The 288,358-nt window shown below is 45.3% G+C and overlaps 2 protein-coding genes, 2 long non-coding RNA genes and 1 other non-coding gene across 6 annotated transcripts; 2 read left to right on the top strand and 3 right to left on the bottom strand.

The window, feature by feature from the left end:
* The first annotated feature begins 13,511 nt into the window (after positions 1-13,511).
* LOC138663779 (uncharacterized) lies at positions 13,512-48,611 on the top strand. The gene is made up of 3 exons (XR_011318238.1): positions 13,512-13,633; positions 31,022-31,087; positions 46,669-48,611. It is a non-coding gene; the product is annotated as an uncharacterized lncRNA (long non-coding RNA).
* A 43,551-nt stretch (positions 48,612-92,162) lies between these two features.
* On the bottom strand, positions 92,163-237,581 carry LOC138666565 (zinc finger protein 665-like). The gene is made up of 15 exons (XM_069754769.1): positions 237,562-237,581; positions 153,933-154,082; positions 148,457-148,636; positions 148,251-148,374; positions 148,079-148,176; positions 147,791-147,881; positions 145,705-145,802; positions 144,768-144,858; positions 140,299-140,393; positions 140,011-140,101; positions 136,237-136,349; positions 135,983-136,073; positions 130,214-130,311; positions 129,925-130,015; positions 92,163-93,790 (listed from the first exon to the last, which is right to left on the bottom strand). The coding sequence occupies exons 2-15, from the start codon at positions 154,008-154,010 to the stop codon at positions 92,163-92,165; spliced, it is 2,967 nt and encodes a 988-aa protein (XP_069610870.1). The 5' UTR covers positions 154,011-154,082; positions 237,562-237,581.
* On the bottom strand, positions 192,533-202,894 carry LOC138663788 (oocyte zinc finger protein XlCOF22-like). 2 transcript variants are annotated; one of them, XM_069750124.1, is made up of 6 exons: positions 200,061-202,894; positions 199,719-199,931; positions 199,545-199,623; positions 199,368-199,465; positions 199,079-199,169; positions 192,533-195,628 (listed from the first exon to the last, which is right to left on the bottom strand). In XM_069750124.1, exons 1-6 carry the CDS (start codon positions 200,136-200,138, stop codon positions 194,253-194,255), a joined length of 1,935 nt encoding a protein of 644 aa, XP_069606225.1. In that variant the 5' UTR covers positions 200,139-202,894; the 3' UTR covers positions 192,533-194,252. The 2 variants fall into 2 exon arrangements, with proteins under 2 accessions (XP_069606225.1, XP_069606224.1); XM_069750123.1 differs by having other exon boundaries at positions 199,545-199,668; positions 199,752-199,931.
* TRNAP-AGG (transfer RNA proline (anticodon AGG)) lies at positions 231,796-231,867 on the bottom strand. The gene has a single exon. It is a non-coding gene; the product is annotated as a tRNA-Pro (tRNA).
* Positions 237,582-264,026: 26,445 nt separating the features above from the next.
* Positions 264,027-270,674, top strand: LOC138663805 (uncharacterized). Its single transcript, XR_011318239.1, has 2 exons — positions 264,027-264,859; positions 269,518-270,674. It is a non-coding gene; the product is annotated as an uncharacterized lncRNA (long non-coding RNA).
* The last annotated feature ends 17,684 nt before the right edge of the window (positions 270,675-288,358 follow it).

Raw genomic sequence — 288,358 nt, 5'->3', positions numbered from 1 at the left:
TGAGTAGAACCAAAGTCTACTAGGCCCAAAAGGATTTCCTGGGCTAGATGCCATTACAAAATAGTAGTTAGGTAAACAGGCGGTGTAGCTTGCTTCATGGGTGGGGTATGCTGCTGAGTTGCACCAAATTCTACTAGGCCCAAAAGGATTTCCTGGGCTAGATGCCGTTAAAAATAGTACTTAGGTAAGCAGGCGGTGGGTGGCTGGTCTACTCTGCTGACTAGCAGACACTGAAGGTTTGGAGCAGACCTCTGAATCCCAGGCCATAGTATGAGGAAACAATTCTGCAGACGACCCCACCCACCTGGAATTGACGATGGCAACGTCATGTAAAACTCAGCAAGGGGACTAAATAAAAGTCTCCATTTTTTCCAAAAATTCATCCACAGACACCACTGCCAAGTGGCATCAATTTCGCCAGAGTTTTTTAAAACGGTTGGTGAGGTGATTTTCAAAAATCATCAAGCTTTTAGTCTCCCCAAGATGACACAGGGGTAGAAAAGTCCTTGCAGATCCAGGATTTGTTCATCTTGATGAACGTTAGTCTGTCTACATTGTCACTGGACATCCGCGTGCGCTTATCTGTCAGCACACCACCAGCAGCGCTGAACACACGTTCAGAGCGAACGCTGGCTGCGGGGCACGACAAGATCTCCAAGGCGTGAGTGGTGAGCTCAGGCCATTTTACAAGCTTGGAAGCCCAAAATGAGCAAGGGTCCAGTTCCACAGTCATGGCATCGATGTTAACTTGGAGATACTCTTGTACCATTCTCTCTAGGCGTTGGCTGTGCGTCAGACTTCTTGTCTCCTGTGGCCTTGCAAAGGATGGTCTAAAAAAATCTTGAAACGACTGGAAAAAATTGCTGTTACCACCAGATACGATGTTACTGTTATGGTTTGAGTGATGACTCGATAGTCCCACGGTTGCCAAGTTAGAACTCAGAGATTCACTACGTGCACCACTGGTGTTTTGTGGAAAAGCAGATGTTAGATTCTGTAACAGTCTCTGCTAATACTCCTGCATGCGTGAATCCCTTTCTATGGCAGGAATTATTTCGCCAAATTTGCTTTTGTACCGGGGATCTAAGCGTGTGGCAACCCAGTAGTCGGCATTACTTCGGATTCTGACAATCCGAGGGTCATGTTGCAGGTAGTGCAGCAAGAAGGCACTCATGTGTCTTGCGCATCCAGGAGGACCAAGTCCTTGTTGTCTTGGTGATGGTCGTCTGCACTCTCCCCCCAACCTCGCACAACAGAAATTTGATCAAGGTCTCCCTCATCTGATGAGTCTTCCATGCCCAGCGCCAGTTCGTTCTCCACTTCTTCCTCGCCTCCCGCACCTTCCTCAACATTTTGGCTGCTACCATGCGCCCTCGGTAATCCCTCTCCCCCAGCCACCAATGCCAGCCGCCTTGGTGCTGCCAACCTTCTTTACCTTGGAGATATGATCCCTTCCGCATACGACTCCTCCTGTTCCTCCTCCTCTTGTTCCACCACCTGACTCCGAACACTGTGTAAGGTGTGCTCAAGCATGTAAATCACCAGAATGGTCATGCTGATAATGGCATCGTCAGCACTAAACATCTTCGTTGCTATTTCAAAACTGTGCAGAAGGGTGCATAGGTCCCTGATCTGAGATCACTCCTGCAGCGTGATTTGCCCCACCTCTTGATCTCGTTGGCCCAGGCTATACGTCATAACGTATTACACCAAGGCTCGTCGGTGCTGCCACAGTCGCTGCAACATGTGCAGAGTTGAATTCCACCATGTGGGCACATCGCATTTCAGCTAGTGAACTGGCAGGCCCAACGACTTCTGTAGAGATGCAAGTCGCCGAGCTGCGGGATGCGAATGGCGGAAGTGAGCACACAGTGACCGTGCCCTCTGCAGAAGCCCATCTAGTCTGGGATAGTGGGATAAAAATTGCTGGCCAACCAGGTTCAAAATGTGAGCCATACAAGGCACGTGTGTGACATTGCCCCGCGAAGGGCCGCACCCAGGTTTACAGCATTGTCGCACACAGCCTTCCCTGGCTGCAAGTTGAGTGGAGACAACCATTGATGGAACTCAGTCTCCAGAGCTGACCACAACTCCTCAGCTGTGTGACTCACATTTCCCAGACATTTCAATGTAAACACTGCCTGATGCCGTTGAGCCCTGGTGACAGCATAGTGAGGAGGTGTGCAGGATTCCTTCTGCGCAGTTACAACGCGGGTGGCATTACCAGACAGGCTTTGGGTGCAGGTGGAGGACCGAGAGGAGGTTGAGGAGGCAGAAGCAGTGGAGGAACTTCTAGATACAGAGGATCGACGAGCAACTCGTGGTGCCGGCAAGACTTGGACAGCAGCCCCTTCTCCTGATGTCGCCGTAGTTACCCAGTCACCGACATGTAACGCCCCTGTCCATGTTTACTCGTCCAAGTGTCTGTGATGAAATGCACCCTGTCACACACAGAGTTTCTCAAGGAAGCGGTGATATTGTGTGCGACATGCTGGTATAGCGCAGGCACAGCTTTCTTTGAGAAGTAGTGGCGACTGGGCATCTGGTACTGGGGCACTGCGACGGACATAAGGTCTCGAAAATCCTCTGTGTCCACCAGGCGGAAAGGCAGCATTTCTGTAGCCAACAGCTTGCAGATGGAGAAATTCAACCTCTTAGCTTTGTCATGGCTAGGAGGAAATGGTCCTTTACTTGTCCACATCTGAGGGACTGAGGGCTGGCTGCCGTGCTTTGACGGAGTTGAGTAGGGTGTCCCCGGCAAACTGCTGGTCTGTGAGGAAGGTGCAGGCGGAGATGTTATGTTGCCTTGATCAAAATGTGGTATCGATGTCGGAGAGCGCTCAACACCAGCAGGTGTTTCCACTTGCAAATGTCCTGACGACCTGCTAATCACACTGGCTGTTGCAGGTAAAGAGGTGGAAGGTCTGCATCCAAAACCATGTGCGACTGCTGTCCCCACAGTCACAGAGGATGAAGAGGACATGGATGCACTTGATGGGGCAGACGGTGGTTGACCCGGCCCACTAGGCCGCATTGTAGCACAGTGAGCTTCCCACTGCAACTTATGCTTCATATCCATGTTACGGTTCATGCATGAAGTACTCCAGCTAGTGATTTTTTGGCCTCTACTGAGATTTTGTTGACAAATCTTACAGACAACATGAGTTGGGTCATCCTTGGCGATGTCAAAAAATGCCCAGGCTATGCAAGGCTTAGAGCCCGTGCGACCTGAAGAGCCACCACAACTTCTGGTCTGAGCCACAGTTGGGGTTGAGGATGCAGTTGTTGACGTGCTTCCAGTACTCCGTCTCTGTCCAGGAAGGCGCACTGCTACCTCGTTGTCAGACTCGTCACTAGCATCCTCCTCCACCTCCTCTGCTGACCTCATGGACTGGCGGACTGAGGGTTGACAGTAAGTGGGGTCTACAACCTCGTCATCATCATCCTGTGTGTTCTCACACCCGTCGTCCTCAGAGCCAACCTCTTCCTGCCCCGACCGAAAAGTCAAGTTTTCGTTCCAATCAGGTATCTCAGTCTCATCATCATCTTCCTCATTGTCTCCACCAACAGGAGTTACACTTTAGGAACGAGGGTCTACATTATGCTCAGAACCTTCTTCATCTGGGCCTGGATCCGACTCACAAAGATTCTGGGCATCAGTGCAGATCATTTCCTCGTCTGCATTCACAGAAGCTCTGGAGCAGACTTCTGATTCCCAGGCTATAGTATGCGTAAACAGCTCTACAGACTCAACCATGTTTGTTACCCCATGCTCAGACTGGCAGCTGGAGACTTGGGAGCTGTGAGGAAGCAAGTGCGATTGGGGTGACAACTCTGAGGACTGGAGTAGTTGTGATGTTGAAGTTGACATGGAGGAGAGCCCACTTGAACGAGCACTTGATATCCGTTCAAGCACCTGCTGTTTTTGTGCCTCATCTGGAATTTTTGGCGATGCTTGTAGCGATGGTCGTAAGAAAGGGATCATATCCGATTGTCCACGAAAAGAAGTAGACATGTTACTTTGGCTGGAAGATGGTCTTTCTTCTGCAGGTGTTACTGTTGCTTTACCACCTACCCCACGGACACTACCTTTTTTCCCTTTCCAACACGCCTATTCCCCTTTCCACCATCAGCAGGCCTTTTGCGACTCATTTTAGTGCTTAACTAATTGGCATCTCTGTATCTGTAGTTGTTGGCACAACAACCGATGGATGAAAACTGAGCAGAACTGAGTGGCCAAACTGTGGTACTAGGCCCAAAACGATTAACTGGATTAGATGCAGTGAAAATAGAGATACACAGGCAGTATAGTTTGTTTCACAGGCGGGCTACTCTGCTGACGTGCAGACACTGCTCCTAGGCCCCAAACGTTTAACTGGGTTAGATGCAGTAAAAATTGAGATACACAGGCGGTGTAGCTAGCTTCACAGGCGGGCTACTCAGATGACTATCAGACAATGCTACTAGCCCAAAAGCATTGGCTGAGCTAGATTACATCAAATGCTGTGACAAAAACTTGTACAGCACTGGCACAGACCTGCCTGGCAAACAGTGCTATGAACTGCTGTAACCTACCCTGAAAAGGGCTTTTATTACAACTAGTCCCGACTCCTCCCGCCTCCCTAAACTTATCTCTCTGACAATTCGCTCCAAAAAAATCTCTTAGTCTGTATAGCGCCCACAGCAGCAGCGGTACCGTCTAACACTAAGCTGCAGCAGTGAGGAAATGGTGGTGACGGGGCAAATGGCTGGTTCGTATAGGGCAAGGACATGTGACATACACAGCCAATGACACATGCCCTTGCTTGCGTGCATCACATGCACATTGCTGTGTGTGTGCACACTGCTGATAGGCTGAGAGACTGCACCGCCCCACTGTAATGCGGGAAAGAAAAAAAAAATGGAGATCGGCGTTATTCCAGCACAGATCTATCCCCTACCCCCCATACCCTGAAACAGTCTATTAACAATGATAAACAGTTTTAATGTGCAAATCAAGCGAGGCTTTTGGTGAACGAACAGTTATCGAGCAGAAACTCGAACAGCCAAATTTTAAGCAAATTGTTTGGGTTCGTCGAACGACTCGAACACCGCCGAAAACAGCTCGAATTTTAAATTGGCGAACAGTTTGACTCGAACACCGCTCATCTCTAGTCATCGGCTCCAGTGTCATCCGATCTGTGTGTAAAGTCAAGCTGCAGCAATAACTCACAGTGATCCTCAAAGTGACTGCCTGTCTGACCCGTCTCCGGAGCGTCTCGCAATGTATAGTTCCTGCAGCCTCGTCCAGGAGTGCTCAGTCAGCACAAATAACACTGCATATGTGCACATAGTAAAGTGCATAAGTCCACCCAGTACACAAATTAGTATACGGCTCATATATAACTGACCTGGGCAAAGTGTGCAAATTGGACCGGGCTATCTGTGATAGCCAAACCCCAAAAACACTGGTCTGCAGGCTACACCGTATGGCCGACCTGCATCCAGATTTCACCGCCATCTGGGACTTCTTCCACCAGTCACAGCGTGTGCGAGTGAGACAGCGGATGTGATGACGTCTGCTGTGTGGTGAGTCAGTGCACACAGCAAATACCGGAGCAGAGGAATGGGAGCGAGGCTGGGGAGTGTGTGTTTTGTACTTTTATTTTTTTAATGTGTGTATGTGTGTGGGATTTGTTCCTGTATATAGAGGGATATATGATGGTTCATACTGTATATAGGGGCTCTGTGAGTGCTCCTGCTGTATATAGGGGGCTCTGTGAGTGCTACTGCTGTATATAGGGGGCTTTGTGAAAGCTCCTGCTGTGTATAGGGGGCTCTGTGAGTGCTCCTGCTGTATATAGGGGGCTCTGTTAGTGCTCCTGCTGTATATAGGGGGCTCTGTGAGTGCTCCTGCTGTATATAGGGGTTCTGTGAGGGCTCACACTGTATATAGGATGTTATATGAGAACTCATGCTGTATATAGGGACCAGGTACGGACTGGGGCTGAAATTCAGTCCTGGCATTTGAAATCACACAAGCCCATGTTGTCCCCATCCCCATGAACCAGATGGGATATATTACTAATATTACCCTGGATGGAGGAAAGAAAGATTTTCTACAAGACCAATATTTCTAATGATACCTGTAGCCTGGTGGGGTAAGTGACGGAATCAGCAACTTTGTGCTCCATCACAATTCTTAACAGTATTGGTATCTTGAGAACACCGATTCTGTTAACAACCTAGAAGATAAGGCAGCCCACGACTGGACAGGCCCTTTTGGCATTTGCCAGATGGCCAGTCCAGCCCTGATAGGGACACTATGTAGGTGCTCTTCCTGTAGTACATCGTTTACAGGATACTCTTGTACAGAATAGTGCGGTCTACTACACTATTCCATACTTTTATTTGTGGTATACTACCAGATGTCAGACATATAATGCAATATAATATATACATGACTGGGCTCTGCCGGTTCCAGCAGTTATCATGTAACCACGAGGATACACTTTGCACACTTGCCGTCATGTGCCAAGTAGAGTATCGGCCACATCTGCAATGTTCTATTCACCAACATAGCTGACACTCGAGTTGTCACTTGATGGCAAGTATGACTGCGCTGGAACCAACAGAACCAAATCTTAGCCAGGGTCGTGATAATGAGGGCAATCTGGCTTGTTGCTAGGATCCTGAAGCTCTGGGGGGCCCATGGCCAGACTACCCTAATCATAAGCAGCATGCCGGGCAGGGAGGGGGGCCCAGACACATTTCTTGCACAGGGGCCAAAAACTGTCAGTGTCTACCCCTGCCTGTCCACACAATCAATCAAACTCCAACCTCTCCACCATGGAGAGAGGTGTCTAAGGACACCAGGGACAAAATTGCAGACCTACACAAGGCTGGGATGGTCTACAGAACAATAGGCAAGCAGCTTGGTGAGAAGGCAACAACTGTTAGCACAATTATTAGAAAATGGAAGAAACACAACATGACTGTCAATCTTCCTTGGTCTGGGGCTTCATGCAAGATCTCGCCTTGTGGGGTAAGGATGATTCTGAGAAAGGTCAGGAATCAGCCCAGAACTACATGGGAGGACCAGGTCGAAGACCTGAAGAGAGCTCAGACCACAGTTTCAAATATTTCCGTTAGTAACACACCACGCCGTCATGGATTAAAATCCTACAGGGCACACAAGGTCCCAATGCTCTCACCAGCACATGTCCAGGCCCAATTTAAGTTCGCCAATAACAATTTGGATGACCCAGAGGAGGCACGGGAGAAGGTTGTGGTCAGATGAGACCAAAATAGAACTTTTTGGTATTAACTCCACTCATCATGTTTAGAAGAAGAAGGATGAGTACAATTCCAAGAACATGTCTCAACCATGAAGTAAGGTGAGGGAAATATCATACTTTGGGGGTGCTTTTCTGCAAAGGGGTCAGGACAACTGCACCGTATTGAAGGGAAGATGGATGATGCCACGTATAGCTAAATTTTGGTCAACAACCTCCTTCCTTCAGTAAGAGCACTGAAGATGGGTCGTAGCTGGGTCTTCCGGCATGTCAATGACCTGAAACTTAGGAGTGGCTCCGTAAGCAGCATTTCAAGGTCCTGGAGTGGCTAAAGCCAATAGATAATATTTGGAGGGAGTTGAAGCTCAATGTTGCCCAATGACAGCCCTGAAACCTGAAAGATCTGGAGAAGATCTGTATGGAGGAGTGGGACAAAATCCTTGCTGCAGTGTGAGCAAACTTGGTCAAAGAACTACAGGACACGTCTGACCTCTGTAATTATAAACAAATGTTTCTGTACCAAATATTAAGTTCTGTTTTTCAAACACTTATTTCATGCAATAAAATGCAAATTAATTATGGGAAAATCATGCAATGTGATTTTCTGGATTTTCTTTAAGATTTTCTCTCACAGTTGAAATGTACCTACGATAAAAATAACAGACCTCTCCATTCTTTGTAGGTGGGAAAACTTTCAAAATCGGCAGTGTATCAAATACTTATTTTCCCCACTGTACCTTCTTTCTATCTATCTATTCTCTATATCAGCCTTATGGGAATTTTCTACTGTTTACATACTTTGGGGCCCCTGCAAAGGTGACATGGTGCCCGCAATCTATTTCAGACAAATTTGTATTCAAATATTGCTCCTTCCATTACGAGCCCTGCCATTTGTTCAAACAGAACTTTTTGACTAAATGTGGGGTATAGCTGCACATTTTTTCCATTTCACTTTGCATTAATTCCTGTGTAGAAATGAGTGAATATTTCAATGTTTGGTTCAGATTACTTTTGTTGAATTTGCAATATTCGCTGATTAATTTGTAGAATATTCGCCGAATATTATGAAACGCCATTCACATGCAACACCTCTACCTGCTTTCATGCTGAGCCCCACTCAGGTGGCATAAATATCAGTTTTGTAGACTACCATTGTCAGAAAAATGTAAGGATAGTAACATGGGTAGTTGAGTGCAAGGAAATGGAGGCCTGCCGGTCTTGGAGGCCTGCCTACTGCTACAGGCAATACGCATTGAAGGAGACCCAACTAGGAGTGTTCACATTTCCAAAAATTATTGGCAGACACCACAAAAGTGGCATCAATTTCACCACAGTAGAAAGAGGGACCGACAGTTCTTCCACTACACCGAATGCAGCAGATGGACACCCACCAAGGAGTGTTCAGATTTTAAAAAATGAGGGCCTGACCCCACCGAAGTGGAAAAACTGTCAAAAGAATAGAAATAGTATAATTGGGACTGACACGTCTACCACTACAGCCAACCCAGCAGATGTAGACCAAACATGACTGTTCACATTTCCACAAATTTGTGTTAACATCAGCAGCAGCCACAGAAGCGACACTAAATATATCACAGAGTGCAGTTACATGACAATAACCCCTTAAGCCCCAAGGGTGGTTTGCACGTCAATGACCAGGCCAATTTTTACAATTCTGACCACTGTCCCTTTATGAGGTTATAACTCTGGAACGCTTCAACGGATCTTGGCGATTCTGACATTGTTTTCTCGTGACATATTGTACTTCATGATAGTGGTAAAATTTATTAGATATAACGTGCATTTATTTGTGAAAAAAATGGAAATTTGGCGAAAATTTTGAAAATTTTCCAACTTTGAATTTTTATGCCCTTAAATCACAGAGATATGTCACACAAAATAATTAATGAGTAACATTTCCCACATGTCTACTTTACATCAGCACAATTTTGGAACCAAAATTTTTTTTTTGTTAGGGAGTTATAAGGGTTAAAAGTTGACCAGCAATTTCTCATTTTTACAACACCAATATTTTTTAGGGACATCACATTTGAAGTCATTTTGAGGGGTCTATATGATAGAAAATAACCAAGTGTGACACCATTCTAAAAACTGAACCCCTCAAGGTGCTCAAAACCACATTCAAAAAGTTTATTAACCCTTCTGATGTTTTACAGGAATTTTTGGAATGTTTAAAAAAAAATGAACATTTAACTTTTTTTCACAAAAACTTTACTTCAGCTCCAATTTGTTTTATTTTACCAAAGGTAACAGGAGAAAATGGACCTCAAAAGTTGTTGGACAATTTGTTCTGAGTATGCTGATATCCCATATGTGGGGGTAAACCACTGTTTGGGTAACAGGCAGAGCTCGGAGGGGAAGGAGCACCATTTGACTTTTCAATGCAAGATTGACTGGAATTGAGATGGGACGCCATGTTGCGTTTGGAGAGCCCCTGATGTGCCTAAACATTGAAACCCCCCACAAGTGACACCATTTTGGAAAGTAGACACCCTAAGGCAGGGGTGCCCAACTCCAGTCCTCAAGGCCCACCAACAGGTCATGTTTTCAGGATTTCCTTTGCATTGCACAGGTGATGCAATTATTACCTGGGCAAGACTAAGGAAATCCTGAAAACATGACATGTTGGTGGGCCTTGAGGACTGGAGTTGGGGACCCCTGCCCTAAGGAACTTATCTAGATGTGTGGTGAGCACTTTGAACCACCAAGTGTGTTAGGGCTAGCGGAACGCACCGAGTAGAAATAGATATTTATTATAAATGGTGCGTTCGCAGCCCGGGGTCCACCGTGCAGGAAGAACCTGCTGCTAGTGAATGGCGGCACTGTTTGGCGGTATAGACTAGCTTTGTTACCTCACAGAGCAGCCGCGAGAGGAAAGCACTGTGCCCTGTTAGCCTCACAGGAGCACAAGCTTACTGCCTAGCTGATAGCAGTCTGTGGTTATTCAACATGCAATCTCCTCACCGGAGAAGCCGGTATTCTAGGGGCTTATTTCAGCCAGGTCCCTGAACACTCTCATACAATCTCCTCACCGGAGGTGCCGGTATTCTAGTGGCTTATTTCAGCCGGGTCCCTGAACACACTTATGCATAACCACACTGGCGCAAAGCACATATGACTTGATACTAGCGCATGGCCGTGCGGCCATGCGAGCCTTAAATAGTTACAGCACGTTTAGGACCTATCAAAGAAGGACCAATGGAGTGCTGCAGCACCTGAGCATGTGACCCTAGATCTCCAGTGAGAGATCTCGCCCTGGGCATGCTCAGAGTGCAAAGCAGGATTTAGTCCTAGCACCTACAAGGACCTTAGCTGCAGTATCTGATCATGTGACCCTCGATCTCCACTGAGAGATCTTACTCTGGGCATGCTCAGAATGTGAAAAGCAGGACTTAGCCCCAGAAGCGTCCGCTCGCCGCTGCCCAGCACTGACTTCAATGGCAGAAGCAGGAAACACAGCAGTAACTCTTAGCACAGAGTCAGACTGAGCGAGACGCTGGGATCGACGTCTCCGCTGAGCAGGCTCCACTGCGGCAGGAGAAGAATGGGAGACCGCAGCGGAGATGGCCCGAGATTCCCCCTGTGCAGAGGCAGGAACTCGACCCCTAACAAAGTGCTTCACAGAAGTTTATAATGCAGAGCCGTAAAAATAAATAATCATATTTTTTTACAAATATGATTTTTCGCCCCCAATTTTTTATTTTCCCAAGGGTAAGAGAAGAAATTGGAACCCAAAAGTTGTTGTACCATTTGTTCTGAGTATGCTGATACCCCATATGTGGGGGTAAACCACTGTTTGGGCGCATGGCAGAGCTCAGAAGGGAAGGAGTGCCGTTTGACTTTTCAATGTAAAATTGACTGGAATTGAGATGGGACGCCATGTTGCGTTTGGAGAGCCCCTGATGTGCCGAAACATTGAAACCCCCCACAAGTGACACCATTTTGGAAAGTAGACCCCATAAGAAACTTATCTAGATGTGTGGTGAGCACTTTGACCCACCAAGTGCTTCACAGAAGTTTATATTGCAGAGCCGTCAAAATAAAAAATCATATTTTTTCACAAATATGATCTTTTCGCCCCGAGTCGGGGCATTGTCCCAGCCATCCCACATCGCTTTGGCCACCTCATTCTATAACCGCCAGATCGTCACGTTGTCCGAGTGCTGCGGAACCCGGGTGTCCCGCAATGGGACTCGCTCATGAACCAGGGAGATTAGGAGGTCATTTTCAATGAGGTCCTCATCCCATTCTGGAACCTAAAAAATAAAAAAACACATTAATGTTGGAGAGATTAACATAAGGAAAAGAAAGAAAACAGAGACAGAAAACTGGCATGAATATTGAAAGTCAAGAAAAAAAATGGAATCAAGAAGAAAAAGGTAAAGAAAGAGGAAAGTAAAGAAATGAAAATTCAAGAATAGTAAAGTGAGGATACAATAAACAGTCAGCCAGGTATACTTACACGCTGCCGCCTTGCCACCCGACAGTGAACCTGCTGCTCCTGCTCAGCCTCTGCCGCAGTGGAAGAAGTGCTCTAAAAAAATGAAAAAAAAAAAATTGTCACATGTGTAGATGTGACAGTGAATACTTACCAATCTGAGGAGGTGAGTACTCACTTCACTGACATGTTCGGCTTGTGCAGGTCCAGGACGTTGCTCCTCCTCAGAGCAAGAAGACATTCTGATGCATGCAGAAAGAAAAAAATGGCAGAAATTAGAACATATAGAGACAGAAAACAGAAAATAAAGACATTGGCTTTGATACTCACATTGTTCAGAATGTTGATTCTTCCCAGGTTCCTGCGTCTGTCTGCTCTTGTTCCCAGTCTGCTGAGTTGTGGACTGCAAATGCCCACTCCCTCCTTTTATCAACTTTGTATGTGGGGGATGGCTAATCAGTGTCTAGACAAATGCAAGCAAACGCATCTGCTCACGTAGACCGTAATACGTTTTTTTGCCGCATTCCTTACGCTAACATCCTTAAAAATAAATTGTTTAAAAAATGTTGCAGATGTGAAGTAGTCAAATGGGCAATGTTGTTTATTTAAGGGGCTGTCCACTACTAGGACAATGCCTTCTTGAACTAAATGGACCCAATAAAATAATAAAGCCTATACTTCCCTCTCCTGTGCTGGAGCCGTTCCCGCGGTATCAGCACTCGCTCCTCCCAGGGCTCCTGTACGGTTGTTGTGACACGTGATGCCGTCTGGTACCCAATCACTATCTCCGCCTTCGGACAAACTGAACATGAAGAGGAAGCCAGGGATCAGCCGCAGCCTGGACTGCCTCTTCATGATCAGTTTGTCTAAAGGCGGAGACAGTGATAGGGTGCCAGCGTCACGTGTCACAACAACCGCACGGGAGCGGTAAAGTTTGAAAACTGAGACATTTTCAAGTTTTCGATATTTTCATAAACTCAAATCACATAGACCAAAATTTACCAGTAACATGAAGCAGAACTTGTAATGAAAAAACAATCTCAGAAACACTGGGATATGTGGAAGTGTCACAAGTTGTACACACGAGCCTCCGCTCCGTACACACAGCTCTGCTCCGTACACCTTGTACACACAGCTCCGCTCCGTACACACAGCTCCGCTCCGTACACCTTGTACACACAGCTCCGCTCCGTACAACTCGTACACACACGGCTCCACTCTGTACACCTCGTACATACAGCTCCGCTCCGTACACCTCATACACACACGGCTCTGCTCCGTACACCTCATACGCACACTGCTCCGCTCCGTACGCCTCATACACACGGCTCCGCTCTGCACACCTCGTACACATGCGGCTCCACTCCGTACACCTCGTACATACAGCTCCGCTCCGTACACCTCGTACACACACGGCTCTGCTCTGTACACCCCGTACACACACGGCTCTGCTCTGTACACCCCGTACACACACGGCTCTGCTCTGTACACCCCGTACACACGGCTCTGCTCCGTACACCTCGTACACATGCGGCTCCGCTCCATACACCTCGTACACACACTGCTCCCTACACCCCGTACACACACGCGGCTCCGCTTCGTACACCTCATACACACGCGGCTCCGCTTCATACACCTCGTACACACACGGCTCCGCTCCGTACACCTCGTACACACGTGGCTCTGCTTCATCCACCCTGTAAACCCCTCACATAAAGTCCTGCATACACTGAGGCCCCTGATCATGTGACCCCTGACTCCTCCCCTCCTGTGACCTCATCACAGGTCCTGTGCGCAGAGAGCAGCCATATATGTGGTGTGCAGCTCTGCATTGAGGTAGACTAGGAGGTCCGGAAGGGGACACAAACATCAAATTCACACGGTTGCATCTCGCTCCCAGGTAGGGCTGATCTTATAGTGTATTACATTTCCTCATATACTCTAGTTTCCCTCGGGATTGATAAAGTGTATCGTATCTCCTCCGGAAATGATCCTTCTCCATAAAAGATTGTCTCAAGATTTCCATTGATTTTATAGAACTTTGAGGCTTAAAGCCCATTGTAAGGCTGATATAGGTAATGTGGACTCGCACTCTCTGTCTATTCCACGTGAACAATTTGGCTTGAGACATTTGGGCCTCATATTTTCCTCATCAGTTTAACCCTCCTAAGACTTCACATCTTATTGATATATTCATTTCACTAGTACTAAGAGATTTATTTATTGTACTCACTTATATAGCGCCATTATTTTCCCAGTGCTTTACAGACATTATCATCACTGTCCCCGATGGGGCTCACAATCTAAATTCCCTATCAGTATGTCTTTGGAGTGTGGGAGGAAACCGGAGTGCCCGGAGGAAACCCACGCAAACACGGGGAGAACATACAAACTCCTTGCAGATATTGTCCTTGGTGGGATTTGAACCCAGGACCCCAGCGCTACAAGGTTGCAGTGCTAACCTCTGAGCTGCCCATAGAGAAACCACTGAAATAGTGAATCACATTAACAGAGGTGATATTCACTTAAAACACAATCTCACTTCTGAGGGACGCGGGGTTATCTCCAATCTAAAGAGTAACAAAACACAAGTCATAAAAGCGGCTGACAATACAACCCTGGCAAAAATGAAGGAATCACCGGCCTTGGAGGATGTTCATTCAGTTGTTCAATTTTATAGAAAAAAAGCAGATCACAGACATGGCACAAAATAAAAGTCAATTCAAATGGCAACTTTCTAGCTTTAAGAAACACTAAAAGAAATCAAGAACAAAAAATGTGGTAGTCAGTAATGGTTACTTTTTTTAACCAAGCATAGGGGAAAAATTATTGAGTCACTCAATTCTGAGGAAAAAATTATGGAATCACCCTGTAAATTTTCATACACAAAAATAACACCTGCATCAAATTAGATCTGCTCGTTATTCTGCATCTAAAAAGGAGTGATCACACCTTGGAGAGCTGTTGCACCCAGTGGACTGACATGAATCATGGCTCCAACATGAGAGATGTCAATTGAAACAAAGGAGAGGATTAACAAAGCTGTGTCTAAAATCTGGACCAAATACAAACAACATGGGAAGATTGTTAAAGGCAAACATACTGGTAGACCAATGAAGACATCAAAGTGTCAAGACCGGAAACTTAAAGTAATATGTCTCCAAAACAGGAAATGCACAACAAAACAAATGAGGAACGAATGGGTGGAAACTGGAGTCAACGTCTGTGACCGAACTGTAAGAAACGGCCTAATGGAAATGGGATTTACATACAGAAAAGCTAAACGAAAGCCATCATTAACACCTAAACAGAAAAAAACAAGGTTACAATGAGCTAAGGAAAAGCAATCGTGGACTGTGGATGACTGGATGAAAGTCATATTCAGTGATGAATCGCGAATCTGCATTGGGCAAGGTGATGATGCTGGAACTTTTGTTTGGTGCCGTTCCAATGAGATTTATAAAGATGACTGCCTGAAGAGAGCATGCAAATTTCCAGTCATTGATGATATGGGGCTGCACGTCCGGTAAAAGCACTGGGGAGATGGCTGTCATTACATCTTCAATAAATGCACAAGTTTATGTTGATATTTTGGACATTTTTCTTATCCCATCAATTGAAAGGATGTTTGGGGATGATGAAATCATTTTTCAAGATGATAATGCATCCTGCCATAGAGCAAAAACTGTGAAAACATTCCTTGTAAAAAGACACATAAGGTCAATGTCATGGCCTGCAAATAGTCCGGATCTCAATCCAATTGAAAATCTTTGGTGGAAGTTGAAGAAAATGGTCCATGACAAGGCTCCAACCTGCAAAGCTGATCTGGCAACAGCAATCAGAAAAGTTGGAGCCAGATTGATGAAGAGTACTGATTGACACTCATTAAGTCCATGCCTCAGAGACTGCAAGCTGTTATAAAAGCCAGAGGTGGTGCAACAAAATACTATTGATGTTTTGGAGTGTTTTTTTTGGAGTGATTCCATATTTATTTCCTCAGAATTGAGTGATTCCATAATTTTTCCCGTATGCTGGGTTAAAAAAAAGGAACCATTACTGACTACCACATTTTTTTTGTTTTTGATTTCTTTTAATGTTTCTTAAAGCCAGAAAGTTGCCATTTGAAATGACTTTAGTTTTGTGCCATGTCTGTGATCTGCTTTTTTTTCTACAAAATTAAACAACTGAATGAACATCCTCCAAAGCCGGTGATTCCATATTTTTTGCCAGGGGTTGTAGTTGTGATGGACAAAACATACTATAGTAAAGACTTTTTGTCTACTACATTTTCACTGATGACCTATCCTTAGTATAGGTCATCAAAGTCTGATCGGTCAGGGTTCAACACCCAACACCCCTGCTGATCAGCTGCTACCTGGTGGCTGCATACACCGATAACAGCTGGTCGGTGATGGTGCCAGATCCCAACCGATCAGACATTGATGACCTATCCTTAAATGAAAAAGTAGTGGACAACCTCTTTAATGAAACATATGCACCAATTCCTAGGGATCCTTCTACTGATGTTTCTAAAGCTACCTATGTTGATCTCTATAAGAAACAAGCCTGTGTTTCATACACTTCCTAAAATTCATAAACATCTGACACAACCTTCCTTCAGGAAGACCAGTAGTTGTTTCAACGAATTCTCTTCTATGTCCAGTAGCACAAACTTTACAGAAAATATTGACCTCTCTAGTAAAATCTACTAGATCCTACCTCAAAGACACCTCACGTTTCCTATCATGTCTGCGAACCTCAGGTCCATTACCATCCAAATGCCTCCTTGTCACTAAGGATGTAAATTTTTTCTTTTTCCACACTAAAAAATTATTTTTATTTGGATACCCTCAGGTTGAGGACCAATTTTTCATTCAGAATACTGGGACCGCAATGGACTCAAATATAGCCCCTCTCTATGCCAATGTTTTTACAGTCAGGTTCGAGGAACAGTTTGTCTACTCTCATCCCATCTTCTGTCAACATTCAACCTTATGGAAACGTTACATTGATGACAGCTTTTTTTATATGGCTTTTCTGAACTGATTTATTTCTCTTGTTCTTTCACAAACTAAACAGTTCTATTTCAAAATTAACTGTCACTATTCATTACATCAAGAATATTAATTTTCTATACACCACTGTCATACACAACACTGATGGCTGAATTAGTACAGACCTCTTTACTAAACCTAATGATAAAAATAGTCTCTTACAATATACAAGCTGCCACCCAAGACACATCAAAATGGCCTTACCCAGTCACAACTGGGCAGTAAATCGTACTGTCTCCGGCATTCATATCCAAATCATTAGACAGTGTGAGATTACAAAAAAAAATCCTTGAGAAAGGTTATCAGGAGAAGAACATCACAACACCACATACAGTATTTCTGGTCCAAATTCCCAAATGTTTGGCATTTGTTCACACTTAGCACACTTTTGTGTATAAAATTTACCATTGTATTCACCTGTTTGGCCATTACTAAGGAGAGCCTACCCTGATGTAGCTGAGATAGATTTTCATCAACTTGTGTAATAAAAAGCCCATGAACATGAGGGACCATCTCGTACAAGCAGATATAGGCCCCGGCAGGGGACCGTTAATGCAAAGCACTTTTGTTACACTGTTTACAGTGCTCTAACATAATTAAAGGAGATTAATTCACATATCCACGGTCAGGTAAACATTTTCCCATTAAGGTTTTTTTCATGTGTGACTCATTTTTTGTGGTATACCTAATTAAATGTCGTTGCAGTCTCAAATATGTTGGGGAAACCACCCAGGTCTCGATAGAGCAAATTAATTCTTTCATTAATCCATTACTTGCCAAATTAAAATTTTTACAAGTACGGATTTTTCAGAAAAGGGCATCCCAATATTCAATTAAAAATTACAATGACATGATTTCCTATTTTGAAAACATTCATTTTACAAACACAACACAAAAAATTGGACCTAATTATAAAACTTATAATATCTTAGTTGCTAGAAGCTGAAGATTAGGCGTCCCAAAAAAAGGATGTTGGTAGATAATGGGTTAATATTATTTTGGAAATATATTGTCATCATTATTAATATACCATCCAAGGTAGTAACCCATCTTTGATCTCTTCCTCCCTTATTTTGCTTCTTTCCCTTTCTTCTCTTCTCGGTCATGCATAGTGTATGCTGTGGGTATATCCACATAGTTGTGGATAATGTTTTTCAGAAAATCATGTCAGTCATTGGACATATACAGTGGGGCAAAAAAGTATTTAGTCAGTCAGCAATAGTGCAAGGTCCACCACTTAAAAAGATGAGAGGCGTCTGTAATTTACATCATAGGTAGACCTCAACTATGGGAGACAAACTGAGAAAAAAAATCCAGAAAATCACATTGTCTGTTTTTTTAACATTTTATTTGCATATTATGGTGGAAAATAAGTATTTGGTCAGAAACAAAATTTCATCTCAATACTTTGTAATATATCCTTTGTTGGCAATGTGTTATGGCTGGCAATCAGGCAACACAGTGTGCAGTAATCAGCGCACATACAGAGATCTGGCAATAACCAAAAACAATAGGACGAGCTCTGAGACGTGGAATCTCTGTAGACTGCAGTACCTGATCTATCCTCACACAACTATAAGCAGCAGTGGATTGCGCCTATCACTACCTATGCAACTCGGCACTGCCTGAGGAGCTGACTAGCCTGAAGATAGATATACAAGCCTGACTTACCTCAGAGAAATACCCCAAAGGAATAGGCAGCCCCCCACATATAATGACTGTTAGCAAGATGAAAAGACAAACGTAGGAATGAAATAGATTCAGCAAAGTGAGGCCCGATATTCTAGACAGAGCGAGGATAGCAAAGAGAACTATGCAGTCTACAAAAAACCCTAAAACGAAAACCACGCAAAGGGGCAAAAAGACCCACCGTGCCGAACTAACAGCACGGCGGTGCACCCCTTTGCTTCTCAGAGATTCCAGCAAAAGTTAATAGCAAGCTGGACAGAAAAAACAGAAAACAAACTAGAAGCACTTATCTAGCAGAGCAGCAGGCCCAAGGAAAGATGCAGTAGCTCAGATCCAACACTGGAACATTGACAAGGAGCAAGGAAGACAGACTCAGGTGGAGCTAAATAGCAAGGCAGCCAACGAGCTCACCAAAACACCTGAGGGAGGAAGCCCAGAGACTGCAATACCACTTGTGACCACAGAAGTGAACTCAGCCACAGAATTCACAACAGTACCCCCCCCTTGAGGAGGGGTCACCGAACCCTCACCAGAACCCCCAGGCCGACCAGGATGAGCCACATGAAAGGCACGAACAAGATCTGGGGCATGGACATCAGAGGCAAAAACCCAGGAATTATCTTCCTGAGCATAACCCTTCCATTTGACCAGATACTGGAGTTTCCGTCTAGAGACACGAGAATCCAAAATCTTCTCCACAATATACTCCAATTCCCCCTCCACCAAAACAGGGGCAGGAGGCTCCACAGATGGAACCATAGGTGCCACGTATCTCCTCAACAACGACCTATGGAATACATTATGTATGGAAAAGGAGTCTGGAAGGATCAGACGAAAAGACACCGGATTGAGAATCTCAGAAATCCTATACGGACCAATAAAACGAGGTTTAAATTTAGGAGAGGAAACCTTCATAGGAATATGACGAGAAGATAACCAAACCAGATCCCCAACACGAAGTCGGGGTCCCACACGGCGTCTGCGATTAGCGAAAAGCTGAGCCTTCTCCTGGGACAAGGTCAAATTGTCCACTACCTGAGTCCAGATCTGCTGCAACCTGTCCACCACAGAATCCACACCAGGACAGTCCGAAGACTCAACCTGTCCTGAAGAGAAACGAGGATGGAACCCAGAATTGCAGAAAAATGGAGAGACCAAGGTAGCCGAGCTGGCCCGATTATTAAGGGCGAACTCAGCCAACGGCAAAAATGACACCCAATCATCCTGGTCAGCGGAAACAAAACATCTCAGATATGTTTCCAAGGTCTGATTGGTTCGTTCGGTCTGGCCATTAGTCTGAGGATGGAAGGCCGAGGAAAAAGATAGGTCAATGCCCATCCTACCACAAAAGGCTCGCCAGAACCTCGAGACAAACTGGGAACCTCTGTCAGAAACAATATTCTCAGGAATGCCATGTAAACGAACCACATGCTGGAAGAACAAAGGCACCAAATCAGAGGAGGAAGGCAATTTAACCAAGGGCACCAGATGGACCATTTTAGAAAAGCGATCACAGACCACCCAAATGACCGACATCTTTTGAGAAACGGGAAGGTCAGAAATGAAATCCATCGAAATATGTGTCCAAGGCCTCTTCGGGACCGGCAAGGGCAAAAGCAACCCACTGGCACGTGAACAGCAGGGCTTAGCCCTAGCACAAATTCCACAGGACTGCACAAAAGCACGCACATCCCGTGACAGAGATGGCCACCAGAAGGATCTAGCAACCAACTCCCTGGTACCAAAGATTCCTGGATGACCGGCCAGCACCGAACAATGAAGTTCAGAGATAACTTTACTAGTCCACCTATCAGGGACGAACAGTTTCTCGGCCGGACAACGATCAGGTTTATTAGCCTGAAATTTCTGCAACACTCTCCGCAAATCAGGGGAGATGGCAGACACAATGACTCCTTCCTTGAGGATACTCGCCGGCTCAGATAACCCCGGAGAGTCGGGCACAAAACTCCTAGACAGAGCATCCGCCTTCACATTTTTAGAGCCCGGAAGGTATGAAATCACAAAATCAAAACGAGCAAAAAATAACGACCAACGGGCCTGTCTAGGATTCAAGCGCTTGGCAGACTCAAGATAAGTAAGGTTCTTATGATCAGTCAAAACCACCACGCGATGCTTAGCACCCTCAAGCCAATGACGCCACTCCTCGAATGCCCACTTCATGGCCAGCAACTCTCGGTTGCCCACATCATAATTACGCTCAGCAGCAGAAAATTTCCTGGAAAAGAAAGCACATGGTTTGAACACTGAGCAACCAGAACCTCTCTGTGACAAAACCGCCCCTGCACCAATCTCAGAAGCATCAACCTCGACCTGGAACGGAAGAGAAACATCAGGTTGACACAACACAGGGGCACAGCAAAAACGACGCTTCAACTCCTGAAAAGCTTCCACGGCAGCAGAAGACCAATTAACCAAATCAGCACCCTTCTTGGTCAAATCGGTCAATGGTCTGGCAATGCTAGAAAAATTACAGATGAAGCGACGATAAAAATTAGCAAAGCCCAGGAATTTCTGCAGACTTTTTAGAGATGTCGGCTGAGTCCAATCCTGGATGGCCTGAACCTTAACCGGATCCATCTCGATAGTAGAAGGGGAAAAGATGAACCCCAAAAATGAAACTTTCTGCACACCGAAGAGACACTTTGATCCCTTCACGAACAAGGAATTAGCACGCAGTACCTGGAAAACCATTCTGACTTGCTTCACATGAGACTCCCAATCATCTGAGAAGATCAAAATGTCATCCAAGTAAACAATCAAGAATTTATCCAGATACTCACGGAAAATGTCATGCATAAAAGACTGAAAAACAGATGGAGCATTGGCAAGTCCGAACGGCATCACCAGATACTCAAAATGACCCTCGGGCGTATTAAATGCCGTTTTCCATTCATCTCCCTGCCTGATTCTCACCAGATTATACGCACCACGAAGATCAATCTTAGTAAACCAACTAGCCCCCTTAATCCGAGCAAACAAGTCAGAAATCAATGGCAAGGGATACTGAAACTTAACAGTGATCTTATTAAGAAGGCGGTAATCAATACACGGTCTTAGCGAACCATCCTTCTTGGCTACAAAAAAGAACCCTGCTCCCAATGGTGACGACGATGGGCGAATATGTCCCTTCTCCAGGGACTCCTTCACATAACTGCGCATAGCGGTGTGTTCAGGTACGGACAAATTAAATAAACGACCCTTAGGGAATTTACTACCAGGAATCAAATCGATAGCACAATCACAATTCCTATGCGGAGGTAGGGCATCAGACTTGGACTCTTCAAATACATCCTGAAAGTCCGACAAGAACTCTGGGATGTCAGAAGGAATGGATGACGAAATAGACAAAAATGGAACATCACCATGTACTCCCTGACAACCCCAGCTGGTTACCGACATAGAGTTCCAATCCAATACTGGATTATGGGTTTGTAGCCATGGCAACCCCAACACGACCACATCATGCAAATTATGCAGTACCAGAAAGCGAAACACTTCCTGATGTGCAGGAGCGATGCACATGGTCAGCTGGGCCCAGTACTGAGGCTTATTCTTGGCCAAAGGTGTAGCATCAATTCCTCTCAACGGAATAGGACACCGCAAAGGCTCCAAGAAAAATCCACAACGTTTAGCATAATCCAAATCCATCAGATTCAGGGCAGCGCCTGAATCCACAAACGCCATGACAGAATACGATGACAAAGAGCACATTAAGGTAATGGACAAAAGGAATTTGGACTGTACAGTACCAATAACGGCAGAGCTATTGAACCGCCTAGTGCGTTTAGGACAATTAGAAATAGCATGAGTAGAATCACCACAATAGAAACACAGTCTGTTCAGACGTCTGTGTTCTTGCCGTTCTACTTTAGTCATAGTCCTGTCGCACTGCATAGGCTCAGGTTTACTCTCAGACAATACCGCCAGATGGTGCACAGATTTACGCTCGCGCAAGCGACGACCGATCTGAATGGCCAAGGACATAGACTCATTCAAACCAGCAGGCATAGGAAATCCCACCATTACATCCTTAAGAGCTTCAGAGAGACCCTTTCTGAACAAAGCCGCTAGTGCAGATTCATTCCACAGAGTGAGTACTGACCACTTCCTAAATTTCTGACAATATACTTCTACATCATCCTGACCCTGGCATAAAGCCAGCAGATTTTTCTCAGCCTGATCCACTGAATTAGGCTCATCGTAAAGCAATCCCAGCGCCTGGAAAAATGCATCAACATTACTCAATGCAGAATCTCCTGGTGCAAGAGAAAACGCCCAGTCCTGTGGGTCGCCGCGCAAAAAAGAAATAATAATCAAAACCTGTTGAATAGGATTACCAGAAGAATGAGGTTTCAAGGCCAAAAATAGCTTACAATTATTTCTGAAGCTCAGGAACTTAGTTCTGTCACCAAAAAACAAATCAGGAATCGGAATTCTTGGTTCTAGCATCGATTTCTGATCAATAGTATCTTGAATCTTTTGTACATTTACAACGAGATTATCCATTGAGGAGCACAGAGCCTGAATATCCATGTCCACAGCTGTGTCCTGAAGCACTCTAATGTCTAGGGGAAAAAAAAGACTGAAGACAGAGCTAAGAAAAAAAAATGATGTCAGGATTTCTTTTTTCCCTCTATTGGGAATCATTGGTGTGGCTCCTTGTACTGTTATGGCTGGCAATCAGGCAACACAGCGTGCAGTAATCAGCGCACATACAGAGATCTGGCAATAACCAAAAACCAAATTAATTCACATATCCACGGTCAGGTAAACATTTTCCCATTAAGGTTTTTTTCATGTGTGACTCATTTTTTGTGGTATACCTAATTAAATGTCGTTGCAGTCTCAAATATGTTGGGGAAACCACCCAGGTCTCGATAGAGCAAATTAATTCTTTCATTAATCCATTACTTGCCAAATTAAAATTTTTACAAGTACGGATTTTTCAGAAAAGGGCATCCCAATATTCAATTAAAAATTACAATGACATGATTTCCTATTTTGAAAACATTCATTTTACAAACACAACACAAAAAATTGGACCTAATTATAAAACTTATAATATCTTAGTTGCTAGAAGCTGAAGATTAGGCGTCCCAAAAAAAGGATGTTGGTAGATAATGGGTTAATATTATTTTGGAAATATATTGTCATCATTATTAATATACCATCCAAGGTAGTAACCCATCTTTGATCTCTTCCTCCCTTATTTTGCTTCTTTCCCTTTCTTCTCTTCTCGGTCATGCATAGTGTATGCTGTGGGTATATCCACATAGTTGTGGATAATGTTTTTCAGAAAATCATGTCAGTCATTGGACATATACAGTGGGGCAAAAAAGTATTTAGTCAGTCAGCAATAGTGCAAGGTCCACCACTTAAAAAGATGAGAGGCGTCTGTAATTTACATCATAGGTAGACCTCAACTATGGGAGACAAACTGAGAAAAAAAATCCAGAAAATCACAGTCTGTTTTTTTAACATTTTATTTGCATATTATGGTGGAAAATAAGTATTTGGTCAGAAACAAAATTTCATCTCAATACTTTGTAATATATCCTTTGTTGGCAATGTGTTATGGCTGGCAATCAGGCAACACAGCGTGCAGTAATCAGCGCACATACAGAGATCTGGCAATAACCAAAAACAATAGGACGAGCTCTGAGACGTGGAATCTCTGTAGACTGCAGTACCTGATCTATCCTCACACAACTATAAGCAGCAGTGGATTGCGCCTATCACTACCTATGCAACTCGGCACTGCCTGAGGAGCTGACTAGCCTGAAGATAGAAATACAAGCCTGACTTACCTCAGAGAAATACCCTAAAGGAATAGGCAGCCCCCCACATATAATGACTGTTAGCAAGATGAAAAGACAAACGTAGGAATGAAATAGATTCAGCAAAGTGAGGCCCGATATTCTAGACAGAGCGAGGATAGCAAAGAGAACTATGCAGTCTACAAAAAACCCTAAAACGAAAACCACGCAAAGGGGCAAAAAGACCCACCGTGCCGAACTAACAGCACGGCGGTGCACCCCTTTGCTTCTCAGAGCTTCCAGCAAAAGTTAATAGCAAGCTGGACAGAAAAAACAGAAAACAAACTAGAAGCACTTATCTAGCAGAGCAGCAGGCCCAAGGAAAGATGCAGTAGCTCAGATCCAACACTGGAACATTGACAAGGAGCAAGGAAGACAGACTCAGGTGGAGCTAAATAGCAAGGCAGCCAACGAGCTCACCAAAACACCTGAGGGAGGAAGCCCAGAGACTGCAATACCACTTGTGACCACAGAAGTGAACTCAGCCACAGAATTCACAACAGCAATGACAGAGGTCAAACGTTTTCTGTAAGTCTTCACAAGGTTGCCACACACTGTTGTTGGTATGTTGGCCCATTCCTCCATGCAGATCTCCTCTAGAGCAGTGATGTTTTTGGCTTTTCGCTTGGCAACACGGACTTTCAACTCCCTCCAAAGGTTTTCTATAGGGTTGAGATCTGGAGACTGGCTAGGCCACTCCAGGACCTTGAAATGCTTCTTACGAAGCGACTCCTTCGTTGCCCTGGTGGTGTGCTTTGGATCATTGTCATGTTGAAAGACCCAGCCACGTTTCATCTTCAATGCCCTTGCTGATGGAAGGAGGTTTGCACTCAAAATCTCACGATACATGGCCCCATTCATTCTTTCATGTACCCGGATCAGTCATCCTGGCCCCTTTGCAGAGAAACAGCCCCAAAGCATGATGTTTCCACCACCATGCTTTACAGTAGGTATGGTGTTTGATGGATGCAACTCAGTATTCTTTTTCCTCCAAACACGACAAGTTGTGTTTCTACCAAACATTTCCAGTTTGGTTTCATCAGACCATAGGACATTCTCCCAAAACTCCTCTGGATCATCCAAATGCTCTCTAGCAAACTTCAGACGGGCCCGGACATGTACTGGCTTAAGCAGTGGGACACGTCTGGCACTGCAGGATCTGAGTCCATGGTGGCGTAGTGTGTTACTTATGGTAGGCCTTGTTACATTGGTCCCAGCTCTCTGCAGTTCATTCACTAGGTCCCCCCGCGTGGTTCTGGGATTTTTGCTCACCGTCCTTGTGATCATTCGGACCCCACGGGGTGGGATTTTGCGTGGAGCCCCAGATCAAGGGAGATTATCAGTGGTCTTGTATGTTTTCCATTTTCTAATTATTGCTCCCACTGTTGATTTCTTCACTCCAAGCTGGTTGGCTATTGCAGATTCAGTCTTCCCAGCCTGGTGCAGGGCTACAATTTTGTTTCTGGTGTCCTTTGACAGCTCTTTGGTCTTCACCATAGTGGAGTTTGGAGTCAGACTGTTTGAGGGTGTGCACAGGTGTCTTTTTATACTGATAACAAGTTTAAACAGGTGCCATTACTACAGGTAATGAGTGGAGGAAAGAGGAGACTCTTAAAGAAGAAGTTACAGGTCTGTGAGAGCCAGAAATCTTGATTGTTTGTTTCTGACCAAATACTTATTTTCCACCATAATATGCAAAAAAAATGATAAAAAAACAGACAATGTGATTTTCTGGATTTTTTTTTCTCAGTTTGTCTCCCATAGTTGAGGTCTACCTATGATGTAAATTACAGACGCCTCTCATCTTTTTAAGTGGTGGAACTTGCACTATTGCTGACTGACTAAATACTTTTTTGCCCCACTGTATATTTTGCTAAAAAAAATAAAGGGAACACTTAAACAACAGAATATAACTCCAAGTGAATTAATTTCACATGCTGTTGTGCAAATGGAATAGACAACAGATGGAAATTATTGGCAATTATCAAGACACACTCAATAAAGGAGTGGTTCTGCAGGTGGGGCCCACAGACCACTTCTCAGTACCAATGCTTTTGGCTGATGTTTTGGTCACTTTTTAATGTTTAGTTGTGCTTTCACACTCCTGGTAGCATGAGATGGACTCTGCAACCCACACAAGTGGCTCAGGTAGTGCAGCTCATCCAGTATGGCACATCAATGCGAGCTGTGGCAAAAAGGTTAGCTGTGTCTGTCAGCGTAGTGTCCAGAGACTGGAGGCGCTACTAGAAAACAGGCCAGTACACCAGAAGACGTGGAGGGGGCCATAGGAGGGCAACAACTCAGCAGCAGGACTGCGATCTCAGCCTTTATGCAAGGAGGGACAGGAGGAGCACTGCCAGAGCCCTGCAAAATGACCTCCAGCAGGCCACAAACATGCATGTGTCTACACAAATGGTTAGAAACCGACTCCATGAGGATGGTCTGAGTGCCTGACGTCCACAGATGGGGTTGTGCGCACAGTCCAACACCTTGCAGGACGCTTGGCATTTGCCACAGAACACCAGGATTGGCAAATTCGCCACTGGCGCCCAGTCCTCTTCACAGATGAAAGCAGGTTCACACTGAGCACATGTGACAGAGTCTGTAGACGCCATGAAGAGCAATCTGCTGCCTGCAACATCCTTCAGCATGACTGATTTGGCAGTGGGTCAGTTATGGTGTTGGGTGGCATTTCTTTAGAGGGCCACACAGCCCTCCATGTGCTCGCCAGAGGTAGCCTGACTGCCATTAGGTACCGAGATGAGATCCTCAGACCCCTTGTGAGACCATATGGATTTTTGTGAGTTCAATTCAATTGATCAATTCAATTATTGTTGTGGTGTTGCTTTTGCACTTTCAGTAAGGTCCCGGCCTAGGGGACACAATCTTCAATGTGTTTCCAGTATGTCAGTTTTTGTTAATCTTACTCTTTTTGTAGACTGTTTAATTTCTGATGAGGGTTTGATGGGCCCAAATTTTAGCCTATTTGAATGCTTCACCTGTGGACTGTTACGGCATTGTCAGGTAACACTCACTTCTGCTTTAAGGGTGAGCAGTACCAGTTAAAACACAACTGCTGCACACATCAGCTGAGACAAATGTACGATCAGCCACTATCATGCACATGTAATTTTCTAATTAACAGACGTTCGTGAACCCACCTGAGCGCGCACATGTCTTGGCTGTAGTGTGGAGTTGTAACTTCATCAGAACTATGTGAATGAAATCCACTATCTTATGCCTTTTGAACTACAAATAATAAGGTATGTTTTATGACCGCTAGGGAAATCAATACAGCCCAAACCTAGCCCAGACAGTCAGATAAAAGTGTTCCAAAAGAAATTTAGGAGCGTGAACAGAAATGTGAAATTTTTCCTCCCAGGAGTGTTAGCTATTTGATCACCATGAAACAGGAGTAATGAGACAAGATGGATACACAGAGACAGAACGGAGTATGTTCTCTTTCATTCCTCTCTTTTGTGTCCATTTATGGGTATTTCAAAAGGTATGCAGGTGCGCAATAACTGCATCCTATGAACTTTCCTACTTTTTTCATCTCAGTTCCCTACCCGAGTACCTATAATTGTATCACAGCAGTGGATCTCTTCTTGTTTGGGGCCCATAACATACAAACAGGCATACTTTGACAAGGTTTCACTTACACATAAACCTGTTTACATAGGGTATAACAGATTAGCGCTTTTACGGCTTCATGTACCAACAAACAAAACAATGCATACAGGATTGTAAGATCTCTTGAGACCAACCCACTTAGATCCAGTTTGTGGGTTCAGGAAAGAAATTGTTTCTCCCCACAATGATTCTTTGTTTGGGTCATGTTCCTCTAACCATTTTTATCCTAATTTGGCAATGTTGTGTATAACAGTCCAAACCTGATGATGATGTCCCATTAAAGTAAAGGGTACCTGTCCACCCCCCCCCCCCCCGGGAGTTTTTAAGTAAAAGAGCCACCTTCTGCAGCACTAAGGCTGCATTCTGTGAAGGTAGCTCTTAAGTTTATGCTCCCTAATAACGCTGATACGACTCATCTGCACTGCAGCATCAGAGTGATCACAAGCTGCAGATGAGTCGTATAACGCTGGAGGAAAGAAGCGGAGTGAGATGGGGACAGCCGCAGATACTAACCAGATTCCCAGCCCTGCAGTGTGAATAAATCAGAACACACTGTGTGTGTCAGATGATGTGACTTGTAGGGCAGCGCTCATGGCACATGCCAGAAAAATGAGAGCACAGCGCAGACACCGGGTACGTGAATACAAACAGAGGAGGTGGCACCCGGCGCACTGAGGGGATGATTGACGGCTGGGAGATGAATAAACGTGCCCCCCCGGACAAAATACAGGTATGGCGCGCAATTTATAAAACTTAAAATTTCAGCGTTATTGGGGAGCACAAACATAAGGGCTACCTTCACAGAATGCAGCCTTAGTGCTGCAGAAGGTGGCTCTGTTACTTAAAAACGCCTCGTGGGGGTTGTCAGGTTCCCTTTAAGTCAATCTAGTGACAACATGAAGGGTCTATTACCTGAGAAATCCTGTCTTCTTTTGCTGTGTTAGTTTGCACCATAGTGTGCTGGTTAGTGACTACAATTAGTAAGACCATCATTTTGCTAGTGGTGTGACTCTTTAACAGTGACTAGTCTGATTCCAAGTGGATTTTCTCTCAAGATTCACCAAAGTTGCTGCAGTTACGAGAACCTGGAATGGCCCATCAAATCTTTTCTTACGGATCATTTCCACACTTTTTTTTAGGACCACCCAGTCTACTGGCTTGAGATCATGTGCTCCGGTCACTGATTCAGGGTCTGGAATGGAAGAATACACCTGTTTATCACATGGTTTCATTGATTATTCAAGGCCTGTAAATTGCTGGTCAAGCCATCAGGCTGCATCTGAAGTAATTGTTAGAAGTATGATCCTGTTTGAGGGGATGAGCCAAAAAGTATCTCCTATGGATAGAGACCTGTTTTTCTACCTTGAGTTTATCTTATTGCGGAAAGGGCTAAAGGCAAGCATTCAGTCCATGGCATGCCTGTCTCCTCCTTTGCCTTCTGAATGTTTAATTGGAATGTCCCATTCATCTTTCCCACTGCTCTGTGGATAGATTCCTAAAGACTGCAAAATCTCTCATGACCTCTTCTGGAAAATGTGTACCTCTTTTGCTTCTGGAACCCCATATCTTCATTCCTCCTTCATGTATTTTTGAGCAGTAACCTTAGCTCTAGCTTTTGGAACTGGATATGAATCAGGACAGCCTGAAATGAGATCAACTCAAACAAGCACAAAACCATATACACTTACTCGTGGCACATGTATAGAGTCAGTCTACAATCTCTGAAATTCTAAAAAATAAAAACATGTAACAGCCATGGTCTACACATCCCGCTTTTTTGATTGTATATATGCACTGTGGTTGCATCCACCTTTTCACTTGTTGTTTCGTATATATTCTAATAAAGTTTTTTTACTCTTATATCTATTTTGGCCTACGTATAATCTTCTGTTCTCCTGTTGTTTAATCTCTGAAATTCGTAGAACAGATCAATTAGGTATTTCTGCCCACGTTGTGATAGGCACACGTCATACCAGATTGGGTGTACTTGACTACTGGGTACTAAACCTTGGCCCCATCCATATCTTTTCTACCAAACCATACATGGCAGTTTTTGACAAATGCATTAGTTCATGGGTTACCTGAGCCATCATCGAGTAAAGAGCTCATGGCGGAAAAAAGTTAGTGAGCTGGATCCTTTGAGTTTCTCACTCCTTTACCTGTTGAGGCACCAGCTATTGCAAGGATTTAAGAATATCTGGAGTGACAGGTGCTGCTGAGGTCATGTTCCGCATTGGTACCAGACTCTTGGCCTCTTTGCTACTTCATTGGTGGCTACATCTGCACTAGAATTGCTTCTGGGTTCATCAGTGCCAGGTCTGGTGTGAGCTTTGATCTTTACTATGCCAAGCTTAGTCAGTAACAGGAGAGCCTTCATTAGGGCTTGTATGCTCTCTGCATTTTTTATGGGTTTCCCATGTGATGTTAGGAAAGATCTAGTGTCTACAAACACATTGGCCATTTTACCCTTTGCCGCTCTGCTCGCCTCAGTGAATGCCTTCAGCTCCCCCTACTGTGTAGACAGGTGAGGAGAGAGTGATTTGGCTTTTATTACCTCATGTTGAGTAACCACAGCATATGCAGTGTAGAATTGACCAGCATCTTGTTATCTGGTCCACCTACAAAAAAATGAAAATGTGTTGGCTAATCTGTTGAGTCAATATCGAGCTTCTAACAAGCCTCGTCACACTTAGGATAAATGCCAAAACCAAAATCTCAATTTGCAGACACTGTGATTCAGAGTATTGCCCCTCGTCAGTGCAAAGTGTTTTATTATCCTAAGTCATGTAATAAGGCTCGTTAGGTCAATATTGACTTTTAGGATGGCTACGTCCTATAGGTGGCACTAGAGTTGTAGTTCTCTTCTTCTCTGAATCGACAATTGGCATATTTCCCAGAGGAGCACTGCAGATTAAGTCGCCTCCCCTTTGTTAGGTCAGTCATGACATGTTACCCTTTGGATCAATAAATATATTTTTAAAATATATATATATTTTTTTGCAGTTTTATCAATTATTATATTATCTTTTACTATTTGTTTGCTAATAATTTTTTTTGATAATTATTATTTAACAGGTTTTGAATCTACTATATACAGAGTCTCAAGTTAGGTCCCATATACTAAAGATTCTATCCAATCAGGTAAGTTAAACTATTTTGTCCTATCTTACCTAAAGGGGTTGTACATCTTTGGTTACAATTATTTTTCTTACTTAAATGCATTCCTTTAGCCTCTGTATTGGGGTTGAGCGACTTTTAGTTTTTAGGGTCGAGTTGGGTTTCGCGAAACTCGACTATCTCAAAAGTCGAGTTGAGTGGAATCGGCCGATTATCGTGAAAAGTCGGGGATCGACCGAAACACGAAACCCAATGCAAGTCAATGGGGGAGCATAGTCGGCAGTGAGTGGAGGCCAGGAAAACACCTACAGTGCCCATTTTAATGGCAAAAACATCCATTCTTGTTACTGAAGCTTGTCAATCTTAAGTTACCTTATAATAATAGTAAGGCATTGGAAATTGGGGGTCATTTGGCTAAAGTTGTGGGGGGGTAGGGCTGGTTCAAGTATTTAGTGGGCCCAGGAAATCTGGACCACGTCACGGCAGTGGAGCAGGGAGAGGTAAGTATTTAAACTTTGCAAGTGCTGTGATCCTGAGCAAGCAGGGGGGGCCCACTCGTTGGCACTGGCACAGGGCCCCTCAAAGTACGGCGGTGTGTTTGCACGGCGGGGGAACCTCCCACCGGCAGCGACACTTTTGCGTACTATGAGGGGCCCTGTGCCAGTGACGTCGCCAACGAGTATTCCTCCCCCCATCTGATGAAGGAACCTGCACTTTCATCTGCACCTTCCTCTTTGTCCCCGTGTAAGGTGGTATGATATGCGGGAAGGGGAACCTGACTTTCAGCAGGGTCACATTCTGGCTGTGTTGCATGCACGGGGAATGTAGCGTTCTGCGTCAATGTACCAGCAGACTCATCTATCAATGGCTGGGCAATGGGCAGGATGAGGAGGAAGCACAGATATAGGCCCAAATAATAAAGTGGGCTAAATGCAGTTCAAAATTGGTAACAGGACTAACCAGGGGGCATTGCTTTGTTCAGTGGAGTACAACTGTAATGAGAGGCTGACACAGTGAGTAGGCCCAAATCAGTAAGTAGGCTAAATGCAGTTCAAAATTGGTAACAGAAGTAAACAGGCGGCACGGGTTTGTTCAGTGTAGGAGAACATCAAGGAGCGGCAGACACCGTTAGTAGGGCCAACAAAACAAGTAGGCCAAATGCAGTGTTATATTAAAAACAATTTAACAAGAGCCTGAAGATAGAAGCTAGGGAGAGGCAACCTGGAGAACACCTTGGAGCGGCAGACACCGTCTCCACAACCCAGACTGTTGTGAATTCTGTGGCTGAGTTCACTTCTGTGGTCACAAGTGGTATTGCAGTCTCTGGGCTTCCTCCCTCAGGTGTTTTGGTGAGCTCGTTGGCTGCCTTGCTATTTAGCTCCACCTGAGTCTGTCTTCCTTGCTCCTTGTCAATGTTCCAGTGTTGGATCTGAGCTACTGCATCTTTCCTTGGGCCTGCTGCTCTGCTAGATAAGTGCTTCTAGTTTGTTTTCTGTTTTTTCTGTCCAGCTTGCTATTAACTTTTGCTGGAAGCTCTGAGAAGCAAAGGGGTGCACCGCCGTGCTGTTAGTTCGGCACGGTGGGTCTTTTTGCCCCTTTGCGTGGTTTTCGTTTTAGGGTTTTTTGTGGACTGCATAGTTCTCTTTGCTATCCTCGCTCTGTCTAGAATATCGGGCCTCACTTTGCTGAATCTATTTCATTCCTACGTTTGTCTTTTCATCTTGCTAACAGTCATTATATGTGGGGGGCTGCCTATTCCTTTGGGGTATTTCTCTGAGGTAAGTCAGGCTTGTATTTCTATCTTCAGGCTAGTCAGCTCCTCAGGCAGTGCCGAGTTGCATAGGTAGTGATAGGCGCAATCCACTGCTGCTTATAGTTGTGTGAGGATAGATCAGGTACTGCAGTCTACAGAGATTCCACGTCTCAGAGCTCGTCCTATTGTTTTTGGTTATTGCCAGATCTCTGTATGTGCGCTGATTACTGCACGCTGTGTTGCCTGATTGCCAGCCATAACACCAGACCCAACTTGTAGGCCTAATGCAGTGTTGTTTCATCAACTACTTAACGAGAGCCTGAAAATGGAATTTCAGGACAGGAAACCTGGAGAACAGCACGGAGCGGCATACACCGTTAGTAGGCCCCAACCAAACTAGTAGCCCCACTGCAGTTGTTCGATTAAAAAACTATTTATCAAGAGCCTGAAGATTGAAGCTCAGGAAAGGCAACCAGGAGAACACCTTGGAGCGGCAGCCACCGTCTCTACAACCCAGACACAACTTGTAGGCCTAATGCAGTGTTGTTTTAACAACTACTTAACAAGAGCTTCAAGATAGAAGCGAGGGAGAGGCAACAGAGAGAACACCTTGGAGCGGAAGACTCAGTTTGTAGACCACAACGAAACTTGTGGCCCCAATGCAGTTTTATAATTCTGACAAGCTGAAAATCAGCTTTTTTTTTTTTTTTTAGAGGAGGACAGCTGTATTAAGTGGCGCAGACAGACACTGCTAGTAGGTCTTACACCACAAAGTAGGCTCACTGCAGGATGAAAAAAAGTTACATGGGTACACGATCGGCATTGGTGTGGTCAGCGGAGGACGATTGGAAGGAGTGTCTGACACAGTTAGTACTCCCAAAAAATAAATAGATGTTAATGTCTCGCAAAACAACAAAACCAAAAAACAAAAGGGTGGCATACTTAGGTACAGGGGTGGGCTCCTCTGCTGAGTTTCAGACATAGTAATTTGGTGCTAAGTACTGGTGTCAATATAGGACACTGACCCTGACTATTTTAACTAGCATCATACATGTCAACAAATTGGTATTGTCAGTGCCAGGCATTGAAGGATGTCAGCGCATAGACTAAACATTGGTGGAGCTGTGATAGATAATTTTGCAAGTGGTAGAACAGTGTTTAAGCTGGGGGGGGGGGAAACTCTCTCCCTCATGTTACAACGGTGTGTCTGACGTTGGTTGCGCGCCACCACCGCCAGAGACACTTTATTGTACTATGAGGGACCCAGTGGCAGTGCCGTCGACCAAAAACGGGCACACCCACCTCTTCAGACAAACGGCACTCTCACGGGTGCTTGCGCCAAGTGGCGAGACCACGGCCCCTTGGGGGGAGTTAGCCCATTTAGGGAGGTGTAAACATGTCGTATGCTGGACAAACAGCTGCTGCAAATTAAGAGATTGGAACAGTCAGTAAGACCAGTCCACAAGCGAGACCTTTTTATAGGTAAGCTAGGTGTCAGCCGGGAAAGGTGGGGCAAAATAATTCGAAATCCATGAGTGGTTCATTTTAATGAAGGTTAGATCATCAACATTTTGGGTAGCCAGACGAGTCCTTTTTTCGGTCAATATTGAACCAGCAGCACACTTGCTTCTGGGCAAGCAAGCTCCTGCAATGCATATTCTGCCAATTCAGGCCAGGTGTCTATTTTGGATGCCCAGTAATCAAATGGGAATGACGGTTGAGGGAGAACATCGATAAGGGATGAAAAATAGTTAGTAACCATACTGGACAAATGTTGTCTCCTATCACTTTGAATTGATGCTGCAGTACCTGTCCTGTCTGCGGTCATTGCGAAATCACTCCACAACCTGGTCAGAAAACCCCTCTGTCCAACGCCACTTCTGATTTGTGCACCTCTAACACCTCTGCCCTGTTGCCCCCTGCAGCTCGTGTGAGAACCATCACCGGCGCGGTGTGCTGGGAATGCCTGAATCACACGGTCTACAAGAGTTGCTTGTTTGGTTGCTAATATTTGTTTAAGGTTCTCATGTGGCATGATATTTTGCAATTTGCCTTTATAGCGAGGATCAAGGAGGCAGGCCAACCAGTAATCGTCATCGGTCATCATTTTAATAATGCGTGGGTCCCTTTTGAGGATACGTAAGGCATAATCCGCCATGTGGGCCAAAGTTCCAGTTGTCAAATCTGGGCTGTTTCAGGCAAATCTACGTCACTTGTCTCCCTCAAAAAACCTGAACCCGGCCTTGCAACACCACCAGTTTCTATTGGCCCCGGAGAAGCTTCCTCATTCAAAAAATACTCATCCCCATCATCCTCCTCCTCTTCGCCCGCTACCTCGTCCTGTAGACAATGGCTGACTCATCAAGGCTATCCTCTTCCTCGGCTGCAGACGCTTGCTCCTTTATGTGCATCAAACTTTGCATCAGCAGACGCATTAGGGGGATTCTCATGCTTATTATGGCGTTGTCTGCACTAACCAGCCGTGTGCATTCCTCAAAACACTGAAGGACTTGACACATGTCTTGTACCTTCGACCACTGCACACCTGACAACTCCATGTCTGCCATCCAACTGCCTGCCAGTGTATGTGTATCCTCCCACAAATACATAACAGCACACCTCTGTTCGCACAGTCTCTGAAGCATGTGCAGTGTGGAGTTCCATCTTGTTGCAACGTCGATGATTAGGCGATGCTGGGGAAGGTTCAAAGACCGCTGATGGTTCTGCATACGGCTGGAGTGAACGGGCGAACGGCGGATATGCGTGCAAAGTCTGCGCACTTTGAGGAGCAGGTCGGGTAACCCCGGATAACTTTTCAGGAAGCACTGCACCACCAGGTTTAAGGTGTGAGCCAGGAAAGGAATGTATTTCAGTTGGGAAAGGGCTATGGCAGCCATAAAATTCCTTCCGTTATCACTCACTACCTTGCCTGCCTCAAGATGTACAGTGCCTAGCCATGACTGAGTTTCTTTCTGCAAGAGCTCTGACAGAACTTCCACGGTGTGTCTGTTGTCGCCCAAACACTTCATTGCCAATACAGCCTGCTGACGCTTGCCACTAGCTGTCCCATAATGGGACACCTCGTGTGCAACAGTGGCAGCTGCGGATGGAGTGGTTGTGCGACTGCGGTCTGTGGACGAGCTCTCGCTTCTGCAGGAGGACGAGGAGGAGGAGGAGGGGGGAGCGAACGCCTACAGCCAACTGTTTCCTAGACCGTGGGCTAGGCAGAACTGTCCCAATATTGCTGTCCCCTGTGGACCCTGCATCCACCACATTAACCCAGTGTGCCGTGATAGACACGTAACGTCCCTGGCCATGCCTACTGGTCCATGCATCTGTTGTCAGGTGCACCTTTGTACTCACAGATTGCCTGAGTGCATGGACGATGCGGTCTTTTACATGCTGGTGGAGGGCTGGGATGGCTTTTCTCGAAAAGAAGCGTCGACTGGGTAGCTTCGCTTTCAACTAACCGGTAATGCATCATCTCTAATGAGATTAGTCTAGCAATGTGGGCGTTCAAACCCTGTGTACGCGGATGCGAGGATGAGTACTTCCTTTTCCTAATGAGAGTCTCATGTATGGTGAGCTGGACTGGAGAGCTGCAGATCGTGGAACTAGCGGGGGTGCCGGTGGACATGGCAGACTGAGAGAGGGTTGGAGATGGTATTCTTGCTGGTGCCCTACATGCAGTGTTTCCTACTACGAAACTGGTGATTCCCTGATTTGGCCTGGCGACGAAACCTGCACATTTACTGCAGGTGGTGCGGGAAATGGTGGGCTTACAGTGAGGAAAGGGATGTAGCGTTGCTGACTAGAATCATTGGCCGAGGGTGCTACAACCTTAAGGGACGTTTGGTAGTTAGTCCAGGCTTGCAAATGCATGGTGGTTAAATGTCTACGCATGCAACTTGTATTTAGACTTTTCAGATTCTGACCTCTGCTTAAGGTAGTTGAACATTTTTTGACAGATGACTTTGCGCTGATCATTTGGATGTTGTTTAAAAAAATGCCAGACTGCACGCTTTCTACTATCGGATACCTTTTCAGGCATTGCAGACTGAGCTTCTTTAACCGGATGTCCACGCTGTCCTACAACTGGTTTTGGTTTTGCCACGCGTTTTTGGCCAGATACGGGCCTGGCAGATGGAACCTGTTGCGATGTTGATGCCTGCTGCGGCTCCTCCTCCTCCGCTTCAGAGCTACTGCCGCCTGCACTCTGTTTCCCCAATGGCTGTTAATCGGGGTCAACAACTGGGTCATCTATGACCTCCTCGTCTATCTCGTGTGCAACTTCGTCTGTGTCACCGTGTAAGCCGGTGGTATAGCGTTCGTGACGGGGCACCATAGTCTCATCAGGGTCTGATTCTGGATCAGTACACGGCGAGGGCAATGTTCTGGTCTGAGTCAAAGGAGCAGCATAGTAATCTGGCTGTGGCTGTGCATCTGTGCACTCCATGTCCGATTCAACTTGTAATGGGCATGGCCTGTTAACTGTTTCACTTTCTAACCCAGGAACGGTATGTGTAAAGAGCTCCATGGAGTAACCCGTTGTGTCGCCTGACACCATCCTTCTCTGTTGTTCTTGGTGAAGAAGACAAGGAAGCGACTTGTCCCTGACCGTGAACATCCACTAACGACGCGCTGCTTTTACATTTAGCAGTTTCAGAAGAGGAGGCGAAAGAGCTAGAGGCTGAGTCAGCAAGGAAAGCCAAAACTTGTTCTTGCTGCTCCGGCTTTAAAAGCGGTTTTCCTACTCCCAGAAATGGGAGCATTCGAGGCCTTGTGTAGCCAGACGACGAACCTGGCTCAACAACTCAAGACTTAGGTGCTATATTGCTTTTCCCACGACCACCTGATGCTCCATCACCACTACTATCATTGCCAGCTGGCAATGACCGCCCACGGCCACGACCTTTTCCACCAGACTTCCTCATTGTTTGAAAAACGTAACCAAACTAACAGTATTTGTTACTGTAAAACCAGTTACAAGGTGAACTCAAACTTCTGTTGGATTTATATATACCTTTATAGGTGGGTGAGACTGCAGGGAAAATCAGGCCCAATGTATAACAGTACACAGCTTCAGTGGCAGACAGATATGCCACTAACAGGACTGACGCTGATGCAGACACTACCAATAAAAATCTCCCCCTTTTTATTTTTTCTGGGAGAATATTGAAGAAATGTGGCCCACTCTTATACAGTATATGTTCTGTGGCACAAAATTAGAGACAGATGCCACACACAGCACTGGCAATGAGGCAGAATTGCCAATCTTAATCTCCCACAATTTTTTTTTTCAGGGAGAATTGAAAAGAAATCTGGCCCAGTGTTACACACTAGGTTTAATGTGGCACAAAATTAGAGACAGATGCCACACACAGCACTGGCACTGAGGCAAAATTGGCAATCTTAATCTCCCACTATTTTTTTTTTATTTATGGGAGAATTGGCAAGAAATCAGGCTCACTGTTAGACTGTATGTTTTCTGTGCCAGAAAATGAGACACAGATGCCACTGATACAGATTTGCCAATTTTAATTTGCACCCTTTTTTTTTTTTTTCTTCAGGGAGACTAGTGAATAAATCTGGGCCACTGTATTTGAGTATATTTTCTGTGGCAGAAAGTGGCTTGAAGAGATAGAACGAAACAAAAAAAAAAAAAAAAGGGACTGTCCTACAATTACTATCTCCCTGCAGTAATCTCAGCAATGTATGGCAGGCAGCAATAACAAGGAGTGGACTGCTGCACAAAAAAGTCAAAAGTGTGGACAAACTAACAAGATAGCTGTGCAGAAAGGAAGGAGCAACAGGATTTGTGCTTTGAAAAAAGCAGTTGGTTTGCACAGCGGTGTACAAACAGCAATGCAGCTATCAGGGAGCCTTCTAGGGCAGCCCAATGAGCTACAGCGCTGAGGAACAAAAAATGTAGCCTCCACTGTCCCTGCAAACAAAAGGTGGTGTTGGACAGTGGAAATCGCTACAGCACAAGCGGTTTGGGGGTTAATGTACCCTGCCTAACGCTATCCCTGCTTCTGACGAAGCGGCAGCAACCTCTCCCTATGCTCAGATCAGCAGCAGTAAGATGGCGGTCGGCGGGAACGCCCCTTTATAGCCCCTGTAACGCCGCAGAAAGCAAGCCAATCACTGCAATGCCCTTCTCTAATATGGTGGAGACTGAGACCTATGTCATCACGCTGCCCACACTCTGCGTCTACCTTCATTGGCTGAGAAATGGCGCTTTTCGCGTCATTGAAACGCGACTTTGGCGCGAAAGTCGCGTACCGCATAGCCGACCCCACACAGGGATTGAGTCGGGTTTCATGAAACCCGACTTTGTCAAAAGTCGGCCACTTATGAAAATGACCGACCCGTTTCGCTTAACCCTACTCTGTATTGTATGGTCTATTGCTGGCTGCAGAATGAGTTAACTTGGTTGGCCACAGAGGCGTAGCTAGAGTTTTGGTTCGGGGGGGGGGTGGGGGGAGGCGAAGCTTCTGAGTGGGCCCCTAACCAGGTAACCTTGATTACAACTCAGCGATGCACGCTAATAGTGGGGGAGATCCTGAGCAGGTGACCGCGCTGTTACTAAAGATAATCTCTATACAAAGAGCACCATTGATATTGCCGTCATATGGTCAGTGGTAGATACCAGTCCTACAGAACATATAAGAGATCACAGCACAGTTACAGATGACTTACCGCTGACGTCCTTTCTGATGGAGTTGTCCACTTTTCCATCTGGCCCAGACCGACATGACAACTTCTTCCACCCAGTACTCATCTGCAGAGAATACAACAAAGACACATTACGCTTCTCATACAGTTAGGTCCATATATATTTGGACAGAGACAACATTTTTCTAATTTTGGTTAGAGACATTACCACAATGAATTTTAAACAAAACAATTCAGATGCAGTTGAAGTTCAGACTTTCAGCTTTCATTTAAGAGTATCCACATTAAAATTGGATGAAGGGTTTAGGAGTTTCAGCTCCTTAACATGTGCCACCCTGTTTTTAAAGGGGCCAAAAGTTATTGGACAATTGACTCCAAGGCTATTTCATGGACAGGTGTGGACAATCCCTTCGTTATGTCATTCTCAATTAGGCAGATAAAAGGCCTGGAGTTGATTTGAGGTGTGGTGCTGCATTTAGAAGGTATTGCTGTGAAGTAAACATGTGGCCAAAGGAGCTCTCCATGCAGGTGAAACAAGCCATCCTTAAGCTGCGAAAACAGAAAATACCCATCTGAGAAATTGCTGCAATATTAGGAGTGGCAAAATCTACAGTTTGGTACATCCTGAGAAAGAAAGAAAGCACTGGTGAACTCATCAATGTAAAAAGACCTGGGCGCCCACAGAATACAACAGTGGTGGATGATCGCAGAATAATCTTCATGTGAAGAGAAACCCCTTCACAACAGACAACCAAGTGAACAACTTTCTCCAGGAGGTAGGCGTATCAATATCCAAATCTACCATAAAGAGAAGACTGCATGAAAGTAAATACAGAGGGTTCACTGCACGGTGCAAGCAACTCATAAGCATCAAGAATAAGAAGGCTAGACTGGACTTTGCTAAAAAACATCTAAAAAAGCTAGCACAGTTCTGGAAGAACATTCTTTGGACAGATGAAACCAAGATCAACCTCTACCAGAATGATGGAAAGAGAAAAGTATGGCGAAGGCGTGGTACAGCTCATGATCCAAAGCATAGCACATCATCTGTAAAACACGGCGATGGCAGTGTGATGGCTTGGGCATGCATGGCTGCCAGTGGCACTGGGTCACTAGTGTATATTGATGATGTGACACAGGACAGAAGCAGCCGAATGAATTCTGAGGTATTCAGAGACATACTGTGTGTTCAGATCCAGCCAAATGCAGCCAAACTGATTGGTTGTCGTTTCATACTACAGATGGACAATGACCCAAAACATAAAGCCAAAGCAACCCAGGAGTTTATTAAAGCAAAGAAGTGGAATATTCTTGAATGGCCAAGTCAGTCACCTGATCTCAGCCCAATTGAGCATGCATTTCACTTGTTAAAGACTAAACTTCAGACAGAAAGGCCCACAAACAAACAGCAACTGAAAACCACCGCAGTGAAGGCCTGGCACAGCTTCAAAAAGGAGGAAACACAGCATCTGGTGATGTCCATGAGTTCAACACTTCAGGCAGTCATTGTCAACAAAGGGTTTTCAACCCAAGTACTAAAAATGAACATTTTATTTAAAATTATTGAATCTGTCCAATTAATTTTGGTCCCTTTAAAAACAGGGTGGCACATGTTAAGGAGCTGAAACTCCTAAACCCTTCATCCAATTTTAATGTCGATACCCTCAAATGAAAGCTGAAAGTCTGAACTTCAACTGCATCTGAATTGTTTTGTTTAAAATTCATTGTGGTAATGTCTATAACCAAAATTCGAAAAATGTTGTCTCTGTCCAAATATATATGGACCTAACTGTATTCCAGCCCCATCACCATCTATTGCCAACTTGCACACACTTCTCATCCTACTAGTACCCCAATACTGAGCTGCTGCCGTATGTGTCCCTATGTACCTGATGTGTGTTTTTTTGTGCTTTCTAAATTCTAAAGCACCCCTCTAGAATATAGTAATGCCGGGTGCAAGTGCCCTAGAAAACAGTGCCAACATTTTGCTCCCTAGAAAATAATAATGTCCTCTGTGCCCCTTTGATAGTCACAGTAACCTGAGTTCCCCTATAACAATAAGTGCCCACTTAACATTATAATGTCCCGAATTTCCTCCCCTGTACAGCTCCCCTATACACAGCATGATGCTCTCTTATACATAACATTATGCTTCCTCATGGTAATGTACCCCCACACAGTATACTGACCCCTTAGTAGCCCCCAAACTGCTTGATGGCCCCAACATTGTGTGATGGCCCATTCACTATAATCCCCATACTGTATGATGGCCTCCTAGATAGCCTCCATCTACTGTAATATATATAATTGTCTAAGGGGTACTTCCGTCTGTTTGTCTGTAACGGAAATCCCACGTCGCTGACGTCAGTGACGGGCACAGTCCGGCGGCGAATTTGCCCTTCCCTACTCCCCTCCAGTCAGTGCCCCCTCCCTACTCCCCAGTGAGTGCCCCATTGCGGTTTAGCAGTCCGTTAAACGGACTACGTTACACCGCGGCATAACACTGTGTAAAGCAGTCTGTAAACGCTGCTATTAACCCTGTGTGACCAACTTTTTACTATTGATGCTGCCTATGCAGCATCAATAGTAAAAAGATCTACTGTTAAGAATAATAAAAAAAAAAAAAAAAAAAATCATTATATTCTCACCTTCCGACGCCTGTCCCGCTCCTCGCGACGCTCCAGTCCCAAGAATGCATTGCGGCAATGACCAGAGATGACGTAGCGGTCTCGCGACACTGAGCTGGATCCGGGGGCCGCCGGAAGGTGAGTATATAACTATTTTTTATTTTAATTCTTTTTTAACAGGAATATGGTGCCCACATTGCTATATACTACGTGGGCTGTGTTATATACTGCAAGGCAGGGCCGGCGTCAGCACCCGGCGTACCCGGGCAAGTGCCGGGGCCCTGGCGAGACAGGGGAGCCCATTCAGGGCCGGCGTTAGGGGCAGGCAGCTGCCTAGGGCCCCCGCTCCCCCAGGGGCCCTCAGCTAGCGGCACATCATGCAGCCGCTATGGGGCCCCTGTGAGGCAGGGGGGCCTGCCTGTCGCCAGCGCCATCTCCCCCGCTGCCGCATTGAACTATACCGGCGTCTGCCAGTAAATTCAAAGCAAATGATAGAGGAGAGAGCGTCACCTGACGCTCCCTCTCCCATCATTCCCCACTCTGCCTCAGACGCTGCTGCGGGTGCACAATGATGTCATCGCACACTCGCTGTGTGTCAGGCAGTGCAGCAGCAGCCACCAAAACCGGAGCAGGGAGCAGCGCGGGCATGTTGAGAGGTGAGGAGTGTTTTTTTTGTTTTTGTAACTATAACAGTGAGTACTGGACTATGGGGCCATTCTTGGGGGGAGGGGATGTATACTACATGTCTGTGCTATATACTACGTGGCTGTGCTATATACTATATGGGCTGTTATATGCTACATGGGCTGTGCTATATACTACATGGCTGTTCTATATACTACATGGGCCGTGTTATATACTATGTGGTTGTGCTATATACTATATGGGCTGTTATATGCTATGTGGGCTGTGCTATATAGTACATGGCTGTTCTATATACTACGTGGGCTGCATTATATACTACGTGAGCTGTTATATGCTACGTGGGCTGTGCTATATACTACATGGCTGTTCTATATACTACGTGGGCTGTGTTATATAATACTAGATTGTGGCCCGATTCTAACGCATCGGGTATTCTAGAATATGCATGTCCCCGTAGTATATGGACAATGATGATTCCAGAATTCGCGGCAGACTGTGCCCATCGCTGATTGGTCGAGGCAACCTTTATGACATCATCGTCGCCATGGCAACCATTATGACATCTACGTCGATACTGTGCCCGTCGCTGAATCAGAGACGCGGGATATCTACGTCCTTTATGACATCATCGTCGCTGTGCTCGTCGCTGATTGGTCGAGGCCTGGTGGCCTCGACCAATCAGAGAGGCGGGATTTCCAGGACAAACAGAAAGACAGACAGACAGACAGACAGAAAGACAGACAGACGGAAAAACCCTTAGACAATTATATATATAGATGTGGCTGTGCTATATACTATATGGGCTGTTATATGCTATGTGGGCTGTGCTATATACTATGTGGCTGTGTTATATGCAATCATGAATCGTGGTATGTGTTAAAGGGGGGGGCCCACTGAGACTCTTTTGCCCGGGGCCCTTAAAAACCTGGAGCCGGCCCTGCTGCAAGGGCTGTGTTATATACTGCGTGGCCTGTGTTATATACTACGTCTCTGTGCTATATACTATGTGGGCTGTGCTATATACTACGTGGCTGTGCAATATACTACGTGGCTGTGTTATATACTGCATGGGCTGTGTTATATACTACGTGGGCTGTGTTATATACTACGTGAGCTGTGTTATATACTACGTCACTGTGCTATATACTACGTGGCTGTGCTATACAATACGTGGCTATGCAATATACTACGTGGCTCGGCAATATGCTACGTGGGCTGTGTTATATACTACGTGGGCTGTGTTATATACTGCGTGGGCTGTGCTATATACTACTATACATATTCTAGAATACCCGATGCATTAGAATCGGGCCACCATCTAGTATAGTATAATGTGCCAAATAGTCCTCAATATAGTATAATACATTCCCCATAGGCCTGTATAGTATAATGCATTCCCCATAGGCCTGCATAGTATAATGCACTCCCTATAGGCCTGTATAGTATAATGCACTCCCCATAGGCCTGTATAATATAATGCACTCCCCATAGGCCTGTATAATATAATATATTCCCCATAGGCCTGTATAATATAATATATTCCCCATAGGCCTGTATAGTATAATGTACTCCCCATAGGCCGGTATAGTATAATGCACTCCCCATAGTGTTATGGACCTGGTGGTTAGGAGCACCCGGAACGACCTGATGGTTAAACTCACACAGGACAAGCTCTGGGAAGTGGGAGCTCTGCTGACCGCAACCCCTAATCCTATCACACAACTAGAAATAGCCGTGGAGCGTACCTAACGCTGCCTAGACGCCTCTTCACAGCCTAAGAGCTAACTAGCCCTAGAAATAGAAAATAAAGCCTACCTTGCCTCAGAGAAATTCCCAATAGGAAAAGGCAGCCCCCCACATATATTGACTGTGAGTTTAAGATGAAGTCACAAACACAGAAATGAAACAGGTTTCAGCAAAGGGAGGCCAGACTTACTAAACAGACTGAGGATAGGAAAGGTATCTTTGCGGTCAGCACAAAAAACTACAAAAAGACCACGCAGAGTGTGCAAAAAGACCTCCGCACCGACTCACGGTGCGGAGGTGCCACTCTGCATCCCAGAGCTTCCAGCTAGCAAGGCAAAATCATGATAGCAAGCTGGACAAGAAAACAATGAACAAATAATTAACTAGCAGGGACTTAGCTTCTGCTGGAGTAGACAGGTCACCAGAAAGATCCAAGAGCGAACTGAACCAGTACAAGAACATTGACAGCTGGCATGGAGTAACGATCTGAGTGGAGTTAAATAGAGCAGCCAGCCAAAGAATAAACTCCATCACCTGTGGAAGGAACCTCAGAAGCAGCAGCTCCACTCACAGCCACCAGAGGGAGTCCATGGACAGAACTTGCCGAAGTACCATTCATGAGCACAGGAGGAAGTTCGATAACAGAATTCACAACACCATAGGCCGGTATAGGTATAATGCACTCCCCATAGGTCGGTATAGTATAATGCACTCCCCATAGGCCTGTATAGTATAATGCACTCCCCATAGGTCTGTATAGTATAATGCACTCCCCATAGGCCGGTATAGTGTAATTCACTGCCCGTAGGCCGGTATAGTATAATGCACTCCCCATAGGCCGGTATAGCATAATGCAGTCCCCATAGGCCTGTATAGTATAATGCACTCCCCATAGGCCTGTATAGTATAGTACATTCCCCATAGGTCAGTACAGTATTATGCACCCTATAGGCTGCCAGTACAGTATAATTCACCCCCATAGGCAGCCAGTACAGTATAATGCACCCCTATTAGGCAGCCTGTAGAGTATAATGCACCCCCATTAGGCAGCCAGTGCAATATAATGCACCCCCATTAGGCAGCCTGTATAGTATAATGCACCCGATAAAAAAAATAAATACTCACCTCTCTTCCTCCTGGTTCCCACGGTGCTCTGAGTGCTCGCTCATCTCCTGACAGCTGGCACCAAGTACTGACCTCATTGCTACCTTCTGTCGGTGTCAGCGACGTCAGGGGGGATGATGGGAGAAGGAGTGTAACGCTCCCTCTCTCATCAAGCTGACCCTGCGATGACAGGTGGGGGGGCCCACTGCTGGCACAGGGCCCCCACTGCCTCCTCAGGGGCCGCACAGCGGCTGGCGGCAGAGCAGGGAGATCGTGTCTCCCTGCTCTGCCGCAAAATATAACTGTATGGGCGCGCTGTGCACAGCGATACAGTGACAATAGCGTAGCTCCGGGGCCCTGGGCCACCGCCCCCTCTGCCCCCCGGTAGCTACACTACTGGTTGGCCACATTATCTGTATTTTCACAGATTTATTTATTTTTCTCACTTACACACGTGGTCAAAATTGTTGGTACCCCTCGTTTAATGACAGAAAAACCCAAAATGGTCACAGAAATAACTTGAATCTGACAAAAGTAATACTAAATAAAAGATCTATGAAAATTAACAAATGAAAGTCAGACATTGCTTTTCATACATGCTTCCACAGAATTAAAAAAAATAAATAAAATAAAACTCATGAAATAGGCCTCGACAGAATGGTACCCTTAACTGAATATTTTGTTGCACAACATTTTGAGGCTATCACTGCAATCAAACGATTCCTGAAACTGTCAATGAGACGTCTGCACCTCTCTCCAGTTATTTTGACCCACTCCTCAAGAGCAAATTGCTCCAGTTGTCTCATGTTTGAAGGTTGCCTTTTGCAGACGGCTTGTTTCAGCTCTTTCCAAAGATGCTCAATAGTTTTTAGGTCAGGACTCATAGAAGGCCACTTCAGAATAGTCCAATGTTTTCCTCTTAGCCATTCCATGACCTGCAACTGAGACAGCCTAATCGTGTAATCAGTTACCACCATTTTTTCTTACTGTGCATTATAAAAAAAAAATATTGTCTAACTGCTGTGAAATAATTTTCAAATTGTTTTCTTTAGGTGAAAAAAAAGAAAAATGCCTACCTGTTTGGTGAACCAGTGTTCGAACAAATCAGGCAGAAAGGGACAAAGTGCGGAAATAATCATGCACAGATTTCCCAGTGATGCAGCAAAAATTAAACTTTGGCTACAGGCTACCGGTCAAGAGTTTGAAGATATTGACGCATTAGCACAGAGAATTCTTGATGAAAGAAAACTCAACAAGCATGGAATCTGTTCTGTTCATTTCACGGATGATTGCTATTATTTCGAACTAAAAACAAGAATTCTACATAAGGATGCTGTACCGTCTATATTTCCTGTTGTGGCGGAAGGTGAAAAAATAATCTCAGAAAATTTGAAGAAGGATCTAAATAGAACAAGAAAGAGAGCATTCATGGCTACTTTAAGTAGCTCCGCAAGTGTAAGAGAACCCCCTATGGAAAATAAAGTACTTGAACAAGCTTACTTCACCAAACCAGGGTTTCATTCCATTGAGACGCAGACAGAGTACACGTTGTTGAACTCTGAAATCATTATGAAAGTCATTTTTAACCCCACCACATATGTTTTCCATGAACCAGTTTTACATAGTAATGATAATTCTGATTTTCACGACACTTCCGAACCGAAATACAGACCCAACTTCTCTTAAAAAGAAGCCTTTACATAAAGACTGAAGTATACCAAAATATAGATATTGCCTTTTTTGAAGGGGTTACACCACTATCTCCCGTAATTGAAGCTTATCAACATCTTAAAAATTTAAATTAGTCAACCAGATATTTTGTGAATAATCCATATTGTAATGACCCAAACTACATTCCACATGATTCCAGTGTTGAAGAAAGCAAAAATTCCATAATGGCTTCTTTTCCAGGAAGGACAAATAGTTCATTTTTACTGTGACCATCCACCAACAAAAAGGGAAGTAGTACAAGAAAACTTATTTCGTTTTTGAGATTTGGATAAGCCAAGAAAGGTTTAATGTCAGGCCAAGGGTTTGCAATAGTTTAGTTAAAAAATTTCAAAAAACATTTGAGGGATAATTTTGTAAAATAACAGGAAGATGTAGTCATATAAATTCACATTTATGAAAACACAGCCCAAAATTCGACATTACTCCACCAGAAATTTACTAGAAGCAACAGCTATTCTTTTCAGTGGCTAAAATTTCCAAAAGGTTAAAGAATTTATGATCATACTTGGCATGGAGAGTATTTCTAAGAAATCATGCTACTGCTACCAGTCTCAGCTTCTTTAAAAAAAAAAAAACACAACCCAAAGGAGGAATTAAAAAGCAGGCCATTATGCATATCCGGTCATAGTTTGGGACATTCTGCTAAGTACTGTGTATATAAAATTATGGACAATATTACTAAGAACATCATGGACTTTCAAGTTGTTTAAAAAACAGTGTCCTTCTTCAGTAGACATGGAAATGTTTGGGTTTGGTATAGTCTTGAATAGGATTTTGGATTCTGTCTAAGTATTTGCATCAGATCAATGTTGGGGTAAGGAAGAAAAGCGGTCAAGAGTACCCCACTGAAATCACAAAATTGGCTGTACTAACCCACACTAGAAATGTCAGAGAACAAGGAGAAGTAACTGTTGAATGACTCAAAATGAAGCACATTGTGCATTACAAAAATACATGGTCAATGGGTGGTCATGAATATATATGTAAAAAGTTGACTATCTAGAGGAGCTAGCTGTAGATGTTAAATAGTGCTAGGGGAGCTAAGGTACAATTGGACATCTAGAGCACCATCACTACCACCAAGCCTGCTAAATGTAGAAGGTCCCAACAAGGAAGCAGTCAGACAATAAATTAACAGGTTTCGAACTTTTGCAAGTCAAATTATTGATAAAACATATTTTAAGAAGTTTTTAAGATGTTCGGTGTTCATGTTTTTGTATTTCATCACAACTAATTAGTAATCTGTTATTAAACATATTTCATCAATATTTTACGTTGTTCTAGGTTCATATTTTTGTATTTCATCTAATCGAATTGGTTATCTGTTATTTGGATAAACATTATAGTTTTCTAAACCTTAACCATTAGGTCATGTGCACACGGTGAATATTTTGGTGAGTTTTTTACCTCAGTATTTGATTCTAATTTCAAAGGTTAGTATGTAAATTACCCTTCCTTTTTGAATTTGTAGGTCCTTGATAATTGCGGGAAAATGCTGCAGGCTTTATATTTTTTTGGAGTTTGACACTTTAAATGTTAAAAATTGGACAAGAGTGGAGTATTATTAACCCCTTACCTACATATGGTGTATTTGTTGTTATGAACAGGTAATTCAGAACCACAATGGACTTTGAAGTTAACCTCATCACCTGAGGAAGGAAACTCAGAAGCCGCAGTACCACTCTCATCCACCAAAGGAAGCTCAGACAGAACCAGCCGAAGTACCACTCACGACCACAGGAGGGAGCTTGGCCACAGAATTCACAACAGTACCCCCCCTTGAGGAGGGGTCACCGAACCCTCACCAGAGCCCCCAGGCCGACCAGGATGAGCCACATGAAAGGCACGAACCAGATCGGCAGCATGGACATCAGAGGCAAAGACCCAGGAATTATCTTCCTGACCATAACCTTTCCACTTAACCAGATACTGGAGTTTCAGTATCGAAACACGAGAATCCAAAATCTTCTTCACTATATACTCCAATTCCCCTTCAACCAAAACCGGAGCAGGAGGATCAATAGATGGAACCACAGGTGCCACGTATCTCCGCAACAATGACCTATGGAACACGTTATGGATGGAAAAAGAAGCTGGAAGAGTCAAACGAAAAGACACAGGATTTAGAACCTCAGAAATCCTATATGGACCAATGAAACGAGGCTTAAATTTAGGAGAGGAAACCTTCATAGGAATATAACGAGATGACAACCAAACCAAATCCCCAACACGAAGTCGGGGACCCACACAGCGCCTGCGGTTAGCGAAACGTTGAGCCTTCTCCTGGGACAAAGTCAAATTGTCCACTACATGAGTCCAAATCTGCTGCAACCTATACACCACAGTATCCACACCAGGACAGTCCGAAGACTCAACCTGCCCTGAAGAGAAACGAGGGTGGAACCCAGAATTGCAGAAAAACGGCGAAACCAAAGTAGCCGAGCTGTCCCGATTATTAAGGGCGAACTCAGCCAAAGGCAAAAAGGACACCCAATCATCCTGATCAGCAGAAACAAAACATCTCAGATATGTTTCCAAGGTCTGATTGGTTCGTTCAGTCTGACCATTTGTCTGAGGATGGAAAGCCGAGGAAAAAGACAAATCAATGCCCATCCTAGCACAAAAGGCTCGCCAAAACCTCGAAACAAACTGGGAACCTCTGTCAGAAACGATGTTCTCTGGAATGCCATGTAAACGAACCACATGCTGGAAAAACAATGGCACCAAATCAGAGGAGGAAGGCAATTTAGACAAGGGCACCAAATGGTCCATCTTAGAGAAGCGATCACAAACCACCCAAATGACCGACATTTTTTGAGAGACGGGGAGATCCGAAATAAAATCCATAGAGATATGTGTCCAAGGCCTCTTCGGGACCGGCAAGGGCAAAAGCAACCCACTGGCACGAGAACAGCAGGGCTTAGCCCGAGCACAAATCCCACAGGACTGCACAAAAGAACGCACATCCCGCGACAGAGACGGCCACCAAAAGGATCTAGCCACCAAATCTCTGGTACCAAAGATTCCAGGATGACCAGCCAACACCGAACAATGAACCTCAGAGATAACTTTATTCGTCCATCTATCAGGGACAAACAGTTTCTCCGCTGGGCAACGGTCAGGTCTATTAGCCTGAAATTTTTGCAGCACTCACCGCAAATCAGGGGAGATGGCAGACAAAATTACCCCCTCTTTGAGAATACCCGCCGGCTCAGGCAAACCCGGAGAGTCGGGCACAAAACTCCTAGACAGGGCATCCGCCTTCACATTTTTAGAGCCCGGAAGGTACGAAACCACAAAGTCAAAACGGGAGAAAAACAGCGACCAACGAGCCTGTCTAGGATTCAACCATTTGGCAGACTCGAGATAAGTCAAGTTTTTGTGATCAGTCAAGACCACCACGCGATGCTTAGCTCCTTCAAGCCAATGACGCCACTCCTCGAATGCCCACTTCATGGCTAGCAACTCTCGATTGCCAACATCATAATTTCGCTCAGCAGGCGAAAATTTCCTGGAAAAGAAGGCGCATGGTTTCATCACCGAGCAATCAGAACTTCTCTGCGACAAAACAGCCCCTGCTCCAATTTCAGAAGCATCAACCTCGACCTGGAACGGAAGCGAAACATCTGGTTGGCACAACACAGGGGCAGAAGAAAAACGACGCTTCAACTCCTGAAAAGCTTCCACAGCAGCAGAAGACCAATTGACCACATCAGCACCCTTCTTGGTGAAATCAGTCAACGGTTTAGCAATACTAGAAAAAATATTAATGAAGCGACGATAAAAATTAGCAAAATCCAGGAACTTCTGCAGACTCTTCAGAGATGTTGGCTGAGTCCAATCATAAATGGCCTGAACTTTAACAGGGTCCATCTCAATAGTAGAAGGAGAAAAAATGAACCCCAAAAATGAAACCTTCTGAACACCAAAGAGACACTTTGACCCCTTCACAAACAGAGAATTAGCACGCAGGACCTGGAACACCATTCTGACCTGCTTCACATGAGACTCCCAATCATCCGAGAAGACCAAAATATCATCCAAGTATACAATCAGGAATTTATCCAGGTACTCTCGGAAGATATCATGCATAAAGGACTGAAACACTGATGCAGCATTAGAAAGCCCGAATGGCATAACCAGGTACTCAAAATGGCCTTTGGGCGTATTAAATGCTGTTTTCCATTCATCGACCCGTTTAATACGCACAAGATTATACGCACCACGAAGATCTATCTTGGTGAACCAACTAGCCCCATTAATCCGAGCAAACAAATCAGACAGCAGCGGCAAGGGGTACTGAAATTTGACCGTAATTTTATTTAGAAGGCGGTAATCAATACAAGGTCTCAGCGAACCATCTTTCTTGGCCACAAAAAAGAACCCCGCTCCCAATGGCGACGATGACGGGCGAATATGAACCTTCTCCAAAGACTCCTTCACGTAACTCCGCATAGCGGCGTGCTCAGGTACAGATAAATTAAACAGTCGACCCTTAGGAAACTTATTACCAGGAATCAAATCGATAGCACAATCACAATCCCTATGCGGAGGTAGGGCATTGGACTTGGGCTCATCGAATACATCCCGGTAATCAGACAAGAACTCTGGGACCTCAGAAGGGGTGGATGATGAGATAGACAGAAATGGAACATCACCATGTACCCCCTGACAACCCCAGCTGGACACAGACATTGATTTCCAATCTAATACTGGGTTATGGACTTGTAGCCATGGCAACCCCAACACGACCACATCATGCAGATTATGCAACACCAGAAAGCGAATATCCTCCTGGTGCGCAGGAGCCATGCACATGGTCAGCTGGTTCCAATACTGAGGCTTATTCTTGGCCAAAGGCGTAGCATCAATTCCTCTCAATGGAATAAGACACTGCAAGGGCTCCAAGACAGACCCACAGCGCCTAGCAAACTCCAAGTCCATCAAATTCAGGGCAGCGCCTGAATCCACAAATGCCATGACAGAATAGGAAGACAAAGAGCAGATCAAAGTAACGGACAAAAGAAATTTCGACTGTACCGTACCAATGGTGGCGGACCTAGCGAACCGCTTAGTGCGCTTAGGACAATCGGAGATAGCATGAGTGGAATCACCACAGTAGAAACACAGCCCATTCTGACGTCTGTGTTCTTGCCTTTCAGCTCTGGTCAAAGTCCTATCGCACTGCATAGGCTCAGGTTTATGCTCAGATAATACCGCCAAATGGTGCACAGATTTACGCTCACGCAAGAGTCAACCGATCTGAATGGCCAAAGACATAGACTCATTCAGACCAGCAGGCATAGGAAATCCCACCATGACATCCTTAAGGGCTTCAGAGAGACCCTTTCTGAAAATAGCTGCCAGCGCACATTCATTCCATTGAGTGAGCACGGACCACTTTCTAAACTTCTGACAATAAATCTCTATCTCATCCTGACCCTGACACAGAGCCAGCAAATTTTTCTCTGCCTGATCCACTGAATTAGGTTCGTCGTACAGCAATCCGAGCGTCAGAAAAAACGCATCAATATTACATAATGCAGGATCTCCTGGCGCAAGGGAAAATGCCCAGTCTTGAGGGTCGCCACGTAAATAAGAAATAATGATCTTAACTTGTTGAACTGGGTCACCAGAGGAGCGGGGTTTCAAAGCCAGAAATAGTTTACAATTATTTTTAAAATTCAAAAACTTAGCTCTATCTCCAGAAAATAACTCAGGAATAGGAATTTTAGGTTCTAACATAGGATTCTGAACCACTAAATCTTGAATGTTCTGTACATTTATAGTGAGATTATCCATCAAAGAGGACAGACCCTGAATGTCCATGTCCACACCTGTGTTCTGAACCACCCTGATGTAAAGGGGAAAAGAAAGACAGAACACAGTGCAAAGAAAAAAAAATGGTCTCAGAACTTCTCTTTTCCCTCTATTGAGAAGCATTAGTACTTTGGGCCTCCAGTACTGTTATGAACAGGTAATTCAGAACCACAATGGACCTTGAAGTTCAGAGCACACAAAGTGACCTGACAATTACCAAAAACATAGGACGAGCTCTGAGAAGTGGGAACTCTGCTGACCGCAATCCCTAATCATATCACATAACACTAGAGGTAGCCGTGGATTGCGCCTAACGCTCCCTATGCAACTCGGCACAGCCTGAGAAACTAACTAGCCCTGAAGATAGAAAAATAAGCCTACCTTGCCTCAGAGAAATTCCCCAAAGGAAAAGGCAGCCCCCCACATATAATGACTGTGAGTAAAGATGAAAATACAAACACAGAGATGAAATAGATTTAGCAAAGTGAGGCCCGACTTACTGAATAGACCGAGGATAGGAAAGATAGCTTTGCGGTCAACACAAAAACCTACAAACAACCACGCAGAGGGGTAAAAAGACCCTCCGCACCGACTAATGGTACGGAGGTGCTCCCTCTGCGTCTCAGAGCTTCCAGCAAGCAAGAAAAACCAATATAGCAAGCTGGACAGAAAATATAGCAAACAAAAGTATTACAAGCAGAACTTAGCTTATGCAGCATAGATAGGCCACAGGAACGATCCAGGAGGAAGCAAGACCAATACTAGAACATTGACTGGAGGCCAGGATCAAAGCACCAGGTGGAGTTAAATAAAGCAGCACCTAACGACTTAACCTCATCACCTGAGGAAGGAAACTCAGAAGCCGCAGTACCACTCTCATCCACCAAAGGAAGCTCATAGACAGAACCAGCCGAAGTACCACTCACGACCACAGGAGGGAGCTTGGCCACAGAATTCACAACAATTTGTACATCATATGTCGGCTCCCTGACTTTGATGCGGGGCCTATACTGAGCCCGCATCTTTCTCTGCAGATGATGGCTGATTTAATCAGCCTTCATGTGTCTTTAGCAGCTCCATCCGCTGTTCATATCATTCCATGCGCCCATGACGTTATTGCGGGGCTATGACATTGCCCGGAAGAAACTAAGGGCGAAACATGCGTCAGGGCGAGGGGGAACCGCCAGACCACCAACCGTCTTTGTCTCTTATTCCTGATGCTATCACGGCTCCAGAGTCTAGGTAACAGGTTTCCATATTACATGTAAAATTGCATCTGGTGGAACTTACTTTGCAGGGTTAATAATAATAATAATAATAATAACAATGCACGGTTTTATTTTATTCAGAGTATTATTACTTAAAAATGCCAAAGGCACTTAATTACTTTAGTAATTTTTAGTACCCTGTTCCCCTGGTTAGTTTTCCATATAAGTAATACCATGAGGTTACCACAGTTTCTGCATAATAGTCATTTTTTTCACTATTAGTTTTTACTTAGCTTGGTACTAGCTTTATGTACTTGGTATTTTTTGGGTAGGTTTTATTTGGTCCCCCTACTGGGTATTTTCTGTGTATTGATGGTCTATGTCTTTTATCATTTTAGAATATTTACTAATAAATGTTAAATTTTAACTTTAATTTTGGTTCTCTTCGTGTTAGCCTACTGTTTAATTACAGTTCGGCTTTATGTTGTTCTAAAGGAATGAAAAAGTGTACTTTTACCACCTAAAGGTTTCTAACTTCTGAACAGGTCACTATAGCCAGCAGACTCTAAAACCGTTGGTCGTGAATTGCCATGGAAAACAGCAGGATTACAGAATCGTGATCTCAGGGTGTCGATGAGGTTACAGAGGGAGCCCTCCACACTCTGTTAACCATTTAGATGAGGTAGTCAGTAGTGACAGTAGCATCTAAGGGGTTAAACAGGTATGGACGGTGCCAACACTGATTGTGGCTAATACAGCACGTTGTCAGCTATAGTGGACAGCTGACAGCTGCTGGACTGTCACTCGTTGGAGGATGTTAATCTCTAATATCTCAGGTCAGTAAAAAGATGTATTGGCGGTCATTAAGGGGTTAGTGGGGGTATAACTTGAACCAGCGGTCATCTGATTGCTTTGGTTATATGCAGTAATACTCTAGTATTTCTGTGTATAATAACAATCAGTCTCATATCAACACCAGCTTCAGGCTGGCTTCCACAGTAGAACAGTCATGACAGATACAGGGGTCTTCAGCAGACCCCTGTGCGCCATTACAACCCATCGGTGATCACATCACAGGACCACCAATGAGCAGTTAAAATTACGCCCCCCTTCTGCTTTAAATGCCGCTGTTAGGCTGCCGTCACACTAGCAGTATTTGGTCAGTATTTTACATCAGTATCTGTAAGCCAAAACCAGGAGTGGGTGATAAATGCAGAAGTGGTGCATATGTTTCTATTATACTTTTCCTCTAATTGTTCCACTCCTGGTTTTGGCTACAAATACTGATGTAAAATACTGACCAAATACTGCTAGTGTGACGGCAGCCTTACAGATTGACATCAGCATTTTAAAGATTAAAAGCCATGGACAGAGCTCTGCTCCATGCGCAACTGTTGTAGGCAGATGATGGCTGAATATCACAGCCATCATCTGCCAGGAAAGATCCAGTACATCATATGTTAGTAAGGGGTTAAAACAAAACCTATAAATTATATTAAGAATTAATTGATTTAGATATAAATCAAGATGGTACACAATTTGCAACCCTCTTGATCCATTTCTTGGGAAGTGGTGTTTTGAATTTCCATTACTTTATGATTGTTTTCAAAAATGTCACTTAAAGAATTTTTGGCATTTTGATCTGTTTCATTTCCATTGTATTCACAAAGTTGGAGACTATTTGTAACATTGCTCCCCAAAAGTATCAATTTTTGAACTTTGCAATCATTATAGTTATGGAAATAACAATCAAGGGGAGTGTTACTTCTTGAAGTGGCCGGGTAACATTTTGTTTTATAGCTTCAAAGTCTAAGTTAGAGTAACATAGCCAGCTTCAGTCTTATATGATAATAATATGACTACAAAGATTACGGTAATCGGTGAATTGATAGAGCTCAAATGTAGCCTATAATATTGTAAAAAAATACAGTCAGCTATTTCTCCTTTTAGAATTTGTACATTGGAAAATTAACAATTCAATAGTTCAGGAATGAAAATTAAATGTACAGGTTTCAAAATGCACTTGCCTTAAGATTCAGATTTTCATCCTCTACGATAACTGACATAATTGTGCAGTTTGTAGTCAAAACTCTTAGTTAGAACCATATCCTTGTCATCAGAAACTGTAATTACTTCTGTCAAGGAAATCTGTAAGATATCCCACCGCTGTCGCCTAAATCACACAATGGACGGCCGATTAAAGAGGCAAGAGTTACTAGGTAGGTTATTTGGCACTTTCACAGTGAATGTATAGTATATACACATCCGATTACACCTTTGATCAGCGACTGTAGTGGGAGAATCCAACACATGGAGTGTATAAGTACAGCTGTGCTCAAAAGTTTACATACCCCGGTCGAATTTTTGCCTTCTTGGCCTTTTTTTCAGAGAATATCAATAATCACACCAAAACTTTTTCTCCACTCATGGTTAGTGGTTGGGTGAAGCCATTTATTGTCAAACTACTGTGTTTTCTCTTTTTAAATCATAATGACAACCCAAAACATCCAAATGGCTCTGATCAAAAGTTCACATACCCTGGTAATTTTGGCCTGCTAAAATGCACAGAAGTTGACACAAATAGATTTTTTATTGATCTTTTTAGCTGTATTCATTACATTTGGAGAGAGGTCAACAAGTCCTATGATGAGAGGAATACCATTCCTACTGTGAAGCAAGGAGGTGGATTGCTGATGTTTTGGGGATGTGTGAGCTAGAAAGGCACAGGCAACTTGGTCAAAGTTGAAGGAAAGATGAATGCAGCACGTTTTCACCAAATACTGGAGGCAAAATAGAACTCAACAGCCTGGAACCTGTGCATGGGACGTACTTGGACTTTCCACCATGACAACGATCCAAAACACAAGGGCAAGTCGACTTTTCATTGGCTACAGCAGTACAAAGTGAAGGTTCTGAAGTGGCCATCTCAGTCTCCTGACCTCAATTTCATTGAGCCACTCTAAGGAGATCTCAAGCGCGCAGTTCATGCTAGACAGACCAAGAATTTACAGGAACTGGAGGCTTTTTGCCAAGAGTGGGCAGATTTATCATCTGAGAAAATAAAGAACCTCATCCACAACTACCACAAAAGACTTCAGGCTGTCATTGATGTTAGAGGGGGCAATACACGGTATTAAGAAATGGGGTATGTGAACTTTTGATCAGGGTCATTTGGATGTTTTTGGTTGTCATTATGATTTAAAAAGAGAAAACACAGTAGTTTGACAATAAATGGATTCACCCAACCACTAACCATGAGTGGAAAAAAAGCATTTTGGTGTCCTCATTCATATTCTCTGAAAAAAGGCCAAGAAAACAAAAATTGTGCCGATGTATCTAAACTTTTGAGCACAGATGTATATGTAAATATGTACATTTCTCAAAAAAATATAGGAAATACTAAAGTACCACATCCTAGATATCATTGAATGAAATATTCCAGTTGCACATTTTTATTCATTACATAGTGGAATGTGTTGAACAATGAAACATAATCATAAATGTAAATCAAAATTATTACCCATGGGGGTCTGAATTTGGAATGATGCTCAAAATCAAATTACAGGCTGATCCTACTTCAGTGGAAATGCCTCAAGACAAGGAAATGATGCTCAGTAGTATGTGTGGCCTCCACGTGCCTGTATGACCTCCCTACAATGCCTGGGCATGATGCTAATGAGGCGGCGGATGTTCTCCTAAGGGATCTCTTCCCAGACCTGAATTAAAGCATCAGTCAACTCCTTGACAGTCTGTGGTGCAATGTGGCATTAGTGTATGGAATGAGACATGATGTCCTAGATGTGCTCGATTGGTTTCAGGTCTGGGGAACGGGCAGAAAAATCCATAGCAACAATGCCTTCATCATGCAGGAACTGCTGACACACTTCAGCCACATGTGGCCTAGCATTGTCATGCATCAGAAGGAACCCAGGGCCTGCTGAAAATGCATATGGCCTCACTATGGGTCTGAGGATCTCATCCCGCTACCTAATTACAGTTAGAGTACCTCTGACTAGCACAAAGAGGGCTGAGCGACTCTCCAAAGAAATGCCTCCCCAAACCATTACTGACCCACTGCTAAACTGGTCATGCTGGAGGCAGCAGAAGGTTCTCCACGGTGTCTCCAGACTCTGTCACCTCTGTTACATGTGCTCAGTGTGAACATGCTCTCAAGCGTCAAGAGCTGAGGGCGCCAGTGTCTATTCTGACTATCTTGGTGTTCTCTGGCAAGTGGCAATCGCCCTGCATGGTGGTGGGCTGTAAGCTCAACATCCATTTGTGGACATCAGGCCCTCATAGAGTCTGTTTTTGATATTTTGAGCAGGCATATGGATGTTAGTGGCCTGCTGGGGGTTATTTTGCAGGGCTCTGGCACTGCTCCTCGTTGCACAAAGGAGGAGGTAGCGGTCCTGCTGCTGGGTTGTTACTGACCTATAGCCCACTCAACATCTCCTGGTGTATTTGGCCTGTCTCCTGCTATCTGCTCCATGCCCTGGACACTGTGCTGACAGACACAGCTACCCTTCTTGCCACAGCTCACACTGATGTGTCATCCTGGATGAGCTGCACTACCCAAGCAACTTCTGTGGGTTGTATTGTAGACACTGCCTCATGCTACAGTACAGTACCTCTAGGGGAGAAAGCAATGACTAAAGTGACCAAAACAACAGCCAAAAAGGATGAGAACAGAGAATTTGTCTGTGATCTCCCCCTGCAAAACCACTGCTTTATAGGGGTTGTTTTGCTAATTGCCGATCATTTCTAGCTGTTGTCTTTTCCATTAGCACAACAGCAGGAGAAATTGGTTCACAATCAGTGTTGCTTATAATAGGTTGAACATTTTCAAAACAGAAAGACAAGAGATAAAATCAATTTCTGGAAACCCAACAATGAAATTGTTTAATATGATTTGGTTGAATATGAAAAGCGGCGAGTATAAATAATACTAGATTTCATTCCAATACAGGGGAACTGTACTTTTCAGAACATCAGAACATATGCTTCTTGAGCAGATATGAATTTCGGATTACAAAAAGGTACATATAAAATAGCACTGTTGCTAGAGAATGGAAGGCTTAAAGGTAATCTATCAGCAGGTTTTTTTTTATGAAAATCTGAGGACAGCATGAGCTAGGGGCTGATACCTTGTTTCCAAGGAGGGGTCACTGATTAGGCTGTGTGTTGTTGTTTCAGTACAAGATTGTTTTATCAGCAGATTGTCATTGCTCAGACTAGGGTCACATGAGACCTGGCCCAACCAAGCTCCGAGCACTGATTAGCAGCTTACTGTTAATATGGCACACACACAAAAAGCTGCAGTGTGGGCGGGGTTAGCATTCTGAGCTCTGCTACACACTACATCTAAAAAAAACCTGAGTCACAACTGCTGCACCCAGTAAACTACTTAACACATCGCTGGAATCAGGGTTTATTTTCCTACATTATGTTGCTCTCAGATAAGGTAGCAAAAACCTGTTGACAGATTCCCTTTAAATTGTTATGGCAAGTTTTTTGAAATGGAAAAAAAAGGATATATTTTTTAAAAAAGAAACAAAAGAAAGTTTTAGCTTTGTTAGTGAAAATTTGCAGAAATAAGAGAATTGTATCTAATTCTATATAATGTCATGATGGAAAAAGATGGGCCTACTTCTGCTCCAGCAAAAAGTAAATGGGAAAACGAAGTATCGCCAATGAATGGAGAACAATCTTCTAGAATACTAAGAATTTGCTTTCTAAAATAACAGGGTATAACATTTTGTAATTGTTTATATATATATATATATATATATATATATATATATATATATATATATATATATATATATATATATATATATCTAATTTGCCATCAGAGGTATTGTTAAAGACGGATAAATGTCCTAAGGGTCAGAATAGGTTGGTGGTAGCACCTAATTTATGTTATGGCTGTGCTTTATAGAGAACATGTCATCAGGATTTTTATACCCCAAACTAATGTATGTAAATGCTCTTTAATGCTAATAAAGTCCTGATCTTTCTTGTAGAAATCTATTTTTTTCTGTTTTAGAGGAATCCATAGCCGAAAGACTCGAATCTGTATGCAAATTAATTACAGTGGGTTGGCGCTACACTTAATGCTCTCTTGTCCTTCTGTGTCACTCATAAAACCTAAAATATGTCCTGACCTAGGTCAATCAAGTTCAACCTTTCTCCACCAATTGTTTATTTCGTCACTAATCTAGCTATAACCCGCAAAGTTATGTGTATCAAGGAAGTCGTCCTGCCCTTTTTTTAAAAGCGGTTATAGTGTCTGCCATTACTACCTCCTGTGGTAGGGCATTCCACAGCCTGACTGCTCTAACTGTAAAGAATCCTTTCCTGTTTAGCTGTCGGAATCACCTTTCTTCCACTCGTAATCAGTGTCCTTGGAAGGAACAAGTCATGTGCCAGTGTTTTGTACTGGCCACATATATATTTATACATGTAAATGAGATCCCCTCTGAGGCGTCTTTTTTTCTAAGCTTAACAAGCCCAACTTTTCCAACCTCTCCTGATATGAGGGGCCTCCATCCCTTGTAAGAATCTAGTTGCCCATTGATGAACTGATTCTAACTTCTGAATATCTTTTTCAAATGTGGAGCCCAAAACTGGATCCCATATTCTAGATGTGGCATCACCAGTAATTTATAAAGGGTTAACAATACGTTGGGATCGCAGGATTTTCTCCCTCTTTTTATACATCCTAAAATCTTGTCAACATATAACCCTGACCCATTTCCCTGCCCGAGGGATGGGTAACACCCTACTCAATTGTTAACCATACTGATAAGCTAGGCAATTATTAAACTGCATGCTTAAACAAAGAGTGTTTGGATTCTTTTAAATAAAAAGTTACAACTTTATTAACACAAACAAATACAAACAAATACAAAAATTAAAAGCAATGCCTCAGAACCAAACAAATATATATAATATAATGGCAGGTAGGCGTGAAGCAAAATCTAATGATCGCAAGGGAGCAAAAGATGATAAAAAAGATTTTTCAATAAAAGAGCATGCTGAGAAAATACCTCCACTAAAAACATAATCTTATGAAGGATTTCAATGTTGAAGTCAACAATTAGAAATTGAAACAACTTCAGCGAAATGAAGAAATGGAGGCTTACACCGCATGCTCTGTTGAAAATTACCAAAATAAATACTGCACACAAGTGCTATTGGATTTATGCACTAGGCAAAAATATGGATAAAACAACCATACATATGCTAATAAATATGTTTATGCAAAAAACCTAATTTTATGGTACAGACGATGTTCCACAACAAAGCATGCTGAGAAAATACCTCCCCTAATCATCACGCTGTGAAGAATCAAAATGACAGATTCGAATGTTATAGATGTAATATAAATACAATTCTACCAATTCCAGCGAGACGAGAAGATGGAGGTTCCAAACCGCATGCTCTGTAGAATATTTGCTAAAATAAATCCTAGACCGAAGTACCATGAAATCGATATCCCAAATCACTAGAGAATGTAAATCAATAAACACTCATGGACAAAGCAAAGCGGCACAGACTGCTACATGCGATGTATCCACCCCATTATACAGGTCCTTCTCAAAAAATTAGCATATAGTGTTAAATTTCATTATTTACCATAATGTAATGATTACAATTAAACTTTCATATATTATATATTCATTATCCACCAACTGAAATTTGTCAGGTCTTTTATTGTTTTAAAGGGAACCTGTCACCCCGTTTTTTGAGATTGAGATATAAATACTGTTAAATAGGGCCTGTGCTGTGCGTTACTATAGTGTATGTAGTGTACCCTGATTCCCCATGTATGCCGAGAAATACATTACCAAAGTCGGCGTTTTCGCCTGTCAATCAGGCTGGTCTGGTCAGGTGGGCGTGTTCACAGCGTTCTTTTCTTCCCCAGGTTTCCGTTGGTGGCGTAGTGGTGTGCGCATGTCCAAGGTCCGGATTCCCTGTGCCCACGTGAAGACACAGCGCGCGATCTGCGCTGTCATTCCTTTCATCGGTGCGGGCGGCCATCTTCCTGGGGCCGCGCGTGCGCAGATGTAGTGCTCTGCTGCACGGGGCTTCAGGAAAATGGCCGCGGGATGCCGCGCGTGCGCAGAAGAGATCGCGGCGGCCATTTTCCCAAAGCCGAGATGCAAACTCGGCTTTGGGAAAATGGCCGCCGCGATCTCTTCTGCGCACGCGCGGCATCCCGCGGCCATTTTCCTGAAGCCCCGTGCAGCAGAGCACTACATCTGCGCACGCGCGGCCCCAGGAAGATGGCCGCCCGCACCGATGAAAGGAATGACAGCGCAGATCGCGCGCTGTGTCTTCACGTGGGCACAGGGAATCCGGACCTTGGACATGCGCACACCACTACGCCACCAACGGAAACCTGGGGAAGAAAAGAACGCTGTGAACACGCCCACCTGACCAGACCAGCCTGATTGACAGGCGAAAACGCCGACTTTGGTAATGTATTTCTCGGCATACATGGGGAATCAGGGTACACTACATACACCATAGTAACGCACAGCACAGGCCCTATTTAACAGTATTTATATCTCAATCTCAAAAAACGGGGTGACAGGTTCCCTTTAATACTGATGATTTTGGCATACAACTCCTGATAACCCAAAAAACCTGTCTCAATAAATTAGCATATCAAGAAAAGGTTCTCTAAACGACCTATTACCCTAATCTTCTGAATCAACTAATTAACTCTAAACACATGCAAAAGATACCTGAGGCTTTTATAAACTCCCTGCCTGGTTCATTACTCAAAACCCCCATCATGGGTAAGACTAGCTACCTGACAGATGTCAAGAAGGCCATCATTGACACCCTCAAGCAAGAGGGTAAAGGTACCGTCACACTAGACGATATCGCTAGCGATCCGTGACGTTGCAGCGTCCTCGCTAGCGATATCGTCCAGTGTGACAGGCAGCAGCGATCAGGCCCCTGCTGGGAGATCGCTGGTCGGGGAAGAAAGTCCAGAACTTTATTTCGTCGCTGGACTCCCCGTAGACATCGCTGAATCGGCGTGTGTGACACCGATTCAGCGATGTCTTCGCTGGTAACCAGGGTAAACATCGGGTAACTAAGCGCAGGGCCGCGCTTAGTAACCCGATGTTTACCCTGGTTACCATCCTAAAAGTAAAAAAACAAATAGTACATACTTACCTACCGCTGTCTGTCCTCCAGCGCTGTGCTCTGCTCTCCTCCTGCTCTGGCTGTGAGCGTCGGTCAGCCGGAAAGCAGAGCGGTGACGTCACCGCTCTGCTTTCTGGCTGCCCGGCGCTCACAGCCAGACCAGAGAAGCAGAGCGCCGAGGACAGACAGCAGAAGGTAAGTATGTAGCGTTTGTTTTTTTACTTTTTAGGATGGTAACCAGGGTAAACATCGGGTTACTAAGCGCGGCCCTGCGCTTAGTTACCCGATGTTTACCCTGGTTACCGGGGACCTCGGGATCGTTGGTCGCTGGAGAGCTGTCTGTGTGACAGCTCTCCAGCGACCAAACAGCGACGCTGCAGCGATCCGGATCGTTGTCGGTATCGCTGCAGCGTCGCTATGTGTGACGGTACCTTAAGACCCAGAAAGAAATTTCTCAACAAATAGGCTGTTCCCAGAGTGCTGTATCAAGGCACCTCAATGGTAAGTCTGTTGGAAGGAAACAATGTGGCAGAAAACGCTGTACAACGAGAAGAGGAGACCGGACCCTGAGGAAGATTGTGGAGAAGGACCGATTCCAGACCTTGGGGAACCTGAGGAAGCAGTGGACTGAGTCTGGTGTGGAAACATCCAGAGCCACCGTGCACAGGCGTGTGCAGGAAATGGGCTACAGGTGCCGCATTCCCCAGGTAAAGCCACTTTTGAACCATAAACAGCGGCAGAGGCGCCTGACCTGGGCTACAGAGAAGCAGCACTGGACTGTTGCTAAGTGGTCCCAAGTACTTTTTTCTGATGAAAGCAAATTTTGCATGTCATTCGGAAATCAAGGTGCCAGAGTCTGGAGGAAGACTGGGGAGAAGGAAATGCCAAAATGCCTGAATTCCAGTGTCAAGTACCCACAGTCAGTGATGGTGTGGGGTGCCATGTCAGCTGCTGGTGTTGGTCCACTGTGTTTCATCAAGGGCAGGGTCAATGCAGCTAGCTATCAGGAGATTTTGGAGCACTTCATGCCTCCATCGGCTGAAATGCTTTATGGAGATGAAGATTTCATTTTTCAGCACGACCTGGCACCTGCTCACAGTGCCAAAACCACTGGTAAATGGTTTACTGACCATGGTATTACTGTGCTCAATTGGCCTGCCAACTCTCCTGACCTGAACCCCATAGAGAATCTGTGGGATATTGTGAAGAGAAAGTTGAGAGACGCAAGACCCAACACTCTGGATGAGCTTAAGTCCGCTATTGAAGCATCCTGGGCCTCCATATAATAATAATAATAATCTTTATTTTTATATAGCGCTAACATATTCCGCAGCGCTTTACAGTTTGCACACATTATCATCACTGTCCCCGATTGGGCTCACAATCTAGAATTCCTATCAGTATGTCTTTGGAATGTGGGAGGAAACCGGAGTGCCCGGAGGAAACCCACGCAAACACGGAGAGAACATACAAACTCTTTGCAGATGTTGTCCTGGGTGGGATTAGAACCCAGGACCCCAGCGCTGCAAGGCTGTAGTGCTAACCACTGTGCCACCGTGCTGCCCCCATAACATCTCAGCAGTGTCACAGGCTGATTGCCTCCATGCCACGCCGCATTGAAGCAGTCATTTCTGCCAAAGGATTCCCGACCAAGTATTGAGTGCATAACTGAACATTATTATTTGATGGTTTTTTTGTTTGTTATTAAAAAACACTTTTATTTGATTGGATGGGTGAAATATGCTAATTTATTGAGACAGGTTTTTTGGGTTATCAGGAGTTGTATGCCAAAATCATCAGTATTAAAACAATAAAAGACCTGACAAATTTCAGTTGGTGGATAATGAATCTATAATATATGAAAGTTTAATTGTAATCATTACATTATGGTAAATAATGAAATTTAACACTATATGCTAATTTTTTGAGAAGGACCTGTATTGTCCCGAATAGATATAGGTGCTATCAGAACATGGTCTGCACCAAGCTGACCACCACACGTGGCACGCCGATTCCTCCCAAACCCCATTTGGGAGGAATCGGCGTGCCACGTGTGGTGGTCAGCGGGGAGCACCGCTTTCTAAAGGTGATATGTATCGTTAAGGTTTTTCATTTTGTGTACTGACATCTACAGGTGCATGCAGTGTTAGGTGTAATATAACACTGTGCTTTATCTAGATTGCTAAGGGGCTGTATATATTTTTCTGCTGCACCTGACACACTTGTTCATACAGGATTAGCATATAAGCTTGGTGCAGACCATGTTCTGATAGCACCTATATCTATTCAGGACAATATAATGGGGTGGATACATCGCATGTAGCAGTCTGTGCCGCTTTGCTTTGTCCATGAGTGTTTATTGATTTACATTCTCTAGTGATTTGGGATATCGATTTCATGGTACTTCGGTCTAGGATTTATTTTAGCAAATATTCTACAGAGCATGCGGTTTGGAACCTCCATCTTGACATTGAGTACTGCTGCTCAGCTTACTTGTAACCAGAATACTCAAGTCGTTCTCTTGATCTGTAGTCCAGAGTATACTCCCATTTATTTATATGCAGCAATAGAATTACTCCGTCCTAGGTGCATTACTTTACATTTATCTATATTAAATCTCATTTGCCAAGTGTTTGCCCATTCAGTCATCTCATTCAGATCCTTTTGCAATATTGTAATGTCAAGGTCAGATTTTAATATCCTACATAGTTTGGTGTCGTCAGCAAAGACTGACACTTTACTCTCAATCCCATCCACAAGGTCATTAATAAAGAGGTTAAAAAGAATCGGTCCTAGCACAAATCCCTGCGGTCCCCACTGCTGACTGTATCCCATTTAGAGAATGTACCATTTATAACAACTATTTGTTTCCGGTCATTTAGCCAATTTCTTACCCATCTGCATATACTTTTCCCCAGTCTTTGCTGGTCATCTCTTATAATGGCCTCAAAAATTTTGCATACTACTGATGCCAGACTTACTATTCGGTAATTGCCCGGTCCACCTTCTTACCTTTCTTGAATATTGGTACCACGTAAGCCATCCTCCAATCTTGTGGCACCACCCCTGTTACAAGAGAGTCTAAGAATATGAGATACAGTGGTCTGTCAATTATTGAGCTCAATTCCCTCAGTATCCGGGGATGCCATCTGGGCTGGGGGATTTGTCAATGTTTAAATTGCTCAGACAAATACACTTCTTTTTGTGTTAAAATAGTTATATCAGGTTGTGAATTTTGATTTTAGCCTTGCTGAATGATCCCTGTAACAGACAGTTCATTGGTGAACACGGATGAAAAGTGCCTGTTTAATATCTCTGCCTTTTCTTTGTCCTCTGTGATTAACTTGTTATTGTCATCTTTTAAGGGGCCGATACCATCAATTTTTTTCTTTTCGGCATTGATATTAATGTATTTATAAAAAATGTTGGTATTTATTTTAATGTTGTTGGCGATCTGTTTTTCTGTAGATAAATTTGCCAGCTTGATTTCTTTTTTACATTTCTTATTTAGATCTTTATACTCCAGAAATTTTAGCATTCTCGGCTTTCAAGATTTTGAATGCCCTTTGCTTTTGTCTTATGAGGCTAGGTGCACCCATTGTGGAATTGCCGTGGAAATTTGTGCAGCAATTCTGCAACTCCCTGCCGCGGGAAATACACATGCAGAATTGTCATGCGTATTCCCGCTAAACACTAGTGTTTTGCAAGCGTAATTAGCTTGCAGAATGCTTGCATTTTCCAAGCGATCTGTAGCATCCCACAATCTGTAACTCTCCACAATGTCTTCATTAAAGGGAACCTGTCACCCCCCAAATCGAAGATGAGCTAAGCCCACCGGCATCAGGGGCTTATCTACAGCATTTTGTAATGCTGTAGATAAGCCCCCAATGTATCCTGAAAGATGAGAAAAAGAGGTTAGATTATACTCACCCAGGGGCGGTCCCGCTACGGTCTGGTCCAATGGGCGTCGCGGTCCGGAGCCTCCCATCTTCTTACGATGACGTCTTCTTCTTGTATTCATCCTGCGGATCCAGCACAGGCATTCTTTGTCTGCCCTGTTGAGGGCAGAGCAAAGTACTGCAGTGCACAGGCACCGGGAAAGGTCAGAGAGGCCCGGTGCGTGCGCACTGCAGTACTTTGCTCTGCCCTCAACAGGGCAAACAAAGTACGCCTGCACAGGAGCCGCAGCGTGAAGACCAGAAGAGGACGTCATCCTATGAAGATAGGAGGCCCCGGACCGCGACACCCATCGGACTGGACCGCCCCTCCAGGTGAGTATAATCTAACCTCTTTTTCTCATCTTTCAGGGTACATCGGGGGCTTATCTACAGCATTACAGAATGCTGTAGATAAGCCCCTGATGCTGGTGGGCTTAGCTCATCTTCGATTTTGGGGGTGACAGGTTCCCTTTAAGCACAGGTTTTAATGTGGATTTAACGAAGATGCCCTCTCCTCCACCTTTTTTTTTCTTTCCTGTCTGTCATGCCCTCAGCCGCGGGCCCAGTCTCTCATGGACAGGGAAACTGGCGCTCCTCACGCAGAGCTATGCACCTCACTCAGCCTGTCTGTGGCTCCAGATGATTGGTGGCTCCGTTCTCTGTTAGGAACCTGCATCCCCTTGGCAGGAATCCTGGAAATGCTCTTAGGAGGCGTGCCCCGCTTCCTGCGCATACTTAAAACAGCAGGGCACCTGTTCTCTATTAGGGCTGTCTGTGCTGTGATGCTCTGTGCATAAAAGGCATCCTCCCCTTGAGGGAGACTTCTTGCATTTGCCAGCAGACATTTAATATTATTAGAACACTTTTTACTCCTATACAGCTCCCTGCTTTCCTTACATATCCCAGCCCCCCTAAATCCTTATTTACCCCTACTGCCTCCCTCTCTCTGTCTACTCTATATATCCCCTTATTAGAGCAATTACCCTCCCTCCCCCAGATCCTATTTTAAAAGCTCCTCCATCCGTCTTACCATTTTTCCCCAAGCACAGCTGCACCCTCCCCATTGAGTTGCAGCCAGTCCCTACCGTAGAGCCTGTAGCCAACAGAGTAGTCGGCCCAGTTCTCCAGGAACCCAAACCCTTCCTTTCTGCACCAATTTTGAAGCCACTTATTTATCTCCCTAAGCTCCCGCTGCCTATCTAGTGGTCTTGTGGCACTGGCAATATTTCTAAAAACACCACGTTGGAGGTCCTGGTCTTCAGCTTCTCTCTTAGTTCCCTAAAATCATTAAGGACCTTCCATCTCCCTCTAACTTTGTCATTGGTACCGATGTGTATCATGACTGCTGGGTTTTCCCCAAGACCCACCCAGCAATCTGTCCATCCGATCCAATTTGTTGCACCTGAGCATCCGGCTGACACACAGTCTCAGCGGCAGATGACCCTGCCTGTCCATCTAATAATAGGGTCCCCTACCACCAACATCTGTCTGGCCTTTGCTGCACTTCTATTTCCCTCCTTCCTACAGCAGTCATTTTCCTTATTGTTATCAGCAACGTCCTGCTGCAGTGATCCCAGTCCTGGGTTTACATTCCTAATATCAGCCAAACAGACATATTTACTAGGTTGTGCCAGATCAGGACTCGGCTCGCTGGCACTTTTCCCCCTACAAAAAACATCAAGAAAAAGGGAGAGATGCTTACCTGCCCAGGCCTCAAAACAAATGCACTAACAGGGCGCATTGGACCCAATTAAAGATTGCGGCTACACAGGTGCAGTAATACCGATGAGACAGCCAGCCTACAATCAGGGATTGGCCATTTGGTACACCAGTGCACAAAAAGATGCAGAGCATCTGGCTCAATGCCTATTAAAGACGCCCATACGCTTAGATCAGGCTGGCTGCGCAGTGCTGACTAAAATGCATCCTGTGTAAACAGAGGCCACAGTTTACAGAGCTATCTGGGCCCAACTGCACCCTGAAAAGATATAAAGTGCAAAAAACACATAGCAATATATGTGAGGTATTAGTTGATATTCTGGCCAAAATACGGAAACTCACAACCCACGTCACGGGTCCTCATGCTTGTGAGTCCTATTCTAACATCAAAACCACAAAAAGGACTTAAAAATCTATAAAAAAAAACAAGAAAAAGGCATAGACACTTACCTGCCCAGGCCTCTGAGAGGTCGGTGACCCTAGTGAAGGCTGCGCCCAATGTATACATAATACCCAAAAGGAAGATTGGGGGTCATCTGCATCCATCGGGGAACTAAAGACTATCCGGTGTCCAGGGTGATCCTCGAGACGGCCATGGACATTGCAAGCCATGATGTTGTCGTAGTCCCGAGCTTAACCTATTCTGTAATAATAGGCCGGGAGTCTAGACTGTCCTCAGACTTGTGGGAGAAGGGACCTCCTCTACAGCAGGAGGATGGAGTGCTCTCTGCTGATGGGGTTGCAGACATTAAGGCAGCAACACCTCCCAAAATTGACGGTTCAGACGTAGGGGTGACTGGAGGAAAGGATGGGTCTGCCCAACTTACTGACCTGACGTCACCTGAAGTGTACCACAGTATGACTGGGAGTGATGTGGTAGCTAAAAAGAGTAGAGCTGACACCAAGTTAGAGAGCAACTTGAGGGTTCACCATAATGTGGGGTGTGACACAGACTGTGACAAAGAAAGAAAGGGAGTTCAGTAAGGAAGGACCCAATAAGGACGGCAAATCATCCCATCGCCAAAGGAGCAAGGGCCACAAAGAAGTGGTCCAAGTGACTCTTGCTGATGATGGTCGATCAGTTGATGGCACCATGGGTGAAGAAGTAGAGAGGGTTGAAGACTCAAAAGACCCCGAGGGGGAAGAGTTGGAGGGAGCAAAAACCTTTGAGGGTGACACTGCTGAGACCCAAGAGAGGGCTGAAGCTGCCATTGCTGAGACCCATGTGAAGACCGAGGGTGCAGAAGTGGAGGAAGCCACCAAAGAAGTGGGGCCTGAAGCGGATACCTCGAGTGATGGAAGCTCAACCAATGCAGAGGATGGAAGAAGGGAGCTAAGGAGGATGAAGGAGACAGTAGAAGCCCATTTTAGGCAAGAGAACTTCGGAGACAGGCTGTGGAGTGCCGAGTAGGTGCGTTGGAGAGAGAGGTGTCCAAGCTCAGAGGTCGCTTGGCAGAAAGCCAGCCAATGAATACTGCAGCTTTGAGGAAGATGGAATGGTAGGTGTCCGTTCTGAGAAACCGTCTCAAAGAGGTGGAAGTCTGGCCAGAGCCGATGACGGAAACTAAGCAAGGCTAGCATCTCTTTGCACTAGAGAAGGGTGAGACTCCCTTGTTCAAATGCTTTGTAGAGGTTCCTGAAGACCTGAGAGAGGAGTGTGCCAGAGAGTCTATCATTGACAACTTTAAGAAGGCCGTCGAAGCCTGTAAGGTGTACTGGTCCCCAGAGGCTAAACAGCTGGTGGTTCTGTCCACAATCATCCAAAGTCACTGTGGATCGGGTGGCTGTCCTGGGGGATATGCATTTGAGATGTGTTCACATGAAGCGATTGTTCCTGTTAGAGAACTAAGAAGCTGCTAAGCGGCTGGGGCTTATGAGGAAAAGCTCGGAGGCTACGGGAAGATGTTGTTCAGATGCCTAGTGCTCTCCTGAGGAGTCATCGGGAAGAAAGAACGACTCATGCAGGAAATGGTAGATAAGTCTGGAGTGAGGAGAGTAAGAATTCCATATCATAGCGAAGACAAGATACCCAGGGAAGTGGGTATGGTTCTGTTCCTCATGGTGGGCACAGGGAAAAGTCTTGGCAATATGCGGATTCTTCTCATGTATAGGTTGACTTACCTCAAAGAAGTACAGCAGTTAAGACTGGAAAGTGCGAGAAAGCTTCGCTTCCAAAGATGGAACCCATCTTTAAATCTTGGTAGCCAATGAAGTGGGGGTCCTCCCAGTAATAGACGGGCCACAGCAGAAGCTAGAGACAAGTGGTGCAACAGGTCTCTAGGTGATGAAGAAAGACGCCAACTGAGAGCTTTCCAGAGACGTCCTGAGGATAGTTGAGATAATAGGTTGAGGGGTAGTGAATCCCCTGTTATACCAATGCTGAGGGTCCTAGACAAGAGACCTACTAGGGTATGTATTGATACCGAGTTGGTCCTGGTCATAGATAGAGGGAAGTGAATCACACTGCTGTATTGACCGCTGGGGTTGGGAAAGGTATAACCAAGTTGCGACTCGGGATGGTGAGATGACAATATCTGAGGCTGCATTTATCACAAAAAGGAAGTTGGGGACAGTGACGGACTGTAGGTCTCTAAGGAATCAGGTGACAATGAGGGATCATGTTCCAGGAGCCAACGCTCATAGTAGATTGTAAGTTGCGAGCAGGGACCTCACCCCTAATGTCACTGTTTAAATTGTCTTAACTTGTACTGAATTTATTGTCTGTACATGTCCCTGCTTAATTGTAAAGTGCTGCGGAATATGTTGGCGCTATATAAATAAAAATTATTATTATTATTATTATTATTATTATTAGATGGAAGACAGGGAAACCTTGTCTCGGGGTCCTGGATCATGGTTATGTGTTCATCCCAGTGGGATAAAATAGGTATATACCCAAAAATACGTGACCTGCAATAGCTAACCTGTAGATACCCTACACTAGGCCTAGGTTACACCTGCCTAGCTAGGTTACACCTGCCTAGCTGTGGAGGTTGGCACCCTAGAGACAATTTTGGCGTCCCCAGTCAATGTGAGCTGTCCCTCACTGCCCTATTCCAATCCTTTTGATACAGGTGGGAAAACAATTTGATGATAGTGCAGAGATTAAAAAAAATATTTATACTAATCCCTGCAATACACAGGTGGGTATCAATACAGGCAGCAAAAAAATATAAAATCATCCAATTTCATACAGAAAACTCCATAATCTCAGCATTTTGCCACATGATACTTATGACAAAGGCAGGGCTCGGCTGTATCCCCTTAATTGGTGACCATAGTACATAGTTTTGAGGAGAGCCTAATAACATTAATCCAAAAAAACCCTCACAATCACTTTTGTGGATATGCTTATACTTCCCACAAAAGAACCTGCCATACAGACAGAATTGAGCCCAATAATAACTTAGATAGACATGATGCCACAGCCAAGGTAAAACTGCTCTATGCCTTTTTATGATGTGTAATCTTGGGACCTAGCCTCTCAGGGCCGGTTCTTCCTACGTATTTTGCTCACCTTTTCTCCATATCTGCCTTTGTGTTATAATTGGTGCCTGTTATACTCCATGCATTTGGATTATGTTCACCATTGGGGCGTTTTTCCTTTTCATTATGTTATTTTGTGCTATGGTCATGTTTTTGATTGACTCATTATTCCTACTGTATATTTATGTTCATTTTTTGTTTCATTCTAGCGATTATATGATTAAGGCACTGGAAGCTCCGAAACGTCATTTTAAACTTCTGGTCCCTTTCAACGTATGGAATCCTATGTTTAATGACCGTAATAAATTTCTCACTATTTGTCACGCCGTTTATGGCGTTAAAGGGGCAGGACGACGTATTGGAACCCGCACCTGTCCCTGCCACTAAAAGGGACCCTGACTTTCCCTTATCTCGGGGGTACCTATGAAGGTTAGGAGGCCCGAGCCGCCAGCCTAACCCTATCTCCTGTGCAGGCCCTATTAGTGACCCCCTCTCCCCCCCAAGAGAGGTAAACTGCACCAGAGTAAATTATATCACCAAAACAGAAAAGGAAAAGATAAAACAGACTTAGCTTAATGCTGCAAGGCGCAGCAAGAAGAAACACCAGAAGATACGGACACTGCAGTAGAACAACAGCTCTCAGCTAGCTCCTACTCCTGGCTTGGTCAGCTGCAGAATGAACTAACACTGACAATCAGCTGATGAGCCAGGTGACCTTTTAAAGGATGGAGGGAGTGGTCACCATAAACTTCAGCTTAGCCAGAAGCAATGCAATAACACAAGCGGCCACCTGAGGGGGAAAAACTGCATTAACCCCTGATGACCAAAAAGGAAAAAAGGTATTAAACTTAAGCAAACCAGATCTGCCACAAATCCAAAATTGGATCGTGACACTATTATTGCATCATTTATATACAACCTCCACAGCTAGGCAGGTGTAAACTAGGCCTAGCGTAGGGCATCTACAGGTTAGTTATTGTAGGTCATGCATTTTTGGGTATATACCTATTTTTTCCCACTGGGTTGGTGTTTTTTATAATACTATTAAAAGTTAAATTTTAGTGGAAATATATGTACACATATCTAATTTAGATTGCCTTCCTAATTTTGAATCCCCACAGGTTTGAACAGAGTTGGGGGATATGTGATGTACCAACTAGTGTATTGAGAGACCAGTATGTATTGCACAGACAGAGATCTGCTGCGATCTGAATCCAGGACAGGTGGCTGGGTCTTATTGTCCCACAAACCTGTATATTTGAAAAGGGTTGGATTTAAGGGTTAACCAGAAAGTGATGGGTGGGACTGGTTAACCACATACCTCTCAGGAGGGGTTTTCCTGTGAGCTCTGAAAGGTCCTATATGCTTCCTGGTTGCACACATGGAGATAGATGAAAAGGCCATGTGTGAGTCTGGAGGTGGCTGGAGCTCCTGAAAGTCCAGGAAGCTACTGAAGGTCTGGACTAGGGACAGGACCCATGTGAAGCCAGTTTGTGAAGCCAATTTGTGAAGCCTGAAAAACTGTTAAACAGGTAACCCAGAGCATGGGGAATTGTGCGCACTTATTAGTGTCAGTTATTGACCTGTGCGGACACAACCGCAGTTGAAAATGGACTAATATGGCAGATACGTTGCTGTAAATCGTAGAGATGTACCTGCTGAAGAGAATGGACTGACTGTTGGTTATGTGAGGGTTACATGGCATATAGTGGTTTATTCTTGTATAATAAACCAGAAATGGACTCCTTTAAAGGAAGACACTGTTGCTGTATGTTTTATTGTTGCTAAGTGAGTGTACCCCAACCCGCTTAGTGATCGCTACATCACAGAGGTTATAGCTCTAACATGTACTTCATGTTAGTGGAAAAATTTCTTCGATATGACTTGCGTTTATTTATGAAAAAAACGGAAATTTGGCAAAAATATAGAAAATTTAGCAATTTTCAAAATTTAACTTTTTGTGCCCCTAAATCACAGTCATATTGCACAAAATAGTTAATAAATAAAATTTTGGAAACATATTTTTTTTGTTAGGAAGTTATAAGGGTTAAAAGTTGACCATCGATTTCTCATTTTTCCAACAAAATTTACAAAAGCATTTTTTTTAGGGACCACCTCACATTTGAAGTGAGTTTGGGGGGTCAATATGACAGAAAATACCCAAATGTTACAAAATTCTAAAAACTGCACCCCTCAAGGTGCGCAAAACCATTTTCAAAAAGTTTATTAACCCTTCAGGTGCTTCACGAGAACTAAAGCAATGTGGAAAGAAAAAATGAACATTTTGCTTTTTTCACAACAAATTTAATTTAGACCGAAACTTTTTTTATTTTCGCAAAGGTATCAGGAGAAAATGGACCACATAATTTGTTGTGCAATTTCTCTTGATTACGCCGATACATTGTATGTGGGGGAAAGCCACTGTTTGGGCGCATGGCAGAGCTCAGAAGAGAGGGAGCACTATTAGACATTTTGAATGCAAAATAGTCTGGAATCAATGGTGGCGTCATGTCGCGTTTGGAGACCCTCTGATGTATCTAAACAGTAGATTCTAACTCCAACCCTATCCCGACCCTAACCCCAACTCCAACACCACCCCAACACCCCAACCATAACCCCAACACAATCCTAACCCTAGCCCCAACCTAAGCTCTACCCCCAAAACCAATAACTGCAAATAATGGAAGAAAATACATTTTTAAAATTTTATTATTTTTAACTAAGGTGGTGATAAAGGGTTTGATATACTATTTTTTTTTTTATTTTGATCACTGTGATAGACCCTATCACAGTAATAAAAAAAACAATAGGAAAAATCTCCTATTGTTGCCGAGTATTGGCTGGGAGATCTCAGCAGGCGCACTGCGAATGCGCCTGCCATTTTCTTCCAGGAAGAAGACGCCGGGGGACAGAGCTGAAGGGTCCAGTGATACTGGAGGTATCAGGGGGGTTCGGGGGACCCCATTTCTCTATCCACAGGTATGCTAGATCATATAAAAGGAGAGAGAAAGAAATGGGAAATTGGACTTTTTTTTGCGATAACCGTTATTCGGTGAATAACTGCGATCACAAGACTGGGGACAGTAAAAACCGAACCAAATCATGTTCTCCGGGGTCTCGGCTACCGATGCTGGGGGGTGCTAAACCTTATTTCTTAAGGTACCGTCACACTAGACGATATCGCTAGCGATCCGTGACGTTGCAGCGTCCTGGCTAGCGATATCGTCCAGTGTGACACGCAGCAGCGATCAGGCCCCTGCTGTGATATCGCTGGTCGGGGAAGAAAGTCCAGAACTTTGTTTCGTCGCTGGACTCCCCGCAGACATCGCTGAATCGGTGTGTGTGACACCGATTCAGCGATGTCTTCGCTGGTAACCAGGGTAAACATCGGGTTACTAAGCGCAGGGCCGCGCTTAGTAACCCGATGTTTACCCTGGTTACCATCGTTAAAGTAAAAAAAACAACCGCTACATACTTACCTACCGCTGTCTGTCCCCGGCGCTGGGCTTCTCTGCTCTGGCTGTGAGCACAGCGGCCGGAAAGCAGAGCGGTGACGTCACCGCTGTGCTTTCCGGCTGCCCGGCGCTCACAGCCAGAGCAGAGAAGCACAGCGCCGGGGACAGACAGCGGTAGGTAAGTATGTAGCGGTTGTTTTTTTTTACTTTAACAATGGTAACCAGGGTAAACATCGGGTTACTAAGCGCGGCCCTGCGCTTAGTTACCCGATGTTTTCCCTGGTTACCGGGGACCTCGGGATCGTAGGTCGCTGGAGAGCGGTCTGTGTGACAGCTCTCCAGCGACCAAACAGCGACGCTGCAGCGATCCGGATCGTTGTCGGTATCGCTGCAGCGTCGCTTAGTGTGACGGTACCTTAAAGTACCTTTAAAGGTACTGTCACACTAGACGATATCGCTAGCGATCCGTGACGTTGCAGCGTCCTCGCTAGCGATATCGTCCAGTGTGACACGCAGCAGCGATCAGGCCCCTGCTGTGCTGTCGCTGGTCGGGGAAGAAAGTCCAGAACTTTATTTCGTCGCTGGACTCCCCGTAGACATCGCTGAATCGGCGTGTGTGACACCGATTCAGCGATGTCTTTGCTGGTAACCAGGGTAAACATCGGGTAACTAAGCGCAGGGCCGCGCTTAGTAACCCGATGTTTACCCTGGTTACCATCCTAAAAGTAAAAAAACAAACACTACATACTTACCTACAGCCGTCTGTCCTCCAGCGCTGTGCTCTGCTCTCCTCCTGCTCTGGCTGTGAGCGTCGGTCAGCCGGAAAGCAGAGCGGTGACGTCACCGCTCTGCTTTCTGGCTGCCTGGCGCTCACAGCCAGACCAGAGAAGCAGAGCGCCGAGGACAGACAGCAGAAGGTAAGTATGAAGCGTTTGTTTTTTTACTTTTTAGGATGGTAACCAGGGTAAACATCGGGTTACTAAGCGCGGCCCTGCGCTTAGTTACCCGATGTTTACCCTGGTTACCGGCATCGTTGGTCGCTGGAGAGCGGTCTGTGTGACAGCTCTCCAGCGACCAAACAGCGACGCTGCAGCGATCCGGATCGTTGTCGGTATCGCTGCAGCGTCGCTATGTGTGACGGTACCTTAAGTGCCGCAGTTAAAAGGCATAGTGGTGGTCATTAAGGGTTTAATTATAGGGTAAACAAACTCCCTGCACACTGATGGTGAAATCAAGTCCACAAAGACTCCATTATACCGTCGTGTTATTTACCTCTGTGTATTTTAAGTGTGAGATCAGTGGCCCAAAGTCATTTAACCCCTTAAAAAATCAGTTCTTGAAATCTGTGAAAATGGGCAATTTGCCCACGTTGATGTCAGTTCTGGTGCCCATAAACCCATTTGGGCCAGGCTGGATGGACCTGGGTTTGATGCAGGGCATCACTATCTATGTATTCTTAGTGTGAGATCAGTGGCCTAAGGCCATTTAACCCCTTAAAAACATCAGTTACTTATTCTAATCTGTGAAAATGGCCTGTAAGCCAACTTTGATGCCAATTCTGATGCCCAGAACCGATTTGGGCCAGGCTGAAGACACCTGTTTTTGATGTGGGGCTCCTTGTTCTATATGTATTTAACGTGGTATCAGTGGCCCAAAGTCATTTAACCCCTTAAAAACATCAGTTACTTATTGAAATCTGATAAAATGGGCTATTTGCCCACGTTGATGCCAGTTCTGATGCCCAGAACCCATTTGGGCCACTCTGGAAGGACCTGGGTTTGATGCAGGGCATCACTATCTGTGTATTCGAAGTGTGAGATCAGTGGCACAAAGTCATTTAACCCCTTAAAACATCAGTTACTTATTCAAAAGTGAAAATGGGCTGTTTGCCCACTTTGATGCCAGTTCTGTTGCCCATAACCCATTTGGGCCAGGCTGGAGGTACCTTGATTTGATGCAGGGCATCACTATCTGTGTATTCTTACTGTGAGATCAGTGGCCCAAAGACAGTTAACCCCTTAAAAACATCAGTTACTTATTCACATCTGTGAAAATAGGCTGTTTGCCCACTTTGATGCCAGTACTGATGCCCAGAACCCATTTGGGCCAGGCTGGAGAGACTTGGTTTTGATGTGGGGCGCCCTGTTCTATACGTATGCACTGTGGTATCAGTGGCCCAAAGGCATTTAACCCCTTAAAAACATCAGTTACTTATTCAAATATGTGAAAATGGTCTGTATGCCCACTTTGATGCCAGTTCTGGTGCCCAGAACCCATTTGGGCCAGACTGGAGGGACCTGTGTTTGATGCAGGGCATCTCTGTCTGTGTATTTTAAGTGTCAGATCAGTGGCCCAAAGGCATTTAACCCCTTAAAAACATCAGTTACTTATTCAACTCTGGGAAAATCGGCTGTTTGCCCACTTTGATGACAGTTCTGATGCTGACAACCCATTTGGGCAAGGCTGGAGGGACCTGGGTTTGATGTGGGGCGCCCTGTTCTATATGTATACAGTGTGAGATTCGTGGCCCAAAGTAATTTAACCCTTTCTTCAACGCTCTTTGGTGCCCACTTTTGTGCAAGTTTTATTGTTTTTGTAGCTGTTTTTAAAGGGACACTGTCACCTGAATTTGGAGGGAACAATCTTCAGCCATAGAGGCGGGGTTCTGGGGTTTTTGATTCACCCTTTCCTTACCCGCTGGCTGCATGCTGGCTGCAATATTGGATTGAAGTTCATTCTCTGTCCTCCATAGTACACGCCTGCACTGTGCAAGATTGCCTTGTGCAGGCATGTACTACAGAGGACAGAGAATGAACTTCAATCCAATATTGCAGCCAGCATGCAGCCAGCGGGTAAGGAAAGGGTGAATCAAACACCCGAAAACCCCGCCTCCATGGCTGAAGATTGTTCCCTCCAAATTCTGGTGACAGTGTCCCTTTAAGTGTATTCACATCAGGGCTCCTCACTGCATTGTGTGTTATTATTGTGATGATTATTTTTTGTTGTTAAACCTATAAAAAAAAAGAAAAGAAAAAATTGCCGAATAAGAAACCAACTTCAGCTCCGAAAAACAAACTGAACTAATAAAAAACCAATTTCAGCCTCGCACTTACTGTATGCAGGACTGTGCTGTGCTGGTTGTCATGGAGCTGGATGAGGGGAAGTTTCTGTGTGGGGTCAGGAGGGGTTTACAGTGTGGATGTAGCAGAGCCGTGTGTGTATGAGGTGTATGGAGCGGAGCCGCGTGTGTACGAGGTGTACGGAGCGGAGCCGCGTGTGTACGAGGTGTACAGAGAGGAGCCGTGTGTGTACGAGTTGTTCGGAGTGGAGCCGTGTGTGTACGAGGTGTACGGAGCAGAGCCGTGTGTGTACGAGGTGTATGGAGCGGAGCCGTGTGTGTACGAGGTGTATGGAGTGGAGCCGTGTGTGTACGAGGTGTACGGAGCAGAGCCGTGTGTATGAGGTGTACGGAGCAGAGCCGTGTGTGTACGAGGTGTACGGAGCAGAGCCGTGTGTGTACGAGGTGTACGGAGCAGAGCCGTGTGTGTACGAGGTGTACGGAGCGGAGCCGTGTGTGTACGAGGTGTATGGAGTGGAGCCGTGTGTGTACGAGGTGTACGGAGCAGAGCCGTGTGTATGAGGTGTACGGAGCAGAGCCGTGTGTGTACGAGGTGTACGGAGCAGAGCCGTGTGTGTACGAGGTGTACGGAGCAGAGCCGTGTGTGTACGAGGTGTATGGAGCGGAGCCGTGTGTGTACGAGGTGTACGGAGAGGAGCCGTGTGTATGAGGTATACGGAGCGGAGCCGTGTGTGTACGAGTTGTTCGGAGCGGAGCCACGTGTGTACGAGGTGTATGGAGTGGAGCCGTGTGTGTACGAGGTGTACGGAGCGGTGCCGCGGGTGTACGAGGTGTACGGAGCGGAGCCGCATGTGCACGAGATGTATGTGTACTGTGGCTAATGTTATTCTATGAGTTCCTGCTCATCCTTGTAGATTGTAAGCTTGCGAGCAGGGACCTCACTCCTAATGTCACTGTTTAAATTATCTTAAGTTGTATTGAATTTATTGTCTGTACATATGCTGCGGAATATGTTGGCGCTGTATAAAAATTATCTGCAATTGTTTTATCAGCTCGGATCGGACTGAGGTAAAAACAGCAGCATGGCAGCAGTATGGAGCGGAGCCGCGTGTGTGCACGGGAGGTACAGTGCGGAGCCGTGTGTACGAGGTGTATCGACGGTGCCACGTATGTACAAGGTGTACGGAGCGGAACCATGTGTGTACGGTGCAGATCCGCGTGTGTAGTGACCGCGTATATTGGCCAAGACTTGCCAATGTAAGTCAATGGGAGCGAGAAAAAAAACACGATACACACGGACCATGCATGTGCCGTTCGAGTTTTATGCAACCATCTCGTAGGAAACCCGACATTTCGTCAGCCAAGTACGGTAAATTCACAGTGTGATCCGTAAGAATAAAATAAATATATGCATAGAATTAACAGAAAGATGTCAGTGAAATATACAAGTGCATTGTCTTGTTTACTGTACATGTATATAGCTAATAAATAATAAAAAGAAAATAATGGTATGGGGTTCCTGTCATATCTCTTAACCAGCTGAGGGAAAGCAGAGAGCTGGGGGCTGGTGTTATTATTCTGGGAAGGGGCCACTATCGATTTTCACCTATTGAGGACACGGGATCAATGCTCTGTTATTTCCAATACAGATGTTATGACAGAGGTCAGCGTATGGGCAGATACTGACAGCCAATCAGTGTGTAGTGGGCGGTGCCAGCGGTGCCTGTGAGATGCTAAAGCACTGGGCGCTCTCACTTTTGTAATCACAATGGTTGCAGAGAATGAAGTGAAATTCAGGATAAATGATAGAAACAGAAAAAAATTATAGGGGTGTTGTATATTACAATACAGCACAGATTAGCGTAATAATGGTTTTCGGATTTCGGGTTTGGACCGCCTCTTTAAATATGCTACTTGTGTGACTATATGCATCACAGGTTTGTCATTTTTTAGTGGTGTCTGCTTTATATATATTTGCTCTTGTCCCAATACAGGACACAACCTGTTTCTTTACTTTTTGTTGCCGTTTTTTTTTTTTTGCTGATTTCCATCTCCCTTTCTTTATAGGGTCACTTAGGGCCAGATAGAGAGAGCGCTATTTGCACAAATGTAGGCTGCCAATCTCCACAGCAAGGTAGGGAGACACCTTAATTGTGTCAATCTATGCTCCCTCTACCGTTTTTCAGACAAGCAGCTATAAATTAGCCCTATATTTTTGTCTGCATTATATTAAGGATTTTTAACTACCGTATATACTTGAGTATAAGCCGAGATTTTCAGCCCATTTTTTGGGGCTGAAAGTCCCCCCCTCGGCTTATACTCGAGTCATACCCAGTGGTCGGCAGGGGAGGGGGTGCGGGGGCTGTCTAATTATACTTACCTGCTCCTGGTGCGGTCCCTGCATGTCTTTTCCCCGGCACCGGCAGCTCCTTCCTGTACTGAGCGGTCACATGGAACTGCTCATTAAAGTAATGAATATGTGGCTCCACCTCCCATAGGGGTGGAGCCGCATATTCATTACTGTAATGAGCGGTAACGGTGACCGCTCAGTACAGGAAGAAGCTGCCGGCGCCGGGGAACAGACGTGCAGGGACCGCGCCAGGGCCAGGTGAGTGTAACGGGGAGGAGAGCGTTGCGCGATATTCACCTGTTCCTCATTCCAGTGCTGCTCCGTCTTCTGCAGTGACGCTGAGGTCAGAGGGCGCGGTGACGTGGTTAGTGCGCGCCCTCTACATGAATGTCAGTGCAGGAGATGCTGAAGATGGAGCAGCGCCGGAAAGAAGTCAGGTGAATATTGAAAGTGCCGGGGGCCTGAGTGACGGAGAGGTGAGTATGTGATTTTTTAAATTTTTTTATCGCAGCAACAGTAAATGGGGCAAGTGTCTGTATGGAGCATCTATGGGGCCATAACGTTTGTGCAGCACTGTATGGAGCCATAACGTTTGTGCAGCACTATATGGGGTCATAAAGTTTGTGCAGCACTGCATGGGGCCATAACGTTTGTGCAGCACTGTATGGGGCCATAACGTTTGTGCAGCATTGTATGGGGCCATAACGTTTGTGCAGCACTATATGGGGCCAGTGTCTATACGGGGCAAATGTGTCTATATGGGGCCAGTGTCTGTATGGGGCCATGATCAACGTTTGTGCAGCACTATATGGGGCAAATATCTTTATGGAGCATCGTATGGGGCCATTATTAACCTTTATGCAGGATTATATGGGGTATATTTTAATATGGAGCATCTTATGGGGCCCATCATAAACTGTATGGAGCATTATATGGGGCTCCTGATTCAATATGAATATTCAAAAACACTTAACCTACTGATGTCTCAATTAATCTTACTTTTATTGGTATATATTTTTACTTTTGACATTTACCGGTAGCTGCTGCATTTCCCACCCTAGGCTTATACTCGAGTCATTAAGTTTTCCCAGTTTTTTGTGGCAAAATTAGGGGGGTCGGCTTATACTCGAGTATATAAGGTAATCTTGAATAAAAGTTATGTTTTATATGAATTATCTGTGACATAATGTTTAAGTCAGTGATGCTCTTGCTTTTCATACACTTGCAAATTGAAAATCGGTAAATCATGGAAAAAGGAGCATAGTCAGCCCTTGGAGCTGAAACATTTACATACTACTACCCATGACGAACTTCACTACATGAGAATTTTAGCTAAATTTTAATAAAATTTCAGATATTTTCAGAAATAAATTTAAGTTGACATATTTTGTGTTTAACACCAACAGAGTACCGTATTTTTCGTACTATAAGACGCACCGGACCATAAGACGCACCCCAAATTTGGGGTGAAAATTGCAGAAAAAAAGATTTTTTATAACATGGGGGTCCGTCTTATTGTCCGAATTTACAGTATCTTATGGCGGTGGCAGAGCAGGGTCACAGGAGGCAAGGTGGGGTGATGCTGGGATGAGGAGGTGCTGGGATGAGAAGGTGCTGGGATGAGGAGGTGCTGGGATGAGAAGGTGCTGGGATGAGAAGGTGCTGGGATGAGAAGGTGCTGGGATGAGGAGGTGCTGGGATCAGGAGGTGCTGGGATCAGGAGGTGCTGGGATCAGGAGGTGCAGTGAGAGGTATGGCGTGAGAGGGGTCCCTGGCGTACCATGCAGGCTTACCTAGGTGGCAGAGGTCCGGTGGCAGAGGTGCGGTGGCGGGGGTGTGGCAGCAGAGGAGGCGCAGGAAGCGGGGTCCCTTTCCCCGGTATGGTGATGCAGCAGGCCCGGTATGCAGCAGAGCCGGGTGAATCCTCTTGTTATCGGTGGGCGCGGCCATCTTCCTGAGGCCGCGCGTGTGCAGATGAAGCGCTCTGCTCCCGGGGCTTCAGGAAAATGGCCGCGGGAGGCCGCGCGTGCGCAGATGGAGATCGCGGCGGCCATTTTCCTGAAGCCCCGGGAAGCAGAGCGCTCCATCTGCGCACGCGCGGCCTCCGGAAAATGGCCGCCACCACCGATAACAAGAGGATTCACCCGGCTCTGCTGCATACCGGGCCTGCTGCATCACCATACCGGGGAAAGGGACCCCGCTTACTGCGCCTCCACAGCCGCCACACCCCCGCAACCGCACCTCTGCCACCGGACCTCTGCAAGCGCACCTCTGCCACCTAGGTAAGCCTGCATTGCGACTATTAGACGCACCCCCCATTTTCCCCCCTTTTTTTGGAGGGAAAAAGTGCGTCTTTTAGTCCGAAAAATACGGTACAATGTATTTTGAAAAATGAATCTCAGAATAACTGGGATATTTAGAAGCATTCTAAAGTTGTTACCATATGAAAGACACGTCAGATTTGAAAAATGGGACTTGGCTACGAAAGATAAAATTGCCTGACACTAAAAGCTTAATATTTTTTGGCAACAGATCAAGCCCTGTAGGTTCAGGGATATGAGTAGTTTATTCAGGATCCACAGCTGATTAAAAGTAGATATCAGGGACTTAAAAAAAAAAAAGGCATGTAGTTGCTAACAGAGGCAACTACCTGTCTGTTCCAGAGATTCAGCTGCTCCCTGACAGGGCGGGACTACTCGTGTCATATTGATTGAGAGTTGGCTTCCCCCAATTAGGCATCAGCGAGCAGGCTGTCAATCTGCATTACATCAGTAGTTCCCCCCTGTCAACAGGAAGAGAAAGTGCTGCTCTGTTGACAGGGAGTGGCTGAATCTCTGGCAGGATGTCACAGCTGTGTCAGATGCTGCAGACAGTCGCTCAGCATCTGGCTGCAGAAGGTCTCTGCATTTGGCTTTGCAGATGCCTTCATAATCCTTCTGACTCTTGATCCCAGTGGCAACCTCCCTCCGGCTCTAATTGACACACCTGGACCTGGGTGTTTATATACTTCCTTTCTGCTTCTGAGAATCTCCAATTACATTCACATTTCTCCCTTGTGAAGGCTTGGAGCTATAGCAGTCAGCTATCTTCCTCTCTGGTGCTGTTAGAGGATGTTTGGTGTTATCTGAGTATGCTCAGAATAAGTGTTCCCCTTGTTCGTCTACCCGATCTTTAGTTGTAGTAGGGACAGACTAGTGACACCTCATCCTCTCCCTAACAAGGGCCTATCGCTAACGGTCAGGCAGGGATTACTTTCCTGCTCGGCGATAGGTGTAGAACCTATAGAGGGACGCTTAGGGCAGACAGGGTGATTTTAGATCTGCCTAGGGGGTCTCCTGTTGTGAATTCTGTGGCAGAGCTCCCTCCTGTGGTCACAAGTGGTACTTCGGCTGATTCTCTCTGTGAGCTTCTGTTGGTGGAGGGAAGTGGTACTGCGGCTTCTGAGTTTCCTCCCTCAGGTGATCTGGTGAGGTCGTTAGGTGCTTCTCTACTTAACTCCACCTAATGCTTTGATCCTGGCTTCCTGTCAATGTTCCAGTGTTGGACTTGCTTTTCCCTGGATCATTCCTGTGGCCTGCTGCTCTGCATAGCTAAGTTCTTCTTTGCTATTTGTTTACTATTTTTTCTGTCCAGCTTGTCTAATTTGTTGCTGGAAGCTCTGGGACGCAAAGGGTGTACCTCCGTGCCGTTAGTTCGGTACGGAGGGTCTTTTTGCCCCCTTTGCGTGGTTTTCTTTAGGGTTTTGTGTAGACCGCAAAGTTACCTTTTCTATCCTCGATCTGTTAAGAAAGTCGGGCCTCACTTTGCTGAATCTATTTCATCTCTACGTTTGTCTTTTCATCTTAACTCACAGTCATTATATGTGGGGGGCTGCCTTTTCCTTTGGGGTATTTCTCTGAGGCAAGGTAGGCTTATTTTCTATCTTCAGGCTAGTTAGTTTCTCAGGCTGTGCCGAGTTGCATAGGCAGAGTTAGGCGCAATCCACGGCTGCCTCTAGTGTTGTTTGGAGAGGATTAGGGATTGCGGTCTGCAGAGTTCCCACGTCTCAGAGCTCGTTCTATGATTTTGGGTTATTGTCAGATCACTGTATGTGCTCTGACCGCTATGTCCATTGTAGTACTGAATTGCCTTTCATAACAGTACAGGAAGCCAAAAGTACTAATTATTCTCAATAGAGGGAAAAAAGAAGTTCTGAGACCATTTTTTTTTCTTTGCACTGTGTTTTGCCTTTTTTTTCCCCTAGACATTTGGGTGGTTCAGTACACAGGTGTAGCGATGGACATTAGAAGTCTGTCTTCATTTGTGGATCAGCTCTCGGCAAGAGTACAAAAGATTCAAGACACTATTGATCAGAAAGCTATGTTGGAACCAAGAATTCCTATTCCTGATTTGTTTTTTGGAGATAGAACTAAGTTTCTGAGTTTCAAAAATAATTGTAAATTATTTCTGGCCTTGAAACCTCGCTCCTCTGGTGATCCAGTTCAACAGGTTTTGATTGATATTTCTTTTTTGCGCGGCGACCCTCAGGACTGGGCATTTTCTCTTGCGCCAGGAGATCCTGCATTGAATAATATCGATGCGTTTTTCCTGGCGCTCGGATTGCTGTACGATGAACCTAATTCAGTGGATCAGGCAGAGAAAAATTTGCTGGCTCTTTGTCAGGGTCAGGATGAGATAGAGGTATATTGTCAGAAATTTAGAAAGTGGTCCATGCTCACTCAATGGAATGAATCTGCGCTGGCAGCTATGTTCAGAAAGGGTCTCTCTGAAGCCCTTAAGGATGTCATGGTGGGATTTCCTATGCCTGCTGGTTTGAATGAGTCTATGTCTTTGGCCATTCAGATCGGTCGACGCTTGCGTGAGCGTAAATCTGTGCACCATTTGGCGGTATTACCTGAGCTTAAACCTGAGCCTATGCAGTGCGATAGGACTTTGACCAGAGTTAAACGGCAAGAACACAGACGTCTGAATGGGCTGTGTTTCTACTGTGGTGATTCCACTCATGCTATCTCTGATTGTCCTAAGCGCACTAAGCGGTTCGCTAGGTCTGCCACCATTGGTACGGTACAGTCAAAATTTCTTCTGTCCGTTACCTTGATCTGCTCTTTGTCATCGTATTCTGTCATGGCATTTGTGGATTCAGGCGCTGCCCTGAATTTAATGGACTTGGAGTATGCTAAGCGTTGTGGGTTTCTCTTAGAGCCCTTGCAGTGTCCTATTCCATTGAGAGGAATTGATGCCACGCCTTTGGCCAAGAATAAGCCTCAATACTGGACCCAGCTGACCATGTGCATGGCTCCTGCACATCAGGAGGTTATTCGCTTTCTGGTGTTGCATAATCTGCATGATGTGGTCGTGTTGGGGTTGCCATGGCTACAAGCCCATAATCCAGTATTAGATTGGAAATCCATGTCTGTGTCCAGCTGGGGTTGTCAGGGGGTACATGGTGATGTTCCATTTCTGTCAATTTCGTCATCCACCCCTTCTGAGGTTCCAGAGTTCTTGTCTGATTACCGGGATGTATTTGATGAGCCCAAGTCCGATGCCCTACCTCCGCATAGGGATTGTGATTGTGCTATCAATTTGATTCCTGGTAGTAAATTTCCAAAAGGTCGACTGTTTAATTAATCCGTGCCTGAGCACGCCGCTATGCGCAGTTATGTGAAGGAATCCCTGGAGAAGGGGCATATTCGCCCGTCATCGTCACCATTAGGAGCAGGGTTTTTTTTTGTAGCCAAGAAGGATGGTTCGCTGAGACCTTGTATAGATTACCGCCTTCTAAATAAGATCACGGTTAAATTTCAATACCCCTTGCCATTGTTATCTGATTTGTTTGCTCGGATTAAGGGGGCTAGTTGGTTCACCAAGATAGATCTTCGTGGTGCGTATAATCTGGTGCGAATCAGGCGAGGAGATGAATGGAAAACTGCATTTAATACGCCCGAGGGTCATTTTGAGTATCTAGTGATGCCATTCGGACTTGCCAATGCTCCATCAGTGTTTCAGTCCTTTATGCATGACATCTTCCGAGAGTACCTGGATAAATTCCTGATTGTGTACTTGGATGACATTTTGATCTTCTCGGATGATTGGGAGTCTCATGTGAAGCAGGTCAGAACAGTTTTTCAGGTCCTGCGTGCTAATTCTTTGTTTGTGAAGGGATCAAAGTGTCTCTTTGGTGTGCAGAAGGTTTCATTTTTGGGGTTCATCTTTTCCCCTTCTACTATCGAGATGGATCCTGTTAAGGTCCAAGCCATCCATGATTGGACTCAGCCGACATCTCTGAAAAGTCTGCAAAAGTTCCTGGGCTTTGCTAATTTTTATCGTGGCTTCATCTGCAATTTTTCTAGTATTGCCAAACCATTGACCGATTTGACCAAGAAGGGTGCTGATTTGGTTAATTGGTCTTCTGCTGCTGTGGAAGCTTTTCAAGACTTGAAGCGTCGTTTTTCTTCTGCCCCTGTGTTGTGTCAACCAGATATTTCTCTTCCGTTCCAGGTCGAGGTTGATGCTTCTGAGATTGGAGCAGGGGCTGTTTTGTCGCAGAGAAGTTCTGATTGCTCAGTGATGAAACCATGCGCTTTTTTTTCCAGGAAGTTTTCGCCTGCTGAGCGAAATTATGATGTGGGCAACCGAGAGTTGCTTGCCATGAAGTGGGCATTCGAGGAGTGGCATCATTGGCTTGAAGGAGCTAAGCATCGCGTGGTGGTATTGACTGATCATAAGAACTTGACTTATCTTGAGTCTGCTAAGCGGTTGAATCCTAGACAGGTGTTGTGAGTTCTGTTTTTGGGCTCCCTCTGGTGGTTACTGATGGTACTGGGTGACTTGTCTTTCCTGGGTTTCTGGGTTCCACCTGTTCCATCAGCATATGGGAGTTTCCTATTTAACCTGGCTTTGCTGGCATTTCCTCGCCGGTTAGCAATGTATCCAGTGTGTCTTGTTACCTCTGCTCCCTGCTCCTAGAACCTTCTGGACAAGCTAAGTTTGGATTTTCCTGTTTTGTGTTTTGCTTAATTTGGTTTTTAGTCCAGCCTGCAGATTTGTGATTCTCTGCTGCTGGTTGCTCTAGTGGGCTGAAATTGCTTTTCATGTACCATGAGTTGGCACATGAGTTCAAGTAATTTCAGGATGGTTTTTTGAAGGGTTTTTCGCTGACCGCGCAGTTCACTTTTGTATCCTCTGCTATCTAGCTTTAGCGGGCCTCATTTTGCTGAAACTGTTTTCATACTACGTATGTGCTTTCCTCTCATTTCACCGTCATTATATGTGGGGGGCTGCTATTTGCTGTGGGGTATTTCTCTGGAGGCAAGAGAGGTCTGTGTTTCTTCTGATAGGGGAAGTTAGATCTTCGGCTGGAGCGAGACGTCTAGGATCATCGTAGGCACGTTCCCCGGCTACTTTTATTTGTGTGTTAGGTTCAGGGTCGCGGTCAGCTCAGGTTCCATCGCCCTAGAGCTTGTTTGTATCTGTGCTTGTCCTTTTTGTGATCCCCTGCCATTGGGATCATGACAGACAGGCTCGTTGGTCGCTGTTTTTTGCCCGTTTTGACTTTGTGATTTCATACCTTCCGGGCTCTAAAAATGTGAAGGCGGATGCTCTGTCTTGGAGTTTTGTGCCCGACTCTCCGGGTTTGTCTGAGCCGGCGGGTATCCTCAAGGAAGGAGTAATTGTGTCTGCCATCTCCCCTGATTTGCGGCGGGTGCTGCAAAAATTTCAGGCTAATAAACCTGATCGTTGTCCAGCGGAGAGACTGTTTGTCCCTGATAGGTGGACCAATAAAGTTATCTCTGAGGTTCATTGTTCGGTGTTGGCTGGTCATCCTGGAATCTTTGGTACCAGAGAGTTGGTGGCTAGATCCTTTTGGTGGCCGTCTCTGTCGCGGGATGTGCGTGTTTTTGTGCAGTCCTGTGGGATTTGTGCTCGGGCTAAGCCCTGCTGTTCTCGTGCCAGTGGGTTGCTTTTGCCCTTGCCGGTCCCGAAGAGGCCTTGGACACATATCTCTATGGATTTTATTTCTGATCTTCCCGTTTCTCAAAAGATGTCAGTCATTTGGGTGGTCTGTGATCGCTTTTCTAAGATGGTCCATCTGGTACCCTTGTCTAAATTGCCTTCCTCCTCTGATTTGGTGCTATTGTTCTTCCAGCATGTGGTTCGTTTACATGGCATTCCAGAGAATATCGTTTCTGACAGAGGTTCCCAGTTTGTTTCAAGGTTTTGGCGAGCCTTTTGTGGTAGGATGGGCATTGACTTGTCTTTTTCCTCGGCTTTCCATCCTCAGACTAATGGCCAGACCGAACGAACCAATCAGACCTTGGAAACATATCTGAGATGCTTTGTTTCTGCCGATCAGGATGACTGGGTGTCCTTTTTGCCTTTGGCTGAGTTCGCCCTTAATAATCGGGCCAGCTCGGCTACCTTGGTTTCGCCATTTTTCTGCAATTCTGGGTTCCATCCTCGTTTCTCTTCAGGACAGGTTGAGTCTTCGGACTGTCCTGGTGTGGATACTATGGTGGACAGGTTGCAGCAGATTTGGACTCATGTAGTGGACAATTTGACCTTGTCCCAGGAGAAGGCTCAACGTTTCGCTAATCGCAGACGCCGTGTGGGTCCCCGACTTCGTGTTGGGGATCGGGTTTGGTTATCTTCTCGTCATATTCCTATGAAGGTTTCCTCTCCTAAGTTTAAACCTCATTTCATTGGTCCGTATAGGATTTCTGAGGTTCTTAATCCTGTGTCTTTTCATCTGACCCTTCCAGATTCTTTTTCCATACATAACGTATTCCATAGGTCATTGTTGCGGAGATACGTGGCACCTATGGTTCCATCTGTTGATCCTCCTGCCCCGGTTTTGGTGGAGGGGGAATTGGAGTATATTGTGGAGAAGATTTTGGATTCTCGTGTTTCTAGACGGAAACTCCAGTATCTGGTTAAATGGAAGGGTTATGCTCAGGAAGATAATTCCTGGGTTTTTGCCTCTGATGTCCATGCTCCCGATCTTGTTCGTGCCTTTCATGTGGCTCATCCTGGTCGGCCTGGGGGCTCTGGTGAGGGTTCGGTGACCCCTCCTCAAGGGGGGGTACTGTTGTGAATTCTGTGGCAGAGCTCCCTCCTGTGGTCACAAGTGGTACTTCGGCTGATTCTCTCTGTGAGCTTCTGTTGGTGGAGGGAAGTGGTACTGCGGCTTCTGAGTTTCCTCCCTCAGGTGATCTGGTGAGGTCGTTAGGTGCTTCTCTACTTAACTCCACCTAATGCTTTGATCCTGGCTTCCTGTCAATGTTCCAGTGTTGGACTTGCTTTTCCCTGGATCATTCCTGTGGCCTGCCGCTCTGCATAGCTAAGTTCTTCTTTGCTATTTGTTTGCTATGTTTTCTGTCCAGCTTGTCTAATTTGTTGCTGGAAGCTCTGGGACGCAAAGGGTGTACCTCCGTGCCGTTAGTTCGGTACGGAGGGTCTTTTTGCCCCCTTTGCGTGGTTTTCTTTAGGGTTTTGTGTAGACCGCAAAGTTACCTTTTCTATCCTCGATCTGTTAAGAAAGTCGGGCCTCACTTTGCTGAATCTATTTCATCTCTACGTTTGTCTTTTCATCTTAACTCACAGTCATTATATGTGGGGGGCTGCCTTTTCCTTTGGGGTATTTCTCTGAGGCAAGGTAGGCTTATTTTCTATCTTCAGGCTAGTTAGTCTCTCAGGCTGTGCCGAGTTGCATAGGCAGAGTTAGGCGCAATCCATGGCTGCCTCTAGTGTTGTTTGGAGAGGATTAGGGATTGCGGTCTGCAGAGTTCCCACGTCTCAGAGCTCGTTCTATGATTTTGGGTTATTGTCAGATCACTGTATGTGCTCTGACCGCTATGTCCATTGTAGTACTGAATTGCCTTTCATAACAGTCTCCACTCCCCACATCCCTAGTGTTTGGCTCCCCCTCCCTATTCCCCTTGTGTTGCACTTAGTCTTCCCACATTACAACTAAAGACAGAGAGGGTAGATGAACAAGGGGAACACTTATCTTGAGGAGACTCAGAGAGATAACACCAAACGTCCTCCAACAGCACCAGAGAGGAATTTAGCTGACTGCAATAGCTTCAAGCCTTCACAAGGGAGAAATGTGGATATCACTGGCGATTCCCAGAAGCAGACTGGAAGTCTATAAACACATAGGTCCAGGTGTGTCAATTAGAGCCGGAGGGAGGTTGCCACTGGGTCGAAGAATTAGAAGGATTAAGAAGGTGTCTGCAAAGCCAAACGCAGAGACTTTCTGCAGCCAGATGCAGAGCGACTGTCTGCAGCATCTGACATACCGGTGACACAGGAGTGGTCATTGACTGATACTGGGAAGAAGAGACAGGTAGTTGCCTCTATTAGCAACTACATGCTTTGTTTAATGTCCCAGATATCCCCTTTAATATGATTGAGATGTGGCAAATTGGAAGGTCAAGTCAACATGTAACTGAATGGCCACGAAACCCATGGCATGAAGCTCCTGACATCACACACTGTAGTTTTTGTGCTGATAATATTGCCAGATGAGTTTTTGTCAGCTTCTGGCTGAGTTCCTAAATGCTTTCAAAAAAGCATTCTACATGGCTAAAAACAAGAATTCAACAATTTTCAATAAAATATTTCTCATCTTCTAGATATGAGAATGGCCTATGAGTTTTCTGGTGTTGGAGAAGATGTGATTTAATGGTAAAACATTCCCCACATTCTGAACAGGAAAATAGCGTCTCCCCTGTGTGATTTCTTTGATGTTCAAAAAGATGTGACTTGAAGGGAAAACATTTCCCACATTCTGAGCATAAAAATGACTTCTCTCTTGCATGAATTCTCCCATGTCTCACAAGATCTGATTTATTTGTAAAGCATTTCCCACATTCTGCACAGGGAAAAGGCTTCTCCCCTGTGTGAGTTCTTAGATGTATAAGAAAATATGATTTAAAGGTAAAACATTTTCCACATTCTGAACATGAATAGGTCTTCTCCCCTGTATGAGATTTCTGATGTGTAACAAGATTTGATTTACCTGCAAAACATTTCCCACATTCTGAGCATGAAAATGGCTTCTCCCCTGTGTGAATTCTCTGATGTCTTACAAGAACTGATTTATCTGTAAAACATTTCTCACATTCTGAACAAGAGAATAGCTTCTCCCCTGTGTGATTTGTTTGATGCTGAAGAAGACGGGATTTGACAGCAAAACATTTCCCACATTCCGAACATGAAAATGGTTTATCCCCTGTGTGAATTTTTCTATGTCTTAGAAGAACTGATTTATCAGTAAAACATTTCCCACATTCTGAACAAGAAAACGGCTTCTCCCCTGTGTGAGTTCTTTGATGTTGAAGAAAACGTGATTTAAAGGTAAAACATTTTCCACATTCTGAACATGAAAATGACTTCTCTCTTATGTGAATTTTTTGATGTGTAAGAAAATGTGATTTGAAGATAAATTTTTTCCCACACTCTAAACAAAAATATGGCGTCTCCCTTGTGTGAGTTTTCTGATGTGCAGCAAGATTTGATTTACCTGCAAAACATTTCCCACATTCCGAACAGGAAAAAGGCTTCTCTCCAGTATGAGTTCTTTGATGTATAAGAAGATGTGATTTGAGGGTAAAACACTTCCCACATTCTAAACAAGAATATGGCTTCTCCCCTGTGTGAGTTCTCCGGTGTCTGACAAGATCTGCTTTCTGATTAAAACATTTCCCACAATCTAAACATTGAAACATTGTCTCACCTGTGTGACTTCTCTGATGTAATATAAGTTTTGATCTACATAAAAAACTTTTCCCACATTCTGAACATGAATGTGTTTTTTCTGCCGTGTGAGCTTTTTCATGTTTAACAAGCTTTGATTTCAGGTTAAAATATCTCCCACACTCTGAACAAGAAAATTTTTTCTCCTCTATTTGAACTTTTTGATGTGTAACAAAAGACGCTTGGAAGAAAAAAGCTTTTCCATATTCTGAGCATGAAAATGGCTCCTCTGGTGTAAAAGCACTTTGATTTTTAATGACCCTTTTGTGAGTTTTATTTTTCTTAATAGTCTGTGCTGAAACAGAAGATAGGGCTTGTTTCATATGATCAGATGATTGATATTTGCTGTAAAGGGATGATGGTAAATCTGGGATAATGGGATACACTTGATTTGTATCCCGTGTGTTATCATGTTCCTCGGATTTAAAAAATGAAGATGTCAGCTGTCCCTCTGATCTCCTTTCATCTGCTAAGAATAAAATCAATTAATATTTTTTAGATTAAAAAATCCTTAAAAATTACATTATTACAACATTCCTATTTAAAATGTACACAAAAATTAAATTGCAAGTTATGTAGCACAATTACATTTTTCCACTAAGCAGTTCACAACATATTAGTAGACCTCAGTTCAGGAACCAGTTGCAACATATTAGTAGACCTCAGTTCAGGAACCAGTAGATCATGATGTTCAACCCTGTTTGTTCATTTTGCCTACCAGATATTGGAATAATAAGCCATAAAATAATGTTATGCAGGCGAAAATTATACAAAAAAAGTCTACTCTGTCAATGAAAAACAGAGGTTTCCTCATCACTATTAGCTGAAAGACTCTTAAAAAGCAATAAGGCTTCCATAATCCAATCAAGGAAAATCCGTGCGAGTGTAGGGGTGTGGTATGGTACCTCTTCTTCTCTTGTTACTCATCCCACATGTGTGATCTAATGTACTGTAACTGTGTTGTGTATGTGAGTAAATGTTGTGACAGGATGGCCACTAGGTAGCAGCAGCAGAAGGCACTAGAAGGGGACCAGTGGTAGACTACAAGCAGGCATGGGTTAACTTGGAGGAGCAAGTAGATAAGAACAGCAGCAGGAAGTCAGAGCAGTAGAGCTCGGGCAGCCATGCCCCGGGCAAGAAGTGAAAAGAGTGCAATGCTTGGGTGGCCATGCCCAGGGCAAGGAGTAAATGGAAGTTGTGTTGCAGAGACGGGGCAAGAGTAGGAAGATTCCAGACTTCTTAAACCAGATTCAATGGCTGGGAGTATCATCCCGAGGACACCCCGTAGAGGCAAAGCAGCACTGCAGAAACAATGTGGACCAGTGATGGTGTAAGCACGCTCAGACAAGAGGCCAGTACACCTTGAGTCAAGGGTCCACGCGAGTACAAGAGTTCGGCAGCCTGAGGCCAAGACTGGGTCAAGATGGTGCATAGGCTAGGGTACTAGAAGAGAGTCCGGCAGCTTGAGACCAAGACAGTGTCAAGACGGTGCACGTACTAAAGGTACTAGAAGAGAGTCTGGCAGCCTGAGACCAAGACAGGGTCAAGACGGAGTGTGGACTGGTGCACAATAAGAGAGTCAGCAGCTGAGGCTGAGGACTGAATAGAGGCAGTGGAGAAGGGATAGAATTCATATCTGAGTATCACGGCTTCCCAGGACAAGACTAGAGGTTCAGCAACTAGGACAGAGTGTGCGATGAATGTGAAGGACTGCCTGCTGCTTATACCTTGTGTCTGAAGATATTGCTACTGCTAAACTATAGCATGATATAAAACCAGTCAATACAAGAGAAGATAGTATTCTGTTACAGATGAATCTGGATAAGTTGGAAACTTGGTCCGAAAGGTGGCTGATGCGGTTTAACAATGATAAATGTAAGGCTTTACACATGGGAAGAAGGAATCAATATCACTATTACACACTGAACAGGAAACCACTTGGTAAATCTGACATGGAGAAGGACTTGGGGATCCTAGTTAATGATAAACTTACTTGGAGCAGCCAGTGCCAGGTAGCGACTGACAAGGCAAACAGGATCATGGGGTGCATTAAAAGAAGTCTGGATACAAATGATGAGCGCATTATACTGCCTCTGTACAAATCTCTGGTAAGACCATACAATGCTTACTTTGTACAGTTTTGGGCACCGGTGCTCAGGAAGGATATAATGGAACTAGGGTGAGTACAAAGGAGGGCAACAAAATTAATAAAGGGGATGGGGAACTACAATACCCAGAGAGATTAGCAAAATTAGGATTATTTAGTCAAGAAAAAAAAGGCGAATGAGGGGCGATCTAATAACCATGTGTAAGAGGGACAATACAAATATCTCTCTGACACTTCACAAGGGGGCATTCTCTGCGTCTGGAGGAGAGAAAGTTTTTCCACCACCATAGAAGAGGATTCTTTACTGTTAGGGCAGTGAGAGTCTGGAATTCCTTGCCTGAGGAGGTGGTGATGGCGAACTCAGTCGAGGGGTTCATGAGAGGCCTGGATGTCTTCCTGAAGCGTAACAATATTGTATTTATTCTGACGGAATATAGACTGGATGGACAAATGTCTTTTTTCAGCTTTGCTAACTATGTTACTAAACCTTCTTGTAATCTGTTCCTGAAAACATCTATTCTGCAAGTAAATGCTTCAGTCATAAAAGGCACTGGACATGTCATTGTCTCTCCGCCACCCTGGGAAGGAGAAGTGAACGTGGAACGGAGGTAACCAACCATATTGGAGTAGCAGGACTTTATTTATGTTTTCATGTACAAGGTGTAGGGGTGCTCACTGACTGTTGCTTAGTGATTTTGCCCACTACTACAACCCTGTGACACCTTGTTACACTTCCAAAGCCAAATGTCCTCCTCACTTCTGAGTGTTTTTCAAACACTGATAGTATCTATGTTTGGCATTGCTGAAGTAGGAAGAACCCACAAAAAAATTACGGAGTACATGTCTTCAGAAGCACAATCTGGGCACCATTTTTTCTATGATACTTTGTGAAAATGAAAAAATAAACTCAGGACTACATCAACATTTTAGTGAAAAAAAGAATTTGTATTTTCTGCATTTTTTGTTATTATGAGACGTGCAATTTTCTAGAATCTAGATCCCTCCAAGTCACTTTAAAAGTGATTCGGTCCCCGAAAAGTAGATTTTGTAAATTTCCTTGAACATAAAATCTTAACTTTCAAATATTAAGTCTTTTCTAATATCCTAAATAATATATGGATATTTTAAAAATGCTGTTGATGTAAAGAAGAAATATGGTACAATGTATTAACCATTTTTTTGCGGTATCAATATTTGTTTTTAAAGAGTGTACACATTCAATGTCTGAATATTTCTAATTATTTAAAATTATTGGCAAACTTCAGATTTAAAATAAAAATAAAAGCCAAACAAATTAATCTTAAAATTACAACTAACAAAGTACAATGTTTCACAGAAAAATAAAAAAAACCTCAAATTTCAGAAATACTGATATCAGGTGAACCATTACAAAGTTATCACCACATCATCACATTAAAGCCGGCGCCTCTGCATGGTTCCCCTTCCCACTCCATGCAGGGATGCCGAGACACGAACTGACTTCCGGCAGAGCACCTAGTGCGTGCCAACACCTGCTATTAAAGGGGTAACGTGCACATTGTAAATGCCCCCAACCAATAGCTGGGAGGCATCTAGTATAGAAGGCACCCTCACCAGGGAGGTGCCTGAGCAAATAGTATTCTGAGTAATGTGCATGGGCAACTGTATGTTGCAAGGCCCCTCATCCTAGTATCCCATTTAGTGAGACTGAACCTGAACCCCTGGTATCACGGATGTGTCAAGAGGCTGCAGACTATTGCACTGCATCTGTCTGCAGAAGGTTGCAGTTGTTTGCTTTGCAGACTGGTGGCCACCTTTCCTAGTGCTAATGACCACACCTGGACCTGGGTGTTTATAACTCCCTACTTCCTGTTGGGAGGATTGGGATTAATTTTCTATTTGCACTTCTCTGTTGAAGCTTGGAGCTGTAGAATTCTACTATCGTCCTCTTGGAGTCTGGAGAGCATCAAGCTAAGTGTTCCCCTGGTTTCCTTTATCCTGTCTTTAGTGTTAGTGGGATTGACTAGCGTTCATCCTGTCCTTCCCGATACAAGGCTTTTCGCCAAGGTCACACTGGGACTAGGTATCCTGTTCGGCAACAGGTACGGAACCTGTACACAAACAGTAGGACAGAACACAAACAGTAGGACAGACAGGGTGACGTTAGATCAGTCTACAGGTCTCCCCTTCCCTAGTGTTTGGTTCCCCTTCCCTAATCCCTTTGTGTCGCCCTTAGTCTGTCCTACACGGTGCATAACACCTGGTCTTTGTGTTGCCATGGCTTGTACCTGACCCACTGGTCCTTGTGTGGCCAGGGACCAAAACTGTACCCAGCAGTCCCTGAGCCCTGAGAAGTTGCATCGGCGGCCCCTGAATCCTGAAGCTACACCGGCGGTCCCTAAACCCTGAGAAGCCGCATCAGCGATCTCTGAACCCTGAGAAGCCGAACTAGCGGTAACCAAACCCTGTGAAGCAGCACCAGCGGTAACTAAACCCTGAGGACACTCAAACGGTACCTGAACCCTGAAACTGTTCCGTTGGTACTTGAACCTGCAGCTGTGTCAGTTGTTGTGAATTCTGCTTTTGGGCTCCCTCCGGTGGTTGTAGGTGGTAATGCAGTTGTCCCTGGGCTGCAGTCCTGGTCAGGTGTATCTGCTGATTGCAATTCTGAATGGGGTATTTAGGTTTGCAGGATTCATTAGTCCTTGCCAGTTGTCAATGGTTCTTGGGAGGTGTTGGACCTCTGTCTGGTTTCTCCTGCTTAGCTGCCAATTCAGCAAAGATAAGTGTCTGGTTTTTTTTTTATATGGCACACATGCTGTGTGCTGGATTTTTGATTGTATTTCTGCTCTGTGTGTAGGATTCTCTGGAGTTGCAGATATACGTTCCACGTCTTTAGTTAGATGGAGGAATTTTTTGTATAATCTGCTGTGGATATTTTTGGAAGGGTTTTAATACTGACCGCACAGTATTCTGTCCTATCCTTTCCTATTTTAGCTAGTGTGGCCTCTTTTGCTAAATCCTGTTTTCTGCTTGTGTGTGTCTTTCCTCTCCTACTCACAGTCAATATTCGTGGGGGGCTGCCTATCCTTTGGGGTTCTGCTCTGAGGCAAGATAGTATTCCTATTTCCATCTATAGGGGTATTTAGTCCTCCGGCTATGACGAGGTGTCTAGGGTTTGTTAGGCACACCCCCCGGCTACTTCTAGTTGCGGTGTTAGATCAGGATTTGCGGTCAGCACAGTTACCACCTACTCCAGTGAAAGTTATTCATGCGGCTCCAAGGTCACTGGATCATAACAGTCAGTCTGGTTAGAGTTCCTGTGTCTGTTCTGTCCGAGCCTATTCCAGTATTCGAATCCAGTCCTGTCTGTGACTCAGTGTCAGTATTCGTTCTGTCAGAGAACCCAGAACTGGAGTAGTCTGAACAGAGTCCGAATCCTTCCTGTCAATGACTCAGAGTCCTCTGTGAGCGAACCTGACCCTTGGGGTCAGCAGCCACAGTACCTGGGACTGCCGAGTGGTACCTATTGGCTACCTGCAGCTCAAGCCTCACTCCACCTCAAGAGCTCCAGTGAAATCCAGGTAGCCGCTTAGCCATGTCCATCCAAGGTAAGCCCGGCCCTGTGGCACAGTGGGTCCACGAACTACGTGCGCCATCACCTTCAGGCGTTACCCACTTAAATGTGACACAGATTTTAAAGATGGGGCCCGGTTAAGAGCAGAAATCTTGCTGTGGGAAGTGGTTAAAATCAGAGTATTTTGGGCACTAACTACCGTAGACAAAAACTGAATATAAACAATAACACGTCTACTGAAATGATCAAGCTCTACAGTTTTCAAAGTCAATAATTTAGTAACTAGTAGTTAAACATCTCTGGAGTAATTAGAGTATGTGGCTCGGTGGCTCTTTGAAATCTAAACTATTTTAGGCAGGGTCGTATTGGCCACTAGGCACTGGAGAGCACGTGCCTGGGGCGCAAGGCTGCAGGGGGGCAGCACCAAGACAGGGAAGAATTTAATAAAAAAGTTTTTTAACCTCCCCTCCATTAGATATTCCAGGAAATCTGTTGTCTTTTCGGAGGAGGAGGTGGCGCACATCCATATTCACCTCGATGTAGGGAGCTGACTGACCCAGGAAGTAGTGGCGCCGCAACTTCCGGGGTCAGATAGGTTCCTGCATCCAAGGTGCTGCAGCGTCTGTGCATGTGAGGAGGACACAAGAGCAGGTGAGCTGAAGATGGGGGGAGGCTGGTGCTGCTGTACACTGGTGAACAGGGGAGGCCGGTGCTGCTGTATACTGGTGAACAGGGGAGGCCAGTGCTGCTGTATACTGGTGAACAGGGGAGGCCGGTGCTGCTGTATACTGGTGACAGGGGAGGCCAGTGCTACTATATACTGGTGAACAGGGGAGGCCGATGCTGCTACATACTGGTGAATAGGGCAGGCTGTTGCTGCTGTATACTGGTGAACAGGGGAGGCTGGTGCTGTATACTGGTGACAGGGGAGGCCAGTGCTGCTGTATACTGGTGAACAGGGGAGGCCGCTGCTGCTACATAATGGTGACAGGAGAGGCCGGTGCTGCTATATGCTGGTTAACAGGGGAGGCTGGTGCTGCTGTATAGTGGTGAACAGGGGAGGCTGGAGCTGCTATATACTGGTGAACAGGGGAGGCTGGAGCTGCTATATACTGGTGACATGGGAGGCTGGTGCTGCTATATACTGGTGAACAAGGGAGGCTGGAGCTGCTGTATACTGGTGAACAGGGTTGGCTAGAGCTGCTGTATACTGGTGAACAGGGAAGGCTGGAGCTGCTGTATACTGGTGAACAAGGGAGGCTGGTGCTGCTATATACTGGTGAACAGGGGAGGCTGGAGCTGCTGTATACTGGTGACAGGGGAGGCTGGTGCTGCTATATACTGAACAGGGGAGGCCGGTGCTGCTGTATACTGGTGAACAGGGGAGGCTGGAGCTGCTATATACTGGTGAACAGGGGAGGCTGGTGCTGCTGTATACTGGTGAACAAGGGAGGCTGGAGCTGCTGTATACTGGTGACAGGGGAGGCTGGTGCTGCTATATACTGGTGAACAGGGGAGGCCGGTGCTGCTGTATACTGGTGAACAGGGGAGGCTGGAGCTGCTATATACTGGTGAACAGGGGAGGCTGGAGCTGCTATATACTGGTGAACAGGGGAGGCTAGAGCTGCTGTATACTGGTGAACATGGGAGGCTGGAGCTGCTATATACTGGTGACAGGGGAGGCTGGTGCTGCTATATACTGGTGAACAGGGGAGGCTGGTGCTGCTATGTACTGGTGACAGGAGAGGCTGGTGATATACGGGCTGGGGATTTGGAGGAGGCTGACGCTTTAGAATGGGGATAGGGGGCATATTCCTATAGAATAGTTTTTATTGGCGCTATAAATTTAAATCTACTTTATTTAATAGGCAAATGAGGGTGTTTCGCAGCACTCTCGTATTTGTATACTAAAGCTTGTCTTTATTGTCAGCGCTCAGTTAGTAAAAGTGAGTGCTGCAAGTCTGTGCTTACTCATGGAGGCTGGTTTCACACTTGTGTTTTTTCAAGTCAGGCAAAATCAGGTTTTCAGCCAAGTCCTGATCCTTTCAGGATCCAGTTTTTTGTCTATTCACTTTAATGGTGTCAGGAAGCAACCTGAAGTAACCGGATTCTACCTGACACCATTAAAGTGAATGGGCAAAAACTGGATCCTGAAAGGATCATGATTTGGGTGAAAAAACAGATTTTGCCTGATTTGAAAAAAAATGCAAGTGTGAAACCAGCGACACTGGATGAGTGCACCAGCGCGCTCCAAGTGTCAGTGTGGGTGCACACAATGTGGCTGCAGGTTCGCTCTGACACCTGCCTCTTGTCTACTCTTGGCTTCCCTTTGAACACCTTCAGTAAAGAGGAGGGGTGAATGAGCAGACAGCATGTCTCTATATCACTAGGCCTCTCCTCACTGAAGCAATGGTTAGGTCACCTATTTTAATCTTTTGATGACTTTGAAAAGCTGAAGGTGTTAAAAATACGCTCAAAAGACTGAACCTGTGCGCAGCAAGTGCAGACATTCATTCTTTTATTACTTAATTAACAATTTTAAAGAATTTTACAGAGTAGATCTGCCTTATATAGATGTCGTGTGCACAGACTCAGTGTGTGACGTTAGTAAGGGGCGTGACCACGAAAAGTGCCTAGGGCAGCATGAAGGCCAAATATTCATCTGACAATATTTTTGTCAGATGAATTTCTTGAAGAAATATTAAACATTTAGACTATGTGCACAAGTTGCAGATTTTGTTGCGGATCTGCAGCCAGGGCTGGTTTTAGGCAAAGAGGGGCCCTAGGCAAAAGTTTAAAATGGGGCCTCAAATGCTAATATATTGCACATCACACAAACATTTTGGTTGTAGTTACATGCGCTGATTTCAGGCCACTAAACGAGTGTGATCAACAATATTGAAGTCATTAGCCGCTTGTTTCCCGGCCTCTATACACCGGCCGAGGAATAATGATGAGGACAGAATGATCACCAGTAGATCAATCTGTCCACATAGAGTATCATCTTAGCAGCATATCTGCAGCTTTCACTGGGTGATGTGCTGATGAGAACAATTTTGTTCTGGCATAACCAATCCAATCACTTGATGAAAATCCTGCACTTTGCACTCCCCCTAGTCCTCCATACAGTATAATACACCCCCATAGTCCTCCATATAGTATAATAGACCCCCATAGTCCTCCATATAGTATAATAGACTCCCCATAGTCCTCCATATAGTATAATAGACTCCCCATAGCCCTCCATATAGTATAATAGACTCTCCATAGTCCTCCATATAGTATAATAGACTCCCCATAGTCCTCTATATGGTATAAGACTCCCCATAGTCCTCCATAGAGTATAATACACTCATCATAGTCCTCCATAGAGTATAATATACTCCCCATAGTCCTCCATAGAGTATAATACAGTCCCCATATAGAATATAATTCTGACCTCATATAGTATCACGCAACCCCCACATAGAATATAATGCAGTCGCCCATAGAATATAATGCAGTCCTACAGTGGTACGGCCACCACGTATTCTACTCACTCACTGATATATACCGTACTCATGGGCATGGAGAGCAGTGAATATTCATTCCCTTTAGTAACGGGCACGTGATTACCCAGCAGTAGGAAGCCTGCAGCTGCGGCTACTGTGCCCGCTATTAAAGTTAAATGAATATTCACTGCTCTCCACTCCTATAGTCCCTCCCATCTCTCGGCACCGGCTTCAGTGCATAGCGGTGGGAGGGACTATGGGCGTGGGGAGCAGTGAATATGAATTTGTCTTTAAGAGTGGGCACAGGCTTTAGCCACAGTAGTCGGCTCCTGCCACCCGTTGCTCCTGCTTCACTGGCACCGGGCGGGCCCTCGACTCACAGGCCCCATAGCAGCTGCAAGGTGCGCTATTAGCGACACGCCACTGGCTGGGGGCAGGGGCGGACACTAATAGCTTGGGGCCCCTGTTCAAGAAATGTGTCTGGGCCCCCTCCCTGTCCGGTACCCTGCTTATGATGATGGCAATCTGGCAATGGGGCCTTGGAGCCTGGGGCTCCGAGAAACAAGTCAGATTGCCCTCTGTAACAACCCTGCAGGCATCACTGCATGGCCTCCCATCCCCCACCTGCTTGTTACATCACTTTACCCCCTCCGGGCCATGCTGTAAGTTCTGTCTGCTGCTGGCTCCATGCTGTGTGCCTCATGTCTGCCTGCTCTGTGCACGCATCCTGGCTGTTTGCATAGGGGGGGTAGCGCTGGAAAATCCAGATTCTTATTGAGACTGTGTGCACCTCCCTAAGGTGTCCCCGGCCAATTGCCTAGAGGCCTCTGATACTTAACGCATCCTCACCCATTGGAGGATGCCTGAGCAAACTATTTCCCTCAGTTAGTATCTTGCTACTGGGCTGCCAGGACCTGTCCGGTCTCTGGGGGCTGCAATACCCAGGCCTATAGCCGTGTCCAGTTCTTGTGTCCGTGTCTGTCCCTGTCTGTAAAAACACAACATGAAGAGCAGACTCACCAAAACCTTGTCAGATGACAAATGCACTCGCAGGGTGCAACATGCCCCCGATAATAAATGCTAAAGCAGCATAGGTGCAAGCTACTGATGAGAGCAACCACCCACTCGCCCAAACATTAGAGGGGTTAGCTGCCTAGTAGCAAAAATGCACACAGGTAAGGCTTGCATAAGACTATTCACACAGATAAATGTGATGCACAGTGTCTGGACAACCTATTGATCACGCCCATAGTATTAGCAGGCGGGCTGTCCAGCACTATATATATATATACACATGCAACACACAAGAAACAACATAAAGGGGCCCTGCCGCACCCTGAAAAAAGATGATACAGTGCAAAAAAGATGAAAAATTAAATAATGTATATAATACATTAGATGAGGTATTAGTCACAATTTTGGCGAAAATGGATAAGCTCACAGCCCAACGTCAAGGGTCCTCATGTGTTGCATGTGTGTATATATATATATATATATATATATATATATATATACTAGATTTTGGCCCGATTCTAACGCATAAGGTATTCTAGAATATGCATGTCCCCGTAGTATATGGACAATGATGATTCCAGAATTCGCGGCACACTGTGCCCGTCGCTGATTGGTCGAGGCAACCTTTATGACATCGTCGCCATGGCAACCATTATGACATCTACGTCGATACTGTGCCCGTCGCTGAATCAGAAACGTGAGATGTCACCGTCCTTTATGACATCATCGTCGCTGTGCCCATTGCTGATTGGTCGAGGCCTGGCGGCCTCGACCAATCAGACGCGAGATTTCTACGTCCTTTATGACATCATCGTCACTGTGCCCGTTGCTGATTGGTCGAGGCCTGACGGCCTCGACCAATCAGAGACGCGGGATTTCTACGTCGATGCTGTGCCGGTCTCTGATTGGTCTCTGATTGTCTCTGATCAGAGACGCGGGATTTCCAGGACAGACAGACAGACAGACGGAAAAACCCTTAGACAATTATATATATATATATATATATATATATATATATATATAGTGCTGGAAGGAAGGTTCACTTCCGTCTGTTTGTCTGTTTTCCACTTCCGTCTATTCGTCTGTCATGGAAATCCCGCGTTGCTGATTGGTCGCGGTGGGCTGGGCGTGATCAATCAGCGTCAGGCTGCGAATTGGCCCCTCCCTACTCCCCTCCAGTCAGTGCCCCCTCCATACTCCCTTCCAGTCAGCGCCCACATAGCATTTTAGCAGTCCGTTAAACGGACTGCTGCGTTACACCGCGGCATAACGCGGTGTAACGCAGTCCATTAACGTTGCCATTAACCCTGTAAGTGTGACCAACTTTTTACTATTGATGCTGCCTATGCAGCATCAATAGTAAAACATAGAATGTTAAAAATAGTAATAAAAAAATCATATTCTCACCTTCCGGCGTGCGTGGCAGCCTTTCCTGCTCCTCGCGACGCTCCGGTCCCAAGAATGCATTGCAGCAACGACCCGTGATGACGTAGCGGTCTCGCGAGACCACTACATCATCATGGGTTATTGCCGCAAGGCATTACTGGGAACGGAGCATCGCTAAAGGCCTGGGCTGGATCCGAGGCTGTGATATATACTACGGGGGCTGTGCTATATACTACGTGGGCTGTGAGACTTTCGCCCGGGGCCCTCAAAAACCTGCAGCTGGCCCTGGCTTCACTGATTGGTAGCGGTCGGCCCGAATGGCGTGGGATTTGAACCTCGCTAATTGGTCGCGCCCGGCCGGCCGAATCCTCTGTATTCATTGCATTATTCTGAAATCTTCATAAACTACATACATATTCTAGAATACCCGATGCGTTAGAATCGCGCCACCATCTAGTATATAATATATATATATTTGTCTAAGGGGTACTTCCGTCTGTTTGTCTGTCTGTAACTAACTTCCGTAACGGAAATCCTGCGTCGCTGATTGGTTGCGGCCAGCTGGCCGTGACCAATCAGCGAGATTGGGGCGGGATTTGAACACCGCTTCACTTTTTACTATTGATGCCGCCTATGCAGCATCAATAGTAAAAGCATAGAATGTTAAAAATAATTTAAAAAAAACCCCAAAACATTATATTCTCACCTTTCGAAGTCCGCCGCAGCCTTTCCCGCTCCTCGCGCTGCGGTCCCAAGAATGCATTGCGGCAATGACTCGAGATCACGTAGTAGTCTCGCGAGATGATGACGTAGCGGTCTCGCGAGACCGCTACATGATCTTGACTCAGTGCCGCAATGCATTCTTGGGACCGGAGCGCGAGGAGCATCGGTAAACGCCTCTGCTGGATCAGGTAGCCTGACGGAAGATGAGTATATAACTATTTTTTATTTTAATTGTTTTTTTTTTTAACAGGAATATGGTGCCCACATTGCTATATACTACGTGGCCTGTGTGATATACTGCGAGCGCTGTGTGATATACTATGTGGGCTGTTATATACTGCATGGCTGTGCATATACTACGTGGGCAGTGCTATATACTACGTGCCTGTGCAATATACTACGTGGCTGTTATATACGGCGTAGGCTGTGCTATATACTACGTGCCTGTGTTATATACTACGTGGGATGTTATGTACTGCGTGGCTGTGCTATATACTACGTGGGTTAATATCCCCCCTATCTGTGGGTAGTCCTCTTTTCATTCATAGTTTACAATGCGCTCCGCTGAATGACTTCAGCGCATGCGCATTACATACTACTGGCAGAGATGTCTGCCTGTACTGCGCTGTTTGCCCTCTTGGTGTCACTTCCGCTTCCGGTCCCCGGCGTGACTTATTCGTGTACCTGATCTCACTAAAGGTATTTAAACCACTATTGATCGCTTAGTTTCACATCTTCCCCTGACGAAGCCGTCCATGCAACGGCGACACGCGTTGGGCTGTTCCCCACGCTGATCTCTGCCTTGTCTTGTCTCTCTCCCCCGGCTGCAGCATTTTCCATTTTGGCTGCGTTACATGTGGGCTCCGCATATTTCCGCTTTCATCAGGCTGCGGTACTACACTTTGGCACAGCTTCTCATTTAGGGTGGTTTCACACTTGCGTTTTTGTCTGCAGCGTTTTTTGCACAAAAAAACGCATGCGTTTTTTTCCCTATATTTAACATTGAAAACGCATGCGTTTTGTTGTGTACGCGTTTGGTCGCGTTTTCAATCGCATGCGTTTTTTTACTGCATGTGTTCATTTTCAGCAATGCAACTTGTAGTAATTTTGAGAGGCGTTTTTTGGACACAAAAATGCATGCGTTTTCATGCAGTTTTTTTGGGTAAAAAAATACATTAGAGTCAATGGGGACGCATGCGTTTTTGGACGCATGCGTTTTTTTTTTAGCTAAGGTTGACTAGAATGTAGATAAGGTTGTCTAGACACTGATAAGCCTCCCCCCTAGCAGCAGGGTGATAAAAGGAAGGTTGGGGGAAGTTTCTGGTCACTTCTCATCAGACTCCAAAGAAGACAAGACACTGCCCGGACGCATTGGTGGACAAGACCCAGAGCAATGTGAGTATATCCTAGCCAATGCATTGATTTTCAATTTTTTGGATCTACATGTCCTAATTTCTTCCTTTTTTTTCTTTCAACATGCATCAGAATGTCTTCTGCGGAGTCTTCATCTGATGAGGAGTTTGAGCCACGTCAGTCAGAAGTGGATCATGTGAGTGAGGTTAGTTTTTTGTCCTTCAGCTTGGTAAGTATTGACTGTCACATCGACACATGAGACAATTTGATTTTTTTTTTTTATAGAGCACTTCTACTGAGGGACAGAGAGGGACGGAGCAGCGGAGTCAAGGTCCGGTGGGAAGACAGCAGCGGGTATGTATACAAGGCAGACTGTCCTCATTGTAATATTCTTGAATCTTCCTTTCTGTACCCTTGATTTTCTTTTAATTTTTCTTGTATGATCCTTTTCTGAAAGTTGACTTTCATATTCATGCCATTTCTCATCTTCTGGTATTTTTTTTCCCCAATGTGATTGAGCAAACTTATATGACTTTCTTTTAATTTTAGGTTTCACAACGGGACGATGACCGGATCGATAATGACCTCCTGATCACCCTGGTCCAGGAGCGAGTCCCGTTGTGGGACAGCCGGGATCCACAGCACGCAGTCAACAGTACGCTCCGTCGGTTGTGGAGTGAGGTGGCCCAAGCATTGTGGGATGGCTGGGAGCATGCCCCGCCACGGGTCCGTAATGCATTTGGTAAGTATTGCAATGCAGTGTGAAGCAGCAGAGACCTTGGCTGGGCTCTCTTGACTGTGTGTGATGAAAGAAACTTTTCGGAGTTTCTGTCATCACACACAGTCAAGAGAGCACGGCCAAAAGTACATTTTCTGACCATTATATTTTATTGTTATTTCAAAGTGGACAAAATAAGAACACGTTGGCGTTCCATGAAGGACCGCTTCAACAAGGACCTTCACGCAGAGAATCGTGCTGCAAGTGGTTCCAGAGCAAGGCACTGGCTGTACAAATACCACCGTGTACTGGCCTTTTTAAGACCGGTCCTTCTCATGAGAACGTAAGCATTTCTCACATGCTTCCGCTTGTATTGCATTGACATAATATGTAATTTTAAATTCCACAGGATGTACCGTCTTGTTATATTTTGGTATTAATTTTCTGTTTTCTTTTTTCACAGCACACACAGCACGACTGTCGCAACAGGTTCTGGAACGGTCCTTCAGCTGGCAGCCACGGACCCGTCCCAGCCATGCAGTAGCGCAGTAGCAGGTGGGCCTTCCACACTCACTGGAGACCAGGGAGCTGGCCCATCAGGTATTCCCCTTTTGCTGTCCTCTTTCACTGCACCCATTTTTGCGGGCTCATCCCGGCAGCGACAGAGGGCTTCGGATAGGTCACTCATGCCCGAGTTTTTGCACTTGAGCTCGGTTTTACACGAAGCTATCAAGGCTTTAGGTGACAGAATGGATGTGTCCCATAACCTCTTAGATTGCCGGATCCAGGATGTCGCCAAAAGCCTTGATCAAGTTAAAGCCGACCTCCAGAGGCCAGCTCATCATTTTTTTAACCAAATACAGCAGGGCATGTCGGAACACCTTAGCCCTGATCTCCAGCTGAGTGTGATGCAGGCCTGCAATGTTGCTTTTGTGCAGGCTATGCAGCAGAGTCAGAGTCGCAATTTACAGCAGACAGTGGCGGCATATCCAACTGTGCCGTCACGGTCACGATTAACCACCATTCCTACCTCTGCTGCATACCACTGCACGGCCACCTCTATTCCATCCACAGGTGTACCCCACTACAGCGCCAACACGATGACGAGTGCTGTTGAACATCCCACCGCCACCACCGTGACAACCGCTGCTCCGGCTTGGACCTCCTCCGCTGACACCACGATTACGCAGGACCCTGGCGTGGCTTTTCGGCCCAGCCCCCTCCCGATGCAGCAGGACCCAGGCATGGCATATCAGACCGGCCCCCCCCCCCCCGATGCAGCAGGACCGAGGCATTGCTTTCCGGGCAGGACACCCCCCGATGCAGCAGGACCCAGGCATGGCGTATAGGACCGCCCCCCCCCCATGCAGCAGGACCCAGGCATGGCGTATCGCACCGGCCCCCCCACGATGCAGCAGGACCCAGCCATGGCTTTCCGGGCAGGACCCACCCCGATGCAGCAGGACCCTGCCAGGGCTTTATGTTCCCCCCCACCAGCAATGCAGCGGGACCCTGGGACGGCATTATGTTCCCCCCCTCCAGCAATGCAGCGGGACCCTGGGAGGGCATTATGTTCCCCCCCTCCAGCAATGCAGCAGGACCCTGGGAGGGGTTTATGTTCACCCCCCCCAACGATGCACCAGGACCCTGGCAGGGCTTTATGTTTCCCCCTCCACTACGATGCAGTTGGACTCTGGCGTTGCCGAGCGATCCACAATGGAAACGGACTGTGAAATAGTGGAGCCGGACCCTGGCGTGTCTCCCGCCAACACTCAACAACATATTAGCCCAAGAAGACATCCCCCTACCAGGAAAACACAAAGGAAAACTCAAAAAACACATAAAAAACAAAAAACTCTTAGTATTCCTCCCCCATCACCTACCGATGTGTCTGTATTGTCTGTGGTGTCTCACCCTTCCAGTGCGTCTCAAGCCTCTCATGTGTTAAGCCCCATCCCCGAACTTCCAGACCCTTCCAGTTTTATTGCCCCTTCTCCTGCCACCTCTGCCTCCTCCACGGTGAGCCAGGCTTCAGTTCTTAACACCCCCCGGTTACGTCACTCTACCCCAAGCCGTCGCGGTACAACGCGTCGCGGTACAAAAAAATAAATGTTTAAATTTCTTTGTTAACTCAATAAAAAAAAAGTTAATTTGCAACAATTATGTTTGGTTTATTGTGTCTTTCACCGCTGTCAATACACAACAATAAACTTCGCCACACACTTATTCTTTTGACCAAAACATATCTCCAGTAGTATAAAATACAAGACTACATCTATATGTGTTTCTTCAGTATACAGATATGAGTTGGCCAAAAAAAAATTAGTTATTTCCATACTCTTTTTTTTGTACCTAGTGTGACAGTACAAAGAGAAAATGGTGAAAATCAAGTTCAGTACTCAACTGAACAGGTCAGATGTCCAAAAACTCATAAGTTAAGACACCTGACCTATTGAGTTGATTACTGCCTTGTATATTCACCATATTCTCTTATTTATATCTAACAAATGATGTGACAATGGTTGTCACACGCTCCATATCTATGCTCACCTGGCCAGGTGTAAGAAATTGTGAATTCATGAGCATGTATATGTTTATCATGAATTCATTATTTCTTACACTTGACTTGATGGGTATAGAGAGCGTGACAGTCTTGACGCAATGACGTCAACAAGATTACCAATAAATCAACATGGTTACCAATAAATCAACATTGTTTTCATTATTATAAGTATGCGGCCAGTGTTTTATATCATTATTTGTAAACCAAAATAGGGAGTGCAACAATATAAGAGGTCAATTATGATATTAAAATAATAACTATTACCTCATCATCTATCACCCACTCCTGGTTTTGGATTACAAAATATGATATACATACATATCTACAGCCCATCTTTGGTCAACCTTTGTTTAGAGAGGAAAAAGATAGGAGACACAGTCAACACAACCAACACTCAAGTTTATTAATTTGAAATTTTTTTATCAGTATTTAATAATTGGTAAAGATAAACATACAACAGGACATTTACACAACATTGTCCTGCCATGACACCCGTCCAATATCGGAAACAAAATAGGCCGCAAATTGGTCCCGCATAAGACCAACGGCTGCAGTTGACCGCATCGGGTTATGCTGAAAATCAGGCAGTGGGTGTGAAACTGGTTCATCCAGTTCAGTGTGGGGTCGCTCCTTAGCAATGAGGTAATTGTGTAGAACCACACAGGCTTTGACCACCTCGTCCACTGTTTCCACTTTTAGATTTATGGCGGATGCAAGAATGCGCCATTTAGCAACCAGAATGCCAAAGGTGCACTCTACGGTTCTTCTGGCCCTGGTCAGTCTGTAGTTGAAGATTCTTCTAGTGTGGTCCAAGTCCCTACTGGAATATGGCTTCAGGAGATTTTCACACATCTGGAAGGCCTCATCCCCAACCATAACAAATGGCAGCGGTGGGCCTTGAGTGTTGGGGAGAGGCTGTGGAGGGGGAAAATTAAAATTGTTGCCATATACCCGACGGCCCATATCCGAGCTCTTAAAAGTCTGGGAATCATTGCCACGGCCAAAAGCTCCAATGTCCACGGCGATGAAGCGACACTCCGCATCCGCTATTGCCATGAGCACTACCGAAAAATATTTTTTGTAGTTAAAATACTCAGATCCGGTTCTGGCAGGTTTGATAATGCGGATGTGCTTTCCATCCACCGCCCCTAAACAGTTGGGGAAATCACACACGTTCAAAAATTTATCTGAAATTTCATGCCACATGTCCACGGTGGGTACGGGTATAAACTCCTCACGGAGTACATTCCATAACGCACGACAGGTGTCCACAACGATTCCGGACAGGGTTGATATTCCAAGGCGGTATTGGAAGTGGAGGGAAGATCAACTCTCTCCTGTGGCAAGAAATCTAGAAGAAAAAGAAACAAACAAAAAAAAACTTAAAATCTACTCTTTTTATGGTCTGTTTAAAAATAACAAAAAGAAAAAAAACCCATAAAATACATGTCATAACCAAAATTTGGACTGTCATTGGTTTAGTTTTGGAACGTACCGTAATGTCAGACGTTCCTCGGGTGGAATCGCTCTACGGAGCCGTGTGTCCTGTCGCCATATGGATCCTTGGACACGAGACAGTAAATCCCGGAACGATTCTTGTGACATTCTCGTGTAATCCTGGAATTTCTCCGGGTTGGCATTCAGCTCCGCATAGAGCGTGTGATATGCTCCACGGCTCTCACGCACTTCAATGATGGGGTGCCTCCAAAAACGCCTACGCTGTCTCCTTCTCCATCTTTGGCAGTTTTGGTCTTGCTCCCAAGCAAAAGCACAGGCCAGGAAAATCTTGAAGCTGAAATCCAGGTTGAAATAAAAGCTCTCCATGGAAAGATCCATCATGACACCGGAAACAGTAGCAAGCTGTGAAAATTTCTGCACCCCTAGGGTCAATATATAGAGAGACAATCATATACGCCCTCTCTATTCCCATTGGTTGTGTCTGGTTATCTTTTTTTGGCTCCTGTTTTGGGGGGGGAAATGCTAAAAAAAAACGCAAATGCGTGTAAACGCTGCGTTTTTTGGATGCAAGCGTTAAACGCATGCGTCAAAAAAACGCAGCGTTTACACGCGGTTTTTCACCATGCGTTTTTTTAAACGCATGCGTTCAAAAACACAAGTGTGAAACCAGCCTTAGACCTTTTCACCTTCTGTGCTCTCTCTCTCTCTCTCTCTCTCTCTCTCTCTCATTGTTAGGCAACTTAATAAAAACCAAACATATTCCCGTCTCACTTGTTTATTTCCACCAGGTAAACCAATATAACTGAACAAAATTTAGAAATAAACATTTCTGACATGCAAAAACAAAATCCCCAAAAATTAGTGACCAATATAGCCACCTTTCTTAATGATGACACTCAACAGCCTTCCATCAATAGATTCTGTCAGTTGCTTGATCTCTTTACGATCAACATTGCGTGCAGCGGCCACCACAGCCTCCCAGACCCTGTTCCAAGAGGTGTACTGTTTTCCCTCCCTGTAGATTTCACATTTTATGAGGGACCACAGGTCCTCTATGGCAGGGGTCCCCAACTCCAGTCCTCAAGGCCCACCAACATGTCATGTTTTCAGGATTTCCTTAGTCTTGCCCAGGTAATAATTGCATCACCTGTGCAATGCAAAGGAAATCCTGAAAACATGACCTGTTGGTGGGCCTTGAGGACTGGAGTTGGGGACCCCTGCTCTATGGGAGTTCAGATCAGGTGAACAAGAGGGCCATGTCATTTTTTCTTCTTTGAGACCTTTACTGGCCAGCCACGCTGTGGAGTAGTTGGAGGCATGTGATGGAGCATTGTCCTGCATGAAAATCATGTTTTTATTGAACGATACAGACTTCTTCCTGTACCACTGCTTGAAGAAGTTGTCTTCCAGAAACTGGCAGTAGGTCTGGGAGTTGAGCTTCACTCCATCCTCAACCCGAAAAGGTCCCACAAGTTCATCTTTGATTATACCAGCCAATACCAGTACCCCACCTCCACCTTGCTGGCGTCGGAGTGGAGCTCTTTAACCTTTACAGATCCAGCCTCTGGCCCATCAAGAGTCAATCTCATTTCATCAGTCCATAAAACCTTTGAAAAGTCAGTCTTCAGATATTTCTTGGCCCAGTTGTGACGTTTTATCTTATGTTTCTTGTTCAAAGGTGGTCATTTTTTCAGCCTTCCTTACCTTGGCCATATCCCTGAGTATCGCACACCTTGTGATTTTTGTTACTCCAGTAACGTTGCAGCTCTGAAATATGGCAAAACTGGTGGCAAATGGCATATTGGCAGCTTCACGCTTGATTTTCCTCAATTCATGGGCAGTTATTTTGCGCCTTTTTTGCCCAACATGCTTCTTGTGACCCTGTTGGCTATTTGCCAAGAAACTCTTGATTGTTCGGTGATCACGCTTCAAAAGTTTGGCAATTTCAAGACTTCAGAGCCCGTCAAATCTCTCTTCTGACCCATTTTGCCAAAGGAAAGAAAGTTGCCTAATAATTAAGCGCACCTTATATAGGGTTTTGAAGTCATTAGACAACACCCCTCCTCATTACAGAGATGGATATCACCTGATTTACTTAATTGGTAGCTGGCTCTCAAGCCTGAACAGCTTGGAGTAGGACAACATGTATAAAAAGTATTACGTGATCAAAATACAACTTGCCTAATAATTCGGCACACAGTGTATACACACATACATACGCAGTCAGACTTGCACCCAAGTGACAACTAGTGTCCACTATGTCAGTGAATAGAACACTACAGACATGGCTGACACTCTAGTTAGCACATGACAGCAAGTGTGCAAAGCGCCTCCTCTGCTAGAACTGGCAGAGCCTAACCATGTATGTATTATATTACATCATATGTCTGGTATGTGCTCTACATATACTGTACATACAGATACACATACCATACATACTGTATACCGTACACACCCTAAGGTGGCTAGCATATATGTATCGCTTGCTCACCGAGCCCCACTCCATACAGCCAACCAATTCCAGCCCTGTGCTGATGAGGGCCTAAAGCCCGAAACACGTGTCCACAGGTAGGAATTGGTTGGCTGTGTAAATTTAGAAACGAATCCGCAGCATTGCACGCTTGGCGGTTCCAAGCGCTGTGGATTAGACAGGGGTGGAAAGAGATGATTTGCACAGCTCCGCCTACTGCAAAGGATTCTGGGTAAACCTGCTATTCTTTGTATTATGCTGCTTGCAAGTACTTTCCGTTTCAGGAAAGCATCCACTATGTATTACCGTACACACAGAAACACATATACCACACATACCGTACATGCAAACACATATACCGTACATACATATACACACCGTACATACACACATACAGTTATATACACATACAAATTTATCACACATACTGTACATACATGGACACAGACACACAAATATACCATACATACACACACACACACAGCAACATACTGTACATACACAGATGCATACCTACTAATCTCTGATTTTAGGTGATCAGATGAGCCCTGGAGGAGGTCAGCCACTTAGTTCAGCTGGAGAGGGCTGCAGAACTCACTGTGGGGGATGGGGACACAGAGCAGACAGGATTGATATCAGCCCACTGGTACTGCTGTGCTGTTCCATGCAGTGAGACTCCTCCCCCATCTCTTCTCTGTGAGGACATGCTGCAGCCTGCTGGGAACAGCACAATGGAGGGAGCTGAAGACACACTAAGTCCTGCTCTTCCTCCACTGGTGTCCCTGTGTGCTGTGTGGCCCGGGGCCGGACTGCAGGTTAGTACTCACCATTGGGACGCGCCATGCAGGAGGACAGATGACAGCCAGTAAGCGCTCTCCTCAGTCTGGTGAGGAAAGCGTTCATTGGCTAGCGTCTCTCACTGCATGACATGCCCCTTTTTAACTACTGCACTCTGCGTCCTGCTCTCTCCCCGACACTGGGTGTTCCCATGATTACAGGAGGAAGTGAGAGGGGCCCGATCCTGCATTATACCAGGCCTGCCTGCAGGGGCTCCCTCCACCGGAGCAGTGCCCCTAGGGCAGCAGCGGCCCTAGGCAGCTGCCTAGTCTGCCTGCCCCTAAAGCCAACCCTGTCCGCAGCATTTTTGGACACGCGGAACTGCACAAAATTCACAATGTAGTGCACAACCAATGTTAATCTATGTGAATTCAGAATTTGGTATGCACATGCTGCAAAAAATACGCGTGGATTCCCAGAGTTTTATTTTCCGCAGCATCTCAATTCTTCTTGCGGATCTGCAGCATTTCTGCACCCATTGACTACCACTGAGTCAGTCAAATCTGCAGCAAAACCGCAGGTTTGCGATTTTGCTGCGGAGTTGCGTGCGAAAAACAAAGCAGAAAGCAAGGAGGGAGAGTGTGTGGGCGCAGACTGTGTGTACGGAGAAGATGTGTGTCTCTGTGTGTGTGCAGGTCCGTGTAGGCAGGCATTGTCTGATGGGACTACTGCTCCTATCCGGCTATGTCTGCTGTCACATAGCACAGTGAAAGCATGAGCCGATGATGGGACAGTAGTCCCATCAGACGATGCCTGTGTTCCATTGTAAAAAAAAAAAAATACAACATACAGTACATACTCACCAAACACCTAGTCCCTGACGCCCTTGATCTCCTGTAACAAAAATAAAATAATAAGCCAACCTATACTTGCCTTTCCATCGTAGTCCATTTAATAACGAGTGTCCCACGACGATCTCCTGTGTAGCACAGTGACATCGGGAGATGTGACCGTTCTACAGGGCCTTCCGCGATGCACAGACAGGAAGTAATCCTCCGCAGTGTATCCCTCCGCCGTCGGGAGAGAGGGCACCCGAGTTCATACTGTCACCGGCAACGCTGTGTGAAAAAATTCTCACGCAGCGGAGCCGTAAAGTGAGAGCCCAAACGCCGGTGACCTCTTCAGTGATGCACTGCAGGAGCGATTATCCCCTGTCAGTGCATCGTGGGAGGCCCTGTAGAACAGTGACATCTCCCGATGTCACGGTTCTACAGGGGAAATTGTCGTAGGACACTCGTTATTAAATGGATTACATCGAACAGGGAGTATTTGTGTTGGTTTATTATTATTTTATTTTTTTTGCAGGAGATAGAGGGTGTCGCAGGAATTAGGAGTATAATAAATATGGGAAACTGGTTTTTTATTTCATTAAAAGACTTTATTCTGGCTGTGTCTTTATTGACCATATAACAACTATAGGATTAGTAATGGAGAGGTGTCTTATTGACACCTCTACATTACCAAGGCCGGGTTCACATTGCGTTAATAGCAGCCCGTTCAACACATACGTTAAACAGGCTGCTATTAACGCAAGTGCCGGTACGGCAGCGGGCCAGCGCAGATAGAGCATCTGCTAGCTCTATCTGCGATAACGGTGACGGACCCGGAAACGCTGCAGCCCGCGTCTCGGGGTCCGTCACTCAATGACGGCACATTGCTAGCGCACGCCCATTGTGGGCATGCGCTAGCGATGCGTCCGACATTGGATTCAATGGCGCCGTTAGACGGACTGCTTTACACTGCGTTATGCCGTGGTGTAGCGTAGTCCGTCCAACGGACGGGTTCAACGCAATGTGAACCCAGCCTAAGCCATGGGCTTGATGTCACCAGACAATACAAAGGTGACATCAACCCCACAACTATTACCCCACTTGCCACCGCTACAGGGCAAGTGGGAAGAGTGAGGATAAGTGCCGGAATTGGCGCATCTTAGAGATGAGCCTTTTCTGGGGTGGCTAAGAGATGGTGTTTGTAGCCGGGGACAATATCCATGGTCCCTTCCTTGGCTATTAATATCAGACTGCAGCTCTCTGCATAGCCTTTGCTGGTTACTAATTATGGGCGAACCCCACATCATTTTGGGGGGGGGGGGATCCCCTATTTTAATAGCCAGTAAAGGCTAAATATACAGCTGTGAGCTGATATTAATAGCCTGGGAAGCTCCATGGGTACCCTTCCCAGGGTATAAACATAGTTCCCCAGCTGATAGCTTTCCCTCTGCTGGTTTTGAAAATTGTGCGGTAACCCACGCCAGTTTTTTTCCATTTTTGTAAATTAAACAGATATTGCGCTTAAGGTCGAGGTCACATTTGCAAGAAACTCGCACGACTCTCGCACTTAAATACCCGGAACTGCCCCCAGCACTCAGGACCAGAGTGTGTGGCTGCATGTATTTCTATGCAGCTGAACGCTCCGGTCCAAGTGCTGGCGTAAGTGCCAGGAATTGATGCAGGAGACTCGTGCGAGTTTCTTGCAAGTCTGACCCCGGCCTTAGGGTATGTTTCCACGGTCAGGAAACGCTGCGGATTGGATGCTTCGTACAGCCGCAGCATCCAATCCGCAGCGTCCAGATGTTACAGCATAGTAGAGGATTTTATGAAATCCCATCTCCACTTTGTGTTCAAAGATGCAGGTGGCAGGCCTGTGTATATGCACATGTGGCGCGTCTTTATAGACCGCAGCATGTCTATTTATCTGGCGGAGATGCTCAGTCTCCACAAGATAAATTACACAGTCTATGCATAGGATGCGGTGACTCCGCATGTGTTTAATAAACACATGTGGAATCACGGCACGTACAAAAGCTGGCAGAGCTTTTGACGGGTATCTGCTGCGTCCAAAGCGCTGCAAATCCGGACCATAGAAACATACCCAGCACAGAGTGTGTGTGTGTGTGTGTGTGTGTGTGTGTGTGTGTGTGTGTGTGTGTGTGTGTGTGTGTGTGTGTGTGTGTGTGTCTTTATTTAACTCTTTATGTACCATTTTATTATGTTCATTACTAAACATCGGGCTTGGTATTATCAATCTATCATCTATCTATTCTATCATCTATCTACAGTATCTGTGTGTGTAAACATTATTCTTCAATGGAGTATGTAAATGAAGAGGTTGGACAAGAAATGACATCATAATTCTTTTTTTCTTGTTAAATAATATATCTATATTTAGCTTACAAAAATGCATACAAATCCGCATCAAAATTGCATCAAATCCGCGTGGATTTTCAACTGCGTTTTCTGCCAAGAGAGGAAGAATCCGTGCAGAAAATTCCACAGGCAAATCTGCAACGTGTGCACATACCCTTAGGGAACTTTTTATATTGTCCATTGAACTTGAGTTGAATTGATTTATGATAGAACATAGGAGCTCATATGAGTTCTGACCACAAAGTAGAGAAGATATTAGTGCTTCCTATTACAGGAGAGATTGTGTGGTAATCCAAAATCATTATACTCGAAGACAATGTCATTTATGACATGGACTGATGTCATAAACCAGGGCTCGAGCCATGCCGACACATCTCCTGAGATGTGAAGAAATGTATATTACGGTCATCAACCACACACAGCTTAGAGATACATCATGATACAGGTGTAATATTCTTTGTGTAGGAGGTCGCAATCCTCTTTGAAATTATTCCATTCGACAAAATCAGGACATTTCTGCCAGACATCCGCATGCGTTTTTTGCGCAGATTTTTAGCGTTTTTTTCCAGACACTCCAATTTAATGGGAAATCCGCAAAAAATCCGCAAAAATAATGAACATGCTACTTTTTTTGCGGAATGCGTTTTTTTTGCGGAAAAAACGCAAACATGTGCACAAAACATGCAGAATGCATTCTAAATGATAGGATGCATATTGTTTTGCTTTTTTTTTTTTTAGCAATTTTATAGCGTTTTTGTCGGGAAAATCCGCAAAAAAAAACGCAAAAAAATCCTGACGTGTGCACATAGCCTAAAGGGAGACTGTGCTGTTATTGTACATAAATTGACACTTGACCAACGTTAATTAATGTCATTTACTATTCTAATAAATGTTTCTTTCTGGCCTCTCAGACTCAAGACCAACCAAAACAACCAAAGAGTGAACAGCCAAAAGAGTGAACCCACACAGGAGATCAGTATAAATAGCCTTTATTAAGGTGGTAGTGGCACAATAAAAAATATATGAAAACAAGGACACGAATATATGACAGGAAAATTGGATACAAATCTCATACAGAAATATCACAATAGATATTATTAGGTGACCCCAATATATTCAGTGCAGACTATATGCCAAAAGTGTGGAAAAAATATAAATAAAAATTAAATGATAAAAATATATGTAAAACATGTGAAGAATATATATATATATATATATATATATATATATATATATATATATATACATATATACACAGTTCTATGAAAAAGTTTGGCCACCCCTATTAATCTTAAGCTTAATGTTTTATAAAAATTGTTTTTTTTGCAACAGCCATTTCAATTTCATATATCTAATAACTGTTGGACACAGTACAATAAACCTCATTTCAAGGCAGAAACATTACTAACAGAAAATGTGCAATCTGCATGCAAACAAAATTTGACAGGTGCATAAGTATGGGCACCCCACCAGAAAAGTGACATTAATATTTAGTAGATCCTACTTTTGCAAAAATAACAGCCTCTAGTCGCTTCCTGTAGCTTTTAATGATTTCCTGGATCCTGGATGAAGGTATTTTTGACCATTCCTCTTTACAAAACAATTCTAGTTCAGTTAAGTTTGATGGTCGCCGAGCATGGACAGCCCTCTTCAAATGATCCCACAGATGTTCAATGATACTCAGGTCTGGGGACTGGGATGGCCATTCCAGAACAGTGTAATTGTTCCTCTGCATGAATGCCTGAGTAGATTTGGAGCAGTGTTTTGGATCATTGTCTTGCTGAAAGATCCATCCCCTGCGAAACTTCAACTTTGTCACTGATTCATGAACATTATTGTCAAGAATCTGCTGATACTGAGAGGAATCCATGCGTCCCTCAACTTTAACAAGATTCCCGGTGCCGGCATTGGCCACACAGCCCCACAGCATGATGGAACCTCCACCAAATTTTACTGTGGGTAGCAAGTGTTTTTCTTGGAATGCTTTGTTTTTGGCTGCCATGCATAACGCCTTTTTGTATGACCAAACAACTCAATCTTGGTTTCATCAGTCCACAGGACCTTCTTCCAAAAAGAATGTGCTTTTGCATACCTCAGCCGACTCTTTCGCATCACTCTCCCATACAGCTTCTCCTTGTGCAAAGTGCGTTGTATAGTTGACCAATGAACAGTGACACCATCTGCAGCAAGTTGATGCTGCAGCTCTCTGGGGGTGGTCTGAGGATTGTCCTTGACTGATCTCACCATTCTTCTTCTCTGCCTTTCTGATGTTTTTCTTGGCCTGCCACTTCTGGCCTTAACAAGAACTGTACCTGTGCTCTTCCATTTTTCTTTACTATGTTCCTCACAGTAGAAATTGACAGGTTAAATCTCTGAGACAGCTTTTTGTATCCTTCCCCTGAACAACTATGTTGAATAATCTTTGTTTTCAAATCATTAGACAGTTGTTTTGAGGAGCTCATGATGCCACTCTTCAGAGGAGATTCAAACAGGAGAACAACTTGCAAGTGGCCACCTTAAAGGGACTCTGTCACCTGAATTTGGCGGGACTGGTTTTGGGTCATATGGGTGGAGTTTTTGGGTGTTTGATTCACCCTTTCCTTACCCGCTGGCTGCATGCTGGCTGCAATATTGGATTGAAGTTCATTCTCTGTCCTCCATAGTACACGCCTGCGCAAAACAATCTTGCCTTGCGCAGGCATGTACTATGGAGGACAGAGAATGAACTTCAATCCAATATTGCAGCCAGCATGCAGCCAGCGGGTAAGGAAAGGGTGAATCAAACACCCGAAAACTCCGCCCATATGACCCAAAACCAGTCCCGCCAAATTCAGGTGACAGGTTCCCTTTAAGTAGCTTTTCTCATGATTGCATACACCTGGCTATGAAGTTCAAAGCTCAATGAAGTTAGAAAACCAAAAAAAGTGCTTTAGTAAGTCAGTAAAAAGTAGGTAGGAGTATTTAAAAAAAGAAAATGATAAGGGTGCCAATACTTCTGCACCTGTCAAATTTTGTTTGAATGCAGATTGCACATTCTCTGTTAGTACAATAAACCTCATTTCAAGACAAACACATTACTGTGTCCAACAGTTATTAGATATATGGAACTGAAATAGCTGTTGCAAAAAATCCAATTTTTATAAAACATTAAGCTTAAGATTAATAGGGGTGCCCAAACTTTTTCATATAACTGTATATAATAATATTCTACAGTGCAAAAACAGATATACTCATTAAAAAATGGCCACCAATAGATGCAACTATAAAAAAAATATGCAAAGAATAAACAGTGTGTATGTAAAAAACAGGATAAAAAAAATCAAAACTAGCAACCACAGTCATAACACATAAAGTGCAGGGTGCGATATAAACTAGTAAACATCTTATATAGGCACCAATAATGTCCGATATACCTTTTGAGGCCTCTGAACACAGTGAAAGCACTAATAAAGTGCAGTGTGCAAGATAGAAAAAAAAAGCAAAATAGCAGCTCCATATGCAAGGGACACTAGTATCTGCGATATACCTTATAAGGGTCACCAAGTCCCGTCACCGCACACCCCGACGCGCGTTTCGGAATATCTTCCTTCGTCAGGGGGACTCAAGCTCAGACTCAAGCATGGATATTCCCAGTACAAGTTCTTATGTAAAAGAAATTTGTGGAATTCCAAACAAAGAAAATATCTTTCAGGCTCTTGAAGGTAAAAATATCAGACCTTTATGTATTAACTAAATGGTGGTCTGATTCTAACGCATCGGGTATTCTAGAATATGCATGTCCACGTAGTATATTGCACAGCCCACGTAGTATATTGCCCAGCCACGTAGTATATTGCCCAGCCACGTAGTATATTGCCCAGTCACGTAGTATATTGCCCAGCCAAGTAGTATATTGCCCAGCCACGTAGTATATTGCCCAGCCACGTAGTATATTGCCCAGCCACGTAGTATATTGCACAGCCCACGTAGTATATTGCTCAGCCACGTAGTATATTGCACAGCCCACGTAGTATATTGCACAGCCCACGTAGTATATTGCCCAGTCACGTAGTATATTGCCCAGCCATGTAGTATATTGCCCAGTCACGTAGTATATTGCCCAGCCACGTAGTATATTGCACAGCCCACGTAGTATATTGCACAGCCCACGTAGTATATTGCACAGCCCACGTAGTATATTGCACAGCCCACGTAGTATATTGCCCAGTCACGTAGTATATTGCCCAGCCATGTAGTATATTGCCCAGTCACGTAGTATATTGCCCAGCCACGTAGTATATTGCACAGCCCACGTAGTATATTGCACAGCCCACGTAGTATATTGCACAGCCCACGTAGTATATTGCCCAGTCACGTAGTATATTGCCCAGTCACGTAGTATATTGCCTAGCCACGTAGTATATTGCACAGCCCACGTAGTATATTGCACAGCCCACGTAGTATATTGCACAGCCCACGTAGTATATTGCACAGCCACGTAGTATATTGCCCAGTGACGCAGTATACAGCACAGAGCCACGTAGTATATTGCACAGCGACGTAGTATACAGCACAGAGCCACGTAGTATATTGGCCAGTCACGTAGTATATTGCCCAGCCACGTACGTCACAGGTTAAAAAATAAAATATATACTCACCTTCCGAGGGCCCCTTGTAGTTCGGTCACATGACCGTGACATCATCACAGGCCCTGCGTGAGAAGGACCTGCCATGACGTCACAGTCATGTGACTGCGACATCATCACAGGCCCTCCGGGCCTGCGCGAGAAGGACCTGCCATGACGTCACGGTCACATGACCGTGACGTCATGGCAGGTCCTTCTCCCATACACGGCACCGGAACCTGCCTCTTGCATGGACCGGTCCCCGGAGTATCGCGAAAGGTGAGTATGTAATGATTTTTTTAAAATTATTTTTAACATTAGATGTTTTTACTATTGACGCTGCATAGGCAGCATCAATAGTAAAAACTTGGTCATACAGCGGCGGTAACGGAGTGAGTAACCCGCGGCATAACGTGGTCTGTTACCGCTGGCATTAACCTTGTGTGAGCGGTGACTGCGGGGAGTATGGAGCGGGTGCCGGGCGCTGACTGCAAGGGAGGGACTAATCGGACTGTGGCCATCACTGATTGGTCTCGCCAGCTGCCTGTCATGGCTGCCGCGACCAATCAGCGACTTGAATTCCATGAGACAGAGGCTGCGACCAATGAATATCCGTGACAGACAGACAGAAAGACGGAAGTGACCCTTAGACAATTATATAGTAGATTACAGTCCAACTTTTTTTCCCCAAATTCAATTTTGGAAAGTTTTTAAGAAGTTCATGTAGGTGGGCTGCATGGCCTCTATGTACTCACTGAGGGATAATACTAATCTCCCTCATTTCTTACAGTGTTGAACTTTGTGGAATAAGGGAATCATTATTGTTATGGATATTTAAAGAGGGACTCGTTATACAAGTAGGATTAGAAGATTCAGATTTCTTTCCTTATTTGCAGATAAGACGTTCTCTATTCAGTCTATTTCTTTTCATTTTGGTGGAATATATCCTTTTGTGAAATATTTATTGTCAAGTGAAATCTGTAAAGGCAGAATTAGTTCCCTTTAAAAACATTATAATCATCTTTTTTCAGAAAAAAATTACATGATGGGAATCAAATCTTAAATTTATGTAAAACAATGGGAAATACCTGAATATACACTGTGTGCAGAATTATTAGGCAAGTTGTATTTTAGAGGATTTTTATTATTGATCAACAACTATGCTCTCAATCAACCCAAAAGACTCAAATATCAAAGCTTAATATTTTTGGAAGTTGGAGTGGTTTTTTTTTTTAGAGGAGGATATCTGTTTGTGTAGGTAACTATTACTGTGCAGAATTGTTAGGCAACTTAATAAAAACCAAATATATTCCCATCTCGCTTGTTTATTTCCACCAGGTAAACCAATATAACTGAACAAAATTTAGAAATAAACATTTCTGACATGCAAAAACTAAACCCCCAAAAATTAATGACCAATATAGCCACCTTTCTTTATGATGACACTCAACATCCTTCCATCCGTAGATTCTGTCAGCTGCTTGATCTGTTTACGATCAACATTGCGTGCAGCAGCCACCACAGCCTCCCAGACACTGTTCTGAGAGGTGTACTGTTTTCTCTCCCTGTAGATCTCACTTTCTATGAGGGACCACAGGTACTCTATGGGGTTCAGATCAGATGAACAAGGGGGCCATGTCATTTTTTTTTCTTCTTTGAGACCTTTACTGGCCAGCCACGCTGTGGAGTAGTTGGAGGCATGTGATGGAGCATTGTCTTGCATGAAAATCATGTTTTTCTTGAACGATGCCGACTTCTTCCTATATCACTGCTTGAAGAAGTTGTCTTCCAGAAACTGGCAGTAGGTCTGGGAGTTGAGCTTCACTCCATCCTCAAACCAAAAAGGTCCCACAAGTTCATCTTTGATGATACCAGCCCATATCAGTACCCCACCTCCACCTTGCTGGCGTCTGAGTCGGAGTGGAGCTCTCTGCCCTTTACTGATCCAGCCTCTGGCCCATCCATCTGGCCCATCAAGAGTCACTCTCATTTCATCAGTCCATAAAACCTTTGAAAAGTCAGTCTTAAGATAAAATATCAAAACTGGGCCAAGAAATATCTTATGTTTCTTGTTCAAAGATGGTCATTTTTCAGCCTTTCTTACCTTGGCCATGTCCCTGAGTAGCGCACACCTTGTGCTTTTTGTTACTCCAGTAACGTTGCAGCTCTGAAATATGGCAAAATGGAAATGGTAATTGGCATCTTGGCAGCTTCACGCTTGATTTTCCTCAATTCATGGACAGATATTTTGCGTCTTTTTTTGCCCAACACGCTTCTTGCGACCCTGTTGGCTATTTGCCATGAAACGCTTGATTGTTCGGTGATCACGCTTCAAAAGTTTGGCAATTTCAAGACTGCTGCATCCCTCTGCAAGACATCTCACAATTTTGGACTTTTTAAAGCCCGTCAAAGCGCTCTTCTGACCCATTTTGCCAAAGGAAAGGAAGTTGCCTAATAATTAAGCACACCTTATATAGGGTTTTGATGTCATTAGACAACACCCCTCCTCATTACAGAGATGCACATCACCTGATTTGCTTACCGTAATTGGTAGCTGGCTCTCAAGCCTGAACAGCTTGGAGTAGGACAACATGTATAAAAGTATCATGTGATCAAAATACAACTTGCCTAATAATTCGGCACACAGTGTATGCTGAGGCACCTAATTTTACCATAACAAAAATTGGGAAAACTTATTGGCTCGAGTGTAAGTCAAGGGTGGGAAATGCAGCAGCTACTGGTAAATATAAAAATAGATATCAATAAAATTACATTAATTGAGTCATCAGTAGGTTAAATGTTTTTTGAAATTTTATTTCAAAGAAAAACCGTAAACTAGTTCTGTAATTGCAAAAGAGGGTCAACAAAAACTATATGGTATCAAAATCAGCAACCAAGCTTAAACACAGGAGTTAAGATCCTTCAAAACTGGATTCCTCTTCATCATCTGTATATCCAAACAGAGCTTCAGCTGGTATGAGGTTATCAGCATAGACATTGTCATCATCACTGAGTTCGCAATCATCACCATCACTGCTGTCGTTCTCATACAAAGCGCTGTTTTCACTGCCATCCATAGCGTTACTAATGCCACACTTCTTGAAGGCCCGTTGCACCATGTCCTCCGGAATATCTTCCCATGCATCACGAACCCACTTTGCTATCAATTCTATGTCGGGCTTCATCAGATTTCTAACTTTTGTCAGTCGGGCTTGATCAGATGACATCCATTCATGCCACATCTTTCGCACACGGTCTTTGAAAGGTTTATTTAAACACACATCTAGGGGCTGCAATACAGATGTAAGTCCACCTGGAATAACTGCCAAAGTAACTTCAGAAGACTTAGCCAATGTTTTTATTTCATCAGATGTGTGGGCTCTGTACATATCCCAAACTAGCAATGATGGTTTTTTCTTTAAGGCTGCTCCTGGTCGTCCGTTCCAAATGTCTTCCAACCATTTTTTGGTTTCGTCTTCATCCATCCATCCTTTAATATGTGCGCACACTGTAATTCGTGGTGGGAATTTAACCTTTTTAGGCAAGGTCTTTCTTTTAAAAATAACGACGGGTCTCAGCTTAGTTCCATCAGCCAAACATGACAGAACAACTGTGAAATGGTTTTTTTCATTTCCTGTGGTTCTGAGTAACATAGTTCTGTTTCTCAATCTTGACACAGTTCTGTTGCTTGGAAGATCAAAGGTCATAAGTGTTTCATTCATATTTCCAATATCTCCGAGGTCATAGTTATGAATCCTTCTTTGTTTTATGATGAATGAATGGAATGACATCAATTTTTCATCAAGGTCTTTTGGTAACTTCTGTGAAATCTTTGTTCTTTGCCGCAAACATAGGTCAAACCTATTCATGAAGCGGGTACACCATCCTGCTGACGCAGCAAAATTTTCAATGCCTGGTGCTTTTAATTTGTCGTCTTTAGCCATTTGAAGGGCACGTAAGCGAATTTCCATGCGTGTTACGCAGTAACCATTTTGACGACACTCCATAACCCATTTATGCAGTTCAGTCTCTAGAGCCTCATACGAAATCTTTAAACCACGTCGAGCTTTTTTTGCCTTTGGAATCTTTTCCAAGTCAGCTTTCATTTTCCGCCACTCCCTCACTTGTTTTTCGCCAACACAAAATTCCCTACTTGCAACACTGTTATTGCTTTCTTCTGCTCTTGACACAACCTTAAGTTTGAAACCAGCTTCATATGACCTGCGTTTTTGTTTTGGTCCAGGATTAGAAGTATTGGCATCCATTTCTATCAGGATAAAAAAAAACAACTTTAAAAAAGAAAGCCGTACAATAGCGATTGAATTCTCAAAATACATACTGTATATCCAAGACCGGAGATATATCGGTACTTGTATTCAGCAATGCTTGGGCACAGCAATGGGGCGTGACCAAGCACAGGTAAGACTGTAAAGGCTACATCATTGGTCACAGCCCTGGAGAAGAGCGGAAGAGCGGCCGCATCTGATATTCATCTGACAAGGATACGGTGCACCCCAGGTACCAGAACACAGAAGCAGGCAGGTTCTTGCCCAGTATGGAATGGACAACACAGAGGCTGCTGGTTTGCAGGAGAAGAGAAGAGCGGTGATATTAGCAATCAGGGCTGGCTCCAGGTTTTTGTGGGCCCTGGGCGAAAGACTCTCAGTGGGCCTCTTTAACACATACCACGATTCATAATGTACAGATACGGTAGAAATATATAGGTATAGTACAATACCAAAGATTTCACTTACTTCTTACATTACATTAGTGATAACTATTTTAAATTCTACAATAGCTCAGACACCGGACAGTATAGTCCTCCATATAGTATTATGGGAACCACATACTGCTTCATACAGAATTATGAGCCACATATATCTTGCTTCATGCAGTATTATGGGCACCACGCAGTGCTCCATACAGAATAATAAGCCCCATATATTGCTCCATGCAGAATAATTAACCCCATAAATTGCTCCATATATTGTTCCATACAGTATTATGGGCACCACATAGCGCTCCATACAAAATAATGAGCCCCATATATTGTTCCATACAGAATAATGGACCCCATATAATGCTCCATACAGAATAATGAGCCCCATATAATGCTCCATACAGTTTATGGTGGGCCCCATATAATGCTCCAAATATAATGGGCCCCATATGATGCTCCATATATAATGGACCCCATATAACTCTCAATGGGCCCCTTTAACACATACTACGATTCATAATGTACAGATGCGAAAGAGAAATATTGGTGTAGTACAGGGTGGGCCATGTATATGGATACACCTAAATAAAATGGGAATGGTTGGTGATATCAACTTCCTGTTTGTGACATTAGTATATGGGAGGGGGAAAACTTTTCAAAATGGGTGGTGACCATGGCGGTCATTTTGAAGTCGGCCATTTTGGATCCAACTTCATTTTTTCCAATGGGAAGAGGGTCATGTGACAAATCAAACTTATTGAAAATTTCACAAAACGAACAATGGTGTGCTTGTTTTTAACGTAAATAACTCATGAAAGAATAAAGTTACAAGTTTCTCTTTGTTTACAGCCATTGACATGTCGCAGAGGTTAACACGTGAGGAGCGGATAGAAATTGCGTTGATGTCTGGTGAACGCAGTACCCGGGTAATTGCAGCAGATTTCAATGCAAGACACCCTACGCAAGAAAACTGTCACCATTCCCATGTTATTTAAGTGTATCCATATAAATGGGCAACCCAAAAAAGTTTGCCTTATCACTGAACATAATGTTCAGTGTAAACTGAGGGTCCTGTTCAAATTTTTGTTTTGCCCATTCTGCAAATTAAGTGCGCCAACCTGGCATCAGTAGAACATCCCTTTGGCAGATATTAGCTACTCACAAATGGCATCCTTACAAAATCCAGCTGCTGCAGCATCTCAACTAGGATGACCCAGGTTGGCGCGCTGAATTTGCAGAATGGGCAAAACAAAAATAGTGTTCCGATGTCCCTGACGGCGAGAGGGCCTCCTTGCCTGCTCAGGGCCCTGGCGCTTGCCCGAAAGCTGACGCTGGCCCTGTCAGCAGCAACTGGACCACCCACGGAGGCTGCAGGCAGAGAGAGACCGGAGAACAGGTAAGAGGGACTCTCGCTCGAGTAAAAGCCGAAGGGGGCTTTTTCAGCATAAAAAATGTGCCGAAAAACCCGGCTTATACTCGAGTATATAAGGTAATTATAAATTCGGCTAATGTTCTTCTCCATGTCACATGAGCGAATGTTCCAATTTATGGTTATTCACAGGCTGCTCTGTCCCCGGATTTTATGCAGAAGATCGGATATACTATATATTCTAAATGTGCCATGTGAAACTCAGAAGCAGCAGATCTATTTCTTGTATTGAGACTGCCGGGAAATTAGGGAATTTTAGAACAGGTTATGAAATTTGTTGCCGAAAGTCTGAATATTATTTTGTCATTTCATTATACTCTTTATATTTGAGTATAAAAGTAAGAGATTTAGAAAAAAAAAAAAAAAAAAATCATACTTGGCGTCATTGCTCACTGAACGATAAGGCTAGGTTCATACTGCGTTAGCGTATGTGCTGAACGGGCTGCTGCTAACGGGCTGCTGTAACGCAAGTGCCGGCGTTTGCGCAGATAGAGCATCTGCTAGCTCTATCTGTGCTAGCAGTGACGGATCCGGAAACGCTGCAGCCCACGTCTCCGGGTATGTCACTCAATGACGGCACATCCCTAGCGTACGCCCATTGTGGGCGTGCGCTAGCGATGCGTCCGACATTGCAGTCAATGGCGGCCGTAACGGACTACGTTACACTGCGTTTATGCCGCGGTGTAACGTAGTCCGTCTAACGGACACCATTGACGCAGTGTGAACCCAGCCTTAAAGTGAAGTTTGGCCAGAAAGGGTCGTTACAAAGGTCCAGTCTATCAGCACATTCAGCAGCACAGAAGGAAAAGAAAGTAGATTCATCCTATATGTAAGGATTCTGACCGAAACAGGTATCACTCCAAAAGAAGGACTTCCTATGCCCAAAATAATGGGAAACGTTTTGGAGAAATAACATGTAGTTGTCTACCAGCACAACGCCCAAAGCAGACCACAATGCCAATACACCAGCCACAGGTGGTGACTCAGAAAGCTCTGTGACTTCTCTACATTTAGAGGTTACTACTCACCTGGGAAATTATCTGTAGGAATGTCCTCTTTACACCGCTCATCACCCCTCACACATGTCTCTATAGTATTAATATGGGTCAGATCTTCACTCTGAAACAAATATTATAAAAGTCACAGACAGATGGAGAAGTCACATCTGTGATCAGCTCTAATCCTACCATCTCCACCGTCCTCATTACAGAAGTATAAAACATACAATACTGGTGGACAAAACAAGACTGAGCACAAGATCTTCACAGCCGTCTACATATCATAGAGGAGATCTCATGACACCTTCTCTCCATGTACCTGATTATCCTGAGGAACATTGGGATCTTCTTGTTCACAGTCCTGTGGAAGAAGAGGACGGGGACATCTCTCTGGTGTTGTCCTCTTACTGGATAAATCTGGAGGAAACATATACAGGGACTGAACTCATTCTTTACATACAGAATTATGGGCCGTGTGTATTTAGTCCTGTCTATTACCCGGTGATATGAGGGGCTGGGGAACAGCCATCATGACGTCTTTATAATACTCGACAACAAAATAGGCCAAATATAATGCTCCATACAGTATATCAAGGGCCCTATAAGATGCTCCATATAAAATAGGCCCCATAAGATGCTCCATACAGTCATGACCAAAAGTATTAACACCCCTGCAATTCTGTCAGATAATACTCAGTTTCTTCCTGAAAATGATTGCAATCACAAATTCTTTGGTATTATCTTCATTTAATTTGTCTTAAATGAAAAAAACACAAAAAGAATGGTCCTAAAGTCAAATTGGATATAATTCCACACCAAACATAAAAATGGGGGTGGACAAAAGTATTGGCACATTTTGAAAAATCATGTGATGCTTCCCTAATTTGTGTAATTAAAAGCACCTGTAACTTACCTGTGGCACCTAACAGGTGTTGGTAATAACTAAATCACACTTGCAGCCAGTTGACATGGATTAAGGTGACAACCTCTTTCCTGTGTCCTTGTGTGTACCACATTGAGCATGGAGAAAAGAAAGAAGACCAAAGAACTGTCTGAGGACTTGAGAAACCAAATTGTGAGGAAGCATGAGCAATCTCAAGGCTACAAGTCCATCTCCAAAGACCTGAATGTTCCTGTGTCTACCGTGCGCAGTGTCATCAAGAAGTTTAAAGCCCATGACACTGTGGCTATCCTCCCTAGATGTGGATGGAAAAGAAAAATTGACAAGAGATTTCAACGCAAGATTGTGCAGATGTTGGATAAAGAACCTAGACTAACATCCAAACAAGTTCAAGCTGCCCTGCAGTCCGAGGGTACAACAGTGTCAACCCGTACTATCCGTCGGCGTCTGAATGAAAAGGGACTGTATGGTAGGAGACTCAGGAAGACCCAACTTCTTACCCCGAGACATAAAAAAGCCAGGCTGGAGTTTGCCAAAATTAACCTGACAAAGCCCAAAACGTTTTGGAAGAATGTTCTCAGGTCAGATGAGACAAAAGTAGAGCTTTTTGGGCAAAGGCATCAACAGAGTTTACAGGAGAAAAAAAAGGGGCATTTAAAGAAAAGAACACGGTCCCTAGGGTCAAACATGGCGGAGGTTCCCTGATGTTTTGGGGTTGCTTTGCTGCCTCTGGCACTGGACTGCTTGACCGTGTGCATGGCATTATGAAGTCTGAAGACTACCAACAAATTTTGCAGCATAATGTAGGGCCCAGTGTGAGAAAGCTGTGTCTCCCTCAGAGGTCATGGGTCTTCCAGCAGGACAATGACCCAAAACACACTTCAAAAAGCACTAGAAAATGGTTTTAGAGAAAGCATTGGATACTTCTAAGGTGGCCAGCAATGAGTTCAGACCTGAATCCCCTTTAACACCTGTGGAGAGATCTAAAAATGGCGGTTTGGAGAAGGCACCCTTCAAATATCAGGGACCTGGAGCAGTTTGCCAAAGAAGAATGGTCTAGAATTCCAGCAGAACATTGTAAGAAACTCATTGATGGTTACCGGAAGCGGTTGGTCGCAGTTATTTTGGCTAAAGGTTGTGCAACCAAGTATTAGGCTGAGGGTGCCAATACTTTTGTCTGGCCCATTTTTGGAGTTTTGTGTGAAATGATCAATGTTTTGCTTTTTGCTTTATTCTCTTTTGTGTTTTTTCATTTAAGACAAATTAAATGAAGATAATACCAAAGAATTTGTGATTGCAATCATTTTCAGGAAGAAACTGAGTATTATCTGACAGAATTGCAGGGGTGTTAATACTTTTGGCCATGACTGTATATATTGGGCCCCATATAATGCTCCACATACATTGCTCAAAAAAATAAAGGGAACACTAAAATCCCACATCCTAGATATCACCGAATGAAATATTCCAGTTGTAAATCTTTATTCATTATACAGTGGAATGTGTTGAGAACAGTAAAACCTAAAAATGATCAAAGTAAATCACAACTAATATCCCATGGAGGTCTGGAGTTGGAATGATACTCAAAATCAAAGTGGAAAATCAAATTGCAGGCTTATCCAACTTCAGTGGAAATGCCTCAAGATAAGGAAATGATGCTCAGCAGTGTGTGTGGCCTCCACGTGCCTGTATGATCTCCCTACAATGCCTGGGCATGCTCCTGATGAGGAGGCGGATGGTCTCCTGTGGAATCTCCTCCCAGAAAAAAAACATCATAAAAAGCTGACTCACCAAAACCTTGTCAAATGACAATTACACTAGCAGGGTGCAGCCCCCCCACTGATAAAGGCTGGAGCAGCACAGGTGCAAGCTACTAATGAGAACAACCACCCACTCACCTAAATAATGGAGGGGTGGCTGCCTAGTAGCAAAAATGCACACAGATAAGGCTTGGATAAGACCCTGTTCACACAGGTAGGTGTGATGCACAGTGTCTGGATAACCTATTGATCACGCCCATAGTATTAGCAGGCGGGCGGTCCAGCACTATATATAAATGCACCACACAAAAACCATTACAAAGGGGCCCTGCCGCACCCTGCAAAAAATGAAAAAAAAAAGTGCAATAAAAAGATGAAAAAAAATTAATGCATATAATACATTGAATGAGGTATTGGTTACAATTTTGTCCAAAATGGATAAGCTCGCAACCCAACGTCAAGGGTCCTCATTAACTTGCGAGTCCTAAGCGAATATCAAAACAGCTAACATAGAGAAACTCAAAAAAACACATCATAAAAAGCAGACTACCCAAAACCTTGTCAAACGACAAATGCACTAGCAGGGTGTGGAAGGCCCCCACTGATAAAGGCTGGAGCAGCACAGGTGCAAGCTACTGATGGGTGGTTGTTCTCATCAGTAGCTTGCACCTGCGCTGCTCCAACCTTTATCAGTGGGGGGCCTGCTGCACCCTGCTAGTGCATTTGTCATTTGACAAGGTTTTGGTGAGTCTGCTTTTTATGATGTGTTTTTTTGAGTTTCTCTATGTTAGCTGGATCTCCTCCCAAACCTGGACTAAAGCATCCGCCAACTCCTGGACAGTCTGTGGTGCAACATGATGTTGGTGGATGGAGCGAGACATGATGTCCCAGATGTGTTCAATCGGATTCAGGTCTGGGGAACGGGCGGACCAGTCCATAGCTTCAATGCCTTCATCTTGCAAGAACTGCTGACACACTCCAGCCACATCAGGTCTGGCATTGTCCTGCATTCGGATGAACCCAGGGCCAACCGCACCAGAATAATAATAATAATAATTTTTATTTATATAGCGCCAACATATTCCGCAGCGCTTTACAAATTATAGGTCTCACAAGGGGTCTGAGGCTCTCATCTCGGTACCTAATGGCAGTCAGGCTACCTCTGGCGAGCACATGAAGGGCTGTGCGGCCCTCCAAAGAAATGCAACCCCACACCATTACTGACCCACTGCCAAACCGGTTGTTAAAGGATGTTGCAGGCAGCAGATCGCTCTTCATTGAGTCTCCAGACTCTGTCACGTCTGTCACATGTGCTCAGTGTGAACCTGCTTCCATCTGCGAAGAGCACAGGGCGCCAGTGGTGAATTTGCCAATCCTGATGTTCTGTGGCAAATGTAAGCGTCCTGCGCGGTCTTGGGCTATGAGTATCTGTGTACGTTGGGCACTCAGACCATCCTTATGGAGTCGGTTTCTAACCATTTGTGCAGACACATGCACATTTGTGGCGTGCTGGAGGTCATTTTGCAGGGCTCTGGCAGTGCTCCTCCTTGCACAAAGGCGGAGGTGGCGGTCCTGCTGCTGGGTTGTTGCCCTCCTACGGCCCCCTCCACCTCTCCTGGTGTACTGGCCAGTCTACTGGTAGTTTACTCAGCCTCTGGACACTACGCTGACAGCCACAGCAAACCTTCTTGCCACAGCTGGCATTGATGTGCCATCCTGGATGAGCTGCACTACCTGAGCCACTTGCGTGGGTTGTAGAGTACGTCTCATGCTACTACGAGTGTGAAAGCACAACCAACATTCAAAAGTGACATCAGCCAAAAAGCATTGGTACGGAGATGTGGTCTGTGGTCCCCACTTGCAGAACCACTCCTTTATTGAGTGTATCTTGATAATTGCCAATAATTTCCATCTGTTGTCTATTCCATTTGCACAACAGCATGTGAAATTGATTGTCAAACAGTGTTGCTTCTTAAGCAGACCGTTTGATTTCACAGAAGTTTGATTTACTTGGAGTTACAGTATATTCTGTTGAAGTGTTCCCTTTATTTTTTTGAGCAGTGTATAATAGGTCCTATATGATGCTCCGTATATAATGGACCCCATATAATGCTGCAAACATTTAAAAAAAAAAAAAGCACACATGAAATACCTCTCCTCGCGGCCCTTTCACTGCTCTGGACTCCTCAGCGTCTTCCAGCTCTCTGCACTGTGACTGCTCAGGCAGAGGGCGCACACTAGTCACATCGAAATCCTCTGACCTGAAACGTCACAGTCAGAGGACACGGAAGACACCGCAGCAGTAGAATGGGGGAGAGGTAAGCATCGCAAGTACCGGGGTCCTAAACAAGCGCCGACACAGGCACCGGGCCCCCATAGCGCTCCGATGTCACCGATGGCGAGTGGGCCCCTTGCCTGCTCAGGGCTCTGGCGCTTGCCCGGGTGCTGACGCTGGCCCTGTCAGAAGTGAACCACCCACAGAGGCTGGAGACAGGAAGAGACCAGAGAACAGGTAAGAGGGACACTCACTCAAGTATAAGCCGAGGGGTGATTTTTCAGCATAAAAAAAATGTGCTGAAAAACCCGGCTCATACTCGAGTATACACGGTAATTATAAATTCGGCTAATGTTCTTCTCTATGTCACATAAGCGAATGTTCCAGTTTATGGTTATTCACAGGCTGCACTGTCCCTGGATTTTATGCAGAAGATCGGATATACTATATATTCTAAATATGCCAAGTGTAACTCAGAGGCAGCAGATTTATTTCTTGTATTGAGACTGCCGGGAAATTAGGGAATTTTAGAACAGGTTATGAAATTTGTTGCCGAAAGTCTGAATATTATTTTGTCATTTCATTTTACTGTTTATATTTGAGTATGAAAGTAAGAGATTTAGAAAAAAAAAAATCATACTTGGCGTCATTGCTCAATGAACGGTGTCTCGACATAAAAGTGAGGTTTTGCCAGAAAGATTGAACCTTTGTAACGACCCTATCAGCACATTCAGCTGCACAGAAGAAAAAGAAAGCAGATTCATCCCATAAGTCAGGATTCTAGATAGGCAACAGTATAATTACCCTTGGCTTTCTCTTAGAGGCCCATCATACAGATTCTATTATTTTTTTACATGGTTTTCTAAGTTTTCAGCACATTCTATGTATGCAGTAATTTGGATTTAAAGCTTAGAGATCTGGGCAACTAAGTGTTAGCATCTTCTAATTCCATCGAGTAGGGTGGAATCTAACTGTAAGCTCTGACCGAAACAGGTATCACTCCAAAAGAAGGACTTCCTATGCCCAAAATAATGGGAAACGTTTTAGAGAAATAGCACAATGCCCAAAACAGACCACAACGCCAATACAGCAGCCACAGGTGGTGACTCAGAAAACTCTGTGACTTCTCTGCATTTAGAGGTTACTACTCACCTGGGAAATTATCTGTAGGAATCTCCTCTTTACTCCGCTCATCAACCCTCACACATGTCTCTGTATTATTAATATGAGTCAGATCTTCAATCTGAAACAAATATTGTAAAGACAGATGGAGAAGTCACTTCTATGATCAGCTCTAATCCTGCCATCTCCTCCATTCTCATTACACAAGTATAAAACATACAATACTGATGGGTAAAACAAGACTGAGCAGCCGTCTACACATCATAGAGGAGATCTCATGATACCTTCTCTCCATCTACCGGATTATCCTGAGGAACATTGGGATCTTCTTGTTCATAGTCCTGTGGAAGACGAGGGTGAGGACATCTCTCTGGTGTTGTCCTCTTACTGGATGGAACTGGAGGAAAAACATACAGGGACTGAATTCATTCTTTACATACAGATAATTATAGGCCGTGTGTATTTAGTCCTGTCTATTACCTGGTTATGTGAGGAGCTGGGGAACCTCCATTATGGCATCCTTATAATACTAGACAACAAAATAGGCCAAATATAATGCTCCATACAGTATATCAAGAGGCCTATATGATACTTCATATGTAATTGGCCCCATATAATGCTCCATATACACTGCTCAAAAAAACGGAGGGAACACTAAAATCCCACATCCTAGATATAACTGAATGAAATATTCTAGTTGTAAATCTTTATTCATTATATAGTGGAATTCGTTGAGAACAGTAAAACCTAAAAATGATCAATTTAAATCACAACTAATATCCCATGGAGGTCTGGAGTTGGAATGATGCTAAAAATCAAAGTGGAAAATCAAATTGCAGGCTGATCCATCTTCAGTAGAAATGCCTCAATACTAGGAAATGATGCTCAGTAGTGTATGTGGCCTCCACGTGCCTGTATGATCTCCCTACAACGCCTGGGCATGCCACTGATAAGGCGGTGGATGGTCTCCTGAGGGATCTCCTCCTAAACCTGGACTAAAGCATCCACCAACTCCTGGACAGTCTGTGGTGCAACGTGACGTTGGTGGATGGAAAGAGACATGATGTCCCAGAGGTGTTTAATCGGATTCAGGTCTGGGGAATGGGCGGGCCAGTCCATAGCTTCAATGCCTTCATCTTGCAGGAACTGCTGACACACTCCAACCACATGAGGTCTGGCATTGTCCTGCATTAGGAGGAACCCAGGGCCAACCGCACCAGCATATGGTCTCACAAGGTGTCTGAGGATCTCATCTCGGTACCTAATGGCAGTCAGGCTACCTCTGGCGAGCACATGTAAGGCTGTGCGGCCCTCCAAAGAAATACCACCCTACACCATTACTGACTCACTGCCAATCCGGTCATGCTGAAGGATGTTGCAGGCAGCAGATAGTTCTCCACGGCGTCTCCAGACTCTGTCACATGTGCTCAGTGTGAACCTGCTTTCATCTGTGAAGAGCACAGGGCGCCAGTGGTGAATTTGCCAAACCTGGTGTTCTGTGGCAAATGCCAAGTGTCCTGCACAGTGTTGGGCTGGGAGTACAATCCCCATCTGTGGTCGTCAGGCACTCAGACCCTCCTCATAGAGTCTGTTTCTAATAGTTTGTGCAGACACATACACATTTGTGGCATGCTGGAGGTCATTTTGCAGGGCTCTGGCAGTGCTCCTCCTGTTCCTCCTTGCACAAAGGCTGAGGTAGCGGTCCTGCTGCTGGGTTGTTGCCGTCCTACGGCCCCCTCCACGTCTCCTGGTGTACAAGCCTGTCTCCTGGTAGCGCCTCCAGCCTATGGACACCACGATGACAGACACAGCAAACTTTCTTGCCACAGCTCACACTGATGTGCCATCCTGGATGACCTGCACTACCTGAGCCACTTGTGTGGGTTGTAGAGTCCATCTCATGCTACTACGAGTGTGAAAGCACAACCAATATTCAAAAGTGACCAAAACATCAGCCAGAAAGCATTGGCACTGAGATGTGGTCTGTGGTCCCCACCTGCAGAACAACTCCTTTATTGATAATTGCCAATAACTTCCATCTGTTGTCTATTCCATTTGCACAACAGCATGTGAAATCTATTGTCAAACAGTGTTGCTTCCTAAGTGGACAGTTTGATTTCACAGAAGTTTGATTTACTTGGAGTTCTATTCTGTTTAAGTGTTCCCTTTATTTTTTTGAGCAGTGTATAATGGGCCCTATATGATGCTCCGTATATAATGGACCCCATATAATGCTCCATACAGTAAATGATGGGCTCCATACAGTTTATGATGGGCCCCATATATTTCTCCATACAAAATAGGCCCCATTAAATGCACCACACAGTATATTGTGGGTCCCATATGATGCTCCATATATAATGGACCCCATATGATGAATCCCATATATTGCTGCAAACATTAAAAAAAAAAAAAAAAAAAAAAAAAACAGATGAAATACATCTCCTCGCGGCCTCTGCTCTGCCCCGGACTCCTCAGCGTTGGCGTCTTCCAGCTCTCTGCACTGTGACTGATCAGAGCAGAGGGCGCACAATAGTCAAATCATTGAAAGCCTCTGACCTGAAACTTCACAGTCAGAGGACACAGAAGACGGTGCAGCGGTGAAACGGGGGAGAGGTAAGCATCGCAAGTACCGGGACCCTAAACAAGCGCCGGCACAGGCACCGGGCCCCCAAAACACTCCGATGTCTCCTACGGCGAGTGGGCCCCTTGCCTGCTCAGGGCTCTAGCACTTGCCCGGGTGCTGACGCTGGCCCTGTCAGCAGTAACTGGACCACGCACAGAGGCTGCAGGCAGGAAGAGACCAGAGAACTGGTAAGAGGGACCCTCACTTGAGTACAGGCCGAGGGGGGATTTTCAGCATAAAAAATGTGCTGAAAAACTCGGCTTATACTCGAGTATATACGGTAATTAAATTCGGCTAATGTTCTTCTCCATGTCACATGAGCGAATGTTCCAATTCACTTCAATGTTCTGCACTGTCCCCGGATTTTATGCAGAAGATCGGATATACTATATATTCTAAACGTGCCAAGTGAAACTCAGAGGCAGCAGATCTATTTCTTGTATTGAAACTGCCGGGAAATTAGGGAATTTTAGAACAGGTTATGAAATTTGTTGCCGAAAGGCTGAATATTATTTTGTCATTTCATTCTACTGTTTATATTTGAATGTAAAAGTAAGATTTAGAAAAAAAAATAAAAATCATACTTTGCGTCATTGCTTAATGAACGGTGTCTCGTCATAAAAGTGAAGTTTGGCCAGAAAGACTGGAGCCTTGTAACGACCCTATCAGCGCATTCAGCAGCACAGAAGGAAAAGAAAGTAGATTCATCCCATAAGTCAGGATTCTAGGCAGGCAACAGTATAATTACCCTTGGCTTTCTTAGAGGCCCATCATACAGATTCTATTATTTTTACATGGTTTTCTAAGTTTTCAGCACATTCTATGTACGCTGTAATTTGGATTTAAAGCTTACAGATCTGGGCAACTACTGTAAGTGTTAGCATCTTCTAACTCCATCGAGTAGGGTGGAACCCAACTGTAAGCTCTGACCGAAACAGGTATCACTCCAAAAGAAGGACTTCCTATGCCCAAAATAATGGGAAACGTTTTGCAGAAATAGCATGTTGTTGTCTACTAGTGATGAGCGAATATACTCGTTACTCGTGATTTCCCGAGCATGCTCGGGGGTCCTCTGAGTATTTTTTAGTGCTTGGAGATTTAGTTTTTATTGCCGCAGCTGAATAATTTACATCTGTTAGCCAGCATAAATACATGTGGGGGTTGCCTGGTTGCTAGGGAATCCCCACATGTAATCAAGCAGGCTTAGAGATGTAAATCATTCAGCTGCGGCAAGAAAAACTAAATCTCCAAGCACTAAAAAATACTCGGAGGACACTCGAGAGTGCTCGGGAAATCTTGAGTAACGAGTATATTTGCTCATCACTATTGTCTACCAGCACAATGCCCAAAGCAGACCACAACGCCAATACAGCAGCCACAGGTGGGGACTCAGAAAACTCTGACTTCTCTGCATTCAGTAGTTACTACTCACCTGGATGGTCATCTGTAGGAATCTCCTCTTTACTCCGCTCATCACCCCTCACATGTGCCTCTGTAGTATTAGTATGGGTCAGATCTTCATCCTGAAACAAATATTGTAAAAGTCACAGACAGGTGGAGAAGTCACATCTATGATCAGCTCTAATCCTGCCATCTCCACCGTTCTCATTACATAAAGTATAAAACATAATACTGGTGGATAAAACAAAACTGAACGCAAGACCTTCACAGCAGTCTACACATCATAGGGGAGATCTCATGACACCTTCTCTCCATCTACCTGATGATCCTGAGGAACATCGGGATCTTCTTGTTTACAGTCCTGTGGAAGAAGAGGACGGGGACATCTCTCTGTTGTCCTCTTACTGGATAGATCTGGAGGAAACACATACAGGAATTCAATTCATTCTTTACATACAGATAACACAGGTCTGCGACTAAAAAGCTGTTTGATTATTTTCATCTAATTTCCATGTATTTTGGTGTGCTGAAAACAAAAAAAAAATATTGAAAAAAAAAATCCTGGACGTCAGGATTTGCCACAAAATGCAAAATTCTCTTCAAATTTAGTATATTTTCTCAATTTTTGGTATTTTTTTTATCTTAGGGTTTTGAAAGTTAAAATTACTATTAATTAATTCACATCAATGCATTGAAGATATACAATGCCAAAAAATATAACTTTCAAAGGAAAGAACTTTCAGAGTGAGCTAATGAAACCAGCATCAACATGTTGCAAGCTGAACGAGCAGGCTCTGACATGCCTGGGCTTGATTCAATTGTTTTATCTTGGTTCTCGCCTGTTCACACTTATTCATCTCAGTTCGTGTTAGCTCGTCATATTCAACCGTGTTTCCCAAAATTAGCATTATGGCTCAGCGAAAGTGTATTAATTCGCCTGACAGTTTGTTACATTTGTGGTGAATATCCTCAAAAAGAAGGGTGGTTTGCATTTAAAGGGCCACTGTCAGCCCCCCTCCAGCCGTTATAAACTAAAAGAGCCACCTTGTGCAGCAGTAATGCTGCATTCTAACAAGGTGGCTCTTTTAGTTTTTTTGTTCATGTATTCCCAAAATAAAGCGCTTTGAAACTTAGCAAAAATACCTTTGTCCATGGAGGCGGGTCCTCAGCCCCCAGCTTGAACCGGTACTCTGCTGTCACTCCAATCTTCAGGGGCTTACGGCGCCGCCCCCTTCGCGCTGTTTTCCCTTGAAATCCGGCGCTTGCGCTGTGTACTATTGTGTGAGGCAGGCGCAGTGTGCTCTGGCCGTCTGACGTCACAGCCAGGCTTGCAGACTGCGCGTGTGCGGACAGTGCGACCACCCACCTTGGGAATCCCTGCCCCGCAGTGTGTTATGCATTATGCACAGTGCGGGGCTGGGATTCACAGGCAGGGCGGCCGCACAGGCGCAGTCTGCAAGCCTGGCTGTGACGTCAGACGGCCAGAGCACACTGCGCCTGTCCCATACAATAGTACACAGCGCAAGCGCCGGATTTCAAGGGAAAACAGCGCGAAGGGGGTGGCGCCGAAAGCCCCTGAAGATTGGAGTGACGGCAGAGTACCGGTTCAAGCTGGGGGCTGAGGACCCGCCTCCATGGAAAAAGAGGTATTTTTGCTAAGTTTCAAAGCGCTTTATTTTGGGAATACATGAACAAAAAACTAAAAGAGCCACCTTGTTAGAATGCAGCATTACTGCTGCACAAGGTGGCTCTTTTAGTTTATAACGGCTGGAGGGGGGTGACAGTGACCCTTTAAAGATGTCGTAGAGAAATTTTTAGGCAATAACAAAGACCCTGACTACAAAAAAAAAAATCATCGGACGAATGCTGAAAGCACTTCCCTGCTCTGGACTCCTCAGCGTCGGCGTCTTCCAGCTCTCTGCACTGTGACTGATCAGAGCAGAGGGCGCACAATAGTTACATCATCGAAAGCCTCTGACCTGAAACTTCAGTCAGAGGACGCAGAAGACGCCGCAGAGGTGGATTGGGGGAAAGGTAAGCATCGCAAGTACCGGGGCCCTAAACAAGCATGGGGCCACCATAGCGTTCCAAAGTCCCTGACGGCGAGTGGGCCCCCTTGCCTGCTCAGGGCCCCGGCGCTTGTCCGCTTGCTGACGCTGGCCCTGTCAGCAGTAACTGGACCACCCACAGAGGCTGCAGGCAGGGAGAGACCAAAGAACAGGTAAGAGGGACCCTCACTCGAGTATAAGCCGAGGGGGGCTTTTTCAGCATAGAAAAGGTGCTTAAAAACCCAGCTTATACTCAAGTATATACGGTAAATATAAATTCGGCTAATGTTGTTCTTTATGTCACATGAGCGAATGTTCCAATTTATGGTTATTCACAGGCTGCACCGTGCACGGATTTTATGCAGAATATCAGATATCTATAATATAACACTAGGAGCGTCACTCTGTCCGAAGCCTTTATAAACTGCGCAAGCGTGACGCGCCTGCACAGTCTGGACCCCAGAGTGACGCATCCAGCAGTAGCGTAGCTACTGGGGGGGCAGAGGGGCCCACCCGGAGCTACGGTACTGTAACTGTATTGGCGTGCACAGTGCGCCGATACAGTTACATTCTAAGGCAGAGCTGGGAGAATCGATCTCCCTGCTCTGCCGCCCGGCCGCTATGGGCCCCTGAGCAGGCGGGGGTTTGGGGGGGCGGTGCCAGCAGTGAGGCCCCCCGCCTGTCATCACAGGGTCAGCTGTATCGGCATCTAGTTGATGCAGCTGACCTCACTGATGAGGGAAGAGCACTACTCTCCTTCCACCATCATCCCCCTGTCAGCGTCTGACGACGCCGACACTGACAGGGGGCGCTATGACGTCACTGCCTGGCTCACGCGGTCGGGAGGTGAGCGGAAGCAGCGCAGGAACCAGGAAGAAGAGAGGTGAGTATTTATTTATTGTTTTTCTTTATGGGGGCTGCCTTATTTTACAGAGTCTGCCTGTGGGGGTGTGCCTTATACTACAGGGTATGCCTATGGGGGTGCTGCCTTATACTACAGGGTCTGCCAATGGGGGTGCTGCATTATCCTACAGAGTTTGCCTATGGGGTACTGCCTTATACTACAGAGTCTGCCTGTGGGGGCGTGCTGCCTTATACTACAGAGTCTGCAGAGGAGTGGAGCTGCCTTATACTACAGGGTCTTCCTGTAGGGGGGTGCTGCCTTATACTACAGAGTATGCCTGTGGGGGGGTTCTGCCTTATACTGCAGGGTCTGCCTATGGGGTGCTGCCTTACACTACAGAGTCTGCCTGTGGTGGGGGGTGCTGCCTTATACTACAGAGTCTGCCTGTAGGGGGTGCCTTATACTACAGGGTCTGCCTATGGGGGTGCTGCCTTATTCTGCTGGGTCTGCCTATGGGATGCTGTCTTATACAACATGGTATGCCTATGGGGGTGCTGCCTTATACTGCAGGGTCTGCCAATGGGGGTGCTGCCGTATACTTCAGGGTCTGCCTATGGGATGCTGTCTTATACTATATGGTCTGTCAATGGGGGTGCTGCCTTATACTACAGGGTCTGCCTATGGGATGCTGTCTTATACTATATGGTCTGTCAATGGGGGTGCTGCCTTATACTACAGGGTCTGCCTATGGGATGCTGTCTTATAAAACATGGTATGCCGATGGGGGTGCTGCATTATACTACAGAGTTTTCCTATGGGGTCCTGCATTATACTTCAGAGTCTGCCTGTGGGGGGGTGCTGCCTTATACTACAGGGTCTGCCTATGGGGTGCTGTCTTATACTACAGAGTATGCCTATGGGGGTGCTGCATTATACTACAGAGTCTGCCTATGGGGGCTGCCTTATGCTATAGAGTTGACAGAAAGGGGCGCAGAATGGGTGCAGCACATGACAGAATGGGGGCACAGGAGGAGAGCAGCACATTACAGAATGGGGGCGCAGGATGGGAGAAGCATGACAGGATGGGGACGCAGGATGAGAGCACCACATGACAGGATGTGGGTGTAGAAGTGGAGTAGCACATACCAGAATTGGGGCGCAGGATGGGAGCCCATGACAGGATGAGGGCACAGGAAGAGAGTAGCACATGACAGGATGAAGGCACAGGATGGGGGCTACACATGACAGGCAGGGGGCGCAGGATGGGGACTGCACATGACAGAAAGGGGGCGTAAGATGGTAGCAGCCCATGACAAGATTAGGGGGCAGGATGAAAGCAGCACATACCAGGATGGAGACCATATACCAATATAAATGCTCGCCACCTGGGCGTAGAACGGGTTCAATAGCAAGTACTATATATTCTAAATGTGACAAGTGTAACTCAGAGGTAGCCAATCTATTTCTTGTATTGAGACTGCAGGGAAATTAGGGAGTTTTAGAACAGGTTATCAAATTTGTTGCCGAAAGTCTGAATATGGTTTGGTCATTTAATTCTACTGTTTATATTTGGGTGTAAAAATAAAAGATAAAAAAAAAAAAAAAAAAAAAATCACACTTGGCGTCATTGCTCAATGAACGGTGTCTCGTCATAAAAGTGAAGTTTGGCCAGAAAGACTAGAACTTTGTAACGACCTTATCAGCACATTCAGCAGCACAGAAGAAAAAGAAAGAAGGACATCCTATGCCCAAAACAATGGGAAATGTTTTGGAGCAATAGCATGTGGTTGTCTACCAGCACAATGCCCAAAGCAGACCACAATGCCAATACAGCAGCCACAGGTGGTGACTCGGAAAACTCTGTGACTTCTCTGCATTTAGGAGGTTACTACTCACCTGGGAGATTATCTGTACGACTCTCCTCTTTACACCACTCATCACCCCTCACATATGTCTCTGTATTATTAATATGGGTCAGATCTTCACCCTGAAAGAAATATTGAAAAAGTCACAGATGGATGGAGAAGTCACATCTATGATCAGCACCAATCCTGCCATCTCCACTGTTCTCGTTACACAAGTATAACATATATATATATATATACAGTATATACCCAAGTATAAGCCGAGGCACCTACTTTTGCCACAGAAAACTGGGTAAACTTACTGACTCGAGTATCAGCCGGGTATGTATTGTCCCCCTCATTCCTATCCCGGTATGCCTGGTTCCTCCCGTCCTGTCCTGCTCTGTGTGGCTCCACCGATCCCCTGGTTGTATGCACGGCTCCCCCGGTCCCATCCTTGTATGCATGGCTGGGCACCCCCCATCATACTCACCCCCTCTTTGCTCCGTCGCTGAACTTCCCTGCATCTCCATTGTCCCAGCGTGGCAGCTTCTTCCTGTGCTGAGCGGTCACATGGTACCGCTCATTAAGGTCATGAATATGCACTCCACGCCTCCATGCCTATATTCATGACATTAGTGAGCGGTACCACTTGACCGCAGAGCACAGGAACAGTAAGAGCCGGCGCTGGGAGAGAGTTGCAGTGACGGAGGGCGAGTATTGATGTGTTCTGGAAGCTAGCGGCTGCAGCTGTCACTGTGCTACAGTCGCCGGCTCCCCGCTCCCCTTCCGGCTTTCTTGACCATGACTTATGTATAAGCGGAAGGGGAAGGGGCGTTTTCAGCATAAAAAAAAAAATGTGCTGTAAATCTCGCCTTATACACGAGTATATACGGTATTACTGGTGGATAAAACAAGACTAAGCACAAAACCTTCACAGCCGTCTACACATCATAGAGGAGACCTCATGACACCTTCTCTCCATCTACCTGATGATCCTGAGGAACATCGGGATCTTCTTGTTTACAGTCCTGTGGTAGAAGAGGACGGGGACATCTTTCTGGTGTTGTCCTCTTACTGGATAGATCTGGAGGAAACACATACAGGGACTGAATTCATTCTTTACATACAGATAATTATAGGCTGTGTGTATTTAGTCCTGTCTATTACCTGGTGATGTGAGGGGCCGGGGAACCGCCATCATAACTTCCTTATAATACTCAACAACAAAATGGGCCACATATAATGCTTCATACAGCATATCAAGGGCCCCATAAGATGCTCCATATAATGGGCTCCATATATTGTTCTATATATAATAGGCCCCATATAATGCACCATACAGTATATGATGGGCACCATAAGATGCTCCGTAAATAATGGACCCCATATGATGAATCCCACATATTGCTGCAAACATTAAAAAAAAAACAAAACAAAAAAAAACAGATGAAATACATCTCCTCGCGGCCTTTGCTCTGCCCCGGACTTCTCTGCGTTGGCATCTTCCAGCTCTCTGCACTGTGACTGATCAGAGCAGAGGGCGCACAATAGTCACATCATTGAAAGCCTCTGACTTGAAACTTCACAGTCAGAGGACACAGAAGACTGCACAGCGGTGAAACAGGGGAGAGGTAAGCATCGCAAGTACCGGGACCCTAAACAAGCACCGGCACAGGCACCGGGCACTCAAAGCACTCCGCTGTCTCCTACAGCGAGTGGGCCCCTTGCCTGCTCAGGGCCCCAGCACTTGCCCGGGTGCTGACGCTGGCCCTGTCAGCAGTAACTGGACCACCTACAGAGGCTGCAGGCAGGAAGAGACCAGAGAACAGGTAAGAGGGACCCTCACTTGAGTACAGGCCGAGGGGTGATTTTTCAGCATAAAAAATGTGCTGAAAAACCCGGCTCATACTCAAGTACACATGGTAATTATAAATTCGGCTAATGTTCTTCTCCATGTCACATGAGCGAATGTTCCAATTTATGGTTATTCACAGGCTGCACTGTCCCTGGATTTTATGCAGAAGATCGGATATACTATATATTTTAAATGTGCCATGTGAAACTCAGAAGCAGCAGATCTATTTCTTGTATTGAGACTGCCGGGAAATTAGGGAATTTTAGAACAGGTTACGAAATTTGTTGCCAAAAGTCTGAATATTATTTCGTCATTTCATTCTACTGTTTATATTTGAGTGTAAAAGTAAAAGAAAAAAAAAAAAATCATACTTGGCGTCATTGCTCAATGAACGGTGTCTCGTCATAAAAGTGAAGTTTGGCCAGAAAGACTGGACCCTTGTAACGACCCTATCAGCACATTCAGCAGCACATAAGGAAAAGAAAGCAGATTCATCCCATAAGTCAGGATTCTAGGTAGGCAACAGAATAGTTACCCTTAGCTTTCTCTTAGAGGCGCATCATACAGATTCTATTATTTTTTACATGGTTTTCTAAGTTGTCAGCACATTCCATGTACGCTGTAATTTGGATTGAAAGCTTAGAGATCCGGGCAACTAAGTGTCAGGCTATGTGCACACGTTGCGGATTTTGCTGCGGATCCACAGAGGGTTTCCATGCGGTGTACAGTAGCCTATGGAAAACAAAATCCGCAGTGCTCATGATGCGGAAAATACTGCACGGAAACGTTGAGGATTATTTTCCGCAGCATGTCAATTCTTTGTGTGGATTCCGGAGCGTTTTACACCTATTCCTTATTAGGAATCCGCAGGTGTAAAAACGCAGGCAAATCCACAAGTAAAACGCAGGTCATTTTACCTGCGGATTCTGCGGAATCTGTGCGGAAAAATTCACGAAGGAATCCGCAACGTGTGCACATACCCTTAGCATCTTCTAATTCCATCGAGTAGGGTGGAACCTAACTGTGAGCTCTGACCGAAACAGGCATCACTCCAAAAGGACTTCCTATGCCCAAAATAATGGGAAACGTTTTGGAGAAATAGCATGTGGTTGTCTACCAGCCCAATGCCCAAAGCAGACCACAATGCCAATACAGCAGCCACAGGTGGTGACTCAGAAAACTCTGTGACTTCTCTGCATTTAGAGGTTACTACTCACCTGGGTAGTCAAATGTAGGAATCTCCTCTTTACATCGCTCATCACCCCTCACATATGTTTCTGGAGTATTAGTATGGGTCAGATCTTCACCCTGAAACAAATATTGTAAAAGTCACAGACAGGTGGAGAAGTCACATCTATGATCAGCTCTAATTCTACCGTCTCCACTGTTCTCTTTACACAAGTATAAAACATATAATACTGGTGATAAAACAAGACTGAGCACAAGACCTTCACAGCGGTCTACACATCATAGGGGAGATCTCATGACACCTTCACTCCATCTACCTGATAATCCTGAGGAACATCAAGATCTTCTTGTTTACAGTCCTGTGGAAGAAGAGGACAGGGACATCTCTCTGGTGTTGTCCTCTTACTGGATAGAACTGGAGGAAACACAAACAGGAACTGAATTCATTCTTTACAGATAATCAAAGGCCTTGTGTTAGTCCTGTCTTACCTGGTGATGAGAGGGGCTGGGGAACCGCCATCATGACGTCCTTGTACAGATCTTTGTGTCCTTCTAAATACTCCCACTCCTCCATGGAGAAATAGACGGTGACATCCTGATACCTTACAGGAACCTGCCACATACAATGATACCATCATCCCCCGATTCCTTCATAGAGTTACTATATAATGTCCCAGCATTCCCAGCAGTGTCACCTCTCCAGTCAGCAGCTCAATCATCTTGTAGGCGAGTTCTAGGATCTTCTGGTCATTGATGTCCTCAAGTATCAGTGGGTGATATGGAGGCTCTGTGATTGGGCTCAGAGGTGTTCGCCATCCCTCAGACTCCAGGTCCTGACAGTGATCACTACAGGTCTTCTTCACTACTGTGTAATCCTGGTTATGGAGAGACACATTAATAAATCGCACTACAGACATTTCCAGAGTCCTCATCTCTCCAGTTCTGTCCATTATTTCTTATATTTAGGGACTCTATAGCGACAGGGTCTGTTCCACAGGACTGGCGCATAGCAAATATGGTACCAATATTCAAAAAGGGTTCTAAAACTGAACCTGGAAATTATAGGCCAGTAGGTCTAACCTCTGTTGTTGGTAAAACATTTGAAGGGTTTCTGAAGGATGTTATTCTGGATTATCTCAGTGAGAATAACTGTTTAGCTCCATATCAGCATGGGTTTATGAGGAATCGCTCCTATCAAACCAATCTAATCAGTTTTTATGAGTGAGGAAAGCTATGGACTGGACGAAGGTGAGTCATTAGAAGTGGTATATCTTGATTTTACCGAAGCCATGCCACACAAGAGGTTGGTACACAAAATGATATTGCTGGGTCTGGAGGAAAATGTGTGTAAATGGGTTAGTAACTGGCTTAGTGATAGAAAGCAGATGGTGGTTATAAATGGTATATTCTCTAACTGGGTTGCTGTGACCAGTAGGGTACCGCAAGGGTTGGTGTTGGGACCTATTCTCTTCAACATATTTATTAACGATCTGGTAAAAGGTTTACACAGTAAAATACTGATATTTGCAGATGATACAAAACTATGTAAATCAGTCAATACAAGAGAAGATAGTATTCTGCTACAGATGGATCTGGATAAGTTGGAAACTTGGGCTGAGAGGTGGCAGATGCGGTTCAACAATGATAAATGTAAGGTTATACACATGGGAAGAAGGAATCAATATCACCATTACACACTGAACGGGAAACCACTGGGTAAATCTGACATGGAGAAGGACTTGGGGGATCCTAGTTAATGATAAACTTACCCAGAGCAGAGAGTGCCAGGCAGTGGCTGCCAAGGCAAACAGGATCATGGGGTGCATTAACCCCTTCCCGACCTTTGACGCACCGTATGCATCATGAAAACCTGTGCCATTCCGACCTGTGACGCAGCATATGCGTCATGGCCGGATTGGGCTCCTGCAGGCAGGGTGAAAGGGTTAACTGTAATTTCACCCGGCCTGCAGGGACAGGAGGAGATGTACTTTAGCCCAGGGGGGGGTGGCTTCACCCCCCCGTGGCTACGATCGCTCTGATTGGCTGTTGAAAGTGAAACTGCCAATCAGAGCGATTTGTAATATTTCACCTAAAAAACTGGTGAAATATTACAATCCAGCCATGGCCGATGTTGCAATATCATCGGACATGGCTGGAAACACTGATGTGCCCCCACCCCACCCATCGCCCCCCCAGCCCTCCAATCTGTGGTCCGCTCCCCTCCGTCATGTGCTCCACTCCCCCGTCCTCCTGTCCGCTCCCCCGTGCTCCAATCCCACCCCCCGTGCTCCAATCCAACCCCCCGTGCTCCGATCCACCCCCTCAAGCTCCAATCCACCCCCCCATGCTCCGATCCACCACCCCGTGTTCCGATCCACCACCCCCGGGCTCCCCCCCCACGCCATCATACTTACAGAGCCTCCCGGGGTCCATCCGTCTTCTTTCCTGGGCGCCGCCATCTTCCAAAATGGCGGGCGCATGCGCAGTGCGCCCGCCGAATCTGCCGGCCGGCAGATTCGTTCCAATGTGAATTTTGATCACTGTGATAAAACCTCACAGTGATCGAAATAAAAAAAAAAATAGTAAATGACCCCCCCCCTTCCTTTGTCACCCCCATAGGTAGGGACAATAATAAAATAAAGAATTTTTTTTTTCCACTAAGGTTGGAGTTAGAACTAGGGTTAGGGTTAGGGCTTCGGTATGTGCACACGTATTCTGGTCCTCTGCGGATTTTTCCGTAGCGTATTTTGATAAATCCGCAGTGCTAAACTGCTGTGGATTTATCGCGGATTTACCGCGGTTTTTCTGCGCATTTCACTGCGGTTTTACAACTGCGATTTTCTATTGGAGCAGTTGTAAAACCGCTGCGGAATCCGCAGAAAGAAGTGACATGCTGCGGAATGTAAACCGCTGCGTTTCCGTGCAGTTTTTCTGCAGCATGTGTACAGCGATTTTTGTTTCCCATAGGTTTACATTGAACTGTAAACTCTGGGAAACTGCTGCGGATCCGCAGTGTTTTCCGCAGCGTGTGCACATACCTTTAGAATTAGGCTATGTGCACACGGTGCGGATTTGGCTGCGGATTCGCAGCAGTGTTCCATCAGATTTACAGTACCATGTAAACATATGGAAAACCAAATCCGCTGTGCCCATGGTGTGGAAAATACCGTGCGGAAACGCTGCTTTGTATTTTTCGCAGCATGTCAATTCTTTGTGCGGATTCCGCAGCGTTTTACACCTGTTCCTCAATAGGAATCCGCAGGTGAAATCCGCACAAAAAACACAGGCTATCCGCGGTAAATCCGCAGGTAAAACGCAGTGCCTTTTACCCGCGGATTTTTCAAAAATGGTGCTGAAAAATCTCACACGAATCCGCAACGTGGGCACATAGCCTTAGGGTTAGGGTTGGAATTAGGGTTGTGGGTGTGTTGGGGTTAGTGTTGGAGGTAGAATTGAGGGGTTTCCACTGTTTAGGCACATCAGGTGTCTCCAAACGCAACATGGCGCCACCATTGATTCCAGCCAATCTTGTATTCAAAAAGTCAAATGGTGCTCCCTCACTTCCGAGCCCCGACGTGTGCCCAAACAGTGGTTTACCCCCACATATGGGGTACCAGCATACTCAGGACAAACTGCGCAACAATTATTGGGGTCCAATTTCTCCTGTTACCCTTGAGAAAATAAAAAATTGCTTGCTAAAACATCATTTTTGAGGAAAGAAAAATGATTTTTTATTTTCACGGCTCTGCGTTGTAAACGTCTGTGAAGCACTTGGGGGTTCAAAGTGCTCACCACATATCTAGATAAGTTCCTTGGGGGGTCTAGTTTACAAAATAGGGTCACTTGTGGGGGGTTTCTACTGTTTAGCCACATCAGGGGCTCTGCAAACGCAACGTGACGCCCGTAGAACATTCCATCAAAGTCTGCATTTCAAAACGTCACTACTTTACTTCCGAGCCCCGGCATGTGCCCAAACAGTAGTTTACCCCCACACATGGGGTATCAGCGTACTCAGGAGAAACTGGACAACAACTTTTGCGGTCAAATTTCTCCTGTTACTATTGGGAAAATAAAAAAATTGCGGGCTAAAAAAATCATTTTTGGGAAAAGAAATTTTTATTTTTATTTTCATGGCTCTGCGTTATAAACTTCTGTGAAGCACTTGAGGGTTCAAAGTGCTCACCCCACATCTAGATTAGTTCCTTTGGGGGTCTAGTTTCCAAAATGGGGTCATTTGTGGGGGGGATCTCCAATGTTTATGCACACAGGGGCTCTCCAAACGCGACATGGTGTCCGCTAATGATTGGAGCTAATTTTCCATTTAAAAAGCCAAATGGCATGCTTTCCCTTCCGAGCCCTGCCGTGTGCCCAAACAGTGGTTTACCCCCACATGTGAGGTATCTGTGTACTCAGGAGAAATTGCCCAACACATTTTAGGATCCATTTTATCCTGTTGCCCATTTGAAAATGAAAAAATTGAGGCTAAAAGAATTTTTTTGTGAAAAAAAAGTACTTTTTCATTTTTACGGATCAATTTGTGAAGCACCTGGGGGTTTAAAGTGCTCACTATGCATCTAGATAAGTTCCTTGGGGGGTCTAGTTTCCAAAATGGGGTCACTTGTGGGGGAGCTCCAATTTTTAGGAACACGGGGGCTCTCCAAACGCGACATGGTGTCCGCTAAAGAGTGCAGCCAATTTTTCATTCAAAAAGTCAAATGGCGCTCCTTCCCTTCCAAGCCCTGCGCCCAAACAGTGGTTTACCCCCACATATGAGGGATCAGCGTACTCAGGACAAATTGGACAACAACTTTCGTGGTTCAGTTTCTCCTTTTACCATTGGGAAAATAAAAAAATTGTTGCTAAAAGATCATTTTTGTGACTAAAAAGTTAAATGTTCATTTTTTCCTTCCATGTTGCTTCTGCTGCTGTGAAGCACCTGAAGGGTTAATAAACTTCTTGAATGTGGTTTTGTGCACCTTGAGGGGTGCAGTTTTTAGAATGGTGTCACTTTTGGGTATTTTCAGCCATATAGACCCCTCAAACTGACTTCAAATGTGAGGTGGTCCCTAAAAAAAAATGGTTTTGTAAATTTCGTTGTAAAAATGAGAAATCGCTGGTCAAATTTTAACCCTTATAACTTCCTAGCAAAAAAAAAAATTTGTTTGCATCAGCACAATTTTGGAAAGTACACATGTGGGAAATGTTATTTATTAACTATTTTGTGTCACATAACTCTCGTTTAACAGAATAAAAATTCAAAATGTGAAATTTTTCAAAATTTTCGCCAAATTTCCGTTTTTATCACAAATAAACGCAGAATTTATTGACCTAAATTTACCACTAACATGAAGCCCAATATGTCACGAAAAAACAATCTCAGAACCGCTAGGATCCATTGAAGCGTTCCTGAGTTATTACCTCATAAAGGGACTCTGGTCACAATTGCAAAAAGCGGCCAGGTCATTAAAGTCAAAATAGGCTGGGTCACGAAGGGGTTAAAAGAGGTCCGGATACACATGATGAGAGCATTATACTGCCTCTGTACAAATCCCTGGTTAGACCGCAAATGGAGTGCGGTGTACAGTTTTGGGCACCGGTGTTCAGGAAGGATATAATGAAACTAGAGCAAGTACAAAGGAGGGCAACAAAATTAATAAAGGGGATGGGGAACTACAATACCCAGAGAGATTAGCAAAATTAGGATTATTCAGTCTAGAAAAAAAGACGACTGAGGGGTGATCTAATAACCATGTATAAGAATATAAGGGACAGTACAAATATCTCTCCAAGGATCTGTTTATACCAAGGAAGGTTACGGTTGCAAGGGGGCATTTTCTACGTATAGAGGAGGAGAGAAGGTTTTTCCACCAACATAGAAGAGGATTCTTTACTCTTAGGGAAATGAGAACCTGGAATTCCTTGCCTGAGGAGGCGGTGATGGCGAACTCAGTCGAGGGGTTCAGGAGAGGCCTGGATGTCTTCCTGGAGCGTAACAATATTGTATCTTACAGTTATTAGGTTCTTTAAAAGGACGTAGATCTGCGGATTTATTCTGACGGAATATAGGCTGAACTGGATGGACAAATGTCTTTTTTCAGCCTTGCTAACTATGTCCATCTGTTATTCCCATAGATAAGAATGATGTAATGTTAGGTCATCAGAATCTCTCACCTCTCCAGTAAGCCGGAAGAGGATCTCTAGGGTGAGGTGTAATATCCTCTGCATCATCATGTCCCTGTCTTTATCCATCTTTGATTGATCAATGAGGACAGTTCTCTGATATAGAAGATCTCCACTTAAAGAATCCAATATTGTAGGGACCTGAATGGGAAGAAGATGAGGAAATGTAACATAAAAAAGAATCTCATGTAATAATGCAATTACTGGAGATAATAAGGGAAACATATGAGGTGATGGACCATGTAGATGTTGTAGTCTCTTGTTTTGTATGAATATAATTAGAGTTGCTGTCTAAAAAAGGTTCCTCCATGCTCCTTATCACTGGTTATTTTGGTCACTGCTTCAGCCACTGATTGGCTGTAGGAATCACATGTTTGTCAGCACTGACCAGGAAATACAGAGACCAGGATGGGACCCAACTATTGGTGGCACAGGAGCAGTGGGAGAGATGGTTAATGTACTACTATTTTTATTATTTTACACTTTTTTCCCTTTCTATCTAATAATATAGCCTATATATTTTACTCCACACACAACAAGCGGTTTCTTCCTCGGAGTCGGCAGCTGAATATGTTTCTCATAGACTCATCTTCCATAACGGCAATTCTCATCTCATTTACCGACACTGGAATCGGCATTAGCAATACTGCAGGAGATATTCATTACACGTGACATGAGAAATAACTGCTTCATGATGAGGATGACATCTTCATCTTCTGTGATATAAATATTTCTATCATGTAGATCTCACTTGCATGTATACTCCTCTAGAACCATATATACTCATATAAACGCAAATATATCTATATACATTATAATCAATGGCTTAAAATGGCTGACAAACTAATATAAGCCAGACAGACTGTTCGGTGTTTTCCAGGCGAAAAGCAGAAGAACTCCAGATGTATTAAGTGCTGATGAGATGTCTCAACTTTGTCCCAGATGCAGAGAACTTCATTTTAGTTGCTTAATCAGCAGTCATATGTGCATTAATCACAATATTCCATATATATTCAGATAACCAATAACAGAGGAGCTAGACAATATGTTAATTAACTAACCACCCCTAACCACTCCTTTCTATATGCAATTATAAAACTATGTATCAGGAAATAAAGGATCAGTATTGATGGAAAGTTATGGATACAATGTTGTGCAGTCTCATTCCTTGAGCGCTCAAAATACTCAGTCTTATTGGGAACGGCCGCAGCACACACATAGGGATAGATTTATCCAACCCAAATTTCCATATCAAATGGCGCCCAATGTGGGGCGTGGACGAAACACACGGCGACCCCGCTGACCGGAGAGACGAGGTGTTGGCCACGGCCTTGGTTCATGGGATGGAGACTGCGCAGCTCCATAAGTAAGGTAACAAAATGTTATCATCTTACCTGAAAGTCCCCTGTGCCCAGTCCGGGTCTATACCTCTTGCCGGTCAGGTGTGGTCACCACCGCATTCCCAGGTAGTGTAAAAAGTCCAAAGCCTGTACCCAAAACCCTGGGATCAAGGTGTCTGCTGTGTGCGTGTATGTGTTCTGTGTTTGTTTAAGATCGGGGAGAAGCAAAGAACAGTGACTGTTTGTGGTTGCTGGGTAACAGACCGCAGGAGGTCAAATCGCTCGATAAGTTATTGCAGGATTCCCGTGCATAGGAGGAACAGCTCAGTTCCGGGGCAGGTGGCTCCATATCCAGGCACATGGGTAGTGATAACTTAGAGGGCTACTGCAGATTCCCGTTGTGCCGGTAAGCCAGTTAGGTAAACCGGACCGGGGTGGTAGATTTCCCGCTTGTGTTTCTCACTCAGGCGGCCCGGGCACAGGTGTGCCCAGTGCGATTGGCAGTAGTCTGTTCCCAGCGCAACCTGCACGTGTCACAGAATAATTAAATGGGCATCTCCCGGACGTCTGTATCAGTTTGGTTCAAGTCACATGTTGCTGCTTTAAGAGCATATAAAATTGTATAGAGAAGTTTTTTTTCTCTTCCTCTTTTTTTTTTCCCTTCTCCATGCTGCTAGTAGAGATATATCCATTGTAAATCACACTGTCATATCTGTTTTTTTTTTCCTTTTTGCTAAGTTTCCTGTTTTTGCATATATCTGGCTATGGTATAGCATTTATTTGAAGAGGTGAAACTAGATCATTTTTGCTGTGACATACTTGTTCTCAGATACGTGATCTTAGACATTGGATACAGCGGCATAAGAAAAAGGGGAAGTGTGACTCTGCGTTGAGCGCAGAGAAAAAAAAAATAAAAAAATAGCTGTTTTTGTTACTCTTTACTCTTTTGAAGGTCTTTATTCTGGTTTTTCATATTCTTAAAGTTTTTTAAGTTTTTTTAATTAAGTTTTCCAAAGTTTTCCTTCAATCTCTTTACTTTTTAAAAAAGGTTTTTTTCCTTTTGTACCAAAATTTTGAGTTTTTGATCGTGTACCAGGTTTTTGATTGTTTTCTGTTTTTTTTTTTTTTTTTTTTTTAGCTTTTATATATTCATTTTTAGAAGTTTTTGCTGTTTTTTTCCTTTTTTTTTTTTTTGTTTGTTTTTCATTTTGGTTTTTGCCATGGGGAATAAGGTGGCCAAGCAACAGGAGGGTCTTTTACTTCCTGATGAGAAAATGGCCAGATAGTGGTAGAACACGAAGGTGTTAAGTACGTGAAGAATTTTAGAAGGTATAAAGTATGTGAAATTCATAAGAACGGCAGAATTAAAGCTGCAGAATGGCATGACGTAGAAAGGAAAATAAGGGAAGTTAGCTGATGTTACATTGCTGAATGCTGATACATGGTATACAGTAGCAGCAGAGCTTACATCGTTTAGGTGGTACAGAGAGATATGTGAGCAAACCAGGAAGTGATTTTTATGTATATAAAATGGGGAAAGGTATTAAGCCATCAGCGCCTCCCCATGCTCTCAATAGATTTCATGGTATAGGGAGTTTTTGCACAGTATGTGGTGCGCACCGCCCAACCTTTGTACATGGAGATGACGCTGTTGCTCTGAACATGCAATCTCAGGCTGCATCTGCCATCAAAGAAGAAAGGAATTTTCTTCTTGTCTTTCTCCTCCATCTTTCTTCTCTCTATCCTCCTTTTTCTCTGTCACTCTTTCTCTCCTCCTTCTCCTCTCTCACTCTCTCTCTATCTCCTCTACACATCTACTCCTCCTTCCCCTCCTTCTCCACACCTCTTTCCTCCTTCACTCACCCTCCTTCTCTCCTCCTTCTTCACTCCCCCACCACACCTATCTCCTCCTGCTCTTCCTTCTCCACGCCTCTCTTCTCCTCCTCCTCTCCTCCACACCTCCCATCTTCTCCTCCCTCCTTCTACATCACACTCCACACCTCCTCCTTCTCTTTTGCCACACCCTTTGCCTCCTTCTCTCTCTCTCCCCCTTCTCTAAACCACCCGTCTTCTGCTCTATCAGCTCCCCTCCCTCACTCTTCACCTCCGCACGTCCCGCCTTCTGCGCACATTACATCTCTACCTCCTTTTTCTCTGCACCATGTATCTCTTCCTGTTTCACACTCTCCTTCTCCTGCTTTGTTGCCTGTTGGGCAGATGCCAGATTCAAGCAGTGAAGTGTCTCTGTATCCGGTGCTCACAGCACAAGGCACATTCTATGTTCCCTATACAGCCCAGCCTCTGACAGTCATGGTATCGGGGGAGGAAGGTGGAGATCCCCCGGTAGAAGGCACCCCCCAAGCTGCAGTAGGCGGCAGACAGCTCAGCCCTGGGTGCAGAGGGGGGGGGGGGGGGGGGGGGACTGACATCATCTGTTGATAATGTGCAACTTTAGCACCGGTCAGAGCTGCCTACATTCACATCAACATAGAGCTATAAGCCTAGTCCACCACAGCTTCAGCAAGGGGGGAGACATCCTCACACAAAAAGGCAGCTTCTAAGTCCAAAATCAGCCAGTGTATGACCCTAGCACATGCTATCACAAGTATTCCTCTGATGAAGATGTGGAGGGAACATCATACATGCTGTTCAGTACTAGGAAAAGAAACCCACAGGCACCAAGAATGCAGGGGCAGATAGAGGCACCACCATTACACTATGTGCACTGCACTTCAAGTCAGGTGACAATCTTCCAGACCCAGGGATGCATCCCATGCCATTTTACTGAAGAATGTAGCAGAATCAGCGAACATATAGCCACCTGGAATGATCTCTGGGCCATAAATGGAACTGAAAAGCAGGTGATGCACTCTGGCCAATCATGAAGGAACAATTCAAACTTCCAGCAGAATTAGATGTACACGCTTGGGAGTCAGGGCCACAGCTAATTGAACAGCTCAGAGTGAGAGCCAAAGGCAGATTGGCAGGATAAGCCCTCAGCTTACATGACATGAGCCAAGACAAGACAGAGTCTGTAAAGAAGTTTCATGGCAGAGTAATGCAAGTAGTCCAAGACTTGGGCTTCACCATTCATGACCAGATAACACACCCAAATGTTGGCACAGGCCTTTGTGCATGGACTGAGACAGCCAATCAGGAAACCAGATACTGGCTAGGCCCGAGAACATGTCAATAGCAGTGGACTGACCCAGCAAAACGGGTTATGTGCGCCTGGGAGACTGTTTATTGCCAATTGTCACCAAAACTGCTGCCATTATAGCGCCACAAAGAGCGCGAAGAAGGAAACGGGTGCCGTGCTGCTGAGAACGCCGGAAGGGGAGCCAGAGGTGAAGACGCTGCAAAGTGCCGAACGACACACCGGAAGAACCGCTGCAGACTCCGGAGAGGAGACACCAACCTCAATAAGGTTAGCAAAGGGGAGAAGCTATGTCAAACCAGGGGGAAGAAGTGATAGCAGATGCAGCCGCAGCCCCTGTAATGCCCCAAGACCTTGGGTTGGATGCAGCCACCGGTCTCATGGCACCCCCGGGCCTCGCCACGGATGCACCGGCAGGCCCCATCTTACCACCGCAGCTTCAATCAGCAGGCCGGACCCCGCTGCCGCTACAGTGTCCATCATGCAGTTGTCCACAGTAGCCAAAGGGATTGAGTCCCAACCAGGAGTTGACCAGGAGAAGACAGCCCTTCTCATGGTGACCACTGACCTGGAAGCGCAACCACCCTACAAAGACAGAGGAAGTGTCAAGTGTTACATCTATGGCAAGTTTGGCCATTTCTGGAACCAGAGCAGAGCACCCATGCAACCCACGAGTTGGTCCAGAGAAACAGGTCAAGGAAGAAGTACAGAAGGCAGTGAAGTACCCAGTCCATGGGACAGGGGTAAGCAAGCCAGGTCTGCAAGACACTACGCTCCTGACATGTATTGGTCCTGCAGATGGGGTTTTATCTCAAATTGCCCTGAAAGTGGATGGCGTTGTCAGATCTTTTCTTCTGCACACCGGTGCAGCCAGAAGTGTGATGAGACCTGCGGAACTCGCTGATCCCACCTGCCTATCAGAATCCTCTGTGTCTCACATGGGCATTGATGGTCAAGTCAGACATTCTCAGCTTACAAACCCTCTGAGCGTGTGCACTCAGCCAGGACACTCTATCCTGTCCCAGTTTGTGGTGTCAAGAACCTGCAACTCAACCTGCTGGGAGCGGACCTACTGCAGAAGCTGAAGGCAACCACAGTGTTCCAGGAAGATGGGACCATGACACTTTCTTCAACCCTGACCCAAGAGGAATCATGGTCATGCTGGCGGCCCTACAAGAACCTCAAACAACCGACGGAGGCCTACCCAAGGAGGTACTGGACGTAGTACCAGAAAGTTTATGGTCTAAGGGACCTCAGGACGTGGGAAAACCTCAAGTTGCCCCAGTACGGGTGTCACTCAAACCAGGTACCCCGTACCCTCGTAAGGCTAGGGTCACATTGCGTTAGTGCAATCCGTTTAGCGCTAGCGGATTGCGCTAACGCAATGTTTTTTATGGGGCCGCGTTCGGGGTCGCGGTAACGTCCCCGCTCTCGCAGCTTGCAGCGTCCGAGGCGCGCCAGGAATCTCCGGCGCGTCGCTAGCGCGTGCCGAACATGGCACGCGCTAGTGTAGCGCGTTCCCATTAGCGTGAATGGGCGCGTTAACGGACGCGTTGCACGGCGTTAATTTCGCCGTGCAACGCTGTCCGTTTAACGCGGTCCCATAACGCAATGGGAACCCAGCCTTAGGCCCAGGCCAGGCCTAGAGTCAAGCTGCCTCTGACCAACTGAAGATCTACCTGGAAAGAGGAATCATTGTTCCTTGCACATCGCCTTGCAATACCCCTGTCAAGAAGAAGATTGCAAAGGAGAGCCAGCCAAGTTCAAAATGGTACATGACCTGAGAGATGTGAATGACGCCACGGTGTTTAAAACTCTAATTGTGCCGAATCCACACACTCTGCTCTTAAAATGTGCCTTCCACAGCAAAAGTGTTCACAGTGACCGACCTGGCTAATGCTTTTTCCAGTGTTCACTTCATCCAGAAGACCAGTACCTGTTTGCGTTACGCACCAGGGGGGAAAGCACACATGGACAGTTATGCCACAGCGGGCCCAGAACAGCCCTTCACAGTTCAGCAAAGCAATGTCCACAGTCCTTACCAACTGGGTCACATAACATGCAGAAGTAACCCTGCTACAATACGTGGACAATCTACTCCTTTGTGCATGTGTAAAGCCCATTCCTTGTCTCTCCTACTCTACCTGGCGGAGCAGCACTGCAAGGTCTCAAAGAACCAGGGTGGATAAAAAAAAGGTTGTTTTTTTTTTTTTTGTTAACAAAAAAAAAAAAAAAAATCTGATTTTTTTTATTTAAATCGGATTTTTTTCAATAAACTGCTTTTTGAGGAAAATATTTTACCATCCAAAGGTTCTTCCATCATGAGATAAAGCTGAGTTGTTTAACTCAGTAGAATAAAGGCTGTATAGGTGTAACATTCACAATGCCATGCTCTTCCAGAGGTTTCTGTAGGATTAGTAGGCAGTTTCTCTCCTATATTATCACAGACGCTCGCTTTACTTACGCAGTTCTCAAAACTGAATTTGACTCCGCAGAGGTCCCAGCCTCTTCTTCACGGCAAAAATGTTACAACATGAACAGAGTTGAGAAAAAGACCTTAATCCTATTGTTCTAAAAACCTTTTGCCGTGAAGAAGAGGCTGGGACCTCTGCGGAGTCAAATTCAGTTAGGTAGAAACTTTGATTTAAATCACTGATTTAAATCAAGCCTTACTGACTAGTGATTTAAATCGTGATTTAAATCAGTTAGATTTAAATCAGATCCACCCTGCAAAGAACAGAGTACAGTGGTGTCTGAAGCGAGTTACGTTCCAGAGACACTGTATTGCTCACCAGACGAAACATCTTCCAGTTATCTGTCAGACCACAGTGGAGAAGACGGTTCCTCCAACAACTCCAAGGGCACTACAGGCCTTCCTTGGTCTAGTTTTGTATTGCAGAGCCTGGATCCCTGATGCTTCAGTCCTAATGCAGCCTCTGTATGACTGTGTCAACATAACCCCATTCCTCCTGACAGATGCAGCCTTCAGCTCGTTCAATAAGTTAAGAGACTCTAGTCTCAGCGCCAGCACTAGGCTTACCCGACTACGAGAAACCATTCCGTCTCTACCTGATGAAAAAAGAAAGCCTTGCTACTGAAGTCCTGACGCAGCTTCAGGGGGGAAAGCCGAGACCTTTGGGCTAATTTTCAGCTTGCTTGGATCCAGTTGCAAGGGAAGCCCCCTCCTTAATGGGAGCAGCATTTGCAGCACCGGCCCTCCTGGACAAGACTGCTGACATCATTCTTGGATTGCAGATTGGAAATCCTGGCTCCGCATGACATCTCAGAAATCCTCAACCAAACCCTGCCAAAACATCTCTCCACCGCCAGGCATCTTCGTCTCCAGATGCACAGTCCTCAACCCGTCCACTCTACTCCCACTCCCAAGGGGGATACAGATATGGACCCTCAGATCAAAAGTCTGATCAAAAATCTGCATGATACCTTCCGCAGGGATCTGGATTTTCTCCGGATGGATGACCATGATTGCTTCAGCATCATGCAACAGGAAACAGCAGCACTACCCAAGGTGGCAGAAGAGCCACTAACCAACCCAGAGTTCATCCTCTACGTGGATGGTTACAGATTTGCAGATGATGAAGAAAGATTCCAGACAGGATGTGCAGAGACCAGCAATCAAGAGATCCTGTGGTCCAGAAGTCTGCCGCCTACTCTGTCAGCTCAGGAAGCAGAATGGATAGCGCTGACGAAGGCCTGCCAGATTGCAGAAGGAAAAACTGCGAATATATACACCGATTCAAGGTACTCGCATGGCATAGCACACGACTCTGGACCCGTCTGGGCTGCAAGAGACTTCATCACAGCAAGCGGAACAACCGTGAAGCATCATGGAGCCATCAAGGACCTGCTGGATGCACTCCGACTTCCAAAAAATGGTGGCAGTACTAAAAGTTAAAGCATATGGAAAAATTGAACACAGTAGAGGCACGGGGTAACAACATGGCGGATATAGCGGCCAAAGAAGCAGCCAAAGGAAGGTAATATGGAGAAGTGGGAGAAGTCGTAAAGCCGGACGGCTACTACATGATGACTGAACACAAGAAACCTGACCAGATGACGTCACGGGATCTGCTCAAAAAGCTGCAAGAGCAAAGCCCAAAAAAAGGACAAGTAATGCTGGATGCGGAAGGGAGCAACACATGAAGAAGGAAGGGTATAAGCAATGGACTACAAACCCTGTTCATCCCGAAGCATGTATCCTATGGTGGTCCAGTGGGCACAGGGGCCCACACATAGATCAAAGACACAGATGAATGATCTGATTGGTGCTTACTGGTTCGCTTCAGGGATCTCCACCCTAACAGCCAAGTTCACTAGCAGCTGTCTGACCTGCGGCAAATACAACCCTGGAAGAATGGAGAAAGTTCCCACACATCATCTTGCCAGCCCGCTGTACCCCTTCCAGAGGATCCAGATAGACCACATCCAGATGCCGCCAAGTGGAGGTTTTGAATATGCCCTTGTGGTCGTGGACGTGTTCTCAGGATGGCCAGAAGTTTTTCCCAGTGAGTAACCAGTCAGCAAAGACTACCCTCAGAGATGAGATACGCAGATATGGGGTCCCAGAAGTGATAGGCAATGACCCCCTGACCCCCGCATTCACAGCAAATCTCACATGGGAGATCTGGTCAGCAGTAGGGTCAGACTTAGGCCTACGCACTCCCTACAGTCCCCAGAGTAGTGAGAAAGTGGAAAGACTGAATGGGACACAAGAACAGGATGTTGAAAGTTGCGCAAGAAACAAACAAACCATGGCATAAGACACTCCCAATCACACTATTTAGTGTTAGGCACACTCCCAGAGGCTCAGAAAAGCTGTCACCATATTAAATTTTGTTTGGGTCTAGCCCCAGATTAGGGGTATTCTTTCCCTCAGCAGCTGATTATGCAATATGATACTTTGTCTGCTTATGTAATTGAACTCACCAAGAAACTTGCTAACATCCATTATCGAGTTTTTTTCTTCATTGCCAGATCCAGATTCAGTGTCCGGTACGCACTCCTTGAAGCCAGGAGACTGAGTGTTGGTGAAAAAAAAAGGTTTATAAGGAGAACAGCACCTGATCCCAGATTTGATGGTCCTGTTCAAGTGCTGCTGATGACACCAAACTCTGTGAAACTGGAGGGAAGTCCCACTTGGATCCACTCATCGCATTGCAAGAACGCTCCCCTACCAGAAGTTGACACCCAAGCCAGAACAATGTTGTGGATGCCCTGCCTGACCGAATAGATGACCTACCTGATAAAGAATACACTACACATGCTATTGACTAAGAGACTGATTGCAACGAACCCTCGTTAGGGACAGATCTCCTGATCGCCCATTTGCAAAAAGTCTGTACGGTGTAGGGCGTGGGCACTAGGCTTGCGTCATTTCGCCGGCAGCACAAAAGAGTTGCAGCGCTTTGGGACAGGAGGCTAGGATTAGGGCAAGTGACATCTAAGGGGGGCTTGTGATAGAAATATTTCTATCATGTAGATCTCACTTGCATGTATACTCCTCTATAACCATATATACTCATATAAACGCAAATATATCTATATACATTATAATCAATGGCTTAAAATGGCTGACAAACTAATATAAGCCAGACAGACTGTTCGGTGTTTTCCAGGCGAAAAGCAGAAGAACTCCAGATGTATTAAGTGCTGATGAGATGTCTCAACTTTGTCCCAGATGCAGAGAACTTCATTTTAGTTGCTTAATCAGCAGTCATATGTGCATTAATCACAATATTCCATATATATTCAGATAACCAATAACAGAGGAGCTAGACAATATGTTAATTAACTAACCACCCCTTTCTATATGCAATTATAAAACTACTGTATGTATCAGGAAATAAAGGATCAGTATTGATGGAATGTTATGGACACAATGTTGTGCAGTCTCATTCCTTGAGCGCTCAAAATACTCAGTCTTATTGGGGACGGCCGCAGCACACACATAGGGATAGATTTATCCAACCCAAATTTCCATATCACTACGGCTCTAGAAACATCTGGCCAGAGTCCGTCACTGACTAAATCACCACCACTAAATGTAAATTAAAATGTCAAAATTTACAGTGGACGCCTCTCGACAAATTATGTAATTTATGCCGAATTTGACAAGCCAAACCTTTTGCTCTCCAAGGAAGTAATTCTTAACTTGGGAACTCTTCTAATGTTTCTCTCAGAGATCACAGGAAAGTTTGGTCACGAAGAACAGTTGTGTGTGGGGGAGTCGGGAGAAATAGACATCAGCCGATGATTGTCCGGCCGACAGTGATCTCATGTGTATGGGGCCATTAGTAACGCACTGACAGGCAGGGATAATACCCCGCACTACAGTAGTACAGGGCATCACCGGAGCCATCAGAGGCTTATATGTTGTATGATCGCACTAATGAGGGGTGTGGAGAAAAAAGAAAAAAAAAAAAAAAAAAAAATCACAGTTTTAGCAGTAAGAAATAATATCCTTAACCCCTTAGTGACCAAGCCAATTTTGACCATAATGACCACGCCAAATGTTTAAAATCTGAACATTCTGAATTTATGCGGTAATAACTCTGGAAAGCTTCAACGAATCCCAGTTATTCTGAGAAAGTTTTCTCATGACATACATATTGTACTTCATAAAAGTGGCAATATTTGATTGATATGACTTGCGTTTATATGTTCACTATTTCAAACTTTTAATTCTTATGCCATTAAACCAGCGTTATGTCACACAAAATAGTTAATAAATAACATGTCATATGTCTACTTTACATCTGCAAACATTTTTAAAACATTTTTTTTTTTGTTAGGAAGAGGGAATTTTTGATCAGCAATTTCCCATTTTTCCAACAAAATTTAAAAAACCTTTTTTTTTATGGACCACATCACATTTGAATTGACTTTGGGGGACCTATATGACAGAAAATACCCCAAATTCTAAAAACCGCACCCCTCAAAAGCACATGCAAGGTTTATTAACCCTCAGGTACTTCACAGGAGCTAAAGAAATGTGGAAAGAGAAAAGGAACGTTTAACTTTTTTTTTTTTTACAAAAATATTACTTTGGCCTCAAACTTTTTATTTTCACAAGGGTAACAGGAGAAAATGGACCCCAGAATGTATTGTGCAATTTCTCCTGAGTACACAGATAACCCATATGTGGGTAAAAACTACTGTCTGAGTGCACTGCAAGGCTCGGAAGGGAAGGAGCACTGTTTGACTTTTTGAACGCAAAAACGGCTGAAATCGTTGGCGGACACCATGTCGCATTTGGAGAGTCCTTGATGTGCCTCAATAGTGGAAACCCCCCCACAAATGACCCCATTTTGGAAATTAGACCCCTCAAGGAATTCATCCTTCCGGTGGTGCACTGAGCATTTGTAATCTACAGGCGATTCATTAAGCTTTATATATTTTAGATGTGAGAACAAAAAAATAAATTTTTCCCACTAAAATACTATTTTAGCACCAAGTTTATATTTTACACGTCGGTAATGGTAAAAATTGGACCCACCAATTTTTTTATGCAATTTCTGCCAAATGTGGCAGTACCCCATGTGGTTGTACACTACTGTTTGAGCACTATGCAGGGATTGGATGGGAAAGAGCGCTACTTTTAGAATAAATATTTCATTTGAATAGATTGTAGACTCCATCACTGACCAAGGAATTCATCTAGGGGTGTAGTTAGTATTTTAAACCTATAGGTGCCTCACAGAATTTTATAACATTGAGATGTGGAAATATGAAATTTTTATGGTAAAAATGTAATTTTTGCATTTGCTGCAAATCTGTCGTCAGGTACGCAAGAGTTAATAGGTGAAACTGGACACCATCATTTATTGCACAATTTGTCCCAAACGCGGAGACGCCTTGCAGGTCGTCAGAAATTACTGTTAGGCCACATGTCAGAGCAGAGAAGGAAGGAGCGATATTTGGCTTTTGGAGCACAGATTTGCAAGAAAAGTTTGCGGAGCCCCTAAGTTGCCAGAACAGCAGAAAAAGAAAGAAAAAGTGATTGGGTAGTAGAAATTGTACCTCTTAATGAATTCATTTAAAGGGACACTGTCACCTGAATTTGGAGGGAACAATCTTCAGCCATGGAGGCGGGGTTTTTGGGTGTCCTCCATAGTACATGCCTGCACAAGGCAATCTTGGCGTGTACTATGGAGGACAGAGAATGAACTTCAATCCAATATTGCAGCCAGCATGCAGCCAGCGGGTAAGGAAAGGGTGAATCAAACACCCAAAAACCCCGCCTCCATGGCTGAAGATTGTTCCCTCCAAATTCAGGTGACAGTGTCCCTTTAAGGCTGCAGTGACATCCACACCAGACTTTTTTTCTGGAGAATAGCAAATCTGTCTGATTAGTTCCCACACATTGTGGCCTCATAAATTTTAGAGCCCCCATATATTGTAGCTCCCTCATACATTGTGTCCAGCTTGTGCTTCTGGTGTCACGTACCCCGTCAATTATTAAGTGCTCTCTGCCCACTAAAATAACGCCAAACATATGGCCAATTACTGTGACTTAGGTGCATTTAGATTTGGGAGCGTAGAATTCACTGGATTTTATTCTAGGGGGTGGGAGCTGTTGCTTTTCTGGAGTCTTTGTTATTATTATTATTATTATTATTATTATTATTATTATTATTATTATTATTATTATTATTTGTTCTACTAGTAATTTGGGAACCCCCTATAGTTCCAGTAACAGATGACAGACCTGAGTGGGGGCTTGTGTTTGCGTGGGATAAATAAGGGTTTTTATTGGTAACATTTTGGGGTACATAATATTTTTTGACGTTTCCAGAATAAGGCTGGATCACCTTCTTGTGTTCTACGCCGAGCATTTATGTTGGGTTTTCCGTGTAAATCCCACAAAAAATATGATTCAGACAAAACCCCCAACGGAACCATCCTTCATAGTGAGGCAGATGAAGACACCTCAATTTGACGTCTGCTCCGGCGGTCTCCATCTATTTAGATATGCACAGACCTGTGGTCGCCCAAACTTGTGTAGTAAAAAGACATCTAAAATATTGGGACACTGCCGGAACACAGACCAGTCTAAAGTGACTCCATCAGCCTCATAAGTGAGAGCTTCCATTAGGGGTTTTATCTGAATCGCGGATTTGGGGAATTTATACGGAAACCCTGATGTTAGAGCTCAGCGGAGAGCGCAGGATAAGGCTATGTGCACACGATGCGGATTTGCTGCGAATCTGCAGCAGATTTTTCCGCACAGAAACGCGGCAGATCCGCACTGTGATGTACAGTATAATGTCATTCTATGGAAAAAAAAGCTGTGCAGAAAAATCAGTGCGGAATTGCTGCGGATTTCAAAGAAGTGCATGTCACTTTTGTGCGGGTCTGCAGCGTTTCTGCACCCACTCCATGTTAAAAATCAGCAGTGGCAAAATCCGCAGAAAATCCACAGCAATTCCACATAAAAACCGCACAAAATCTGCATAAGAACCGCGGCTGCGGATTCTGCCAGGAGCTGCGGATTTTGTGCAGAACATTCTGCACCTCTTTTCTTAGGTGTGTACATAGCCTAAATGTGAGCCGAGCCTTATTACGATTTTTGGGAGATAGAATAAACAAATAAACAGCAGTACTAGAATATTGACAGCTGACACCCAGGAGAATATCAGGTGCAGAGCAACGCTGAGGGATAAGGCCCCTTAACGACTGCCGTTAAAAGGCGTATTGGCGGTCTGTTTGTGAAATCACGTCCATAAATACTCCATTATACCATCGTCTTATTTATCTCATATGGTGAATGGTGGAAGGAAAGAAAGCCCCTGTCCTGTCCCAGACTGTGGAGCTGCTGGAATATAAGAGGATGAAGACAGCGTTCGCCAGTACGGAACCTGGTATACCGGCAGAATGTGTGAGACTGAGGAAGCCTCCTCCATATTATCAGAGGGGAGAGAGAAGAGCCGCCCTCAGCCACCGAATTAGTCTCAGCACTGAAGAGGTTATTGCTGCCCCCTGCACCCAGTAACGGGGACCCAGCACCTACCTCCACCCGCAGAGCCGCACACCACATATATGGCTGCTCTGTGCACCCAGGACCTGTGATGAGGTCACAGGAGGGGAGGAGTCAGGGGTCACATGATCAGGGGCCTCAGTGTATGCAGGACTCTGCTGTGCTGGTTGTCATAGTGCTGGATGAGGTGTACGGAGCGGAGCCGCGTGTGTACGAGGAGTGCGGAGAGGAGCCGTGTGTGTACGAGGAGTGCGGAGAGGAGCCGCGTGTGTACGAGGAGTGCGGAGCCGCGTGTGTACGAGGAGTGCGGAGAGGAGCCGCGTGTGTACGAGGAGTGCGGAGCCGCGTGTGTACGAGGAGTGCGGAGAGGAGCCGCGTGTGTACGAGGAGTGCGGAGAGGAGCCGCGTGTGTACGAGGAGTGCGGAGAGGAGCCGCGTGTGTACGAGGAGTGCGGAGAGGAGCCGCGTGTGTACGAGGAGTGCGGAGAGGAGCCGCGTGTGTACGAGGAGTGCGGAGAGGAGCCGCGTGTGTACGAGGAGTGCGGAGAGGAGCCGCGTGTGTACGAGGAGTGCGGAGAGGAGCCGCGTGTGTACGAGGAGTGCGGAGAGGAGCCGCGTGTGTACGAGGAGTGCGGAGAGGAGCCGCGTGTGTACGAGGAGTGCGGAGAGGAGCCGCGTGTGTACGAGGAGTGCGGAGCGGAGCCGCGTGTGTACGAGGAGTGCGGAGAGGAGCCGCGTGTGTACGAGGATTGCGGAGCTGCGTGTGTGCGAGGAGTGCGGAGCCACATGTGTGCGAGGTGTATGGAGCGGAGCCGCGTGTGTATATTATTGTGTCCCCACTTGGCACTCCCAGTTTTCCCCTTCTCCCCCGAGTCTCTGCACTGAGCTCAGTCCCGGGAGTCCGGCCCTCCGTCTTCCAGATTGGGGCACCTTGGTAGACCTCTCTCCCAGTCTCTTACTAAGGCCGCAGTCACACTAAACGTATGGAAAATCAGTCCGAGTCTCCCTGCCAAGAGTCGCACGAGTGTCATGCGAGTACAGTCCAGTTTTTCACACCTAGCATCCGACTGCAATGTGATTTTAACACGAGCTTTTACATACAGCAATCCTCAATGTCATTTACACATCGTTTTCAAGATAAATATTCATCAAAACACACATACACATTGTGAGGGGTTGACTCACTTGGCTGCTTCACAAGGTAGACAGGTTCTGGTAGAGAATCTCCTGCTGGTTTATTGTGGATATCATAAACCTTGGCAGGGTTCAACAAAATAAACAGAGCCTTGCTGGTATAACCGTAAAACAAGCAAAACACAGTTCATATGAGTCCAGTCCCTGCAGGGTTCACCTGCCGTTATCCCGCACAGTCCTTCGCTCCTCCTGGAGCTATGGGGAAGTTCCTGCTCTCCCAATACACCACAACCACTGACTCTCATGGCCAGGTATTTAATACCCATGTGATGGTCACATGACCTTGACCTCACACAGATCCTGTCAGGACTCTGCATGTGGAGATACTGTGGACCTCCGCCCACCAGCTCTATGGAGGTCCATTAAAACCAGCCCATAACATAAGTTACTATTAACCATCTCAGCATTTAGCAAGCTGGAGGCAAAAACACTCTGGTTTTACATCACTGACCACAGTATGCGCAGTGACACGTATCTCCCTTAACATACTATGCCAGTGACTCTGGCACATATTCCTCCCCTCTGCCCAAAGCCGGGGTTTTTGGCACCTTCAGATATCAGACAGTTTTCAGGAGAGAGCATTTGCGGTATCATGTAACTTCCCGGGTCTATGTTCTACGTGGAAACTAAAGTCTTGAAGAGCTAACCACCTAGTCACCCTGGCGTTCTTACCCTTCTTCTCTCTCAACCACCTCAGAGTGGCATGGTCTGATACTAAACCTGCGTCCTAGCAGATAGTACTCCAGAGTGTCTATGGCCCATTTTATAGCCAAACACTCCTTTTCCACTATGGTGTACCGTATATACTTGAGTATAAGCCGAGAATTTCAGCCCATTTTTTTTAGGCTGAAATTGCCCCTCTCGGCTTATACTCGAGTCATTCCCAGGGGTCGGCAGGGGAGGGGGAGCGGCAGCTGTCTAATCATACTCGCCTGCTCCTGGCGCGGTCCCTGCACGTCCCTGGTTCTCCGGGCTCTGACAGCTTCTTCCTGTATTGAGTGGTCACATGGTACCACTCATTACAGTAATGAATATGGACGTGACTCCACTCCCATAGGGGTGGAGCCGCATATCCATTACTGTAATGAGCGGTACCATGAGACCACTGAATACAGGAAGAAGCTGCCGGAACCCGGAGAACCAGGGATGTGCAGGGACGGCGCCAGGAGCAGGTGAATATAATGGGGGCATTGCGCGATATTCACCTGTCCCACGTTCCACCGCCGGGCTCCGTCTTCCGCGTCCTCTGCAGTGACGCTCAGGTCAGAGGGCGCGATGATGCGATTAGTGTGCGCGCCGCCCTCTGCCTTAACTTCAGTGCAGAGGACACGGAAGACACAGCGGTGCCCAACGGTGGAACCGGGAAGGTGACTACAGCAAGTGCCGGGGGCCTGAGTGACGAGAGGTGAGTATGTGGGTTTTTTTTTATCGCAGCAACAGCATACGGGGCAAATGTGCCTATGGAGCATCTTATGGGGCCATAATCAGCATTTGTGGAGCATTATACAGGGCAAATATTTCTATGGAGCATCTTATGGGGCCATGTGCAGCATTATATGGGGCAAATATCTCTATGGAGCATCTTATGGGGCCATAATCAGCATCTGTGCAGCATTATATGGGGCAAATGTCTGTATGGAGCATCTTATGGGGCCAAAATCAGCATTTGTGCAGCATTATATGGGGCAAATATCTTTATGGAGCATCTTATGGGGCCAAAATCAGCATTTGTGCAGCATTATATGGGGCAAATGTCTGTATGGAGCATCTTATGGGGCCAATATCAGCATTTGTGCAGCATTATATGGGGCAAATATCTCTATGGAGCATCTTATGGGGCCATAATCAGCATTTGTGCAACATTATATGGGGCAAATGTCTGTATGGAGCATCTTATGGGGCCATAATCAGCGTTTGAGGATCATTATTATGGGGCAAATTTCTGTATGTAGCATGTTATGGGGTCATAATCAACATTTGTGCAGCATTATATGGGGCATATTTTAATATGGAGCATCTTATGGGGCCCATCATGAACTGTATGGAGCATTATATGGGGCTCCTGATTCAATATGGGTATTCAAAAACACTTAACCTATTGATGTCTCAATTAATTTTACTTTTATTGGTATCTATTTTTATTTTTGACATTTACCAGTAGCTGCTGCATTTTCCACCCTAGGCTTATACTCGAGTCATTAAGTTTTCCCAGTTTTTTGTGGCAAAAGTAAGGGGTCTCGGTTTATACTTGAGTCAGCTTATACTCGAGTATACACGGTAATTCTTCTCACAAGAAGAGAGTTTCCGGCTCAGGTATAGGATGGGATGCTCTTCTCCTTTTATCTCTTGAGACAGTACGGCTCCCAACCCAACCTCTGAAGCAGCGTCGGACTGGAGCACATTGGGCCCACCAGAGAAAATCATTCTTGGGGCCCACTATGTTGATACGTAGAAATAAATACAAGACCAACAATTGTGTGATATATCACGCTAATATCAGGGCATAACATAAGGTAGCACGTCTTAATGATATAGCAGGGGTTGGCGTCCACATTTTGGTTCAAACTCAATGATAAATGTCCCCTGGAGTTTATTAACCACTAGGCCAAAGTGTTATAGCACCAGTGTAGTGGAGGGGATTTTATGACATCTCATCTATACTCTGAGAAAATCAACGGCGGTAGTAGTAAACGCAGCAATATCTGCACAATGTCTGTCTGGATATTTCCGCTGTTAGGCTATGTGCACACGTTGCGGATTTACTGCGGATCCACAGCGTTTTTTTCCACGCAGAAACGCTGCAGTCTTGCAAATGATTTATAGTACAATGTAAATCAATGGAAAAAAAACGCTGCAGATTAAAAGAAGGAGCATGTCATTTATTTGTGCGGATCTGCAGCGTTTTTGTACCCATTCCATTATAGACATCCGCAGGGGTAAAACGCAGGAAATCTGCACAAAATCCGCATAAAACGCATCAAATCCGCACCTGCATTTTCTGCCAAGAGATGCAGAATCCGCACAAAAAATTCCAGAGGCAAATCCGCAACGTGTACACATACACTGCCCACATGTAAAGCCCCACCACCACCGCACCACTCTGTCACACTCACACACAAAGCATGGCACCGCATACACACACGCAGACAGACACACAGTACCACTCACCTCTCACAGCACATCCCGGCATCCTGCCCGGCGCTTCCTGTCTGAGGCAGTGCAACTGGATGACATCAACATTCAGCGTGCGCCTGTTTCAGACAGAAAGCTGCCAGTGAGGAAGAGGCTGCAGGGATGTGCTGCGCGAGGTGAGTGGTGCTGTGTCTGTGTGCGTGTATGTGGTGCAATGCAGTGCTTTGCGAGTGTGAGAGAGTGGTGCGGTGGTGTGTTTATGTGGTGCAGTGCTTTGTGTGTGTGTAAGTGAGAGTGGTGCTGTGCTGTGTGTATTGGAGATTGGCAATGATGGGGTGGTGGGGAAGGACGATGGGGGTGGTAAGGAAGGAGGCAATGATGAAGGTGGTGAAATGAGCAATGATGGGGTGGTGGGGAAGAAGGCAGTGATGGCGTGGTGAAAAGGACAATGATGGTGGTGGGGGAGACAATGATGGAGGTGTTGAAATGGGCAATGATGGGGGTGGTGGGGGAGAAAGCAATGGTGGTTGTGGTGTAAAGGACAATGATGGTAGTGGTGGAAAAGACAATGGTGGTGGTGGAATGGGCAATGATGGGGGTTGTGGGGGAGAAGGCAATAATGGAGGTGGTGGAAAGGGCAATGATAGGGGTGGTGGGGAGAAGGCAATGATGGGGTGGAGGGGCAGAACAATGATGGAGGTGGAGAGGGACTGCATTATACCCTATGAGGGCTGCATTATACTTTACGAGGGGGCTACATTATATTCTGTGGTGGTGCTGCATTATTCTCTCAGGGGACTACATTATATTCTGGGGGCTACATCATACTATATGGGGGCAGCATTATGCCCTATGAGGGGGCTACATTATACTATATGAGGGCTGCATTATAGCCTATGAGGGTGCTACATTATATTCTATGGTGGTGACTGCATTATACCTTATGAGGGGGTTGCATTATATTTTGTGGGGTGCTGCATTATATTCTATGAGGTGGGCTGCATTATATTCTATGAGAGGGAGCTGCATTATATTCTTTGAGGGAGGCTACATTATTTTATGAGGGGGGCTGCATTATATTTTATAAGGGAGGATACATTATATTCTATGAGGGAGGCTACATGATATTCTATGAGGGGGCTACATTACATTCTATGAGTGGGCTACATTATATTCTTTGAGGGGGCTACATTATATTCTATGAGGGGGGCTACATAATTAAGATGTGTACTACCTTATATCATACCCTGATATTAGCATGTTTTACTACACAATTGGTGGTCTTGTATTTATTTTTATGTATCTACATAGTGAGCCTCAAGAATGATTTTCTCTGGTGGGCCCAAGGTGCTCCAGTCCGACGCTGGGCTTCGGCACAAGGACGATGGGACTTGACCAGCCACTTCTTGATTCCTCTATCACCCCGAGGTCCAGCATTCTCTTCACCTCCTTGGAGATCATCTCCCGGGGTGATTCAGGGATTCTGTAGGGTTTGAGGTTTACCCTTACATGCGGCTCTGTTAGGACATCGTGTTCAATGACCTGTGTATGCCCTGGAAACTCTCAAACAGGTCCCGGGTCTGCTGCAGCATTTCCCGACATTGTTGCTTCTGGGCCGGCGTTAGCGTCTCAGCAATCACGACCTCCTCGACCTTGGCTTTGGGACGGGCCCCCAGGCAAGGAGCTTCCCACCAAGCTCACAGTCCCACCAAGGTTGAGTAAGTTGACATGGTACACCTGGTGCGGCTTCCTGCGACCAGGCTGGTGTACCTTGGAATTCACGTCCCCGAGTTTTTCCATGATCTCATTCGGGCCTCGCCACTTGGCCAAGAACTTGCTCTCCACCGTAGGGATAAGTACTAGCATGCAGTCCCCAGGCTGGAATTGCCTTAGCCTTGCTGATTGGTTGAACATCCTCACTTGGGCCTCCTGTGACTGGAGGTGTTCCTTTACGGTAGGCATTACATGTTCCATCCTTTATTCCATGTGCCTTCCTTTCCTGCTGCCGGACGACGTGCTCAATGACACTCTGGTGCGGCGTGACTTCGGCTTCCCAGGTATCCTTGGCAATGTCCAGGAGCCACCGTGGTTGTCAGCCGTATAGGAGCTCGAATGGTGAGAAGCAAGTGGAGGCTTGTGGGAATTCTCTGACAGAAAAAAGCAGGAACGGGAGCAGAAAGTCCCAGTCTCGACCATCCTTTTCCACAACTCTCTTGAGCATGGCCTTCAAGGTCTTGTTGAAGCGCTCAATCAGGCCATCGGTCTGTGGATGGTAAACAGAAGTTCGCAGTTGGGTACTCTAGAGGACTCTACAGAGCTCCTGCATTACCTTGCTCATAAATGGGGTACCCTGGTCTATCAATATCTCCTTGGGCAAACCGGTCCGGGCAAAGCTCCCGGGCGATACTTTTAGCTGAAGAGTTCCTCAGTGGGACCACTTCTGGGTACCAGGTCACGTAATCCATGACCACTAAGATGTACTGGTGGCCACGTGCAGATTTAACAAGTGGATCTTCTAGGTCCATAGCAATCCTTTCAAAGGGGATCTCTATTACAGGCAGTGGGACTAAGGGGCTTTGGAAGTGAGAAGCAGGAGCAGTTATCTGACACGTGGGGCAGGATCTACAATAATTTAGGATCTCTCAGTAACACCCTGGCCAATAGAACCTTTGTAGCACTCTCTTCTGGGTTTTCTCTTCCCCGAGATGTCCACCCAACGCATGCGAATGGGCCATGTCTAAAACCCTCCACTGATATAGTCCTGGAAGTAACAACTGCTTGACTATTTTACCTCCCCTCAGTTTGGTCACCCGGTACAATAACTCGCTATTGACTGCAAAGTGAGGGAACCTGGTGTCAGCCCCCAGCTCTTGAACACACCCATTACATATAGTTACATTCTCAAATGCCCCCTCTAATGTGAGGTCTCAAAGTTGTGCGATCCCAAAGTTCTCTTCAGGCACCTCTAAACCACCGTCTTATCCTCCTCTCCAACAAGGACACAGAGGGGAAACTCCTTCACACTTAATTTTGACGGAGACCTCTTCGGAGGGGCCTGGCTTTTTACCGGGACACCAGTACAGCCCCCTTTCGCCACAAGTTCCAAAACAGAGGAAAATCCCACCCCTGTATGACAGAATGGATCATGTCTTTTCCCACCCCAACCTCATGGGACTTATCACCACAGTCTGATTCAATTGTTACTATTAGAACCCGAGAAGTGGACCCTCTGGGTCACGGCTTCAGAGCGGACCAGATAGTGCCAACCCCTGTACAGGGAGTGTTCAGGACAGGCCCAAGGAAGGTGAAACCACAACTGCCGGAGCCAAAGGGACGACTGTGGGCTAGACTAAAGAAGATGAGATGACGGAAGAGAGACGGGACCACAGAGGTGTCCAGAACAGCGGAGACACAAGACAGGCAGGGTCAGCAAAGACAAAGTACTGACCGGTATGGCAAAGACAAGATGGGCTGGAATGGCAGAGACACACTATTGGCAGGGACACAGGATTGGCAGGGACGGCAGGAACACAGGATTGTCAGGGATGGCTGGAACACTGGATTGGCAGGGACACCAGGAACACAGTATTGGCGAGGTCGGCAGTAACACAGGGTTAGCAGGGGACGACAGAGACCAAAGGCTGAAAAGAATTGCAAAGATAATTAGTATAGAGTCACAACAGAGTCAAAGTGTGAGGAGCAAAGACAGGAGCCAAAGAACCTAAAGATACGCCAGCAAGAAGCCAGCGAACGCAATAGACACAAAGGCATTTTACCAGGACAGATGCAGGGAAGAAATACCCGACGGGCACCGCCATATTGGAGACGGAGCCACCGGGTCACAAACTTTCAGAAGCCAAAGCGGCGAAAGGAGCGCGTCTGCGCAGACCGCAGAAGGGACGAGCGCCCGAGAACCCAGACGGAGAGAAGTGAGGAGGAGCGTCAGGAGCGCGCTGGCTGGACAGGTAAGTATCAGGCGGCGTAACAGTACCCTCTCTCTTAACCCCCCTCTTTAAAACTGGAAAGGAATTTCCTCAAAATAAGAGGAGCATTGATATTCTCTATGGGTTCCCAAGATCTTTCTTCAGGACCAAACCCCTTCCAATGAATTAAATAAAAAGTCTGGAGGAGCATCAGGAGCGCGCCGGCCGGACAGGTAAGTATCAGGCGACGTAACAGTTACTCTGGCTAACGGGTAGTCCTTGGCATTTCCGTGTATGCAGCGGACGCCCACAACCTTGTTAGGGATTAACTGGTGGGGCAGTGTGGCGCTGATCAAGGTCACCAGACTTCCATAGTCCCAACAGTCCCAGAGCCATAACCCCATGTGACACCATGCGGTTACGAGTCCCGGATTGCGACACCACCAACAGACCACATCCTTCATAAGCTCCTTAGATGACCCCTCAGCAGGGTTGGGATGCCCCCAAGTTGTGGGCCTAGCCACCATCCGTGGTAAGCCCGCCCCTTTTGGGCATCCCAGTACAGTGAAGTAGCGACGTCTGGTGTCCCAAGGGATTTCTCCACAACCTGGTATCTCTCAACTAGGCTGACCAAATCGTCTGCATTCCGGGGATTGCCCTGGGCAACCCAGGTCTGTATTGGCCTGGGTGGGGAGTGGATGAACCTGTCCATCACCACATGCTTGACCATCTGGGCTGTAGTGGAAGTCTCTGGCTGCAACCACTTTTTGACCAGGTGCAACATATCGAACATTTGGGAGCGTGTGGATTTGTCGCCAGCATACGCCCAGCGGTGGATTCGCTGAGCTCTCACGAACATTGTCACTCCTGGGCATGCCAGAATTCCAGTTTTTAATTTGCCATATTCTTTGGCATCATGGTGGGCTAAATCGTAATATGCCTTTTGGGGTTCACCAGTCATATAGGGGGCCAGCACCTCTGCCTCCTGCTCTGGTGGTAGCCTCTCACGCTCTGCCACCCACTCGAACACAGACAGAGAGGCTTCAACATCATCCCCCGGGGTCAGTTTCTGTAAGGCTTGTCTTACTGTTTTCCAGACGTATGCTTTCATAACTTGGAGACAGAGAGGAGACTGCAGGCCTTACACAAACTGCCTATGCAAGGAGCTCTATTTGTTGTGTTAGCGCCTCCTGCCTCTGTCACTGCTGCAGTTGGAGTTGAAGCTGCTGTGCTAACAGCTTATTCGTCTCCTGCTTCGCAGCTCGCTGATGTTCATTTGCGAACTGATGTTGCTGCTGTACCTGAAGATGCTTCACAAGCTCCTCCATGCCGGACGTCTCGCCCTAAATGGCAGATTTCAACCAGGACATGCAGTTGTCCTCCATCTCCATGCGTGTTCGTGGAACGCTGCCCACATCTGAAACACCATGTGTGAGGGGTTGACACACTTAGGCTACTTTCACACATCAGGCTTTTTGTTTCAGGCACAATTCGGCATTTTTTGGAAAAAAGGATCCGTTTAGTTTTTTTTACGCCGGATCCGTTTTTTTCCCATAGAGTTGTATTAGTGCCGGATTGTGCCTGATGGCCAGACGTTTCATCCTTTTTTTCGAGATCCATCCAAATAGTCGTTTCCGGCGGACGGAGAAAACGTTCACTGCAACTTTTTTTTGTCCGGTGGAAAAAAACGCACAGTGACGGAACCGGCCAAAAACACATGAAACGGAGGTGTGAAACAATGATCTGGCGCCCGGATCTGGTTTTCAAAGCATTTTACATGCAAATCAAGCAGAATTTCTGTTCTAGTCTCTCTCTCTCTCCCCCTCTCCCCGGAACCTAAAAGTTAAAAAAATCCATGTGCATTAAAGAAGACCGGATCCAGCTAAAAAATGGATCCGGTGCATCACTTTTTCACAATTTACGCCAGATCCGTTTTTTTTTTTTTTTAAATTAGCCGGATTTAGCCTGAAAACAAAAAACTGATGTGTGAAACTAGCCTAAAGGTACCTTCACACTCAGCGACGCTGCAGCGATACCGACAACGATGTCGATCGCTGCAGCGTCGCTGTTTGGTCGCTGGAGAGCTGTCACACAGACAGCTCTCCAGCGACCAACGATCCCGAAGTCCCTGGGTAACCAGGGTAAACATCGGGTTACTAAGCGCAGGGCCACGCTTAGTAACCCGATGTTTACCCTGGTTACCAGCGTAAAAGTAAAAAGAACAAACACTACATACTTACCTACCGCTGTCTGTCCCCGGCGCTCTGCTTCTCTGCACTCCTCCTGCACTGGCTGTGAGCACAGCGGCCGGAAAGCAGAGCGGTGACGTCACTGCTCTGCTTTCCGGCTGACCGACGCTAACAGCCAGTGCAGGAGGAGTGCAGAGAAGCAGAGCGCCGGGGACAGACAGCGGTAGGTAAGTATGTAGTGTTTGTTTTTTTTACTTTTACGCTGGTAACCAGGGTAATCATCGGGTTACTAAGCGCGGCCCTGCGCTTAGTAACCCGATGTTTACCCTGGTTAACAGTGAAGACGTCGCTGAATCGGTGTCACACACGCCGATCCAGCGATGTCTGCAGGGAGTCCAGCGACTAAATAAAGTTCTGGACTTTCCTCAGCGACCAACGATCTCCCAGCAGGGGCCTGATCGTTGGTCGCTGTCACATAGAACGATTTCCTTAACGATATCGTTGCTACGTCACAAAAAGCAACGATATCGTTAACGATATCGTTATGTGTGAAGGTACCTTAAGACACAGGAACCTTTCTGGTAGATAATCTCCTGCTGGTTTATTATGGATAGCATAAACCTTGGCAGGGTTCAACAAAATAAACAGAGCCTTGCTGCTATGATGGTAAAACAAACAAAACACAGTTCATATGAGTCCATTCCCTGCAGGGTTCACCTGCAGTTATCCCGCACAGTCCTTCACTCCTCTGGGAGATATGTGGGAGTTCCTGCTCTCCCAATACACAACAACCACTGACTCTCATTGCCAGGTATTTAACACCCATGTGATGGTCACATGACCTTGACCTCACACAGGTCCTGTCAGGACTCTGCAAGTGGGGTGGACCTCCACCCACCCGCTCTATGGAGGTCCAATAAAACCAGCCAATTACATAGGTTATTAACCCCCTCAGCACTTAGCAAACTGGAGGCAAAAACACTCTGGTTTTACATCACTGACCGCAGTATGCGCAGTGACATGTATCTCCCTTCACATGCTATGCCAGAACAATATATATATACTAGATGGTGGCCCGATTCTAACGCATCGGGTATTCTAGAATATGCATGTCCACGTAGCATATTGCACAGCGCACGTAGTATATTGCCCAGCCACGTAGTATATTGCCCTGTCACGTAGTATATTGCCCAGTCAGGTAGTATATTGCCCAGTCACATAGTATATTGGCAAGCTACGTAGTATATTGCCCAGTCACGTAGTATATTGCCCAGCCACGTAGTATATTGCCCAGTCAAGTAGCATATTGCCCAGCTACGTAGTATGTTGCCCAGCTACATAGTATATTGCACAGCCACGTAGTATATTGCCCAGTCACGTAGTATATTGCCTAGTCACTTAGTATATTGGCCAGCTACGTAATATATTGCCCAGTCACGTAGTATATTGCCCAGTCACGTAGTATACTGCCCAGTCACGTAGTATATTGCCCAGTCACGTAGTATATTGCCCAGTCACGTAGTATATTGCCCAGCCACGTAGTATATTGCCCAGTCACATAGTATATTGCCCAGTCGCGCAGTATATTGTCCAGTCACGTAGTATATTGCCCAGCCACGTAGTATATTGCCCAGTCACATAGTACATTGCAAAGCGACGTAGTATACAGCACAAACACGTAGTATATTGCACAGCCCACGTAGTATATTGCCCAGACACGTAGTAGATTGGCCAGCGACGTAGTATATTGCACAGCGACGTAGTATACAGCACAGAGCCACGTAGTATACAGCACAGACATGTAGTATATTGCCCAGTCACGTAGTATATTGCCCAGCCACGTAGTATACAGCACAGAGCCACGTAGTATATTGCCCAGTCACGTATTATATAACAGTGGCCACGTAATATATAGCACAGCCCACGCAGTATATAGCACAGCCCACGGAGTATATCACACAGCCCACATAGTATATTACACTGCCTATGTAGTATACAGCACTGAGCCACGCGGTATTTAACACAGCCCACGTAGTATACAGCAGTGTGGGCACCATATCCCTGTTAAAAAAATAATTAAAATAAAAATAGTGATATACTCACCCTCCGGCGGGATCCACCGAAGCTCCGGCGATACGCGCACGGCTGCTGCCATCTTCCGTTCCCAGGATGCATTGCGAAATTACCCAGATGACTTAGCGGTCTCGCAAGACCGCTAAGTATTCTGGGTAATTTCGCAATGCATCAATGGGAATGGAAGATGGCGGAGGCCCCGCGCGGCTCAGCAGACAACGGAGGGTGAGTATAGCAGGTTTTTTGTTTTTTTTATTACTTTTAACATGACATTTTTTTACTACTGATGCCGCATAGGCAGCATCAATAGTAAAAGGTTGGGGACACACAGGGTTAATAGTGGCGGTAACGGAGTGCATTACCCGCGGCATAACGTAGTCCGTTACCGCCGGCATTAACCCTGTGTTAGCGGTGGCCAGAGGGGAGTATGCAGGCGCCGGCCAGTGATTGCGGGGAGTAAGGAGCGGCCATTTTCTTCCAGACTGTGCCCGTCGCTGAGTATATTGCACAGCCCACGTAGTATATTGGCTAGCCACGTAGTATATTGCCCAGCCACATAGTATATTGCCCAGCCACGTAGTATATTGCCCAGTCACGTAGTATATTGCCCAGTCACGTAGTATATTGCCCAGTCACGTAGTATATTGCCCAGCCACGTAGTATATTGCACAGCGACACAGTATACAGCACAGAGCCACGTAGTATACAGCACAGACACTTAGTACTGCCCAGTCACGTAGTATATTGCCCAGCCACGTAGTATATTGCCCATCCACGTGGTATATTGCCCAGTCACGTAGTATATTGCCCAGCCACGTAGTATATTGCACAGCCACGTAGTATATTGCCCAGTCACGTAGTATATTGCCCAGCCACGTAGTATATTGCCCAGCCACGTAGTATATTGCCCAGTCACGTAGTATATTGCCCAGCCACGTAGTATATTGCCCAGTCACGTAGCATATTGCCCAGTCACGTAGCATATTGCCCAGTCACGTAGTATATTGCCCAGCCACGTAGTATATTGCCCAGCCACGTAGTATATTGTACAGCCACGTAGTATATTGCACAGCGACATAGTATACAGCACAGAGCCACGTAGTATACAGCACAGACACGTAGTACTGCGCAGTCACATAGTATATTGCCCAGCCACGTAGTATATTGCCCAGCCACGTAGTATATTGCACAGCCACGTAGTATATTGCACAGCCACGTAGTATACAGCATAGAGCCACGTAGTATACAGCAGACACGTAGTACTGCCCAGTCACGTAGTATATTGCCCAGCCACATAGTATATTGCCCAGTCACGTAGTATATTGCCCAGTCACATAGTATATTGCACAGCCACGTAGTATATTGCCCAGTCACGTAGTATATTGCCCAGCCACGTAGTATATTGCCCAGCCACGTAGTATATTGCACAGCCACGTAGTATATTGCACAGCGACATAGTATACAGCACAGAGCCACGTAGTATACAGCAGACACGTAGTACTGCCCAGTCACGTAGTATATTGCCCAGCCACGTAGTATATTGCCCAGCCACGTAGTATATTGCCCAGCCACGTAGTATATTGCCCAGCCTCGTAGTATATTGCCCAGTCACGTAGTATATTCCCCAGCCACGTAGTATATTGCACCGCCATGTAGTATATTGCACAGCGACGTAGTATACAGCACAGAGCCACGCGGTATCTAACACAGCCCACGTAGTATACAGCAGTGTGGGCACCATATCCCTGTTAAAAAATAATTAAAATAAAAAATTGTTATATACTCACCCCTGGGATCCAGCGGAGCTCCGGCGATACGCGCGTGGCGGCCGCCATCTTCCGTTCCCAGGATGCATTGCGAAATTACCCAGATGACTTAGCGGTCTCGCGAGACCGCTAAATGTTCTGGGTAATTTCGCAATGCATCGCCGGGAATGGAAGATGGCGGCCGGCGCGAGCGGCTCGGCGGACTACGGAGGGTGAGAATAGCAGGTTTTTTGTTTTTTTATTATTTTTAACATTACATTTATTTTACTATTGATGCCGCACAGGCAGCATCAATAGTAAAAAGTTGGGGACACACAGGGTTAATAGCAGCAGTTACGGAGTGCGTTACCTGCAGCATAACGCGGTCCGTTACCACCGGCATTAACCCTGTGTGAGCGGTGACTAGAGGGGAGTATGTGGGTGCCGGGCACTGACTGCAGGGAGTAAGGAGCGGCCATTTTCTTCCGGACTGTGCCCGTCGCTGATTGGTTGTGGCTGTTTTGCCACGACCAATCAGCGACTTGGATTTACATGACAGACAGAGGCCGCGACCAATGAATATCCGTGACAGACAGACAGACAGACGGAAGTGACCCTTAGACAATTATAAAGTAGACTACATGGTGGCCCGATTCTAACGCATCGGGTATTCTAGAATATGTATGTATGTATACAGCAGCCACATAGTATATTGCATAGGCCATGTAGTATATAGGAGTACTACGTGGCCTGTGGTATATACCATTGGCTGCTATATACATACATACATATTGTAGAATACCCGATGTGTGAATATAGGCCACGCAGTAAATAACACAGCCCATGTAGTATATAGCACAGCCCACACAGTATATAGCAGCCAAGCAGTATATAACATAGCCCACGTAGTATGTAACACTGGCCACGTAATATATAGCACAGCCCACATAGTATCTAACAGTTGGCACGTAGTGTATAGCACGCAGTATAGAACACAGCCCACGTAGTATATAGCATAGCCACGTAGTATATAACACTGCCCACGTAGTATATAGCAGCCATGTAGTATATAATGCAGCCCACACAGTATAGAACACAGTCTACATAGTATCTAACACTGGCCAGGTAGTATATAGCAGCCACGCGGTATATAACACAGCCCACGGAGTATACAGTATAGCAGTGTGGGCACCATATCCCTGTTAAAAAAATAATTAAAATAAAAAATAGTTATATACTCACCCGCCGGGATCCATCGAAGCTCTGGCGATGCGCGTGCGGCTGCAGCCATCTTTCATTCCCAGGATGCATTGCGAACTTACCAGATGACTTAGCGGTCTCACGAGACTGCTAAGTCTTCTGTGTAAATTCGCAATGCATCTCTGGGAACGGACGCTGGCGGCAGGCGCGAGTGCATCATCGGACTACGGAAGGTGAGAATTGTAGGTTTTTTGTTTTTTTTTGTTATTTTTCACATTAGATCTTTTTACTATTGATGCTGCATAGGCAGCATCAATAGTAAAAACTGGGTCACACAGGGTTAATAGCAGCGGTAATGGAGTGCGTTACCCGCGGCATAATGCGGTCCCTTACCACTGCCATTAACCCTGTGTCTGCGGTGACTGGAGGGGAGTATGCGGGCGCCGGGCACTGACTGCAGGGGAGTAGGGAGGGACTAATCGGACTGTGCCCGTCACTGATTGGTCGCGGCAGCCATGACAGGCAGCTGGCCAGACCAATCAGCGACGTGACGGAAGTTGCCAACAGAAAGACAGACGGAAGTATCCCTTAAACAATTATATATATATATATATATATATATATATATATATACAGTACAGAGCAAAAGTTTGGACAGACCTTCTCATTTAAAGATTTTTCTGTATTTTCATGACTATGAAAGTTGTACATTCACACTGAAGATATGAATACTATGAATTAACATGTGGAATTATATACTTAACAAAAAAGTGTGAAACAACTGAAAATATGTCTTATATTCTAGGTTCTTCAAAGTAGTCACCTTTTGCTTTGATGACTGCTTTGGACACTCTTGGCATTCTCTTGATAAGCCTCAAGAGGTAGTCACCGGGAATGGTTTTCCAACAATCTTGAAGGAGTTTCCAGAGATGCTTAGCACTTGTTGGCCCTTTTGCCTTCATTCTGCGGTCCAGCTCACCCCAAACCATCTTGATTGATTTCAGGTCTGGTGACTGTGGAGGCCAGATCATCTGGCGTAGCACCCCATCACTCTCAAAGGTCAAATAGCCCTTACACAGCCTGGAGGTGTGTTTGGGGTCATTGTCCTGTTGAATAAATGATGGTCCAACTAAACGCAAACAGGATGGAATAGCATGCCGCTGCAAGATGCTGTGGTAGCCATGCTGGTTCAGTATGCCTTCAATTTTGAATAAATCCCCAACAGTGTCACCAGCAAAGCACCCCCACACCATCACACCTCCTCCTCCATACTTCACGATGGGAACCAGGCATGTAGAGTCCATCCATTCACTTTTTCTGTGTCGCACAAAGACACGGTGGTTGGAACCAAAGATCTCAAATTTGGACTCATCAGACCAAAGCACAGATTTCCACTGGTCTATTGTCTATTCCTTGGGTTATTTAGCCCAAACAAGTCTCTTCTGCTTGTTGCCTGTCCTTAGCAGTGGTTTCCTAGCAGCTATTGTACATTGAAGGCCTGCTGCACAGTCTCCTCTTAGCAGTTGTTGTAGAGATGTGTCTGCTGCTAGAACTCTGTGTGGCATTGACCTGGTCTCTTATCTGAGCTGCTGTTAACCTGCGATTTCTGAGGCTGGTGACTCGGATAAATGTATCCTCAGAAGCAGAGGTGACTCTTGGTCTTCCTTTCCTGGGGCAGTCTTCATGTGAGCCAGTTTCTTTGGAGCGCTTGATGGTTTTTGCCACTGCACTTGGGGACACTTTCAAAGTTTTTCCAATTTTTCGGACTGACTGACCTTCATCTCTTAAAGTAATGATGGCCACTCGTTTTTCTTTACTTAGAATTTGTATTATGACAGGAAAAAAGTAGCTAACAGTCTATTCAGTAGGACTATCAGCTGTGTATCCACCAGACTTCTGCACAACACAACTTATGGTCTCAACCCCATTTATAAGGCAAGAAATCCCACTTATTAAACCTGACAGGGCACACCTGTGAAGTGAAAACCATTCCCGGTGACTACCTCTTGAAGCTCATCAAGAGAATGCCAAGAGTGTGGAAAGCAGTCATCAAAGCAAAAGGTGGCTACTTTGAAGAACCTAGAATATAAGACATATATTCAGTTGTTTCACACTTTTTTGTTAAGTATATAATTCCACATGTGTTAATTCATAGTTTTGATGCCTTCAGTGTGAATGTTCAATTTTCATAGTCATGAAAATACAGAAAAATCTTTAAATGAGGTGTATCCAAACTTTTGGACTGTACTCTGTATATAATGGACACCGGTGCATAAAAATCAGATAGCATTTGCATGGTCCGGGTGCTGCGCAATTTTTTTCCGCACCCATAGCCTTGTATTGGCGAGTCTCGGACGATATACGCGTGCACTCGCAGCATGCTGCGATTTTACACTCATGTTGAATACGCCTGAGAAAAAAACAATGATGTGAGCTGCCACATAGATTAACACTGAAATGTTTTCTCGCATAGCACTCACCTGGATTCTACAGTAGTGTGACGCCGATCTTACACAGACTCTAGTCCGGTGGTCCATTGCTCTCTTACAAATTTAGGGCCCCTTGATAGAAGTCTCTCCCGGTCTCTTACTTACACGGACTCTCAGTCCCGGGCGTCCGGCACGCTCTCCTACAGATTTAGGGCATCTTGGCAGAAGTTTCTTTTGGTCTCTTAATTACACTGACTCTCAGTCTCGGGAGTTTGGCGCTCTCTCTTACAGATTTGGGGCATGTCAGGACTCTTGGTAGAAGTCTTTCCCGGTTTCTTACTTACACGGACTCTCAGTCCCAGGGTCCAGCGCTCTCTCTTACAGATTTGGGGCATCTTGGTAGAAGTCTAGCAATGACCTTTTGAGGCTTACCCTCCTTGTGGAATGTGTCAATGACTGCCTTCTGGACATCTGTCAAGTCAGCAGTCTTCCCCATGATTGTGGACCCTACTGAAACAGACTAAGGGACTTTTTAAATGCTTATGAAGCCTTTGCAGATGTTTTGTTAATTATTCTAGTTTACTGAGATGACTTTTGGGTTTTCATTGGCTGTAAGCCATAATCATCAACATTGACAGAAAAAAAACTTTAAATAGATCACTCTGTTTGCAATGACTCTATATAATATATGAGTTTAACTTTTTGTATTGAAGGACTGAAATAAATTAACTTTTTGATGATATTCTAATTTTGTGAGAAGCACCTGTAGTTCACACATGAATGTGCACAATAGTAACCTGGCCCACAATATCAGTAAGATAGAAGTGGAGTATTAAATCATAAGAGCACATAATATAAGCTTGACAGTCAGTGATAAACATTACCTGAAGGACACGGTTCACGACAGCATCACCCCTTGACGTATGTTTCAATTTGTCTTCCTCAGAAGGGGTTTGTCATTTCTAGGCTCATTTAATCAAATAAATAAATGAATGAATGAAAAAAAATATGTGGGGTCCCCCCTATTTTATGAGACCAAGAAAGGTAAAGCAGACAGCTACGGGCTTATATTATCAGGCTGGGAAGGGCGCTGCTTGTTGGGCTCTTTCCAGACTAAAAGTGACAAAACTCAGACATGCCTTATTATTTTGGGTATAGACTATCATATATAAACATGTGTTATATGTTCCAAAGAAGAAAAAAAAAGCACAAGTACAAGAAACATGGACATGTAAAATAACCATCAGGCAAAGAGTCGATAGATATCCAAGGAATGAAGGAATGGAGCAGTATAGAAGAATTACACTGATTGCGCTCGCTGAACCAGACAGGAGGTGTTCAGCAGAGCAGAACTCCTGCTCGGTATTGTATTGGGATGTTTCCTGCTAAAGAGAGCTGGCATGGATCAGGAGCTCCTGCGCATGCTCTACAATCCATGCTCCTGCAATCCTAGCCAGCCTATTCATTTCTGATGAATGTTCATAATATGCAAACCATGACTAATGGAAACAAAATTGACTTTTCTCCCTATTGACATCATTGGCCGGTAGCAGATTTTTAAAAATTATTTATAGTACTCTTAAATAGCACCACTCATTCCACAATGCTTTACAGATATCATCGCTGTCACCATTGGGGCTCACAATTTTAATTTCCCGGTCAGTATATTTTTGGGAGGTAACCAGAATACCACAAAGAAATCTACAAAAGCACTGTGTGGGCTTTCAGCTGAGAAGGTACTGGATGGAGTGTATGTGTCATCGAGGCACCAAGCCTCGGTGATGTGAAACCTGGAGAAGAAGGCTCCAACTCAATAAGTGCTTAGTCTATTAATGGGCCCAGATTTATGGGTCCGGGCTTTAGGAACAACTGGTATAGCTGGTCAGGATTTGTTGCTCACATTCTCCATTCCAGGAATTGCAACTGGGTTTTGTTTTGTCATCCTGAAAGGGTTATGGACATTTAATAAACCTCTCCTTTGTTTGAAATGAAGAAACTGGATCCCTATGTGTGTATCAGAATCTACCAGAGAGATGATCTCTTATAACTGGTAGAACATAAAACTTTCTTGCACACGTTGTTGGATTTGAACCCTGAACCTCAATGCTGCAAGGCTACAGTGCTAATCAAGTAGCCACTTTGCTGTCCTGTTTTCTTGATAATTTGACAACATGCCAAGGACTGTGAAGTTCTAAATGTGGCAGTCAAACTCTGCACTGAATAAGTCTAGGTGTTTTGAAAAATGTATTTATAATTTTTCATGATTTGCATTTCATTAATATGTCTATAAATCCTGCAATTTCCATAATTCCATGACTTTTCCTTCTTGGTGTTGAAATTTCAGTGTTGAGGAGTGTAGATGCAGAACTCACAGGAGTTTACAAAGATGATTACTTCTGCAAGAACTGGATGGTTGCAAACTCTAAAGGTACCGTCACACTTAGCGACGCTGCAGCGATACCGACGATCCGGATCGCTGCAGCGTCGCTGTTTGGTCGCTGGAGAGCTGTCACACAGACCGCTCTCCAGCGACCAACGATGCCTGTAACCAGGGTAAACATCGGGTAACTAAGCGCAGGGCCGCGCTTAGTAACCCGATGTTTACCCTGGTTACCATCCTAAAAGTAAAAAAAACAAACAGAACATACTTACCTACAGCCGTCTGTCCTCCAGCGCTGTGCTCTGCACTCCTCCTGTACTGTCTGTGTGAGCACAGCGGCCGGAAAGCAGAGCGGTGACGTCACCGCTCTGCTTTCCGGCTGACCGACGCTCACAGCCAGTACAGGAGGAGTGCAGAGCACAGCGCTGGAGGACAGACGGCTGTAGGTAAGTATGTTCTGTTTGTTTTTTTTACTTTTAGGATGGTAACCAGGGTAAACATCGGGTTACTAAGCGCGGCCCTGCGCTTAGTTACCCGATGTTTACCCTGGTTACCAGTGAAGACATCGCTGAATCGGTGTCACACACGCCGATTCAGCGATGTCTGCGGGGAGTCCAGCGACCAAATAAAGTTCTGGACTTTCTTCCCCGACCAGCGACAGCACAGCAGGGGCCTGATCGCTGCTGCCTGTCACACTGGACGATATCGCTAGCGAGGACGCTGCAACGTCACGGATCGCTAGCGATATCGTCTAGTGTGACGGTACCTTTAAACGCACGATATCTGAGTACATAGATTAGTCAATTTTCATACAGTGAGGCGTGTCAGATTTGGCCTCAAAAAGTTTTGGGTGATGTTGTCACTGGAGCACCCTGGGAAACTTGTGAAACCCATATTCGAGTATAAGAAAGGGCAGTGGTCATAGGAAAAAGGAGCATTGTCAGTCCTTGGAGTGGAGACATTTAGGTAATATTACTCATGACGAACTTCATTACATGAGAATAAATTTTAAGCTATTTTTAATAAAATTACTGATATTTTCAGAAATATATTTAAGATGATATGTTTTGTGTTTAACACTAACAAAGTACAATGTATTTTGAAAAATGAATATCGGAATAAATGGGATATTTAGAAGCATCCTAAAGTTATTACCACACGAAATGGCATTGAAAAAGAAAAAGACCAATGCATAAATTGTGTGCACACCTAAACATGCAAAAAATACCATGTAAAAAACCAAGAGTAAAAAACCATTACAAACAAGAGACACCAATATAGCACCCCTGGTACCAGAGAGGTCCATATATCTATATATCAAGTCAAACCAATAAATGGTGATGAAAAAGTAGACAAAGAGTTACCACACTAAATATAGCGGGACTTTCTGTGATATTAACAATCACAGCAGAAAACAAGAAACTAATGCAAAAACATGTATTGAATGTAACAACATATGAACAGGCAAAGTTGGGCATCCCCAAAATTGGTATATGGAGGCTGTCAGGAAATAGGAAGAAGTTCTGATTGCTTCAATTACACATAAAGGGCTCCCAGCTGCAGTTTCCTGTGCCTGCTAGCAGAAGTCTGAAATTCTAAGCCTGAACGCAACTCCCTCCCTCCTGCTATATACCGTAATTGTAATGTGAGCCCAGTGTGCCAACACTGGGATCGCTGCGGAATTTATATGGCTCTGTGCCGCAAAAGTCAGTCTCTGTGTAAATCCCTCATTCCCCCCCTCCTGCCTAATACCAGCCAAAAGTGGTACAGCCTGCACGGGACTCTATTGTTCTTTTAAAGTTATGTATTATGACACCGATCTGGGCTAGAGATATAAGGATTATATATTCCGGATGTCCACCGAGAGATCTATAGCTCAGTGAAATCGCTAGGAGCTAAACCCAACAAGTTGCAAGGAGCAGATTTCTCCGTAAGCAGGTCATGTAACTACATTGTGTTTATACTTAAAAGAACCCCCCTGATGTGGTGAACATCGTGATCATTGTGTCGTTCTCATATGAGGTTCATACAGCGAGTTATGTATAAAAATGGTTTGTCATAACTCTAAGAAAAGGGAGGATTCAGCCTCTGAGTGAGGTCACCATAGGGGGAGTGCCTTTATTTTAGGCTGGGAGATAAGTGAGTGAGACAGCAGTCTTCAGTGTCTTTTGCTCTGGGTCTAGCTGCGAGACAGATGTGTGATATGCATCTAGATGTGTGCCCCTCCTCCACAGCACACAGTCAGCCATGAGATGAAATGATATGAACAAAATGTAAGCGTTTTTCAACATTAATTCCATTTTATTTGTAATTGTACTGTACATATGATACTTGTCTTCTTTATAATATCTTTTTATACTTCTGTAAACACTGCCTACCTTTTTGGAGTGAAATATATAAAATTACTAGCTTTGTCTTTCCTTGCTCTATAACATACTGTCATGTCCTCTGAAGTGAATTACGCTACTAATTTGGGTGAGCTCTGGACCCATTATTAATTAAGAAATCTGAGCTGATGGCAGTGGATTTGTCCTGTGCATTTGGGAGACTTTATAGCAACTGGCGGCATTCATAATGATTGTTCCCTCCTGAGTGGGAGTAGTTATATCACCCTCGCTGCAGTGTGCCCATTAGCCAGTACAAAGTAAGGCAGCCTTTCTGGTGACTATTTATCCTAGGTGCAGTTCCCTGACTGAAATGAGGGTAAGGGGGGCTCCAGAGAGCTGCAAGTTACAAACCGGAACAGTGAAGTGGGCTATAAATAAATCCCCTTCAGAAAGAACCAGGGGCAATCAAACAACCCTGGTTCATGACAAATTAGTGTGAGTGGTGGGGATGATAAAGGTATCCTCCCTGTGAACTGTAACAGAGGTATGTAGATAGAATCAGGCCTGATATTAGAGGGCCCCTTAGAAAACTTGGGTGTATAAGATAACATAAGAAAAGTAATATATTGTGATGCAGCAACACACGGATATGTAGTGAGCCACAAAAGGGCAACAAAATAGAAAGCCCTAGGGTGTAGTGTCCTATGTTAGAAAAAATAAACCTGTTAGAAGCAATTGTATGGAATGCAGGTCAAAAAACAAGAGAATGCAGTCAGAAGGAACACTGTAAGCCACCATATAGGGTTTCCCACACACCCCTGGTCCCAGGACTGTACTTCCCCACCCCTAACATAGGACACTACACCCTAGGACTTTCTTTTTTGTCACCCTTTTGTGGATCACTACATATCCATGGATTGCTGCATAACAATACATTACTTTTCTTGTGTTATCTTACACACACAAGTTTACTAAGGGGAACTCTAATATCAGGCCTGATTCCATCTACATGCTTCCATATACCAATTTGGGGACTCCCAACTTTGGCTGTTCATATGTTATTATATTCAGTACATGTTTTTGCATTAGTTTCTTGTTTTCTGTGTGATTGTCAATATCAGGGACAGTCCCGCTATATTTAGTGTAACTCTTTGTGTACTTTATCACCACCATTTATTGGTTTGACTTGATATATAGCCACATGGACCTCTCTGGTACCGGGGGTGCTGGATTGTTGTCTCCTGCTTGGAATGGCTTTTACTCTTTGTGTGTTTTTGGTTAATAAAATATGTTGGTATTTTTTGCATATTTAGGTTTGCTCACAATTTATGCATTGCTCCTTTTCTTCTTTTTCAATGCCATTTCCCTTCCCATGCATTGTGCAGCACCCTTCCTTCATACCTTTATAATTTTGTAGTGTACCCTAACTTCCATTTTTTGGATTACCACATGAAGTGACAACTCAGATTAGGAAAATGTGACTTTGGTAAGAAAACAAAATTGGCTGATATTAAAGGTTTAATATTTTCTGGCAGATCAAATCTTGTAGGTTACAGGGATTGGTGTTGATTACCCAGAATTCACAGCTGCTTAATATGATTGAGATGTGGCGAATTGGAAGGCCAAGTCAACATGTAACTGCTTGGCCACAAAACCCATGGCATGAACCTCCTGACATCACATACCGTATATACTCGAGTATAAGTTAACCTGAGTATAAGCCGAAACCCCTAATTTTGCCACAAAAAACTGGGAAAACTTAATGACTCGACTATACGCCTAGGGTGGAAAATGCAGCAGCTACCGGTAAATGTCAAAAGTAAAAATTGATACCAATAAAAGTAAAATTAATTGAGACATCAGTAGGTTGTGTTTTTGAATATCCATATTGAATCAGGAGCCCCATATAATGCTCCATACAGTTCATGATGGGCCCCATAAGATGCTCCATACAAAATACGCCCCATATAATGCTCCATAAAGTTTATGATGGGCTTCATAAGATGCTCCATATTAAAATATTCCCCATATAATGCTGCACAAATGTTGAATATGACCCCATAAGATGCTCCTTACAGACATTTGCCCCATAAAATGCTGCACAAATGTGGATTATGGCCCCATAAGATGCTCCATACAGACATTTGCCCCATATAATGCTGCACAAATGCTGATTATGGCCCCATAAAATGCTCCATAGAGACATTTGCCCCATACAATGCTGCACAAATGTTGATTATGGCCCCATAAGATGCTCCATAGACACATTTGCCCGGTATAATGCTCCACAAATGCTGATTATGGCCCCATAAGATGCTCCATAGACACATTTGCCCCGTATAATGCTCCACAAATGCTGATTATGGCCCCATAAGATGCTCCATAGACACATTTTCCCCATATAATGCTCCACAAATGCTGATTATGGCCCCATAAGATGCTCCATAGACTATTATGCCCTATATGCTGTTGCTGCGATTAAAAAAAAAAAAAAAAGAGATACTCACCTCTCGTCGCTCAGGCCCCCGGCACTTGCTATAGTACCTTTCCCCACCTTTCCACTGCCGGGTGCCGCTGTGTCTTCCCCATTCTCCGCTCTGACGCTCAGGCAGAGGGCACGCACTAACAACGTCATCGCGCCCTCTGACCTGAGCATCATAGGCAGATGATGCGGAAGACGGCGCCCGGCGGTGGAACGAGGACAGGTGAATATCTCCATGCTCCCCCTCCCCATTAAACTCACCTGCTCCTGGCGCGGTCCCTGGCAGCTTCTCTGATGGACTCTCTGGGTGCGGCAGCTCTTCCAGCTTTGAGCGGTCACTGGTACCGCTCATTACAGTAATGAATATGTGGCTCCAGTGGAGTCGCGTCCATATTCATTACTGTAATCAGCAGTACCATGTGACCGTTCAACACTGGAAGAAGCTGTCAGCGCCTGGAGACCATCGGAGATGCAGTGACCTTGCCAGGAGCAGGTGAGTATGTCACAGCCCCGCTCCCCCTCCCCCGCCGACCCCCAGGGACAATGACTCGAGTATAAGCCGAGAGGGGCACTTTCAGCCTAAAAAAATGGGCCGAAAATCTCTGCTTATACTCGAGTATATATGGTAGTTTTTGTGCCGATATTATTGCCAGAGGAGTTTTTGTCAGTTTCTGGTTGAGTTGCTATGGTTTATAAATGCTTTAAAAAATACTTTGTGTTTAGAAACATGAATTCAACAAATTTCAATAAAACATTTCTCGTCTTTTAGATATGAGAATGGCTTCTTCCCTGTGAGTTTTCTGATGTTGGAGAAGATGTGATTTAACAGTAAAACATTTCCCACATTCTGAACATGAAAATGGCTTCTCCCCTGTGTGAATTCTCCTATGTCTCACAAGAACCGATTTATCTGTAAAACATTTCTTACATTCTGAACAAGAAAATGGCTTCTCCCCTGTGTGAGTTCTCTGATGTTGATGAAGATGTGATTTCCGGGTAAAACATTTCCCACATTCTGAACATGAAAATGGCTTCTCCCCTGTATGAATTCTCCTATGTCTCACAAAATCTGATTTGTCTTTAAAACATTTCTCACATTCTGCACAGGAAAATGGCTTCTCCCCTGTGTGATTTCTTTGATGTTGAAGAAGATGTGATTTGAAGGTAAAACATTTCCCACATTCTGAGCATGAAAATGGTTTCTCCCCTGTGTGAATTCTCCTATGTCTCACAAGATCTGATTTATCTGTAAAACATTTCCCACATTCTGCACAGGGAAAAGGCTTCTCCCCTGTGTGAGTTCTTTGATGTATAAGAAGATGTGATTTAAAAGTAAAACATTTCCCACATTCTGAACATAAATATGTCTTTACCCCTGTGTGAGTTCTCTGATGTGTAACAAGATTTGATTTACCTGCAAAACATTTCCCACATTCTGAACATGAAAATGGCTTCTCCCCTGTGTGAATCCTCTGATGTCTTACAAGATTTGATTTATCTGCAAAACTAAACCCACATTCTGAACAAGAAAATGGCTTGTCCCCTGTGTGAGTTCTATGATGTCTCACAAGATTTGTTTTCTGATTAAAACATTTCCCACAATCTAAACAAGGAAAACTCATCTCACCTGTGTGACTTCTCTGATGCAAACTAAGATTTGATCTACTTACAAAACATTTCCCGCATTCTGAACATGAATGTGTTTTTTCTGCTGTGTGTGTTTTCTCGTGTTTAATAAGATCCGATTTCTGGTTAAAATATGTCCCACACTCTGAACAAGAAATTCTTTTATCCTCTGTGTGAACTTTTTGACGTGTAACAGAAGAAGATTCTAGGGAAAAGGCTTTCCCATATTCTGAACATGAGGTTGGCTCCTCTGCTCTAAGAGCATTTGTATTTTTAATGTTCCTCTTGAGACTTTCATTTTTCTTAATAGTCTGTGATGAATCTGAACACAGGACCTGTTCAGTAGGATCAGATGATTGATCTTTGCTCTGAAGGGATGATGGTATACCTAGAGTAAAGGCATTCACTTCAATTGTATCCTGTCTGATTTCAAGGTCATCTGATTTAAAAATTGAAAATGTTAGTTGTCCCTTTGATCTCCTGCCACAGTAATCTGCCAAGAATAAAACCATTTATTATTTTTTTTGCTAAATAACCTTAAAATTATATTTTTACACAATTTTTATATGAAATGTCCACAGAAATATTAAGTTATTTAGCCAAATTTAATTATTCACAATTAACTATTCCCCAAAAAATAATCAGTTTACATTTTAATAGTAGAACTGTAAGCACAAAACATTAGAGTTTGGTGTTTAATTTTCTTTGTTTAGTCTCCTCCCAAATACTGCAATAAAAAGCTAACAAGTAAGGTTATGTAGTGCAAAAAAAAAAAAAACTTCTAATCCGTTTGGAAAAAACAAGCTCCCATTTAGGTTTATCATCCAGACAGAGATTTGGTTGCTTTTTAAATATTAGTGTGAAGAAACTATGGGGGCAAATAGCAGCCGCACAATGGGGGCATTACTTCTAGATGGAGACCGCATAGAGGGGCAATATTTGTGTCTGAGTACCATATAGGGGGGGGGCCATGATACATCAGGTAGGTGGACAATTCTACTGTATGAGTGCCATGATGGAGGCAATTCTACAGTATTTGGACACAACGGGACATAGGCATTACAATTGTTCGGGGTACAAATAGGGGAACATCACTACTGTATTGTATTTTATTTTGGGGGATTCTGTGAGAATTAACGTTACTGTAAAATTGGAAATGGTGCTCTTAAAGTGATTAACCATCGATTTCCTGTGTTTAAATTACCATGCTTAGTCTGGAGACAGGAGAAACGAGTGGTTAACGTTATTGATGTGTCATCCGAGATGCCATTACGGCAGAACTCATTTCAACTGGTCTTTTCTTTCTTGGGCTACTTATAATGTTCAATCACTAAGTGATCCCTATGACTAGAATGTGTCATTTTCCCTGAGCAATTTGAGACAAATAAGAGATGTCACGTTCTTCGTACTTTAGATTGCTTCAAATTAGATTGCTTCACTTTTTTTTAATTTGCATTTAAAATACTTGAGTCCTAAATACAATGCTTCAATAATAAAGGGAACACTAAAATACCACATCCTAGATATCGCTTAATGAAATATTCCAGTTGCAAATCTTTATTCATTATACAGAGGAATGCATTCAGAATAATAAAATATAAATATGATGAATGTAAATAAAAATGAATATCCCATGGACGTCTGGATTTGGAATGATACTCAAAATCAACTACTGACACACTTCAGCCGCGAGGCCTAGTATTGTCATGCATCAAAAGGATCCCAGGGCCCAATGAAAATGCATGATGTCTTACAATGGGTCTGAGGATCTCATCCCGGTACCTATTAGCAGGAATGGTACATCTGGCTAGCACACCGAGAGCTGTTTGACCCTCCAAAGAAATGCCTCCTCACACCATTACTGACTCATTGCCAAACTGGTCATGCTGGAGGCAGCAGAACGTTCTCCATGTCTTCTCCAGACTCTGTCATGTCTGTCAAATGTTCTAAGTGTGAACCTGTTCTTATCTTTGAAGAGCACAGGGCGCCAATTTTGAATCTGCCAATCTTTGTGTTTTCTGGCAAATGCCAATCACCCTGCATGGTGTTACGCTGTAAGTAAAACATCCACTTGTGGATGTCAGGCCCTCAAACCACCCTCATGAAGTCTGTTTCTGACAGTTTGAGCAGACACATGGATGTTCGTGGCCCGCAGGAGGTCATTTTGCAGGGCTCCTCCTGTTCCTCCTTGCACAAAGGAGGAGGTAGCGGTCCTGCTGCCGGGTTGTTGCCCTTCTATAGCCCCCTCCATGTCTCCTCGTTTACTGGCCTGTCTTCTGGTATCTGCTCCATGCTCTGGACACTGTGCTGATACACACAGCTACCCTTCTTGCCACAGCTCACAATGATGTGCATCCTGGATAAGCTACACTACCTGAGCTACTTCTGTGGGTTGTAGACACTGCCTCATGCTTCTGTACAGTACCTATAGGGGTGAGAGCAATGACAAAATGCAAAAGTGACCAAAACAATAGCCAAAAACAGTGAGAACAAAGAAATGGTCTGTGGTCAGCCCCTGCAGAACCACACCTTTATAGGGGTTGACTTGCAAATTGCCAATCATTTCTACCTGTTGCCTGTTCCATTTGCACAACAGCAGGAGAAATTGATCCACAATCAGTGTTGCTTCATAACTGGACAGGTGGATTTCACAGAAGTGTGACTAACTTGGAGTTACATTGTGTTAAGTGTTCCCTTTATTTTTTTGAGCAGTGTATTTATATCAGACTTTCCCTAGATATGAATTCTGAAGTCGCAGTCCGTAATGTCCTCTGGAATTTGTTGGCGCTGTATAAATTAAATCATTATTAGAATTGGGAGCATATTTTATAATTATCTCTTTATGTATGTATCTCCTGTAAATAATAAAATGATTCAACTGTATATCATACATCAGTCCGAGTTATCAATCTATGAAAGCCTGCAATGTCGTACACTTCATGTGGGCCTGTCCTGATATTTTCTTATTTTAGTTAGCCATAAACTGCTATAATAATTAATATACACTGCTATTTCAGCTGACATCATTAGACTAGGATCTTCTTACGTGAAACCTTATTTTTTATTACTTGTAGTAAAAAATAGCAGTATAATGGATGGGAGATTCTTCACCAACAATAACACTAGTTTTTTCATTAGTCCCATATGAAAAGATATACCACAATAGAGGTTGGCTACAGACATTTTAGAAAGTTTTGAACTTCTGGAATTCCTTACCCTTGACAGTCATATCAGATTGAATGTTAACGACCACCCTCATTCGACTACATCATTTTATCCCGGTCAGATTTCTCTCACAAAGTATGATTTCTATCTTATCATCCTTTAGATATTTTCATGCATGAAACACTGTAATTTACAATATTGCTACGGTTGCTTGTTTCATACTGTTTGTTCCTTTCAATTTTAAGCCATGTTGCAAATGTTATGATTTCTTGGTTTATTGCTGACTTATTTAAACATGATTGATCCTACAAGTTATTGTCAATGACAATGCTACCAGTACAGTCAAATAATGAGTAAAACAGATATTAAGCTACTAGAAGGCATCATCACGCTCTGCTTTCTCTTTGGGTTCCACATACAGATCTTTTTCTTCACATGACTTTTTAACTTGTTAGCACATTCTATGTACACTGTCATTTGGCTTTGCCATTTAGAGAGCCGGCCAACTAAGGGTCAACATCTTCTAATTCCAGGTGGTGAGATGGATCATCTGGGTTGTACACTCTGGCTGGAACAGGTCTCACTCCAACACAAGAGCTTCCAATGCCCAAAATAATGAGGACATATTTGGGTGAAGGAACATGTAGTGGTCAGGGGCAGAATGGAGACAATTTGATTTTGATATTATGATGGTACTACACCGCAGATTTAAAAAAAAACCACAGCCAGTGACTGAGAAGAATATGTGACTTTTCTGCATTTAGTGGTTACTACTCACCTGGGCTGCTATCTGTAGAAATCTCCTCTTCACACCACTCACCACCCCTTGCATATGTCTCTGTAGTATTAATATGGATCAGATCTTTACCCTGAAACAAATATTGTAAAAGTCACAGACAGATGGAGAAGTCACATCTATGATCAGCTCTAATCCTGCCATCTCTACCTTTCTCATTACACAAGTATAAAACACATAATACTGGTGAAGAAAACAAGACTGAGCACAAGACCTTCACAGCTGTCTACATATCATAGGGGAGATCTCATGACACCTTCTCTCCGTCTACCTGATGATCCTGAGGAACAATGGGATCTTCTTGTTTACAGTCCTGTGGAAGAAGAGGATGGGGACATCTCTCTGGTGTTGTCCTCTTACTGGATAGATCTGGAGGAAACACAGAGACTGAATTCTTTATTTACATACAGATAATAATAGGCCGTGTGTATCTAGTCCTGTCTATTACCTGTTGATGTGAGGGGCTGGGGAACCTCCATCATGACATTCTGGTACAGATCTTTGTGTCCTTCTAAATACTCCCACTCCTCCATAGAGAAATAGACAGTGACATCCTGACACCTTATAGGAACCTGACGCATACAATGATACTGTCATCACCCCGATCCCTTCATTGCCTTACTTTGTAATGTCCCAGCATTCCCAGCAATGTCACCTCTCCAGTCAGCAGCTCAATCATCTTGTAGGTGAGTTCTAGGATCTCCTGGTCATTGATGTCCTCATATATAAGGTGGTGAGGTGGAAGTGCCGTGATTGTCCTCAAGGTTTTTCCCCATCCCTCAGACACAGGGATCTGACAGCGCTCACTAGAGTTCTCCTTTACTACTGTGTAATCCTGGTTATGGAGAGACACATTAATAAATCTGACTACAGACATTTCCAGAGTCCTCACCTCTCCAGTTCTGTCCATCTGTTATTCCCATAGATAAGAATGATGTAATGTGACATCATCAGAATCTCTCACCTCTCCAGTAAGCCGGAAGAGGATCTCTAGGGTGAGATGTAACATCCTCTCCACAATCTTGTCCCTGTCTTTATCCATCCTTGAAGGTCAAAAGGGAAAAAATAATTATTATTTATTTATATAATAATAAAAATCTCTTACATAGAAGATCTCCACCTAGAGGATTCGATATTGTAGGGACCTGAATGGGGAGAAGATGACGATGTAATGTCATAAAGAATCCCATGTAATAATACACTTACTGGAGATAATAAGCAAAAACATATGAAGTGGCAGAACATGCTCCTGTTGAATTCTTTTTTTTTATTGTTCTAGTCTGGGGAAGTGCTGGAGATAGCTAATAGCTAATTAGCCTTATGCAAATGTGTAGGGAAAGCCCATCACAGTAATTTTACTGCACACTGCGTGATTCAAACAGAAATGTGGAACTTTCTTAATAGCATAGGTGCTTATAAGCCATAATTCTAAAACATTTCAACCCTCCTATCTATCTCTAAAGATGTACCCTTGTCTTCATCCTCTGACCCCTATACATGGATCTGGACTACAGATTTCTTTGCGTTACGTCCAAGGAGTGGCTGCCTGCCAATGGAATGAGACTTGATAAGCTGGGACAAAACCAGATAGGGCAGATACAAGACAAAGTCAGTAATGAAGTCAGGATCAGGAGAAACAAGTAAAAGGCAGACCCAATAGGGAAACATACCAAAAGTATTAAAGGTGGCAGGGTCAATAAATACTCAGAACTGACAAACCCCAGCAAACAGCTGAGAGTGTAAATAAGCCATGACCCACCTAAAGCTCACGACAGAGAGATAATTACATCTGCTTACTAGCAGAAACACACAGAATTCCTACCAATACACTAGGCTGGATTGCACCTGAATTTCGACGCAGTGAAAGTGTGGTCTTGCGTAATGACAAAAGTAGAGATTGTACGAGCAGATCCAGACAGGAATAAAAAAGTACTCCGCTTTCTTTTACGAGTGATCCCCAGACTCTTAGGACCATGTTCTTCAGGGAATCTCCTGAGCAGAGATTAATGGAAAACATTAGGTATCGAAAGGAAGGAGGAAGTTTCAAGCAGAAAGTTAAAGGGGTTAAGCTGTTTCAGAAGGACCAAAACGTTTGGGCACTAACTTGACAAGATGTACCTTAAGTTTGATGTTTTTAATTAATAACCACACTTTATCCTCAATACCAAAGCTTGGCCCACCTTTACATCTCTTATTGACAAAGGGCATCTGTCTACGCTGTGTCTTCCTCAAGTTTGTCTGATTTGAGAAGAGGTAAGCTTTAAAGGGAACCTGTCACCCCGTTTTTTCAGTACGAAATAAAAATACTGTTAAATAGGGTCTGAGCTGTGCGTTACTATAGTGTATTTTGTGTACCCTGATTCCCCACCTATGCTGCCGAAATAACTTACCAAAGTCGCCGTTTTCGCCTGTCAATCAGGCTGGTCAGGTCATATGGGCGTGGCGACATCGCTGTTTCTTCCCCCAGATCTTGCATATCTTTCCGTTGGTGGCGTAGTGGTTTGTGCATGCCCATCTTCTGAATCCACTGGGCAGGAGAAGAAAAAACGCGCGATCTGCGCTATTTCCCTGGTGATGTGTGGGGGCGGCCATCTTCCTGAGGCCGCGCGTGCGCATATTGAGTCCTCTGCTGCCCGGGGCTTCAGGAAAATGGCCGCGGGATGCCGCATGTGCGCAGATGGAGATCGCGGCGGCCATTTTCCTGAAGCCGAGTTCGCATATAATTATGATAGCAAATTCAGCTAAGGAACAATGTTCTGCCAATTGTCAGACTAATTATAAGGGACATAACACGGAAGAAACTGCAAAAGTTTGAAAAGTTGATAATTTGGACAGAGGGACAAAGTGACACTGTTTACTTAATATGTCAACCATCACCCAAATTACGGTTTACCCTTCAGAGGACAACACATCTGTAAAAAATCTATAGTGTGGCAGGTCCTGGTGCTTTTTAGAATAGATAAGGACTGGAGTAAGCTGACAGGTCAAATTTAAGACTTTATGGCTTAGGCAGGCTACATATACATGTATCTATTTTCTATACAGACTCGAACAAATGTCACCAAAAGTACCATGTGCTAAATAATAGGATGTTTGTAGGATGTGAAGACGAAACTTAAGGAAAAACACTTTTTATGTGGGAATATTTACTAGGGCTAAATTTTTATATCTATGGATCTCTTCAGTGAGACATAAAAAAGCAAAACAAAAAAAAAGCCACTACTATACCCTTTGCAAGAATGCAAACCTCTTCAGAGTCCTCAGCCTAAGGGTGCACTCACACTGCCGTATGTTTTCTCATGGAAGAGAGTCGGGCTGATTATGCTAATGACTCCCATTGTGTGGGTGCGTGTGATCCATGAGCGTGATCCAATTATCGGATGCAGTTGAAGCACGCTGCAATTATTTTCTCATGCCAAATTGGCATGAGAAAACAATTGCAGATCTGCAATGCCCCACAGTATAATACTGGTCTGAGTCCTATCCAATAAAACATCGGATAGCCAGAAAGCACTAGGCCATGTGATACGCCAGTGTGAGCGTATCCTAAGATGAACAGAAATTTGGGAGCGTGCATCTACCTTTAAGGTACCTTCACACATAACGATATCGTTGCAACGTCACGCTTTTTGTGACGTAGCAACGATCCCGCTAACGATATCTTTATGTGTGACAGCGACCAACGATCAGGCCCCTGCTGGGAGATCGTTGGTCGCTGGGGAATGATCAGGACCTTTTTTTGGTCGCTGATAACCCGCTGTCATCGCTGGATCGGCGTGTGTGACGCCGATCCAGCGATGTGTTCACCTGTAACCAGGGTAAACATCGGGTTACTAAGTGCAGGGCCGCGCTTAGTAACCCGATATTTACCCTGGTTACCATTGTAAAAGTAAATAAAAAAAAACACTACATACTCACATTCCGATGTCTGTCATGTCCCTAGCTGTTAGCTTCCCTGCACTGTGTCAGCACCGGCCGGCCGTAAAGCAGAGCACAGCAGTGACGTCACTGCTCTGCTTTACGGCCGGCGCTTACATAGTGCAGGGAAGCTGACGGCGGGGGACGTGACAGACATCGGAATGTGAGTATGTAGTGTTTTTTTTTTTAACTTTTACAATGGTAACAAGGGTAAATATCGGGTTACTAAGCGCGGCCCTGCACTTAGTAACCCGATGTTTACCCTGGTTACCTGGGGACTTCGGCATCGTTGAAGACAGTTTCAACGATGCCGAAGTTGTTCCCCTGATCGTTGGTCGCTGGAGAGAGCTGTCTGTGTGACAGCTTCCCAGCGACCACATAACGACTTACCAACGATCACGGCCAGGTCGTATCGCTGGTCGTGATCATTAGTAAATCGTTTAGTGTAACGGTACCTTTACATTTTAAGTACTAGGTCTAAATGTTACCACAAAGTTACCACAATATTAAATCTCTGAAAGAACACACCTATATAAAAAAAGTCTTCATTTCAATCACAAAATACACAAATTCCATAATACATACAAGTCTACTAAAAAACTTGAGAAAAGCACTTTTTTTTACAAAAATTTACAGAATACACATATGCACTAACTCTTAAAAGCTGAAATGTAAATCTAAAACAATGCCAAATAGAGAGAATCACTAAAGTAGTGCAATATTAAATAAGTACAGACAGTTCAATACAATCGAACACCACTGAAATTATGAGTTCCAATCAGACATTGAAATAAGAATTGATATACTGTATATATACTCATAGTAGAATAGCTCTCACAGCTTATCCCACGACATGACAAAAAAAATTTCAATAAGCACTATCCTCAACAAGCATTTCGCTGTGTCAACAGCTTCATCAGGAGGCCCTGAGGTAATATACAGCTCTGGCAAAAATTAAGAGACCAGCACATCAAAACCCTGTCATGGGCAGCCCAATCTCCAGACCTGAACCCCATTGAAAACCTCTGGAATGTAATCAAGAGGATGAGGGATAGTCACGAGCCATCAAACAAAGAACTGCTTACATTTTTGCAGTGTGAAAGACTGGTGGAAAGCATGCCAAGACGCATGAAAGCTGTGAAAAATCATGGTTATTCCACAAAATATTGATTTCTGAACTATTCCTGAAGTAAAACATTAGTATTGTAGTTTTTAAATAATGAACTTATTTATTTTGCATTATTTGAGGTCTGAAAGCACTGGATTTTTTTTATTTTGACCATTTTTCTTTGTCAGAAAAAAAAGGCAAAATGTACTGAACATTTCGCAGTGGTCTCTTAATTTATGCCAAAGCTGTATTTTTGCCTCTTAGGCATTAAAAAAAAATTGTGATTTCATTTTGCTTTTGAGAGCCACTTCTCCAGCCTCTTTACTATAAATCAGGACTTGGCATCATACTGTCGCGGTGTACATTTTTTCATCAAGATGTCTCAACCTTATGATACACAGTGACCTCCGAGGCCTAGAAGCAGCCAGAAGTTGTGGGGCTAACAGTGAGGAGGCACAGAGCAATGGAAACAAAAAGAGTATATAGCGGGTGGGCCAGAGAGGTGATGAGGTATTTTTTTTATGTTATATATGTGTAGTAAGGAGAAACGTCAGGAACAACGAAAGTTATGGGATTCATGCTGTAGTGATCATTTATCATCTAACTTGGTTGGAGAATCCCTTTAATCCTTCTCTGAACCTTATTGTTACTGTACGTCCCAGTGCTGAGCGTGCGCACATCGGGAGGTTTTATCACATCACGCTGATGGCTGATTAACTGCTCAGATGCTACAGTCAATAACGACTGCCTCATCTAGGATGGTTACACAGGGTATTGGCATCTCAGTATGTGATCACAGGATGTTGATTGTTGTCATAATAACCAGAAAAAGACAACTCCACAGCTTGAAAGAGATGATATATAAGCTATTTTTCCAGGAAAAAAGTTAGATAATAAATCCCCCCCAGGGTCGGACTGGAGCATCGTGATAAAGGACGATTCTCTGGTGGGCCCAGGTCCTCTGCAAGCAGAACGTAGAGAGGGCCCGCTGGTTTCAACTGAATGTGTTCCCAGGACGCACATTCAATTGAAATGTATTGTGGTCTGACAATTATATTAGGGTACGTTGCGGAAATAACAACAGACAACATGCACCAAAATAGCAATTGCGAGATTGTTTATTGCCAGAAAATTGATTGCAAAATATTGGATTAGAGAGGAGCCCCCATCCAGACGCAAATTTATTGCTAAAACGAACCATATACCGTATATACTCGAGTATAAGCCGAGAATTTCAGCCCATTTTTTTAAGCTGAAATTGCCCCTCTCGGCTTATACTCGAGTCATACCCAGGGGTCGGCAGGGGAGGGAGAGCGGCAGCTGTGTAATAATACTCACCTCATTCCTGGCGCAGTGTCCCTGGTTCTCCGGCGCAGGCAGCTTCTTCCTGTAGTGAAAGGTCACATGTTACCACTCATTACAGCAATGAATATGGACCCGAATCCACTCCCATAGGGGTGGAGCCGCATATTCATTACAGTAGTGAGCGGTACTATGTGACTGCTCACTACAGGAAGCTGCCGGCGCCGGGGAACAGAGATGAAGGGACAGCGCCAGGAGCAGGTGAGTATGACGGGGGGCAGTGCGTGATATTCACCTGCTCCCCGTTTCACCGTCGGCGCCGCTCCATCTTCTGCGTCCTCTGCAGTGACGCTCAGGTCAGAGGGCACGATGACGCGATTAGTGCGTGCCACCCTCTGCCTGAACAGTCAGTGCAGGGGACGGGGAAGACACAGCGGCAGTCAGCGCTGAAACAGGGAGCAGGTGAATATAGCAAGTGCCGGGGGCCTGAGAGGTGAGTATGTAAGTTTTCAGTTTTTTTATCCGCAGCAACAGCATATGGGGCAAATATCTGTATGGAGTATCTTATGGGGCCATGTGCAGCATTATATGGGGCAAATATCTGTATGGAGCATCTTATGGGGCCATGTGCAGCATTATATGGGGCAAATATCTGTATGGGGCCATGTGCAGCATTATATGGGGCAAATATCTGTATGGGGCCATGTTCAGCATTATATGGGGCAAATATCTGTATGGAGCATCTTATGGGGCCATAATCAGCATTATATGGGGCAAATATCTGTATGGAGCATCTTATGGGGCAATGTGCAGCATTACATGGGGCAAATATCTGTTTGGAGCATCTTATGGGGCCATGTGCAGCATTTTATGGGGCAAATATCTGTATGGGGCCATGTGCAGCATTATATGGGGCAAATATGTGTATGGAGCATCTTATGAGGCCATGTGCAGCATTTTATGGGGCAAATATCTGTATGGGGCCATGTGTAGCATTATATGGGGCAAATATCTGTATAGGCCATGTGCAGCATTATATGGGGCAAATATCTGTATGGAGCATCTTATGGGGCCATGTGCAGCATTATATAGGGCAAATATCTGTATGGAGCATCTTATGGGGCCTGTTATGATCCGGTGACCTTGGAGCAGCATGAGAACTTTCACTGGAGAAGGTGGTCCCTATACTGACCGCAATCCTGAACTTAACACCGCAACTAGAAGTAGCCGTGGAGTGTACCTAACAATCCTAGACACCTCGTCACAGCCGGAGAACTAAATACCCTGTTATGACCTGGTGGTTAGGAGCACCCGGAATGACCTGATAATTAAACCTCATCCAGGACGAGCTCTGGGATGTGGGAGCTCTGCTGACCGCATGCCCTAATCCTATCACACACACTAGAAATAGCCGTGGAGCGCTCCTGACCAGACCTAGGCGCCTCGTCACAGCCTAAGAGCTATCTAGCCCTAGAGATAGAAAATAAAGCCTACCTTGCCTCAGAGAAATTCCCCAAAGGTAAAGGAAGCCCCCCACATATATTGACTGTGAGTAAAGATGAAAGTCACAAACGTAGAAATGAAACAGGTTTCAGCAAAGGGAGGCCAGACTTACTAAATAGACAGAGGATAGGAAAGGTAACTTTGCGATCAGCACAAAAACCTACAAAAGACCACGCAGAGTGTGCAAAAAAGACCTCCGCACCGACTCACGGTGCGGAGGGGCCACTCTGCATCCCAGAGCTTCCAGCTAGCAAGACAAAATCATGAAAACCAGCCGGACAAGAAAACAGTGAACAAATAATGACTATCAGGAACTTAGCTTCTGCAGGAGAAGGCAGGTCACCAGAGAGATCCAGGAGCGAACTGAACTAATGCAAAAACATTGACAGCTGGCATGGAGTAACGATCTGAAAGGAGTTAAATAGAGCAGCCAACCTAAGGATAAACCACGTCACCTGTGTAAGGAACCTCAGAAGCAGCAGCTTCACTCTTAGCCACCAGAGGGAGCCTATAGACAGAACTCACCGAAGTACCATTCACGACCACAGGAGGGAGTTCAACAACAGAATTCACAACAGTACCCCCCCCCCTTGAGGAGGGGTCACCGAACCCTCACCAGAGCCCCCAGGCCGATCAGGATGAGCCAAATGAAAGGCACGAACAAGATCGGCAGCATGAACATCAGAGGCAAAAACCAAGGAATTGTCTTCCTGACCATAACCCTTCCACTTGACCAGGTACTGGAGTTTCCGTCTCGAAACACGAGAATCCAAAATCTTCTCCACCACATACTCCAACTCCCCCTCGACCAACACCGGGGCAGGAGGATCAACGGAGGGAATCACAGGCACCACGTATCTCCGCAACAACGACCTATGGAACACATTATGGATGGCAAAAGAAGCTGGAAGATCCAAACGAAATGACACAGGATTAAGAACTTCAGAAATCTTATATGGCCCAATGAAACGAGGCTTAAACTTAGGAGAGGAAACCTTCATATGAACGTGACGAGATGACAACCAAACCAAATCCCCAACACGAAATCGGGGACCAACACAACGCCGGCGGTTAGCGAAACGTTGAGCCTTCTCCTGGGACAATGTCAAATTGTCCACCACATGAGTCCAAATCTGCTGCAACCTGTCCACCACCGCATCCACACCAGGACAGTCCGAAGGCTCAACCTGCCCTGAAGAGAAACGAGGATGGAAACCAGAATTACAGAAAAAAAGGAGAAACTAAAGTAGCCGAGCTGGCCCGATTATTAAGGGCGAACTCAGCCAAAGGCAAGAAGGACACCCAATCATCCTGATCAGCAGAAACAAAGCATCTCAGATATGTCTCCAAAGTCTGATTAGTTCGTTCGGTTTGGCCATTAGTCTGAGGATGGAAAGCCGAAGAAAAAGACAAATCAATGCCCATCTTAGCGCAAAAGGACCGCCAAAACCTCGAAACAAACTGGGAACCTCTGTCCGAGACAATGTTCTCTGGTATGCCATGCAAACGAACCACATGCTGGAAAAACAACGTCACCAAATCAGAGGAGGAAGGCAATTTAGATAAGGGTACCAAATGGACCATCTTAGAGAAGCGATCACAAACCACCCAAATGACCGACATCTTTTGAGAAACAGGGAGATCAGAAATAAAATCCATGGAAATATGCGTCCAGGGCCTCTTCGGGATCGGCAAGGGCAAAAGCAACACACTGGCACGAGAACAGCAGGGCTTAGCCCGAGCACAAGTCCCACAGAACTGCACAAAAGAACGCACATCCCGTGACAAAGAAGGCCACCAAAAGGATCTAGCCACCAAATCTCTGGTACCAAAGATTCCAGGATGACCAGCCAACACTGAACAATGAATCTCAGAGATAACTCTACTAGTCCATCTATCAGAGATAAACAGTTTATCCGTAGGACAACGGTCAGGTCTATCAGCCTGAAACTTTTGCAGCACACGCCGCAAATCAGGGGAAATGGCAGACAAAATTACCCCTTCTTTAAGAATACCCACCGGCTCCGGAACACCCGGAGAGTCAGGCACAAAACTCCTTGACATGGCGTCAGCCTTCACATTCTTAGATCCCGGAAGGTATGAAACCACAAAATCAAAACGGGAGAAAAAGAGCAACCATCGAGCCTGTCTAGGATTCAACCGTTTGGCAGACTCGAGATAAGTCAAATTCTTGTGATCCGTCAAGACCACCACGCGATGTTTAGCTCCTTCAAGCCAATGTCGCCACTCCTCGAATGCCCACTTCATGGCCAACAACTCCCGATTGCCCACATCATAATTGCGCTCAGCAGGCGAGAATTTTCTAGAAAAGAAGGCACATGGTTTCATCACCGAGCCATCAGAACTTCTTTGCGACAAAACAGCCCCTGCTCCAATTTCAGAAGCATCAACCTCAACCTGAAAAGGGAGCGAAACATCTGGCTGGCACAACACAGGGGCAGAAGCAAAACAACGCTTCAACTCCTGAAAAGCCTCTACAGCCGCAGAGGACCAATTGACCACATCAGCACCTTTCTTGGTCAAATCAGTCAACGGTTTAGCAATACTGGAAAAATTAGCGATGAAGCGACGATTAAAAATAGCAAAGCCCAGGAACTTCTGCAAGCTCTTCACAGATGTCGGCTGAGTCCAATCGTAAATGGCCTGAACTTTAACGGGTTCCATCTCAATAGTAGAAGGGGAAAAAATGAAACCCAAAAATGAAACCTTCTGAACTCCAAAGAGACACTTTGACCCCTTCACAAACAAGGATTTCGCACGAAGGACCTGGAACACCATTCTGACCTGCTTCACATGAGACTCCCAATCATCCGAAAAGACCAAAATGTCATCCAAATATACAATCATGAATCTATCCAGGTACTCTCGGAAGATGTCATGCATAAAGGACTGAAACACAGATGGAGCATTAGAAAGCCCGAATGGCATAACCAGGTACTCAAAATGGCCCTCGGGCGTATTAAATGCTGTTTTCCATTCATCACCCTGTTTAATTCGCACAAGATTATACGCACCACGAAGATCTATCTTGGTGAACCAACTAGCCCCCTTAATCCGAGCAAATAAATCAGACAGCAGCGGCAAAGGATACTGAAATTTGACTGTGATCTTATTAAGAAGGCGGTAATCAATACAAGGTCTCAAAGAACCATCCTTCTTGGCCACAAAAAAGAACCCTGCTCCCAATGGTGACGACGACGGACGAATATGACCCTTCTCCAAGGATTCCTTTATATAACTCCGCATAGCGGCGTGCTCTGGCACAGATAAATTAAACAGACGGCCCTTAGGAAACTTACTACCAGGAATCAAATTAATAGCACAGTCGCAATCCCTATGAGGAGGTAGGGCACCAGATTTGGGCTCTTCAAATACATCCCGGTAATCTGATAAAAACTCAGGGACTTCAGAAGGAATGGAAGGCGAAATTGACAGCAATGGAACATCACCATGTACCCCCTGACAACCCCAGCTGGACACAGACATAGATTTCCAATCCAACACTGGATTATGGACCTGCAGCCATGGCAACCCCAAAACGACCACATCATGCAGATTATGCAACACCAAAAAGCGAATATCCTCCTGATGTGCAGGAGCCATGCACATGGTCAATTGAGTCCAGTACTGAGGCTTATTCTTGGCCAAAGGCGTAGCATCAATTCCTCTCAATGGAATAGGATACTGCAAGGGCTCCAAGAAAAAACCACAGCGCCTGGCAAACTCCAAGTCCATCAAATTCAGGGCAGCGCCTGAATCCACAAATGCCATAACAGAATAGGACGACAGAGAGCAAATCAGAGTAACAGACAAAAGAAATTTTGACTGTACCGTACCAATGGTGGCAGACCTAGCGAACCGCTTAGTGCGCTTAGGACAATCGGAGATAGCATGAGTGGATTCACCACAGTAAAAACACAGCCCATTCCGACATCTGTGTTCTTGCCGTTCAGCTCTGGTCAAAGTCCTATCACACTGCATAGGCTCAGGCCTATGCTCAGAGAATACGGCCAGATGGTGCACAGCTTTGCGCTCACGCATGCGCCGATCGATCTGAATGGCCAAAGACATAGACTCATTCAGACCAGCAGGCGTGGGAAATCCCACCATGACATCCTTAACGGCTTCAGAAAGACCCTTTCTGAAAATTGCCACCAGGGCACATTCATTCCACTGAGTAAGCACAGACCACTTTCTAAACTTCTGACAGTACACCTCTGCTTCATCCTCACCCTGACACAAAGCCAGCAAGATTTTCTCTGCCTGATCCACTGAATTTGGTTCATCATAAAGCAATCAAAGCGCCAGAAAAAACGCATCAACATCATGCAATGCAGGATCTCCTGGCGCAAGGGAAAATGCCCAGTCTTGAGGGTCACCACGCAACAAAGAAATAATGATTTTTACCTGTTGAACGGGGTCACCAGAGGAGCGGGGTTTCAAAGCTAGAAACAGTTTACAATTATTTTTGAAATTCAAGAACCTAGATCTATCCCCAGAAAATAAGTCAGGAATAGGAATTCTAGGCTCTAACATAGGATTCTGAACCACAAAATCTTGAATGTTTTGTACCCCTGCAGTGAGATGATCCACACAAGAGGACAGACCTTGAATGTCCATATCTACACCTGTGTCCTGAACCACCCAAAGGTCTAGGGGAAAAGAAAGACAAAACACAGTGCAAAGAAATAAAAATGGTCTCAGAAGTTCTCTTATCCCTGTATTGAGATGCATTAATACTTTCGGCCAGCTGTACTGTTATGACCTGGTGGTTAGGAGCACCCGGAATGACCTGATAGTTAAACCTCATACAGGACGAGCTCTGGGATGTGGGAGCTCTGCTGACCGCAAGCCCTAATCCTATCACACACACTAGAAATAGCCGTGGAGCGCTCCTGACCAGACCTAGGCGCCTCGTCACAGCCTAAGAGCTATCTAGCCCTAGAGATAGAAAATAAAGCCTACCTTGCCTCAGAGAAATTCCCCAAAGGTAAAGGAAGCCCCCCACATATATTGACTGTGAGTAAAGATGAAAGTCACAAACGTAGAAATGAAACAGGTTTCAGCAAAGGGAGGCCAGACTTACTAAATAGACAGAGGATAGGAAAGGTAACTTTGCGATCAGCACAAAAACCTACAAAAGACCACGCAGAGTGTGCAAAAAAGACCTCCGCACTGACTCACGGTGCGGAGGGACCACTCTGCATCCCAGAGCTTCCAGCTAGCAAGACAAAATCATGAAAACCAGCCGGACAAGAAAACAGTGAACAAATAATGACTATCAGGAACTTAGCTTCTGCAGGAGAAGGCAGGTCACCAGAGAGATCCAGGAGCGAACTGAACTAATGCAAAAACATTGACAGCTGGCATGGAGTAACGATCTGAAAGGAGTTAAATAGAGCAGCCAACCTAAGGATAAACCACGTCACCTGTGTAAGGAACCTCAGAAGCAGCAGCTTCACTCATAGCCACCAGAGGGAGCCCATAGACAGAACTCACCGAAGTACCATTCACGACCACAGGAGGGAGTTCGACAACAGAATTCACAACAATACCCCTAAAGATGGAAATAGGAATAATATCTTGCCTCAGAGCAGATCCCCAAAGGATAGACAGCCCCCCACAAATATTGGCGGTGAGTCGGAGAGGAAAAAACATACACAGGCAGAAAAACAGGATTTAGCACAGGAGGCCACTTCTAGCTAAATAGGACAGGATAGGACAGAGTTCTGTGCGGTCAGTATTAAAACCCTTCCAAAATATCCACAGCAGAATATACAAAAACTTCCTACATCTAACTAAAGATGTAGGAGCGTATATCTGCAACTCCAGCGAATCCTACAATCAGAGCAGGAATACAAACAAAAACAAGCACACAGCAGTGTGCCACAGACACAAAAAACCAAACACTTATCTTTGCTGAATTTGGCAGCTAGCAGGAGAAGCCAGAAAGTGATCCAACACTTCACAAGGAACATTGACAACTGGCAAGGGCTAATGAATCCTGCACACTTAAATATCCCAGTCAGAACAGCAATTAGCAGATACACCTGGCCAAGACTGTGACCCAGAGACAACTGCATTCCCACCTACAACCACTGGAGGGAACCCAAGAGCAGAATTCACAACAGGGGCCAAGTGCAGCATTATATGGGGGCAAATATCTGTATGGAGCATCTTATGGGGCCATAATCCGCATTTCTGGAGAATTATATGGGGCAAATGTGTCTATGGAGCATCTTATGGGGCCATAACCAGCATTTGTGCAGCATTGTATGTGGCAAATGTCTGTATGGAGCATCTTATGGGTCATAATCAACATTTGTGCAGCATTATATGGGGCATGTTTTAATATGGAGCATCTTATGGAGCCCATCATAATCTGTTTGGAGCATTATATGGGGCATATTTTGTATGGAGCATCTTATGGGCCCATCATGAACTATATAGAGCATTATATGGGGCTCCTGATTCAATATGGATATTCAAAAACAACCTACTGATGTCTCAATTCATTTTACTTTTATTGGTATCTATTTTTATTTTTGAAATTTACAAGTAGGTGCTGCATTTTCCACCCTAGGCTTATACTCGAGTCATTAGGTTTTCACAGTTTTTTGTGGCAAAATTAGGGGGGTCGGCTTATACTCGGGTCGGCTTATACTCGAGTATATACGGTAATTCAACTTGAAAGAAGTATTTATACTAAGAGGAAAAACCAGGAATACTTCCATAAACTATGGCAGCCATGGTTAGATACTCTAATTGATCCTAACACCCGTTTGTACTATTGTAGCGCAAAACGCACTGTAAACTGTAAAATTGTTGGATAGTTGTTAATAATGGACGAAGTGTTGTTTGCACTGGGAAAGGTCTCCATGGGGGGAAGGGAAGGGAAGGGGGGGGTAATTTACTACAATATTGCAAAACGAGTATTGTTATGTAACATCTGCTCTAAGTTTTATGTTCAATAAAAATGTATCTGATTTAAAAAAATGCATTGTGGTGCAGAAAGTCTTCACTACAAAAGTTAACATGGCCGCCAACCTATCAGAGGCTGGCGGCTGACGTCAGTGCGCCTGTTGCAGATGGTGCATTAAAGGCACTTCAACTGGCGCACTTACATCAGTCGCCATCCTCTGATAGGTCGGTGGCCATTGTAACACAACCGCAGAACAAAAGGGAGGTCCTAATACTGTGCAGGGCGGCACTATGTCGCCTTTTTTCTTCATCTGGTGTAGTGTAGAAGTTGGGGACTGTGCTCTAGAAGCGATCAGCTATTGATAACTGTGTTATTTTTGGCAGAGTTGGGCACTGGCTGGAAAAAATGATGGCATTCTGTGCCAGATGAAAAAGCAAAGTGAAGATGAAGGACTTGACCTAGAGATGTCACTGGTGTGTTACCTGTATACTTATACTTTATAGTGTATACAGAGCTCCTGTGTGTAACGTCACTGGTGAGTCAGTTTATTACATTTACACTGACTCTATATACAGAGCTCCTGTGTATAATGTCACTGGTGATCACTGTATTACCTATACACGGACACTATATACAGAGTTCCTGAGCATAATGTCAGTGGTGATCCCTGCATTACCTGTACACTATATACAGAGCTCCTGTGCATAAAGTCTGTTGTGAATTCTGCTTTTGGGTTCTCTCCAGTGGTTGTAGGTGGTAATGCAGTTGTCCCTGAGTTGCAGTCCTGGTCAGGTGTTTCTGATGATTGCAGTTCTGACTGGGGTATTTAGGTGTGCAGGATTCATAAGTCCTTGCCAGTTGTCCATGGTTCTGGGAGGTTTTGGATCTTTGTCTGGTTCCTCCTGCCTTGCTGCCAATTCAGCTAAGTTAAGTGTCTGGTTTTTGTTTCTGTGGCACACATGCGGTGTGCTTAATAATTATGTGCTATTCATTTGTTTTCTCTTGTCCAACTTAGACTGTGTCAGTGTTTTCTCAGTCTTGTTGGATTCTCTGGAGTTGCAGATATACGCTCCACATCTTTAGTTAGATGGTGGAGTTTTTTGTATTTTCTGCTGTGGATATTTTTAGAAGGATTTTAATACTGACCGCTTAGTATTCCGTCCTGTCCTTTCCTATTTTAGCTAGAGTGGCCTCTTTTGCTAAATCCTGTTTCCTGCCTGCGTGTGTCTTTTCCTCTACTACTCACAGTCAATATTTGTGGGGGGCTGCATATCCTTTGGGGTTCTGCTCTGAGGCAAGGTAGAATTCCTATTTCCAGCTATAGTCCTCCGGCTGTGTCGAGGTGTCTAGGATTTGTTAGGCACACCCCACGGCTACTTCTAGTTGCGGTGTTAAAGGGAAGGTGCCACCAGTTTTCTCGTATTTTGTTTTTTTGTGAAATTAAGCTTAAAATAGTAATTAAAATGTATTAATGCAATGTTTGCACTGTTTGCAAACATTTCTATATGAAAAATATTATATATTTTTCTACAAATATACATATTTACCACTAGGGGGAGCATTTTCCGTTTTAGACCTCAAGCAGCTACAGTAAGATTTAGCAGCTCTGCCCCAGGGATATTAGACCACCCAAAAGGGGAGGGAAATGGTGATGTCAGCAGTTACTGCCCCAACAGTAAGAATGAAGAGCAGCATCACAGGGCAGCGCCATTTTGTGTGTGACTGCCCTGTGATCTGCTATCACCAGCAGTTACTGCATCAGAGTCAGAGCTTGTTTACAGAGGAGCAGAACAGTGGGCTCAGCAGCATCTGGACCCAAGAAGAGTGAAGACATGTGGTGTGCATGGAGCAGCATTAGGAGCTGTGTGGGAGCTCCAGCTCTGCAGTGAATAGCCAGGCATTATGGAGGGAGGGGAGAGATGCATTGTATGGCTAAGGCCGGGGTCACACTAGACCGTAATACGGACGAGTGCAATGCGATAAAAAATTCGCATAGCACTCGTCCCACTGTTAATCTATGGGGCAGCTCCCATCATCCGATATTCTCTCGGCCGTATTCAGGATCCGAGTGAAATCGCAGCATGCTGCAATTCTCAGCGTATCTCGGCCGAGAATCGACAATTAAAGTCTATGGGGGTGAGAAAAAAAATCGCACAGCACACGGACCATCAGTGTGACGTGCGAGAAATTCTCAGGCATTGGGCAGGTGACAGGAAAGGCTCAGCCATTATTTGCTCATTTTGCAAGTGTGTGAGAAAATCTCACCATTCGGATGCCATACGGATGTCACACGGATCATTGGATGCGAGAAAATCGCATCCTCGCACTGCACACGGATCACTGTTTTGGTAACATTTGTGCGATTCTCGTCCATCAAAAACGGACCTTTTTTATACGTTGTGTGTGTCCCCGGCCTAAGAGTGACTGATGGGAGAGAAAGAGACGTGAAGTATGATGAGTGAGACACATATGGAGTGTGATGGGGAGATACACATTGAGGCTGTGTGCACACGTTCAGGATTTTTCGCATTTTTTTGCGTTTGTTCGCTATAAAAATGTGATAAAAACAATTTAAAAATGCATACATATGCATCCCATCATTTATAATGCATTCCGCAATTTTTGTGCATATGTTGCGTTTTTTCTGGGGGAAAAACACATCGCAGTAAAAAATGCAACATGTTCTGCGCATGTCGTGTCTCCTCCTTTGATGTGGGCTCCGGCGCTGAGCCCACATCAAAGTCACAACATGTCGGCTGTTTTGTACAGCTGACATGTGCGCGCAATAGCGACAGGTGAAATCGCAATTCACCCGCCGCTATTAACCTGTTAAATGCCGCTGTCAAATGCTGACAGCGGCATTTAACTACCGCTTCCAGCCGCGCGGCCAGAAATGGGCGTATCGTCCACCCCCGTCACATGATCAGGGGTTGGCGATGCATCAGGATGGTAACCATAGAGGTCCTTGAGACCTCTATAGCTACTGATGCCGGCCTGCTGTGAGCGCCTCCCTGTGGTCAGCGCTCATAGCAAGCCTGTAATTCAGCTACGGAGCAGCAATCTGATGATCGCTGCTATGTAGCAGAGCCGATCAGGCTATGCCAGCTTCTAGTTTCCCATGGAGGCTATTGAAGCATGGCAAATGTAAAAAAAAATGTTTTTAAAAATATGAAAAAAAATTAAAGTTTAAATCACCCCCCTTTTGCCCCATCAAAAATAAAACAATAAAAAAATCAAACCTACACATATTTAGTATCGCCGCGTTCAGAATTGCCCAATCTGTCAATAGAAAAAAACATGACTGACATGTGCCCGCAATAGCGGCAGGTGAGATCGCGATTCAACCGTTCCTCTGTATGTGTTTTCCGTCCGGCGGAAACAGCTGTTTTGACGGATCCTGCAAAAAACGGATGAAACGTGTGGTCATCCGGCGCTAATACAACTCAATGAGAAAATAACGGATCCGGCGGAAAAAAACTGATCTGGCACAAAAAAAAGTAAATTGTGGAAAAAAACGGATCTGGTGTGAAAAAACGGATCCGGCGGAAAAAACTGATCTGGCGGAAAAAACTGATCTGGCAGAAAGAAAGGAACTTGTGGTAAAAAAACGGATCCAGCGGGAAAAAACGGATTAGGCGGGAAAAAAAAGGATCCGATGGAAAAAAAACTGATCTGGCAGAAAAAAAAAGGAAATTGTGGAAAAAAACGGATAAGGCGGAAAAAAAACGGATAAGGCGGAAAAAAACGGATAAGGCGGAAAAAAAGGATCCGATGAAAAAAAAACTGATCTGGCAGAAAAAAAGGAAATTGTGGAAAAAAACGGATCCGGCGGGAAAAAACGGAACTGGCAGATAAAAAAAAGAACTTGTGGAAAAAAACAGATCTGGAGGGAAAAAACGGATCTGGCGGGATAAAACGGATCAGGCGGGAAAAAAAGGATCCGATGGAAAATAAACTGATCTGGCAGAAAAAAAAGGAAATTGTGGAAAAAAACAGATCAGGCGGGAAAAAAAGGATCCGATGGAAAAAAAAAACTGATCTGGCAGAAAAAAAAGGAAATTGTGGAAAAAAACTGATCCGGCGGGAAAAAACTGATCCGGCGGGAAAAGACGGATCAGGCGGGAAAAAAAGGATCCGATGGAAAAAAAACTGATCTGACAGAAAAAAAAGGAAATTGTGGAAAAAAACGGATCTGGCGGGAAAAAAACAGATCAGGCGGGGAAAAAAAAGGATCCGATGGAAAAAAAACTGATCTGACAGAAAAAAAAGGAAATTGTGGAAAAAAACGGATCAGGCAGGAAAAAAAGGATCCGATGGAAAAAAAACTGTTCTGACAGAAAAAAAAGGAAATTGTTGAAAAAAACGGATCTGGCGTGAAAAAACGGATCCGGCGGGAATTAACGGATCCAGCAGGAAAAAATGGATCCGGTGGGAAAAAACGGATCTGGCGGAAAAAAACGGATCCAGCAGGAAAAAATGGATCCGGTGGAAAAAACGGATCTGGCGGAAAAAAACGGATTCTGCAAATGTGCTCGCAGGATGCGTTTTTTTCCCATAAACTTGTATTAGCGACAGATCGTGACGGATGGCCACACGTCGCGTGGTGCACGTCGTTCAACGGATCCGTCGTGTTTTGGCGGACCGTCGGCACGAAAAAACGTTCAAGTGAACTTTTTTTGTCCAGCGCGTCCGCCATTTTCTACCGCGCATGCGCTGCCAAAACTCCGCCCCCTCCTTCTAGACTTCAGAATGGGCAGTGGATGTGTTGAAAAACTGCATCCGCTGCCCACGTCGGGCACAAATTTCACAACGTGCGTCGGTACGTCGGCCCGACGCATAGCGACGGACTTGTACCGACGCAAGTGTGAAAGAGGCCTTTGTGAGGGTTGAATTAAAAAAAAAACAAAAAAAAACGCGTGGGCGCCCGTGCAATTTTCTGCGCCAGAGGGGGAAAGCCGAAGGCCGGGGGCCAATATCTGTAGCCTGCTATGAATATCAGCCCGCAGCTGTCTGTGTAGCCTTTACTGGCTATTAAAATAAGGGGACCCCCCAAAAAAAAATTGCGTGGGGTCCCCCTATATTTTATAGCCAGAAAGGCTACGCAGACAGCTGCAGGCTGATATTCATAGCCTAGAGAGGGGCCATGGATATTGGCCCCCCCCAGGCTACAAATACCAGTCCGCAGCCGCCCCAGAAATGGCGCATCTGTAAGATGCGCCAATTCCGGCACTTAGCCCCTCTCTTCCCACTCCCGTGTAGCGGTGGGATATGGGGTAATGAAGGGTTAATGTCACTTTGCTATTGTAAGGTGACATTAAGCCGGGTTAATAACGGAGAGGCGTCAATAAGACGCCTATCCATTATTAATCCAATAGTAAGAAAGGGTTAAAAAAAACACGCACACATTAGGAAAAAAGTATTTTAATATTCTTCATTTCACCATACTTACCATACTTCAGCGCCTGCAAAAAACGTAAAATAATAAACCGTATACTACCTGTCCGCCGTAGCCCAATTAATATCGAGTGTCCCAAGACGATCTCCCCTATAGAACAGTGACATCGGGTGATGTCACCGCTCTATAGGACCCTCAGTGACACACTGACAGGAGACAATGGCTCCTACAGTGCATCACTGAGAGGTTACCTTAGGACAAGGTCTCACTTTATGGCAATTGCTGCCTGGGAAAATTTCTCATACACCAATGGCATAAAGTGAGACTAGGGACTTTTTTCTTTTTTACAGCGGCGGAGGAATACAGTGGTGGAAGGATACGTTCCTGCTGTCATTGTGTTCCTGGAGCCCCTAGAGAGCAGTCGCATTATCTGATGCTGCTGCTCTCCACGGGAGATCGTCGTGAGACACTCGTGGATTTCTGCGGACAGGGAGTATATTGGTTGTTTGTTTTTTTAATATTTTTTTTACAGACGACACTGGCTTCGGGGAACAAAGTGACAAGTAATGGTGAGTATGAAATCTATGTTTAATGTACTGTATGTCTATATGTATGTAATGTATGAATGTATTGTATGTGGCATGTATGTGGCATGTATGTAGCATGTATGTATGGAGTATTTTTTTTTTCATTCAACACATTAGCCGGATGATGGGACTATTACTGTCCCATAATTGGCTAATGTGTCAATCACTGTCATTGTAGCAGGCATCGTCCGATGGGACTTGTAGTCCCATCGGACGATGCTTGCATACACGCATAGAGACCCCCCCACGCTGCACAGAGACCCCCCCCACGCCGCACAGAGGTCCCCACGCCGCACAGAGACCCCCCCACGCCGCACAGAGGCCCCCCCCACGCCGCACAGAGATCCCCCGACGCCGCACAGAGACCCCCCCACGCCGCCCAGAGATCCCCCACGCCGCACAGAGACCCCCCCACGCCGCAGAGACCTCCCCACGCCGCAGAGACCCCCCCCCACGCCGCAGAGACCTCCCCACGCTGCACAGAGACCCCCCGACGCCGCAGAGACCCCCCCACGCCGCACAGAGAGCCCCCCACGCCGCCCAGAGAGCTCCCCACGCCGCACAGAGAGCCCCCCACGCCGCCCAGAGATCCCCCGACGCCTCACAGAGACCCCCCACACCGCCCAGAGAGCCCCCGACGCCGCACAGAGACCCCCCACGCCGCCCAGAGCTCCCCCACGCCGCACAGAGAGCCCCCCACGCCGCACAGAGCCCCCCCACGCCGCACAGAGACCTCCCCACGCCGCACAGAGACCCCCCCACGCCGCAGAGACCTCCCCACACTGCACAGAGACCCCCCGACGCCACAGAGAGCCCCCCACGCCGCACAGAGAGCCCCCACGCCGCACAGAGAGCCCCCCACGCCGCACAGAGACCTCCCCACGCCGCACAGAGACCTCCCCACGCCGCACAGAGACCCCCCCACACCACACAGAGACCCCCCCATGCCGCACAGACCCCCCCACGCCGCACAGAGAGGGAGAGCGACACATGGGGAGAGTGCAGTTTACCGGAGATCACTGGGACTCTGTGCAAGTGAGGAGGCGGAGACAGAGCAGGAGAAGCACACGGCAGAGTGTGAGAGCAGAAGATGTCTGCCCAGAACCTGCAGTGCCTGGAGTACAGAGGAGCAGTCAGTGCTTCTTCTCTCCTGTGATAGAGAGTAAGTGGAGCTCGGCAGATAGCACAGGGCTCTAATAAAATGGCAGCTAGTCACACCTACAGCAGTGAGTTGTGCAGCCCACAGAGGCGAGCCCAGCTCACTGCTAATGCTGCTGCAATGTTACAGATAGGAGATAATAGACCGGCTCGGACCCTATGTCCATGGGGTGCCGTAATCTGACACTGATAGTGACGTGCTACTGCTGCAAAACCAAGATGTCAGCCCCCAGTGCATTCTTTCTACTCATATATCACACAAAATCTGTTTTACATGCATTCAAATCTGGGTTATAACAGCATGTTATGCTACATTACATTGATTAATTAATGATCTACAAACGCGATACCTTCCCTTTAAGTTCAGGATTTGCGGTCAGTACAGTTTACACCAACTCCAGAGAAAGTTCCATGCGGCTCCAAGGTCACCGGATCATAACAGTACAACTGGCCAATAATGAGTTAAATGCATCTCAGAAGAAGGGAAGAAAGGTGTTGAGCCATTTTTATTTCCGCACTCTGCTTTGTCTTCTCTTCCCTCTTTTCCTCTGAGTGGCTGAGGAGTCTTGTGCTAGCATGGATATTCAGGAATTAGCTTCTCGTGTGGACCAGCTTGCTGCTAGGGTACAGGGTATTTCTGATTATATTGTTCAGACTCCTGTTTTAGAGCCGAAGATTCCTACTCCTGATTTGTTTTTGGTGACAGGTCCAAATTTTTGAGTTTTAAAAACAACTGTAAACTGTTTTTTGCTCTGAGACCTCGATCCTCCGGTGATTCCATTCAGCAGGTTAAAATCATCATCTTCCTGCTGCGTGGCGATCCACAGGATTGGGCATTTTCCCTGGAATCTGGGAATCCGGCTTTGCTTAATGTAGACTCCTTTTTTCAGGCTTTAGGTTTATTATATGATGAACCTAATTCTGTGGATCAAGTGGAGAAGACCTTGACCTTGGATGGACAAATGTCTTTTTTCGGCCTTACTAACTATGTTGTTGGCCCTGTCTCAGGGTCAAGAGGCGGCAGAATTGTATTGTCAGAAATTTAGAAAATGGTCTGTGTTGACTAAATGGAATGATGATGCTTTGGCGGCAATTTTCAGAAAGGGTCTTTCTGAATCCGTTAAAGATGTTATAGTGGGGTTTCCCACGCCTTTCTGTTGTGATAGGCAATTCAGTATCACAATGGACATGGAGGTCAGAGCACATACAGTGATCTGACAAAAACCCAAAATAATAGAACGAGCTCTGAGACGTGGGAACTCTGCAGACCGCAATCCCTGATCCTCTCCAAACACAACTAGAGGCAGCCGTGGATTGCGCCTAACGCTCCCTATGCAACTCGGCACAGCCTGAGAAACTAACTAGCCTGAAGATAGAAAAAACAAGCCTACCTTGCCTCAGAGAAATACCCCAAAGGAAAAGGCAGCCCCCCACATATAATGACTGTGAGTAAGATGAAAAAACGTAGGGATGAAATAGATTCAGCAAAGTGAGGCCCGATATTCTAGACAGAACGAGGATAGGAAAGATAACTTTGCGGTCTACACAAAACCCTAAAGAAAACCACGCAAAGGGGCAAAAAGACCCTCCGTACCGAACTAACGGCACGGAGGTACATCCTTTGCGTCCCAGAGCTTCCAGCAAAACAAATAGACAAGCTGGACAGAAAAAATAGCAACAAATAGCAAAGAAGCACTTAGCTATGCAGAGCAGCAGGCCACAGGAATGATCCAGAGAAACACAAGTCCAACACTGGAACATTGACAGGAAGCATGAATCAAAGCATTAGGTGGGGTTAAGTAGAGAAGCACCTAACGACCTCACCAGATCACCTGAGGGAGGAAACTCAGAAGCAGCAGTACCAGTTTCCTCCACAAACGGAAGCTCCCAGAGAGAATCAGCCGAAGTACCACTTGTGACCACAGGAGGGAGCTCTGCCACAGAATTCACAACAGTACCCCCCCTTGAGGAGGGGTCACCGAACCCTCACCAGAGCCCCCAGGCCGACCAGGATGAGCCACATGAAAGGCACGAACAAGATCGGGAGCATGGACATCAGAGGCAAAAACCCAGGAATTATCCTCCTGAGCATAACCCTTCCATTTAACCAGATACTGGAGTTTCCGTCTTGAAACACGAGAATCCAAAATCTTCTCCACAACATACTCCAACTCCCCTTCCACCAAAACCGGGGCAGGAGGGTCAACAGATGGAACCATAGGTGCCACGTATCTCCGCAACAATGACCTATGGAAGACGTTATGTATGAAAAAAGAATCTGGGAGGGTCAGACGAAAAGACACAGGATTAATAACCTCAGAAATCCTATAAGGACCAATGAAACGAGGTTTAAACTTCGGAGAGGAAACCTTCATAGGAATATGACGAGAAGATAGCCAAACCAGATCCCCAACACGAAGTCGGGGACCCACACGGCGTCTGCGATTAGCGAAACGTTGAGCCTTCTCCTGGGACAAGGTCAAATTGTCCACTACATGAGTCCAAATCTGCTGCAACCTGTCCACCACAGTATCCACACCAGGACAGTCCGAAGACTCAACCTGTCCTGAAGAGAAACGAGGATGGAACCCAGAATTGCAGAAAAATGGCGAAACCAAGGTAGCCGAGCTGGCCCGATTATTAAGGGCGAACTCAGCCAAAGGCAAAAAGGACACCCAGTCATCCTGATCGGCAGAAACAAAGCATCTCAGATAGGTTTCCAAGGTCTGATTGGTTCGTTCGGTCTGGCCATTAGTCTGAGGATGAAAAGCCGAGGAAAAAGACAAGTCAATGCCCATCCTACCACAAAAGGCTCGCCAAAACCTTGAAACAAACTGGGAACCTCTGTCAGAAACGATATTCTCTGGAATGCCATGCAAACGAACCACATGCTGGAAGAACAATGGCACCAAATCAGAGGAGGAAGGCAACTTGGACAAGGGTACCAGATGGACCATCTTAGAAAAGCGATCACAGACCACCCAAATGACTGACATCTTTTGAGAGACGGGAAGATCTGAAATAAAATCCATAGAGATATGTGTCCAAGGTCTCTTCGGGACCGGCAAGGGCAAAAGCAACCCACTGGCACGAGAACAGCAAGGCTTAGCCCAAGCACAAATCCCACAGGACTGCACAAAAGAACGCACATCCCGCGACAGAGATGGCCACCAAAAGGATCTAGCCACTAACTCTCTGGTACCAAAGATTCCAGGATGACCAGCCAACACCGAACAATGAACCTCAGAGATCACTCTATTTGTCCACCTATCCGGGACAAACAGTTTCTCCGCTGGACAACGATCAGGTTTATTAGCCTGAAATTTTTGCAGCACCCGCCGCAAATCAGGGAAGATGGCAGACACAATTACTCCTTCCTTGAGGATACCCGCCGGCTCAGATAAACCCGGAGAGTCGGGCACAAAACTCCTAGACAGAGCATCCGCCTTCACATTCTTAGAGCCCGGAAGGTACGAAATCACAAAGTCAAAACGGGCGAAAAACAGCGACCAACGAGCCTGTCTAGGATTCAAACGCTTAGCAGACTCGAGATAAGTCAGGTTCTTATGATCAGTCAATACCACCACGCGATGCTTAGCTCCTTCAAGCCAATGACGCCACTCCTCGAATGCCCACTTCATGGCCAGCAACTCTCGGTTGCCCACATCATAATTCCGCTCAGCAGGCGAAAACTTCCTGGAAAAAAAAGCGCATGGTTTCATCACTGAACAATCAGAACCTCTCTGCGACAAAACAGCCCCTGCTCCAATCTCAGAAGCATCAACCTCGACCTGGAACGGAAGAGAAACATCAGGTTGACACAACACAGGGGCAGAAGGAAAACGACGCTTCAACTCTTGAAAAGCTTCCACAGCAGCAGAAGACCAATTGACCAAATCAGCACCCTTCTTGGTCAAATCGGTCAATGGTTTGGCAATACTAGAAAAATTGCAGATGAAGCGACGATAAAAATTAGCAAAGCCCAGGAACTTTTGCAGACTTTTCAGAGATGTCGGCTGAGTCCAATCATGGATGGCTTGGGCCTTAACAGGATCCATCTCGATAGTAGAAGGGGAAAAGATGAACCCCCAAAATGAAACCTTCTGCACACCAAAGAGACACTTTGATCCCTTCACAAACAAAGAATTAGCACGTAGGACCTGAAAAACCGTTCTGACCTGTTTCACATGAGACTCCCAATCATCCGAGAAGATCAAAATGTCATCCAAGTACACAATCAGGAATTTATCCAGGTACTCTCGGAAGATGTCATGCATAAAGGACTGAAACACTGATGGAGCATTGGCAAGTCCGAATGGCATCACTAGATACTCAAAATGACCCTCGGGCGTATTAAATGCAGTTTTCCACTCATCGCCTCGCTTAATACGCACCAGATTATACGCACCACGAAGATCAATCTTGGTGAACCAAGTAGCCCCCTTAATCCGAGCAAACAAATCAGATAACAAAGGCAAGGGGTACTGAAATTTAACAGTGATCTTATTAAGAAGGCGATAATCTAAACAAGGTCTCAGCGAACCATCCTTTTTGGCTACAAAAAAGAACCCTGCTCCTAATGGCGACGATGACGGGCGAATATGCCCCTTCTCCAGGGATTCCTTCACATAACTGCGCATAGCGGTGTGCTCAGGCACGGATAAATTAAACAGTCGACCTTTTGGGAATTTACCACCAGGAATCAAATTGATAGCACAATCACAATCCCTATGCGGAGGTAGGGCATCGGACTTGGGCTCATCAAATACATCCCGGTAATCAGACAAGAACTCTGGAACCTCAGAAGGGGTGGATGACGAAATTGACAAAAATGGAACATCACCATGTACCCCCTGACAACCCCAGCTGGACACCGACATGGATTTCCAATCCAATACTGGATTATGGGCTTGTAGCCATGGCAACCCCAACAAGACCACATCATGCAGATTATGCAACACCAGAAAGCGAATATCCTCCTGATGTGCAGGAGCCATGCACATGGTGAGCTGGGTCCAGTATTGAGGCTTATTCTTGGCCAAAGGCGTAGCATCAATACCTCTCAATGGAATAGGACACTGCAAGGGCTCCAAGAAAAACCCACAACGCTTAGCATATTCCAAGTCCATCAAATTCAGAGCAGCGCCTGAATCCACAAACGCCATGACAGAATATGATGACAAAGAGCAGATCAAGGTAACGGACAGAAGAAATTTTGACTGTACCGTACCAATGGTGGCAGACCTAGCGAACCGCTTAGTGCGCTTAGGACAATCAGAGATAGCATGAGTGGAATCACCACAGTAGAAACACAGCCCATTCAGACGTCTGTGTTCTTGCCGTTCAACTCTGGTCAAAGTCCTATCGCACTGCATAGGCTCAGGTTTAAGCTCAGGTAATACCGCCAAATGGTGCACAGATTTACTCTCACGCAAGCGTCGACCGATCTGAATAGCCAAAGACATAGACTCATTCAAACCAGCAGGCATAGGAAATCCCACCATGACATCCTTAAGGGCTTCAGAGAGACCCTTTCTGAACATAGCTGCCAGCGCAGATTCATTCCATTGAGTGAGCACTGACCATTTTCTAAATTTCTGGCAATATACCTCTATCTCATCCTGACCCTGACAAAGAGCCAGCAAATTCTTTTCTGCCTGATCCACTGAATTAGGCTCATCGTACAGCAATCCGAGCGCCAGGAAAAACGCATTGATATTACTTAATGCAGGATCTCCTGGCGCAAGAGAAAATGCCCAGTCCTGAGGGTCGCCGCGCAAAAAAGAAATAATAATCAAAACCTGTTGAACTGGATCACCAGAGGAACGAGGTTTCAAGGCCAGAAATAACTTACAATTATTTTTGAAACTCAGAAACTTAGTTCTATCTCCAAAAAACAAATCAGGAATAGGAATTCTTGGTTCTAACATAGATTTCTGATCAATAGTGTCTTGAATTTTTTGTACTCTTGCCGAGAGCTGATCCACAAATGAAGACAGACTTCTAATGTCCATCGCTACACCTGTGTACTGAACCACCCAAATGTCTAGGGGAAAAAAAAGACAAAACACAAAGCCAAGAAAAAAAAATGGTCTCAGAACTTCTTTTTTCCCTCTATTGAGAATCATTAGTACTTTTGGCTTCCTGTACTGTTGTGATAGGCAATTCAGTATCACAATGGACATGGAGGTCAGAGCACATACAGTGATCTGACAAAAACCCAAAATAATAGAACGAGCTCTGAGACGTGGGAACTCTGCAGACCGCAATCCCTGATCCTCTCCAAACACAACTAGAGGCAGCCGTGGATTGCGCCTAACGCTCCCTATGCAACTCGGCACAGCCTGAGAAACTAACTAGCCTGAAGATAGAAAAAACAAGCCTACCTTGCCTCAGAGAAATACCCCAAAGGAAAAGGCAGCCCCCCACATATAATGACTGTGAGTAAGATGAAAAAACGTAGGGATGAAATAGATTCAGCAAAGTGAGACCCGATATTCTAGACAGAACGAGGATAGGAAAGATAACTTTGCGGTCTACACAAAACCCTAAAGAAAACCACGCAAAGGGGCAAAAAGACCCTCCGTACCGAACTAACGGCACGGAGGTACATCCTTTGCGTCCCAGAGCTTCCAGCAAAACAAATAGACAAGCTGGACAGAAAAAATAGCAACAAATAGCAAAGAAGCACTTAGCTATGCAGAGCAGCAGGCCACAGGAATGATCCAGAGAAACACAAGTCCAACACTGGAACATTGACAGGAAGCATGAATCAAAGCATTAGGTGGGGTTAAGTAGAGAAGCACCTAACGACCTCACCAGATCACCTGAGGGAGGAAACTCAGAAGCAGCAGTACCAGTTTCCTCCACAAACGGAAGCTCCCAGAGAGAATCAGCCGAAGTACCACTTGTGACCACAGGAGGGAGCTCTGCCACAGAATTCACAACACCTTTCGGTCTGAGTGATTTTATGTCTCTGGCCATTCAGATTGATTGGCGCTTACGGGAGCGCAGAACTGTGCGCGCTGTGGTGTTGTCCTCAGAGCAAATTCCTGAGCCAATGCAGTGTGATAGGATTCTGTCTAGAATGGAACGACAAGGTTTCAGACGTCAGAATAGGTTGTGTTATTATTGTGGCAACGCTTCTCATGTCATTTCTGTCTGCCCTAAGCGGACAAAGAGGATCGCCAGTTCATTTACCATCAGTACTGTACAACCTAAATTTCTGTTATCTGTGTCCTTGATCTGCTCATTGTCATCATTTTCTGTCATGGCGTTTGTGGATTCAGTCGCCGCCTTGAACTTAATGGACTTTGAGTTTGCCAGGTGTTGTGGTTTTCCCTTGCAGCCTTTGCAGAACCCTATTCCTTTAAAGGGCATTGATGCTACACCCTTGGCAAAAAATAAGCCCCAGTTTTGGACACAGGTGACCATGCTCATGGCGCCAGACCATCAGGAGAATTGTCGATTTCTGGTGTTGCATAATTTGCATGATGTTATTGTGCTGGGTTTTCTGTGGTTGCAGGTACATAATCCTGTGTTGGACTGGAAGTCTATGTCTGTGACTACTTGGGGTTGTCAAGGGATTCATAATGATGTTCCTTTGATGTTAATCTCCTCTTCTTCCTCTTCTGAAATTCCTAAGTTTTTGTCTGATTTTCAGGATGTATTCGATGAGCCCAAGTCCAGTTCCCTTCCACCGCACAGGGACTGTGATTGTGCTATTGACTTGATTCCAGGCTGTAAGTTTCCTAAGGGCCGACTTTTCAACCTGTCTGTGCCTGAACATACCGCCATGCAGAGCTATATTAAGGAGTCTTTGGCGAAAGGGCATATTCGGCCTTCTTCTTCACCGTTGGGAGCGGGATTTTTTTTGTTGCTAAGAAGGATGGCTCCTTGAGACCCTGTATTGATTATCGCCTCTTGAATAAGATCATGGTCAAGTTTCAATACCCTTTACCTTTGATTTCTGATTTGTTTGCTAGGATTAAGGGGGCTAGTTGGTTTACTAAGATTGACCTTCGGAGGGCATATAATCTTGTTCGTATTAAGCAGGGTGATGAATGGAAAACTGTGTTTAATACGCCCGAAGGTCATTTTGAATATCTTGTGATGCCATTCGGGCTCTCTAATGCTCCATCTGTTTTTAAGTCCTTCATGCATGATATCTTCCGGACTTATCTTGATAAATTCTTGATTGTATATTTGGACGATATTTTGATTTTTTACGATGATTGGGAGTCTCATGTGCAACAGGTCAGGATGGTATTTCAAATCCTTCGTGACAATGCTTTGTTTGTGAAGGGGTCTAAGTGTCTCTTTGGGGTGCAGAAGTTTTTTAGGGGGGCTTCATTTTTTCTCCCTCATCTATGGAGATGGATCCGGTTAAGGTTCAGGCCATTCATGATTGGATTCAACCCACATCCGTGAAGAGCCTTCAGAAATTTTTGGGTTTTGCAAATTTTTATCGCCATTTCATTGCTAACTTCTCTAGCGTGGTTAAACCCTTGACCGATTTGACGAAGAAAGGCGCTGATGTGGCGAATTGGTCCTCTGCGGCTGTCGCTGCCTTTCAGGAGCTTAAACGCCGATTTACTTCTGCTCCGGTGTTGCGCCATCCGGATGTTTCTCTTCCGTTTCAGGTTGAGATTGACGCTTCTGAGATTGGGGCAGGGGCCGTTTTGTCTCAGAGGGATCCTGTTGGTTCCTTGATGAAACCGTGTGCCTTCTTTTCCCGTAAGTTTTCGCCTGCTGAATGCAATTATGATGTCGGCAATCGGGAGTTGTTGGCTATGAAGTGGGCGTTTGAGGAGTGGCGACATTGGCTTGAGGGAGCTAAGCACCGTATTGTGGTCTTGACCGATCATAAGAATCTGATTTACCTCGAGTCGGCCAAACGGCTGAATCCTAGACAGGCTCGATGGTCCTTATTTTTTTCCCGTTTTGATTTTGTAGTTTCATATCTTCCGGGTTCTAAGAATATTAAGGCTGATGCCCTGTCTAGGAGTTTTTTGCCTGATTCTCCTGAGGTCCTTGAACCGGTCAGCATTCTGAAAGAAGGGGTGGTCCTTTCTGCCATTTCCCCTGATTTACGACGGGTTCTTCAGGAATTTCAGGCTGACAGACCTGACCGCTGTCCAGTGGGGAAACTGTTTGTTCCTGACAGATGGACTAGTAGAGTGATTTCTGAGGTTCACTGTTCTGTGTTGGCTGGTCATCCTGGTATTTTTGGTACCAGAGATTTGGTTGGTAGGTCCTTTTGGTGGCCTTCTTTGTCATGTGATGTGCGTTCTTTTGTGCAGTCCTGTGGGACTTGTGCGTGGGCCAAGCTTTGTTGTTCCCGTGCTAGTGGGTTGCTTTTGCCATTGCCAGTCCCTGAGAGGCCCTGGACGCATATTTCTATGGATTTTATTTCTGATCTTCCGATTTCTCAGAAGATGTCTGTTATCAGAGTTGTTTGTGACCGGTTCTCTAAGAGCCTTTGCCTAAATTGCCTTCCTCTTCAGATTTGGTTCCGTTGTTTTTTCAGCATGTGGTTTGTCTGCATGGTATTCCGGAGAATATTGTGTCCGACAGAGGTTCCCAGTTTGTTTCTAGGTTTTGGCGGGCCTTTTGTGCTAGGCTGGGCATTGATTTGTCTTTTTCTTCTGCATTTCATCCTCAGACAAATGGCCAGACCGAGCGAACTAATCAGACTTTGGAGACTTATTTGAGATGCTTTGTGTCTGCTGATCAGGATGATTGGGTGGCCTTCTTGCCATTGGCCGAGTTTGCCCTTAATAATCGGGCTAGTTCGGCTACTTTGGTTTCGCCTTTCTTTTGTAATTTTGGTTTTCATCCTCGTTTTTCTTCTGGGCAGGTTGAGCCTTCTGACTGTCCTGGTGTGGATTCTGTGGTTGACAGGTTGCAGCAGATTTGGGCTCATGTGGTGGACAATTTGGTGTTGTCTCAGGAGGAGGCTCAACGTTTTGCTAACCGTCGTCGGTGTGTTGGTTCCTGGCTTCGGGTTGGGGATCTGGTCTGGTTGTCTTCCCGTCATGTTCCTATGTAGGTTTCTTTCCCTAAGTTTAAGCCTCGGTTTATTGGTCCTTATAGGATTTCTGAGATTATTAATCCGGTGTCTTTTCGATTGGCGCTTCCGGCTTCTTTTGCTATCCATAATGTCTTCCATAGATCTTTATTGCGGAAATATGTGGTGCCCGTTGTTCCCTCTGTTGATCCTCCGGCCCCTGTGTTGGTTGATGGGGAGTTGGAGTATGTGGTTGAGAAGATTTTGGATTCTTGTTTTTCGAGGCGGAGGCTTCAGTACCTTGTCAAATGGAAGGGTTATGGCCAGGAGGATAATTCTTGGGTTTTTGCCTCTGATGTCCATGCTGCTGATTTGGTCCGTGCCTTTTATCTGGCTCGTCCTGATCGTCCTGGGGGCCCTGGTGAGGGTTCGGTAACCCCTCCTCAAGGGGGGGTACTGTTGTGAATTCTGCTTTTGGGTTCCCTCTAGTGGTTGTAGGTGGTAATGCAGTTGTCCCTGAGTTGCAGTCCTGGTCAGGTAACATAGTAACATAGTAACATAGTTAGTAAGGCCGAAAAAAGACATTTGTCCATCCAGTTCAGCCTATATTCCATCATAATAAATACCCAGATCTACGTCCTTCTACAGAACCTAATAATTGTATGATACAATATTGTTCTGCTCCAGGAAGACATCCAGGCCTCTCTTGAACCCCTCGACTGAGTTCATAGTAGAAAAAGAAGATGAACACTCTGGTTCCCCCACAGAGAAAGAGTAGGGTTGTCCGGGATTTGAACCCGGGACCTCTCGCACCCTAAGCGAGAATCATACCCCTAGACCAACGAGCCGACGATTTTTCTATGTTTCTCATGATTGCAGTTCTGACTGGGGTATTTAGGTGTGCAGGATTCATTAGTCCTTGCCAGTTGTCCATGGTTCTGGAAGGTTTTGGATCTTTGTCTGGTTCCTCCTGCCTTGCTGCCAATTCAGTTAAGATAAGTGTCTGGTTTTTGTTTCTGTGGCACACATGCTGTGTGCTTAATACTTCTGTGCTATTCATTTGTTTTCTCTTGTCCAGCTTTGACTGTGTCAGTGTTTTCTCAGTCTTGTTGAATTCTCTGGAGTTGCAGATATACGCTCCACATCTTTAGTTAGATGGTGGAGTTTTTTGTATTTTCTGCTGTGGATATTTTTGGAAGGATTTTAATACTGACCGCTTAGTATTCTGTCCTATCCTTTCCTATTTTAGCTAGAGTGGCCTCTTTTGCTAAATCCTGTTTCCTGCCTGCGTGTATCTTTTCCTCTACTACTCACAGTCAATATTTGTGGGGGGCTGCCTATCCTTTGGGGTTCTGTTCTGAGGCAAGGTAGAATTCCTATTTCCATCTATAGGGGTATTTAGTCCTCCGGCTGTGTCGAGGTGTCTAGGATTTGTTAGGCACACCCCACGGCTATTTCTTGTTGCGGTGTTAAGTTCAGGATTTGCGGTCAGTACAGTTTACACCAACTCCAGAGAAAGTTCCATGCGGCTTCAAGGTCACCGGATCATAACAAAAGTCACCGGTGATCACTGTATTACCTGTGCACTGACAGTAAATACAGAGCTCCTGTGTATAATGTCACTGGTGATCACTGTATTACCTGTACACTGACACTATATACAGAGCGCCTGTGTATAATGTCACTGGTGATCACTGTATTACCTATACACTGACATTATATACAGAGCTCCTGAGCATGATGTCAATGGTGATCCCTGTATTACCTGTACACTGTATACAGAGCTCCTGTGCATAAAGTCACCGGTGATCACTGTATTACCTGTGCACTGACAGTAAATACAGAGCTCCTGTGTCTAATGTCACTGGTGATCACTATATTACCTCTACACTGTATACAGAGCTCCTGTGTACAATATCACTGGTGATCACTGTATTACCTGTACACTGACACTATATACAGAGCTCTGTGTATACTGTCACTGGTGATCACCATATTACCTGTACACAGACACTATATACAGAGCTGTGTATAATGTCACTGATGAAACCTGCATTACCTGTACATGGACACTATGTCATGATCCAGACCGGGTTTTGAGTCCTGTTTTCCCTTTTTCCCAGTCTGGTCATGTCAAGAGTTAACCTTTCTCAGCCTCTGTCTGGGTTCAGGTTGTTTATTTATCGCCGTTGCTTCCTGCAGTCGGTCAGTTATAGTTTTTGCCTAGTGATGCTGTAGCTGACTCTGATTGCTCTGATTTGTCCTGCTGCATTTGCTGTCTGAACCCGTGTCTCTGTTGTCCCCTTTTCCCGTCTTGACGCAGTGTTTCCCTTTAGTGAGCTGACTCCCTGGTTTTGACTTGGCTTGTATCCTGATCTGCTTTTGTCTTTTTCGCTCCTGACCGTTACGGACACCATGGCTTGTCTCTGACCATGAGTTTGCCTACTCCTTTGGTACTGCGCTACAGTAAAGATTTGACCCGACTTGTTTGACTATTCTTCTGCCACCTGTGGTATCCTCACTGCTGCACTGCAGGCCAGCTCTGTCTAGGAGCAGTCCTGCTTCCACTCTACTGCCATCTTGTGGAGCCTGCACCTACCTGCATTGCAGCAGCGTGACACACTATAAACAGAGCTCCTGTGTATAATGTCACCGGTGATCACTGTATTACCTCTATACTATACATAGAGCGCCTGTCTATAATGTCACTGCTGATTACTGTATTACCTATAGACTGACACTATATACAGAGCTCCTGTGTATAATGTTACTGGTGATTACTGTATTACCTATACAGACACTGTATGCAGAGTTCCTGTGTATAATGTTACTAGTGATCACTGTATTATCCCTATACTATATGCAGAGCACCAGTGTATAATGCAGCCGGTGATAACACCAGTGTTAGTATTGTGGTTTTAATTAATAATCAGCATAGTAATACTTGGTCATTTGTGGTCCGGTCACGGTGTGGCGGTATTTATCCCGCTATGTGGTATTATTCAGTCACTATGTGGTTTAGTCACAGTGTGGTGGTATTTCTCCCTTGTATGTGGAATTATTTATTCGCCAGTAATATCTGGTCTGGTCACAGTGTGGTGGTATTTCTCTCAAATACAGTATGTACAGAATGTCACTATGATGTGGTAATATGTGGTCTGCTCACAGTGTGGTGGTAGTTTTCCTTTTTATGTTGAATTAATTGGTTGCTATATGTTGATAATTTGTGTTCTGGTCATGGTGTGGCTGTATTTCTCTCTTGTACATTATGTGGTATTTTTCTGTCACTATATGGTTTGGTCATTGTATGTGGTGGTATTTGTTCCCTGTACGTGGTTTTATTCAGTCACTATCTGGTGGTAATATGTAGTCCAGTCATGGTATGGTGGTATTTCTCCCTTGTATGCGCAATTATTTGATTGCTTTATGCTGGTAATGCGTGTTCTGGTCATGGTGTGACGGTATTTCTCTATTGTACAGTATGTGGTATTATATTATTCGGTCACTATGTGGTGGTAATATGTAGTCCAGTTATGGCGTGTTGATATTTCTCCCTTATATGTGTAATTATTTGGTTGCTTTATGCTGGTATGTGCTCTGGTCACGATGTGGCGGTATTTCTCTCTTGTACAGTATGTGGTATTATTCAGTCACTATGTGGTGGTAATATGTAGCCTGGTCATGGTGTGGTGGTATTTCTCCTTTGTATGTGGTATTATTGGTCTTGCTATAGTGCATTGTGTTGTGTATGGCGGTCACTTGCTCTCTCTGATATTAATTAGGAGAATATTCTTTACTTCCATTAGTGATTAAACAAATAATCTCTTCTACATCGGATAAGTGATAACTTATTGATTGGAGGGGTCAGACTGCTGGGTTCTGCACCGATCGGCAGAAAGTAGAGCTTTTATCCCCATTAGACTGGAGTGGCATGTGCGACCTGACCACTTATCCATAATAATAATAATAATAATAATCTTTATTTATATAGCGCCAACATATTCCGCAGCGCTTTACAGTTTCAAACACAACAGTCATAGGTAACAATGTTAACAATACAGTAATAAAGCAAAATAAGAAAATAAGACAGCCCTGCTCATGAGAGCTTACAATCTACAATGAGGTGGGGAGATACAAAGTACAGGTGTGTATTTACAATGATGGTCCAGCCATCTTCAGGGAGTGGGGGGTAGATGGAGATACTGAATGGGCTACACACACACAAACATAAAATGAGTTTGATTAGGGAATGTGATAGGCCGCTCTGAACAAATGAGTTTTGAGCAAGCGCCTAAAACTATGCAAGTTGTGGATGGTCCTAATATCTTGGGGTAGAGCATTCCAGAGGATTGGCGCAGCGCGGGAGAAGTCTTGGAGTCGGGAGTGGGAGGTACGGATTAGTGCAGAGGTTAGTCGAAAGTCATTTGCAGAGCGCAGTGGTCAGCTAGGCCGATAGACAGAAATGAGGGAGGAGATGTAAGGGGGTGCCGCACTGTAGAGAGCTTTGTGGGTGAGAACAAGTACTTTGAATTGTATCCTGTAATGAATGGGCAGCCAGTGTAACGACTGGCGAAGAGCGGACACGTCCGAGTAACGATTAGCCAGATTGACAACCCTGGCAGCCGCATTAAGGGTAGACTGGAGAGGGGAAGGTCGCGTGAGGGGGAGGTCAATTAATAGAGCATTACAGTAGTCCAGACGGGAGTGGATTAGGGCGACAGTGAGAGTTTTTGTTGTCTCCATGGTGAGAAAAGGGCGGATTCTAGAGATGTTCTTTAGGTGTAAGCGGCACGAGCGGGCAAGAGATTGTCTGTGGGAGGTGAAGGAGATATCAGAGTCAAACATAACACCCAGACAGCGTCCCTGCTGCCGGGGTGTTATTATGGTGCCACCCACGGAGAGGGAAATGTCAGATTTAGGGAGGTTAGTAGAAGGCGGGAGCAGAAGAAGTTCAGTTTTGGAGAGGTTGAGTTTCAGATAGAGAGCGGACATGATGTCAGAGACTGCGGACAGACAGTCAGTGGCGTTCTGTAGTACAGCAGGAGTAAGGTCAGGGGATGACGTGTATAGTTGTGTGTCATCAGCATAAAGATGGTACTGAAAGCCAAATCTGCTGATGGTCTGTCCAATTGGGGCCGTGTAGAGGGAGAAGAGAAGAGGGCCAAGGACTGAGCCCTGAGGTACCCCAACAGTGAGAGGAAGAGGAGATGAAGTGGAGCCAGAGAACAGAACACTGAAGGAGCGGTCAGAAAGATAGGAGGAGAACCAGGAGAGAGCAGTGTCCTTAATGCCTAGTGACTGGAGCCTAGAGAGTAAGAGAGGGTGGTCAACAGTGTCGAAAGCTGCAGAAAGATCGAGAAGAATGAGCAGAGAGTGGTCACCATTACGTTTTGCTGTCAGAAGGTCATTGGTCACCTTGATGAGTGCAGTTTCTGTCAAATGTAGGGGGCGGAAACCGGACTGTGAAGGGTCTAGGAGGGAATGAGTGGAGAGGTACCGGGTAAGGCGGGAGTAGACTAGGCGCTCCAGGAGTTTTGAGATGAAGGGGAGACTGGAGACCGGTCTGTAGTTGTTTGTGCAGGATGGGTCAAGGGTGGGATTTTTTTAGTAATGGAGTAATGATAGAGTGTTTGAAGGAGGAAGGAAAAGTGCCAGAGGAAAGGGAGACATTAAAAATTGTAGTTAGGTGAGTTGTGACGACTGGAGAGAGAGACTGGAGGAGGTGTGAGGGAATGGGGTCGGTGGTGCATGTAGTCGGACGAGAAGAGGAGCTTGGAGACTTCTTCTTCTGTGATGGGGTCGAATGTGGAGAGTGAGCCAGGGGAGATGCAGGGAGGAATGGGAGTCATTGCATTTCCTCAGTAGCTGTGAGAACTCAGTTTGCTTTTCTCCGGAAGCCCCAAAGAGAATGAATGGAGCTGCGGTCAGACATCTCACCTGTCGCTGCATTTTAAAATGGGGATGAAAGTTCCTCATTCTTCTGATCAGTGCGGTTCCAATAATGGGAAATGGCAAACGCACAATAAGTTATCACTGATCCTGTGAAGCCCATGGATCGGTGAGCATGAACCAAAGAACCCATATGATGTAAACTACTGTAATTGTACATCCCAGTTATGGTGGTGCACAGTAGATGTGCAGGAGCCGCCAGTGTTTTACAGTTGATGCTCCACTATAACGGGGATAACAGCTAACAGGTATTTGCATATAGCTGTAGGTTGGGCCCCTAGGGTCAATTCCCCTGTGGGCCCCAGATACCCCGTCCGATGCTGATTCCCCCCTAGTCGCATTTGGTATCACAGTAATTGTACACTTAGAAAGGAAAATAAATTCTGTAATTGCTGTTTATTTTCCATTCACCCCAAAATATTTGAATAAAAGTCGATCGAGTGATAAATTAATGCAAAAATGACGACAAAATACAACTCATCCCGTAATAAGGAAAATGTGATCCAGCTGCATGGGAGGAAAGAGAAAGGTCCCAGCACTAGAGATAAGGGAGGCCGAGGGCACAGTGGTAATGGGGACTCTCCAGCACCTACCTCCACCTGCAGAGCCGCACACCACATATACGGCTGCTCTGTGTGTACAGGACCTGTGATGAGGTCACAGGAGGGGAGGAGTCAGGGGTCACATGATCAGGGGCCTCAGTGTATGCAGGACTCTGCTGTGCTGGTTGTCATGGTGCTGGATGAGGGGAAGTTTATGTGTGGGGCCAGGAGGGGTTTACAGGGTGGATGTAGCAGAGCCGTTTATGTACGTGGTGTACGGAGAGGAGCCGTGTGTGTACGAGGTGTACGGAGCGGAGCCGTGTATGTACAAGGTGTACGGAGTGGAGCCGTGTGTGTATCAGGTGTACGGAGCGGAGCCATGTGTGTACGAGGTGTACGGAGTGGAGCCGTGTGTGTACGAGGTGTACGGAGTGGAGCCGTGTGTGTACGAGGTGTACGGAGCGGAGCCGTGTGTATACGAGGTGTACGGAGCGGAGCCGTGTATGTACGAGGTGTACGGAGTGGAGCCGTGTGTGTACGAGGTGTACGGAGCGGAGCCGTGTGTATACGAGGTGTACGGAGCGGAGCCGTGTATGTACAAGGTGTACGGAGTGGAGCCGTGTGTACATGGTGTACGGAGAGGAGCCGTGTGTGTACGAGGTGTACGGAGAGGAGCCGTGTGTGTACGAGGTGTACGGAGCGGAGCCGTGTATGTACGAGGTGTACGGAGTGGAGCTGTGTGTGTATCAGGTGTACGGAGCGGAGCCATGTGTGTACGAGGTGTACGGAGTGGAGCCGTGTGTGTACGACGTGTACGGAGTGGAGCCGTGTGTGTACGAGGTGTACGGAGCGGAGCCGTGTGTATACGAGGTGTACGGAGCGGAGCCGTGTATGTACGAGGTGTACGGAGTGGAGCCGTGTGTACATGGTATACGGAGAGGAGCCGTGTGTGTACGAGGTGTACGGAGTGGAGCCGTGTATGTACGAGGTGTACGGATTGGAGCCGTGTGTGTACGAGGTGTACGGAGCGGAGCCGTGTATGTACGAGGTGTACGGAGCGGAGCCGTGTGTACATGGTGTACGGAGTGGAGCCGTGTGTGTACGAGGTGTACGGAGTGGAGCCGTGTATGTACGAGGTGTACGGAGTGGAGCCGTGAATGTACGAGGTGTACGGAGCGGAGCCGTGTATGTACGAGGTGTACGGAGCGGAGCCGTGTGTGTACGAGGTGTACGGAGCGGAGCCGTGTGTACATGGTGTACGGAGAGGAGCCGTGTGTTTACGAGGTGTACGGAGTGGAGCCGTGTATGTACGAGGTGTACGGAATGGAGCCGTGTGTGTACGAGGTGTACATACAGAGCGGAGCCGTGTATGTACGAGGTGTACGGAGTGGAGCCGTGTGTGTACGAGGTGTACGGAGCGGAGCCGTGTGTGTACGTGGTGTACGGAGAGGATCCATGTGTGTACGAGGTGTACGGAGTGGAGCCGTGTGTGTACGAGTTGTACGGAGTGGAGCCGTGTGTGTACGAGGTGTACGGAGCGGAGCCGTGTGTGTACGAGGTGTACAGAGCAGAGCTGTGTGTGTACGGAGCTTAGCCATGTGTGTACAAGGTGCATGGAGCGGAGCCGTGTGTGTATGAGGTGTACGGAGCAGAGCCACGTATGTACAAAGTGTACGGAGTGGAGCCGTGTGTGTACAAAGTGTACGGAGCGGAGCCGTGTGTGTACAAGGTGTATGGAGCAGAGCCACGTGTGTATGAAGTGTACAGAGAGTAGCCGCGTGTGTATGAGGTGTACTGAGTGGAGACGGATGTGTACAAGGTGTACGGAGAGTAGCCGCGTGTACAGAGCGGAGCCGCGTGTGTACGAGGCGTACAGAGCAGAGCTGTGTGTATACGAGGTGTACGGAGGGGAGCCCCAAAGATCTGGTCGTTGCAGTATGACACTCTGCCACTAAGGGGAGTGATGGTACGTCTAATGGCAGTAAAGGAATTCTACTGACCAGGTATCACCAGCACACACTCATCAGGAGGGCGTTAAAGTAGAAGAAGAAGGGACGGGAAGAAAAACATTAGACTCGAACAAAGAAGACCCAGGAAAACATACTCAGAAGGGAGGTAAGAACATTTCTAAAACAATCCACAGCAAAGAGATTGAAACAAAACAAAATCCTCTAAACTGCATGCTCGCAAACGCCAGAAGCCTGACAAACAAGATGGAAGAACTAGAAGCAGAAATATCTACAGGTAACTTTGACATAGTGGGAATAACCGAGACATGGTTAGATGAAAGCTATGACTGGGCAGTTAACTTACAGGGTTACAGTCTGTTTAGAAAGGATCGTAAAAATCGGAGAGGAGGAGGGGTTTGTCTCTATGTAAAGTCTTGTCTAAAGTCCACTTTAAGGGAGGATATTAGCGAAGGGAATGAGGATGTCGAGTCCATATGGGTCGAAATTCATGGAGGGAAAAATGGTAACAAAATTCTCATTGGGGTCTGTTACAAACCCCCAAGTATAACAGAAATCATGGAAAGTCTACTTCTAAAGCAGATAGATGAAGCTGCAACCCATAATGAGGTCCTGGTTATGGGAGACTTTAACTACCCGGATATTAACTGGGAAACAGAAACCTGTGAAACCCATAAAGGCAACAGGTTTCTGCTAATAACCAAGAAAAATTATCTTTCACAATTGGTGCAGAATCCAACCAGAGGAGCAGCACTTTTAGACCTAATACTATCTAATAGACCTGACAGAATAACAAATCTGCAGGTGGTCAGGCATCTAGGAAATAGCGACCACAATATTGTACAGTTTCACCTGTCTTTCACTAGGGGGACTTGTCAGGGAGTCACAAAAACACTGAACTTTAGGAAGGCAAAGTTTGACCAGCTTAGAGATGCCCTTATAAGAATACAGATAATAAATGGAAAATGCTTAAGAACATCCTAAATAGGCACTGTAAGCAGTTTATACCTTGTGGGAATAAAAGGACTAGAAATAGGAAAAACCAAATGTGGCTAAACAAAGAAGTAAGACAGGCAATTAACAGTAAAAAGAAAGCATTTGCACTACTAAAGCAGGATGGCACCATTGAAGCTCTAAAAAACTATAGGGAGAAAAATACTTTATCTAAAAAAACTAATTCAAGCTGCCAAAAAGGAAACAGAGAAGCACATTGCTAAGGAGAGTAAAACTAATCCCAAACTGTTCTTCAACTATATCAATAGTAAAAAAATAAAAACTGAAAATGTAGGCCCCTTAAAAAATAGTGAGGAAAGAATGGTTGTAGATGACGAGGAAAAAGCTAACATATTAAACACCTTCTTCTCCACGGTATTCACGGTGGAAAATGAAATGCTAGGTGAAATCCCAAGAAACAATGAAAACCCTATATTAAGGGTCACCAATCTAACCCAAGAAGAGGTGCGAAACCGGCTAAATAAGATTAAAATAGATAAATCTCCGAGTCCGGATGGCATACACCCACGAGTACTAAGAGAACTAAGTAATGTAATAGATAAACCATTATTTCTTATTTTTAGGGACTCTATAGCGACGGGGTCTGTTCCGCAGGACTGGCGCATAGCAAATGTGGTGCCAATATTCAAAAAGGGCTCTAAAAGTGAACCTGGAAATTATAGGCCAGTAAGTCTAACCTATATTGTTGGTAAAATATTTGAAGGGTTTCTGAGGGATGTTATTCTGGATTATCTCAATGAGAATAACTGTTTAACTCCATATCAGCATGGGTTTATGAGAAATCGCTCCTGTCAAACCAATCTAATCAGTTTTTATGAAGAGGTAAGCTATAGGCTGGTGAGTCATTGGACGTGGTATATCTCGATTTTTCCAAAGCATTTGATACCGTGCCGCACAAGAGGTTGGTACACAAAATGAGAATGCTTGGTCTGGGGGAAAATGTGTGTAAATGGGTTAGTAACTGGCTTAGTGATAGAAAGCAGAGGGTGATTATAAATGGTATAGTCTCTAACTGGGTCGCTGTGACCAGTGGGGTACCGCAGGGGTCGGTATTGGGACCTGTTCTCTTCAACATATTCATTAATGATCTGGTAGAAGGTTTACACAGTAAAATATCGATATTTGCAGATGATACAAAACTATGTAAAGCAGTTAATACAAGAGAAGATAGTATTCTGCTACAGATGGATCTGGATAAGTTGGAAACTTGGGCTGAAAGGTGGCAGATGCGGTTTAACAATGATAAATGTAAGGTTATACACATGGGAAGAAGGAATCAATATCACCATTACACACTGAACGGAAAGCCACTGGGTAAATCTGACAGGGAGAAGGACTTGGGGATCCTACTTAATGATAAACTTACCTGGAGCAGCCAGTGCCAGGCAGCAGCTGCCAAGGCAAACAGGATCATGGGGTGCATTAAAAGAGGTCTGGATACACATGATTAGAGAATTATACTGCCTCTGTACAAATCCCTAGTTAGACCGCACATGGAGTACTGTGTCCATTTTTGGGCACCGGTACTCAGGAAGGATATAATGGAACTAGAGAGAGTACAAAGGAGGGCAACAAAATTAATAAAGGGGATGGGAGAACTACAATACCCAGATAGATTAGCAAAATTAGGATTATTTAGTCTAGAAAAAAGACGACTGAGGGGCGATCTAATAACCATGTATAAGTATATAAGCGGACAATACAAATATCTCGCTGAGGATCTGTTTATACCAAGGAAGGTGACGGGCATAAGGGGGCATTCTTTGCGTCTGGAAGAGAGAAGGTTTTTCCACCAACATAGAAGAGGATTCTTTACTGTTAGGGCAGTGAGAATCTGGAATTGCTTGCCTGAGGAGGTGGTGATGGCGAACTCAGTCGAGGGGTTCAAGAGAGGCCTGGATGTCTTCCTGGAGCAGAACAATATTGTATCATACAATTATTGGGTTCTGTAGAAGGACGTAGATCTGGGGATTTATTATGATGGAATATAGGCTGAACTGGATGGACAAATGTCTTTTTTCGGCCTTACTAACTATGTTACTATGTTACATTACACTTCACACTCCGGCCACTAGGGGGAGAAAAAGGCTTTATTTATTGGGCCACTCCTCACACTGGTAAAACTAGGGGTTGGATAGGAAGTTAGTCAGAAGCTGACTGGGTTGGATTCAGGCAACATCCCGTGGCAGGGGGTGTTGCAGGGAGAAGACACAGGGGGGTCCCTGTCAGGCGTGGGAACCTGGCAGGTGCCTAGCAAACAGAGCAGAACGTTATGGAACCGTGCCTGCACACCCCGCGGCGGTATCCTAAGAAAGTGACATGAAGGGAAGGATATTGTGGAACAGTGAGAAACGAGATCAAGCACAAAGGAGAACCAGTAGGAGTCGTGCCGTGAGACCGAGGCAACATCCTACTGAGGCGTGTAGCCGGTGGCCGGAACACAGCGGGAGTAACTGACTCTAGGCCTTACTTTGAACTCCGCAGGACAGTTAATTATAGGTTGGCTGTCTACCTTAAATTTCCTACAAAGACATAGGGGGCAATGCGTGGAGAGGGGCGTCTCTAGGGTCCCGGAAGAGCTCCGAGCCTTCCAGTCATACGGGTGCGTCCTAGCCATAACATACTGGGGGACGAGAAACTAGTAACATCTGGACCAAGCGAGAGAGAATTAGAAAGAACGAATGAACGAGAACAGCAGTTGTGAGGACTATTCCGAATGCTCAGCAGGGTAGCACTACAACACACAGGCGCTAGTGGTAGGCACTGATTTCCACCTGCAAAGGGAACTCTGGAAGTGCCCATCGGACCGGCCAGTCTCAGATAGCCCTGTTAAGCGTGCTCTGGATTGAGGATCCTGAAGTCTTCAGTAAAGAGGTAAAGAGACTGCAACCCTCCCTGTGTCCTCGTTATTGACTGCACCTCACAACATCACTACCCACCTTACTGGGAAGCCCTGGGGACATACTTCACCTGTGGGAAGGTATACCATCCAGCTGCCATTCCATCACCCCAGCAGACCCCACAGCAGCGTCGGTCACCCTGACCGAACACCACAGGTGGCGTCACGAATCCCTGACAGACTGTACCACCTTTATTAGACGCCCCTTAGCAGGGTCGCGGACCGGGTCTAGCCACCGTGACAGCCTCAGAACCGAACCAGAGAGGCCCGGTACCGAGAACTCGTGGCCCTGTGTCTGGGGGCGATCCACATGTGTACGGAGCAAAGCCGTGTGTGCACGAGGTGTGAGGAGCGGAGCCGTGTGTACGTGGAGTAAGGAGCCGAGTCGCGTGTGTACGAGGTGTACAGAGCGGAGCTGCGTGTGTACGAGATGTTCGGAACGGAGCTGTGTGTGAATTAAAGCAAGTAGGTAGTGAGGAGGCATTAAATAAATACAGAAAATTAAATAAATTCTGTCAAAAGCAAATCAAGGCAGCAAAGATTGAGACAGAGAGACTCATTGCCAGAGAGAGTAAAAATAATCCCAAAATATTCTTTAACTACGTAAATAGTAAGAAACTAAAAAATGATAGTGTTGGCCCCCCTTAAAAATAGTCTGGGTGAAATGGTGGATGAGGATGAGGAAAAAGCCAATATGCTAAATTACTTTTTTTCATCAGTATTTTCACAAGAAAATCCCATGACAGACAAAATGACTAGTGATAAAAATTCCCCATTAAATGTCACCTGCTTAACCCAGCAGGAAGTGCGGCGGCGTCTAAAAATCACTAAAATTGACAAATCTCCGGGCCCGGATGAGATACACCCTCGAGTACTGCAGGAATTAAGTACAGTCATTGATAGACCATTATTTTTAATCTTTAACCCCTTTACCCCCAAGGGTGGTTTGCACGTTAATGACCGGGCCAATTTTTACAATTCTGACCACTGTCCCTTTATGAGGTTATAACTCTGGAACGCTTCAACGGATCCCAGTGATTCTGACACTGTTTTCTCGTGACATATTGTACTTCATGATAGTGGTAAAAATTCTTTGATAGTACCTGCGTTTATTTGTGAAAAAAACGGAAATTTGGCGAAAATTATGGAAATTTCGCAATTTTCCAACTTTGAATTTTTATGCAATTAAATCACAGAGATATGTCACACAAAATACTTAATAAGTAACATTTCTCACATGTCTACTTTACATCAGCACAATTTTGAAAACAACATTTTTTTTTGTTAGGGAGTTATAAGGGTTAAATTTGACCAGCAATTTCTCATGTTTACAACACCATTTTTTTTTAGGGACCACATCTCATTTGAAGTCATTTTGAGGGGTCTATATGATAGAAAATACCCAAGTGTGACACCATTCTAAAAACTGCACCCCTCATGGTGCTCAAAACCATATTCAAGTAGTTTATTAACCCTTCTGGTGCTTCACAGGAATTTTTGGAATGTTTAAATAAAAATGAACATTTAACTTTTTTTCACAAAAAAATTTACTTCAACTCCAATTTGTTTTATTTTACCAAGGGTAACAGGAGAAATTGGACCGCAAAAGTTGTTGTACAATTTGTCCTGAGTTCGCTGATACCCCATATGTGGGGGTAAACCACTGGGCGCATGGGAGACTTTTCAATGCAAAATTGACAGAAATTGAGATGGGACGCCATGTTGCGTTTGGAGAGCCACTGATGTGCCTAAACATTGAAACCTCCCACAAGTGACACCATTTTCGAAAGTAGACCCCCTAAGGAAGTTATCTAGAGGTGTGGTGAGCACTTTGACCCACCAAGTGCTTCACAAAAGTTTATAATGCAGAACCGTAAAAATAAAACAAAAATTTTTTCCCACAAAAATGATTTTTTAGCCCCCAGTTTTGTATTTTCCCGAGGGTTACAATAGAAATTGGACCCCAAAAGTTGTTGTCCAATTTGTCCTGAGTACGCTGATACCCCATATGTGGGGGGGGGGGAGGGGGGAGACCACCGTTTGGGCGCATGGGAGGGTTCGGAAGGGAAGGAGCGCCATTTGGAATGCAGACTTAGATGGAATGGTCTGCAGGCGTCACATTGCGTTTGCAGAGCCCCTAATGTACCTAAACAGTAGAAACCCCCAGAAGTGACACCATTTTGGAAAGTAGACCCCCTAAGGAACTCATCTAGATGTGTTGTGAGAGCTTTGAACCCCCAAGTGTTTCACTACAGTTTATAACGCAGAGCCGTGCAAATAAAAAATATTTTTTTCCCACAAAAAATATTTTTTAGCCCCCAGTTTTGTATTTTCCTAAGGGTAACAGGAGAAATTGGACCCCAAAAGTTGTTGCCCAATTTGTCCTGAGTACGCTGATACCCCATATGTGGGGGGGAACCACCGTTTGGGCGCATGGCCGAGCTTGGAAGGGAAGGAGCGCCATTTGGAATGCAGACTTAGATGGATTGGTCTGCAGGCGTCACGTTGCATTTGCAGAGCCCCTGATGTACCTAAACAGTAGAAACCCCCCACAAGTGACCCCATATTGGAAACTAGACCCCCTAAGGAACTTATCTTGATGTGTTGTGAGAACTTTGAACCCACAAGTGTTTCACTACAGTTTATTACGTAGAGCCGTGAAAATAAAAAATCTTTTTTTTCCCACAAAAAATATATTTAAGCCCCCAGTTTTGTATTTTCCTAAGGGTAACAGGAGAAATTGGACCCCAAAAGTTGTTGCCCAATTTGTCCTGAGTACGCTGATACCCGATATGTTGGGGTAACCCCCTGTTTGGGCACACAGGAGAGCTCAGAAGGGAAGGAGCACTGTTTTACTTTTTCAACGCAGAATTGGCTGGAATTCAGATCGGACGCCATGTCGCGTTTGGAGAGCCCCTGATGTGCCTAAACAGTGGAAACCCCCCAATTATAACTGAAACCCTAATCCAAACACACCCCTAACCCTAATCCCAACGGTAACCCTAACCACACCTCTAACCCAGACACACCCCTAACCAGGGGCGGACCTACCGCCGGTTCAACCGGTGCAGCCGCACCGGGGCCGAGGTGGAGGGGGGCCCTTGCAGGCAGGGGTATACAGGGCCCCGGCTTTCTGCTGCTGCTGTAGATCGGTGCAGGCCCCGCACTGTATCAGCAGTTTACAAGTGCCGGCCGGCATCCCCCATTGCAGACAGCAGGCTGTGTGTCTGCTGATCTGACGTCACCTGCGCACCTGTTTCACTCTGCTGGAGGCCTGGAGAGGAGAGATTAGTAGAAAGCCATGGGGTCCCGGGCAGGAGGTATGTGAAGGGCTTCATCTCATTCCTGCTTTCTTATCTGCTTTCTGTAGATCTCTCTGTACTGTGAGATTTATTGCACCATCTTAAGCTTACAGACAGATAAGGTTCCGACTTCAGCGTCACCCGATCTGCATGTAAGATGTAGTAATAACTCACAGTGATCCTCACCCTGCACTGTGTGACCCTGAGCCCGGCTCCAGGACATCGCACATTATATATCAGATATATATTATAATGTGAGTTCCTGCAGCCTGGTCAGTGCATGTAACACTATACATGTGCACATAGTACAATACAGTGGGGGCAATATACAGTATGGAGCATCATGTGCGGCCATTATACAGTATGGAGCATCATGTGCGGTCATTATACAGTATGAAGTATCATGTGTGGCCATTATACAGTATGGAGCATCATGTGCGGCCATTATACAGTATGGAGCATCATGTGTGGCCAATATACAGTATGGAGCATCATGTGCGGCCATTATACAGTATGGAGCATCATGTGCGGTCATTATACAGTATGGAGCACTGTGTGGCCATTATACAGTATGGAGCATCATGTGCGGCCAATATACAGTATGAAGTATCATGTGTGGCCATTATACAGTATGGAGCATCTTGTGCGGTCATTATACAGTATGAAGTATCATGTGTGGCCATTATACCTTATGGAGTAGGGTTGAGCGACCTTGACTTTTTTAGAGTCGAGTCGGGTTTCGCAAAACCCGACTATCTCAAAAGTCGGGTCGAGTGAAATCGGCCGATTATGTCGTAAAGTCGGGATCGACCGAAACTGTTGGCCTAATGCATATTGATCTGTATGTATTGCAACAACTATTGTTTGTTTAATATGATGTGATTTATATATCTGCATGCATATTGTTCACATGTCAACAAAGTTAAAAAAAAAAAAAAAAAAGGAGTCCTCATTTACAGACAGGATGTTCCTCCTCCCCTTCCCTGTGAGCACATTTCTTGTGTGGAGCTGAAAGTGAAAGGACTCACAGCAGATCTGTCTCTCTCGCAGAAACCAGATTGATCCTGTTCTCATGTTTTAAGCTGGATATTCTTAATTCTTAATAAATGAACATTCTCTGTTGCTCGTTGTGGACATCACGCTGATTAACCCGCTGCTAACAGGTTATGGGCCCAGGAGTCAAAGCAATCCCAAACCTCCAGAGCACAGAGATAGAAAGACAACAGCAAACTGAGAAGAAGTAAAATGGCCACCAGCAGCAACTCAACAAAGTTTACAGTGCCAAGCCTGAATAACCAGAACTACCAATCCTGGAAATTCAAGTTGAAGATGCTGCTGATAAGAGAAGGTACGTGGAAATACACTCAGGACCCTAAGCCTGACCCAGTACCACAGGAATGGCTAGAAATGGATCAGAAAGCACAGAGCACCATATCACTCAGTATAGAGGATGATCAGATTGGCATGTGTGTAAGTGTGAATCTGCAAAGGAAATGTGGGAGCAGTTGCAGAAAGTACATGAGAGAATAAATTAAGTAATAAACTCTATCTAATGAGAAAGCTGTATCAGTCTAAGCTACACAATGACCAAGACATGCAGGACTACATTAGAAATACTCTGGAGACCATAGAGCGCCTGCGGGGCATTGGGGAAGATATGAAGGACTTCCATGTAGCAGCACTATTACTTAGTGGTCTCCCAGAAAGCTATGACACTCTGGTAACTGCACTAGATGCACGCCCAGATGATGAGCTGACATTGGAATACGTCAGAGGAAAGCTTGTAGATGAATATAAGAGAAAGACAGAAAATGTGAGCAGCAAGATATGTAACAAGGAAACTTCTTTACAAACACATGATGTACCCACCAGCAAAAACCACCCTAAAGAGACACGTGAATGTTTTGTATGCAAGAAGCCAGGTCATTTAAAAGCTGAATGCAGAGTCTGGAAAGCTAAAATGAGTCAGTTGAAAAAGCAAAACAGCCAACAGAGAGTTAAGAGTGCTGTATCTGGAAACAATGATTCGGCAAATACTGAAGCTGCATTCACATCAGTCAATGCATTTAAATCAAAACATGCGTGGTGTATAGATTCTGGTGCAACCAGTCACATGACCAATGACAGAGACTTCTTTACTAAGCTTAACCAAAATAAGTCAGAGAAAGTGATAATGGCAAACGGTCAGTGCATGAACTCAGAAGGCATAGGAGACGGTTATATTGATTGTAACATCTCTGCAGCACAAAGTAGAAGGATCCATGTAAAAGATGTACTATATGTGCCTAGTCTTGAAAGTAATCTATTATCTGTGAAAAAGCTCACAAAACAAGGTAATGAAGTTACATTTAAGGAAGATAGCTGCATCATCTCAAAGGAGGGTCATACATTAGCAAAAGGAAAAATCAGGGATGAACTGTATCAGTTGAAATGTAAAGAGTGTGTATGCACAGCTAAGCAAGAACTGCACAAGAACTGTATTCATGTATGGCACAGGCGGCTTGCGCATAGAGACGAAGAAGCAATAAGAAAGTTATTTCAAGAACAATTAGCTGATAATATTACAATTGATTCATGTAATCAGACAATGAGGTGTTCCAGCTGTATCAAAGGGAAAATGTCCAGAAAGGCCTTTCCTAAGAAAAGTACTACAAGAACAGAACAACCACTAGATTTAGTACACACGGATATCTGTGGTCCAATGCGTACTCAGACCCCTGGAAAGAAAAGATATTTTCTTACATTTATTGATGACAATTCAAGATATACAGTTGTCTATTTACTTCACAGCAAAAATGAAGTTCCAGAGAAACTTGTAATATATCTAGCTGAAGTACACAACAAGTTTGGAAGAATGCCAAAAACTTTACGTGCAGATAATGGAACTGAGTATACAAGTAATGAAACACAGAGCATTTTAAAGAAAAATGGAATCATATTTCAAACTACTGTACCATACAACCCTGAGCAAAATGGTGTAGCAGAAAGAAGGAACCGGACACTCTGTGAAAGCGCAAGGAGTATGTTATTTGATGCTAATTTGCCTACAGTATATTGGGGCGAAGCTATTATGACGGCTTGTTATCTTCAGAACAGACTACCAAGTAAAGCGACAGAGAAAACTCCATTTGAGCAATGGAATGGTACAAAACAAAAACTACAACACATAAGGATTTTCGGAAGTAAAGCATTTGCACATGTTCCCAAAGAAAAACAAACTACGGTAAGTGGGAATCTCATGCCAAGGAAGGCATCCTGGTAGGCTACAGTGAAACCCAGAAAGGTTATAGAATTTTACACCCAGAGACAAACAAGGTCACAATAAGTAAAGATGTAGTGTTTGATGAAAACTTCGTGTCACCCAAGTTTTATGACATTATGCCAGTAGTCCAGATGAAGCAACAACAACAATCTCAATCACAATTACAAGACAACGAAGAAAAGAATGTAGAAGTCTGGCTGGACTCTTCAACCACTGAAGGAACAACAAAAGGCCTAAGTGAACCTGAAATTAGACGGTCGTCAAGATCAAACAAAGGAATACCAGCTAAACGTTTATCCTACATTGTGAAGACACTGCCTGAGTCAGAACCACAGTCATGGGATGAAATGCAGAAACTACCCGCCCATGAAAGAACAAAGTGGATCAATGCCGCGAATGAAGAAATGAACTTGCTTCATCAACTTCAAACTTGGAAACTCACCGAGTTACCACAGGATAAAAAGGCAATTAAGTGTAAATGGGTATTTAAAACCAAATATGATTCTGAAGGTAAAGTCCACAGATTTAAAGCGAGGTTGGTCGCAAAAGGATATTCTCAAAAATATGGCAAAGACTATGATGCTACTTTTTCCCCGGTCGCTAAGCAGACAACATTTAGAGCATTGTTGGCGGTAGCTGCAGTACAAAGGATGTTTGTCAGACATTTGGATATCAAAACTGCATTTTTAAATGGTGACATTGAGGAGGACTTATACATGACTCAACCTGAAGGTTATGTAAAGGAAGGTGAACAGAATCTTGTTTGCAAACTACAAAAATCTCTTTATGGTCTTAAGCAATCGGCGAGAGCATGGAACTCTAAAATGAACAAAGTCTTGTTAGAAGAAGGATTTAAAAGAGGTCAAGCGGATCCATGCCTGTACACGAGATATACAGATGGAAAATGGATGTATATTCTCTTATATGTGGACGATGTAATTGTAGTTCATCAAGAAGAAGCTGAAATTGGGAAAATTACTAACATTTTGAACCAGCATTTTGAAACGAAAGACCTAGGAAATGTGACATATTATCTAGGAATCCACATCCAGAGAGAGGAAGATGGAAGTTTTCTTTTAAATCAAAGTGCAAAGATTAATTCAATTTTGGATCAGTTCGGAATGACGGAAGCCAATGGAATCATCCTACCTGAAACTGGAAGAAGATGACCTGTTGCCTAACAATGAGAAATATCGACAGGCAGTGGGGGCACTTCTATATATATCAACTACGACTCGACCGGATATTACAACAGCAGTTGGAATATTGTGCAGATATGTGGAGAAACCGCGCCAAAAGGACTGGAATGCCGTTAAAAGAGTTCTCCAATATTTAAAAGGGACACAAGGGATAAATTTAAAAATATCTGCAGCAGGAAATCTAAAACTCACCGGCTATGTTGACTCAGATTGGGCTGGTGATTCGCAAGATCGTAAATCCACAAGCGGATATGTATTTAAACTTGGAGAAAGTTCAATCTCCTGGTCTAGTAGAAAACAAGTGTCTGTTGCTTTGTCATCTACAGAAGCTGAGTATGTATCCGCAGCCTATGCAAGTCAGGAGATCATTTGGCTAAGACAACTGATGGACAATCTTGGTAAACCGTTAACTCAGCCAACGGTGATATATGAGGACAACCAAGGATGCATTAAACTTGCATGCAGTGAAAAGATCAGTGCTAGAACTAAGCACATCGACGTCAGATGTCATCATCTACGTGATTTAATAGATCGTGGCGTAATTCAGTTTGTTTATTGTGAAACTGATAAAATGTTAGCTGATATTTTGACCAAGCCATTGCCACGACCTAGGTTCCAAGAATTGAGAACCACTATAGGACTGACAGAATAAGTAGTTGTTGAGTGGGGGTGTTGGCCTAATGCATATTGATCTGTATGTATTGCAACAACTATTGTTTGTTTAATATGATGTGATTTATATATCTGCATGCATATTGTTCACATGTCAACAAAGTTAAAAAAAAAAAAAAAAGGAGTCCTCATTTACAGACAGGATGTTCCTCCTCCCCTTCCCTGTGAGCACATTTCTTGTGTGGAGCTGAAAGTGAAAGGACTCACAGCAGATCTGTCTCTCTCTCAAAAACCAGATTGATCCTGTTCTCATGTTTTAAGCTGGATATTCTTAATTCTTAATAAATGAACATTCTCTGTTGCTCATTGTGGACATCACGCTGATTAACCCGCTGCTAACAGAAACACGAAACCCAATGCAAGTCAATGGGGCAGCATAGTCGGCAGTGAGTGGGGGCCAGGAAAACACCTAGAGTGCCCATTTTAATGGCAAAAACATCCATTCTTCTTAATGAAGCTTGTCAATCTTAATTTCCCTTACAATAATAGTTAGGCATTGGAAATTGGGGGTCATTTGGCTAAAGTTGTTGGGGGTAGGGCTGGTTCAAGTATTTTGTGGGCCCAGGAAATCTGGACCACGTCACGGCAGTGGAGCAGGGAGAGGTAAGTATTTAAACTTTGCAAGTGCTGTGATCCTGAGCAAGCAGGGGGGCCCACTCGTTGGCATTGGCACTGGCACAGGGCCCCTCAAAGTACGGCGGTGTGTTTGCACGGCGGGGGCGCCTCCCACCGGCAGCGACACTTTTGCGTACTATGAGGGGCCCTGTGCCAGTGACGTCGCCAACGAGTATGCCCCCCCACCTGACGATGGAACTTGCACTTTCATCTTCACCTTCCTCTTTGTCCCCTTGTAAGGTGGTATAGTATGTGGGAAGGGGAACCTGAATTTCAGCAGGGTCAGATTCTGGCTGTGTAGCGTGCAAGGGGAATGTAGTGGTCTGGGGCAATGTACCAGCAGACTCATCTATCACTGGCTGGGCAATGGGCAGGATGAGGAGGAAACACAGATATAGGCCCAAAGAATAAAGTGGGCTAAATGCAGTTCAAAATTGGTAACAGGACTAACCAGGGGGCATTGCTTTGTTCAGTGGAGGACAACTGTAATGAGAGGCTGACACAGTGAGTAGGCCAAAATCAGTAAGTAGGCTAAATGCAGTTCAAAATTGGAAACAAAAGTAAACAGGCGGCACTGGTTTGTTCAGTGGAGAACAGCAAGGAGCGTTAGCAAGACACCGTTAGTAGGGCCAACAAAACAAGTAGGTCAAATGCATTGTTATATTACAAAATTTTACGAGAGCCTCAAAATTGAAGCTAAGGAAAGGCAACCTGGAGAACACCTTGGAGCGGCAGACACCTTTTCTAGAACCCAACCAAACAAGTAGGTCCACTGCAGTTTTTAAATTAAAAAACTCTTCAACGAGAGCCTGAAAATTGAAGCTCAGGAAATGCTACCAGGAGAACACCTTGGAGCGGCAGACACCGTTAGTAGGCCCTACCGAAGTAGTATACCCAATGCAGTTTTAAAATTCCTATAGGCTGAAAACCAGACAATTGACGCTCAGCTTTTTTCAGAGGAGGACAGCTGTATTGAGTGGCGCAGACAGACACAGGTAGTAGGCCTTAAACAAAAAATTTGGCTCAATGCAGTTTAAAAAAGGTTACAGGGGTACACAGGCAGCATTGGTGTGGTCAGCGGAGGACAATTTGAATTAGGGACTGCAGACAGACTTAGTAGGCTGTCCCCTGTGGACCATGCATCCACCACATTAACCCAGTGCGCCGTAATGGACACGTAACCTTCCGTGGACATGCCTACTGGTCCATGCGTCTGTTGTCAGGTGCACGTTTCTACTCTTAGATTGCCTGAGTGCATGGACAATGCGGACTTTTACATGCTGGTGGAGGGCTGGGATGGCTTTTCTCGCAAAAGAAGTGTCGACTGGGTAGCTCGTACCGTGGTACAGCGTAGTTTATCTTGGCTTTATAAATATAAAGTAAAGAAAAAAAGTAGGCTCTATGCACTTTCAACTAGGTTCCAGGGGTACACTGCCAGCATTGGTCTGGTCAGTGGAGGACAATTTCAATTATGGACCGTAGACAGACTTAGTACGCCTACAATTAAAAAAAGGATGCTCTATGCAATTTAAAATAGGTTCCAGGGGTACACGGCCAGCATTGGCCTGGTCAGTGGAGGACTATTGGAAGGAGGGACCGCAGACAGGCTTAGTAGGCCTAACATAAGAAAAGTAGGCTGTAGGCACTTTAAAATAGGTTCCAGGGGTACACGGGCAGCAGTGGTGTGGTCAGTGAAGGACAATTTCTATTATGGACCGCAGACAGACTTAGTACGCCTACAATTAAAAAAAGGATGCTCTATGCAATTTAAAATAGGTTCCAGGGGTACACAGCCAGCATTGGTCTGGTCAGTGGAGGACTATTATAAGGAGGGACCGCAGACAGGCTTAGTAGGCCTAACATAAGAAAAGTAGGCTGTAGGCACTTTAAAATAGGTTCCAGGGGTACATGGGCAGCAGTGGTGTGGTCAGTGAAGGCCAATTTCTATTATGGACCGCAGACAGAGTTAGTAGGCCTAACATAACAAAAGTAGGCTCTATGCACTTGGAATTATCTTGCAGGGGTACACAAGCAGCATTGGTGTTGTCAGCGGAGGCCGATTGTAATGAGTGTCTGACAGTACTCCCAAAAAATAGATGTTAATGTCTCGCAATACAACAAAACCAAAAAACAAAAGGGTGGCATACTTAGGTACAGGGGTGGGCTCCTCTGCTGAGTTTCAGACCTAGTAATTTGGCGCTAAGTATTTACTGGTGTAAATATAAGACACTGCCCCTGACTATTTTAAGTAGCATCATACATGTCAACACATTGGTATTGTCAGTGCCAGGCATTGAAGGATGTCAGCGCATAGACTAAACATTGGTGAAGCTGTGAGAGATAATTTTGCAAGTGGTAGAGCACTGTTTGAGCTGGGGGGGGGAACTGTCTTGTGGCCGGCGGTACAGGCCCAGGGCCCCTCATGTTACAACGGTGTGTCTGACGTTGGTTGCGCGCCACCACCGCCAGAGACACTTTATTGTACTATGAGGGACCCAGTGGCAGTGCTGTCGACCAAAAGCGTGCACACCCACCTCTTCAGACAAACGGCACTCTCACGGGTGCTTGCACCAAGTGGTGAGACCACGGCCCCGTGGGGGGAGTTTGCCCATTTAGGGAGGTGTAAACATGTCGTATGCTGGACAAACAGCTGCTGCAAATTACGAGATTGGAAAACTCAGTCAGACCAGTCCACAAGCAAGACCTTTTCATAGGAAAGCTAGGTGTCAGGCGGGAAAGGTGGGGCAAAATAATTCGAAATCCAGGAGTGGTTCATTTTAATGAAGGTTAGATCATCAACATTTTGGGTAGCCAGACGAGTCCTTTTTTCGGTCAATATTGAACCAGCAGCACTGAATACTCTTTCTGATAGCACACTAGCTGCTGGGCAAGCAAGCTCCTGCAATGCATAATCTGCCAATTCTGGCCAGGGAGAACATCGATAAGGGATAAAAAATAGTAACCATACTGGACAAATGTTGTCTCCTGTCACTTTGAATTGATGCTGCAGTACCTGTCCTGTCTGCGGTCATAGCAAAATCACTCCACAACCTGGTCAGAAAACCCCTCTGTCCAACGCCACTTCTGATTTGTGCACCTCTAACACCTCTGGTCTGCTGCCCCCTGCAGCTCATGTGAGAACCATCACCGGCGCTGTGTGCTGGGAATGCCTGAATCAAACGGTCAACAAGAGTTGATTGTTTGGTTGCTAATATTTGTTCCAGGTTCTCATGTGGCATAATATTTTGCAATTTGCCTTTATAGCGAGGATCAAGGAGGCAGGCCAACCAGTAATCGTCATCGGTCATCATTTTAATAATGAGTGGGTCCCTTTTGAGGATACGTAAGGCATAATCCGCCATGTGGGCCAAAGTTCCAGTTGTCAAATCTGCGGTTGTGCTGGGTTGAGGGGCAGTTACAGGCAAATCTACGTCACTTGTGTCCCTCAAAAAACCAGAACCCGGCCTTGCCACGCCACCAATTTCCATTGGCCCCGGAGAAGCTTCCTCATTCAAAAAATACTCATCCCCATCATCAGGGCCGTATTTAGAGTTTCTGCTGCCCTAGGCACTTTTAGTGCTGCCTCCCCCATTGGTGAGTATGACACTATCCGCAGTGACTTTGGCAAGAATCGCTGATGTGAAAGTCGCCTTTTGCAGCAGATCCGGCAGTTTTTCTGCATCTGCCGCGTAACGGATCACTTACAGCAACACTGCATTTGGTTTCATTCATTCCCTATGGGATTTGCGGTACTTGCTGTGATCTGGGAAATGCGGTGCCATACCTCCCAACTTTTGAAGAAGGGAAAAAGGTCTAAAGGTTGCGGCGCACTACGTGCGCCACGGCAAATGTTAGGCTACGCCTCTGACCACACCCATATCCAAGTCCCAACCACACCCATTTAGCACTGCTGATCACACTGTTTCAAATAGAATAATTAAAACCAAAAAAAAATATGGCCACGCAGTGCTCCATACTGTATAATGGCTACGCAGTGCTCCACATACTGTATAATGGCCCTACATGATGTTCCATACTGTATAATGGCCACACAGTGCTCCATACTGTATAATGGCCACACATGATGCTCCATACTGTATAATGGCTCCCTACATGACGCTCCATACTGTATAATGGCCACACATGATGCTCCATACTGTATAATGGCCCCACATGATGCTCCATACTGTATAATGGCTCCCTACATGACGCTCCATACCGTATAATGGGCGGCCACACATGATGCTTCATACTGTATAATGGCCCCACATGATGCTCCATACTGTATAATGGCCACACATGATGCTCCATACTGTATAATGGCTCTACACAATGCTCCGAGTCCATACCGTATAATGGCCACATATGATGCTCCATGCATAATGTTTAATGGCCCACCCCCCTCCCATCCTGTATGCATGGCTCATCTACTCCCCATGCATGGCTCATCGGCTACCTGCCCCCATCATGCATGGCTCATCTCTCCCCCCCTCCTGTATGCATGGCTCATCTCCCCCCCATATGCGTGGCTCATGATGTCCCCCTCCCTGTATGCAGGGGTGGCTCTGGCTCATCTCCCATCCCCCCCCTATGCGTGGCTCATGTCCCCCCTCCCTGTATGCAGTGGTGGCTCTGGCTCATCTCACATCTCCCCCCCATGCGTGGCTCATGTGATGTCCCCCTCCCAGGCCTCCCTGTATGCAGGGGTGGCTCTAGCTCATCTCCCATCCCCCGCTTTGTAGCACTGGGGTCTGGGGTTCAAATCCCAACAAGGATGACATCTGCAGAGTTTCGATGTTCTCCCCATGTTAGTGTGGGTTTTCTACCACACTCAAAAGACCAACTAATAGGATGTTTAGATTGTGAGCCCCAATGGGGACAGTGTTGATGCATGAAAAATGCTGTGGAGTTAATAGAATAATATCAGTGAATGAATATTCTTCTTAATATTGTCACAATACCAGGATCTGAGGATCTTCTGTTTCGAGGTCAAGAGCTCTCTGATGCGATGTTGCTGCCTGTCTCGCCGTCTTCCTCTTTTGACACTGCAGTGTGGTGGACAAGAGAGCATTAACTGGTTAACAAGTATCGGTGTCTGTGTACTAACTGAACTATAAACTCTCCCCATACCATGTCCAGCAGACATTGTAGGATTACTATATGGACCTTATCATTCTATTACTGATACTGTATAATGGCCACACATGATGCTCCATACTGTATAATGGCCACATATGATGCTCCATACTGTATAATGGCCACATATGATGCTCCATACTGTATAATGGCCACATATGATGTTCCATACTGTATAATGGCCACATATTATGCTCCATACTGTATAATGGCTACATATGATGCTCCATACTGTATAATGGCCACATATTATGCTCCATACTGTATAATGGCCACATATGATGCTCCATACTGTATAATGGCTCTACATGACGCTCCATACTGTATAATGGGCGGCCAAAAATTTTAAAAAATTAAATAAAACAGTATTAGACACTAGGCTTTCTGTGCCCCACAATTTGAGAGAGATGGCACACACGACTGGCACTCAAGCACAAATGCCAATATTAATCTCCCACTATTTTTTTTCTATTTCTGGGAGAATTGGCAAGAAATCAGGCCCACTGTTAGACTGTATGTTTTCTGTGCCAGAAAATAAGACACAGATGCCACACACAGGACTGCCACTCAGGGCCGGCTCCAGGTTTTTGAGGGCCCCGGGCGAACGAGTCTCAGTGGGCCCCCCAACCCCCCCTTTAACACATTTATACCTCGTATCACACAGCAGAGATCTATCACACAGCAGAGACCTAACAAACAGCAGAGACCTATCACACAGCAGAGATCTATCACACAGTGGAGATCACACAGCACAATCACACTCACTATGTTGCGATGTAGCAGTGGCGTACCGTTTGATCCCCGTCGTGGCCATTGTTGCTTTGATAACAGCCTTAGGCCGGGGTCACACTTCTGTATTTTCTCAGCAGTGTGATCTAATTTTCTTGGCTGACAAGAAGATGAGAAAAAATGTCTCCAGCATCTCCATTCTGCAGTCAGATGTCACCCGAGTGCAGTCTGATTTTTTTTCCATGGACTACTTGCATGGCCGCGTCACGTGCGATCAGAATATCTGATACAATGATTCCGCGGCGCCATAGAATAAGATTGGTCCGGGCGCGATGCAATGTTGTATCAGAAAATACGTTCGTTGGCACCTGCGGCTGCCCTGAAGGTCTCTGTTTTATGGGTCAGATGCAAATGATGGAAAAACAGGATGGAGCCATTGTACTGCTGGAAAAGAGCCTGCACCATAAGTGGAAAGCAAAGTGGAGCATTCAGCAGCACCCAAAGGTGCCCCAGCCTGGGAGTGCAAGCCAGATACAAAGCCCTTACAAAAGGTTCAACGGTAGACAGAATACATAAAGTATAAGGCAGCCAACTTAAATCTGGACAGTAGATGTCATAGGATCAGTACATTGCAGCACTAATTAAGCTTAATGCATAGTAGTAGATATAAATGCAATGTAAGACTTTACTCACTAAAGCATATTTCAGCTGTATAAGATCTCTAATTGCTTAGCATGCAAATACATACGGTATGTCAATGAAGTCAGTTAAATAAAGTGCATTGTGCTGGTATTTAGAGAGTCATTAAAGGCTACAGCACTACTTGAAAAGCTTAGTGTATAGAGGTAAGTACCGTATTTTTCGGACTATAAGACGCACCGGACTATAAGGCGCACCCAGGTTTTAGAGGTGGAAAATAGGGAAAAAAATATTTGAAGCAAAAAAATGTGGTAAAATATTTAATAACATACTATTATATATAATAACACCACATATAATAGTATGTTATTATTTTGGAAGCTGCGGGACCAGTGTGGTGTCTGTACAGTACTATATGAAGATGCTGGAGGGTGAGTATAAGAATGGGGGCACAGGGCTTATATTTAAAGCACCACTCCAGCACTGCAAAATAACACTGGAGTGCTGCTTTAACCCCTTTACCCCCAAGGGTGGTTTGCACGTTAATGACCGGGCCAATTTTTACAATTCTGACCACTGTCCCTTTATGAGGTTATAACTCTGGAACGCTTCAATGGATCCTGGTGATTCTGACATTGTTTTCTCGTGACATATTGTACTTCATGACAATGGTAAAAATTATTTGATAGTACCTGCGTTTATTTGTGAAAAAAACGGAAATTTGGCGAAAATTATGAAAATTTCGCAATTTTCCAACTTTGAATTTTTATGCAATTAAATCACAGAGATATGTCACACAAAATACTTAATAAATAACATTTCCCACATGTCTACTTTACATCAGCACAATTTTGGAAACAAAATTTTTTTTTGTTAGGGAGTTATAAGGGTTAAAAGTTGACCAGCAATTTCTCATTTCTACAACACCATTTTATTTTAGGGACCACATCTCATTTGAAGTCATTTTGAGGGGTCTATATGATAGAAAATACCCAAGTGTGACACCATTCTAAAAACTACACCCCTCAAGGTGCTCAAAACCATATTCAAGAAGTTTATTAACCCTTCTGGTGCTTCACAGGAATTTTTTGAATGTTTAAATAAAAATGAACATTTAACTTTTTTTCACAAAAAATTTAATTCAGCTCCAATTTGTTTTATTTTACCAAGGGTAACAGGAGAAAATGGACCCCAAACATTGTTGTACAATTTGTCCTGAGTATGCCAATACCCCACATGTGGGGGTAAACCACTGTTTGGGCGCATGGCAGAGCTCGGAAGCGAAGGAGTGCCATTTGACTTTCAATGCAAAATTGACTGGAATTGAGATGGGACGCCATGTTTCGTTTGGAGAGCCCCTGATGTGGCTAAACATTGAAACCCCCCACAAGTGACACCATTTTGGAAAGTAGACCCCCTAAGGAACTTATCTAGAGGTGTGGTGAGCACTTTGACCCAACAAGTGCTTCACAGAAGTTTATAATGTAGAACCGTAAAAATAAAAAATCATATTTTTTCACAAAAATTATCTTTTCGCCCCCAATTTTTTATTTTCCCAAGGGTAAGAGAAGAAATTGGACCCCAAAAGTTGTTGTACAATTTGTCCTGAGTACGCTGATAGCCCATATGTGGGGGTAAACCACTGTTTGGGCGGATGGGAGAGCTCGGAAGGGAAGGAGCGCCGTTTGACTTTTCAATGCAAAATTGACAGGAATTGAGATGGGACCTCATGTTGCGTTTGAAGAGCCACTGATGTGCCTAAACATTGAAACCCCCCACAAGTGACACCATTTTGGAAAGTAGACCCCCTAAGGAACTTATCTAGAGGTGTGGTGAGCACTTTGACCCACCAAGTGCTTCACAGAAGTTTATAATGTAGAACCGTAAAAATAAAAAATCATATTTTTTCACAAAAATTATCTTTTTGCCCCCAATTTTTTATTTTCCCAAGGGTAAGAGAAGAAATTGGACCTCAAAAGTTGTTGTACAATTTGTCCTGAGTACGCGGATACCCCATATGTGGGGGTAAACCACTGTTTGGGTGGATGGGAGAGCTCGGAAGGGAAGGAGCGCCGTTTGACTTTTCAAAGCAAAATTGACAGGAATTGAGATGGGACGCCATGTTGCGTTTGAAGAGCCACTGATGTGCCTAAACATTGAAACCCCCCACAAATGACACCATTTTGGAAAGTAGACCCCCTAAGGAACTTATCTAGAGGTGTGGTGAGCACTTTGACCCACCAAGTGCTTCACAGAAGTTTATAATGCAGAGCCGTAAAAATAAAACAAAATTTTTTTCCCACAAAAATTATTTTTTTAGCCCCCAGTTTTGTATTTTCCTGAGGGTAACAGGAGAAATTGGACCCCAAAATTTGTTGCCCAATTTGTCCTGAGTGCGATGATACACCATATGTGGGGGGAACCACTGTTTGGGCACATGGGAGGGCTCAGAAGGGAAGGAGTGCCATTTGAATGCAGACTTAGATGGAATGGTCTGCAGGTGTCACATTGCGTTTGCAGAGCCCCTAATGTACCTAAACAGTAGAAACCCCCCACAAGTGACACCATTTTGGAAAGTAGACCCCCTTAGGAACTTATCTAGATGTGTGCTGAGCGCTTTGACCCACCAAGGGCTTCACAGAAGTTTATAATGGAGAGCCGTAAAAATAAAACAAAAATTTTTTCCCACAAAAATTATTTTTTAGCCCCCAGTTTTGTATTTTCCCGAGGGTAACAGGAGAAATTCGACCCCACAATTTGTTGTCCAATTTGTCCTGAGTGCGCTGATACCCCATATGTGGGGGGGAACCACTGTTTGGGCGCATGGGAGGGCTCGGAAGGGAAGGAGCTCCATTTGGAATGAGGACTTAGATGGAATGGTCTGCAGGTGTCACATTGCATTTGCAGAGCCCCTAATGTACCTAAACAGTAGAAACCTCCCACAAGTGACACCATTTTGGAAACTAGACCCCTTAATGAACTCATCTAGATGTGTTGTGATAGCTTTGAACCCCCAAGTGTTTCACTACAGTTTGTAACGCAGAGCCGTGAAAATTAAAAAAAAAAATCTTTCCCCCCAAAATTATTTTTTAGCCCCCAGTTTTGTATTTTCCCGAGGGTAAGAGGAGAAATTCGACCCCAAAAGTTGTTGTCCAATTTGTCCTGAGTACGCTGATACCCCGTATGTTGGGGGAAACCACCGTTTGAGCGCATGGCAGAGCTCGGAAGGGAAGGAGCGCCATTTGGAATGCAGACTTTGATGGAATGGTCTGCAGACGTCACATTGCGTTTGCAGAACCCCTAATGTACCTAAACAGTAGAAACCCCCCACAAGTGGCCCCATATTGGAAACTAGACCCCCCAGGGAACTAATCTAGATGTGTTGTGAGAACTTTGAACCCCCAAGTGTTTCACTACAGTTTATAACGCAGAGCCGTGAAAATAAAAAAATCTTTTTTTTTCCCACAAAAAATATGTTTTAGCCCCGAGTTTTGTATTTTCCCAAGGGTAACAGGAGAAATTGGACCCCAAAAGTTGTTGTCCTATTTGTCCTGAGTACGCTGATACCCCATATGTTGGGGTAAACCCCTGTTTGGGCACACGGGAGAGCTCGGAAGGGAAGAAGCACTGTTTTACTTTTTCAACGCAGAATTGGCTGGAATTGAGATCGGACGCCATGTCGCGTTTGGAGAGCCCCTGATGTGCCTAAACAGTGGAAACCCCCCAATTATAACTGAAACCCTAATCCAAACACATTCCTAACCCTAATCCCAACAGTAACCCTAACCACACCTCTAACCCTGACACACCCCTAACCCTAATCCCAACCCTATTCCCAACCGTAAATGTAATCTAAACCCTAACTGTAACTTTAGCCCCAACCCAAACTGTAGCCCTAGCCCTAACCCTAGCCCTAACCCTAATCCTAACCCTAGCCCTAACCCTAGCCCTAACCCTAGCCCTAACCCTAGCCCTAACCCTAGCCCTAACCCTAACCCTAGCCCTAACCCTAGCCCTAACCCTAACCCTAGCCCTAAACCTAACCCTAGCCCTAAACCTAACCCTAGCCCTAACTCTAACCCTAGCCCTAATGGGAAAATGGAAATAAATACATTTTTTAAATTTTTCCCTAACTAAGGGGGTGATGAAGGGGGGTTTGATTTACTTTTATAGCGGGTTTTTTAGCGGATTTTTATGATTGGCAGCCGTCACACACTGAAAGACGCTTTTTATTGCAAAAAATATTTTTTGCGTTACCACATTTTGAGAGCTATAATTTTTCTATATTTTGGTCCACAGAGTCATGTGAGGTCTTGTTTTTTGCGGGACGAGTTGTTGTTTTTAGTGGTAACATTTTCGGGCACGTGACATTTTTTGATCGCTTTTTATTCCGATTTTTGTGAGGCAGAATGATCAAAAACCAGCTATTCATGAATTTCTTTTGGGGGAGGCGTTTATACCGTTCCGCGTTTGGTAAAATTGATGAAGCAGTTTTATTCTTCGGGTCAGTACGATTACAGCGATACCTCATTTATATCATTTTTTTATGTTTTGGCACTTTTATACGATAAAAACTATTTTATAGAAAAAATAATTATTTTTGCATCGCTTTATTCTCAGGACTATAACTTTTTTATTTTTTTGCTGATGATGCTGTATGGCGGCTCGTTTTTTGCGGGACAAGATGACGTTTTCAGTGGTACCATGGTTAGTTATATCTGTCTTTTTGATCGCGTGTTATTCCACTTTTTGTTCGGCGGTATGATAATAAAGCGTTGTTTTTTGCCTCGTTTTTTTTTTTTTTCTTACGGTGTTTACTGAAGGGGTTAACTAGTGGGCCAGTTTTATAGGTCGGGCCGTTACGGACGCGGCGATACTAAATATGTGTACTTTTATTGTTTGTTTTTTTTTATTTAGATAAAGAAATGTATTTATGGGAATAATATATATTTTTTTTTTTTCATTATTTTGGAATATTTTTTTTTATTTTTTTTACACATTTGAAATTTTTTTTTTTTACTTTTTTACTTTGTCCCAGGGGGGACATCACAGATCAGTGATCTGACAGTTTGCACAGCACTCTGTCAGATCACTGATCTGACATGCAGCGCTGCAGCCTTCACAGTGCCTGCTCTGAGCAGGCTCTGTGAAGCCACCTCCCTCCCTGCAGGACCCGGATCCGCGGCCATCTTGGATCCGGGGCTGGAGGGAGCAGGGAGGGAGGTGAGACCCTCGCAGCAACGCGATCACATCGCGTTGCTGCGGGGGGCTCAGGGAAGCCCGCAGGGAGCCCCCTCCCTGCGCGGTGCCTCCCTGTACCGCCGGCACATCGCGATCATCTTTGATCGCGGTGTGCCGGGGGTTAATGTGCCGGGGGCGGTCCGTGACCGCTCCTGGCACATAGTGCCGGATGTCAGCTGCGATAAACAGCTGACACCCGGCCGCGATCGGCGGCGCTCCCCCCGTGAGCGCTGCTGATCGCATATGACGTACTATTGCGTCCTTGGGAAGTAAAGCCCACCCCACATGGACGCAATAGTACATCTAATGGCAGAAAGGGGTTAAAATCCAATGGGAGAACTATAACTCCCAGCATGTCCTGCAGATCCTATGACATGCTGGGAGTTATTGTTCACTAAAGAAGTGGCAGAGTGCTTTATTGTGTTTTGGAAAGATCAACCTCTTAATTGTGGCAGCCAGGCACGCCGTGGTGAGGTAAAAGCATGACTGCACACAGAGCCCTCCCTCTTGTTGCCTTTCCACAGGGTAAATGCTAGAGTGTATGGGCTCCTTCCAGGTGTGACGTCATTTCCGGGGGCGTGTCCTATCGGGAGGGGGCGTGTTTTCAGTCACATCATGAAGGCGGCAAAGCAAAGCAGCATGATTCTAGCTTGTGGACGCCATGCCACATGGAGGTTAGTGGTGTCAGGGTGAAAAAATGCTACTTGCGCTCTGGGGGGAGGCTCTGTGGTGGGCGACCTGCTTGTCTGTGTGGGGGGCACCGCTGCTGCTGTGGGGGACCCCTGTGGTGGGCTTTGTGGGGGGCCCCGCTGCTGCTGTGGGGGACACCCGTGGTGGGCTATGTGGGGGGGCACCGCTGCTGCTGTGGGGGACCCCCGTGGCGGGCTTTTTTGGGGGGGTCACCGCTCTTGTTGTGGGGGACCCCTGTGGTGGGCTTTTTTGGGGGGGCACCGCTGCTGCTGGCTGTTGTGGGGGACCCCCGTGGTGGGCTTTTTGAGGGGGCACCGCTGCTGCTGGCTGTTGTGGGGGACCCCCGTGGTGGGCTTTTTGAGGGGGCACCGCTGCTGCTGGCTGTTGTGGGGGACCCCCGTGGTGGGCTTTTTGAGGGGGCACCGCTGCTGCTGGCTGTTGTGGGGGACCCCCGTGGTGGGCTTTTTGAGGGGGCACCGCTGCTGCTGGCTGTTGTGGGGGATCCCCGTGGTGGGCTTTTTGAGGGGGCACCGCTGCTGCTGGCTGTTGTGGGAGACCCCCGTGGTGAGCTTTTTGGGGGGGCACCGCTGCTGCTGGCTGTTGTGGGAGACCCCCGTGGTGAGCTTTTTGGGGGGGCACCGCTGCTGCTGGCTGTTGTGGGGAACCCCCGTGGTGGGCTTTTGGGGGGCGCTGCTGCTGGATGTTGTGGGGGACCCCTGTGGTGGGCTTTTTGGGGGAGACCGCTGCTGCTGGCTGTTGTGGGGGACCCCTGTGGTGGGCATTTGGGGGGGCACCGCTACTGCTGGCTGTTGTGGGGGACCCCTGTGGTGGGCTTTTTGGGTGGGCACCGCTGCTGCTGGCTGTTGTGGGGGACCCCCGTGGTGGGCTGTGGAGGAACCCCATGGTGGGCTTTCTGGGGGGGCACCGCTGCTGCTGTGGGGGACCCCTGTGATGGGCTTTTGGGGGGCACCGCTGCTGCTGTAAGGAACCCCTGTGGTGGGCTTTTTGGGGGGTGGCACCGCTGCTGTTGTGGGGGACCCCCGTGGTGGGCTTTTTGGGGGGGACCTGCTGCTGGCTATTGTGGGGGGACCCCTGTGGTGGGATGTTGTGGGGGGACCCCTGTGGTGAGATTTGGGGGGGGGGGCACCTACTGCTGCTGGCTGTTGTGGGGGACCCCCTGTGGTGGGCTGTTGTGGGGGGCACCTGCTGCTGCTGGCTATTGTGGTGGGACCCCTGTGGTGGGATTTTGGGGGGCACCTGCTGCTGCTGACTATTGTGGGGGACCCCTGTGGTTGGATTTTGGGGGGCACCTGCTGGCTGTTGGGGGGGACCCCTGTGGTGGGGTTTGGAGGTGACCTGCTGCTTACGGGGTGGACCCCTTTTAGTGGGGGAGACCTGTGGTGGTGGGGTTTGAGGGTGACATGCTTGTGGTTCGGTTTGGGGGGGTGTGACCTGTCTATTGGGGGGGACCCCTGTTGTGGGATTTGAGGGCTATCTGCTTGTGGGATGTGGGGGGAGACCTGCTGCAGGCTATTGCGGGACCCCTGTGGTGGGACGTGGGGAGGCGACCTGCCTGTGGTGGGACGTGGGGAGGCGACCTGCCTGTGGTGGGACGTGGGGAGGCGACCTGCCTGTGGTGGGACGTGGGGAGGCGACCTGCCTGTGGTGGGACGTGGGGAGGCGACCTGCCTGTGGTGGGACGTGGGGAGGCGACCTGCCTGTGGTGGGACGTGGGGAGGCGACCTGCCTGTGGTGGGACGTGGGGAGGCGACCTGCCTGTGGTGGGACGTGGGGAGGCGACCTGCCTGTGGTGGGACGTGGGGAGGCGACCTGCCTGTGGTGGGACGTGGGGAGGCGACCTGCCTGTGGTGGGACGTGGGGAGGCGACCTGCCTGTGGTGGGACGTGGGGAGGCGACCTACCGCTTACGGAGGGATCCCCTTTATTGGGGGGCGACCTGCTTATGGGTTGGGTTTGGGGGGCTGATGAGGGCTTAGGCTGGGTGGAGTGGACGTCCGATAAGAGTTTAGGCTGGGTCGGGGGTGGACGTCCGATAAGAGTTTAGGCTGGGTCGGGGGTGGACGTCCGATAAGAGTTTAGGCTGGGTCGGGGGTGGACGTCCGATAAGAGTTTAGGCTGGGTCGGGGGTGGACGTCCGATAAGAGTTTAGGCTGGGTCGGGGGTGGACGTCCGATAAGAGTTTAGGCTGGGTCGGGGGTGGACGTCCGATAAGAGTTTAGGCTGGGTCGGGGGTGGACGTCCGATAAGAGTTTAGGCTGGGTCGGGGGTGGACGTCCGATAAGAGTTTAGGCTGGGTCGGGGGTGGACGTCCGATAAGAGTTTAGGCTGGGTCGGGGGTGGACGTCCGATAAGAGTTTAGGCTGGGTCGGGGGTGGACGTCCGATAAGAGTTTAGGCTGGGTCGGGGGTGGACGTCCGATAAGAGTTTAGGCTGGGTCGGGGGTGGACGTCCGATAAGAGTTTAGGCTGGGTCGGGGGTGGACGTCCGATAAGAGTTTAGGCTGGGTCGGGGGTGGACGTCCGATAAGAGTTTAGGCTGGGTCGGGGGTGGACGTCCGATAAGAGTTTAGGCTGGGTCGGGGGTGGACGTCCGATAAGAGTTTAGGCTGGGTCGGGGGTGGACGTCCGATAAGAGTTTAGGCTGGGTCGGGGGTGGACGTCCGATAAGAGTTTAGGCTGGGTCGGGGGTGGACGTCCGATAAGAGTTTAGGCTGGGTCGGGGGTGGACGTCCGATAAGAGTTTAGGCTGGGTCGGGGGTGGACGTCCGATAAGAGTTTAGGCTGGGTCGGGGGTGGACGTCCGATAAGAGTTTAGGCTGGGTCGGGGGTGGACGTCCGATAAGAGTTTAGGCTGGGTCGGGGGTGGACGTCCGATAAGAGTTTAGGCTGGGTCGGGGGTGGACGTCCGATAAGAGTTTAGGCTGGGTCGGGGGTGGACGTCCGATAAGAGTTTAGGCTGGGTCGGGGGTGGACGTCCGATAAGAGTTTAGGCTGGGTCGGGGGTGGACGTCCGATAAGAGTTTAGGCTGGGTCGGGGGTGGACGTCCGATAAGAGTTTAGGCTGGGTCGGGGGTGGACGTCCGATAAGAGTTTAGGCTGGGTCGGGGGTGGACGTCCGATAAGAGTTTAGGCTGGGTCGGGGGTGGACGTCCGATAAGAGTTTAGGCTGGGTCGGGGGTGGACGTCCGATAAGAGTTTAGGCTGGGTCGGGGGTGGACGTCCGATAAGAGTTTAGGCTGGGTCGGGGGTGGACGTCCGATAAGAGTTTAGGCTGGGTCGGGGGTGGACGTCCGATAAGAGTTTAGGCTGGGTCGGGGGTGGACGTCCGATAAGAGTTTAGGCTGGGTCGGGGGTGGACGTCCGATAAGAGTTTAGGCTGGGTCGGGGGTGGACGTCCGATAAGAGTTTAGGCTGGGTCGGGGGTGGACGTCCGATAAGAGTTTAGGCTGGGTCGGGGGTGGACGTCCGATAAGAGTTTAGGCTGGGTCGGGGGTGGACGTCCGATAAGAGTTTAGGCTGGGTCGGGGGTGGACGTCCGATAAGAGTTTAGGCTGGGTCGGGGGTGGACGTCCGATAAGAGTTTAGGCTGGGTCGGGGGTGGACGTCCGATAAGAGTTTAGGCTGGGTCGGGGGTGGACGTCCGATAAGAGTTTAGGCTGGGTCGGGGGTGGACGTCCGATAAGAGTTTAGGCTGGGTCGGGGGTGGACGTCCGATAAGAGTTTAGGCTGGGTCGGGGGTGGACGTCCGATAAGAGTTTAGGCTGGGTCGGGGGTGGACGTCCGATAAGAGTTTAGGCTGGGTCGGGGGTGGACGTCCGATAAGAGTTTAGGCTGGGTCGGGGGTGGACGTCCGATAAGAGTTTAGGCTGGGTCGGGGGTGGACGTCCGATAAGAGTTTAGGCTGGGTCGGGGGTGGACGTCCGATAAGAGTTTAGGCTGGGTCGGGGGTGGACGTCCGATAAGAGTTTAGGCTGGGTCGGGGGTGGACGTCCGATAAGAGTTTAGGCTGGGTCGGGGGTGGACGTCCGATGGGGGGTTTGTGCTGGGTGGGGTGTCCGCGTCCTGTGGGGGTTTGGCCCTCCGGTGGGGGTTTATTATTGGGTGGGCGTGGTGTACGATGGGAGTAATGCTTGGAGGAGGGGTGGACGTCCGATGGGGGTTTATGCTGGGGGGTTAAGCTGGGGTGGCATCCGATTGGGGGGGGTGTCTGATGGGATTTATGGTTGGGGGCGTCATATGGGGATTTACGCTTGTGGGAGGGAATGTCTGGTGGGCTGTGGGTTTATCCTGTGGGGTACGCTGGTTAATGTGAGGTGGAGGTTTCTGACTGGGGGAGCGAGGTTATACTGTGTGGCCTTCTTGTTGATGTGGGGAAGCTAATGCTTCATTGGAGTACACAAAAAAAAAAATGGGTGTATGCTGCTTATGCAATGCAAAAAAATTTTTTAAGGTATTTCCTGTAGAGGAGGGTACACCACCAACTAGCACGAAGCTAATCCGTTTTAACTTAATGTCAGTAGGAGGAAGACATGGGTCTGGACCGCCCAGCCCAGTTTAGGCCTTAGGTTTTGGGAGGTTTTTTTATTAACGATTTTTCTTTTTCATTTTTTTTTTTCTTCCCAGATATGGCTTTTGAGGGCGACAGTGGAATTGTCACTCTAATCTCCCACCTAGAATTGTCACTACCATATCATCTGTGCTCTACGAGGCAAGGCCCTAACACATCAAGAGTGTTTGGGGTTCCCCGGAGGACCGTTCATGCCACGAATCGCCCTACCCTCTCGCCTCTCTGCGTCCAGGTTATTCCATGCCCATCTTCATCATCGCTCTGCAAAAAAGGATTTGTGATCTTAAGGACTGGTATATCCTATGAGGCAGTAAGGGGGCTACTTTAAAAAAAAAAAAAAAAACACAGAACAAATATGTCCTAGTTTTCCCCTGAGCAATGTGGACGTCTCCTGAGGAAACCTTCCTATTCATGCAGCCTCCACGTTTTCCAGAGGCTCCTGTGACCTTGCTCTTAAAATATCCAGGTTTTGGTCTAGGCCTTCTCTGGTGGCCGGTCCACACCGCCAGCGCCCTGAACAATCATGCACGCCAACTTTCTAGTGCATCCTACTCTGCGCCTATCAGTTTAAGAGTACTTCGCTTCTGCAACAGAGGACTAAAGTCTGCCTCCCAAGAGATCTGTTCAAATTTGGTTGTTTTGGAAATGTTCTGTCCAAAAAAAAAAGACGGGACAACTCTCTGACCCACCAGGAAAAGACGAGACCTTCCTTTAGGCCAGCTCCCTCCTGGCATCCATGAACCCACTAGCACTGGTCTGCTAGGCCTGGATCTAGCAGGCTCTCTTCGACATGATGGGGCATTCCCACCTTGGATGTTTCTCAGGATCGGCTGCCGTGTCCTTCACAATTCAAGGCCGGTATTATGATCTCTGGTCCGGGACACCGAAACCTCAGACACCGGAGGCAGGCCTGAGGGGGGGGGGCTTCAGAGCCGCATACCCTACCGACAGTCCTGCCCGCATGCACCAACAGCATATTACATTTTTACAATACTTTAGAAATGCATAAAATGAAACAGGCAAAGGCATAAAGTTTTTCTATGCAAAAAAGGCAGTTTTATAAAATTAAAAATATTTCTATATCTAATGTTAAAATGATATTTATCCAGTATTTCTATAAGTAAAAGTCTGAGATTTCTGTGAGAAATGGTAATTGTTTACCTCTTAAACCAGTTCTGAATGTAAATAAAACATTGTTCTGATTATTTCTCCACATTGTATTTGTCTTTCATTTCATGCGTAGGGCAGGACAAGCCCATGTTGTATCTGTGTAAAGCTAGGTTCACATTGCGTTAATGGGTTAACGCTAACGGACTGCGTTGCACGGCAAAAATGTCGAAATTAACGCCGTGCAACGGGTCCGTTAGCGCACCCATTGACAGCAATGTTACTTTTAGCTGAAGCGCATCACTAGCGCATGCCATTTTCGGCACGCGCTAGCGATGTGCCGTTCTTTTGTGACGGACCTCGGACGCTGCAAGCAGCGTCCGAGGTGTGTCCGAGGCCCGTTCCTTGCTACCGCAGATCGGGGATCTGCGCTAGCGGGGAGGGTGAACGCCGACCCTCTAGAAACATTCCGTTAGTGCAATCCGTTAAGCACATAGCGCTAGCGGATTGCGCTAACGCAATGTGAACCTAGCGTAAGACATAAGGTGCTATAATGACAGCCTTGGGCTGGTTTCACACCAGCATTCGGCAGGGCTGCGGATGGCAGCCTTCTTCCTCCGTTAAGCCCCGCCCAATGCCGCACCTCTTCCTTCAGTTCCGCCTACGTCTGCATGCGTCCTGCATACCCTATCTTTAACATTGGGTACGCAGGCCAAGCGGATGCCGCTGCATGCGTTGTTTTAACGCTGCGCCGACCGCAACAAAATGCAACATGTTGCGTTCGACGCAGTTCAGCGCATCGTCAAAACGACACGTGCCTGTGTACCCAATGTTAAAGATAGGGGATGCATGTAGGCGGAGCTGAAAGAAGAGGTGTAGCAGTGGGTGGGGCTTAACGGAGGAAGAAGGCTGCCGAACGCTGGTGTGAAACAAGTCTTAGGTAAACCACTTTTGAAACAATGTTCACTTGTACAAGCATTTAACCCCTCAGTGACGGGGCCAATTTTTTAAAAATCTGACCAGTGTAACTTTATGTAGTAATAACTCTGGAATGCTTCAACATATTCCATTGATTTTGAGGTTGTTTTTTTTCCTGACATATTAGACTTTGATAATGGTAAACTTGGGCTAATGATAAACGTGGGTTAATATGTTTTGCTTTATTTTGTAAAAATATCAAATTTTAAAAAATAGAAATTTTCAAATTTTGAATGATTTTCCCTTTAAGGCTGGAGTCACACCAGAGAGGAATACGGACGAGTGCTATGCGAGAAGAAAAAAATTGCATACCACTCGGACCAATGTTAATCTGTTGGGCAGCTCCCATCACTTTTTTTTTTTTAACGGCCGTATTATATGTGCGAGTGAAATTGCACTATGCTGCGATTTGCACCGTATATCAGCCGAGAATCCCCAATGAAAGTCTGTTTATGCAAGAAAAACTCACACCACACGGACCATCAGTGTGACTTGCAAGAAATACGCAACGGTGTCCTTTTTAAAGGCTTGCAATTCAGGTGCAGTGTACAGTAAAATCACACTGACAGCTTACAATATTTACAAATAGTTAATTTGTCGGCTTCTGTGAAATAATTGCAGGATAGGAGACATGGTTTACATACAGTAAACCATTGCAGAACTGTTAGATTTATATAGGTCAGTGACTAATACGGTTAGTAGTATGTGTGTGTAAAATTTGGGACCTGTATGTATTTAATAAAAATGTTTTCACTGAAAAAACTGGCGTGGGCTCCCACACAATTTTCTGTGCCACAGAGGGAAAGTTAGTGACTGAGGACATATTATAGCCTAGAGAGGGACCATGGTTATTGCCACCCCAGAAAAGGTGCATCTGTAAGATGCGCCAATTCTGGCACTCAGCCTCTGTTCTCACTGCCCTGTAGCGGTGGCATATGGGGTAATAAGGGGTTAATGTCACTTTTGTATTGTAAGGTGACAGTAGGCCAGCTTACTAATGGAGAGGTGTCTGATAGATGCCTCTCCATTACTAACCTGTGGGCTTGATGTTACTTGACAATAAAATGGTGACATCAACCCCACAAATCTGAGCCCCTCTGCTACAGGGCAAGTGGGAAGAGCGAGGCTAAGTACCAGAATTGGCAGATCTACAGGTCCTTCTCAAAAAATTAGCATATAGTGTTAAATTTCATTATTTACCATAATGTAATGATTACAATTAAACTTTCATATATTATAGATTCATTATCCACCAACTGAAATTTGTCAGGTCTTTTATTGTTTTAATACTGATGATTTTGGCATACAACTCCTGATAACCCAAAAAACCTGTCTCAATAAATTAGCATATCAAGAAAAGGTTCTCTAAACGACCTATTACCCTAATCTTCTGAATCAACTAATTAACTCTAAACACATGCAAAAGATACCTGAGGCTTTTATAAACTCCCTGCCTGGTTCATTACTCAAAACCCCCATCATGGGTAAGACTAGCGACCTGACAGATGTCAAGAAGGCCATCATTGACACCCTCAAGCAAGAGGGTAAGACCCAGAAAGAAATTTCTCAACAAATAGGCTGTTCCCAGAGTGCTGTATCAAGGCACCTCAATGGTAAGTCTGTTGGAAGGAAACAATGTGGCAGAAAACGCTGTACAACGAGAAGAGGAGACCGGACCCTGAGGAAGATTGTGGAGAAGGACCGATTCCAGACCTTGGGGAACCTGAGGAAGCAGTGGACTGAGTCTGGTGTGGAAACATCCAGAGCCACCGTGCACAGGCGTGTGCAGGAAATGGGCTACAGGTGCCGCATTCCCCACTTTTGAACCATAAACAGCGGCAGAGGCGCCTGACCTGGGCTACAGAGAAGCAGCACTGGACTGTTGCTAAGTGGTCCCAAGTACTTTTTTCTGATGAAAGCAAATTTTGTATGTCATTCGGAAATCAAGGTGCCAGAGTCTGGAGGAAGACTGGGGAGAAGGAAATGCCAAAATGCCTGAAGTCCAGTGTCAAGTACCCACAGTCAGTGATGGTGTGGGGTGCCATGTCAGCTGCTGGTGTTGGTCCACTGTGTTTCATCAAGGGCAGGGTCAATGCAGCTAGCTATCAGGAGATTTTGGAGCACTTCATGCTTCCATCAGCTGAAATGCTTTATGGAGATGAAGATTTCATTTTTCAGCACGACCTGGCACCTGCTCACAGTGCCAAAACCACTGGTAAATGGTTTACTGACCATGGTATTACTGTGCTCAATTGGCCTGCCAACTCTCCTGACCTGAACCCCATAGAGAATCTGTGGGATATTGTGAAGAGAAAGTTGAGAGACGCAAGACCCAACACTCTGGATGAGCTTAAGGCCGCTATTGAAGCATCCTGGGCCTCCATAACATCTCAGCAGTGTCACAGGCTGATTGCCTCCATGCCACGCCGCATTGAAGCAGTCATTTCTGCCAAAGGATTCCCGACCAAGTATTGAGTGCATAACTGAACATTATTATTTGATGTTTTTTTTGTTTGTTATTAAAAAACACTTTTATTTGATTGGATGGGTGAAATATGCTAATTTATTGAGACAGGTTTTTTGGGTTATCAGGAGTTGTATGCCAAAATCATCAGTATTAAAACAATAAAAGACCTGACAAATTTCAGTTGGTGGATAATGAATCTATAATATATGAAAGTTTAATTGTAATCATTACATTATGGTAAATAATGAAATTTAACACAATATGCTAATTTTTTGAGAAGGACCTGTATAAGATGCGCCATTTCTGGGATGGCTGAGAGCTGATGGTTTTTTAGCCTCTGGGGCTGCCAATATCCATGGCCTCTTCACAGACTATTAATATCAGCCTACAGCTTTTATAGGGGGACCCCATGTCAATATTTTGTGTCCCACTGTAAAATAGCCAGTAAAGGCTAAGCAAACAGCTGTGAGCTGATATTAATAGCCTGGGAACCTTTATGGTTATTGGCTCCTTTCCAGAATATTAACATCAGCTGTCAGCTTTCCCTCTGCTGGTTATGAAAATTATGCCGTGCTAGATATAGACACTGACATTCACCGCAGCGCGTCCGCCCCGATGCTCTTTTCTGACTCCTTTCTCAGGCCCCCAAAAAAGTGTTAACTAAGTACCCTTTATTTTCTTGCACTGTAGCCGTTCACTTACTACAGGGTATTCAATCATTGTTTCTGTCCCCCCCCCTCCACATAAAGTACGACCACTATCTATATGCCTTTATATACAGCATTCTAGAATGCTGTGTATATATAGTAGGCCCACTGCCTGTATACCCTTATATACAGCATTTTATAAAGCACAACCACTATCTGTATGCCCTTAAGACTTGCCTAGCCCCATACAATGGGCTTTGCTAGTCTTAATCCGGGGCCTTCTCCTCTTCTATCACCGTCCTTCTTTCTTTGAGTCGATGACGCGTCCTATGTCATCCACACGGTGTCTTCCATCGTGCTCCTGTGCATCGCACTTCTTTCTGCCCGTTGCAGTACTTTGCTTTGTGCTCGGCAGAGAAGTGTTCCTGCACAGAAGCGTGATGAGGGAGGTTGTGTGGATGATGTAGAACACATCATCCACGGGAAGGACTGTGCCGGATGAAGACCAGCGCCAAACATAACACCGGACCGCCCCGTAGGTGAGTATAAGAAGTTATTTACATTATGCACATTGGCTTAGGGACATACCGTATATACTCGAGTAGAAGCCGACCACCCCCCCTAATTTTGCCACAAAAAACTGGGAAAACTTAATGACTCGAGTATAAGCCTTAGGGTGGAAAATGCAGCAGCTACTGGTAAATGTCAAAAATAAAAATAGATACCAATAAAAGTAAAATTAATTGAGACATCAGTAGGTTAAGTGTTTTTGAATATCCATATTGAATGAGGAGCCCCATATAATGCTCCATAAAGTTTATGATGGCCCCATAAGATGCTCCATATTAAAATATGCCCCATATAATGCTGCACAAATGTTAATAATGGCCCCATAAGATGCTTCATAGAAACTTTTGCCCCATACAATGCTGCATAAAGGTTGATGGCCCCATAAGATGCTCCATAGATTTTACTCCATAGATTATGCCCCATGAGATGCTCCACACATTATGCCCCATGAGATGCTCCACACATTATGCCCCATTTGCTGTTGCTGCGAATAAAATAAAAAAAAAAACACATACTCGCCTCTCTTCGCTCAGGCCCCCGGCACTTTCCACTGCTGCGCGCTGCTCTGTCTTCCATCCTCTGCACTGACTGTTCAGGCAGAGGGCAGCGCGCACACTAACTACGTCATCGTACCCTCTGACCTAAACAGTCACAGCCAGAGGACAGAGCGGCCCGCAGCGGTGGAAAGGGGAGAGGTGAATATCGCGCAATGCTCACCTCCCCCGTCATACTCACCTGCCCCCGACGCGGTCCCTGGCAGCTTCTCACTGTCAGATGGTCTCCGGGAGTCGGCAGCGTCTTCCTATGTTCAGCTGTCACGGACAGCTCATTAAAGTAATGAATATGCATCCATATTCATTAATGAGCGGTTCCACGTGACCGTTGAACAAAGGAAGAGCTGCCCGGAGACCATCGGACATGCAGGGACCGCACCGGGAGCAGGTGAGTATGTGACAGCCGCCGCTCCCCCTCCCCCGCTGACAATGACTTGAGTATAAGCCGAGAGGGTCACTTTCAGCCCAAAAAAGTGGGCTGAAAATCTCGGCTTATGCTCGAGTATATACGGTATGTACGGTACAGCACTGTAGAAGGGTGTGTATAAGGGCATATAGGTTCTGGTGGTACAATATATGGGGAAAACCTGGTGACAGGTTCCCTTTAAGAAACCTATGAAACTAGGTAAAAAATAGCATTTTTTGGATGGTGAAAAACTTGTAATTTAAATATTGATGAAGGCTGAGCTGCAGGTGGTCTGTGTCTCTTCATAAGTTTAAGGCCGGGGTCACACTAGCGTAGAATACGGACGAGCGCTATGTGAGAAAACATCGCATGGCACTCGGACCAGTGTTAATCTATGGGGCAGATCACATCTGTGATTATTTTTTCATGCCGAATCGGCATACGAGAACAATCGCAGCATATATACCTGACAGGGGCCCATACATTCTGATATCATCAGTAATATATACCTGACAGGGGCCCATACATTCTGATATCATCACTAATATATACCTGACAGGGGCCCATACATTCTGATATCATCACTAATATATACCTGACAGGGGCCCGTACATTCTGATATCATCAGTAATATATACCTGACAGGGGCCCATACATTCTGATACCATCAATAATATATATACCTGACAGGAGCCCATACATTCTGATATCAATAATATATACCTGACAGGAGCCCATACATTCTGATACCATCATTAATATATACCTGACAGGAGCCCATACATTCTGATACCATCACTAATATATACCTGACAGGGGCCCATACATTCTGATATCATCACTAATATATACCTGACAGGAGCCCATACATTCTGATATCAATAATATATACCTGATAGGGGCCCATACATTCTGATATCATCAATAACATATACCTGACAGGGGCCCGTACATTCTGATATCAATAATAATATATACCTGACAGGGGCCCATACATTCTGATACCATCAATAATATATATACCTGACAGGAGCCCATACATTCTGATATCAATAATATATACCTGACAGGAGCCCATACATTCTGATACCATCACTAATATATACCTGACAGGAGCCCGTACAGTCTATACAGTAATATATACCTGACAGGGGCCCATACATTCTGATACCATCATTAATATATACCTGACAGGAGCCCATACATTCTGATACCATCATTAATATATACCTGACGGGCCCATACATTCTGATACCATCACTAATATATACCTGACAGGGGCCCATACATTCTGACATCAATAATATATACCTGACAGGAGCCCATACATTCTGATACCATCATTAATATATACCTGACGGGCCCATACATTCTGATACCATCACTAATATATACCTGACAAGGGCCCATACATTCTGACATCAATAATATACACGTGACAGGAGCCCGTACAGTCTATATCTACAATAATATATACCTGACAGGAGTCCGTACAGTCTGTATCTACAATAATATATACCTGACAGGAGCCCGTACAGTCTGTATCTACCATACTATATACCTGACAGGAGCCCATACAGTCTGTATCTACAATAATATATACCTGACAGGAGCCCATACAGTCCATATCTACAATAATATATACCTGACAGGAGCCTGTACAGTCTGTATCTACAATAATATATACCTGACAGGAGCCCGTACAGTCCATATCTACAATAATATATACCTGACAGGAGCCCGTACAGTCTATATCTACAATAATATATACCTGACAGGAGTCCGTACAGTCTGTATCTACAATAATATATACCTGACAGGAGCCTGTACAGTCTGTATCTACAATAATATATACCTGACAGGAGCCCGTACAGTCTGTATCTACAATAATATATACCTGACAGGAGCCCGTACTGTCTGTATCTACAATAATATATACCTGACAGGAGCCTGTACAGTCTGTATCTACAATAATATATACCTGACAGGAGCCCGTACAGTCTGTATCTACAATAATATATACCTGACAGGAGCCTGTACAGTCTGTATCTACAATAATATATACCTGACAGGAGCCCGTACTGTCTGTATCTACAATAATATATACCTGACAGGAGCCCGTACTGTCTGTATCTACAATAATATATACCTGACAGGAGCCCGTACAGTCTGTATCTACAATAATATACACCTGACAGGGGCCCGTACAGTCTGTATCTACAATAATATATACCTGACAGGAGCCCGTACAGTCTGTATATACACTAATATATACCTGACAGGGGCCCGTACAGTCTATATCTACAATAATATATACCTGACAGGAGTCCGTACAGTCTGTATCTACAATAATATATACCTGACAGGAGCCCATACAGTCTATATCTACCATACTATATACCTGACAGGAGCCCGTACTGTCTGTATCTACAATAATATATACCTGACAGGAGCCCGTACTGTCTGTATCTACAATAATATATACCTGACAGGAGCCTGTACAGTCTGTATCTACAATAATATATACCTGACAGGAGCCCGTACAGTCTGTATCTACAATAATATATACCTGACAGGAGCCTGTACAGTCTGTATCTACAATAATATATACCTGACAGGAGCCCGTACTGTCTGTATCTACAATAATATATACCTGACAGGAGCCCGTACTGTCTGTATCTACAATAATATATACCTGACAGGAGCCCGTACAGTCTGTATCTACAATAATATACACCTGACAGGGGCCCGTACAGTCTGTATCTACAATAATATATACCTGACAGGAGCCCGTACAGTCTGTATATACACTAATATATACCTGACAGGGGCCCGTACAGTCTGTATCTACAATAATATATACCTGACAGGAGCCCGTACAGTCTGTATCTACAATAATATATACCTGACAGGAGCCCGTACAGTCTGTATCTACAATAATATATACCTGACAGGAGCCCGTACAGTCTGTATCTACAATAATATATACCTGACAGGAGCCTGTACAGTCTATATCTACAATAATATATACCTGACAGGAGCCCGTACAGTCTGTATCTACAATAATATATACCTGACAGGAGCCCATACAGTCTATATCTACCATACTATATACCTGACAGGAGACTGTACAGTCTGTATCTACAATAATATATACCTGACAGGAGCCCATACAGTCTATATCTACCATACTATATACCTGACAGGAGACTGTACAGTCTGTATCTACAATAATATATACCTGACAGGAGCCCGTACAGTCTATATCTACAATAATATATACACCTGACAGGAGCCCATACAGTCTGTATCTACAATAATATATACCTGACAGGAGCCCGTACAGTCTATATCTACAATAATATATACACCTGACAGGAGCCCGTACAGTCTGTATCTACAATAATACATACCTGACAGGAGCCCGTACAGTCTAGTGTCTTCACCAGTGAGCTGACTAGACTGTATGGGCTGCAGTCAGGACCTGGCAGGAGCCCATATATTCTGCTGGTTTTAATAATTTATACCTTGAAGGAGCACATACAGTCTAGTGTCATGTATTTACTGCAGTCAGGGCCAGGCAGCCGCCCATAAAGTCTGCTATCTTCAATAATATATACCTGACTGCAGCCCATACACTCTAGCATCTTCACAGTGAGCCGGCTACACTGTATGGGCTGCAGTCAGGTGACCTGGAAAGAGCCCATACACTCTAGCGTCTTCAGTACTGAGCCGGCTAGAGTGTATGGGCTGCAGTCAGGAAACCAGGAAGGAGCCCATACACTCTAGCATCTTCACCAGTGAGCCGGCTAGAGTGTATGGGCTGCAGTCAGGACCTGGAAGGAGCCCATACACTCTAGGCTCAACCCTTTCCACAGCACAGGTAATGGAAGCCAGCAGATTCTAGTGTTGGAGTCTGAAGGACCTGTGATGATGACAAGAAGAGGGAGGGCTCTGTGCTGCCATGTGATGCTCCAGCCCGCCCACTTCTGACATCATCACAGGTCCTCCTTGTGCACACTGCACAGCACTCCGCTCCAGCCCAGGAAGGTGCCAGCGATCTCCTCTCCCCCGGACACACAGAAGCCATGTGTGTCCCTGCTTAAGTGCAGTATTCAACTGCTTCTTGCCTCACTGCTCAGCTGATAGGTGGGTGGGGAGTAGCTAATGAATATTCACTGCACTTAATCATCGGGACCACATGGTTTCCCCAGCACTGATTCAGGGCAGTGGGGACATCCTGAAGTGGGATAACAGTGTGATCCCACTCACTGCTGCCCCCCTCCCCACATGCTACATCCGTACCATAAGACTCACCCACACTTTCCTCCCACATTTGGAGGAAAAAAAGTGCGTCTTATGGTCAGAAAAATATGGTATATATGCCATAAAAAACTTCACTTGTTAATGCAGATTTCAGCTGTATGGAATCTTCAATTGCTAAATATGCAAATATAAATGTATCTAAATCTCATGTATATATACACATACATTACATACAGGGCAAAGGGGTGCTGGGAACGGGTGGGCAATCAGGGCATCTGCTCCTAGCTTTGGGGTGAGGCATCAACAAGGCACTGTGCAGCTGAGATATGTAGTCGAATCGATACATGATGAGGGCAGTACTTCTTACATGATTGAACACTTACACTTTGTCCCAGTTGGTGGGAAGCCTGAGGTCTGGAAGATTCCCTCGTCCTCTTCTCCTCCTGCTTGGCGCTGCGGCTGCCGGTCCGGATCTGTCCTAGTCTCCTCCTGGCTGTGCTGGATCATCTGGAGGATGGTGGACCGTGGACGCAGCCTCAGCCTGGGCGTCCAAGTTCAACTCCGAACCGCAGCTCTCTATCTCTCTCCTCTCCGCCCGCCGACCGGATGTAAGGAGGAGAGATGACCCAGCCCCAACCAGCGTCGCGACCCGGAACCGGAAGTGTCTTCTCTCTTCTCTATCCAATGGTGAGGCCAGGGCCGGGCGGCGGTGACGTATTGCAGCTGCTATTGAAATGGCCTCAGTGACTCACTCAGTCCTCAGAGACACAGCAGCTGACTGTGCCCCGCCCGGCGGCCGGCCCCCTGCAGCCAAGGCGAAGGCGCCGCCTGGGGACGTGGTCGGGATCATGTAGTGACTCACTGTCACTGAGTGACGCGCGCTGGCGTCTGACCGACGAGTGTGTTGTACATACCAAATGGCCCCCCCCCCCGTCTTGCCAGGGCCCTGGCATTTGCCCGGGTGCGCCGGGTGCGGACGCCGGCCCTGCTGCCACTGATGCAGATTTGCCAATTTTATCTGCACCCTTTTTTTTTTTTATTCAGGGAGACTAGTGAATAAATGTGGGCCACTGTATTAGGCCGCCGTCACACACAGCGTAAAACAATACGGTCCGTATTTTACGGCCATAATACGCTGAAAAGTCCCGCTCCTCCGTAGGCAGGGTGTGTCATCGTTTTTTCCGCATGGCATCCTCCGTATGTAATCCGTATGGCATCCGTACTATATATCCGTACTATACGTAATATATATATATTAATATTTCTTCCAGCGCTAGATAGCTTTAAAGTTGGTAATTCAATTGCCGGCTTTTGCTATCTCCTTCCTAAACCCGACAGGATATGAGACATGGTTTACATACAGTAAACCATCTCATATCCCCTTTTTTTTGCCTATTCCACACTACTAATGTTAGTAGTGTGTATATGCAAAATTTGGCCGTTCTACTAAATTAAAGGGTTAAATAACGGAAAAAATTGGCGTGGGCTCCCGCGCAATTTTCTCCGCCAGAGTAGTAAAGCCAGTGACTGAGGGCAGATATTAATAGCCTAGAGAGGGTCCATGGTTATTGGCCGCCCCCCTGGCTAAAAACATCTGCCCCCAGCCACCCCAGAAAAGGCACATCTGGAAGATGCGCCTATTCTAGCACTTGGCCACTCTCTTCCCATTCCCGTGTAGCGGTGGGATATGGGGTAATGAAGGGTTAATGCCACCTTGCTATTGTAAGGTGACATTAAGCCAAATTAATAATGGAGAGGCGTCAATTATGACACCTATCCATTATTAATCCAATACTAGTAAAGGGTTAAAAAAAACCACACACATTATTAAAAATTATTTTAATGAAATAAAAACAAAGGTTGTTGTAATATTTTATTCAACGCCCAATCCAATCACTGAAGACCCTCGTTCTGTAACAAAAAAAACATAATAAACCAACAATATCCTTACCTTCCGCAGATCTGTAAAGTCCAACGATGTAAATCCATCTGAAGGGGTTAAAATATTTTGCAGCCACGAGCTTTGCTAATGCAACGTTCTTTGTGGCTGCAAAACCCCGGGGAATGAAGGTAAAGTAGGTCAATGACCTATATTTACCTTCATTTGCGGTGAGGCGCCCTCTGCTGGTTGTTCCTAGATCGTGGGAACTTTCAAAAGAAAGGGGGGAAAACCTTAATCAAAGGGGAACTAGATTCAATGAGCACATCCTTGAAGATTGAAATCGATATTCAATCCCCCTGGTTGTAATGAACCTAAGGTGTAGATCCATTTCATCTCTTTAGTTTTAAGCATCTGTAGCCTATCCCCACCCCTTCTCAAAACAGGAACATGATCAATGACCCTGAACCTGAGCTGATTCACCGAATGCTTCCTATCAACAAAGTGTTTTGGTACCGGCAACTCAGTGAGTCCCGTTCTAATCGTGCTTTTATGTTTAGTGATGCGGGCCTTCACTTCCATTGTTGTTTCGCCAATATAGGCGAGTCCGCAAGGGCAGGTAATCATGTAGATGACATAACTAGATGTACATGTATATCTCTCTTTCAAGAAAAATTTCTTCCCAGTGTGGGGATGACAAAAAAAGTCCCCCTTCAGCATATTATTGCAACAAGCACACCCGAGGCATGGGAAATTCCCATGCCTCGGTGTGCTCAATGTTTTCTGGATCACATTCTTGGAGGTACCAAAATCAGATCTAATTAGTCTATCTCCTAAGTTCTTTCCCCTCCTGTATGACATCATAGGAGGCAATTTAAAACCTGACACCTGTGGTAATCCACGTTGTAGGAGGGCCCAGTGTTTTTTTATTACACCACCAATTCGATTACTTACAGAGTTGTAGGTGGAAACAAACGGAATGCGATCACATACGTTTTTGGAGGAGATTTTCCTACGGACACTCTCTCTTGTTGAACTTCGTGCTTTAACCTTAAATGCCTCAACATTTTTTCTTGGATAGCCCCTAGCCACAAATTTCAAACACATGTCCTCCAAACGTTGGTCCACCAAATTTTCATCAGATACAATTCTTCGTGCCCTTAGTAATTGGCTCCATGGGAGCGAATCCACCATCCTTCTTGGATGGTTACTGTTGAACGACAATAAACTATTTTTGTCCGTATCCTTAATAAAGATGTCCGTTTTTAGTCTATCTCCATTTTTATAAACTAAAGTATCCAAAAACTGAATCTGTGATACCGAGTGTGACAAAGTAAATTGCAATTCTGGATATACCTCTTTGAGACTGACATGAAACTCCTCTAGATCAACCAGACTCCCCTCCCAAACAACAAAAATATCATCAATGTAGTGCCACCAGGCTCTGACGTGGCGCCAAAGGGTGGAATGGTACACAAACCTGTCCTCAAATACCACCATATAAATGTTGGCATAAGTGGGGCCACATTGGACCCCATGGCGGTACCCCTTAACTGAAGGAAGAACTCATCACCAAAGAGGAAATAATTCCTCCTCAGGATGAGCTCCAACAGTGTGAGGACAAGCTGTGCACACTCCGGGGCCACGTCAGAGCCCGACAGCGCATATTGAACAGCTTCAAGTCCTTTGTCATGTTCGATTGACGTATACAACGATGTCACATCGAACGATGCCAAAATGGATGAATCAGATACTGTCAAACTCTCAATTTTCTCAAGGAAATCACCTGTATCCCTCACAAATGATCGTGCCGACACTGCAAACGGACGTAGCACCTTGTCTAGAAACACAGCCGTTTTACTAAACAGTGAACCCCTCCCGGAGACTATAGGTCTACCGGGGGGGGGGGGGGTTCACCAGATCTTTGTGGATCTTTGGTAACACATATAGCACCGGTATAACCGGTGCTTCAACAATCAAAAACTCAGCCAGCTTGTGATCAATCAATCCCGTGGCCAGGGAGTCACTGATCACAAGCTGTAATTCCTTCTGAAACCGCAGGGTGGGATTACACGTCAATCTCTCATAGACAAGATGGTCCCCCGGCTGTCTATATATTTCTGCCTTATATTTCAGGCTATCCATTATAACCACTGCTCCGCCTTTATCGGCTCTTTTGATAGTTATTGCAGTATTATTAGCTAGATCATTAACAGCCTTCCTCTCAGATATAGTCATATTATGGTGTGCAGCAGGTTTATACATACTTTTCAAATGGTGGATTTCTTTTTGTACTAATTCTATATAGGACTCTACAAAGTGATTCTTTGCAGGAGGCTGAAAAGAGCTCTTGTTGTAAAGGCCCAATTCTCTTAGTGAAAAACCTTGTGTAGATCCACCATCATTCAGATTCTCAGTTTTATCCGAGAAGTAAGATGATGCTGGTCCGTGTGTGATCCGTATTTTTCTGGCTTCCATAGACTTTCATTGGCGTATTTCTTGCGCAGTACGGTGACAAAAGCAGCATGCTGCGATTATCAACGGCCGTAGAAAGCCGTATAATACGGATCAGTAAAATACGGCAGATATGAGCAGGGGCATAGAGAATAATTGTGCCGTTTGTTTTGCGAGTTTTACGGACGTATTTTCTGCGCTCATACGTCCGTAAAACTCGCAAGTGTGACGGCGGCCTAAGAGTCTATTTTCTGTGGCAGAAAGTGGCTTGAAGAGATGCAACGAAAAAAAAAAAAAAAAGGGACTGTCCTACAAGTACTATCTCCCTGCAGTAATCTCAGCAAGGAATGGCAGGCAGCAATAACAAGGAGTGGACTGCTGCACAAATTAAATCAAAAGTGTGGACAAACAAGCAAGATAGCTGTGCAGAAAGGAAGGAACAACAGGATTTGTGCTTTGAAAAAAGCAGTTGGTTTGCACAGCGGCATACACACAGCAATGCAGCTATCAGGGAGCCTTCTAGGGCAGCCCAATGAGCTACAGCGCTGAGGAAAAAAAAAATGTAGCTTCCACTGTCCCTGCAAACAAAAGGTGGTGTTGGACAGTGGAAATCGCTACAGCACAAGCGGTTTCGGGGTTAATGTACCCTGCCTAACGCTATCCCTGCTTCTGACGAAGCGGCAGCAACCTCTCCCTATGCTCAGATCAGCAGCAGTAAGATGGCGGTCGGCGGGAACACCCCTTTATAGCCCCTGTGGCGCCGCAGACAGCAAGCCAATCACTGCAATGCCCTTCTCTAAGATGGTGGGGACTGAGACCTATGTCATCATGCTGCCCACACTCTGCGTCCACTTTCATTGGCTGAGAAATGGCGCTTTTCGCGTCATTGAAACGCGACTTTGGCGCGAAAGTCGCGTACCGCATGGTCGACCCCACACAAGGACTTATGAAAATGAACGATCCGTTTCGCTCAACCCTAGTATGGAGCATCATGTGCGGCCATTATACAGTATGAAGTATCATGTGTGGCCATTTGTTGTGAATTCTGCTCTTGGGCTCCCTCCGGTGGTTATGAGTGGTAGTGCTGCTGTCTTTGGATCGCAGCATTTATCAGGTGTGTCCACTTATTGCAATTTGGACTGGGCTATTTAGTCTTGCTTGATCCTTTAGTCAGTGCCAGTTGTCCATTGTTTTTGGAGGATTCACATCCCTGACTGGTCTCTCCTGTTTTGCTGTTCTTTTCAACAAAGATAAGTTCTGGCTTTGTTTTTGCTGTCCACATGCTGTGGGCCTTATAGTTCTGTGCATTTTCATGTTTTGTCTTGTCCAGCTTTGTCTGTCTAAGGATTTTTTGCAGCCAAGCTGTATCTCTGGAGATGCAGATATACCCTCAATGTCTTTAGTCAGATGTGGAGTTTTGTATTTTCTGTGGTGGATATTATCTAGTCTTTTAATACTGACCGCATAGTTCTCTGTCCTATTCTTTCTTTTTAGCTAGAAAGGCCTCCTTTGCTAAATCCTGATTTCAGTCTGCGTATGTCATTTCCCTCTCCTCTCACAGTCAATATTTGTGGGGGGCTGTCTATCCTTTGGGGATTTTCTCTGAGGCAAGATAGTTTTCCCGTTTCTATCTTTAGGGGAAGTTAGTCCTTAGGCTGTGTCGAGGTGTCTAGAGAGTGTTAGGTACATCCCACGGCTACTTCTAGTTGCAGTGCTAAGTTCAGGGTCTGCGGTCAGTACAGGTACCACCTTCTCCAGAGTACATCACATACTGCTCCTAGGCCACCAGATCATAACAGCCATTATACAGTATGGAGCATCATGTGCGGCCATTATACAGTATGGAGCATCATGTGCGGTCTTTATACAGTATGGAGCATCATGTGCGGTCATTATACAGTATGGAGCATCATGTGCGGCCATTATACAGTATGGAGCATCATGTGCAATCATTATACAGTATGGAGCATCATGTGCAGTCATTATGCAGTATGGAGCATCATGTGCGGCCATTATACAGTATGGAGCATCATGTGCGGCCATTATACAGTATGGAGCATCATGAGCGGTCATTATACAGTATGGAGCATCATGTGCGGTCATTATACAGTATGGAGCATCATGTGCGGCCATTATACAGTATGGAGCATCATGTGCGGTCATTATACTGTATGGAGCATCATATGCGGCTATTATACAGTATGGAGCATCATGTGCGGCTATTATACAGTATGGAGCATGATGTGCGGCTATTATACAGTATGGAGCATCATGTGCGGTCATTATACAGTATGGAGCATCAAGTGCGGTCATTATACAGTATTGAGCATCAAATGGGGCCATTATACAGTATGGAGCACTGTGTGGCCATATTTTTTTGTTTATAATTATTCTTCATGAAAAAGTGTGATCAGCAGTGCTAAATGGGTGTGGTTGGGAAGTGGATATGGGTGTGACTAGTTATGAATGGATGTGGCCAGAGGTGTGGCCTAAAAATTGCCACGGCGCGCTTTGTGCGCCGCAAACTTTGTCCCCCTTTCCCATCTTCAAAAGTTGGGAGGTATGATGCTGGGCAGGGAGGGGGGCCCAGACACATTTCTTGCACAGGGGCCCAAAGCTGTCAGTGTCCGCCACTGCCCCTAACCCTAATCCCAACCCTATTCCCAACCGTAAATATAATCCAAACCCTAACCCTAGTCCCAACCCTAACTGTAGCCTTAACCCTAGCCCTAACCCTAGCACTAACCGGAAAATGGAAATAAATACTTTTTAATTTTTTAATTTTTCCCTAACTAAGGGGGTGATGAAGGGGGGTTTGATTTACTTTTATAGCGGGTTTTTTAGCAGATTTTTATGATTGGCAGCCGTCACACACTGAAAGACGCTTTTTATTGCAAAAAATATTTTTTGCGTTACCACATTTTGAGAGCTATCATTTTTCCATATTTGAGTCCACAGAGTCATGTGAGGTCTTGTTTTTTGCGGGACGAGTTGACATTTTTATTGGTAACATTTTCGGGCATGTGACATTTCTTGATCGCTTATTTCGATTTTTGTGAGAGGCAGAATGATCAAAAACTAGCTATTCATGAATTTCTTTTGGGGGTGGCGTTTATACCGTTCCGCGTTTGGTAAAATTGATAAAGCAGTTTTATTCTTTGGGTCAGTACGATTACAGCGATATCTCATTTCTATCTTTTTTTATGTTTTGGCGCTTTTATACGATAAAAACTATTTTATAGAAAAAATAATTATTTTGGCATCGCCTTATTCTCAGGACTACAACTTTTTAATTTTTTTGCTGATGATGCTGTATTGCGGCTCGTTTTTTGCGGGACAAGATGACGTTTTCAGCGGTACCATGGTTATTTATATCTGTCTTTTTGATCGCGTGTTATTCCACTTTTTGTTCGGCGGTATGATAATAAAGCGTTGTTTTTTGCCTATTTTTTTTTTCTTACGGTGTTGACTGAAGGGGTTAACTAGTGGGGCAGTTTTATAGGTTGGGTCGTTACGGACGCGGCGATACTAAATATGTGTACTTTTATTGTTTGTTTTTTTTATTTAGA

Source organism: Ranitomeya imitator, chromosome 2 (assembly GCF_032444005.1).
Source record: "Ranitomeya imitator isolate aRanImi1 chromosome 2, aRanImi1.pri, whole genome shotgun sequence".
NCBI classification, from domain to species: domain Eukaryota; kingdom Metazoa; phylum Chordata; class Amphibia; order Anura; family Dendrobatidae; genus Ranitomeya; species Ranitomeya imitator.
The sequence above is the reverse complement of the archived record's forward strand: the minus strand, read 5'-3'. Positions and strand labels throughout refer to the sequence as shown.

Bases quoted from the DNA above. Each gene is read 5' to 3' on its own strand.
- LOC138666565 (XM_069754769.1), bottom strand. From the start codon at position 154,010: ATGGATAAAGACAGGGACATGATGATGCAGAGGATATTACACCTCACC. The intron at 144,859-145,704 runs GTAGATGGAGAG...TATTTCTTTCAG, and splicing joins ATGTTCCTCAGGATCATCAG to GGTGAAGATCTGACCCATAT. The intron at 130,312-135,982 runs GTGAGTAGTAAC...TGTTTCCTCCAG, and splicing joins TCCTACAGATAATTTCCCAG to ATTTATCCAGTAAGAGGACA.
- LOC138663788 (XM_069750123.1), bottom strand. From the start codon at position 200,138: ATGGATAAAGACAGGGACAAGATTGTGGAGAGGATGTTACATCTCACC. The intron at 199,932-200,060 runs GTGAGAGATTCT...CTCCATAACCAG, and splicing joins TCTTCCGGCTTACTGGAGAG to GATTACACAGTAGTAAAGGA. The intron at 199,170-199,367 runs GTAGACGGAGAG...TATTTGTTTCAG, and splicing joins TTGTTCCTCAGGATCATCAG to GGTAAAGATCTGATCCATAT.